This window comes from Epinephelus lanceolatus, chromosome 3 (assembly GCF_041903045.1).
Source record: "Epinephelus lanceolatus isolate andai-2023 chromosome 3, ASM4190304v1, whole genome shotgun sequence".
Classification (NCBI taxonomy): Eukaryota; Metazoa; Chordata; class Actinopteri; order Perciformes; family Serranidae; genus Epinephelus; species Epinephelus lanceolatus.
The window spans coordinates 95828-384185 of record NC_135736.1 but is presented as its reverse complement, the minus strand read 5'-3'; the positions used below and the strand labels follow the sequence as shown (position 1 = coordinate 384185).

Here is a 288358-nt window from a genome sequence, read left to right as displayed (position 1 = left end):
CTGGTTTTATCATGTACATACCTTGCTTTCAGCTTTTTGGAATGTTCAGTGCGAATTTCAAAGCAGTCAATTATTGAAGTGAGGTGAGGGAACTTTGCTTTCATGTCTGGTGGTATTGTGCTTGACATGGATTTCCGCTCTGGCCAGTGAATGAGGTGAGTGATTTTGCTGGACATCAGGTTGATCCATCTTTGAAACAGGTCCCGTAGTGTGGTATGACCTAGGTCCAAGATGTGGCACAGCAAGGCAAAGGATGGATTCTGTCGTAACTTCAACAGTGTTAGGAACAGTTGGTCTTCAGTGGACAGCTTACACTTTTGCCCAGAGCTTACAAACTGAACCAGGTAAGAGTGTAGTCCCAAAAACACATTCCATGTGAGCCCAGTCATGGCTTTGCATGCTCTATCATTCCCTTGCACAGACCTAGCAGACAGCCGCTCCTTGGTCCAATTAGCTGATGCAGCATCCCTCTCTTTTGAGGCCTCATCCCTCTCTCTTCTCAGATTTTCCATTTCGGCATACACCTGGGCCCTTTCACTTTCTCCCAGAGGCCTTAACAAACCTGTACTTGTACTTGGCTCTGATGGGGGGCTGGTGTCTTCACAGGTAGCAACAGCTTCATTGGATGTCTTTGGGGGCCTTCTTTTCTTTGTAAGGGGCAACTGAGGGGCTAACTCTCCTTTCTTTGCATTTTTAAAATGATCCAGTTTTCTGAGTGGAGAACGAGGCGCAGGTAGATGGTGAAAGATAGACGGGACATAATCTGGGTGTGTAGGGTCATTAAAATGGAAACATAAAAATGAAGGGAAAATGGCTAGTTTAAGTTTGGGATAAAGAATGACCAACACAACCACCACACAGGCCACAAAACTTAGCTACTTAGCTAACAATAGCTACTACTGTAGTAACATGAGGCTAGCTAGTGCTAGTAATGTTATGCTAGCTACTAAATAATTAGCACTAGCTTAAATAAATAACATGTAGCACTATTAAAGTTTAGTACTTAACTAGTGAAGATTACTAGTTATGTGACTTTGACTATGAAGTGTTTCCCACACACATAGACATGGGAAGACACTGGGTCCCACAGCTTCCCCTGCTTGTCTTGTCTTCTTATTGCTTGAAGCCATAAAGATCTTCTTTTTGGATCCCTTTCTCTGCTAGGAAGGATGGGGAATCAGAGGTCTGGATTCGTGTGTTTATTGCTTTTGCAACCTACTACGCAGCAGCTTTTCTGCATTTTCCTGCTTCTTCCTGAAGGTGAGTTTCTTCCCCCCCAGACTTTCCCCCAGCGGGGGGCGTGGCCTCTGCATTTGGCAGTTGATGACGCGATATCACTGTGGTGTATAGTGACAATATGAGTACATACAATTTACCTGCAGATCATCCCTAAATACGAGAATGGCACATTTTTTGGTGCAAACTGCAGAATGAGATTGTGGAATCCCTCCAAAGTTGACGTCTGATACAGAGGACTCAGCTTTTTAACATCACCAAGGATGCGCTTGTTGAACAGGATTTTCTCAATCTTGTAGGTGGCCTTTGTCGCTAGAGTTGGAAAGATAATATTAAATTAAAGCTGCAAGCAGTATTGTTCGGGACCTTGGGCTCTCGCTGTTGGCCTCCAGCTCACGTAGACAGTGTGAATTAGTCTCTCCGTAAGAGTCCAAATGTCGATAAAACAAGCAATGTCGGGGTGTCGGTGGCTTGGTGGTAGAGCAGGCGCCCCATGCACAAGGTTGTTGCCGCAGCGGCCCAGGTTCGAGTCCAGCCTGTGGCCCTTTGTTGCATGTCATCCCCCCTCTCTCTCTCCCCCTTTCACACTTAACTGTCCTGTCCATTAAAGGCAAAAAATGCCCAAAAAAATATCTTTAAAAAAAAACAAAAAAACAAGCAATGTCAATAGAACGCAAGGTCATTTTTGACAATGAACCCATGACTTGGGAGTAGAACGTTGATGGCTTCTGAAAACCAAACTACTGACGACATCAATCAATCAATCAATCAATTTCATCTATAAAGCCCAATATCACAAATCACAATTTGCCCCACAGGGCTTTACAGCATACACCATCCTTCTGTTCTTTGGACCCTCGCAGGAGATATGGAAAAACTCCCTTTAACTGGGGAAAAAAAAACAGTAGAAACCTCAGGAAGAGCAAATGAGGAGGGATCCCTCTTCCAGGACGACAGATGTGCAATAGATGACGTACAGAACAGATCAACATAATACATTAACGGTAATCTGTATGACACAATGAGACAAAAAGGGAGACAGAGAAAGAGAGAAATGCAGGACAGAAGATAATGTTAATAGCTTACAACAACATTAATGAAAGTAATAATATTATAATTATAATTCTGACTATTGTGGTACAATATGATGAGTATATATTAATATCTGATAGTATACTTATTGGACAATAATCATATTATAATCATATTGAGGTTTGCGAGCCATTGTTGTAAATAAAATAAATGGTATGTTAGTGTTGATATGGATGTCTGGGGGCTGTGGCTATATAACTACTAAAAAAATATTGTGTGTATGTGTGTGTGTGTGTGTGTGTGTGCGTGTGTGTGTGTGTGTGTGTAACTGTGTAGCTAAAAATTGCAAATTATGAGCTGCAGGTTGCTGCAAGGTTACATTACTGTTTAAAACTGATATGTATGTGTGTATGTGAAAGTGGACCACACAAGTGGGCAATGCTAGAAACGGGACCCACAAGTGACCAAAAAACTAGCATGGAGACAAAAGTTTTAAAATTTGTTAAATTAAAGTGATATTTGTGATTGGGATTCTTTTTTAATCTTACCTGATTTTTTACAGCAGTGTAGGACCACTGGAAAGGGTGGATCCCATGAATGAGCAAAAAACTGGTGGGCCCCCCAAGGGGCAAAGACCAGTGTGTGTGTGTGTGTGTGTGTGTGTGTGTGCAATCCAGGTCTAGTGCTCTATAAATGCCAAAACGTCAAATAACCACCTCCGGTTTATAAAAGAGGCCAGCCTTTATTTATCAAATTTTGTTTTGACCCGGTTACTAAAAGAGGCCGGCTGCTAATAAACCTCCATTTTGTGCGCTGAGCAGTAGGCAGCTCTGTCCCACCGATTTCAAAACAGCAGGAACTGACAATTAAAGGTAATGTACCTACTCATATGACTATAGGGATGACGGCAATAGGCGAATTTGCCAAAATGTCAAACTATCCCTTTATATGTAACATCACTTTCTTTTCATATTAGACTTTGAGAAAGTCATTAAATGTTGTTCACTGTTTTTAATAATTGGGTGAAAATGAAATTTAAAAACAGTCCCATGATTGCTCCTCACTTTGATTTTATTCATATTCCACATATTAAACAAAGTAAAAGTTTACTCAGTCGCTATTTCAGCTTGAGTAGCTTTTACCACCAACAGATGCTGATTACCACACATCTAGTCTCCTAACATCCTGTTGAGTAGATGAACATTTTTGGAGTAGAGCATTTGTGCCAGAGACTTTTTTGTGCGTCTGGGCAACTTACACATATGTACACATTTTGATCTTCCTACTCCAAAAAAACCCCAATGGGGAGGGGTTTTTGAAAATTTCAAAGGGGTGCTATAGAGGCATTTTGTCCCCCCCCCCCCATGGGCTACGCCATTATCAGATGCAAGAACTCGCCATTCTTGACCTGTGTATCAATTTTCATGAGGATATGAGGCCAATGAAGCCATTAAAAAGCCAAACGTATTTGATGGCAAGGGAAGTGCCATAGCAGCCACGCCCCTTGACATAGAGAAAAGCTTTTAATAACTTTTGATCAGCATGGTCTCAGGGTGATCTGTACCAAACCTGAAGTTGATTGGACAAAATCTGTAGGAGGAGTTCGTCAAAACACAAGGTGTCGAAATCACAAAATCGCCACCAAAATCAAAAGTTTAAATCAAAATGGCCGACTTCCTGTTTGGAGTAGACAATTGCTGCCAGAGACTTTTATGTGCATCTGGACAACATAAACATATGTACCAATTTTCATGTTCCAACTCAAAAAAAACCCTATGGGGAGGTGTTTTTGAAAATTTCAAGGGGCTATAGAGGCATTTTGTCCCCCCCATGGGCGGCGCCCCTATCAGATGTAAGAGCTCACCATTCTTGACCTGTGTATCAATTTTCATGAGGATATGAGGTCACTGAAGCCATCAAAATGACAAACATATTTAGTGGCGAGGGATTGATAGTCGCCACGCCAGCACATGGACACCATTAGACGTAGCTTCACAGTGTTCATAAGTTAGCTTCACCAACTTGTTCTGCATGCATTAGAAGTGGAATGAAGTTGATGCGGTCAAGTTTGTGGCATAAGTACATGTTAAAGTAAAAACTGGTCACTTCCTGTTACCACCGGAGGGTGCTATGAGTAAGGTGGGATATTAACATATCGAGGCATTTGGGGCGGAGCCATCATCATGTTCAGCAAGTTTGAAGCTGCTGAGATCAAGTATGTGGGCAGGAGAGCCGTTCGAAATTCGATGGCAAGAAAATGAAAAGTCGCCAAAGTTTGTCACGCCCTAGCGGCCACACCCCTTGACATAGAGAAAAGCTTTTAATAACTTTTGATCAGCATGTTCTCAGGATGATCTGTAGCCAATTTGAAGTCGATCAGACGAAATCCCTAGGAGGAGTTCGCTCAAATTTAAGTTGTGGAAATCACCGTAACGAAAAAATATAACAAACTAACCCCAAGGGGAGGGGGTTTTGAAAATTTGTAGGGGGCGCTATTTCTGCATTTCGCATCGACCATGTGCAACCGCCCAAAAATATCAAATTTTGGATCCAGCCAGACAAATGTGGAAAGTTAGAAGTATTTTGAAATTTGGGAAAGGGGCGAAATTGGGACACGAAATGTCGGAATAATAATAATAATGATAATAATAATAATAATAATAATAATAATAATAATAATAACATCAATAAACAGCGCGATTTCAATAGGGTCCTCCGCGGACGACTTCGTCGTCGCTCGGGCCCTAATAAACAGCACGATTTCAATAGGGTCCTAAGGACGACTTGCAGTCGTCGCTCGGACCCTAATAACAATAAACAGCGCGATCTCTATAAGGTCCTACACGGACGACTTCGTCGTCGCTCGGGCCTTAATAAACGCACCAGAAACAAGAGGGACTTTGTCCTTCGGCCAAGGTCCCCAATAATAAACACACCAGAAACAAATGGGTCTTCTGCCGTTGGCTGAGGTCCCTAAAAATACTTAAATGTAAACAAGGCAGCACCTCACAGCAAGAGGGTTCCTAGTTCAAATCCAGGGTGGTGAGCCCTTCTGTGGGGAGTTTGTATGTTCTCCACATGTCAGCGTGGGTCTTCTGGAGGTTCTCCGGCTTCATCCCACAATCCATAGATTTGCAGGTTAGGTTAATTGTTGACTCTAAATTGCCCCTAGGTGTGAATGTGAGCTTGAATGGTTGCCTGTCTCTATATGTTAGTCCAGCTATAGTCTGGCGACCTGTCCGAGGTGTAACAATGTCAATGTCAGCTGGGACAGGCTCCAGCCCCCCGTGACCCCCAACAGGATAAGCGGGTATGGAAAATGAATGAATGAAATAAATGAATAATGTAAACATGCTAATTATCAGAGCTATGGAGGATCTTCCATGAGAGAGAACATGAGTGGGTGGTCTACACAAGGTGAGGTTTCACCAGTGGCGGCTGCTGGTCTTGCAAACAGGGAAGCTCACTTTAAGTTTACATCGTAATAGTTGTCATATTGTGGCGAGGCACTAACTTATAAAAGGAGCATTTAATTGAAGCTGTTTTTCAACCACACTCATGCCACAGAACCACAGCAAAACACACCTCAAAGATTTTCAGATGGGTGAAAAGACCTGTTACTTTTCCCCACCCTTTGCACCAAATCAATCTGAGGTGTTGATCTGCCCTGCTGTTTAACTCTAAGTTTCTCCTCGTAAGGAAGACTATCAAACGGCTTCACCAAAATCCGGTCGACAATATTCAAATTGTCTGCTATTATGTGCAGCCTGCTAGCTCGCTCGCTTGCTGGGGCTGCTGCGCGAGGATAGTGTGACCGCCCATGAGTGCTTTGGGACGGTGGAGGGACTCACAGCAGCACCCTCTGCTCGTTGGGGACAGTAACTGCAGAGCGACAGAAGTCAGAGTCTCCAAACACGAGTACAGTCTCCAATAACACCAGAAAAAGATGCTAGATTTGTTGCTTGTCGTTTTTAACAAAGAAAAAGTCACTAAGAGGATTGGAAAAGTCTCCAGATCAACTCGGAACAACGGAATGAAACTTGAAAAATGTTCCGGTGGTGGTTTATATTTCAAGATCGCTGATTCGCTAATTTCGCTGTCAATCAAAAAGGGATTCAGCCTCAGACAGATCATCCAATCATCATGCAGAAGCCTAGTGTCCAGGCCAGCCCACTGCCCCATAGACCCCCAGAGACGCTGAGCGTCCGATGGGCGGGACAAAACCGAGCATTTATCCAATGACTGTCTAGTTTCGCTGCAGTGGAACAACCCACTCTATGCTTCCCCATTGAAGTTTTTGGACACTGAGCTTCAACACTGTTTAATGCACTGTGACGTTACGGGAATGAATGAGAAGGAAGTCGCGTCAGTGACCTGTGATAAGTAGCTGATTCTGAACAAAAGTTGAACGCGTTCTAGCGCATATGTAGTCAACACAACAGTGAACTGTTGTTGTGAACACAACAGTACATACTTGACCACTTATTTTGTGACATTTTAGGGGAAGCTGAGCAGTCTTAGAGCAATCGCCACTGGGTTTCACCATTGTTGGGGTGCATATATGCAGTGCGCTAACACAAGGGCCTATGAGGTTAATGAAAACAGGTCTCAAATACATTCATTCAGATGGCAAGAGGATAAAATTATGGATTATGACTGCTTGGCTTGCGGACAACCACCTATTAACATGTCTGACACATTCTCGGATTGTCTGTTTACTTGATTGGTTGCTTTTCAATACACTTTTTGTCAGTCTCCCCTTACTGCTGCCATATACCCAGTTGCTTTTGTTATGCTCTTAATAGTCTTGCCATTTCTGGCTGTTTTCCTGTCTGCATTCCGGTCTTCCCACCCTTTCCCATCACCAGTGACTGTTTATTTTTTTATTTCTTGCTTGTGTTTCTCATCTTCTGCCTTCATTTACCAACCTGTCCAATGTGATCTAATGTCTCCTCATAGGGAGCTCAGCTGCACACTGAGATTACAGCCGGCAGATGGAAAAATAAAAAAGGGAGATGGAGGGATTGGTAAATAAAACAAAAGCTATGAGTTATTCCAGGTAATAGAAACGTTCCTCTCTTTTCACTTTATTCCAACAAAAGTGACTGACTTTCAGTTCTCTGATGCAGTTTAAGTTCATAACATCACATGCTGCATTTTCCTCTTCATCTAAGCCAATTTTACATTAGTTCACTTTCTTTGTATGGGAATCCACAGGTCGTCTTTCAGCCCCACTTCCAGTTGTAAGCCTCTCAAGTCTAATGCTCTTGCACCTAGAGCTTCTTTGTGTGTGTGTGTGTGTGTGTGTGTGTGTGTGTGTGTGTGTGTGAGTGAGTGAGTGAGTGAGTGAGTGAGTGAGTGAGTGAGTGGGGGATTGTGTATGTACATTCATACTGTAAGTAGTAGTGGTATCTATGTGAGTATATGTATGTGCACTGCATGCATGTGTGTGAGAGAGCTTTTAGTGGTGTCTGATAATTTTCAACATCTTAAAGTGCCCCCCCCCCCCCCCCCACCACCACCTCCACAGTCCATTCGTCTGACAGTTGCCATGGTGACCATCACTACACCATGGAGACAGCAATGGGAAGCCAAATGGAGGGTGGAGAGGGGAAAGCAGCACTCAGGGAAGAGAGAAAGATGATGGCAGGTAGGCGAGGGAATGGTTAGTACAAAGAAAAGAGTGGAGGAAGTGCTGAAGGAGATGTCACAGTGGCTGTGCAGGGACAGCTGGGGTGAGAGGAAGAAGGTGATGGAGGTGAGAGAGGCTCTGACACAGAGAGACAGACAGAGAACCAAAGAGCCAGAGAGAATGGGAGACTAAATCAGAGGGACAGACTGTCAGTGTATGTTTCTTTATAGCCCAAAAGTAGCACTAAAGCAAAGAAGAAATAAAATCCCCATTTCGAGGAGTTGTGTATGTTTTCCACACCAGGGAAATGGACTTCAGATGTTAAAGTGTGTCCTTTTCAGTGAATACTAACCTTGAATATTCATCCAACCAGCCCCCAAGTTCAATTTCAAAACTTAGCTCTCTGGCGAGCCAAACATGGCACTACATCACAAGACGAAAATATTGCATTAGCTTTATTTACCGTGTGCTCTTTTAGGAGACAATTACAATCTAGGGCAGGAGGGCTGAGGAGTAGGAGGAGTAAGAGCAGAGGAGAGTAGAATAGGAGAGTAGGATGCTGGTCGCTTTGGCACTTACTAAAATCCCACATTTAGCACAAGTAAATTATAGGGCCTATTTCTGTTGTGAGCCTGTTATGAATGCTCCAGCATCTCTGCACCTCTTTTATGCCTGTGGCAGTGTGTGACTGCGTGTGTACATTTGTCAGAGTGTAAAAGCAAGTGTTAATGTGTATTTGCTAAATATGTGTATATGTGTGCATAGATATGCATGCGTGACTACCCATACCGCCCACAAATAAAGCTCACACGCCAGAGGGCCAAACATCAAGGCACTGTTGTTCCCTATTTGGAGTCCCAGTGGCTTTAACAGAATTAACAGAGAGGAGCGAGCAGTGCCGCACCCTCAGATGAGCTGATCTCAACACTGATACCTGTCACATTTAAAAGCCTCAGCCTGCGCACCATGGAGAATTAGATTTATGTATGCAAAGGGAAAATACATTAGCAGAAACACAAACCTGTCACTTGCATTTCCCCAGCATGCACTGACAACAAGGGATACAGGGAGAGAGATGGGGAAATGCACCTAAAGAAAACAAAAACACAGTGTTTATCTCAAGGTGTTTTTTTTCTTTCTTTTTATTCTTCATAGCTTTGGTGCAGGTTCAAAAGTAGTAATATTAAGACACTAAGGGTTCAAGGTAATGGAAGGAATGAATCTTAACTTGGTGAGTCATATTATGCTGCTTGTGGAGTTTAACTATGGCACTCAGTTGTCAGAGACAGAGAAAGAGGGGAGAGCAAGAAAGAGAGATAGCCTCACAAGTAAGAGCATAATGACAAATCTTTCAGTCTGGATGGACTATGTCTTGCTGTTTATTCCCAAACACATGAAACAAATCATCTGTGTGTCACTGCCGAGGTAGTAAGAATCACAGCTGGGCTAAATGGTGTTTGCAAAATATTCTTAGCATATCTTGCTCTGAGTAACAGATGGGTGGGGTTTGCCATATTGATTTGATTGAATTTTGTATTTACTTAACTTATATTGTGCCTGTTGTTTATCTGTTTGTTCTCATTTGTTGTTTGTCTTTAGTATCCTTTAAATAGCACTGAATCTGAGAGCTCTACCTCAATTTCATTGTACTTGTTCAATGATAATAAAAATATTATGATTCTGATTAAGATTCTGACAGAAGAATGTGTGCCAGAATGCTAAAATTTGAAGACAACTCTAGTATTGATTGGCACATTGAAAAGATTGGCACTTTGTCAGATAATAATTTATCTGCAGCATTTAAAGCCCCTTCAAATGCGGTTACAAATTTTTAGTATATCTTCATAATATTCATGGAATCTTCCACCAATTATACATATGACATTCAGTTTCTCATATGGTGTACTACTCAGCCTGTGAAAACAGTTGTATAGTGTCTTATGTGGCTCTGAAGGGACAACACATTCTCACTCTCAATCTTGCCACACATCGACATTTGGTCATGGACTGTCCACAGCGAGATATGACGTGCAAGGTACCCTGGGTGCGTTGGTTGTTGACGTGCTGGGAGGCAGTGTCACCTTCAGCCTGTTATATGCAGTGTCTGTTTTCAAAATACACCTCCATTTTCACAGGAAATGTACAGTTTGCATACTGTCTCTTTCAAATAAATGTGCTGCGCCTGTACAACACTGCAATTTGATGTTTTTTTTCCTTCAACAACAAATGCACATGGTTACATTTGCCTACACATGCATGTGGTTGAGTTTAGACAACAAAAGCACATGGTTAGGTTTAGAAAAAGAAAGAACAGGATTTGGCTTTACAATCATACAGGAAGCGATCACCGGCCACACAGGTGAAAGTCAGCGGTTGTTGGACCCATCCATCACCACTATTGCCCATTGTACTTGGACTTACTTTGCCTTAACTTTTGTTGTTGTCCCACCGTGTTTCCCCCTCATGCCGGGTGTTGTTAAACAATATCAGCGACAAACTTCTTCAGCCAATCAGTGTAACAAAATACTGCTTCCCTTGATGAATCAGGAAAAGGGAGGTAAGTGATGATCTGGAAAATAAAAACCTGGCTAGTCTCATTGAACTTGTTACCCAAATCATTCCACTCCAACATGTCACAATCCCCTCCAAGGTGAAGGGGGCAGTCGTTAGCAGTTGTTACAACACCAACAGTGGCATAATCTGGCATGTGCAAAGCCACATTAGCAGCAGCACCAAAACCCTATCTTCATCACCAACGGAGCCAGTTAATAAATCAAGTTGCCAAATCCAGTTGGAAGAACGGTGAAAATGTCTTTTCCTCCAAGAAACTCCATGAGTGCATACTCTTGTTCTTGTTTAATTGTTGTTATTGACACTATTTCTACAATAACTTCACTTATTGCTGTGTTTACTCTGCTAACATTACAGCTATATTATAGTTAACGCTTGCTGCTACTGTTATGCAAGCTGCAGGCTGCATTTGAGTCAACTATAATATAGTTCCTCACTGGCTGTTTACATTGAAAACAAGCCCCATTTGGATTTTAATTTCTGTAAAGTGTTTGGGGTGCCAACGAGTCCAGACTGATACAGAGAGTGAAACAGAACGTTGATCTCATATCATCAGGATGGTTTTACCAGGCTATAGGAAAACATCATGTCAGTCAACTCATGACTAAAAGCTCACATGGCTAATGACTAACAAGTGACAAATGACTCATGACAAAATAAATCAGTGATTCATACAGGGCACGAACACCAGTCTCCTGGGTAAAAGTTCTGTGCTAATTGGACCCATCCACCTCACCTTTTTTTTGCCCTTCATACTATGTCCAATGCTGTGGACGTCTAATAGTTATGCATATAGGTTAACATGGGAGTTGGTTGAAAGCCTGGTGCGTCTCTTACAGACGCTAAAGGGCGCAAGGGCAACGCAAGGGAAGGCAAATGTATTTATATAGCATATTTTTGCAACTAGGCAATTCAAGGTGCTTTACATAAAACATCAAAAGCATTGACACAAAGTGCAATAGAAACATTACAAAAGACCATTAAAATGTCAGTAAAGAGCTAGAGAATAGAAAACAGAATGAAAACAAGACTCAGACAGGTATAAAATACAAGAATAAAAGTTACAGTGCAGTGTAAGAAATTAATAAATATTTGATTTATTAAAAAGTAGCGGCTAACAGAAAAAGTCCTTAGCCTTGATTTAAAAGAATTGATGAAGAACCTGAAGATTAATGCCAAACCAGGGGAGCAATGGTGAATAGCGTAATAAATACCATCAAGCACATCATTCCGAGATGCAGGAAGTTTAACAGAATGAAAACGCCGCTACAGGAGCACAAACTGCAGTATGCTATGGTATACCCAGCCATGCTGAGAGTTGTTGTCGACAGTTTCGGGCATGCTTTCACTTTGCCTAAGGAAGTTGCCAATTTTATCCCATCAAGATCCTTATGAACATTTTGGCACAATACAGAGGATATTACCAATGACTGAAGGACTCAGGCTGCAGTCTTCAGTTTTGTGCTCTATTAGGTGGGTTATTTCTGATTGCCTCATCTATAAGTTGAGATGTACTACTGGATATCATATAGGTTAAAGGCACTGTATGTAAGAATGTGGCCAAAACGGTTACTGCACTCAAATTCAAAATACTGCCGCGAGTCGTGTCCGCCCCCCTCCCCTACAGATTCGAGGTTGCTGGACAGCGGCACGCTGGAGACTGATTTGTTTGCCTACAGGCGGCTGCCGTGGCAGGGCCGCATCGCCGCGTCCTTGATCTTCGGTTTTCCAGCGGACTGTTCGAGCAAGTCCGGCTTCTCTGCTGCTAACGCTGCTGCCGGGATACAGCTGAGGAGACTGCTAATGCTATGTACCGGAACACTGCTAATGCTGCTTGCCGTGCTGCTGTAGCTCAGTCGTAACTGTAACTGATGCTGAGACTCTACTGACTGCCTGACTGGTAGATGGCGGTGGGTGGCACAACAGGCCAAAACACAAATTCAAGACATAAACATGATTTGCGGACCGTAAATTTTTTTTTTAAAATGCAAATATTCTGGCTGTACTATTGTTGTCGGTGAGATCAGTATGTTACATGAACATTATTCCTTAGTCTCTGTGACATAGTAGGGGGATTTTACAACTATTTGCTTTAGATTTCTTACATAAAGCTCCTTTAAGTACGTTGGTAGATCTTGAGATATTTGGACTGATTTATATATAACTGTGTTCATTATTTTCAAAATAACAACAGAAGTAATATTTTGGAGCTCTATGGGTATATCTAGCCTGCTTTTGTTTGCAGAGGCTACTACACCATTAATTTTCCTGGACGATAGGTCAGGGTACATAATATGACTGACTAATTGGATGGTGATGAGTGCAATATTATATTTAAGACTTTTATAACACCAGCTGAAAGTTTTGTTTTGGGTTGGGATGGAGGTTACACTATAAGTATAAATACGTTAAATGGGTGGTAGATGGTGTCGTTGTGGAAATTACCTGTAAGGCATTAAAACACACATAATGCACGAAACACTGATGGGTTGAAGATTGAACAAAGAAAAAAGTCTTTCTCTTACAAAAGGAACAGAAATGCAACTTTTCTGTCTTTGTACGCTTCTTGTCAGCTGAGCATATGATTAAAATATGTTCTGTCAGCAGAGCATATGATTTCAACTGTCTCATTTTCCACTCTTTAGTAAACAATCATGTAACTTCAGTATGACCTGTTTTCAGGTTTCAGATGAGCAGAGTGTGCAAAATATACAGTAATCAATATTAAAAATGATTAACAAATGTGAATGTTAGAATGACCATTTAGCGACTGGATATCACAGGACAAGGAGAAATCGGGTGGAAGAAGGTTGTTTATTTGAACAGCAGTGGCAAACAGACATGGTGTATGTACAGGGAATGGAGATCTGGCCAGCAACACAGACAGATAAAAACTGGTATCCTTTATACTGTGTCACTACTCTAGTATCTTGGGTTCTTCCATGAACAGGTATTCAAACATATTATGTCTTCCCTGTGTCTAACATAGAGAATCTAAATATCATGTGACGGCCCCTGGCCTGTCTTATGTTGTTTTGCTTCTGTTTATCTTTTCCCCTCTCTGTCAGTTGCAGGTACGTGGGCGGGGTCATCATAGTAGTTGGAATCACCTGGGCCCGGTGCTTCCAGATTCTATATTGCTGCCTGGCCTGGCTGGCAGTCTCTCTCTTGCCATCATCCTTTGTTTCTGATTCTTTGGTTTTCTTTTCAGGCATCCAACACTCTCAACACACTACATCTTCCACCCATGCATGCACACACCCTCACTACTGATTTCACTGACATCCACACCCCATTGCTTCAACGTATGTTTAACTTTTGTTTAAATAAATTAATTACCATTGGCATTTATCCAGCGTTCCCTCGCCTTTTTGTCTCGGCTTTAGAGCCAGGTTGTGACAATCAAATATTATTAATATTTACTGTTACATAAGACACATAATCAATCCCAGTTTAAAACATTCAGTAAATGCTGGCGCTAAATATTCATTAAAAAGGTGCATCTTTAACTCATGACGGCTTGTCTTGAGAGATGAAGTTTAAAAGCAGCAATTATTTTTGCTTCTAGTGTTTTTCCATCACACAGCACAGCAGGTGAGCTGTTTGCAGAAGATGTAGTAACAGCCTGTTATCTGCAGCTCTTCATCTTCTAACATCTCATTGTGACCGTTTCTGCTTGGACTCTTCATCCCTGTGGTATTAGTTGACTTGTTTTTAGTGAAGAAAAACTGCTAACAAAGTCCCACTAATTCAGAGAAACCCATTTTATTACCTATAGATTAATTAGAATAAAAGCCCCCCGTTATTTTGTAAAAGCTTTTATTGTGAAGAAGCAAAATAAGGAAATGTAATGTCATTTACCACGACTTCTATACAGCTGAAAGCAAGCATAAAACAGTAAAATATAGCAAACATCTAAAGTACAAACAGGACACAGGAATGAAATTAAACTCCAAATTACAGACACTCAATTCAAAGCTACAAAAGTACCGAGAGCTGAACACACAAAGACTGTTGATAAAATCTTTTACTCGGGTTTCCCGCACAGACATCAGTGTCACAACACACACTTGTTTGAGGGGAAGAAGGGAGGTCGTCAGGCCTGGCTTGACATGTTAAAACTGACAAAGGAAACTGAAATTGGCATGGCATGGTTTGACTTGGCATGGCCAAAAGTGTAGAAAAGTAGAAAAGTAGAAAAGCCCCAAAAGAAAGAGAGAGTAGGTGAGATCTCAGATAGAGGTCCAAGACCACACACACACATTGAGCCAAATATCCCACTTCGGTTTCATATTTATATTGTCCATTGGTTTTGCGGATATAAGCAAAAGACTAGCAGTGACGAACTACACACCTTAAAGGGTTCAAGACTGTAAAAAAAAAAAAAAAAAAAAATCCAAAATGCACTTAGTGATTGTTTGAGTCTTACAGTGACAGTGCCAGTTCAAAACAATCAGGAAGGGTGAATATACTTATTAGATCTGGTTATAGCAAATGACAAAACACAGTCCATTAACTAACTCTCCTCTAGAGATCAGTAAACAAATAAAAGATGAATAAACCAACGAAAGCAACCTTTAAAGAGTTACTAAACCCTAAAACCATTTTTTTCAGCTGATAATCATTGTTTCTGGTGGTAAAGTAGTGTAACTGACTGATCCTGCTCAAAATCTTGACAGTTTAGTGCAAACTGTTGAAAATCTACATTTTATTTTAAAAATGTGGTATGGAGTGCCCTCTACAGCTTGAAACCTTGTTACTATATTTGAATTTACATTACATTACATTGGAGGCAAATGACGTCACTAACCGTCCACGCTAAAGCCTGCCCTCCTCCCTTTACTCCTCCCCTTACTATAAAACCATTCTGTCCGCAGTTCTCAAACTGATAGCGAGTAGGTTGGATCAGAGCAGAGAGAGTAGTAGAGCAGAGAGAATACCTAGTAATTTGTCGAATTGTATTGTTAGCATAGTGTATTTTAGTGTAGGTTTACAGTTAGTAGTGTGTTTATAGTATTTAGGTTAGTTGGTCAAGGAGAGGCGCAGAGGCTCGGGAGTATATGTGCGGGGCGGCAAGGGAGGGAGGGGTGGATGGCCGCTGTGCCGTGAGAGAGAGCCGAGCCTTGGGGGTATATGTGCGGGGCCACGAGGGAGAGAGGGAGGGGTGGAGGGGTGGATGGATGCGGTGGGCTGCTGCGCGGTGAGCCCAGGCTCCCAGAGAGGGAGAAATAGAACCAAGTGGGATAAAATAAGTCAAAGTGTGGAGAAGGGGACCAGCTGAGCTCAGGCTGCCTTCCCTTCTGCCCGTGTGACACAGGGGGGGGTTTTCCAAGCCACCATCGGCACAATGAAAAGCCCTCTCTCTTCTCCTCACAGCGAGGGACAATCTTCACTCCGCCCCCTTCCTCAGCCGCTCACCTGCACAGCCCCCCCCCCCCCCCCCCCCCCCCCCCAGCTCCGCCTATCTTTTCAGAATTTTTTGAAATCAGAACTAAACCCCCCAGAGAGGGGGGTTTAGTTCCCCTTTAAGTGATAAAACATATTAACAACTGTGGGTCTTACAGGTATAACAATATTAGCCTTTAAAAATCAGTTACAGGCATAACATATTAAGGCACTTCAGACTAGCAAAAGCAATAATATGTGATGAAAATAATGAGTATAATGAGTAGCGTAAGTCCTCTGATGTCCAAGTAATACAGACAGATCATCTGTTGTGGCCTGCCATCCTAAACCATCACACCCAGAGGAAAATGCAAAGAATGAAGAGAATCAATCATTGTTTGTAATACAGGACGAATTCAGTCTGGAGTTCAGTCATATTTCAAAGTCTTCAACCCATGTGCTTTTCACATAGTAGAGGGTCATCAATCATGCAAAGTTTGCTAATACCTCAACTAAAGTATTTAATCTTAGAAAAGGAGCCACACTGGTTGCTTCAAGTTGGTCTGAGACTGTCGTAGTTAGCAATCAGTCTGCACCAGAAACCTCTGTATTGTGTGTGAGAACTCAGTACCTAATGTGGAGAAAAAAATATTAACACTTAAAGACTGGACTTGTGACACATCAAAACCAACTGCTTCCCTTGATGAATCAGGAAAAGGGAGGTAAGTAATGATCTGGAAAATAAAAACCTTGGCTAGTCTCATTGAATTTATTACCAAAATCGTTCCACTCCAACATGTCACAATCACTTCCAAGGTGAAGGGGACTGAAGTCAGCATTTGTGAGTGAGCTGAGGTCAGCAGTTGTTACAAGACAATGGCATAATCTGGCATGTGCAAAGCCAGATTAGCAGCAAACATGCTGAAATAGACAATTGCAGACAGAAAATGCTGATTGTGCTGATTTTGTTGCATGACTTATCTATCTTTCAAACATTGTTTATTAAAAAAGTTCCCTAATTCTGAGCAATAAAATAATCATTCATAGTCTCGCTTAAAACATGGGCAAGCAAGCAAAGTTTAATATATTTGCTCCATGCAGACTTCTCCACAGGACTTGAAATGGATCTTTTTAGTGACGTGTGGATCAAAAGATGTGTGCACCAGCTCAGTGGCCTGGTGGTAGAGTGTCCGCCCTGAGACTGGGAGGTCGATCCCCGGCCGGGTCATACCAAAGACTATAAAAATGGGACCCATTGCCTCCCTGCTTGGCACTCAGCTTCAGGGGTTGGAATTGGGGGGTTAGATCACCACATGATTCCCGAGTGCGGCACCGCTGCTGCTCACTGCCGCTGCTCACCGCTCCCTCAGGGGATGGGTCAAATGCAGAGAACAAATTTCACACACTCAGGTGTGTGACAATCAGTGGAACTTTACTTTACCTTTACCATAGCAGAATCAAGATGCATCTGAGGTGAGACTAACCAACAGCAGCAGATATTACGGCAGAAACTGCAAAGACAAAGACACAACACCTGTTGTTTTCATTGTTGGTGTAGGCATGGAAAACACCTATGGAATTCTGTCTTTCACACTTGTCTGTTTTGATCAAAATCTGATGTTCAGTTCAATTTCAGTTTTATTTATAAAGCCCAATATCACAAATCCCAATTTACCTCAGAGTGCTTTACAGCATACAACATCCACTGTCCTTTGGAGTCTCACAGCGGATAAGGAAAAACTCCCCCCCAAAAAAACCCTTTAACAGGAAAAGTAAGTTAAAAAGTTAGGTAGTGCACCAACTGGAGATTTTGTAGGAACATTTTGTGTCCTTACAAAGCCAAATATTTTAACAGACTCTTCTCTCTCTCTCTCTCTCTCTCTCTCTCTCTCTCTCTCTCTCACACACACACACACACACACACACACACACACACACTCTCATTCAGCACATTAACAACAAAAAAAACAAAAAAAAATGAAAAGCCCATTACTGCACAATCAAAGTCACTGACATTCATTCTCCAACATCATGTTTTTGTGCGGGGTCCAGCCAAAGGACTTCATCCACATCACAGGCAATATTTTTCCCTTGGTGTGCCGAACCCAGCCTTGACAAGACTCCACAGTTATATATCACAGGCCTGTTCCATTGCCTCCCATAAAGTTTCCCTGGTGTAGGGCTGTTAGTCATAGACCTTCCACCGCCATGCAGAGAAAAACTTCTCTATTGGATTCGGGAAGGGGCTGTAAGGTGGAAGGAAAACCTTGATGAAGTGCTGGTTGTTGGTGAACCACTCACATATCAAGACACCAAAGTGAAAGCTCACATTGTCCCAAACAATGACAGGATGCACTGCTTGCTGATCCAGCTGCTCACACACAGCTATAACATCCTGTAGACCACCCAGAAATGTAAGGAGATGTTCAGTGTTATATGGCCCCAGGTGTGCATTACTGTGGAGAACCCCCCAGTTACTTATGGCTGCACAAAGGGTGACTTTGCCACCACACCGGCCAGGGACTTCCACAATGGCACATTGACCAATTATGTTCCTGCCTCTCTGCCTCCTTTCCGCCAGATTGAACTCTGCTTCATCTATGAAAATGTATTCATGGGGCTTTTCCATGGAATCCAGTTCAACTACTCTCTATAAAAATAGATAAGTAGTTTAGTACAGTAAGTAATACAGAAAGACAAACATCTAAAAGGAGGTGAAGATGGCTGCCGTGGAGTAAGCAGGAGTAAGAGGCAGTTCAATCTAGTAAATATCTCTTTTGAAATTAACCATCCACTGTTTATATGAGAAGGATTACATTCTATACAGAAGTCTAAACAACTCTGTACGTATATTGTTGGACTATTGACATATCTGGAGTGATCCTTGAATGTGCTGTGGTGTCAAGCACAAGGCAAGATAGCTGAGTCAAGTGATACCAATACAGCAAAAGCCAATGTGACCTGGAGTTAAGTTGTGGCATGCAACAAGACAAAGGAAATCATTTTTGCTATCTTCATCATGGAGAGGGAAATTCTAACAAGGGAGGAGGCCATGAAGAATCCTGTGAGGGAAACAGAGATTTACCATAGCCTCATTCAGGAAGTTCATCCAAATCACCTCAGGTCAGTACAAAGAGTTGGAGCACTCTGGCGTATCTACCTGTATGATATGGAAGCAAGAGCAAAACTCCTTTTTAGAGGAATTTCTGTTCGTGGAATTAATGTGGAGCTTAAAGAAGAAAACCCTTTCAGTCTGAAGGCATGTATGGCCCATAAAAATGCAGTTCACCTAACTGTCAAAGAACTACCTGAATCTGCTGACGACAGTGTCGTGACCCAGTTTCTGGAGCAGAGAGGGTGCAAGATTGTGGGGAAAGTTATGAGACGGATGATCAGATATAATAACCAACTGACAAACTGTTCCAATGGTGATTGGATGGTCTATGTGAAGCCACTCCCCCCAAGCAAACACCTCAGTCAGTGAAGATGGGTCCACACTGGGTGAAGGTGTTTTATGATGGACAGGAAATGGACAACAGTATGTTAAACAGAAACAGCCCACTGATGAGCAGGCACAAGGTATTATACCAAGCCCTGTATATAGTCCTGCAACTGAAGAGACCCTCAAGTTCATAAAGGAGACCTTTAACCAGCACATGGGAAAACAATTCTCCTCCCAAAGATGTAGCAGTGCTCTCTGTCTCTGAAGAGGGAGAGTGTGAGATGGAGGACATCACTCCTCTCACCTTGGAAAGGAAAGGGGAGGAGCCTGCAAAGGCCTGTGTACAAGACCCTGCTGCAGCTCCAAGCACTAAGAAAAGCAGGAAAAAGAAAAAGAGACAAGCAAAAAAAGAGGCTGAAGTGAAACAAAAAGATAAGGAGAAAACTGCAGATGAGAAACTCAAAGAAACCAGGATGAACTGCAGACGATCCAGATCACTAGGAAGTGCAACAGATATGAATGCATCATCAAGTCAATCCTTCTTCCAACCAGCTGTGGCCCAACAAGCAAAGAGACCCAGGGAGGTAGATTCACTCAGCTCAGAATCTGAAACAAATTCACCAGCAATGAAAAAGGCTGATACTTCAGACAAAGACGACCAGGAAGATACTCTTTATCCAACTGGTGACCAGACTGAGCCAGGAGCAGTACCAGGTACAGCCAGCAGTCGACTAGATGAGGATGGCACAAATGAAAAAGAGAACCAGGAGAAAACTGAGGAATGGAGTGATCACCCAGACAAGCCCGTGGGGAAGTATTTTATCCAAAACAGAACAACTTGAACAGTTATTTACAGACTCAAACTTTGACTATTTATGTCTCTCCGAAACCTGGCTGAACCCTGCAACTCCGTCTGATATTGTCAATATCCCAGGGTATAATATTTATAGACATGATCGTATTCAAGGTAGAGGAGGGGGTGTTATGGTTTATGTTAAAAAAAAATCCTTCAAAGTAAACAAATTTAATTTTTTTGTGATAGCCTTGAATGTGTTGGTGTAACAATAACTCTCTCCCCAGAAATGTCTTTCAATATAATTGCTCTGTATCGACCGCCAACAGCAAAAGATGTTTACTATGACAACCTAACTAATGTTCTTAAACAATGTAATGGTAAAGAAGTCATTTTAATGGGAGATTTTAATGTAAACTAGTTAGACAGAAAGTGTAGAAAAAAGTTAAAGGACATGAGTAATATATTTCAGATGACTCAGATGATCAAAAGCCCAACAAGAATTGTGAAATCTTCACAAAGTCTGATTGATTTAATTTTTACAAATAAAATGGATTGCGTGTCTAAAACATATAACCTCATTACAGGTATTTCTGATCACAATCTCATTTTATTTGCTAGGAAATTATCCAAGATGCGCTACAAAAACTGCAATGTAATCGAAGGGAAGAAATACTTTTCACATATTCCAAAGCAAGATCTGGGAATATTGGATAATGAAATAAGGCAAACTGACTAGATTAATCTAGCATATGGTAAAAGCTGTGAAGGGGCTTGTGATAATCTAAGGTCAACATTAAAGCAAACACTAGACAAATATACAAAAACAACGCCTCAGAGGCGGATGAGTAGACAACCATTACCATGGTTTAACAATGACGTTTGGCAATTGATGAAAAAGAGGGATGCTGCTCTTAAAAAATCTTTAAAATCAGGTTTGGAAACAGACTGCTTAGTATATAAAAGTCTCAGAAATAAAGTTACAACTCAACTAAGAAAGGCCAAGGCAAATTACTTCATAGATATTATTCTACGGGCAAAAGGGAAGCCTCAAAAGTTATGGATAACTATTGATAAACTCATGGGAAAAGAACAGTCTAAAAGTGAAAACATAGAGCTCATGATAAATGGAACCCTACAACAGGATAGCCTAGCTGTAGCAATTGTTATTTTATTGACTCTGTTTTGGAATTGAACCAGAATTTCTGTGTAACTGATCAAATTGTTGGTTTGAGTGATGATTCAAATGCATTTAAATTCAATGGTATTAATTAGGAAAAAGTGAATAAAATCATCTCAGCTTTATCAAATTCAAAGGCAAAGGATCATTGGGGACTTGATACAGTTTTTCTTAAAAAACATAAAAACTACTTAGCCATCCCAATAACTTATATCATAAATCAGTCATTAAAAGATAGCATTTTCCCTTCAGCATTTAAAATGGCAATTGTAACCCCAATATACAAAAGTGGTGATAGAAAAGAAGTGAGCAACTATAGACCAATTAGCATATTAACTGCTGCTTCTAAAGTGGCTGAAAAAGTAGTTGCAGAACAGTTAGTGGCACATTTTAATAACAAAGATTTATTCCATCCCATGCAGTTCGGATTTACGAGTAACTACTCCACTGAGACTGCATGTTGCCATTTCCTAGAAGTAATCAAGGCCAAATTAGACAAAGGAGAAGTGGTAGAAGCAGTGTTTTTTGACCTTCATAAAGCATTTGACACAGTGAACCATCCAATACTTATATCAAAGTTGTCTTTGATCAGCATGGTCTCTGGATGATCTGTAAAAAATTTGAAGTCGATTGGATGAAATCCCTAGGACTAGTTTGTTAAAATACAACATGTGGAAATCACGCCAAAATGACAAGTCAACATCAAAATGGCCGACTTCCTGTTTGGAGTAGACCATTGGTGCCAGAGAATTTTATGTGCGTCTGGAAAACATACACATGTGTACCAATTTTCATGTTCCAACTCCAAAAAACCCTATGGGGAGGGGTTTTTGAAAATTTCAAGGGGGTACTATAGAGGCATTTTGTACCGCCCATGGGCGACGCCCCTATCAGATGTAAGAGCTCGCCATTCTTGACCTGTGTATCAATTTTAATGAGGAGATGAGGTCGCTGAAGCCATCAAATTGCCAAATGTATTTAGTGGCGAGGGATCAATGGTCACCACGCCGCCACATGGACACCATTAGACGTAGCTTCACAGTGTTCATAAGGTAGCTTCACCAACTTGTTCACCAAAATGGCAAAATGGCCGACTTCCTGTTTGGAGTAGACCATTGGGCCAGAGACTTTTATGTGCGTCTGGACAACATACACATGTGTACCAATTTTCATGTTCCAACTCCAAAAAAAAAAAAAAACCCTATGGGGAGGTTTTTTAAAAATTTCAAGGGGGCGCCATAGAGGCATTTTGTCCCCCCCCATAGGCGACGCCCCTATCAGATGCAAGAGCTTGCCATTGTTGACCTATGTATCAATTTTCATGAGGATCTGAGGTCATTGAAGCCATCAAAAAGCCAAACGTATTTGGTGGCGAGGGAAGCATCATAGTGGCCACGCCCCTTGACATAGAGAAAAGCTTTTTAATTACTTTTGATCAGCATGGTTTCTGAATGATCTCTAAAAAATTTGAAGTCGATTGGATGAAATCCCTAGGACTAGTTCGTAAAAATACAACATGTGGAAATCATGCCAAAATGACAAGTCAAAATCAAAATGGCCAACTCCCTGTTTGGAGTAGACCATTGGTGCCAGAGACTTTTATGTGCATCTGGACAACATACACATGTGTACAAATTTTCGTTAGTGAGCGGATCATGCTGGTGTTCTTTGAGCCCAGCAAGGGTCCTTCCGCTTGATCCATATCCACTGGCTGCTTCTTTCAGCCGCTTCAGAGACTGATCTAATTGTCTGTCGCAGAGCCTGTCCATGGATACCAAGGTCTTTCAGCAGCCTGATGGTGGAAGAAGCCACAAAACCTCTGTATCCCACTTCGACCGGATAGACCTTCGCATTCCATCCTCGTTGTTGTGCGTCTGTTGCCAGTTCTGTGTAGCGCAGTTTCTTGCGCTCATAGGCCTCTTCAACTGAATTCTCCCACGGGACTGTGAGCTCTGTGATGTAAACAGACTTCAGTGAAGGGGACCAGAGTACCAAGTCTGGTCTAAGGGTGGTGGATGCAATCTCAGGTGGAAAGATTAGTTGCTGGCCAATATCCACTAGCATCTTCCAATCACAGGCCATAGCTAGATGTCCAGCTTCTGGTTTGGTAGGAGGATGGTTGGGCTTTTTCTGTCCCTCTCGGATGAATGTTGGTGCCATGATGGAGTTGGTTGCTCTCAGGGGCAAGGAATTGGTGGTATTCCTTTTGCTCTCAAGAGCTGCTGCCAGACTCTTGAGGACCTGGTTGTGCCTCCAGGTGTAGCGGCCTTGTGTGAGGCTGGTCTTACAACCGGTCATGATGTGTTTGAGAATCGCTGGAGTTGGGCAGAGGGCACAGGTGGGGTCCTCGCCATACCACTGGTGGAGGTTTTTTGGAGATGGGAGCACATCATAGGTAGCTCTGATGATGAAGCTGATGTTGTTTGCCTCCATTTCCCAGAGCTCCCTCCAGCTGAACTTTCTCTTCTCCAGGCCTTCCCACCTCATCCATTGCCCCTGCTTCGCAAGAGAGACAGCCTTCGTGCTTCTTTCAGCCTCCTCCTGACAGTGCACCTCCTCGACCATCATTTTCCTTCTCTCTGATGTTGAGGCCTTACGCCAAGTTGGTTTACTTGCTGCAAGGCCAAAGCCTCCTCTTCCCAGCTGGACATGCCCCACGATTTCGTTGTGCCTCAGGGCTGACGTAGCATGCTGAACCGCGTCAGATGGTGTCCATTTCCGTCCAGTTAACAGGGGTGGTGCAGCGTTGCTGATGGTCTGGTCTTTGGAGTCCTTCAAAGTCATCTGGAGTCTTACTTTAGAGCACTTGTACTCTTCGGTGAGGCTCGTGATGGGTAGTTCAAGGACCCCTTTGCCATAGAGGCTAATGTTGGTAAGACATCGTGGGACACCGAGCCATTTCTTCACGTATGAAGTCATGGTTCGCTCCATCTTCTCCACGGTTGTTATTGGGACCTAGTAGATGGTGAGTGGCCACGTTACCGGAGGGAGAAGTCCAAACTGCAGGCACCAGAGCTTGAGCTTCCCTGGCAGTAGGGTCTTGTTGATGTCTTCCAGACCATTGGTGATGTCCTGCCTTAGTTGCTGCACTTGGTCTTTGTCCCTGAGGTTTGCGTTGTACCATCTACCTAGGCTTTTCACAGATTGCTCAGACACCGTTGGTATTGGGTCGTCACCAATGCAGAACTTAACGTTTTTAAGCTCTCCCTTGCCTATTGAGATGCTTCGTGACTTGTTCGGCTTGATTTTCATCCGGGCCCACTTGATGTTCTCCTGCAATTTTCCAAGTAGCCGTCTGGTGCATGCTGCAGTAGTGGTCAGAGTGGTCATGTCATCCATGTATGCTCAGATAGGTGGAAGGCGGATCCCGCTGTTAGTTCGCTCACCCCCCACCGCCCATCTTGAGGCCCTGATGATGACTTCCATGGCTATTGTGAAGGCCAGGGGTGAGATTGTGCAGCCTGCCATGATGCCCACTTCCAAGCGCTGCCATGATGTAGTGAAATCGGCTGTTGTGAAGCACAGTTGCAAGTCTTGGAAGTAGGCCATTTCCAGTGTGGTGATGGATGATGGTACGTGGAAGAAGTTGAAGGATTCCCAGAGGAGTTCATGGGGAACTGAGCCAAAGGCATTCGCCAGGTCGAGGAAGATAACATGGAGGTACACATGTGTACACATTTTCATGTTCCAACTCCAAAAAAATCCCTATGGGGAGGGGTTTTTGAAAATTTCAAGGGGGCACTATAGAGGCATTTTGTCCCCCCCATGGGCGACGCCCATATCAGATACAAGAGCTCGCAATTCTTGATCTGTTTGTCAATTTTCATGAGGATATGAGGTCGCTGAAGCCATCAAAAGGCCAAACGTATTTAGTGGCGAGGGATCGATAGTCGCCACGCCGCCACATGGACACCATTAGACGTAGCTTCACAGCGTTCATAAGGTAGTTTCACCAACTTGTTCTGCATGCATTAGAAGTGGAATGAAGTTGATGCAGTCAAGTTTGTGGCATAAGTACATGTTAAAGTAAAAACTGGTCACTTCCTGTTACCACCGGGGGGCGCTATGAGTAAGGTGGGATATTAACATATCGGGGCGTTCGGGGCAGAGCCATCATCATGTCCAGCAAGTTTGAAGCTGCTGAGATCAAGTATGTAGGCGGGAGAGCCATTCGAAATTCGATGGCAAGACAACGGAAAGTCGCCAAAATTTGTCACATCCTAGCGGCCACGCCCCTTGACATAGAGAAAAGCTTTTAATGACTTTTGATCAGCATGTTCTCAGGATGATCTGTACCAACTTTGAAGTCAATAGGACGAAATCCCTAGGACAAGTTTGTTCAAATGTAAGTTGTGGAAATCGTTGTAACGAAAAAATTCAAAACAAAATGGGCAACTTCCTGTTGGGATTTCACCATGACATTAAGAGACTTTTTTGTGCATCTCGGTATGATACATGTGTGTACCAAATTTCATATTTCCTACAACAAATAGAAGCATTTTGAAGTTTGGGAAAGGGGCGAAATTGGGACACGAAATGTCGGAATAATAATAATAACTAAAGCTGCAAGCAATGAATGGGCCCTCGCACCTTCACGCAACTCGGGGGGGCTGGCAGGACGCCTTCTGATGCGTCAGTTCATTTCTGTCAAAGTTAGATATCGCATGCGGGAGTGACTCTGCATATTCTTGATACAGTGCTGGAATAACATATCTCACATTTTGTATCACTTCCTCTTTCCACTAGAGGGAGTTGGAGAGCGTACTAATTATACATCATACATCACAGCAAGTAACTTTCAGATAAATCAAAAGATATGTGTTTGATGAGACCTACTTCCTGTCGCCACTAGGTTTGTCTATGAGTATCAGGAAATGTGGTAATGAAAATGTGTTCAGGGTGGGACTGATATGAATCATGTGAAGTTTGGTGGAGACAGGACCATTTATGCCAAAGCTACAGCAATTTTGTTTTTCATGGTGAGACCTCAAGATTCAACACTCAGCAGCGGGCGCGCCACTCAACATTGGGCAAATCCTGTGATAAATTTTGGTCACAACGTAGTCACGCTTACATACACCAAGTTTGGAGCCAATCTGATCAAATCTGTAGGGCAAGTTTGTTAATTTACAAGCCCCGGAAATGGGCGAAAATGCACAAAAGTGGCACAAGTAAATTCAAAATGGCGGCCTTCCTGTTGGGTTTGGAGCATGGCTCCAAGAGGCTTTTTTGTACGTGATTGAGTGTTACAGGTGCCTACCAAGTTTCATACATGCAGGTCAAACCAGCTTTGGGGGCTGCTTAATTGAAATATTCTAGGGGTTGCTGTTGAGCCATCTTGGTGCATCAAAGCACAAAAATCACATCAGACAACAGGATTTGTGACCTGTGATATGTATGCCACGTTTGGTGGGTTTTCAAGCATCCCTTGTCCCTTCAAAACAACATCGTGTTTAATGGCGAACAAGGCAGCACCACAGTGACAGCATTTGATGAAAACTCAAAAGCTTCATTTTTAAGTATCATCAAGGTCTAAGGACTTAGACCAGCAAGTTTGAGGTGGGCCTGATTAACCTGCTAGAAGTGGGACATCAAAGAATGTATAAAGTAGGCCAGGCCGTGGCCACGTTTCCACAATAAAGCGTCATCAACTTTTTTGACCAAGTTTGAGGTGGATCTGGTCAATTCTGTAGGAGATGTACATTGAAGTCTAAAACATGACATTTCCCATTGCCAGTAGGGGGCGCTATGTTTATCTCTAATTATTGACATGTAGATGTGTTCAGGGCAAGACTGTCATCAATCCTGTGAAGTTTGGGCAAGATTGGACCATGTATGCTGGAGTTATAAACTACTTCCTGTTTATTGGCGAGACCCCTAACTTTGACGCCATCCCACAGTCACACGCATTGACGAAAACTCAAGCTTTTGATAACTTATCATCTTCAAGGTCTTGGGGTGGGACAGACCAAAGTTTGAAGTCGATCAGATGAAATCTCTAAGACTAGTTCGTTCATTTAGAACCCCTGGAAATGGCCAAAAATGCGCCAAAATTGCACAGGTAATTCAAAATGGCTGACTTCCTTCATCGTCGCTCAGGCCCTAATAATAATAATAATAATAATAAACAGTGCGATTTCAATAGGGTCCTCCGCGGACGACTTTGTCGTCGCTCGGGCCCTAATAATAATAAACAGCATGATTACAATAGGGTCCTCCACGGACGGCTTCGTCGTCGCTCAGGCCCTAATTTAAGCTGCAAGCAGCTGTGATTGAGCCCTTGCTCTCCCGCGCCACCTCGGGGAGCTGGCACCACGCATCACTGAAGCGATTATGTGAAAACTCAGAGTAAGCTAACCCTGATGTGGTGTGATGTTTATATAGGCTATAGGCTGATTTGCAACAAATTTGGCATAGAGCCTTTTGATGACCTCGGGAACAAGTGACTTAAGTTTGATGTTGAAAGCATTTATTTTGACCAAAATATGAAACGTGTTTTTTAGCTAGCAAAAAAAACAGTTTGATTATAACTAGCGCATTTTTTGGAGTGCCAATATTCTTTTGATAACTTTTGATCAGACACATCTGGAGATTCTATGTGCAAAGTTTCATGCAGGTGGTGCCCAAACTGTGGGAGGAGTTAGAAAAAGTAGGTTTTGGACATGTGGGGAATTAGCAAAGAGAATGTGCAGCAGAAGTGGGCGGGGCCTGTGTCAGAAAACCCAGCTCTATTCAGGGAACACATGGATATAATGTTTATGAATGTGTCATTTAAAATGTAGAAGTTACACGCAAAAACGTGTTTGCATCAGTTATAGTACCACCTAGTGGAGCATATGCACAATATTCTATATGTACCCTATAAATTTCACAGCCCTCAGCATAATAGTTCAGCTATAGTAAATGTTTGTTGTTTATCCTATAATAAGCTACGCCCACATTGACCAGTCATGACCACCTTCAATATATGGCCTCAGGAATGGCCCTACATCATACTGACCAAATTATGTAGAAATGGGTGTAGCCGTTTAAGAGATATAACCTTCCCATATTTGTAGCGCCTCCTAGTGGCCAACATTCGCCAAATTTGGCTCATACCTTCACAGTGTCATGCCAACTGAGGATCTGAGATTTGGTGTTGATTGCATTAAGTTTGACTGAGATATGCAACAGTTTACATTTTTATAGCTTTTTTTTTGACGGAACAAAATTCTTTTGAAAACTTTAGATCAGGTCAAGGTGAAGAGTGTATGTGCCAAGTTTCACGCAGATTGGACAAAATCCCAAGGAGGAGTTCAAAAAAGTAGGTTTTCCAGTTTTTGCGATTTTGCGGAAAAAAACATTACCGGCGTAAGTGGATGTGGCCTTGCAAAGTGATTCAGCTCTATTCAGGGAATCTGGGGATATAACGTTTTTGAATGTACGACATACGGTGTGGGAGTTATAGGCCAAAACACGTTGGCCTTGGTTATAGCACCCCCTGCAGGCGGACATATGTAGTTTTTTGTGTCTGAGGTACGTGCAGGGGTCTGGAACAACCCTCCAAATTGCACCACCCTCCCTTGCACGGTTTAGCCTGCAGCACCACTTTTATCAACGGAAGAATAAAAATAGAGAAAAACTATAAAAATCTTTACAAAAATAATAGGGTTCCTAGCACCACTGGTCCTAGGAAACGCGTCTACTTGCATACATGTTCCCCAAGGCCCCTTGGGCTTGGCCCCCTAATAAACAGTGCGATTACAATAGGGTCCTCACAGACGACTTTGTCATCGCTCGGGCCCTAATAATTATAATAATAAACAGCGCAATTATAATAGGGTCCTCACGGATGACTTCATCGTCGCTCAGGCCCTAATAAATAATAATAAACAGCACGATTACAATAGGGTCCTCATGGACGACTTTGTCGTCGCTCGGGCCCTAATAATAAACGCACCAAAAACAAGAGAGTCCTCGCCCTTCAGCCGAGGTCCCTAATAAATGCACCAAAAATAAGATTATCAGTTTTTATTAGGGACTTCGTCCTTCGGCTGAGGTCCCTAATAAAAATAAAACCACTGAAGTTTACCTTAGCAGAATGAGCTTCTTCTCCAAAGTGTGAACCGGCAGCCCAGGCCTGGCCTCAAACCACCCTCAGTTATCTTTACTTCTCAAAGGTCTTTTCTGCAAAGAGTTAGCTCAAAGCCCTTGTCCCTTTCTCTCACTGTTGACTTAGTGTCAGTATGAATCCACACCATCCATTCTGGAAACAGCAATCCTCATGTTGCTTGAACTTTAAAAGCCATGTTCTTGCTTGCTTTTTTTGGTTTCCTTAGATGCTCCAATTTTTTCAACCCTTCACTTGACCTAGTCAATCACGCCTGCATTTTAGACTTCTGAGAGGACAGCTTTCACCAGTGTTTTGCTTCAAAACACAATCACCACTGAATTGTTGTGAGACCCTTGCCAACTATTTGCAGTTCCAAAAATCCCAGATCTTAAAATTGACTGATTCTCTTTTCATCTTTGAGTCTGGACTCTGAAGAATTTCTATCCACCCTATAAACTGTCAAGTAACTGGGGGTATTTGAGGGTTTGCCATGCTCAGGGACCATGATGGAGTCCCTGTCAAACTTCCCTATTTCTTTCTTTTTTTCAATAAATCATCGAACACATTTGGTAAATGGTAAATTGACCTGCATTTGTATAGCACCTCTAGTCATCCAACCATTCAAAGCGCTTTTTACACTACGAGTCACATTCACCCATTCACACACACATTCATACACTGGTGGCCGAGGCTACCATACAAGGTGCCACCTGCTACTCATTTTCATTTTTTTAACACACTCACACACCGATTGGTTCAGTATCTTGCTCAAGGATACTTCGACATGCAGACTGGAGGAGCCGGGGATCTAGATTGGTGGATAACTATGATAACTATTATAAGGATGTTTGCCCAGTGTGAGGGATGGCCACCCTTATTTAGATATGAAGCGATGGGATGGAATGTAATGTGTTGTTTGCCCTATATATCATTAATATTGGACATATGAATGACATGTTCAGTGGTACTTGCCCTAATGGTTACTATCATTTTGATATATTGGAGTGATAATTATGCTTAGCTTGTATATTATTGTTACGGCAGTATGGTATGATATGGCAATATGATAGGTAATTCCAATGCCTACACTGTGAATATTTTTTTCAACCCATTAAATTGATTATATTGTTATTTCTTTTTCTTTGTTTATGATGTCTTTGTTTTGTGTGATTGTCAATTTTGAATATCATATTTCATTATCCAGTGAAAAGGGCATGAAACAGAGTGGAATACAGATTGCTATGTTTATTTTCCATTGTTAAGATTGACATGCAAAATGGTTATTGGAGCAGTAAGTCTGCAGCTGCCTCTGGAACAGCAATAGATGCAAGAGATGCCCATGATGCAAGGGGAGGTCGGATATGGAGTGAATCATGCTGCAGGAAACGATTCATGCACTCCCAGTGACAATTAGAAGTGGAACACAGTTTTGCTAAGGCTATCTGTGTCATAAAGGAAGAAAAAGAACCCACTTTACAATTGTGCACACTGTCAAAATTAGCTAAATTGACAGTTGTAGATATATGCATGATGACAAGTCAACAATGATGCTGTCAAGAAACAAAGGAAATAATTTGACAGGTGGGAAATGTTGGTTTAAACCCCATGTGTTTTTGTCAAGAAAGGATGTGTCAGTGACAAGCTGCACTGATGCAACCTGGAGAAATAGGAGATGAAAAGCACTCTTCCTGTGTGGCCTGATCAGGTTCCTGTGTGTCTGTGGCCACCAGTGCTACAGACGCAGCTCTCTAACCCTAGCATTTCAGACACACTCACACCAAAAAGTCCCAAAAGAGATAAACAAATTATAGTATCCATTACTTGGCCTTGACACCTCAAAATAATGTAAGGATTTCTTCATAAATAAGTAAAATCCATATTTCATCACACTCACCTTTTTGAGAAAGTATTGACGAAGCAATCAAAGAGTGGAGTTATTTTAAAACCAAAGCTAATGCAGCAATCAGCTGTGGGTGATTTGTCAATAGCAAGCAATTCATGCTCCTGCTCTAGTGCAATGCCCTACAGGTAAACAAGGAAAACAAATGAGAAACGTTCAAGTGTACTCTTCCCATTCACCACACACACACACACACACACACACACACACACACACACACACTTAGCTGTTGTCAGCATGTTAATCAGGGTTTGGTATGGTTGTAGCCCTGAGGCGCTGTGTGATATAAACACAGATAGAATAAATATCTCATTTTAGTACCTTTAAATGACTAACTTTATTGTCTTCCTCCCTGATGGCTCTGAGAAGAAAGTTTGTGATTAAGTATTTATGATGTTTAGCATTCAACAAGGCCACTGTCTCTTAGACGCCACAGCATTAAATCTTAAAAATGATGATGATACTGCACAATGTGCTGCTGTGAGTGCTAGTGACCTTTCTATAAGAGGCCATCAGTGGTACAAGACTGGCATTTGAGGCGAGATCATTACAGCTCTGGTTTTAATTGAAGCCTTTATCCCAGGTGTAATCAGGGCTAAATAAGCATCGCTGGAATCATCCAAGCCCCAATTAGGCCTATGCGGAGAGCTGTGCACGGAGATGCAATGTGCTGCTTCTTCATAATCAGCTGAAACTAATACTTGATGAAAGAATCTGATATCTCTGCCTGTCTCTGCAACTAGTTGTCTGTAATTAGTACAAGGCAAGGGTAATTGTGAAGGTTGATGTTATTGTGAGAAATATTAAGGCATACTGGAGATGTTTGAGAAACAAGGCTTCATTAGGAGGAGTTTGTCATCTTGAAATCATTGTCAAAATGGAAAATTCCACAGTATTAGACAGGCGTTAATCTTCACTGGATGCCAAAGACCTCCATGACTCCACACCTCTGTGGCCGAGAGATAAACAAAACTGAAACTGAAAAGAAAAAGAGGCAATACTCTTCTCTAATTCATTAAATGACAAAATAAGCTTGGAAATCCCCTTAATCAAATTACACGACAGGGGTGGCAGTATCCACACCACCACAGCTGCCGTGTAACAACTAGGCTTAATGCAGCCACACATCTTTAATGAAATTATTTAAATTAATGTCTTAGATCTTTGCTTTTATGAATTTGCCTCCAGTGGGCGATGCACCAGAAAATGAACAGAAATTATTCAGCCATGGTTCTGTGGAACAAAGTCTGTGTGTGTCAGCACATGCCTAGGAGGAAACTGGGAAGTAATAGGACAATGAAGGATGATGCACTCATTCCTTTATATTGCAGTATATTTTGTGTATAGAGGTGTGCTTTTCATATGTTAATACATCTATTTCTGCAACAATGTATATATAAATGAGGCTATTACTGATTTGATTACTACTGTTTAATATGTGAAGCAAGTTTTTCTTTTATTGTTTATATCCCTTGTCCTTATCTAGTGGGTCATGATGCTAAACTAGGTTATGGGTCTGTTTTGAGTGGATTGCAGGCATGTGCATGTAAATTACTGTAAAAAATATTTCTATTCAAGTGTGTTGAATTTCTGATGCTTCATTTAGATGCTTGATGGGTTATTACTTCTCCAACTGTGAGGCGCAACATAGAAGGTCACATTATTAAATAACCTAACGTTTTGTGGACATTATACTGCTGTGTGTCTGTGTGTGTGTGTTTGCTTGCTGCTAGGTTGCTCACCTGGCAGCTGCAACTCTGCCACTATTTACTTTCATGCTTCATCCTTCTTTACCCAGTCATGGTAAGAGCTGGAGGACACATCATACAGGCTCCTGCTGCCACAACTCCACAATTTTTTCCTCTTTGATGGTATCCCACGTTTATTTTAGTGTGTTTTGCCTGCAAAAGCTGCTGTCTGTCTGTCTGTCTGTCTGTTTGTTTGGGTTTGGCACCAGTGCATCATTTCATGCGGCATTTCTATTTGCTGGCTAGTAGGCCGTAACAGCAGTCACAGAGTGAGTTCAAATAAACACAAGAAATTTGTGCTCCAGATAAAGGATCAGCGCTCAGTGAATAAGTAATTACCATACCATAAAAAAAACAACCTCTCAACCACCTTAGGAGTTGTCCTCCATTCTGACCTTAGTACTTCCAGCCCATACTCAGTGCAGACGTTCCTGTACACTATACCAGCCACTTGGTTATGGTGTTCCATGTACGCTGTCCCTCCCCTGCATCTTACACCCTGCTATTATGTACTGAACTGTCTCAGGAGCATCTTTGCACAGCCTGCACCTGGGATCCTGTCTGGTGTGATAGACCCCTGCTTCTCTTGATCTTTTACTAAGTGCCTGTTCTTGTGCTGCCGTGATTAGTGCTACTGTGCTGTGCTACTGGTAGGATTTCTTGATGTCAGACACTTCTTCAATCTGTCGGTGGTACATGCCGTGAAGGGACTTGTCCTTCCATGATGGTTTGTCCTCCTCTTCTACATTCTTGGGTTTCTGCTGCATCTTTGGGGGCCATCTTCCTGATGTATTCCTGGATGTTGGTTGTTTCGACCTGGACAGTGGCTCTGACACTGACCAGTTCTTGTATGCTTGTGTACAGTGTACAGTCTCAAGGCGTTGGACTTAGGATGAAGCCTTCCATGCACTGTGAGAAGCTTCCTTGTCTTGATGTCCATGGCCTCTATCTCCCCCTTTGGCCAGCTGATTATACCAGCGGGGTATCTGATGACTGGCTACATATACAGTACAGGCCAAAAGTTTGGACACACCTTCTCATTCAATGCGTTTTCTTTATTTTCATGACTATTTACATTGTAGATTCTCACTGCAGGCATCAAAACTATGAATGAACACATGTGGAGTTATGTACTTAACAAAAAAAGGTGAAATAACTGAAAACATGTTTTATATTCTAGTTTCTTCAAAATAGCCACCCTTTGCTCTGATTACTGCTTTGCACACTCTTGGCATTCTCCCGATGAGCTTCAAGAGGTAGTCACCTGAAATGGTTTCCACTTCACAGGTGTGCCTTATCAGGGTTAATTAGTGGAATTTCTTGCTTTATCAATGGGGTTGGGACCATCAGTTGTGTTGTGCAGAAGTCAGGTTAATACACAGCCGACAGCCCTATTGGACAACTGTTAAAATTCATATTATGGCAAGAACCAATCAGCTAACTAAAGAAAAACAAGTGGCCATCATTACTTTAAGAAATGAAGGTCAGTCAGTCCGGAAAATTGCAAAAACTTTAAATGTGTCCCCAAGTGGAGTCGCAAAAACTATCAAGCGCTACAACGAAACTGGCACACATGAGGACCGACCCAGGAAAGGAAGACCAAGAGTCACCTCTGCTTCTGAGGATAAGTTCATCCGAGTCACCAGCCTCAGAAATCGCAAGTTAACAGCAGCTCAGATCAGAGACCAGATGAATGCCACACAGAGTTCTAGCAGCAGACCCATCTCTAGAACAACTGTTAAGAGGAGACTGCGCCAATCAGGCCTTCATGGTCAAATAGCTGCTAGGAAACCACTGCTAAGGAGAGGCAACAAGCAGGAGAGATTTGTTTGGGCCAAGAAACACAAGGAATGGACATTAGACCAGTGGAAATCTGTGCTTTGGTCTGATGAGTCCAAATTTGAGATCTTTGGTTCCAACCGCCGTGTCTTTGTGAGACGCAGAAAAGGTGAACGGATGGATTCCACATGCCTGGTTCCCACTGTGAAGCATGGAGGAGGAGGTGTGATGGTGTGGGGGTGTTTTGCTGGTGACACTGTTGGGGATTTATTCAAAATTGAAGGCACACTGAACCAGCATGGCTACCACAGCATCCTGCAGCGACATGCCATCCCATCCGGTTTGCGTTTAGTTGGACAATCATTTATTTTTCAACAGGACAATGACCCCAAACACACCTCCACGCTGCGTAAGGGCTATTTGACCAAGAAGGAGAGTGATGGAATGCTGCGGCAGATGACCTGGCCTCCACAGTCACCGGACCTGAACCCAATCGAGATGGTTTGGGGTGAGCTGGACTGCAGAGTGAAGGCAAAGGGGCCAACAAGTGCTAAACACCTCTGGGAACTCCTTCAAGACTGTTGGAAAACCATTTCAGGTGACTACCTCTTGAAGCTCATCGAGAGAATGCCAAGGGTGTGCAAAGCAGTAATCAGAGCAAAGGGTGGCTATTTTGAAGAAACTAGAATATAAAACATGTTTTCAGTTATTTCACCTTTTTTTGTTAAGTACATAACTCCACATGTGTTCATTCATAGTTTTGATGCCTTCAGTGAGAATCTACAATGTAAATAGTCATGAAAATAAAGAAAACGCATTGAATGAGAAGGTGTGTCCAAACTTTTGGCCTGTACTGTATATATATATATATATATATAAATATATATATATATATATATATACATATATAAAGGGGGACAGCAACAAATACCTTGGGATCCATAAGGAGGCCACAAGGAAGTCAGCCACAGCCAATACCTACAAAGAGTAGGGATGCATGGATCCAGGTGTCTCTCTCCGCTATCCGGATGCTGTCGTCAGCAGCACCTGGTCTGGCCTGATCCACTGTGGCTGCTGATAATGCGCTGATTGGGATACAAGCTGCAGCTGTTCTTTTGAAATTTTGTGACCATTTTCAGACAGAAAGCAGAGCAGAGACACTGGGTCAGCTTTACCATTTTCTTGTGTGGTGTAACACACTAAGACATCATCAACATACTGCACAAGTGTGTGTGCCAATACGACAGGTTTTCTGCCACAGCCACAGCAAACAAAGTTGGACTAGAGGTGAAACCCTGTGGCATTCCGGTCCAGATGTAACATTTACCATTGAAAGTGAAATCAAACCAAAACTGTGAGTCAGGATCAATAGGAATGCTAGTACTTAGATACACCTTGTTGTACAATCTGGACACATCTTCAGTGATGTTACCGGGGTCATTGGGTGTTTCAGGTCTTACATCAGACACCCTCACCCGGGTGATCCAGCCGGGGGTGATCAGACCCCGACTTGTGTCCAGGTAGCGCACTACCTGGACTTGTGTCCAGGTAGCGCACTATGCAATGCATCCCCCCTCCTCAACCAGAGCCAACGTGAGGCCTTTTCAGCAGCCTCCAAGATGTTCTTAATGGCTCTCCGCCTGTGCAGCTCACAGATCCCTAGGAGTCCCAGGACCCGGTGTAGAGACTGGCCTGTGAAGCCCCTGCAGCCCACTTCAATAGGCTCACAGCAGGCCTTCCATCCATTCCTCCGACACTCAGCTACCAGATCTGCGTACTTGGCCCTTTTCCTCTCTTGTGCTTCCTCCGTATGTTCTTCCCAGGGGACAGTTAGCTCAAGTAGCACCACCTGCTTACTCACCACGGACATCAAGACAATGTCTGGCCGGAGTGTTGTAGTTGCAATGATGTCCGGGAATCTCAACTGTCTCCCTAGGTCAACCAGAAGCTGTGTAGAAAAGGCTCTGGCAAGGAAATAGTTAACAGGCTGGCTGCTCGTTCAGACTCGCCCAGGCCTGTCCAGACATGCCCCTCCCAGACCTGTTAAGACATTGTCCTTTTGTGCCATTCAGCATACAGGCACTCCAGCGGTCACATTAAGGACTGAAAATCCATTTAAGTTTATCCTGTTGTGTGCGTAGATGAAACAATGTAAGTAGTTCAACTGTTAAAGCATATGTTATATAAGATTACGTTAACCCTATGGGCCCGAACGACGCATATTGCGTCCAAATTCACACCTGTTCTTCTCTATTGATTTTTGGAATCGTAGCTTTCCGACAAGGCCAAGCACTTGTCGGTAGTCCAATGTTTTCACAACGAAAAAAAATGATAGTTACGCTAAAATGATGTATAACAGAGCTTTCATACAGCTTTGCACACACATTACTCTTGGATTACTCACGAATGCAGGCTCGCACAGAAATACCACACATATCACATGAAAGCGCAGGAGTAGAGCTCTCCAGGGATACCACACACATCATTGTGCTGTCATCCCATCATGCTATAAATCCAGATTAATTGTCTACAAAATAAAAACCTGACGAATTTCTTTACAATCCATGGTACAGATCTTGTTATCAGTCACTTCATATAGTGAGGAATATCGTATCTTACCACGTCTCAGGCTTGCGTGTGTTTCTCCCTGTCTATCCACATTTGTAGTCCGGCTTTCAAGATGCAAATATCTCCATATTGTCCAGTTGACACTCCATCGAACTTTGTATGACAAGACCAGCGTACTTCACCTTTGCGCACATAGACAACTGTAGCCTAATTATGCATGCATGACAGGGCCGTAGTCACCATATACATTGAGGGGGACATGTGTTCCCCCCAATGCCCAAAATGCCCCCCCAGTATATAACTGAAACTGAAAAACAACAACAACAACAAACTTTGTTTACTTATATTATTATAATATAATATTATCTTGGAGGACATCACTGCACTTGGTTGACTATTTTTCTATGATCTTAGATGTAAATATTGCATGTTTCTTTCAGATAAAACACATTTTTGAATTGTGAATGAGTCAATTGAATTTCTTGCAATAATGAAAAAATACTGGCAATCATGTCCACCTGGCACAAACCACATGTTTTGGACAACTGTGAAGTGACAGAATGTCCCAGCATCATGGTTCTTATATTGCCAGATTCCAGAGAGTCTCCCCTCTTCATATATGGTAGAATATGTCTTTTTCCAACTTGCTATGATGAAATTCATGTACAAATGTAAAAATTTAGTCACACGGATTTGTTTTTTTCATTGATATAAAAATTAATATAAAATACAGGCACATAGAAGGACATGAAATGATGGCAAATCTGGTTACCCCAGATTATCCTGAAAAAAACAAGATATAGCATGTGTATGTAGCCTTTATAATGACTGTGATATGAGCTTAAAAGTAAAGGCAGTAAAAATACCCCAAAAACGCCTAGGGCCCATAGGGTTAATATACGGAATATTACCGATTGTTTGATTGTTTGACTAACTGGACAAAGAACTTGAAATGGTGTGACTCCACCTTCCAGAGTTCTGGCCAGGTGATCTTGCGGTCAGCTGTATGCTCCCACTTGGTCCAGGCCCCCCGCTTAGACATGCCCACCATTCTGCTGAAGGTTTCGGCTTGCTACCAAGCCTGGCCCGACCAGTGGCCACAGTGGGCACCAGGATGCTGTGCCGCAACCTTGCCTCCGCCCATTCCACTGCATCCTGGGTGCACCACTTCCGTCCTGTTTTGACCTCTACACCTGCTGAGGAGACCTTGGTGTCAGCGGAATCTCGGTGGAGTAGGACTTCTCTGGCTCGGGTGACCTTGAACTCCTCTGCCAGACTGCTGAATGGAAGCTGCAGCTTGTTGTTATGCCCAAACAGTGCAATGCTGCTTAGGCTCCGTGGCAGGCCCAGCCACCTCCGTAGGAACTTGCTCATCTTCCTCTCAAGGCCCTCCATGATGGTAATGGAGGGCCTTGAGAGATTAGCAATGGTCTTGGACTGGTCTCCAACCCCCATTTGATTCTTAACAGGTAGGATGAGGGCGTTACATGATGAATTAGGACATTCCATGATCGCACCTTGATTTACGAGTGACTGAATGACAGGAGCAATGCCTTGACTAGCCTCTAGGCCGAGTGGATATTGTCTTCTACATGGTCAGAAGACAACCGTTGACTTTGGCTGAACAATAGCAGGAGTTGCCCCCTTTATATTCCCAAAATCAAACTTGCCTCAATGACACAAGTTATCAGGCACTGTTGATATTAATGTCTCCTCTTCACCAGTCAATAACATAAATGTAATTCAATCAATCAATTTCAATCAATCAATTTTATTTATAAAGCCGAATATCACAAATCACAATTTGCCTCACAGGGCTTTACAGCATACGACATTCCTCTGTCCTTAGGACCCTCGCAGTATATAAGGAAAAACTCCCCCCAAAAAAACCCTTTAACGGGGAAAAAACGGTAGAAACCTCAGGACGAGCAACTGAGAAGGGATCCCTCTTTCAGGATGGACAGACGTGCAATAGATGTCATACAGAACAGATCAGCATGATAAATTAACAGGAATCTGTAGTATGTGAAGTTCTACATGGTATGTGACCATGTGTCCTGGGTCTGATGACCAGTTAGGGGCCCAGGGTCAAGAAGATATATATGGCCAGGGTCAAGAAGGTATTTATGACCCAGGTCAAGGATTGGTGAAGTCCAACTAGGGTGTCTCTCTGTCATCTGTTTCATTTTGTCTCACATTTCACAAAAACAACCAACCTATATAAGCAGGGTAGCTGGAGCTGTTATTCAGAGCTGTTCATATTGGCTTCGAACCTTCTCTCAGGCAATCCTAGTGCTTGATTTGATGCTGTACTTCTTGTAATAAACCTTTCTATATACTAGCAAGACAGTGTCAGCAGAGTCTCTTTCATCACCTTCACATCATCGCTATTTAATAAACAACAATTTTGGTGTCACGAACTCCGGACGTGTTGTGGCCTGCGGCGTCACCAACAGCTTCAGTGCACCTGCTCCCGCACCAAGCCGGCAAATACGGTGAGCATTTCTCATGTGATTGGGCACTGGTTCGCTCATTTGGGCTGTTGTGTTTGCTGTTTGGTCATGATGAATCTTTTGTGTGTGTGTGCCATGATGTATTGGTGTTTGGAGTGATTCTCCTTCTAAATTTGGTTTTATTGCGTTGTGTCCAACGCAAAGGGGGGAGTATAATAGAAAAGATAGAAAATAAAAAAATTTAAGTAAAAAGAAAGGAAGAAGAATAAAAGTTGAAGTAATAATAAAATGTAGAATAGCCTAATTAGTAACGATAAGGTGAGCTAAATAACACCATGCGAGATTAATGAAGATTGGGCCCCCACCTTCTTAACGGTAAGACATGTATATTAGTCACTGCGTGAAAGTTGGCTTTAAGAAATATTCGGAATTTGGCTAAAAAGAAGAAAAGAGAAAAAAAAGAGGAAAGTAACCTCACGGACTGCATTTTTTCATCTGCGTAATATTGCGAAAATTAGGCCTATCCTGACCAGAAAAGATGCAGAAAAATTGGTCCACACTTTTGTTACCTCAAGGCTGGATTGCTGTAACTCTCTATTATCAGGTAGCTATAGTAAGTCCGCACGTGTACTAACAGGAACTAAGAAACGAGATCATATTTCTCCTGTTTTAGCTTCTCTGCACTGGCTCCCTGTAAAATCCAGAATTGAATTTAAAATCCTACTGTTAACTTATAAAGCTCTAAATGGTCAAGCTCCGTCATATCTTAGAGAGCTCATAGTGCCTTATTATCCCACCAGAACACTGCGCTCTGAGAATGCAGGGTTACTCGTGGTCCCTAAAGTCTCCAAAAGTAGATCAGGAGCCAGAGCCTTCAGCTATCAGGCTCCTCTCCTGTGGAATCATCTTCCTGTTACGGTCCGGGAGGCAGACAGCGTCTCCACATTTAAGACTAGACTTAAGACTTTCCTCTTTGATAAAGCTTATAGTTAGGGCCGGCTCAGGCTTGCCCTGTACCAGCCCCTAGTTAGGCTGACTTAGGCCTAGTCTGCCAGAGGACCCCCCTATAATACACCGGGCACCTTCTCTCCTTCTCTCTCTCTCTCCCTCTCTCTCTCGTATCCTATTATTGCATCTTGCTAACTCAGCCATTCTGGATGTCACTAACTCGGCTTCTTCTCCGGAGCCTTTGTGCTCCACTGTCTCTCAGATTAACTCATATCGCAGCAGCGCCTGGATAGTGTGACGTGTGTGGTTGTGCTGCTGCCGTGGTCCTGCCAGATGCCTGCTGCTGCTGCTGCTGCCATCATTAGTCATTAGTCATACTTCTACTGTTATTATACACATATGATTATTATCACACATGTTTACTGCCAGATACTAATATATACTTTCAACATATTGTACCACAGTAGCCAGAACTATAACGATAACATTATTACTTTCATTAATGTTGTTGTAAGCTACTGTCATTACCGTCTGTCCTGCATCTCTCTCTCTCTCTGTCTCTCTTTCTGTCTCATTGTGTCATATGGATTACTGTTAATTTATTATGCTGATCTGTTCTGTACGACATCTATTGCACGTCTGTCTGTCCTGGAAGAGGGATCTGGAAGAGAGTGCAAAGGACAGAGGGATGTTGTATGCTGTAAAGCCCTGGGAGGCAAATTGTGATTTGTGATATTGGGCTTTATAAATAAAACTGATTGAATTGATTGATTGGTAAAGAAAATAGAGAAGACGAGGAAAATTAAAGAGAAACAGGAATAAAAATTTAAAGAGAAAAAAGCTGCAGATTTGGACAAAAGCCCTCTGGGAGGCAATTTCAGATGGGCCTAAAATCCTGGAACATCACTAGGTGAATTTCAGGTCAGTTCTAGGAACTGTAGGTGTAGAATGGAAAATTCAATTGTAAGTTCCCACTCGAACACTGGTTGAAGAACAGTGTCTTATGCAGCCTCTCATTGAATATCTACACCTCATAAGGTAGCATAAATTTAGAAAGAAAAAGAAAGAATGGAGCGGGAGAAAAAGCATGCTGTAAGAAAAGTATGAATGAGTCGACTTTGAGAATTTAGGATTGAATGTTGTTTGTGTTTTTGGGAAGAGGTTGAATTTGTTGTGTGTTTTTACTTTGTGAGATTGCTTTGTGTCCTTGTTTGTCGGACGATTGATCTCTGTCTCTGTGTGAAGCGCTGTCTCAGCTGTGTTCTGCTTGTGTGTGAAAGGTCGCGGAATTGGTTTGTTTATGTGGTTTATGTTAATGTGATAGATTTCACATTAAATAGGTATATAGTTGTGGTTGAGAACAGGAGATTTATTTGTCTTTTAGTGTTAAAACATATGAGCCTCAAAGAAGAGGAATTTAAATAGTCAGTCCTTAATAAACTTATGAGCCTTTGACAGGGATTTTGATAAAAAGCTATGAGCCTCTTTCGAGGGGATGTTTTTGAATTTCTTAAGAACGTATGAGCTCAAGAAGGACATTTATGGTTTTGAAGAGAAGTGTGAAGATCAGTGAGGATATTTTCAGTGAGTCTGTGTGTGTGTGTGTGTGTGTGTGTGTGTGTGTGTGTGTGTGTGTGTGTCTGTCTGTCTGTGTCTGTGCTCCAGCCGGTGTGTGTGTGTTCTTTGTTTATGATTTTGTACTTTGCTATATGGAGACTATTTGATCTTTAGGAAATTGGGCTAGATGTTCACTCTCTGAGAACTAGAATATACTGGAAGTTCTTGCTAAATTTCAGAGGTGGAGCAAGGGGGGACACCCCATATAGAGTGTAAATAAGATTGATCTTCCTAAAAGGGGGAGTGCCGAGGGTGCTCCCTTCCCTTTTCTCCATGTAAGGTAGTGCAATGGAGAAAAAAAATGTTAGATCATTGTGATTTGATTCTGATAGTTTGACAGTCTTTAGGATGTTCAAATCAATTTAAAGTAAAAAGAGTATTAGGAAATACAGCTTGTGGATAATAATATACTACTGAAAGATTTAAGATGTTATAACTTATAAATTGATAATGTAATCATAATTTGGTATTTGTTAACAGCTGTAGTTTAAAGGAGGAAAACATCTGTTGTAGATAAAAATGACCTAAGTGTTGGCAGATAATATGTGCAAATCACACTGAATTATTTATTGTGTTGTTTATAAGGACCTAGTGGGGTCATAAGATACTGAACTCTTTTCTGTTTTCTTTTTTTCTTCCCTTATCCACCTATGGTGTGTGAGAGTTTGGGGAAGAGACAGGACGGAGTGCATCTGAATTGGGATCTTCCAAAGTGCAGACGAGAATGCAGCTGGCCAGTGTGTCACACGGATTGAGGTTTGCTGACGACAACATGGGCAGCTCCTGAATCCAGTCTGATCAAGGCTAGTGCTGTTTTATCCACAAACTCTTTTGACAAAAACCTGCGTTTTGAACAAATGTGTGTATACTCATTTATAGCCATTATTGTTGATACACTTTTAGTTTGCTTTCACTTATAGGTTATCATAAGAATATTTCTTAATTTGGGGATAATCCATCCATCTGTCTATATATACATAACATACTGTGTGCTGTAGTCATTTAAAAGAGAGGCTTGGCAATGGACTGACCAGTTGATGCATTTAATTAATAAATGGAGTATAACGAGTTTGAAGCCGATACGATAAACGGTGTAGGAGGAGATGTTTTTTTAGGAAGAGCAGTTTTGAGGCGAAATCTTACTTTGAAAGGGCAAATAGGTCACTTCCTGTTGGATTTAGGTCAGGGGTGTCAGTGCGTGATTTGTAGGTCTTGATGAGACATTTTGGTTTCATGTTTCTACGACGTTCCTACGGGACGTAGCGGCGATTTTTGTGTGCCTAGGTGGCGCTAGAGAGCCCATTTTGACACTTTAGCGGTTATTTTTTTGATTTTCTAAAATTGTTCGCCAGGTCTGACATGCGTGCCAATTTTGGTGAGTTTTTGATCATGTTTAGGGGGTCAAATTCCAGCTCAAAGAGGCGGCGGAAGAAAGAATAAAGAATAATAATAATAAACGCACCAAAAACAATAGGGTCCTTGCCTTCGGCGAGGACTGCTCTGTGAGCAGTCCTCTGCCTCTAGGCTCGGCCCCTAATTAAAGCTGCAAGCAGTGTTTGGCAGGACCTCGCACTCGCGCCCGTTTTGGCCCCCAGCATATGTCGTCATTGTGAATTATTTAGAAATATCAAACATATTGCCACAAACATCAGAAAATCCTTACAGAGCTGAACGGTTTGATGTTTGAATGCTTTCTGTAGCTGTAGGTATGCATAAGTGATGTCACAATATGCAAATTAGATGAGCGAATTTACTCCCATCTGATTCCTGTTCCTTTATTTTGAGTATGAGATGAGAAAAACAACACAAAACAAAAGAAATCTACTGTGTAAATATGTTCAAAATGCGTATTTACTGATATTTATGAAATCCAATATGGCTGCCGCATAGTGATGCCACAATCTGCAAATTAGATGAGTTAATTTATTCCCATCAGATTCCTGTTCCTTTATTTTGAGGATGAGATGACAAAAACAACACAAAACAAAATAAATCTACTGTGTAAATATGTTCAAAATGTTGATTTACTGAGATTTATGAAATCCAATATGGCCGCCACCTAGTCACAACACAATATGCAAATTAGATGAGTTAATTTACTCCCATGACAAACTTTGGGTCATGATGAATAGTCTTCTGATTTATAGTATGCCTTTATCTCTCACCACTTTAAAGCCACAGTCTTTTGAAATGTTGAAATGAAAATGGAATATTTTCCTCAATAAACTCTGGCACCTAAAGGGTTAAAATGGAGTTTGTGTGTGACAGCGGTTGCCATGTGCACCTGGCAGAAGAGTAGAGACAGACAGAGACAGAACACAGAGAAGAGACCTGTTTTAGTGGAGATTTAACTCCTCGAACAAGTTCTTCCCATTCCCAAACCGCTGATAAAGTTATACAGAATATCTGTTTAGCAGCAGTTGAGGTGGCATTTGTGTGTCTTTAAAGCCGATACAATAAACAGTGTAGGAGGAGATGTTTTTTTTAAGAACATGTTTGAGGCGAAATCTTACTTTGAAAGGTCAAATAGCTCACTTCCTGTTGGAATTAGTTCATGGGTGTCAGCGCGTGATTTGTATGTTGAACAAGCCAGTTTTGGTTTGATATTTCTACGACATTCCTACGGGCCACTGTGGCCATTTTAGTGCACCTAGGTGGCGCTAGAGAGCCCATTTTGGCGCTCTAGGGGTTAATAATGTGTATTTGCTATTTCAAATGAAGATTCTGCTGCTATAATCTGTCCTTTAAAGATTGTGAGATACACAGACAGACAGAGCTGTGTGGCTGTGTGTGCAGCCGTTGTCATGGCGATTAATGACTTGCCTGCATGTGAGGGGCACACACAGAGCTCATGAGAGCAGATCAGCAAAGGCTGTTTATAATGGGTTTGAACTCCTCGAACAAGTCCTTCCCATACCCAAACCGCTGGTCCAATCAAGAAAATAAAGTGATTGTGAGAGACAGCCACTTCTTGTGAACGCACGTTTCGTGTTTTATATTTCTACAGTCAAAAATGTGGTCAGAGGAGCGAGTTTAAAATGTGTTGCACCTAAGCTGTTTCCAGAAATTTCTCCTCTGAGTTTACATAGGAGTGAATAAGAAAAAAATCGGCGCGCCCTTCGCTTTGGAGCCACTCAGCAAAAATGTGTACATGTGAGAGATTCCATGTCAACATATCTGTGAGCAGGACAAATTTTCCCAATACGATCGAACTGCAGACCTCCAGCGTGAAGCCGCTTCCGGCGCAGGCTCCCGTCTCAAGCCTACCTCCAGTGTGAGGCTGGTTGGGACAGGAAGTGCGCACAAGAAACTTTAAAATAAAAGAAACTTCAAAATAAAATCACGTTATCGATTTTGAAAGAGGCAGCTTCGTCGTGGATTTATATTTAATTAATCACGTTATCGATTTTGAAAGAGGCAACTTCATCGTGGATTTATATTTAATTAATCAACATTGTAACGTGAAAACCATTAGTTTCTTAAATGTAGAACACTTTTGATGTTGTCTATCCTTTATTTGTGGAAATTCCAAAATGACCTTTAACCTGCTGCATCTAGTTATAAACTTTTAACCTAAGAAAAACCTAACCATTAACCTAAGACGTGTTCAGACAACCTGGAGTCCCTCTGAAGAGAAGTAGTTACATGAAAACATCAGTCAACATGCTAACACTATGTACATTTGTTCAGAGCCTTAACAGCTCATGTATAACATTTATTTAAGGTAAATGCCTTATTTTTTTTAATTCTATTGAATTAAATGATTCCACTCAGGTCTTCAATGATATACTTTACACCATAAGATCTTAAGAAGATTGAGGCCAATCAGATTTTCACCTATGCTTAAATATAAAAATGTCAGCATTTAGGGAGGAGAGGAATATAAAACTGTAGTCATTTTCTTGAAATGCACTAACTCACCTGTGATCTTCATGGTATAATTAAAGTAAATTATTATGGCAGGCCTAAAAACAATTAGGAAAACATATAAAAGTACACCTTTTCACTCTGTTCCATTCAGCCTTTTATTGAACATCGTACAATATTGATATATTGCCCGTCCTTATTATCCTACTCCATTTCACATTCAGTGTAGGACATGTATCCTCTCTTGTCATTGACTTCTTCACAAAAGATCCACATGTCTTCCATTTTGTGGAATTTGAATTTGAAATGGTCCAGGATTTCTTCTGTCTCCTGGTCATCGAGATGGCAATGTTCGTTTTCATCCCAAAGCCTTCTGTACTGCCTCACAACCTCTGCCAGTTCTTCCTCTCCCATAGTGAGGACACAGGGAAACTCCACCTTGGCTGAAAACAAGTGTCGGTTAGTTTCAACCCACTCTGCTGCCTTTTTGCACTGATGAACCATCCTGGCCCCCACTTCGTCCTATGAAAAAGACAGAGAAAAAAAGATAGTCTTGCTATAGCAAAACTGCTGTACAAACACTGCCATAAACTCCTTCCAAATCCTTTTTTTCAATATTCAAAATAAAGCAAGGATCAGGGCTAGCTCTGTAAGGACGACATCTTGATGCATCTAAATACTGATAAAGAATATGCACACCCAACTTTGTTCATTCCCGTGTTCCAAGGAACCAGCTTTCTCCAATACATCTACTAGTATAACATGACCCCTTCTTCCAATGGGGGAGAAATCACTGACCTCAGTGATGTCATCCATTTTCCACTTCTTCAAATGAAACACTGGTAGCACCTCATCTTGCAGCACAGCCCTTGAAATGTCTGTCCAGTGGGCAAACATTTTGCCATGGCTCAAATAAAAAGAAAAACAAAGATGGCCATAAATGGGGTGTTAATATTTCCAACACAGTCAATCAGATGTCAAATGTTTGTGCTCTCACCTTCCAAGCTCAAAATTTTCCATTAGCATAACACACCACCACTTTCGCAAAGCTGGCATGTCCACCTGAAAAGAAATTATCACAGTTGGCCAGAGTAGATGTTTACAGTTTACTTTGAATATGCAAGTCAACTTACCACTGTGAAATCATAAGGGGCATCCAGAACGGAGTAAAGGGCATACTATGGAAAAAAAACAATAACTTCATATTGATGTCTTTTAAGCATATAGAAATAAATAAGACCACTAACATCTCGTACCATCAACATGAAGATACCACAGTCATTTCCATATGGCTGTCTCGGAAAACCCTATGATAACAGAAAAGAAGTCAGTCAATGATTTTAAATGCTGTTAAATGTAGATTACATGTGGTATATACTGTTACCTGGATTTCCAAACCAGTGGTCTCGTGCCACAGTCCAGGAAATATTGACTGGGAAAGGTTTCTAAAAGTGAAAAGACATTAACATAACATAGTTGTCAAGATCATGGTTATCTTACATGTAAAGCACACAGCATGCAAGTAATTTAGGTCAAGAACAAACCTTTACATGCAGTCACACACATGCAGGAGGCTTTTTATGGTACTATTTTATGAGATATATTATTAATGTAATGTTATTATATAAGACTGTATGATTTCAAAGAAGTACCTGATGTGCAAAATTGCAATTATATTTAGGTGATACCATAAAAAGACTATTTCACAGATCAGAACATGATCCAATGAGAAAACAATGTAGAGCTGGGCAATATATCAATATTCATATCTTGTGGGGTTTTGAATGCTGTAATGGTGGGTTCTGACTAGGGATGCAACAATATTTAATATTTTATCCAACCATTCAATACGCCCTGTTAGGTTCAATACACAAAGGCAAATTATACAAAGCAATACAGTATGATACAATACTACAATAATGTTTGCAGTTTAACTTGATTGGATACTGCATATGTTTTTTTATGGAAGGCAATTAAGATAAGTGTTAAATTTTTAGGGTTTTTAAGGTTTGTGGTTTGACTGTATCTGTGCTTTTAATTATTTTTACATGCAATATTGCCTTTGCTAGTGTGAGTAGTTTTATATTAAGACAGCAAAACCGTACCCTTACCGTGGCCCAAAAACTGTGATGCATACCGAACTGTGGGAAATCTGTATCGTTGCATCCCTAGTTTTGACCACTTGTCCATACTGCTCAGCCCCAAAACAAACCTTTTCCGAACAGCATAGGAACATGAACACCATTCAGAACAAAAATATACGTTTTTGTTAGTGACCTCAGCAGTGCTCTCATTTCCTGATCACCAAATCCAAATTGTGCATGTGCACATTTGGAATCCAGAAAGAGAATCTCTCTCTGTGCTGGCTTCAAAACCTATTGTGGTTAATGAGATGCCATTTCATTGTAGGGGGAGAGGTTAATACAACACAGACAACAGAAACACAACAGCACAGCACTAATGAAACACACCTTTGTTTTTAGATGTTTTTGTTTTGTTTAGTATGTGCTTAGTGAATGTAAAAAAGATGTGAGGACAAGAAATGATTTGGGCAGCAATGATTCAGGAGGTACAATGGCTGCATACATGGCTGCCTCCACCAGAGGAAAGTGAGTGTGTGGGTCAGTTGTAAAAGTGATAGACAGACAGCGATAAAGAAAAAATGCAACTGTACTTACAGACAACAAGAAATGTCCAAATCTCCACACAGGGATAACAATGGAGTCCCTTATGTGAATGTCTCCCTTATAACAAAGAAACATTTAAAAGATAAAAAAAAAACCAACATAAAAATATATTCTTAATTGAATCCAATAGGTATACTTACAGGTAAACTTGAGAGTGGGTCAGCTGCCATTGGCTGTCGCCATGTTGGTACAACATACAAATCAGCCACTGTAATGCACTTCCCCTGCAGAATATATTGCAAATGTAAACCTAGGCATGTAAAACAGTATTTAAAATGGATACAAACATATTCTGAGATTAGACTTTATACCTTTGATTGAGCAATTCTTTCTATAAGCTCAAAACACGCGTTTCCTATCTGCAAAAAAACAAACAAACAAAAAAATAACTTGGCAGCGTTAATGACATACATAATTGTTTCACATATAAGATCCATTTATTATTAACTCACGGTTGATTCCATCTCCCAATCCAAGCCAAGAGTCCAGAAGTCACCACGCGTTAGGCAACTCTTTTTTGTCTTCACAATTAGTTGTGTCACTGGCCTTTCAGTATCCAGGACATACTCAAGCTAATTATTGTAAAATAAAAATAAAAAAAAGATTGCACCTTTATTATAAATTTCATAACCAGCATAACATCTAGCCCAGCAATTTCACAGGTGGCAGGGTTTCAAAATAAGAATCACAAACCTTTCTCTAAAATGTAATATAATTTTCTTCTGCTTTTTAAATACATACCAGTTGCTGTTGGCAGGAATGTGTGTGTAATGTCCATGACACCCGGCATGGTTGTATGTTCTCACATTTTGTGATGTTTTCACAGTGTGGTCCACATGTGTCACCATTTATCAAGGAAAATACAAGTTTTAAAAAAAAGGCAAAATAAATTCATGCTGATTTGAAAACCTGCTACCCACCTTTGTGTGTGTCAGCGTGAAGCCCTTGTTGCTGCAAAGGGGCTCCAACTGGTGAGGGCAGATGTTGATGCTGTGCAGAGTTTTCTGATGGTAGGATTCCCAAGGCTTTAGAAAAAACACAGTGTTCAGTACAAGCATTATATTTCACATTTCAGGTATAAACATAAAAATCCCTAATTTCATAATTACCTAATACTGCTTGTCCAACTTCATTTAGAGCGATGTCATGCAGAGACTGTGAATCACCTCCTCTCTTGAGCAGCTTTTTCAGAATCTTTTCATTTGTTTTGGTGTTTTGATGATGCACCAGGTTTCTCATTGTAAAAATGTGTGTTGATGGTGCCATGTTTTTGAGGAAGTAATTGTTTTTCTGCAGAGTTGAAAACAGCTGCTCAGCCACCTGGCTATTCAAGGAACCCTGAAGTTCTGGGACCAGTTTGATCCTCCTTAAAACCTCCTTTGGATCTTTGGTGTTGGCCTCATGAAATTTGTCGTAAAGGAATAATGGTCTGAAGACCCAGTGCAAGGATGCCCATCTTCATCTGGTTTTTGTAGCTTTTCAGTCAACCATGGAAGAGGAATTCTGAGTTTTCCCTGCTGAGCTGCTGTGACATTGTCTTTGGTTGTTTCAGCCAGTCTCCCTTCATGTGGCTTGATAGGTAGTGTGGTTGGGACACGGAGGTTGACGTGAGTTGCCAAACCACGAGCAAAATCGTAAACAGAAACATTTGGCAGGTGCTTCCAGGACAGAAGAAGATCAGCAAAATCTCTTGGCGATTCTGCCCTCAGGTTAAACTTTACACTGTATACAACACCATGAGGGCAGAGAATCACACTCCAGCCCCCTATAAAAGAAAGTTGAAAGTCTATTTAGTTAATGTTAATAACACATCTCAGACTGTTTTTAAGAACAATGTGTGACCCATACCTGAAGCTCCCCAGATTTTCTGGAATATTTTGTCGTATGTATGTCTGGTTTTCATCTCGTCTCTTAGTCTGTTGATAAGGTCGTTCCTTGATCCCTTTGAGTCCAAATTGCAGGCCTTACACAGCTTGCGCACTGTTGAAACCTTTTGAAATAAAGAAAATGTGAAATCAAGTCAAATATTATTACACGCTGCAACCCAAATTTAATAACAGTATATGTACCTTCTGCTTCATGAGCTCATCCATGAGACGGTCCTCTGAAACCATGCTCAGCTCAGCTTCAGATGCGGACTTTGAAGAGGAAACTTTTTCAAATTCTGTGTTTAACACAGTGTCAGATTTGTGTGTATTCTTCCCAATCCATGGGGCCCAGTGCTCAAAACTAGGATGCACAGCAAAGCTGTTCTTTGCATGGCCTAGGAAAAGGCACCAAACATGTAATTAATAGTATGTTACAGTTCAATGATCCATTACATAAAGGTAATAACTAAGAGAGAATTTATGTATGTAAATACTTGGGAAAAAGGCACGAGAAATCATCTCCAGCTGGACAGAATCCCAGAACTCCTCAATGTTGACCTCCCCAGCGAAGTTCTCTGAGACCTCTTCTATGTCACTCACTGAAAGAAATAGCTGTAATTTACTGTCTCTGTAATACACATACAAACGCACGCACACACGCACGACTTTGTGACTTACCAGGCAAGTTAAACACTCCTTTCTTATGCAGGTCCATCACAACCACTGGAGGATGGTAGCCACAGCAAACACAGGAATAGGAATAGTCATGGTTTGTCAATGCCTCAAAGTGGAGGTATGCATGGAGGATAGTATTTTTGGATGGAAATTTTACTTTCCTCAGGCCTTCCAGTGACTCAATTACTTTGGACACTGAAACATTGTTCTTCAAGAGAAAAACAAATTTTTAAAAATTACAGTCATGGTTATTTCAGAGGAATAAACATGTTCCAAGAAACATTATCATGAAAGTTCCATTTTACTAACCTGTAAATTCAGCCTCAGATATAAACACAGTTCCAGGTTCAATATGACATGGTCATCAAAATTGTGAAGACTGTCCATCCATTCCTGGTAACGGTAAATCATGTGGCACTGTGGGCATCGCCGGAAATAGGTTGATACATCTGTTTAAAAAAAAAAAAAAAAAACCCCAGGAAACACATTTCCACCCACTTTAATATTTTGTGAAAACTTGTGATGTTACAAGATTTTGAGTAATTAACAATGTTACAATCAGAAATAGAAATTTTTCATAATATGAGCAGAGATTTTAAAAACGTACGTTCAATTACCCCATTGATGGTGATTATCCGTGCATTTCTGGAGATTAGAGTTGATTTTTCAAGATCCACTGACCCTGGACAGATGGTGCAAGTAGTCTCTGATGGATGCAACTCTGTGATGTAACTTGCAGGTGGTTTGGGTTTAATAAGGTCATCTGGTAAGGTGACTGGAAGCTGTTTATGTTTGTAGATGTACTGAACAAGTTGCTCCAAGATTTCTGCAGATGGTGGATAGACACTATGTTGTTGCAGCAGAGGTGTACTTGCTGCAGTCTCAGTTCTGAATATGTCTGGGTTTTTTTGAAATAGATGCCACTTGCCAATGTTTTTGTGGACACAAGATATTCTCGGTTTGGCACAAGGACAATGCCAGGTGTGAGCTGTGGAGTTGTATGTCGCCATCACCCTCCCAAGCCGACTGTAATGGTGTAAAGCTGGCTCGTGTATGGAAAAACAGAATTGTGTGGGATTCTTTTGAAATGCAACTTCTACACAGAGAGGGACATGAGCCTTCTGTGCATGTTTTTGCCTTTTTGTGCAGGTTGTCTTTTTTGCCTCACCAAAGAATTTGAACTTCACCATTTCCTCCAGTGTCTCTTCTTTCAGCCATTCCTCTGTAGCTATTTCCCTGCAATGTTCCAGTGAGCGGATGTGCTCACACTGGCTAAAAGTTAAACCACTCCTTAGTGCCATTTGGTGATACTGCCTGCAGTCTTCAAGTTCACACTGCACCTTATGCAGGTGGCCCCAGGTTTTCTTTTGCACATGAATAGGCACAGAAAATCCACATGTTGTTTTTTGGACAGCCTCTTTCTGTTGTTGTTTGTTTTGGGGGGTTACTCCCTTCAGTCTCCTCTTCAGCAGGTAAAATGCATGCTCTATTGGGTTTAAGTCTGGAGACTGACTTGGCCAGTCTAAAACCTTCCACTTCTTGCACCTGATGAACTCCTTTGTTGTTTTGGCAGTGTGTTTTGGGTCGTTATCTTGCTGCATGATGAAGGATCTCCCAATCAGTTTGGTTGGATCTTTCTTTAAATTAGCAGACAAAATGTTTCTGTAGACTTCTGAGTTCATTTTGCTGCTGCCATCATGTGTTACATCATCAATGAAGATGAAAGAGTCCGTCCCAGAAGAAGCCATGCAAGCCCAAGCCATGACATTACCTCCACCGTGTTTCACAGATGAGCTTGTATGTTTGGGATCATGAGCAGATCCTTTCTTTCTCCAAACTTTCGCCTTACCATCACTTTGGAAAAAGTTAATCTTTTTCTCATCAGTCCATAAAACTTTTTCCCAGAATTTTTAAGGCTCATCTCTGTACCTTTTGGCAAATTCCAGCCTGGCCTTCCTATTCTTCTTGCTAATGAGTGGTTTGCATCTTCTGGTGTAGCCTCTGTACTTTTGTTCATGAAGTCTTCTGCGAACAGTAGATTGTGATACCTTCACTCCTGCCCTCTGGAGGTTGTTGCTGATGTCACTAACAGTTGTTTTAGGGTCTTTCTTTACAGCTCTCACAATGTTTCTGTCATCAACTGCTGATGTTTTCCTTGGTGTACCTGTTCGACGTCTGTTGCTTAGTACACCAGTGGTTTCTTTCTTCTTCAGGACATTCCAAATGGTTGTACTGGCTATGGCCAATGTTTGTGCAATGGCTCTGATTGATTGTCCATCTTCTCTCAGATTCACAATTGCTTCTTTTTCACCCATAGACAGCTCTCTGGTTTTCATGTTGGTTCCACCTCTAAATGCAGTCTGCACAGGCAAAACCTATCGTACCCAATCTGAAACTGAGCTCAGACATCCAGTGCTATTTATTGTTTGAATAATCAATGTAATTGGGAGACACCTGGGCAACAAAACACACCTGTCAGTCACATGTTCCAATACTTTTGCTGTCATGAAAAATGGGTGGGTTCAAACAAAAGGTGCTATCTTCTAAGTTGTGTATCAGATCCAGATGTAAATACCTGGAAATAAAAGCTGAAACGTTGATCTCTTGTCCCATATTCATCTTTTGATGTCAAACCCAAATATTTTCAGTCTACAACAAAAATAAAGGAATTGGCCTCACTGTTCCAATACTTTTGGAGGGCACTGTATGTGTAATATACAGTACAGGCCAAAAGTTTGGACACACCTTCTCATTCAATGCGTTTTCTTTATTTTCATGACTATTTACATTGTAGATTCTCACTGAAGGCATCAAAACTATGAATGAACACATGTGGAGTTATGTACTTAACAAAAAAAGGTGAAATAACTGAAAACATGTTTTATATTCTAGTTTCTTCAAAATAGCCACCCTTTGCTCTGATTACTGCTTTGCACACTCTTGGCATTCTCTCGATGAGCTTCAAGAGGTAGTCACCTGAAATGGTTTCCACTTCACAGGTGTGCCTTATCAGGGTTAATTAGTGGAATTTCTTGCTTTATCAATGGGGTTGGGACCATCAGTTGTGTTGTGCAGAAGTCAGGATAATACACAGCCGACAGCCCTATTGGACAACTGTTAAAATTCATATTATGGCAAGAACCAATCAGCTAACTAAAGAAAAACGAGTGGCCATCATTACTTTAAGAAATGAAGGTCAGTCAGTCCGGAAAATTGCAAAAACTTTAAATGTGTCCCCAAGTGGAGTCGCAAAAACCATCAAGCGCTACAACCAAACTGGCACACATGAGGACCGACCCAGGAAAGGAAGACCAAGAGTCACCTCTGCTTCTGAGGATAAGTTCATCCGAGTCACCAGCCTCAGAAATCGCAAGTTAACAGCAGCTCAGATCAGAGACCAGATGAATGCCACACAGAGTTCTAGCAGCAGACCCATCTCTAGAACAACTGTTAAGAGGAGACTGCGCCAATCAGGCCTTCATGGTCAAATAGCTGCTAGGAAACCACTGCTAAGGAGAGGCAACAAGCAGGAGAGATTTGTTTGGGCCAAGAAACACAAGGAATGGACATTAGACCAGTGGAAATCTGTGCTTTGGTCTGATGAGTCCAAATTTGAGATCTTTGGTTCCAACCGCCGTGTCTTTGTGAGACGCAGAAAAGGTGAACGGATGGATTCCACATGCCTGGTTCCCACTGTGAAGCATGGAGGAGGAGGTGTGATGGTGTGGGGGTGTTTTGCTGGTGACACTGTTGGGGATTTATTCAAAATTGAAGGCACACTGAACCAGCATGGCTACCACAGCATCCTGCAGCGACATGCCATCCCATCCGGTTTGCGTTTAGTTGGACGATCATTTATTTTTCAACAGGACAATGACCCCAAACACACCTCCAGGCTGTGTAAGGGCTATTTGACCAAGAAGGAGAGTGATGGAGTGCTGCGGCAGATGACCTGGCCTCCACAGTCACCGGACCTGAACCCAATCGAGATGGTTTGGGGTGAGCTGGACCGCAGAGTGAAGGCAAAGGGGCCAACAAGTGCTAAACACCTCTGGGAGCTCCTTCAAGACTGTTGGAAAACCATTTCAGGTGACTACCTCTTGAAGCTCATCGAGAGAATGCCAAGAGTGTGCAAAGCAGTAATCAGAGTAAAGGGTGGTTATTTTGAAGAAACTAGAATATAAAACATGTTTTCAGATATTTCACCTTTTTTTGTTAAGTACATAACTCCACATGTGTTCATTCATAGTTTTGATGCCTTCAGTGAGAATCTACAATGTAAATAGTCATGAAAATAAAGAAAACGCATTGAATGAGAAGGTGTGTCCAAACTTTTGGCCTGTACTGTATGACAGAATTGTGCAGGGTCTGAATGAGGCTAGTAAACCACTCATTCAGAGAAAAGCAAAGAAGTACAGCTTCAGGCCAGGCTGGAATGAGTATGTGGATGAACTCCACCAGCAAGCCAGAGAAGCTTTTAAAAATTGGGTTATCGCTGGTAAATCAAGGCATGGACCTGAGAGTGAAATTAAAAAGAAAGCTGTTGCTAGGTTCAAATATGCAATTGGGAAATTGGCTTTAAACAAATCCTGTGGCCTTCATCTGATCTCTGCAGAGCATTTGAAATTTTCATGAATGAAATTTTCATTTTCAAGAATGAATGAATGAGTGAATGAATGAACTAGAAAATTTCACATGAAATTTTGGGTGTGCCTGATGCTCGCTGCCAACTAGTATCCCCATAGCAATATGCTAATTATTAATAGCAGTAAATGTATCACTGTGTGTCTGTGTTTGTGTGCATGCCTGAATGTGTGTATGTTCACGTGCTGTCGCGCGTTTGTGTATGTGTGAGTCTGTTTGTCTGTCTGTGTGTATGTCCACTTACAGATAAAAAAACAGCTTAACTTAAGAGCTAAAAAAGACTGCAGTCTAAAATGTCCAAGATGGACACAGAAAGACAGAGACAGACAGACCCAGACAGGCAGACTGACACATATGTAATTACCTCTGTATGATGAGGCTTTAACTGCAAAGAAGTCAGGTTGCTGAAATATTCAAATTTGACTGTGCTGTGACACACAGACGATTGGCCGAACGGCTGGAGTTGATTCAGCCAATCACCAGTTGGCAATGGCACGGTCAAATTTAAATACACCGAGAAAAGGCAGAAACCGAGCCAAAAGTTCCTCTCAAACTCCAACTGTTTAATGAAAAACCGTAAGTGCTACAGCTACAAAAAGCACACCGTGAGCGAGAGGACAGGATGCGGATCACAAAGGTGTAAATTTCATTTCTGTGGTGTGAAAAATGAGGCCAGAGCCATGATGGACATAAGTGGAATGGTCTGCTTTCTTCCAGAAATTTGGGCTCTCACTTAACATGGGAGTGAATGGGGCAGTTGGTTGGACTTGTTGTCCTTTTAGACCACCTGCAGCCAAAACCCTAAATCCATTTTCTTCAGCGGTCGCACCTCTGCGACCGGAACGGCTTTTCCTACAATTTGGTGTACAATTTGTGTATGTAGAGTGAACGATGTGGCCGCACCAGCGAGTTTAAGAGAAAATTTCTTGATGATTTCAGAGGTGCTGTGCACTCTAGCGATGACATCACCCACTCTAACTCTCAACATTCCACGCAATACACACCCATTATAAATTCTGAGAAGGGCTGAAAATTTAATGATTTTTAAACAGCTGGTGTAGAAAAACTAAAAGAGATATGGAAAATATGAATCAGTCACTGAAAGTCGATGGCAATGTCAACATTTCAGAGTTGGAATGGAGTTTCTACGTGAATGTATGAGTTTGTGAAGTGTGGGTGAAGATGAGTGAGTTTGAAGGATTTTCTCATTGACTTCCATTATAACCAAGTTTCAGAAAACGCTGAATATTTTGGAAAGTTTGAATGGGATTGAAAAGTTGAATCATATGTAAAAAGTCAAGGAATTGCTGAATATTTTCCAGTTTGAATGGAGTTTCTAGCTGAAAGTATGAATCCGTAGTTACCGTTTGAAATTTTGTGATTTTTGAAGATTCCGTAATTCATTTTCAATGGAGAAAACAGTTTGGCGGTGGCGCCCCCTATGTGCCAATCTCAAAATCTTTTTTTGGGTGTGTTCTTGGTCCCCTTCTGATGATCTTTACCCAGTTTTGTGACGATCGGAAAAACGGTTAACATTTTACAGCCGATATTCGCTAAGCCCCGCCCTTTCCAAGGACACTTTGCTTGACGGCAGCCGTGTTTTTCGTCCGATCTTGCTCATTTATAATAGAAATGAGTGTCTCGGTCCCTCGATGCCTCATACCAAGTTTGGTGTTGATAGCACAAATATTTCAAAAGCTATAATAGAAATGTGTCTTGTCATCCCCCAAAGCCGTGTACCAAATTTGGTGTTGATGGAGTCAAAATTGTAAAAGTTTATGTCACTTTACTGTTTTTCAAATTATGCAAATTAGCAAAAAATCTAAGTCTAAGACGGAGCTTGGTGGTGCCAGAGGCTTTTTTGTAGAGCACATTGAGCTGGACCTGTGTGTCAAATTTCAAGTCAATCAGACTTATGGTGTGAGGGGCGTGGCCTCCCAAAAAAGTCATTTTTAAGCCTTAATTACAGCGCCACCATGTGGCCGAATGGGCTCATATTTTAATAAAAGTTGATGCACATCATTTCCAATCATTGGGCCAAGTTTCAGGTTTCTGGCTTATTCCAGCTCACGGGAATTTGAGCTCAAGCGGCAGACAACAAAAAATAATAATAATAATAATAATAATAATAATAATAATAATAATAAACCGGTACAATCTTAGAAGGGTTCTACCCCTTCGGGGTTAGAACCCTAATAATAATAAACCGGTACAATCTTAGAAGGGTTCTACCCCTTCGGGTTTAGAACCCTAATAAACCGGTACAATCTTAGAAGGGTTCTACCCCTTCGGGGTTAGAACCCTAATAATAATAATAATAAACCGGTAAAATCTTAGAAGGGTTCTACCCCTTCAGGGTTAGAACCCTAATAAACGGAGCAAAAACAATAGGGTCCTCGCCTTCGGCGAGGACTGCTCTGTGAGCAGTCCTCTGCCTTAGGGCTCGGTCCCTAATTAAAGCTGCAAGCAGCGTTTGGCGGGACCTCGCACTCGCGCCCGTTTCGGGCCCCAGCTTATGTCATCACTGTGAATTATTTAGAAATATCAAACATGTTGCCACAAACATCAGAAAATCCTTACAGAGCTGAACGTTTTGATGTTTGAATGCTTTCTGTAGCTGTAGGTATGGAGAAGTGACATCACAATATGCAAATTAGATGAGCGAATTTCTTCCCATCAGATTCCTCGTCCTTTATTTTGAGGATGAGATGACAAAAACAGCACAAAACAAAAGAAATCTACTGTGTAAATATGTTCAAAATGTTGTTTTACTGAGCTTTATGAAATCCAATATGGTCACCGCCTAATGACACCACAATATGCAAATTAGATGAGTGAATTTACTCCAGTGACAAACTTTGGGTCATGATGAATATTTTTCTCATTTACAGTATGCCTTTATCTCTCACCACTTTCAAGCCACAGCCTTTTGAAATGTTGAAATGAAAATGGAATATTTTCCTCAATAAACTCTGGCACCTAAAGGGTTAAAATGGAGATGCTGCCCCTGTCATGTCTGCATGTAAGATGTAGACACGCACAGACATCATGTTTCTGTGAGTTTGTTTGTGACAGCGGTTGCCATGGTAATTAAGTAAGTGCACCTAGCAGAAGAGCATAGAGAGACAGACAGAACACACAGAAGACCTGTTTTAGTGGAGATTTAACTCCTCGAACAAATTCTTCCCATTCCCAAACCGTTGGTCCAATCATCAAAAAAAAGTAATGGTGAGAGAGATAAAGTTATAAAGAAGATCTGTTTAGCAGCAGTTGAGCTGGCACGTGTCCCTGTTTGAAGGCGATACGATAAACAATGTAGAAGGAGATGTGTTTTTTTGAGGGCATGTTTGAGGTGAAATCTTACTTTGAAAGGTCAAGTAGCTCACTTCCTGTTGGAATTAGGTCATGGATGTCAACGCATGATTTGTAAGTCAAACACACCAGTTTTGGTTTGATCTTGATACGACATTCCTATGGGCTGCAGTGGCCAGTTTAGTGCACCTATGTGGCGCTAGAGAGCCCATTTTGGCACTGTAGGGGTTAATAATGTGTATTTGCTGTTTCAAATGAAGTTTCTGCTGCTGTAATCTGTCCTTTAAAGATTGTGAGACACACAGACCAGAGAGCCCTGTGGCTGTGTTTGTGTGTGCAGCCGTTGTCATGGCGATTAATGACTTGCCCACACCTGTGGCAGACACAGACACGTCAGGAGAGCAGATCACCAAAGGCTGTTTATAAAGGGATTTAACTCCTCAAACAAATGCTTCGCATACCCAAACCGTTGGTCCAAGCAAGAAAATAAAGTGATTTTGAGAGACAGCCACGTCTCGTGAACGCACGTGTCGCGTTTTATATTTCTCGAGTCAAAAATGTGGTCAGGGGAGCAAGTTTAAAATGTGTTGCACCCCAGCTGTTTCCAGAAATTTCTCCTCTGAGTTTACATGGGAGTGAATGAGAAAAATATCAGCGCTCCCTTCGCTTTGGAGCCACTCAGCAAAAATGTGTATGTGTGAGAGATTCCATGTCAACATATCTGTGAGCTGGACAAATTTTCCTACGTTTTGTGGTATAAATTGTGTGTGTACAGTGAAAATTGTGGCCATGGCAGCGAGTTAAAGACAAAAGTTTTAGACGATTTTTAGAGCCCTCTCCACTCTAGCTCACAGTATTCCGTGCAATACACACCCATTGTAAACTGAGAATTTCTCCACTTTTGCTCATGGTACTTTGAGAGGCACAGATGAAAAACGGTAAAAGATATGAAAAAGATGAAAACATGAGTGAATAGATGAGACCTGTGGCAACATTTGAGAGTTGGAATGGAGTCTGTAGCACAAAGTATGGAGACACTGTAAATGCTAGAAAAAGCCCTAAGATTGGTGTCTTTCTCCCCCCTGCTGCCATTCATTTCCTATGGGACAGCTTTCGAGGATCGCCAGGACGTTTTTCTGACATCTCACCTTATGGAGGCCATAAAATCCAAACTAAGCGAGTAATGAAAAAGTTACGAATAACTTTTGATTAGAACGAGTTGATCTGTCATCTGTGCAAGTTTGAAGCCGATTGGATAAGCGGTGTATGAGAAGAAGATTTTTTAGGAAAGGCAGTTTTAAGGCAGAATCTTACTTTGAAAGGGCAAATAGCTCACTTCCTGTTGGATTTAGATCAGGGGTGTCAGCACGTGATTTTTAGGTCTTCATGAGACAAACACGCCACTTTTGGTTTCATGTTTCTACAACATTCCTTTTTGAGCATGTTTTTGAGCATGTTTAGGGGGTCAAATTCCAGTTCAAAGGGGCGGCGGGAGAAAGAATAAAGAATAATAATAATAAACGGAGCAAAAACAATAGGGTCCTCGCCTTTGGCGAGGACTGCTCTGTGAGCAGTCCTCTGCCTTAGGGCTCAGTCCCTAATAATAAAGAATAAAAGGAGCAAAAACAATAGTGTCCTCGCCTTTGGCGAGGACTGCTCTGTGAGCAGTCCTCTGCCTTAGGGCTCGGTCCCTAATAATAATAATAATCATTAAAAAAATATTATAAAACAATAGTGTCCTCGCCTTCGGCGAGGACTGGTCTGTAGGAATAAACGCAGCAAAAACTATAGGGCGAGGACTATTCGGCGAGGACTGCTTTGTGAGTAGTCCACTGCTGTTGGGCCCGGTCACTAATAAACGCACGCAGCAAAAACACGGCGAGGACTGCAGTCCTCTGCCTTAGGGCTCGGTCCCTAATAAACGCAGCAAAAACAATAGTGTCCTCGCCTTCGGCGAGGACTGGTCTGTGAGAATGAACGCAGCAAAAAGTATAGGGGGGCTCCTCGCCTACGGCGAGGACTGCTTTGTGAGTAGTCCACTGCTGTTGGGCCCGGTCACTAATAAACGCATGCAGCAAAAACAATAGGGTCCTCGCCTTTGGCGAGGACTGCTCTGTGAGCAGTCCTCTGCCTCTAGGCTCGGTCCCTAATAATAATAATAATAATAAAGAATAAACGGAGAATAAACTTTGGCGAGGACTGGTCTTTAGGAATAAACGCAGCAAAAACTATAGGGAGGGTCCTCGCCTTTGGCAAGGACTGCTTTGTGAGTACTCCACTGCTGTTGGGCCCGGTCACTAATGAACACACACAGCAAAAACAAGAGGGTCCTAGACTTCGGCGAGGACTGCTCTGTGTTCATCTCTCTCGCATCTCTCTTTAGATACCACTGACTAATATCCTATATTCCTGCCCGGCTTGACACATTCGCTCGCGGCTCGCACAGAAAATAGACTAGACACCGAAATGATCGCTGCAGCGCCAGTCGCGGAGCGCGGCTGGATGACACAATCGGTTAACATGGGCGCTGAAAGGAAACTGGCTTCGCTTCGAGGCCCTTTGAGGCTATTCCCAGCGCTTCTGCGTCTGGTGTGGCCCTGGCGTAACGCAGTCGTTGTCAGTTGGCGACCTGAGGCTGGTGACACATGGACATTGAAAATCATGACAAAGAAAAGACAAGGAAAAAGTAATTTTCTCTCAATGAAAAACATAGTCTCACTGATACATATGACAAACTGCCAAAAACAAGCAATGAGATGCAGCAGCGAAACATGCGTTTGAAACAGCTGTTCTGTATTTTGAAACAGTCAATAACATTCTGTAAATAGCGAGGCCTGTTTCATTACTTTATATTCATTAACAAATACACAAATGGAATCTGCATGAGAAATTCAGAAAAAGAAAAAAAATCGGTTATAATAATTATCTGCTTATAGTGATCAATTTCAATCAATCAACAGTGTTGGCTGTTAGTTTTGGCAGTAACTAATACTCTAATGCGTTAGTTTTTAAATTCAGTAACTTGGTTACTGTTACCAAACGGTGTGTTACTCCATTATTTTTGGCCAGGTTTTAAAATGGCGTGCAGAATGCAGTATTCCTTCACAAACTGAAGTTCCCTTTCACTAAAACATTTTAGCCCTAAACAATAAAAGATAGTAAAGTCAGATAGAGGTATATGAACAATTCTTACCAGAGCATCTTAATGAAACCCGACTCTCATCATCTGTGAAGTCACTGTCAACCTGCTGGCCTCACCACAGTGCTGTACATTAAGCGGTAGTGCTTCTGTAGATTTTTAGTCCCAGTAACGTTATATCCATTGTTATCCCGAGGAAGCTTTTAGCTCATTTTCCATATTTGTATCCAAGTACCGTAGTTGTAAAATGTTTAACTGCTTGACAGCAAGTGACTCCACTGTAGAAGGCGGTTGCATGTTTCCTATACCGTTCAATTGTTTTGTCAAGTTGTAGTCTTGGTGACACCAACAGTACGGCGTATGCTCTGCTGCAACGACACTCTCTGTCACGCGTCCTGTCGGCGTCTTGTTTGGGTTGGTGTTTTTTGTACTGTCTAATGTCTGTTACTGTCCAGTCCGTTATTGTTCGTTTGTTCAGTCACGCCCTCAGGATGCTGGATCTGTACAAGGTTTTCTGGATTACATGCATGTTACTATGGATCCTCAACAACTGCTCTGCGCTACTACCAGACGTCGGCAGGTACAAACAACTAACCTACAGCCGGGTAGAGCTTCTCCAACTACACTCTTCTGTCCTCTGCAACGCGAAACTAGCAGTCAATCTTCCTCCAGAAATCTGTCTGAGGAAAAGAGATAGGCGAGGAGGTGTACGCACCAGGCTGAGGAAGCGTCCCTTCAGACCCCCTCTAACCTTCATCTTACTGGCAAATGTACACTCCCTCCGTAATAAAATGGATCTATTGCATGCCAAATGCCGGGTGGAGTGGGCCTTCAGAGATGCATGCATCATCGCCCTGACAGAAACCTAGTGCGATGGGGATGTCCTGGACACGGAGGTCAGTCTTGACAACTTTTCCAACCTGTGTACTGACAGGACGAGCTGGTTTGGTAAGGACAGAGGCGGAGGCGTCTCCATCTTTGTTAATAAACGGTGGTGCACAAACATCAAAGTCCACCGCACAGTCTGTACACCTGACGTGGAGATGCTAATGCTGTCACTGCGCCCCTTCCACCTCCTGAGGGAATTCCCCACTGTTGTAATCAGCTGTGTTTACATCCCACCAAGTGCTAACACCAGGGCAGCAGCACAGCTGGTAGTCGAGGGTGCTAGCCACATGATGGCTAAATATCCCAATGCCCCGGTGTTCATTATGGGTGATTTTAACAGCTGTAGACTCAACTGTGTCATGTCATCTTTCCACCAATACATGGACATTCCAACGAGGAAGCACAACACTCTGGACTTATGTTATGGGAACATTTCTGATGTGTTAATCACCCATGCACACCCTCCACTCGGCTACTCCGATCACAATGTTGTTTTCCTGCTGCCACACTACAAACCGGAACTGAAACGCAACAAGCCACACATCCACCGCACCGCCCTCTGGTCAGAGGATGCCATTACACAACTACACGGTTCACTTGGTTGCACAGATTGGGACATTTTTCAGGGCGATCTGGATCACAGGGTGTCACTGATCATGGACTACATTAATTTCTGTATCTCATGCACCATCCCCATCAGAACTGTCAGGAGATATCCTAACTCCAAACCCTGGATCACTTACCACATTAAAAACAGCCTGAGGGAAAAGCACAAAGCTTTCCAACGCAAGGACTGGACTGCTGTCAACTCACTCAACAGACAAATAAAGAATGACATCATCAAGGCCAAACACAAATACAAGGACAGACTGGAGCAGGAATTCAGCACCATGAACACTAAACAAGCCTTCCATAAAGTAAAGATTCTCACCGGTCAATTACTCAGTCAGGCTCACTCCACAATCACAGATCCCACCACCTTTGCTGCCACCCTGAACTCCTTTTGGGCTGATAACATCTCAGCCAAGGTGTTTAAGCTTTGCACCATGGCACTGGCCCCCCCTCTTCACTCCATCTTCTGGGACTCATACAGGTCAGCATCCATCCCCACCATCTGGAAAACATCAACCATCATCCCTGTACCCAAGAAAACATGCCCCTCTGAACCAAATCACTACCGTCCAGTTGCACTCACCTCCATCATAATGAAATGCCTCATCCTCCACACCATCCTGCCAGTCATCAGACCACATTAATTTGCATACAGGGCCAAACGGGGGACGGAGGATGCTGTAGCATGTCTCCTCCACCCCCTCCTTCAACACCTGGAATCACCTGGCACCTTTGCATCCATCTTCTTCATCAACTTCAGCTCAGCCTTCAACATAATCCAATGCCACCAGATGATCAAGAAGCTCCGTCACTTCAACATATCTCCACTCCTCATCCGCTGGGTTCACAACTTCCTCTCCAATAGACCACAGGCTGTAAGGATAGGAACAGTCACATCATCAACTGTCATCACCAACACCGGAGCCCCACAGGGTTGTGTCCTCAGCCCTTTTCTCTACACCCTCTACACAAATGACTGCATCAGCCCCTCACCAATCACCACATACTACAAGTACTCAGATGACACTGCCATCCTAGATCTGCTCAGTGACAATAACTTAATTACTGCCTACCAACATTCCATCTCTCACTTCACTCAGTGGTGCACCAATAACTTTCTGGAACTGAACGTGGTCAAAACAAAAGAAATGGTCATCTACACTTCATGCACACCCCCCTCTGGACTGGTCCCCACCTCCATCCATAACCAAACAGTTGAACAGGTCAGCCACTTCAAATACCTCGGACTCACTATAGACAATAAACTGACATTTGATCAACACATCACCAACATTCACAAAAGGTCCCAGCAGAGACTCCATGTCATCCGCAAGCTCCGTGCCCTCTCTGTACGGGCACGCTTCAACAGAGGTTTGTCCAGTCTGCCATCTCTGCACTCAATAACCTTCCCCAATAACCTTGTATGGACCCAGCCCTCCTGAGTGTGATATATGTGTCGCTTGTTCAATGTCTGGTGGTGTTTGTGCATTGTGTGTGTATTCATATGTTGCTCAATGTTTGATGGTGTTTGTGCATGTTGTTTGTTGGCGGTGTTTTGTGTATCCAAATGTTGTGACAGAAAAAAGTTACTTTTCCCAGTAATGCATTACTTTTTGGTTTAAGTAACTGAGTTACTTTTTAATGAAGTAACTAGTAACGGTAACTAGTTGCTATTTTTCAGTAACTAGCACAACACTGTCAATCAATCAATCAATTTTATTTATAAAGCCCAATATCACAAATCACAATTTGCCTCACAGGGCTTTACAGCATACAACATCCCTCTGTCCTTAGGACCCTCGCAGCAGATAAGGAAAAACTCCCCCAAAAAAAACCCTTTAACGGTGGAAAAAAATGGTAGAAACCTCAGGAAAAGCAACCAAGGAGGGATCCCTCTTCCAGGACGGACAGAAGTGCAATAGATGTCATACATAACAGATCAACTTAATAAATTTATAGTAATTTGTATGACACAATGAGAGAGAAAGAGGGACAGAGACAGAGAGAGATGCAGGACAGACGCTAACGGTAATAGCTTACAACAACATTAATGAAAGTGGTAATATTATATTTATAATTCTGGCTATTGTGGTACAATATGTTGAAAGTGTTGGGATTCACAGGACCACAGAGATCATTTGGTAAAATCTAAACGGAACATTTGAAGGCTTTTTCCTCTGCATGCTCTTTGTCTTCAGACAAAGAGAGCTATGTGACACCCATCTCCACAGGAGGTCTCACCTCACACCTCAGTGAGACACAAGTCCCAAAACTTGATTGGACAGGACCTTTACAGTGACATGTGACTCTGATGTCACAGGCATCTGTACAAGGTCTGATCCCTTCAGACAACTCTCTCTTACTCAAGAACTGCGGAGCAGCCCACACCTCTTTCCAACTGGGCCTGGAACAGCCCAGATGCTCAGACCCTTGCTCCTTGCCCTGAACCATCAAAGGTGGGCAATTGATCACAGACTCCAGAAAGTTAGAGGTGCAAGCACAAGGTTTGCAACTAGCTTTCCAGCAACAAGGAACTAAGTGAGTTAGCACCCAGCGTCTAACTCTGCAAGGACCCCGAGCGACTGGCTTCCTCGGATCAGAACCTTTGGAACAAGGACACAGCAACGACTGGAGTTGCAACCACAGCTCTTCCCAGCCTTCTTCTACCGGCAGTACACCAACAAGTGACTCTTTCTCTCATCCACTCAAGGATCAGTAAAGTAACAACTGGGCATAGCTTCATCACAGCTTTACAGGCTAAGCAAGATTGTTTAACTTGTTGTATGTGATTTAATGCTGTCATTGAGTTATTGTTGTGATAGTTTGCAGTTAGGTCATTGATTAGTTGGCTTCGCCAAAGCTAAGTGTTTAGTTTGTTAATACTGTTCACAAACAGATTCTTGCACGCAACTAAACAATCTCTGCATTAATCCAGACCATTTGCAACACAAAGCACACTGACATAGACTCATTAACAAATAGGCTTTCAACAGAGCTACACCCAAACAGGTATCTCAAAGTTCCTGCTTCTATTCCTTTGTCTTTGTCCTGACCACGCGGTCAGACAAATACCTCCCCCAACCCGAAGCCAGCTTTGATTCTGCCATCTTGTAGTTCCTTGTTGTCAGCCATTTTGTTTTGTAGACCAAACAGCTCTTTGATCACCACACCCGCCTTTGTCTTTCTCTTCTTTCTCTCTCTCTTACACACACACACACATACACACACACACACACACACACATACACACCAAGCTTGTATATAGTTAGTTAGAATTTCTGTGTTTTGGTTTGCTTTGCTGGTTTGTGAATAAATATAATTCTTTGGAATCATACCTGCTGTCTGTTTAATGTTGCACAAGAGTGAATGAATAGTCAACCTCTGCTGCATCAAGAACTCCGAGATCCTTCAGGCGTTACTGTTATTTTTGGTTGTTGTCATTAATTTAATTATTAATCAAAACTCCAAATTAATAGTTTAGCGTATTTTATGAGATTGATATCTTTAACTGGCTATCATTTTTCCCTTTACGGGAATGGTGCCCCATGAGGTGATTTAATTTTAACAAATGATTTATACCCTACTCAAGCTGGTAGAAATAAAATTAAGAGTACTTTTGATCAACTTACAGTATTTAAATTGATAACGAAATTTTTTAAGTACCCAGTTTCACCCAAAACAAAAGAAATACATTACAAAAAAATCAATGATTTTTACCCATCTAGCAAATTTTTAAGACTAAGATTTGGATTCGAAAAGCAATGACTGTATTTTCTGTAAAGGTGACATTGAAACAACAGAGCACCTCTTTGTTACATGCTCTCACACCCAGTTGTTCTGGAAATTATTCAGTCTCCTGTCGTCTTTCTGTTCTGATCTAATCTGTTGTGTATTTTGAGCTACTAAAGCTACCGTAGTAGTGTGAGCCTCAAGTTATTCTGGGTAATGTAGTAACCGTTGTTGTGCTACTGGAAACAATGAGAGGCAGCCGTGTACGTTCGGAAGTCATCTGCTGAATCCTCTTTATTATGTGAAAAGAATACTCAGACGATTTGGGAGTTATGCCCTTTCTCTATCATTTTCATATTGAGACAACATGATGGATATATTTTTTGTGTCTGTACATCCAGTGGCTGGGTCTCAGCGGTTAGCATGGCACTTGTAGGGGGTCAGTACATCTTGCATGGAGGGATACACCGGTGAGCAACAGCTGCAGCTGGCTCTGGGACAGGTACGCTAGGTCACTCGGTAAAAGCAAACAAAGAGACGACACGGACGATATTACTCACCCGACTGAAAGCTGTCCATCAGCTCCTGCAGGCCTGGGTGTTTTTTCCAGTTCATCTTAGGAACATGTAAAAAGTTTCAATCACGCCAGGATTAGTGATTGCTGCAAAGTTTTCACTCCTTGTGATGCACTCTCTGCGGCGCTTTTCCTCCTGATGATATATCTCCCCAACGATGGTAGCACCGAATCCCATTCTGTGCAGCAAAATGGGAGCGGAGGATTCAGCCTCTCTTCTCGCCCGCTCAGCATCCAACACATGGAGTTCCTCATCTGTGTACTCCGGCTCAAACAGGTATGGCTCTGGGTCTGTGTCCGCTACAAGAAACTCTTCAAAATTCAAAGTCGTCCATTGCAGCTACTATAGTCTGGAGATCTTGCTAGGCTAAATAAACAGCTGAGTTTTGTTTACAAGCTACATCTGGGCCTGCTCACCGGTGTATCCCTCCACGGAGACCCAGCCACTGGACGTACAGACACAAAAAAGATATCGATCATGTTGTCTCAATATGAAAATGATAGAGAAAGGGCATACCTCCCAAATCGTCGGAGTATTCTTTTGTGTTCGCTTGCAAAGCTAACGCTACTAATGTCAGGTCAGTCCAAGGAATTAGTGGAAACATGCTAACATGCTAACGTTACACAAGTTAGTAGTAAAGTAAGACCTGTTCATAAATGTTCTGGTGTAGCTCTGAATTTCTTATAAACTGAGGACAACTGCCTGCTGTAAATTTGTGTTCATGGTCACAGTCACAGCTAACTTTACATGATGCTTCTTCGTTATCCGACATGACATCAAAGGTACAACCAAGTCCTCATAGATACATCTCTGGTAAAACTGTTAGGTGTTATGTGTTCAGCAATGCTCGTTGCGTACTGCTTACTTGAAGAACACTGTAAACACGGCTTCTTCTTCTTCTGTGGTTTAATCGCTGCGGGCCACTGCGGGCGAGCAGAATCACTTCCGCCTCGGGTGCCGTATTCTGCTTTGCTGACTTCCGCTGTGTGTCCAACCCAAGTGAGGCTACGCTAAATAGCCATATAGAGAAAGGCTTTTTTGTCACTGTTGGGTTCAAATAAATATGCGTATCTTCAAGGAGGGGTGATACGAAATAGGGGCAGTTTTATTAATGGTAAAAGGTTCTGCACAGCTGCTTTAAATAAATTTCAACTTTATATTAAGTCCCTAAAATTTATGAAGTCCAAAAGCCAAAGACCTCTATTTAATGTCCAAAAATGATCTGACTAATGAAGCGTAAAAGTTATAAAGTCAACCTTTTTAATTCTAATTTATTTAATTTATTTTGGGTGTACCACCAGCTCAGTGGCCTTGTGGTAGAGTGTCCGCCCTGAGACTGGGAGGTCGTGGGTTCGATCCCCGGCCGGGTCATACCAAAGACTATAAAAATGGGACCCATTGCCTCCCTGCTTGGCACTCAGCATCAGGGGCTGGAATTGGGGGGTTAGATCACCACATGATTCCCAAGCGCGGCACCGCTGCTGCTCACCGCTCCCTCAGGGGATGGGTCAAATGCGGAGAACAAATTTCATGCACTCAGGTGTGTGACAATCAGTGGAACTTTACCTTTACCTTGCGTGTATGTACTTTCTATATTTTTTTAATTTATTTATTTATTTATTTTGTCTGTTTATTTGCGGTTTGTTTATTTTTTCATGCCCTTTTATCTTCTGTTTTGTATTATTTATTTATTTTTTGAACATGGTTTCATCTCTTCAATATGGTGTCTGTTCTTGTTGAATTTTGCATAAGTGTACTACTTGCCTTACTGGTTTGTACATTCACTTGTTTGCAGTAAAGTTTAAAAAATATATATATGTGTGTCTTGTGTTTTGTAGAAAATACAGTAATGAAAGGCGGGACATGCTGGGAGAGATGAGAGAGCTGGGGTTGGAGGAGGTCTCAGTAAAGGACATTCTAAGAGTGGGAGGAAGTAGGAGGGGAAAGCGCTGTCTCTTTAAATATCTAGCAGACACCGGTCTGCTGACGAAAATATAGGTGATGATGAGTAGATCCTGAAGGTGGCAGCAATGCAACTCGCTGGATGCCAGCTGCCGTTAAACCTCATTGAAGAAGAAGAAGAAGAAGAAGAAGAAGAAGAAGAAGAAGAAGAGGGATACTGCAATGAACATAGACATAAGCCGTTTCTCAATACTCAAGTTCAGCAGTTAGAACTTGTGGACTTGGCAAGTTCGGACTTGGCAAGTCCACACGAGAGTCCAGACTTCCCAAGAATGGGAGGACGGGAGGACAGGAGGACGGGAGTACAGTCATTTCTGCTTTTGGAACAGCAGCGAACTTGATGATGTCACCACCTCTGCTCATCTTGGCTGTTGTACTGTGTTGTATACATGCATTTAGAATAAAACAATATAAACACAGCCCAGCCCTGCGTCTTTTCATTGCCATTGTAAGAAATTAATATGTTTATGTTTTTAACGCTTCAACATGTATAACTGACATACAAAAACATATAAATAGCCAAAACATTTTCATAAAATGTCTTTTAAAACCTTTTCCCCGCAGCTGGCTTTTGATCATATTTAATCTATATCCAATTCCCGCACCTGGCTTCTGATTCTAATCAAAAGTCAGGGGGAAAGTTTGTGGAGAGTTGGTGGTTATTGTGATCTTGAGCACTGGCGAGATGGAAATCAAAAATCAATAACGGACATGGATTGGAGAAGACGTCTTGGTTCAGTTATTGCAGCAGGACTGTTGTACCTGCAGGCTGAGGAGGAGGCTGCCCAGCTGAGGAGGCAGATCTGAGAAAGACTGTGGAGAATGAGGTGGAGGATGAGGATGAGACGTGCCATGCTTGCATGTCTCTATTGTCTGATATGTTTGTCAGTTGTGGACAAAGTACCCAGAAAAAGTAGCAATATCACAACAAAGAACAAAAACTCAGTCGCAAGTAAAAGTGCTGCAGATCTGACTTGAGTAATAAAAGTATATGGGTATTGTCAGCAAAATGTAGGCCTAGGCCTACTTAAAATGAATAGTTAAAAGTACTCATTATGCAGAGTGACCCAATTTCAAGTGCTGTAATCATCATATAGGCCACATGAATATGTATTGAGTGTTAATTGATCAATTTACACGTAGACTACATGTAAGCAGCATTTAAATGTTGTCATGGTAGAACTAATTTTAACACTGATGTACTAGTCTAATCTATAACAACGCACATCAACTTGTAAATATGAAACTTACAACATATAAAACAAACTATCTGAAAAGTAACTATAGCTATCAAATAAATGTAGTCTGAGTAGAATGTACAGTATTTCTCTCTAAGTATAAAGTAGCACAAAATGTAAATACCCAAAGTACATGTACATCAAATTTGTACTTAAGTACAGTAGCTACTTGAGTAAATATACTTTGTTATTGTCCATCACTGCATTTGTCTCATCATTATGCTTTCTGTCTACATTTTAATCGAGACTTGACAGTTTACTTGGTACACCTAGAAAAAAACAGTTTAATATTGTATTAAGTCTAACATTTTAATGACGTTTTGAGTTGTAGATTGTGGTGCTGTTGAACTGTACTGGATTATACTGACAGCAGTTTCTCATTTAGTCTATCCTCACCAATATAAATGGGATCAAACTGGTCAGATGTTAAGAGAAAAATTTTATTCAGCCACACTTCAGACATCAGGTATACAATTCATATCAGATCATCAATATTTAAAATGCTGTTGAATAAATACTACAATAAATACAATTAATCTTTAAATACAATAAATAAATTACAATAAATTCTTAAATTAAAATCATTATTGAATGGTAAAAACCCATAAATAAGACAAATAATACATATAAAGAACAACAATTAAATGAACAATGTTACAACATTTAATAATATAATAATATATCTTATATATTGAGACTAAATGTTGCCCATTAGACATACCCCAAACGAATTACATTTCATATTTAACCACCACAGAGATATCAGTGATGAATTTCAAAAGGACACCCAAGAGAGGCTGCTCTCAGTGCAGCAGCCTGAGCACTCATACACACGTTTGTTATCTATGAGCGCTGACACCAATCTAGCGGGACCTCACATTCAAGCGGGCTCTGTATTAATACATCGACCACGGGTTTGAAGTTTAAACTACGCATGAAAACACTACGTTCCGTGACAGAACAACAGTGACATATCGGTAATTATGGCTTACAATTGTGCACCTTTCCCTCACTTGTCATTTTTCGATGATTGTTGCGAAATGCATGCTGGGATACCTGGCTGTCTTAAGTTCACACAAGTCTGCTCCGATGCATCCCCGGTGAAAGGGGCGTGGCGAGAACACATCCGGGCATTTGGACTGAGCTTGGCTAGATGTGAACTTTGAATTGGAACAGTACTTGGGCTGTGACTGATGACGTGTCACAAGTCCACAAGAACACAAGTCCGCACAAGAAGGCATATTGAGAAACGGCTGTATAATACGTAGACGCCGCATCGACTGCCTGAGCGCGTCCTGCGCCGCCGCCATATTGGGTGGATCTTCTCACATATACTGACAGTCGAGCTCCAATGCCCACGGAGGAAGGATGTCGGTATTTTGTGCAGCCTACGGTTGTAATAACATGTAAGCATGACAAATCAGAAGTTCCAGTTTGGTTTTGTTCTTTATACACTTTGTGTTAACTTTTTCTAGTGAAAATAGAATCTATAGCAATGTTGTGTATGATTTTATTCACTTTACAAGTTGCTTTTCATTTTGAAGGCTTTTTCATAAACACATAAAACCAAAAAGCAACTGTCAAATTATTATTCTTTGTTGGGTAGGCCTTCCAGTCTAATGACTTAAGACACAGCCACTATTCATCAAACCAGATATCTTAGGAATTACGCTTTCATTTTCATTCTTAACATCCTTGAGAAGTATCAGTTGGACACATGGTAGGTAATGTTTTCTCAGCACTGTTCATCTCTAAAAATGTTGCATTCTTTCTTCTCCAGAATTTGACACTTAACACTCACATGCATGGCTGCACACCTTTGTGCACATATTCACTTTTCCACCAGCTGTGCTGCAAATATCCCCTGCTGCTCATCCTTCTGTATCTTTTTTCAAATTATCTTGACCACAGTCCCATTTTCATAGTTATAATACTAATACCAACATTAATTTCAGTGTTTATGTAAATATTGAAAATGTTTTTTTACTACTTTTGAGGGATCACAGCAGTCAGTGTAATAGGAATAAGAAGAACTTTATTAATCCCCAAAGGAAATTTCAAACAGTCTGTAAGATCATCTGTTTAACAAAGAATTATGAAGTCTGGTGTGGCTGTGGGTATAAAAGAGAATGAGTGTGTGTGAGAAATAAACTCAATCAACAATCAAGCTTTTTCTTTATTAAAATATATTAATAAATGTATTAATATGCTATACTATGTTTTGTATTGTGTATATTGTGTTTATACAGTATATATATATATATATATATATATATATATATATATATATATATATACATATATAGTATATCCCACTCTGGGGTTGAGGTGAATAAAAGAACTGTGTTGTGACCTAAATAACATACTGTTGCTATCTGTAGAAAGTATTAAAGCATGAATTCCCACATTTTAAATGTATGAAAGCAACCTGTATCATAACTACATATGTGCCGTTTGTAACAAACCAAACCATGTGAAAATCAGTTGAAAATTCAGTGAGTTATTCTATTTTACTTGTGCATACAGCTCCTTCCTCAATAGAAGTGAATGCACCGTGGAGGCGAAGCGAGACCCATCCAAGATGGCGGCCGGCTAGGACGTGGGCTTCAATAGGCAGCGGCAGTCAATGCGACATCTATATAAGGTTCGTTCGAGAAGAGCCAGGCCTGCGCAGATTCGATCACTGACGACGCATTCCGGTTAGTTTTGTGTCCGACTTCATCCCAACTTGCTCTGACGTACCTATTACAAAAGTGGACAGCGATAAAACTGCAAGAGCTAGGCGGCCGCAGTTTTTAGAGCCAGGTGCTGCAGTTGCTCTCCACCAACTGCACTGCCTGGCTCTCACCTGATCTAACAGCTGATTGGTTTAGATGTCGACTTAACAATTAGTACAGCAAATTAGCAGATAAATTGTGCACTTTTTGAAAAAAGCATGAAATTTCTACCATAGTTTGTACATACCATAGGGTTTATTTTCAGATGTGGAGGAAAGTCAGATTTGACCTCTGAGGCCCGGGAGAGGTCAAATTCAAGATGGCCGCCAATAATATTCAAATAAGCTTAACTTTGGAACCAAACACAGTAGAAAAACGTTTAAGGTGTCATTTCCAACTAAATTTAGGGTGCCCATTCAGTTGATGATACTTTTGAAATCACCAGAATTCAAGAAAATGCATTTAGGTCAAAGTCATGGTCAAATTATGCAGACGGAGTAAGATAAAGGGTGCAAAAAGACATAATAACATAATAACAGTAATGATAATGATCATTAAAAATGTATTTGCTTACAATATTTCAGTAGGCCTACTATGCTTCTTATACTGAAACTTGCTTTGAAATCAGTAATAACACATCTACATTTACATGCCAGCTATTAGCTCTCAAGCCTGTTTGATACCAGCGGCACAGTATTGAACTAGGCTACTTTGCTATCACCATTAATTCAGCTATAGTCCTACTTCACACAAATGACCAAGCTGAAATCTCTAGAACATGCACTGTTCAATCATTCAACTGACTTCAGCTCATGCATGTTCCAGACTGTCTTCTAGTTTAGCTAGCAGAATTATTTTGATCAGTGCCCGCCTTTTTTTCCCTTTTTTTTTTTTTTTTACCACAGAAGCTAGATAGCTAACTAACTAGGCAGACTCATCAATGTATTTGCATGTTAAGGCTTTACTCAACTATACTTATATTGGCGGCGTTTATCCAGATGGCTTGTAGCGCTAAGAGCTTCTGAAGAACACTCTTAAGCCTCCTGTGAAAGAAAAACGCATTTCCCAGATCGCTCTTAGCTTAAGAAGATCTTTCACTAAGAAGGAGTTGTAAGATCAAGCTAACCCACTCTTAACAGTCTTCTTAGTGACCAAATGCACACAGATCCAGCCGCGTCAGGCAAATTAATTAATTACTGTCTGAGTAATTTTTTCCCTGTTTTTCTGAGTAATATTTTCTGTTTTTCTGAGTGATATTTTCTGTTTTTCTGGGTAATATTTTTTGTTTTTCGGAGTAATTTATTTATTTTTCTGTTTTTTGGTGTAATTTTTTCTGCTTTTCATGACTTAAAGACAAGAGTATCTCCAAGTGTCTCAAACCCATAACAAAGTGAAACTGGATTAAACTAAACAAGCGGGTCATGTTGGCTTCCATTATATCAAGCTCTCAAGAAAGGAATGAAAGCGTCTGTTGTTCTATTGCTCTCTTAAAGGTAGGATCTGGAGGATTTTCAAACAAAACAAAATATAGACATATACAAATGAAATCCTGCTTAGTCATCACCTATGGGCTTCTACTCATGTGTGGTGGTGACTCTGTTTGCAGAGCTCCTGCCCTTTAACTGTATTTTGATGTTTTTGTAAGCTCTGACCGCTTCTGAGCGGAGATTTCCTCAGCCAATGAGAGAGTGCAGGTGCCGTGCCCAAGCGTGTCCGAGTGTGTCCGAGCGTGCACTAGCGCGAGCCTTGCCTGAACCTCTTCTGTGAAGCCTTCTTCCGTACCTCCGGGCTCCGTACACCCGGGAGAGTTGAGCCTGACAGGAGGGGCCAAATTTGAATGTGTGTTTACAAACAGCAACTGGAAAATCCTCCAGACCCTACCTTTAACTCAGAAAAAAATACTCTGAAAAACAGAAAAATTATCATGAAAAACAGAAAAAAAAAATACCACAAAAAACAGAAAAAATTACACCGAAAAACAGAAAAATAAAAAAATTACTCTGAAAGACAGAAGAAATTACTCAATAAAACAGACTTTTTTTTTATTTGTCAAGTGAATGCAATACGCTTCCGTAGATATTGAAACAGTGCGCACCGTATATATTTTGATCTATTTTATACTTCAGATTTATATTGTTTAGCATTAATTGGTGACAGAAAAGAACGAATTTGTCGAATATGTCCTTACTGTGCATATGACAATGACCACTTTGAATCTTGAATCTATATGTTTTATGAAGACCCTGTGTGCGCTCAAAGCTGTGGCACAAGTTACGCACCGAAATCTGGCGGAAGAAAAATAATAATCAGAAGAAAAATAAGTATGAGGAATAACAAGTGTGTTCCTTTATGTGCTGTGCACATCAGGCACACAAATAAAATGAATCATCATCACTATCATTTATCATAATTTGTCCGCACATATCCCACATCTGCATGCACATATAAGATAGTTTACCGCATCCAAAAAATGCATCAGGCCACAACAGAAACACATCCACCCTCCAAACCTGCGACATTCAGATATCAGGCAACTGACAGGTGTAATTGAGCTCAGCTGGAACCACATCAATGGATGCTCCACACGCTACTCTATATAAAGGCGTTGCCACATCACACATGTGTGAGATACCATGGCTGCTTTACAGCATATTCTCGCTGCTAACCAACAGCGTCACCGTGTGCGAAGCCAAACCATATATGTAAATGCATTTCTGCATCACTCGACGTGCTGTCAGACCGGGCTATCCAAATGAAGTACTGAGATACAACGCCTCATCAACTAGTGTCTCCACACATCCAGAGGGCAACCTGGTGCAATTTTGCCCTCAGCCCGGGGGTGCAATGCCTGGCTGCGCTGCGTTTTTACACAGTGGGGAGCTTCCTGGACGTGGTGGGAGATGGGACTGGCCTCAGCAAGGCGTCTGTGTTTCCTTATGATTCTCTTACCAAGACTACTTCTTATTTAGTTGTAGTCTTGTTTTCATCATGAAAATAGGTCATTAACAAATATTTATCGTCTTAGTTTTTCATTAGAATTATTAGAACACACATACACACGAGCAGCAGGGAATTAGTACATTAGGTAGCAGCGCTGTGTGTGACTTATGCGCTGATTAAGTGGTGGGTGATCGATTTGCCTGACATCGACTGTTTCAGCACCGCGGTAGTGGACAGCTCCTGTTAAGACCTTCTTAAAGAGCGATCTTAAGAGCGATCCTTAATGCTAAATGCATTTTCTTGAATTCCATTGATCTCAAGAGTATCACTAACTGAATGGGCACCCTAAACTTAGTTGGAAATGACACCTTAAATGTTTTTCTATTGTGTTTGGTTCCAAAGTTAAGCATATTTGAATATTATTGGTGGCCATCTTGAATTTGACCTATACTGTATATATATATATATATATATGAATACATATACATATACAGTACAGGCCAAAAGTTTGGACACACCTTCTCATTCAATGCGTTTTCTTTATTTTCATGACTATTTACATTGTAGATTCTCACTGAAGGCATCAAAACTATGAATGAACACATGTGGAGTTATGTACTTAACAAAAAAAGGTGAAATAACTGAAAACATGTTTTATATTCTAGTTTCTTCAAAATAGCCACCCTTTGCTCTGATTACTGCTTTGCACACTCTTGGCATTCTCTCCATGAGCTTCAAGAGGTAGTCACCTGAAATGGTTTTCCAACAGTCTTGAAGGAGTTCCCAGAGGTGTTTAGCACTTGTTGGCCCCTTTGCCTTCACTCTGCGGTCCAGCTCACCCCAAACCATCTCGATTGGGTTCAGGTCCGGTGACTGTGGAGGCCAGGTCATCTGCCGCAGCACTCCATCACTCTCCTTCTTGGTCAAATAGCCCTTACACAGCCTGGAGGTGTGTTTGGGGTCATTGTCCTGTTGAAAAATAAATGATCGTCCAACTAAACGCAAACCGGATGGGATGGCATGTCGCTGCAGGATGCTGTGGTAGCCATGCTGGTTCAGTGTGCCTTCAATTTTGAATAAATCCCCAACAGTGTCACCAGCAAAACACCCCCACACCATCACACCTCCTCCTCCATGCTTCACAGTGGGAACCAGGCATGTGGAATCCATCCGTTCACCTTTTCTGCATCTCACAAAGACACGGCGGTTGGAACCAAAGATCTCAAATTTGGACTCATCAGACCAAAGCACAGATTTCCACTGGTCTAATGTCCATTCCTTGTGTTTCTTGGCCCAAACAAATCTCTTCTGCTTGTTGCCTCTCCTTAGCAGTGGTTTCCTAGCAGCTATTTGACCATGAAGGCCTGATTGGCGCAGTCTCCTCTTAACAGTTGTTCTAGAGATGGGTCTGCTGCTAGAACTCTGTGTGGCATTCATCTGGTCTCTGATCTGAGCTGCTGTTAACTTGCGATTTCTGAGGCTGGTGACTCGGATGAACTTATCCTCAGAAGCAGAGGTGACTCTTGGTCTTCCTTTCCTGGGTCGGTCCTCATGTGTGCCAGTTTGGTTGTAGCGCTTGATGGTTTTTGCGACTCCACTTGGGGACACATTTAAAGTTTTTGCAATTTTCCGGACTGACTGACCTTCATTTCTTAAAGTAATGATGGCCACTCGTTTTTCTTTAGTTAGCTGATTGGTTCTTGCCATAATATGAATTTTAACAGTTGTCCAATAGGGCTGTCGGCTGTGTATTAACCTGACTTCTGCACAACACAACTGATGGTCCCAACCCCATTGATAAAGCAAGAAATTCCACTAATTAACCCTGATAAGGCACACCTGTGAAGTGGAAACCATTTCAGGTGACTACCTCTTGAAGCTCATGGAGAGAATGCCAAGAGTGTGCAAAGCAGTAATCAGAGCAAAGGGTGGCTATTTTGAAGAAACTAGAATATAAAACATGTTTTCAGTTATTTCACCTTTTTTTGTTAAGTACATAACTCCACATGTGTTCATTCATAGTTTTTATGCCTTCAGTGAGAATCTACAATGTAAATAGTCATGAAAATAAAGAAAACGCATTGAATGAGAAGGTGTGTCCAAACTTTTGGACTGTACTGTACATATATACACAAAGTATATATATATATATATATATATATATATATATATATATATATATATATACTGTATATACTGTATAAACACAATATACACAATACAAAACATAGTATAGCATATTAATACATTTATTAATATATTTTAATAAAGAAAAAGCTTGATTGTTGATTGAGTTTATTTCTCACACACACTCACTCTCTTTTATACCCACAGCCACCAGACTTCATAATTCTTTGTTAAACAGATGATCTTACAGACTTTTTGAAATTTCCTTTGGGGATTCATAAAGTTCTTCTTATTCTTATTACACTGACTGCTGTGATCCCTCAAAAGTAGTAAAAAACATTTTCAATATTTACATAAACACTGAAATTAATTTTGGTATTTGTATTATAACTATGAAAATGGGACTGTGGTCAAGATAATTTGAAAAAAGATACAGAAGGATGACCAGCAGGGGACATTTGCAGCACAGCTGGTGGAAAAGTGAATATGTGCACAAAGGTGTGCTATACATAATAAGCTATACTATGTTTTGTATTGTGTACATTATGTTTATACAGTATATATACTGTGTATATATCCCACTCTGGGTTGAGGTGAATGAAAGAACTGTGTTGTGACCTAAATAACATGCTGTTGCCATCTGCAGAAAGTATTAAAGCATGAAATCCCGCATTTTTAATGTACGAAAGCATTCTGTATCATAACTACACGTGTGCCATTTGTAACAAACCAAACCGCGTGAAAATCAGTTGAAAATTCAGTGAGTTATTCTATTTTACTTGTGCATACAGCTCCTTCCTCAATATAAGTGAATGCACTGTGGAGGCAAAGCGAGACCCATCCAAGATGGCAGCCAGCTAGGACGTCGGCTCCAATAGGCAGCGGCAGTCAATGCGGCGTCTATGTATATATGTCTATGGTTAACAATCGTTGGTGTCTACCATACGTCACACCTCTAATCTCGTATTGCTCATCGATTGGCTCTACCGTTATTTTGGTAACGTGTGATTGGTCCTCCCCAGCGCCGCTCTCTCCACTGACTTTGTGGGTGCACGTCACTGTACAGTTCACGGCAGTTCGTGAGGGAACGACACATACACACACGTCACTGTTAGCGCTCCACACCGGAGTGCCGAGTGTGAACGGTGAGTCGGTTGGTTCAGCAAATAAGCTAAACATTCACCTGTTGATGTTAGGCTAACTGAATGGCGTTCCTTGGCAACTCTTTGCTAGACAATGAGATCCTAACGAGCTAATACTAGCTGAGCTAAGTTTGGCAACTATTAGATCAATATTATATGCCAGAGAACATGAAATTCCACTTCATATGCTCCATCAGCAATCATAGATGTCATGTAGTGATGACACAGTTCACATTAATGTTTGAAGTAAGATGACATGATATAATCTGTCTGAATAAATAAAGTGTAAACACTATAAATAATAGCTCCTTCAGTGACAGTCTTCAGCATCCATGGTGTGTGAAGGAGAGACTTAGGAGAATACAGATCCACTGCTCCCAGTAAAAACACCCAGTAAGAACACTGAGTCATATTCATGTGATAGATATTTGGTGTAAGGGCAACATTTTGCACACAGTTGTATTATAATGATTTTGGAGCATTTACATTTTTGTTGATTTACTTTATTTATGTTTAACATGATGAAGCTGACTAACTTGTGTTGACATTATGGCTGTTCTTTAGCCTTTATACATTCAGATGTTGTTTAATGAATTACACAATTGTAAAACATACAGTATGTTTTCCTCAGGCTACAACAATCAAAATCTATGACTGTTGCACCTCAGATTGTCCCACTGTTCACATGTCTTGCATCAGTATATTTTTTGTCAGATGACAAGTAGGAGAGAGACTGGAGGAGATGGAGGAGATGGAGGAGGAGAGGCAGGAAGAGAGACAGAAGGAAATGGAAGAGAGACAGGGGGAGATAGAGGAGAGACAGGGGCCTCACAGGTGAGACTGAATCGTGAAGGATATATGTTGATAGTCAGATTCAGCATTGTGACTAGGGGTAAGTAAAAATATTGATTCATGCATAACATATGATTTTACAATCAATATCAATTCGGATCACTATTACCAACCCAACTGCAGACCGCAGGCTGGTACTGAAGTTAAGCCCCTTCGGAGTATGCTGTTATTGTTATTATTATAGTTTACCCTGGGAAGCACATACGGACAGATGTGGTGAAGTTATCAGTGTATATTCATGTAACTGATAACATTAGAGAATACATTAACCAAAACATTCTTGTATTTAGTGTAGATATCTAAATATGCATTATAAAGCAGTGGTCAGTTTCACATGACGTGAAATTGCATTAAAAAATTATCAATGTACAGGTCGCCGCCATGGAGCACTTTTATGTCCCTACCAATGTGAAAGTCAAACCTACGCCCTTTGAGCCAAAGCAAAAAAACGTCCCCGTTTCAATGCGCAATACAGACCGCTACGTTGGATGTTGGTGGCGCTGTGGCCCAATTGACACCGGGATTGCACTCAGAAGAAGAAGGAGAAGAAGAAGAAGAAGAAGAAGAAGAAGAAGAAGAAGAAGAAGAAGAAGAAGAAGCTCGATTTCCCCCCTTCGTTTCAGGTATGTATGTTAAGTGTTTGTGCTCTTAAACTTTAAGTAACATTTGCATATTTGTTTTTTGTGTGTTGTGACATCATTTAAAGGCATTTTGAGAGCTTTGTACATATCATTTTGAGGTTTCAATGCAGCTGTAAAAGTATACTGTAGGTTGATGCCTAATTAATTTTGTCTGTTTTATCTATACAAAACCATCTCTCTATGCTGCTTTATAGTTGTATATTAATTACTGTATAGTAGTATATACAAATTAGAATAATTTGTTATGTATGTATAAAGCATCATATACAGTAGGTGCGTACATTTTGTTTTAGACAAAATTAATTATCAACCCCCCACTGTGTTCTTGGTTCATTCTTCATAGGTGTTCATGAGGCTTGCCACCATTGCAAAGCTGGTCCTGGTGTTACACCACTCCAATGCAGAGAGAGAGACTAAAACCAGGAACAGCCTGGCTCTGGATGGAACCCTGTCATCAATAATGACAATAAAGATGGCTGGCCTGGAGTCCTGCTTCACGTGGGAGGCTTCCCTGACATCATCAAGGCCTCAAAAAAGGCCACAAGCAAGTACAACAAAGCACGCAGGACTTTGACAGTAGCCTCGCTATTTTGGGAATTGTTTGTATAAATGAATTTTTTTAAATTTAAATTGGTATTAGCTGCATGTAGTTCGTCACGATAACATAGCTTTTGGGGGTTTTCATTTTTATTTAAATGTTTCTTGCATGATGTTGCATATCTGTTTACTATTTGATGACTTTATTTTTATACAGAATCTCAAAGTAAACATGCACAAATTTGAGCCATGTTGTGTCTTGTGTTTTACTGTTGGGTCAGTTGGTTCAGTTGGTGCACTCTGAGTTAGGCTAATACATTGAGAACTACTGATGTATGGAAAATGGTATATTTAAAAAAACAACAACCAAAAAATAAAAAGTTTTTGCTGTATGGTAATGACGCTGAATGGGCCATACAAAAAATTGCAGTGTATGTGGCAAAATTTCGGTTGGCCCCAGCAAATCTCACTCCAAGGTTTTTGAAAAGTTGGCAGCCCTGTGTACAGCATTATATAAGGACAATAACAGGACAAGTAATTCTTTTACAGAAAAGGACAATTTTCATTTATTTTGAAGAAAATCTGGATGATGATACAGTCTTTTTTGTTCAATTAAGCTTGATGCTTGGGAAATTCCACATTCACAAGAACAAATGGACAGACGCCAAACCAAACGCTGATCTCTTTGTTTTGGAACTGCAGCGATACGCCATTACAATTAAAGACTGTAAAAATAAGAAAGCGGTCAGAACAAACCGTGTGCTTCAAAATCTCAGTATTCATCCCAGTTAATGAGGTATGTGCACACAATTACTGGTAAACCCTGGCAATAATGGTTGTAATATTGTGTTCTTGCATTGTTGGCTTTTTGGTTTTTTTTTTGTTTTTTTGTTTGTTTTGTTTCTCTTTCTTTGGGGGGTTTTGTTTGTTTGTCTGTTTGTTTGTTTGTTTGTATGTATATCTGTACTGGATGTGATCTGTAGCTGTGTCAATAAAATTTAATTTAAAAAAAAAGTTGAGGAGACAGGTCAAACTGATATGATGCTGATTTACAGGAGAATTCATGTGAAATGGAGGATAAAGCATGAACATAAACTACAGATCACCTGTAAAGCATTTTAATAAATTAATCTATCATAATTAAAACAACTGGAGACTGAAAACAAACTGATACAGGGGGTCTGATCACTTTTTTAATGAATTGACATCATTCCAGACAGGATGTTAGTGTGTCTGTGACTTCCTGTACAGACTGAAGGCTGCTGGAAACTGTCTGGAAACTGTCTGGAAACTGTCCGACTTCACCGCAGCTTTTTGTCACCGCCCCCGCTGCGGCCGCCTGCTCTCGTCTTCTTCCCAGGCGAGGCGCAGTTCATCTCGAACGAGCCTTTTGTATATATGTCTATGGGGGTGAACACTGACTCGAGAAGATGGCAGTAGTGTTCCAAAAAGAACAACAAAAGGTGAGGTAAGAGTAGTCCCCTGGTGGAATGACGAATGCAGCAGAGCAATAAAAGAAAGAAACAAAGCTCTTAGAATGTTAAGAAAGAACATGTCAATAGAGAACCTTGTAGACTACAAAAGGAAAAGGGCTGTTACCTGAAGGATAATAAAGGAAGCAAAAAAGGAAACATGGAGAAACTATTGTTCATCCATAGGAAGAGAAATAAAACTACAAAATGTTTGGGCAATGTTTAAGAAAATGAGTGGGAAAAAAAGTTCTGGTAAAATCCCAGCGTTGGTCAGTGGTCAGAGGTTAGCTATAGCAAACAAAGAAAAGGCAGATGTGTTAGGTGAGACATTTGCTGCTGTGCATAGCGGTGAACACCTGGGTGATAAGCATAGGCAGCAAAAGGAGAGGATACTCAGAGAACTTGGAGAGGTAAGGAAGAAGAAAGAAAGTTTTACAACAACACTAGACTTGGAATTAACAATGCAAGAACTTAATGTAGTGCTTAAAGGTACTGGGTACACAGCCCCAGGAGAAGATCAGCTCTGTTATGCCATGTTCCGGCAGCTCCCTGAAGTGTCATTAAATAAAGTGTTGAAATTCTTTAATAAAATCTGAAGAGATGGAGATGTTCCAAGTAGTTGGAAAAGGGCAATTATATTGCCATTTAACAAGCCAGGGAAAGATCACACTAACCCTAGTAACTATAGACCAATAGCACTCACGTCCCACCTGTGTAAATGGATGGAAAAGATTCTTGTACACAGACTTTCATATGTATTGGAACAGAGAGAATTAATAAAGGATATTCAGTGTGGGTTTAGAAAGAGTCAGTCTACTACAGAAGCACTAGTTAGGGTAAGTAATGATATTGAAAAGGCATTAAAGATGAAAGAAACAATGGTAATTGTATTTTTCGACATAGAAAAAGCATATGATTCAATGTGGAGGGAAGGTTTACTTATTAAGTTAAATCAAATGGGCATTAATGGAAGAATGTATAATTGGATAATGAGCTTTCTCTCAGACAGGAGAATAAGAGTGAAAGTTGGGGCAGAACTTTCAAAAGAGTTTAAAGTGGAAAATGGTACCCCACAAGGGAGTGCTATTAGCCCAGTGTTGTTCAACGTAATGATAAATGATATTTTTGCAAATGTAGAAGGAGGTATTAGATCAGCTTTGTATGCAGATGATGGGGCCGTCTGGATGAGGGGGAGAAATGTTTCTCATGTGATGGAAAAAATAAAGAGAGCAGTTGAGGAAGTAGAGAGATGGTCATACCAATGGGGCTTTAAGATGTCAGTAAATAAGTCCTGCTATCTGATGATCACAAGTAAGAGAAAGATTGAGGAGGTCAGACCAGATAGGGTGGTGATATGTACAGATTCAGTTGCTATTTTGGAAAGCCTACAGTCAAAAAGCATAATCAGGGAAGATTTGTTCATTGAAGTACAGCACAGTTTGTTCAGACTTCACAGGGGTGGAATTGAGGTACAGTTCTGCTGGACACCAGCTCATACAGGGGTGAAGGGAAATGAGGTAGCTGATATCCTAGCAAAAAGGGCTCTGGAAAAGAACATAACAATCACAATACCTTATGGAAAAGCAGAGGGTAAAAAATTTTTAAGGGCGATAGGCAAGGAAATTTGGCAGAAAAGATGGGAAGATGATCAGAAAGGAAGAAAATATCACAACATACAAAAATTGGTTATAACAAAAATCTTTAAAGAAAGGAACAGAAGAGAAGAAATTATCATGATGAGGCTTCGAGTTGGTCATACTGGTCTGAATGACACAATGAATTCAATTGGGAAAAAGGATACTGACAAGTGTGAGAGATATGGTGTTAAGGAAAATGTGGAACATATTTTAATACACTGTCTAAAGTATGCTTCAGAGAGAGAGAGGCTACAGAGGAAAGTCAGAGCAGTGCAACAGGACTGGAGCATGGCTGGAATTCTAGGAACTGAAGGGGAAAGAGAAAAGATCCAAGTTGTAAGGAAAGCATTATTCAACTTTCTGAAAGAGACCCAATTGATGGGTAGAATCTAGAGGTGGGGATATGACGCTACACACTCTTGTACAGTAGGTGGCGGTATGCACCTGAACGTTGCTTGCGATCCGCCATTAAACGAAAGAAGAAGAAGAAGATGGCCGCAGTGCAACACCAAGGATGCAAGTTGCCGTAAAAAGGAAGAAGACACGGAGCGGAACCCTTTAGCTTTTTGTTTAACAGACGGTCCAACTAATGCGGTGCACATCCTTATTGCCATTGGCTGTTAGTTGTGTGCTTCAACACGGGTGGCGGAACCGAAAAAGTAAAGTAAAAACCCAATTTGTGTTTTTTTTTATTTTTAATTACCACGTGTTAAATAAGACATACAAAACTAACTCGTGATCGTCAGCTTTCTCTCAACCTATTTTGCGAGTTAGGCAGACCCAAAGGGTTACTAAGCACACGTTAGTTAACATAGAGCTGAGATTGATTAGCTGCCGCAGCTAGTGCTAGCTGCAACAGGTAACCCAGGTGACGCAAGCTTTCTTATGTTTAGAAACTATGCAACGTCATTGGCGGAAAATATGTGTTTTTAGGGACAGTTTTATAATTCCCGCACCGATGTGTTGCCTTGAAAACAAGAGCTGACAACAGGTGGACAGATTGTAACGTTACCTGCTAATATTTGAATGTCACGCTAATGTTAGTAATCGTTTTTAAGACGCTAACGCAAACTGTTTTGCTTTAATCTAGACTGCACCTTCACCATGGAAGCAGAAGTTGAGTTTTTACGGGATCAAGGTAAGGACAAAGCACGGAGGACACACGAGCAGATTGTAAGGGCCATCAGCCAAAAGCTGACTCAGAGGGGACGTTTGACCTCAGTGTACAGAAAGAGACAGGCTGCAAATCAAAAATAAGCCATTGTGACTGCTCCAATAAATAGACGGGCCAATGAGTGAATTGCAATTTTAATGTTCAAAGCCCTTTTGGAAGAAAATAAGGAAAATATTTACAAAAAACACAATTGTCCAAACAAATTCATATAGCCTACTTTTTTTCCACATAGCTTGATATGGTTCTTAGTACAGGCTTAAGTGTTGTTTTGTCATACCTTGACAGTTTTTCATCATCAGAGGTGTCACTGATGATGACGACAGACGCAGTCGTCGAAACTGTCACGGTATTACAGGATGTAATTGTCTTGTAGTTGTAATTGTAACAAATCACAGCCGTGACGATACTGCTTAAATATGTATATGTATATATATGTATGTATATATATATATATATATATATATATATATATATCTCTGTGTGTGTGTGTGTGTGTGTGTGTGTGTATATATCTAAATATGTATATATTAGGGATGGGCAAACGATCAAAATTCATTATTCGATCATCAAAAAAATTAACGATCAATTATCGATTAATTGATAAGCTTTTTTGCCATTAAAATGATGTCTATGGTAGAAATAACAAATAAAGCATGTTTTCCTCGATAGAATCTTTATTTTACTTGTTCAAAAAACAAGTTTAAACTTGTGCTTAAGCCCCCGCAATCCATATTAGGCATGGAGACTACGCTCAAACTGAGACACGATCCACACCCAGACAGTTCAACAAAATATTAAACAGTGAGCAAAATGATAAACTTAATTTCAATTAATAAAAAGTGAAGGCAGTGAATAAAATGTTAAATTTAAATAAGAGTCAGCCGCAGCGGCACGAGCTGGGAGGTCAGACGGAGGCATAACATTAGGCCTAACGTTACTCTTCACATTCAAATTAAGACAACACATTGCATGTCAATTAAGAATCTAAATTATTTGTGCATGTAGCCTAGTATGGCAGCCTAATTTTAAAAAAACAAACAAGGCACCTACAGCACGTGAAGCCAATAAAACAGTTAACGTTACTCACAAACATTTTTTTTTTTCTTTTTTCCTTAATACTCACAAACGGGATAACAGGATGACTGTCAAACTTTGGTGTACTCCAACAATAACGTCCAGTTGTAAAAGGTAAAAAGAGGCTCAGGCTATTGATTCTTATTAAGAAAGATCAGCATGTTCACATGTTCAGGGGTAAGACGCGATCGAAGCCTGGTGACGGTCAATCCAGCTGCTGAAAACACCCGCTCTGAGGGGACCGAGGTTGCGGGGATGCAGAGGTATGTACGCGCTAGCTTTGCCAACCTGGGAAACCGGCCTTCATTTGATTTCCACCAGTCAGCTGGGTCGCAATTCAGCCCTGCGGAAGGCTCCCTCATATAGTTTTTAACTTCTGTTTCGATGTCAGACCCAGCAGCGCTTGCTGCGTATTGCTCCCCGAGGAGTTGTGCCATGGCGCTGACCCGAGGAGGTGCTGCTGGGGCTCCTGTGTCCTCGGCCTCGCTGCTCTCCTCCGAGTCCTCAGCCGGAGGAGAGCCGGAGGAGAGCCGAAGTCGGACGATATAGCCTCATTTCCAGACGGCGGGATAGGCTCTGGCTCTTCCATCTGCCCAAGTTCCAACAGTTTGTGATTTGCGGCCTCTCTCCGTGTATCCGTAAGAAAGCTCAGATGCTTATGGCGTGGATGCAGCATCGATGAAATCATGGGGGCAGATGACATCAGCTCCTCAGATTCGACCTGAATAAATAACGAAAATAAAGAATCAGTTGGCAAAACAGAAAAAAATTAAATGAAAACGCTGTAGCCTGACGGTAGACTTGCATTTGTAAAAATAAATAAATAAACAAATAAATCTAATCACAATCATTCACCTCCTCTAAATCATCATTAGCTATTTATTATGTGAAAATGCGAATAATGTCAAATAAGTTAAACTAAGCTTAACATAGCCTACCTTCATTCGGTTACTGAGGGAAGAGCGCACTCTGGCCTTGAATTCAGCGCATCGGGCCCCGTCATCTTCATTCGGTAGGAGATGGGTGTTGAGGAGGCTGTAACGTTAGGCATAGTAAGTTATGAAATTAATAAGTTAAAAAGGAGAAAAAATAAAATATTAAAATAAATAAATAAATAAATACATAAATAAAAAAAAACAAAAGAAAACGAAGAATTACATAAAATACCTGTAAGTGACTGGATATGTGTTGGAAACAGAGACCTCTTTCTCCCCAGATATAACCGTAGTGGCAGTCTTCAGCGCTGTCAGCACGGGCTGTGTCTCCTCCATCATTTGCCAGTACTCGTCCTTCAGCTCTAGGACCCTGGCGTCCTGGAGCCTGGCCACCGTGCGACCCGACAGGACAGCGGCAACAGCCCAGCGCTGCTCCTTGAGACGGTTGAACATGTCACACATGCTGTTCCAGCGGGTTTTACACGACTGTATAAGCCGGTGTGCTGGGAGACCCATCTGCTCCTGTTTCTTCTGTAGCGCTTGGGTCGCCATGGTGCTGTGGTTAAAGTGGCTAACGAGTTTGCCAGCTGCAGAAATGACACGATGCAAGTACAGTGCAAAACCATCATGTATTGCCAGCTGGAGGGTGTGGGCGAAGCAGGCAATGGAGATCCAGTTGACTTTGTCGGGTCTGTTGGCAGCCACTATATTTGCAGGGTTATCATGGACACATGCAATAACTCGGCCTTCAATTCCCCACTGGGCTACACATTCGTTTAATTTTTCAGCTAGGAAGTCAGCTGTGTGGCGACTTGGCAGGCTTTCAGTGAGCAGGACGGTGGAGATGACTTACCAGTCATCTTTTTCAATGAAGTGGCAGGTGATAGTCATGTAACTCTCCGCTGTGAGTGCAGTCCAGCAGTCTGTAGTTATCGCAACCTTGTCAGCGGTAGCTAGCTTCATTAACAGACGCTGTTTCGACTCCTCGTGGCGAATGTCCATGCGCCTTGTGATTGAACGTCGTGAAGGAATTGGATATGCTGGCTCAACCATTTGCATCAGAGCATGAAAGCCCTTGCCCTGTTCAAAACTTAAGGGCAGCATATCCGTTTCTATCATTTTACAGATGGCCCCAGTGATATTTTCTTGTCGCCGTGGCTCACACGGCCTCATGCATGGCACTAGATGTGAGGAGATGCAAGGCTGAGAAGGTGTAACGTTAGGCTATGCATTCATCAGGGTCAGATGTACTGTTTGCAGATGGTACATCATCGGAGTTGTCGCCGTGTTGTATTTATATGTTGCGGTGCAGTGTTTGCAATGAGCCATGTCGTCTCTTAACTCAAAATGATCCCACGCCACGCTTCGTTTGACCCACTTTGACATGCTGTCCAGCTGCAAGCATGAACTATGGAAACCTGTTGGTCATGACGTAGGGCAGGCTACTGCGGAGCGAAATTAATTAATGGATAGTACAGACTTTTATGAATATTTATTATTGTTATTTATTTTATTTTGATTTTAAAAGCTTAGAAATATATTACAATTGCTGTTTCATATTAATGGAATTCAGACGAGGGCGCAGCGAGTATTTAAAAAGAGAGAAAACAAAAGAGTGCAGTGAAGAGTCAGACTGTCGCCGCAAGAGAGCGTAGCTGCCCCAGTTTTGAGCTTCAACCCCCCAGGCCAAAGAGGAAGAATGGCGCGCATGCGCAGTTCACCCCTGGGTGTTTACAACCGTTGCCAGGGGTTACAGGCTTCAATATTCAGCGAAACCTCCGTCTTTCAGTGGCGTAGTGTTTTCAGAGGCCTTAAGGGAAGCCGCTGAGGCTTTGGAGAGTGATGAGAGCCTCCGTCTGGCGAGCCACCGTGCTCGCCGGGCGGGGGGTCGCGTAGGCCCGGTGGAAACACTGCGACTGTTGATCAAAATTATTTGTGATCGAACAAAAGCCTTAACAATCAATCATCGATAATTGAAAATTGATGCCCATCCCTAGTATATATGTATATATGTATATGTGTGTATATATATATATATATATATACAGTACAGGCCAAAAGTTTGGACACACCTTCTCATTCAATGCGTTTTCTTTATTTTCATGACTATTTACATTGTAGATTCTCACTGAAGGCATCAAAACTATGAATGAACACATGTGGAGTTATGTACTTAACAAAAAAAGGTGAAATAACTGAAAACATGTTTTATATTCTAGTTTCTTCAAAATAGCCACCCTTTGCTCTGATTACTGCTTTGCACACTCTTGGTATTCTCTCCATGAGCTTCAAGAGGTAGTCACCTGAAATGGTTTTCCAACAGTCTTGAAGGAGTTCCCAGAGGTGTTTAGCACTTGTTGGCCCCTTTGCCTTCACTCTGCTGTCCAGCTCACCCCAAACCATTTCGATTGGGTTCAGGTCCGGTGACTGTGGAGGCCAGGTCATCTGCCGCAGCACTCCATCACTCTCCTTCTTGGTCAAATAGCCCTTACACAGCCTGGAGGTGTGTTTGGGGTCATTGTCCTGTTGAAAAATAAATGATCGTCCAACTAAACGCAAACCGGATGGGATGGCATGTCGCTGCAGGATGCTGTGGTAGCCATGCTGGTTCAGTGTGCCTTCAATTTTGAATAAATCCCCAACAGTGTCACCAGCAAAACACCCCCACACCATCACACCTCCTCCACCATGCTTCACAGTGGGAACTAGGCATGTGGAATCCATCCGTTCACCTTTTCTGCGTCTCACAAAGACACGGCGGTTGGAACCAAAGATCTCAAATTTGGACTCATCAGACCAAAGCACAGATTTCCACTGGTCTAATGTCCATTCCTTGTGTTTCTTGGCCCAAACAAATCTCTTCTGCTTGTTGCCTCTCCTTAGCAGTGGTTTCCTAGCAGCTATTTGACCATGAAGGCCTGATTGGCGCAGTCTCCTCTTAACAGTTGTTCTAGAGATGGGTCTGGTGCTAGAACTCTGTGTGGCATTCATCTGGTCTCTGATCTGAGCTGCTGTTAACTTGCGATTTCTGAGGCTGGTGACTCGGATGAACTTATCCTCAGAAGCAGAGGTGACTCTTGGTCTTCCTTTCCTGGGTCGGTCCTCATGTGTGCCAGTTTGGTTGTAGCGCTTGATGGTTTTTGCGACTCCACTTGGGGACACATTTAAAGTTTTTGCAATTTTCCGGACTGACTGACCTTCATTTCTTAAAGTAATGATGGCCACTTGTTTTTCTTTAGTTAGCTGATTGGTTCTTGCCATAATATGAATTTTAACAGTTGTCCAATAGGGCTGTCGGCTGTGTATTAACCTGACTTCTGCACAACACAACTGATGGTCCCAACCCCATTGATAAAGCAAGAAATTCCACTAATTAACCCTGATAAGGCACACCTGTGAAGTGGAAACCATTTCAGGTGACTACCTCTTGAAGCTCGTCGAGAGAATGCCAAGAGTGTGCAAAGCAGTAATCAGAGCAAAGGGTGGCTATTTTGAAGAAACTAGAATATAAAACATGTTTTCAGTTATTTGACCTTTTTTTGTTAAGTACATAACTCCACATGTGTTCATTCATAGTTTTGATGCCGTCAGTGAGAATCTACAATGTAAATAGTCATGAAAATAAAGAAAACGCATTGAATGAGAAGGTGTGTCCAAACTTCTGGCCTGTACTGTGTGTGTGTATATATATATATATATATATATATATATATATATGTATATATATATATATATATATATATATATGTATATGTGTGTGTGTGTGTGTGTGTGTGTGTATGTGTGTGTATATATGTGTATGTGTATATATATGTGTATATACAGTACAGGCCAAAAGTTTGGACACACCTTCTCATTCAATGCGTTTTCTTTATTTTCATGACTATTTACATTGTAGATTCTCACTGAAGGCATCAAAACTATGAATGAACACATGTGGAGTTATGTACTTAACAAAAAAAGGTGAAATAACTGAAAACATGTTTTATATTCTAGTTTCTTCAAAATAGCCACCCTTTTCTCTGATTACTGCTTTGCACACTCTTGGCATTCTCTCGATGAGCTTCAAGAGGTAGTCACCTGAAATGGTTTTCCAACAGTCTTGAAGGAGTTCCCAGAGGTGTTTAGCACTTGTTGGCCCCTTTGCCTTCACTCTGCTGTCCAGCTCACCCCAAACCATCTCGATTGGGTTCAGGTCCGGTGACTGTGGAGGCCAGGTCATCTGCTGCAGCACTCCATCACTCTCCTTCTTGGTCAAATAGCCCTTACACAGCCTGGAGGTGTGTTTGGGGTCATTGTCCTGTTGAAAAATAAATGATCGTCCAACTAAACGCAAACCGGATGGGATGGCATGTCGCTGCAGGATGCTGTGGTAGCCATGCTGGTTCAGTGTGCCTTCAATTTTGAATAAATCCCCAACAGTGTCACTAGCAAAACACCCCCACACCATCACACCTCCTCCTCCATGCTTCACAGTGGGAACCAGGCATGTGGAATCCATCCGTTCACCTTTTCTGCATCTCACAAAGACACGGCAGTTGGAACCAAAGATCTCAAATTTGGACTCATCAGACCAAAGCACAGATTTCCACTGGTCTAATGTCCATTCCTTGTGTTTCTTGGCCCAAACAAATCTCTTCTGCTTGTTGCCTCTCCTTAGCAGTGGTTTCCTAGCAGCTATTTGACCATGAAGGCCTGACTGGCGCAGTCTCCTCTTAACAGTTGTTCTAGAGATGGGTCTGCTGCTAGAACTCTGTGTGGCATTCATCTGGTCTCTGATCTGAGCTGCTGTTAACTTGCCATTTCTGAGGCTGGTGACTCGGATGAACTTATCCTCAGAAGCAGAGGTGACTCTTGGTCTTCCTTTCCTGGGTCGGTCCTCATGTGTGCCAGTTTGGTTGTAGCGCTTGATGGTTTTTGCGACTCCACTTGGGGACACATTTAAAGTTTTTGCAATTTTCCGGACTGACTGACCTTCATTTCTTAAAGTAATGATGGCCACTGTTTTTTCTTTAGTTAGCTGATTGGTTCTTGCCATAATATGAATTTTAACAGTTGTCCAATAGGGCTGTCGGCTGTGTATTAACCTGACTTCTGCACAACACAACTGATGGTCCCAACCCCATTGATAAAGCAAGAAATTCCACTAATTAACCCTGATAAGGCACACCTGTGAAGTGGAAACCATTTCAGGTGACTACCTCTTGAAGCTCATGGAGAGAATGCCAAGAGTGTGCAAAGCAGTAATCAGAGCAAAGGGTGGCTATTTTGAAGAAACTAGAATATAAAACATGTTTTCAGTTATTTCACCTTTTTTTGTTAAGTACATAACTCCACATGTGTTCATTCATAGTTTTGATGCCTTTAAGTGAGAATCTACAATGTAAATAGTCATGAAAATAAAGAAAACGCATTGAATGAGAAGGTGTGTCCAAACTTTTGGCCTGTACTGTATATATGTGTATATATATATAAAAAAAACACTTACCAAAAACCCAACAACGGTACAATACAGTCTACGTATGTATGTGTGTATATATATATATATATATATATATATATATATATATGCATGCATACATACATACATACATACATACATAGACTGTGTTGTACCGTTGTTGGGTTTTTGGTGAGTGGTTTTTTGTTTTCTGGTGTGTCACGTTGTGGGGGTTTTGGCTACAGGGCTGTTGTTTTCTGCAATATGCTCTGTGGTTTTTTGTTTTCTGGTGTGTCACCAGGGTCCAAAACTAACTTTTTGAAATTTTTTACCAGCCAGGCAGATATTTTACCAGCCAACCAAATAATAATAATTTAAAGGAAAAAAAGTCAAGTCACTTAATGCTGCCGGTGGATGAGACTGGGGGGTGGCGGCAGTGGTGGCGGGAGCGGGAGCAGCAGCAGCAGCAACAACATTAACCTCCGTCTCTTGGTCGTCGGTCGGTAAAATCTCAGCCTCAGCAGGTTCTTTTGTTTTTGTTTTTTTGTTTTTGCGGGAGGCTCCGCAGTACCTGGCCAGCATCGCCACATGATACTTTTTCTTACTTCTTCTTCTTCTACGGGGGTTCAGAGCATGGAGGTACATTAGGTTCATTCGAGATGAGCCAGGATTGCGCAGATTGGATCATCGGCGATCGGCTCACAATGCATGCTGGTTAGTTTTGTGACTGACTTCATCCCGACTTGCTCTGACGTATTACAAAAGTGGACGGCGATAAAACCGAGAGTGTGAGGTGGACGCAGTTTTTAGAGCCAGGCGCTGCAGTTGCTCTCCACCAACTGCACTGCCTAGTTCTCACCTGATCTAACAGCTGATTGGTTCAGATGTTGACTCAACAAGATGATGTTTTAGATAAACTTTTCATTTTTGTTGAATTTTAGAGATTTAAATTATATTTGTCTGATTTGAAGGTTTATTCTGTGAACAGAAAATATGTTGTGTGACTGATGGTGAAGTTTAGTTGAGACTAAATACATTCATCATAAACTATACAGAGTCTACTATATAATAACACTGGACGTTTTTAATTATTAAAGTATTTAGCAACACAGAGACTTGTGGATTCTTAAAATAACATCTGTACAGATGTGAAGCCCTGACTGTATCAGACTGTGCCTTAATGAAAGCTGTTGTATTTTTTTCCGTCTGAAAATATTAATCTTACAGTCAGACACTATTTATTCAGCCCCTGTAGTTGAGGAGACAGGTCAAACTGGTATGATGCTGATTTATAGGAGAATTCATGTCAAATGGAGGATAAACCATGAGCATAAACTACAGATCACCTGTAAAGCATTTTAATAAATTAATCTATCATAATTAAAACAACTGGAGACTGAAAACAAACTGACATATGGGTCTGATCACTTTTTTAATGAATTGACATCATTCCAGACAGGACGTAAGTGTGTCTGTGACTTCCTGTATAGACTGAAGACTGCTGGAAACTGTCATCCCGAACAAGCCTATTAACAACAACAGCTATCCACCTCGGCGCGCTGTGATGACGTCATGACTGACGCACTTGCGTGACCAAAGATCGTCTCTGCCTGAAATACACATTACTCTGCCAGGAAACCAGCCAATACCAGCATCGTTCTCCAGTAACAAAAAATGCATTTTTCGCTGGTAAAAAAATAACTCTCCAGAGTGGCGAGTGGTCTTAAAAATTTACCAGCCAGAGACAAAATCTACCCGGAATTGGAGAGAGGCGAGTGTTAGTTTCGGACCCTGTGTGTCACGTTGTGGGGGTTTTGGCTACAGGGCTATTGTTTTCTGCAATATGCTCTGTGGATGTCTGTATGCACTTTATTCATGTATGTCTGTATGCACTTGTTGATGTTGTGACTATGAAGCAGTGTCCTGTATATATGTACTGAAAGCAAATACTACCGACTCTTGTTATGTGGCAATTAAAGTTCTATTCTATTCTATTCTATTCTATTCTATAACAGCATGATGTAAAGTACTGTAACAAAGTTCGACATTTTACAGCTTAAATCACATTGCAACATTAAATTAAAGCCACAAACAGCATTTATCGGGGTCCAAGCAAATTGCAAGCATTTGAATGTTTTTTAAAATGTCAAGAAGCTAAACAGTTGGAGTCACGTTCAGTGAAAATGTGTTTTGCTTGACTACATTTGTACTGCAATTTTATTTCATTCAAGATCTGGAATGCATCCCATTTCTATAGGTTTATACACAAATAATGCTACTGTGTGAAAAGTGTCAAAAGTTATCCTGAAAATGCAAAGATTCAGACCACCTGAAGGATGGCAAGAGGAGGACTTGAACTCCTTATTTCTGCATCATAAGTCAACCAACGTAAAACTCAACTACTAAACCAAGTACCTGATCATTGAGTACCAATCATCAAAAATGCCAAGGGACATACTTGTAGGTTTTGATAGGATGAACTGTGAATTAAATTATTTTAACTTGAGTTGAATATATTGGAAGATTTGTCACAGGAGATTGGGGAGTTTAGTTGGAAATTGATAATGCAGCAGAGGATAAATCATGTCAACCTTGGAACCACAGCAGATCACAAAAAATGGGCACAAACAGGAGGGTACACACAACTTGTGTCATCTACCCAGGTGCAGGTAGTTTCCTGATGACCTCTTCAATCCTGCCCACTGGGCAATAAAGTGGCACAGGATAAATCAGAAGCAGAGGGCTGAGAGGAAGGTAACCCAACTTAAAATATTCGCATTCACAACAGTTCAACTGTTGGGGATACAGTCAAACAAAATCACACATCAACCTGCTGGTGTCCAAAGAAGTCCTATTATGCTAATTTTCGGGGTCATATTTGTAATACTGGGGTCTAGCAGAATAGATTTAGGTACCTTCATTTTCAAAAAACACATTATTTTCTTAAACTGCCCATTTCTGCAACACCTCTGTCTTAAACACTTTGTTTGGGCTTATGTCCTGCCTCGCCAGCAGCCCAGTCTGCTCTGATTGGTCAGCTCACTCACTCTGTTGTGATTGGTGCAATGTTTAGAGCGTGTATCAGAAATGTCACGCCCCTTACCTCAACTGAATTTCACCTCCTGAGGCTACATGAGAGGCTGAAAGCACACTGTGGCCAAGGGAACAAGACCGTCAGTTCTCCCTTATCAAATTTAGCCTGAGTCGAACTCTGAAGAAACACAAGCCAAAAGACTCCAAACCACCTTTGCAAGAAAGACTGGAGCAGGATGTTTCACAGTGGTAAGTTTTTTTTTTTTTATTCATGATAACTGTAATTTATCTTTTTTATTTTTATTTTTTTAAGATATTTTTTGGGGCATTTTCAGCCTTTAATGGATAGGACAGACAAGTGTGAAGGGGGGAGAGAGAGAGGGGGAGTGACATGCAGCAAAGGGCTACAGGCTAGAGTTGAACCCGGGCCGCTGCGGCAACAGCCTTGTACATGGGGCACCTGCTCTACCACTAAGCCAACGGCGCCCCCATAACTGTAACTTATCTGATGTTAGATCACGGTAACAACTGTATGTCCATCGACTGAAGTTGTAAACTGCTGCAAAGAAGTACAATAAGTTTCTAAACAATATACAATTATTATTAAATTGCTACATTATGTGGAAACACCAAGAGTAGCACTCACCTGTTAAATAAAGTGGTGTAAAGCATTACTCCTTTTTTTATCTAAGCAGGCTTATCTAAGATTAGACTAATGTAGCTTGTGTTGGGTAATAATACCAAAGTTATTGTGAATTTGGCTACAAACACATTCCATGTTAGAACCACACAGGTTTTAACTCATGAATTCAGAAATTTTACTATAGCAGATTGAGATGACAGATTTTTGTATTATACAGAAACAAATACATAAAATTACTTGTACATTCAAATGTCTTAGCTGTCATGTTTACTGTAACCATTCTACTAAAATGCAGCTGCATTGTATACTCATCTACAACTTCTCTTTGTTATCTACAATATGTTTAAGGTACAAATGTGTCATAGTTTTTTTTTCTGTGATAACATAATTTTATATGAAATCAAAGTTTCATAGTAAAACATGTTGCTTCCTGGATCAGTATTTGTTCTATGCAGGGATGTTGTCTCCTGAGTCTTTATTTGCCTACCTTTAAAACTGTATGCCCTGTCTCTTTTTTACTTATTAGGTTTTGGGGGAATGGACCAGGTTCCAGTTCATCCTACGTGTCTGATACACCATCCAGACCTGGAGCCTGAAGAATAGTGAGTTTTTATGACATGTAAAGATACAGCTGTGTAAACTCAATTCTGAACACCAAGGTTTCACTATACCAAAAAACCCACTAATAAAGAAATGACAAATAAGTCTAAGAACTTTATTTTTAGCAAATGTAAAAAAAATGAAATGACCAGAAAACTTTGCAAATAATATACAAGACATAAATGCATAAACATATACACAACAGCATTTTATAGCACTAATGGTGTCCAGTCCTCTCCATTCAGGCGTTCATCCCGTCCTGTGTTGTACTCTGGGTACAACACAGTTTCAGGTTTCCTGATCCAGCCAGTCACTACATTGGCCTCCAACTGCCCCGTATGCAGGTCTCTTTATACAGGGATGCGAGGTCCTTTGTGATGGAGATTTTCTGCATCTCCTCAGCAAATGGCACTCGGTTGTCAAGTGCCTCCACAAAGATGAGCCTCATCAGGTCATCTACAGTCTGTAAAATACTAGGGGTGTAAATCACCAGTTTCAACACAAAACAATATTATGTCAATTCTTTGGACAACGATATTCACGATTCAATGCAATTCAGGGGTCTGCGATCAATATTAGGTGATATTAAATGCCCATTACACAGTCTATTAAAGAAGACGCTGCCACTCCTTTCTGTTTTTTACTTTTGGCCATTGAAAACATGAACAACACAAAAATTATAAGTGCAGTAAAGTTCACTTTAAACTGACTCCACTAACACAAATAAAACTGCAAATGGGATAAGTTAACCATCAGGGCTCTCAGTCAGAGAGACCTTTCTAAAAGAAATGTTTTCATTTTAACTCAAACAGTCATCTTTTTATAAAACTTTAGGAATATCTGGCTTAAAGCCCTAAAGGAAAACTTCAGATTGACAACAATATAATTCAACAAAAGTATCACATTTAGCTCAGTTTTAACTGGCAAGGTTCATGGACAAAACAATTGTTTTTTCCTAATCACCAATTATTATTTGAAGCATGTTGACATTGCATAAATCAGCCTAGCTGCTAGCGGACATTTTTCCTCTCTTATAGCCTAACAAATTACATGCAGCGTTAATACACTGAACAGAACGAACTTTTGTTTTTGCTCACATTTTTCATGAGCTGATCAAAGATCTAAAACATTTTCTATATACACAAAAGACCATTTCTCACAAATATTGTTCACGAATCTATCTAAATCTGTGTTAGTGAGCACTTCTCCTTTGCCGAGATAATCCATCCCACCTCACAGGTGTGGCATATCAAGATGCTGAATTAGACAGCATGATTATTGCACAGGTGTGCCTTAGGCTGGCCACAATAAAAGGCCACTCTAAAATGTTCAGTTTTATCACACAGCACAATGCCACAGATTTCGCAAGTTTTGAGCCTGCAATGGGCATGCTGACTGCAGGAATGTCCACCAGAGCTGTTGCCCGTGAATTGAATGTTCATTTCTCTACCATAAGCCGTCTCCAAAGGTGTTTCAGACAATTTGGCAGTACATCCAACTGGCCTCACAACTGCATACCACGTGTAACCACACCAGCCCAGGACCTCCACATCCAGCATGTTCACCTCCAAGATCATCTGAGACCAGCCACCCGGACAGCTGCTGCAACAATTGGTTTGCATAACCAAAGAATTTCTGCACAAACTGTCAGAAACCGTCTCAGGGAAGCTCATCTGCAGGCTCGTCATCCTCATCGGGGTCTCAACCTGACCGCAGTTCATCGTCGTAACCGACTTGAGTGGGCAAATGCTCACATTCGATGGCGTCTGGCACGTTGGAGAGGTGTTCTCTTCACGGATGAATCCCGGTTTTCACTGTTCAGGGCAGATGGCAGACAGCATGTGTGGCGTTGTGTGGGTAGCGGTTTGCTGATGTCAACGTTGTGGATCGAGTGGCCCAAGGTGGCAGTGGGGTTATGGTATGGGCAGGTGTACAGTACAGGCCAAAAGTTTGGACACACCTTCTCATTCAATGCGTTTTCTTTATTTTCATGACTATTTATATTGTAGATTCTCACTGAAGGCATCAAAACTATGAATGAACACGTGGAGTTATGTACTTAACAAAAAAAGGTGAAATAACTGAAAACATGTTTTATAGTCTAGTTTCTTCAAAATAGCCACCCTTTGCTCTGATTACTGCTTTGCACACTCTTGGCATTCTCTCCATGAGCTTCAAGAGGTAGTCACCTGAAATGGTTTCCACTTCACAGGTGTGCCTTATCAGGGTTAATTAGTGGAATTTCTTGCTTTATCAATGGGGTTGGGACCATCAGTTGTGTTGTGCAGAAGTCAGGTTAATACACAGCCGACAGCCCTATTGGACAACTGTTAAAATTAATATTATGGAAAGAACCAATCAGCTAACTAAAGAAAAATGAGTGGCCATCATTACTTTAAGAAATGAAGGTCAGTCAGTCCGGAAAATTGCAAAAACTTTAAATGTGTCCCCAAGTGGAGTCGCAAAAACCATCAAGCGCTACAACGAAACTGGCACACATGAGGACCGACCCAGGAAAGGAAGACCAAGAGTCACCTCTGCTTCTGAGGATAAGTTCATCCGAGTCACCAGCCTCAGAAATGGCAAGTTAACAGCAGCTCAGATCAGAGACCTGATGAATGCCACACAGAGTTCTAGCAGCAGACCCATCTCTAGAACAACTGTTAAGAGGAGACTGCGCGAATCAGGCCTTCGTGGTCAAATAGCTGCTAGGAAACCACTGCTAAGGAGAGGCAACAAGCAGAAGAGATTTGTTTGGGCCAAGAAACACAAGGAATGGACATTAGACCAGTGGAAATCTGTGCTTTGGTCTGATGAGTCCAAATTTGAGATCTTTGGTTCCAACCGCTATGTCTTTGTGAGACGCAGAAAAGGTGAACGGATGGATTCCACATGCCTGGTTCCCACTGTGAAGCATGGTGGAGGAGGTGTGATGGTGTGGGGGTGTTTTGCTGGTGACACTGTTGGGGATTTATTCAAAATTGAAGGCACACTGAACCAGCATGGCTACCACAGCATCCTGCAGCGACATGCCATCCCATCCGGTTTGCGTTTAGTTGGACGATCATTTATTTTTCAACAGGACAATGACCCCAAACACACCTCCAGGCTGTGTAAGGGCTATTTGACCAAGAAGGAGAGTGATGGAGTGCTGCGGCAGATGACCTGGCCTCCACAGTCACCGGACCTGAACCCTATCGAGATGGTTTGGGGTGAGCTGGACCGCAGAGTGAAGGCAAAGGAGCCAACAAGTGCTAAACACCTCTGGGAACTCCTTCAAGACTGTTGGAAAACCATTTCAGGTGACTACCTCTTGAAGCTCATGGAGAGAATGCCAAGAGTGTGCAAAGCAGTAATCAGAGCAAAGGGTGGCTATTTTGAAGAAACTAGAATATAAAACATGTTTTCAGTTATTTCACCTTTTTTTGTTAAGTACATAACTCCACATGTGTTCATTCATAGTTTTGATGCCTTCAGTGAGAATCTACAATGTAAATAGTCATGAAAATAAAGAAAACGCATTGAATGAGAAGGTGTGTCCAAACTTTTGGCCTGTACTGTATGTTATGGACAACGAACACAGGTGCATTTTATTGATGGCATTTTGAATGCACAGAGATACCATGTTGAGATCCTGAGGCCCATTGTTCTGCCATTCATCCACGACCATCACCTCATGTTGCAGCATGATAATGCACGGCCCCATGTTGCAAGGATCTGTACACAATTCCTGGAAGCTGACAACATTCCAATTTTTGCATGGCCAGACTACTCAACGGACATGTCACCCATTGAGCATGTTTGGGATGCTCTGGATCGGCGTATACGACAGCGTGTTCCAGTTCCTGCCAATATCCAGCAACTTCGCACAGCCATTGAAAAGGAGTGGATCAACATTCCACAGGCCACAATCAACTACCTGATCAACTCTATGCGAAGGAGATGTGTTGCACTGCCTGAGGCAAATGGTGGTCACACCAGATACTGACTGGTTTTCTGACTCCCCCCAGACCCCCCAATAAAGCAAAACTGCACATTTCAGAGTGGCCTTTTATTGTGGCCAGCCTAAGGCACACCTGTGCAATAATCATGCTGTCTAATCACCATGTTGATACGCCACACCTGTGAGGTGGGATGGATTATCTCGGCAAAGGAGAAGTGCTCACTAACACGGATTTAGACAGATTTGTGAATAATATTTGTGAGAAATGGTCTTTTGTGTATATAGAAAATGTTTTAGATCTTTGAGTTCAGCTTATGAAAAATGGGAGCAAAAACAAAAGTGTTGCGTTTATAGTTTTTTGTTCAGTGTATTTTTCTTTCTCACTGGCGGTTTAAGTCACTACATTTCCCGACAGAACAGCACAGTGGCATTTCAGCCTGCATGCATGGTTTTTCAGCGTAACATTTTTGAAACAGAGCAGCTAATGTTGCTAAAGCACTTCTGAATTATTCCTGAGTAAATAACGTTATCCTCATTGTCATTCTCTTGGCCGCTTGCCATCTGCCTGCCACTGTTTGACAGTGACACAGTCTTTCAAAATAAAAGCCTATGCTAAAGATGACAATGTGGATCGATGTTTTCACTTTGCATCGATGTGACTGGATCGTTGATCATTAAATCGATGGATTGTTACACCCCTATAATATACTGCATCTAAATATTGTTTTCCTTGTGTTTTTAAATTAAGTGCTTCCCTGAGTCTACCTTCCTTAAATATCAAGTGTTGCCAGAACAGTTTCATATTTTTTTTATCTGATGTTATTATGCTGGCAATAAAAATTAAATTATTAACAAAGTACTGTATGTAGGGTCTCTTTTTACAGCCTTAGCTGAGGGTGAAACAAAACTAAAATAATACATTTTTGCTTTACATTTCCAACATTTTTCTAAAAAAAACCCTTTGCTAATAGCTCATGGTAACATATACAAAAAATATGAAACTTATGAAATCTCAAATTCCTCTGTTAGCTCTGTTGAAGTTTCTCCCTTTCCTCCAACTCAACATGAAATCTTGTACTTAGTTTGAAACTTATGCCCTTTCTCAGTGCTAATGACAGCTGAAAGTCATTTTACTGAGACCACCCAGCTAGCAGCGTGACTTACAATAAGCTGAGTAGTAAAATCATTTCAAAACAATAACTTTGGTTAGCCAGTTAGCTGAGGCCTACAGCTATAATGCTTTGTAATGCACTAAAAAAAGGGTGCTACACATCCATGTCTCTGTTAGATTCTCCACAATTCAGTCTTTCAGTTCATTTTACTGAGACCACCCAGCTGGCAGTGTAACTTACTATAAGCTGATTAGCAAAAGCATCGTAAAACAGTAACTTTCGTTAGCCAGTTAGCCGAGGCCTACAGCTAAGCACTGGGTGTACACTGCAACACTCAGTAGCAGCCTCCTTGTTTGTTTATAAATAACAACCTCACAACTCATAAAGCATACTTACAGGTTGTGATCCTGAATCTCCAGATTTGCCCAACAAAGTCAACTGCGCTGTCTTTCAGGAGTAACTGCTGTAAAAGTCCAGCTGTAAACTGTTGCCAGTCTGTGAAGGAGTCCTCAGGAAAATGGATGGAACACAATGAAATGTTTGGGTTGTATTGTTGAGGAATAGTGTTAAAAATAAATTCCAACTACTAATTCTTTGTCTCTTCTTCCTTTAGCAGTCCCAGGGCTTGACACTAGCTTTTTTCCCAAGGAGCACATGTGCTCCTAAGTTGAAAAAGTAAGGAGCGCACAAAGAACTTTAGGGGCACAATGTAAAATCATCAAGTTTTGAAAATGTATTGCAATTTAATTTTGTCTTTAATGTTATTATCTTATTTAAATTATCTTTGCAATATGATTTTCTTATATAATGTTATTACTATCCTAAAACATTCTGCAGGTCCACTGAAACTCTGCAGGACGTCTCTTTCACACAGAGCACGATTTTCGCGGTGCCCACTGCGGGATAGGGCACAGAGCAAGCGGAGAGCAAGGGGCAAGACAGGATTTGGGGTACAGGCTCGTTCAGGAGCTACAGCTCCATGGTGACCGCTTCCGGGTCTACTTCAGGCTTTTCTCTGCTATTGGACGCGCCGAGGTGTCGTCACAGCGTGTTGCGGTGAAATTTAAAAAATTTCAATTTGAGCGCAGGCTGGCGGCACGCAGACACCGTGGCATCAGCTCCCCGGCAGAGCGGTTCGCTCTTGCGCCGCGGTAGCACATACACAATGAATGGGTTCGTCGGCGGAGGTCTGCGCTTTGCGTGCTCTGTGTGAAAAGGGCTTTATTTCCACCCTGCCCAGCAGCGGTACTGTGGCGAACGGTCCCTAATTGTGGGGAGAAAGGAGCAGGCTTCACCAGAGGTCCGCAGCTTTTCCCGGTGCCTCGTCTCTGCTACACTTTGACTTATTTCCACCCAACGGACAGCCTGGCTGTGGAGAACGGTTCCTAACTGCGGGAAGAACGGAGCAGGCTTCCCCGTATGTCCGCCGCTTCCTCCACACTTTGACTTATTGACTTATTTCCACGCTGCCGACAGTGGGACTATATTCATTGTGCCGACAGTGGGACTTATATTCATTGTGCCGACAGTGGCTTGGAAAACCGCCCATAACCGTGTCACACGGGGAAGAGGGAAGGTGGCTGGAGTTCCTTCAACATTTGTGGTTAGATTATCATATTTTTTTATTGTCAAAAATATAGGCCGCTTCGGCTGTTTTTTTTTATGCGCACATGTGCCCCTAAATATTTTTTACAGTTCGCACACACCTATTTTTAGTCACAAATGCGAGTGAAACGCTTGCACTGTCGAGCCCCGAGTCCAAACAAGGGAAATTTGCGGTCGCACTGAAAAAAGCAGTGTCTCCTCAACAGTTCCTCAACATTTCAAACTCTCACAGCCTGCCCATATGGTAAAGAAATAAAACAAACTCCAGTAGTAAATATTTATGTCTTATATGTATTGTGTATCTTTTAAGGCTTGTAAGTCTCATACTATGATTTACTCTTGAAAGTGACCACTTTTGCATTTTTTTCATACAGCATAAATAAAGGATTAAGCATGAATCAAGTAAAAGGCCCAGTTAGGCCTAAGTCAGCCTAACTAGGGGCTGGTACAAGGCAAGCCTGAGCCAGCCCTAAATAAAAGCTTTATCAAAGAGGAAAGTCGTAAGTCTAGTCTTAAATGTGGAGACGGTGTCTGCCTCCTGGACCACAACAGGAAGATGAATCCACAGGAGAGGAGCCTGATAGCTGACGGCTCTGGCTCCCGATCTACTTTTGGAGACGTTAGGGACCACGAGTAAACCTGCATTCCCAGAGTGCAGTGTTCTGGTGGGATAATGTGGCACTATGAGCTCTCTAAGATATGACAGAGCCTGACCATTTAGAGCTTTATAAGTTAACAGTAGGATTTTAAATTCAATTCTGGATTTTACAGGGAGCCAGTGCAGAGAAGCTAAAAAGGAGAAATATGATCTTGTTTCTTACCCTGCGTTCACACCGGGCGCGAGTGAAGCGAATTACATGTGCATGACGCGAGTAACGCGCCGCCCATAACGCGCGGGTTTGGACGCTGGACCATTTTGTTAATTCGCGTTATCGCGTCATTTGCGCGAGTAGCGGGGAAGCCGGCTGTGCTAACCGGAGCTAAGCTAGTGCTAATGTTCATAGTACAACTATTCTGCAAACTAATAAAAGACACATATTTACAGAACTTACCAAGTAGACCAGTCTCCTCGGTGACTTTCACCCAAGCCTGCTTCTTTTTGTTGCGGTCTCTGTAGAGTAGACACGTAGTATCATATAGCTCTGGGTAGCTGCACACTGCAATGATAAGTTTCTCCTCCATCTCGGCATCAACAACTGGACGTCGGGGCGTCAAGACGTCACTGACGACCATGGCTGAGATAACCACCATCGCTGCTTTGTTGTTTACCTGCTCTGGAGGTCCCAAATGCGTCGGAGGGCCAAACGCCGTCGTTTTTGGGTTCACCCTATCCTGCAGCAGCGCATCCAGCTCGGCGAGTTTCACCACCTCCTCCAGGAACTCGGTCTGGATGATAGCCGCTTTCAGCAGGACTTCAGGCTGACTGGGGCCCAGTTTGAGGACCTGTTGGCGAGGGTTGGCGCCAGGATCTCCGGGCAGGACACCAACTACAGGCGCTCCATTTCAGCTGCGGAGCGTCTGTCCATCTGTCTCCGGTGAGTAGCAGTTTATTGTTGTTGACACACGCCAGTGACGTCGGGAGAATCTCAACGCTGATTGGCTTTCGCGGCACAGCATCACGCGAATTCGCCTCAACAGTTCAATATTTTCAACTTGAGCGATGAGGCGATGGACGCGAATTTCGCGTTTGGTGTGAACGTAGCTTTAGTTCCTGTTAGTACACGTGCTGCTGCATTCTGAATTAGCTGGAGAGTTTTTAAAGACTTATTAGAGCTACCTGATAATAGGGAGTTACAGTAATCCAGCCTTGAGGTAACAAAAGCGTGGACCAATTTTTCTGCATCTTTTCGGGTCAGGATGGGCCTAATTTTCGCAAAATTACATAGATGAAAAAATGCAGTCAGTGGGATTTGTTTTAAGTGAGAATTAAAAGACAAATCTTGATCAAATATTACTCCGAGGTTTCTTATGGTAGTACTAGAGGCTAGAGCAATGCCATCTAGAGAAACTATGTGGTCAGAAAAAGAGTCTCTGAGTTGTTTGGGGCCAAGAAACAATAACTTCAGTTTTGTCTGAATTTAACATAAGGAAATTGATGCTCATCCAGGTTTTTATGTCTTTAAGGCAATTTTGAAGTTTAGTTAATTGATCAGTTTCTTCTGGCTTCATCAAGAAATACAATTGTGTATCATCTGCATAACAGTGGAAATTTACAGAGTGATTTTTTTTTTTTTTTTAAGATATTTTTGGGGGCATTTTCAGCCTTTAATGGATAGGATAGACAAGTGTGAAGGGGGGAGAGAGAGGGGGAGTGACATGCAGCAAAGGGCCACAGGCTGGAGTCGAACCCGGGCCGCTGCAGCAACAGCCTTGTACATGGGGCGCCTGCTCTACCACTACCTCTACTGCCACCGACGCCCCTACAGAGTGATTTCTAATGATGTTACCTAAAGGAAGCATATATAGAGTAAATAGGATTGGTCCGAGCACAGAACCTTGTGGAACTCCAAAACAATCTTTAGTACGTAAGGATGATTCATCGTGAACATTAACAAATTGAAAACGATTAGATAAATAAGATTTAAACCAGCTTAGTGCAGAACCTTTTAGGCCAATTAAATGTTCCAGTCTCTGTAGCAGAATTTGATGGTCAGTTGTGTCAAATGCCTCTGTAAGATCTAATAAAAGAAGTACAGAGATGAGTCTTTTGTCTGAAGCAATCAAAAGATCATTTGTAATTTTAACTAGTGCTGTCTCAGTGCTATGACGCACCGTAAATCCTGACTGAAATTCTTCAAATAAATTACTATCATGGACAAAATCACACAGTTGGTCTGCGACTACTTTCTCAAGGATCTTTGAAAGAAAGGGAAGATTAGATATTGGTCTATAGTTGGCTAACACCTCTGGATCCAGGGAGGGCTTTTCTAGGAGATGTTTAACCCTCTGTGGTCCAGAACCGCGCCGGCGCGTCAAAATCACGTGACCAATTTGAGACGACGTAGCAGCAACACGCAGCCTCGCTGAGTCTCCATTTCATTTTGTGTGGAAAGTGCAAACTTCAAACTTTGTACCACTTTTTAAATCGTCTTGATAGGCCATATAAAACCGGACTTATGATAAATAATAAACGCCATGATTTTCCTGAATATTTTTGTCACGTTTGTTCCGCGTTTGATGCAGGAAGAAACGGTAAAAGCGGGCCGTTCGGCCCGACGAAAGTGCTGAAGGCAACAGCAAAAAAAACAAAAAAAACGACACCCCCTTTCCTATTGGTTGAAAAATGCACCACGTCAACCAATCACAAAATTGTATGGCAACACACATCATTTGTTCCTGGGGAAGAGGGGGAAGTTGTGGGAGTGACGGCAGCGAGAGAGACCGCGATTGCGATCACAGATAGAGTTGGGATTTGTGGCGTTTAGCGTGTTTGGAGTGTATACTTAGTGTGTGGTGTAGTGTGTTTTGGAAGAGGAGAGAGGAGAATGAGCCTCCAACAACCGCATTGAGCGGTACTCGGAGGTCCGCACAGAGGAGCGGACGGTGTGGCAGGGCACGCCCACCAGGTCCGGATCTCCGTTTGCTCAGGCAGCAGAGCCACACAGTGTGTGTCACTCCTCCTGTTGTCCTACTGTTGTGTCCTCCTCCTGTAGTGTGTTGTGGTGGACAGGAACTGTTTTTCAGAGTGGCACAAATAATTTGTGTAAAATCACGTAGGAGAAAAGCAAGCACTCTCAAAATAAATCCCCTAGAAAGGTGCATGGCCAAAAACAGCGACAAACACAGACATTTTGACAGAAAGTCTTCTTCTATGAAAAAGACTTTCTGTCAAAATGTCTGTGTTTCTGGTACTGCCACCCAAGTTGGTTTATTAAATTTACCAAAAGGACATTTGTGAGTGCTGGCATTTTTCCCTTTGACAAATAATTTGTGTGACATCTGATTGTTTTGTAAATAGTTGTTCAAAAAACGCCTGAGGCATTGCTTGCATTTTAATGTAAATAGTTATATATAACGTTGTTGTTTGCTAAATTAGGACATATGTTTTTGAAGTTTACAATTTATATTTTTATTCTAAGTTACACAAATGGTTCATTAGACATGTTTGTGGTTTTCACAGTAAAAAATCTAACTTTTTCCTACTCAGATTTTATGTTTTTTATGTGATTTTAGGTCCAGTGTGTTAATACAGTATGTCAAAATGAAAAAATAACTGTAAAGTCACACAGGTGAGGTTGTGCTGAAAAGAATGATACCAAACAAGGCAAGGTAAACAGTTTTTTTAAGGTGAAATTTAAAGGTAAAATGAAAACTAGTCAAAAACGGCCAATTACCCCCTAGACCCCATATTACAGCTACCTTAAAAGACTGTGGTACGTAGCCTCTTAATAAAGATATATTGATCATGTCTAATAAGTGAGTGATAACTAAAGGTAAGACTTCCTTAAGTAGGCTAATTGGGATGGGGTCTAAGAGACACGTTGATGGTTTAGATGAAGCAATCACTGCGGTCAGCTGTTGAGGAGAAATCGGGGAGAAGCAATTGATGGACTGGGGGCTCATCCTACTCTCCAGTGTGCTATGTGTGAGCTCAGTCCTGCGTGTTCTTTAATGAAGCAATAGGAGAAGATATTCGGTCTCAGTTAATGTGGTTTATTAAGCAGTAAAGGAATAAAATTACAGACCTCTGGGTCTCAACTTCACGTCCCTGACGAACAACAAAGGTGTGTCAGTTCACGAAGTCTGACCTCCTGTCCTTTCCCTGACCCAGTATATTTGAGCGTAACAGAGTGTCATTGTGCACGCAAGGCGTTGTCCTCTTCTCATTGGCAGTTCCACTTCCTCCTTCACCACACCACGCCCCTGCCTCGTGTTAATCTGACTCTTTCCTGCTGGCGGTGGGGGCGTGGTTCCTGTTTTGAAAGACAAGAGAACAACACAACTCCCTACACGTGCTGTACCTTACTATCTGTACATCACTTTCTATTCTTTTTACCATATATGAAACTAATTATCTAAGCATTGCGGTATGTGCTCCTCAGACTTCATGTCTCTTCCTTTCCTGTACTTCTCCACTTCTGCAAAGCAAACACATTCAGATCAGCTGAAATCATCTCAGTATTCTCATTGTTCACACATCTAAAACTTATATAGTGAAACACAACTTATAGTAAAACACATAAAATCATTCTATTCCCAACACAATCTAAATATATATTAGGTCTTACAGCTGTGTTTGAGGGCAGATAGGTACTATCTGAGGACAAGAGGTCATGAATTTTGCCTCTAATAGTTAGAATTTTGTCATTAAAAAAGCTCATAAAATCATTACTGCTAAGGGCTAAAGGAATACAAGTCTCAATAGAGCTGTGACTCTTAGTCAGCCTGGCTACAGTGCTGAAAAGAAACCTGGGGTTGTTCTTATTTTCTTCTATTAACGCTGAGTAATCGTTTGGTCTGGCATTGCGGAGGCCCCTCTTATACATTTTGAGACTGTCTGCCCAGACTAAATGAGATTCTTCCAGTTTGGTTAATCGCCAGTTCCTTTCAAATTTTCGCGATCTTTTTTTAACTTACAGGTTTGAGAGTTATACCAAGGAGCGAACTTTCTTTGCTTTGCTAACTTCTTTTTAAGAGGTGTTACCGAGTCGAGTGTTGTTCGCAGCGAGCCTACGGCGCTATCGATAAGATGATCAATTCGGGAGAGTTTAAAGTCAGTACGGGAGATCTCTGTTACTGAAGGATATGGTATTAAATTCAACGATGGAGGAAACATTTCCTTAAATTTTGCGACAGCACTTTCTGATAAACATCTAGTATAGTAACTGTTGCTGAGTGGCGTGCAATCGAGTAAAAAGAAATCAAAAGTAATCAAATAATGATCCGATAGGGAGGGATTCTGTGGAAAGACTGTTAGGTTATCAATTTCAGTTCCATATGTCAGAACTAGATTGAGGGTATGGTTAAAACAGTGAGTGGGTTTATGTACACCCTGACTGAAGCCACTGAAATGGAGGTGAACGGTACAGGTCCCTCTCTCCCTCAAAACTAATCAAATACACCATCAAATGACTCAAACGCTCTTGTGGACAACTTGTAGCTTACACATTCACCATGCTATGAAATAATAATGTAATATTACGAGACAGAGTTGTTTTGAAGCCAAATGCACAGCCGGAACTACATTCCAGACATACAGTACTTGCTGGGTGGAGTGATTTCAAACAGCGTATGTTTAGTGCAGTTACTCCCGTCATCAAAACAACAAGTTTGTTGAGAAGAAGCCAGAATATACAGAGGAAGAGTTACAGGTTTTGGAAGAAGAGAGAGCAAGAAGAGAGGCTGAGGCTGCCGAGCAACCAGGGGCTGAGGGGAGACCCAGAGCCGGTGGTGTAAATTAGGCCGTAAGGTGAACACAGTTATTGTTTCATCTCGTTCCGACATCTGGGGACTACACGATCTTTACTTCATAAAAAAGATCGATACATGTTCAGCTAATCAGCGGGATTTCGTAGCTCATAACCCCGCAAGAGTCCTGTGATCGGGGTCGTAATTCGGCACTTGTTCCGTCTGAGTGTAATGATCAGTTCAGCTTGAGCGTAATGAGATTTGGTACGCGAGTGGTGGCACGGCTGTCACGTGATTGCGCTACCCCAATAAGGTACCCGCATTTCGTGTCGCCATGGTTTCATTCAGCAGAGGAAAACAGACCCTGAAGTCCTCAAAAGTGAGCAGAAATGAGCTGAAACAGCGCTATTCACATCGCCGTGTCCACGAAACACGATGAGACAAATAGACAATAAGGTGAACTAAGCAAAAATGTCTTAAAACACATTTGATTCAATACCTGGGCATAACCGACGTATTATTACATTGACAACATAGCTACGGAAGACAAGAACAGCAATGTATTTTTTATTTTTTTGTGTGCACTGTTATCTCGTAATAACGACTTATTATTTTGTTATCTTGATATAACAAAGATTGTTTTCCCGTGATAATTGTCAAGTCTGATGATTGCGCACTGGTTAATGTGATCGTCTTGATTTCAGCCTACAAGAGCTGCCGTCGTCCTGCTAGTGGCCTCCTGCTGCTTGCTGTTATCATTAGTCACACTTCTACTGTTATTATACACATATGATTATTGTCACATACCGTAGGCTATATTTCCAAATAGTTGCCGGGTGGCATACAGCCGCGGGGCACCTAATAGCCGCCGGGGGTTTGACCCCATTTTGCATATTAAACGCCGGGGCGATTATTTCCTCATTCATTGCCTCAAGGAGGGACAGCCCTGTAGGCAGGGAGAGAGCAGCTCGCGAGGGCTGCTCTCTCCCTGCCTACAGGGCTGAGGGACTGTTTGCGCTTTAATGCATGGGTCGGTGGTGAAGTGGCACACATGACTCGTGCGACGGACGGACGGACGGACAGACGACCACGTATCTAAAACAGGTAATACATCTGGCTACATCTTTCCCACATCAAATATCCGTGATCATCATCTACACCCGCGTGTGTAAAAGCGCACACAATTCCTTGTCCTCTCACCGTGGATGCTGTGATTTGCTGGCCCGGTACTCATTGTAGCCCACTCTTGTAAGACCCAATAATAATAATAATAATAATAATAATAATAATGATAAGCTACTGTGGACCTATATGCCATGCCTTTTAATGAAATTACCAGAGGAGTTCGCTGAAAAGCAGGTAAAGTCCTGAATTCCAAATAGTATAGTTTATTTCACAAAATTGATTTTGACCCCAGGCATTTAAAAGAACCAGGGGCTATTTGCTCAAGGCTTTTATTTTGTTTTGTTTTTTTTGCACCGACCTGGTGCAGGTTACAGTTTCTGTCTAGTATGTTTTTAGTGCAACAATACTGTATAAGGTAGGGGTGAGTTCTTGTACAAAAATCTCTAAACGTTTAGAGTGGGTCATTTTTTTTGTCTACACGTGTGCATGGGTTTCACCGCTGGGTGGTGCTATTGCATTATACCAGTAAAGCCCCAGTTATCTGAATACCAACCGAACAGGCCATTTAACCAACTGTTACAGGCCGCCACACCGAAATATCGCCATCCCGACAGTCCGCCATCCCGAATTCTGGTCCCTGAGTCCTGACAGTAAGCTATGGCGAGCCTGTAGAAGCTGTATTCCCCATGCATGTCAGCGATTTTCACCGGGGACGCACGTGAGTAATTCAGGCTGACATTACGTGCTTTTCAGCAAACTCCTCTGGTAATTTCATTAAAAGGCATAGTATATAGGTCCACAGTAGCTTCTTCTTCTTCTTCTTATTGTTATTGTTATTGTTATTATTATTATTATTATTATTGGGTCTTATAAGAGTGGGCTACAATGAGTACCGGGCCATCAAATCACAGCATCCACGGTGAGAGGACACGGAATTGTGTGCGCTTTTACGCACGCGGGTGTAGGTGATCACAGATATTTGATGTGGGAAAGATGTAGCCAGATGTATTACCTGTTTTAGATACGTGGTTGTCTGTCCGTCTGTCCGTCCGTCCGTCCGTAGTACGAGTCATGTGCGCCACTTCACCACCGACCCGTGCATTAAAGCGCAAACAGTCCCTCAGCCCTGTAGGCAGGGAGAGAGCAGCTCGCGAGGGCTGCTCTCTCCCTGCCTGCAGGGCTGTCCCTCCTAGAGGCAATGAATGAGGAAATAATCGCCCCGGCGTTTAATACGCAAAATGGGTTCAAACCCCCAGCGGCTATTAGGTGCCCCGTGGCTGTATGCCACCGAGCGACTATTTGGAAATATACGGTATGTGACAATAATCATATGTGTATAATAACAGTAGAAGTGTGACTAATGATAACAGCAAGCAGCAGGAGGCATCTAGCAGGACGACGGCAGCTCTTGTGGGCTGAAATCAAGACGATCACATTAACCAGTGCGCAATCATCAGATGCGGAAACTTACTTGTGATTTTATTTTATTTATTGCTGCTACTTCAAGTAGAAAGAAACAGATTTTTTTTTAAGTTAAGCTGCTATAAGACTTGAGATTTAGGTTGTTCTCTTGTTGTAGGCTAGGCCTATATTAGTTAAATATTAAACAGATTTTGTTTTCATTGAGACAAAGAATATATATCACATCTACCACTTGCAAGTGGAATTATTTCGCTGTGATAATTTGTAGTTGCACTTCAGTACGGCACTATTTGATGTTCAGACTGTTAAGATCTGACATCTACCTCCTAATGGCTCCAGTTATTTGCTGTATAAGCCTAGTTCTTTAATAAAAATGCATTAAGGAACAGCTTGGACGTGGGCATTTTTTTCATGTAATTCATCTGTGAAGCATAAGCTGCTTTGGTATTAATAACTTTAATGTAGGCCTAATTGAAGCCAGCACTGCAACTGTGTATCGGCAAACTGTATCGGATCGGTATCAGCAACACAGTGTTTATTAAGTATCGGAATCGGATTGGGAGCAAAAAAATGGTATTGGGACAACCCTAACAACAACATTTGCATTTTAGTCTTATTTACCATGCTTGGGTTGTAGGCTGATGTTACTCAACATGGAGGTAACGTTACAGCAGAGGGATTGGTGAGCAAAATACACAACGATCACTTACCACGTCTGCTTGTTTAGTGATGCCGACAGATGGTATGGCAGTGTCTCTCAAGAAAGGAGTTTGAACCATTCCTGAGCTTCATCCTTCATCCTGTAGGCCTCCGTTAAAAAATGGCAGGAGCACACAAACATTTTCCGGACCATTTCCACAGGCGTGTTGGGGTCGTTGTCCAGCACAAATAGCCATTGTTTCATCCTGTCCGTATTACTGGTTGGAACTACGTGAAACTTCACTTTGCTCCATGTCTTCAGCTTGTTACTGCAACCTTTTACAATGCATGTGTATAACATGATTTACAAAAACACTTGTAAACTTTCCTCAAACCTTCTGGTGTGTCCAGCTGACGATACTGCAAATGGCTACAAGCAATAACAACGGCACTGTCTCAGCTGCACACTGTGTCACTCCGCCCAGTGGTTTACTCAAGAAAGTAGTTCCGAGTATTTGCTTCATGTGTTGTAATGTTACTTAATTATACATTATTATTTCATAGCGTGGGGAATGCGCAAGCCATGTGTTGTCCACTAGAGCGTTTTGGAATCATTTGATGGTGTATTTGATTAGTTTTGAGGGAGAGAGGGACCTGTACCGTTCACCTCCATTTCAGGGGCAGCACTGCCCCACCGATCTCAGAACAGCACGCACTGACAATTAAATGTAATGTACCTATTCATATGACTATAGGGATTACGGCAATAGGCGAATTTGCCAAAATGTTGAACTATCCCTTTAAGAACTAAACTGGATAAAAACTCTGAGAATTCAGATACAAATTCAGAATATGGGCCAGGAGCATGGTGCACTATAACAAATAGAAGTGGCTGCGAGGCTTTTTCAGGTCGGATGCAAAAGACTAAGAACAAGACTTTCAAATGAATTATAATCTAGTTTAGGTTTAGGGCTGATTAACAGACGAGTTAAAAATGGCTGCAACTCCCCCTCCTCGGCCGCTGCCTCGAGGAATGTGGGTATTACTATGACTGGGAGGAGTGGATTCATTTAGACTAACATATTCATCTTGACAGCCAGGTTTCAGTGAGGCTGAGTAGATCTATATGATTATCTGATATTAATTCATTTACTAACACTGCTTTCGATGATAGAGACCTGATATTTAACAGTCCACATTTAATTCTCCTGTTTTGTCTTTCTGTCACAGAAGAGGTTTTAATTTTTATGAGGTTGTTATGCACAACTCCTCTTTGTTTAATTTCAGATTTAGATAATTTAGGTTGTCAGGGGACAGACACGGTTTGTATAAAACTATAGGTGGGTAACTGCACTAGAAGCTCAGAGAAGTGTGTAGGACTCCGACTCTGAGTCCTGGTCTCAACTCAGGGTTGTCAGGGTTTTGAATTACTAAGAAACTTTGCCAGGTTTCTAGATATGAGAGCAGCTCCAATCAAAGTGGGATGAATGCCATCTCTCCTAATAAGACCAGGTTTTCCCCAGAAAGTTTGCCAATGATTAGCGAAACCCACATTGTTTGCTGGACACCACCTGGACAGCCAGCGATTAAATGATGACATGCGGCTAAACATTTCATCAGTGGCCAGATTTGGGAGGGGTCCAGAGAAAACTACGCAGTCCGACATAGTTTTTGCATATTCGCACACCGAGGCAACATTAATTTTAGTGACCTCTGATTGGCGTAACCGGGTGTCATTGCCGCTGATGTGAAGAACAATCTTACTAAATTTACGTTTAGCCTTAGCCAGCAGTTTTAAATTTGATTCAGTGTCGCCCGCTCTGGCCCCAGGTATACATTCGACTATGGCCGCTGGTGTTGCTAACTTCACGTTTCTCAGAATAGAGCTGCCAATGATCAGAGTTTTCTCCTCAGCGGGTGTGTCACTGAGTGGAGAAAAGCGGTTCGAAACATGAATAGGCTGGTGGTGAACCATGGGCTTCGGCTTGGAGCTATGTCTCTCCCAGACGGTAGGCTGCACGGGGGTTACCGGGGGGGACCACTAGCAGAGGCTATGCTATGTGGCTCCACACCGGCTACGGGGGACTGGCTAACTACCGCAGCTACCCAGTGATTTTCCATGGTGCGGAGCTGCGCTTCTAATTCACTAAGCCTTGCCTCCAATGCTGCAAATAAACTACACTTGTTACAGTTACCACTGTCGCTAAAGGAGGCAGAGGTATAACTAAACATCTGGCACACCGAGCAAGAAAGAGCAGGAGAAGCCATCGCTAACTGTTAAGCTAATGTAGCTAACAAGGCTAATAACGTGCAAACAACAGCTAAGAGATTAGCAAATAAGTCGTAAAAAGGAGGAGAGCCATGAGTGCTTAAAAAGAAATAGTGTGGGTTAAGACTTGAATTAGATGTTAAGCAACTGAAGTGAGGAAAAGCAGAAAGCAGGCTAGTAGAATTCCCTAGAGCACCACAGAGACGTTCTCACAGAAACACCGGAAATGACACAATATGCTTACTGCAGTATGTCAGCATATATGCTTTTCATATATACAATTACATACAGGTTTTCTGCATGTAAAGTGTAGATAATTTGTAGTAGCGGGGCAGCATAGCTCAATATTTTTCTAGAATTATTCAGTTTTGTGATAAAAGCACAAAATTTGGCAGATGTGTTGACAATTATATTTAAAACAAATCTGGATATTGGGGTATCAGAAACTCGCCCCCTGGTGGCCAAAGCAGGCAATTGAATCCTACCTGTCCATGGACCCGTGACATTAATTGGATCCACTCCAGAATGTAATGGCTTCTAAGTTGGACCATGCTATATGCCTCCACCAAGTTTTGTGAAAATCGAACAGTTTTCACGTAATCCTCATCCAAAAAATGAATGGAAGTGAATGCCGTGGACACGCCCCCTGAGTTGGATCAACACCAACATTTAATGTATTCTAAGTTGACATGTGTTACATCCCTCCACCAAATTTTGTGAAAATTGATCAGGCAGTTTTTGTGTAATTCTGCTAACAAACTAATAAATTGGGCGGCATAGCTAAAAAATTGTTCATTTTTGCGATAAAAGTGCCAAATTTGGTACATTTATAGCTTAATATACTATAATAATAATAGAACACTTTGGTCATCCCCCCAAGCTGCTGTTACCATGTTTTCAGTACCACAAATATAATTTAGAGACCAGTTAAAGTGAAAAATATGTTTCATTCTAATGCAGGACAATAGTAAATTTAAAACATCCAACACAATGGTGAGATTTATAGTTATTTATAAGGCCATTCAACAATGTTCAGTTAACATACCTAATAATTACATTGTAACAGTTTGAACATATGATATCTAACTAGTGCAGCCATCTGCAGCAATGTGGAACCTTAATAATAGAGCTGTTTTTACAACACAACGAGGCTGTGAATATATTAAGAAAAGAAGAAAAAATAGGGGGAAAACATTCATAGATCACAGTGTCACTGTCACTATAATCAGGAGGCCATGAAATTGGTAGTGGATTATTTCATACTCCTTTTCTTTAATCTTCACTTTGAATGTATATTTTCCTCTGTAGATTTTAAACTTTTTCTCATGTGCATTTTGAAAATAGATTTATTTCAGTTAAATTTTTTTTTTCTTCTTTTCTGATAATATTTGTTAGGATTCACAGGACCACAGATAATTTATCATTTGGTAAAATCATCACTGGACATTTAAAGGCTTTTTCCTCTGCATGCTCTTTGTCTTCAAACAAAGAGAGCTAGGTGACACCCATCTCCACAGGAGGTCTCACCTCACACCTCAGTGAGACACAAGTCTCATAACTTGATTGGACAGTACTGTTACAGTGACATGCCCCTCTGTGATGTCACCAAACTCTAAGCTAAGTCCTGCTCCTTTCAAGCCTCCTTCTCTTGCTCCAGCTATTGAACAGCTGACACCTCTTTCAGGCTGGGCCTGAAACAGCAGAGGCCCAGACCCTTGCTCCTTGCCCCAAACCACTAAAGGGAGGGCAATTGATCATAGACTGTCTTGCAAACACAAGGTTTGCAACTAGCTTTCCAGCAACAAGGAACTAAGTGAGTTAGCACCCAGCGTCTAACTCTGCTAAACCCTGAGCGACCAGCTTCCTCGGAGTTTCACCTTTGGAATGAAGGACGCAACAAAGACTGCACCTTGAACCATCTTCCCAGCCTTCTTCTGCCGGCTAACAAAGCAGTACACCACCAAGTGACTCTTTCTCCCATCCATTCAAGGATCGGTAACGTAACAACTGGACATAGCTTATCACACCTTTACAGGCTTAGCAAGACTGTTTAACTTGTTGTAATGCTGTCATTGAGTTATTGTTGTGATAGTTGCAGTAAGGTCATTGATTAGTTGGCTTTGCCAAAGCTAAGTGTTTAGTTTGCTAATAGTGTTCACAAACAGATTCTTGCACCCAACTAAACAATCTCTGCACTAATCCAGACTGTTTGCAACACACGTCACATTGACACAGACTCATTAACAAATAGGCTTTCAACAGAGCTACACCCAAAATGTTGCACAAGAGTGAATGAATAGCCAACCTCTGCTGCGTCAAGAACTCCGAAATCCTTCAGTCATTACTGTTAATTTTTGTTGTTGTCATTAATTTAATTATTAATCAAACTCCAAATTAATAGTTTAGCCTATTTTATGAGACTGATATCTTTAACTGGCTGTCATTTTTCCCTTTACGGCAATGGTGCCCCCACTAGTTAGGTATCATATGTTCAAACTGTTACAATGTAATTGTTAAAGTGATAGTGCACCCAAAAATGAAAATTCAGCCACTCACCCATATGCCAAGGGGGAAGGGTGAAGTTTTAGAGTCCTCACATCCCTTGCGGAGATCCCAGGGGAGAGGGGGTAGCAGCACAACTCCACCTAATGCAGGCTGACGGCGCCGCAGATTCAAACGTCCAAAAACACATAATTGAAACCACTAAATATCTCCATTCTGCTTGTCCGTAGTGATCAAAGTGTCCTGACAGGCAGACAGGCAGTTAGAGCTGCAGGCTACAATGGGGCTAAAAACAGAGTTCAAATGACGCTTTTCCAAACAACTTTTTATGTCAGGGCAGGTCAGTGGTTTCAATTATGTGTTTTTGGATGTTTGAATCTGGGGCGCCGTCAGCCTGCATTAGGTGGAGTTGTGCTGCTACCCACTCTCCCCTGGGATCTCTGCAAGGGATGCGAGGACTCTAAGGCCCATTCCCAAACCACTCCCTACCTACTACCATTTCACTACCGAGTGTCACTCCAAATCAAGTTACACTCGCAGCTGTGGAGGGCACTCCTGATTACGGGGAAGTGTATGAAAGAGAAGCCAAACCATGGGACGCCCTCGCCACTCTACCAGAAGAAGGAAGCAGATGTAACCATGGATACCGACAGATGCTTTGTGAAAGCAAAATAGAGCAACAGGCTATTTAAAAAAACATTTAAATATTAATTAAAATGAGTTTAAAAAAAAAAACCTTTAATAAGTCAGATAAGAGAGAGAGTGCAGTGTAATCAAAGTAATTAACTTGTTCATATTTTCTAGACACAGTTCACATATTCACAAATGAACTTTATTAATTAATCTGGGCAATCTTACTCCCATCCCTGCTTTGCAGCGTTCCTCTTTTTTGTAAAGAGACTCATTTTTTATTCGTAGATTGATTAACTGCTTTGGTTTTTCTTCTGTTCCTGTGAACACATAATTATATATTTTTTAAAAATCATGAGAATGGGATGAGGAATAGTTTTAAATAGTTTATTTAAGTATATGGACATGTAGGTTTTCATCTTTTGACACCAAACATTCTGTGAGTTTCTTTGAGACTGTAAAGTCAGTGTGAGGAAAACAAATGTGAGTGTTTGATCTAAAATATTTTACAAAGTAGAAAGATGGAACTCTTACAGTATGTTGTTTCCTCCATTGTGATGTTGCGCTTCCTGCTGGGCTCATCAGAAGCCTGCACTGATACACACTCGCTATCTAAGGGCTGAGCAGTCCACTTGCATTCAGTGATAATTGGTTTGGGACGGCCCTTAATATGGCGGAGCTCCGCGTGACCGCGCAAACGGAGGGGGAGTGAATTCACGAATGCACGTTCGGGGGGTTGCTGGTGCTTTGCAAATTTGCTGGCATGGTGACAGAATGAGCACAGAGGGTCTACATTAAGCATATATTTAACAGTAACAGAATTAACAGGTTAACACTTGTGCAGTATTTTCCAAGATACCTCTCGCACCTTATTTGAGACAGAAATTCTTGGGTAGTAACCACATTTTCTTCCAGTCTGTATCAAAATATAAATTATTCCAAATAAAAATAGAGGCAGGTTTACTTATTGTTCCCCTCTGGATTAGTTCTCTTATACATGTATTAGTAGTTTTAGCACTCAAAAAAGGGTCTGAGCTTCCTATAAACAATTCTGGTAAGGTAAATTGAATATAATTTTGATTGAAGATGACAACAGAGATTTAATACCTGATAGAATGGCATCAAAGGCAATAGTGTATTCTTTAGGTAGTACAGGAATGTTAAATTTTGATAAGAATTCAGTATAAATAAGCATATTACCTTCTTTGTTAAAGGAATACGCCAATGATTTGGGAGTTATGCCCTTTCTCTATCATTTTCATATTGAGACAACGTGATCAATATCTTTGTGTCTGTACGTCCAGTGGCTGGGTCTCAGTGGTTAGCATTGTGGCTTAGCTTAGCAAATACAATTGAAGTCTATAGGGGGTCAGTAGCCTACTCGTTAAAGTGAACAAATAAAGGTTACAGAAACCCTAAAGCTGGCATTTCTACACATGCATTTAAAATAAACATGTTTAAACATTAATTTGAAAAACGAGAGTCCTTTTTAGTCATTTTAGAATAAGTTTGATACACGGAACTATAGTGTGTTTACGCCCTGCTGTTACGAACCCAGCTTGTTGAGGGAAAAGGGAAATAACACACACAACCCGATGGAAGGATTGCAAATTAAAGTGGTATTTATTTTTAGACAAGTGGATATTAATAACAAAACCAACAGAAAAGGGGCGCCAGGTGCTGTCAAATCAATAAACAAATATAACAAAAAGAGGACTCCTTAAAATAAAATGGAGCTAACTGTCTAATGACTAACGTGAATAGTGAACGACAACAAATCAAGTAATTCTAAAACAAAAACTTAACTAACTGCTCTAGTGTGTGTTGAAAGAAGAAATACAAATGATCAGCACCCCTAAACCTGGTGTTGCTAAACAATGTGAAAAAATCCAGTGAGTGCAGGTGACCAAAATCAATATTGGAACTTACCTCTGGCCCAAATCTGGGTAACACACAAATCAAGAGCTCACTCTACACAGAAAGACTGAAACACACAAATCGATCTCCTAAGGTGTCTGCCAGCGACTGCAGGGCACACCGGCCTTTTATATTCTTTCCCGGCGCTGTCGCTCTCTGATTGGCGGAGCCCCTTACCAACCCGCCGCACCAATCAGCCGCTGGGGAATCCACTCAGCGACTGGAAGGACACGCCCGCTGGAGATGCTCCGCTGCAACACAGTAGGATACAGCAAACACACAGCAGAGGAGAGAAACAATATCAACGGCTCAAGGCCGTAACACCTGTGCGGAGGGATACACCGGTGAGCAACAGCTGCAGCTGGCTCTGAGACAGGTACGCTAGGTCACTCGGTAAAAGCAAACAGTGATACGACACTGACAATCATAAAGCAATATTATTCACTTGACTGAAAGCTGTCCATCAGCTCCTGCAGGCCTGGGGCCTGGGGTGATCACTGCAAAGTTTTCACTCCTTGTGATGCACTCTGCGGTTTTCCTCCTGATGATGATGATGATGATGATGATGATGATGATATATCTCTAGCCTCCCCAATGATGGTAGTACCGAATCCCATTCTGTGTAGCAAAATGATTCCACCTCCGTAAGAAGGTGGAGAAGGGGCATAACTCCGAAATCGTCGGTGTATTCCTTTAAATAATTGACAGTATACCATTATCAACCCATTTCTTAAAAAAATAAGGATTTGTGCTTGAAACATACAGTATATCCTGGTTATTCAAAATGTAATATTTGGGAGTTTGTATACCAAAGACCAGCATAAGAGTAACTGTTTGTGAAAGTTAGACAGTTTTGCAGGGAGTTTTTCTATATTATAATTACACCTTAATACAAAATTTTTTTTTCCATTTCTGATCCGATACCGATATTACAGCCTTGAGTTTTGGCCGATACCGGTCAGATCCAAGCACGTATTATACATATTCACTTATTTTGTTGTCAGTCATGTTAGAAAAGGTTTGCTCAAGCGATATTACTCTAACAAGAACAACTACTTAATCAGGTTAGGTAGAATGATCCACAACAGCTGGTATGAGAAACTGATCTGTTCATTGTTAACAGGGTTAAATAAACAAACTTTAAACTTGAACATTAACATTAAATAGAAAATATAGCTGGTTTGCTTTGGCCCCTTAATAAATAGAAAATAAATCAACAAAGAAATCTTTAAAATGTATAATATTGAAAACAGCAGCAAGACTCCACACACTTGTGCTTTGGCCCCCTAAAAAATAAAAAAATAGATTAACACCACAAGACATTGTTGACATTTAACAAACAATGCAGCCTTTCCTTTTCAGTTATTTTAGTAGTGTCAGTGCAAGCCTGGTGCTGCTGTTTCCTGGGACCAACAGAGGGGACAAAAAACCACACACAATATTGTACAACTGTTTAAACAAGCCATCCATGGCTCTAGTTTCACTAATTGTGCCCAAAACAATGCCATCAGTGCTCTTTAGTTAAACAGTAAGAGTGTAAACCAAATAAAAATATCACTCTCAAAAAACCAGAGCAGAAAACAAATAGTCAGTTAACTAAATTGACCGCTACTCTTCCTACCCTCTGTGTGTCTGCCATCTGCATGCTGGCCTGGTGGATTGACAGTAAGAGCAGGAGCGGATCACTGGAATGGACTGCTTGAATCGCGGAGCGCTGGGCTGCTCGGAAAACCTGGATCGGATTCTGTGAAAAACTGGATCGGAGTTCTTGGATCGGCATTTTTCCATGCAGTCCGATCCGATGCCGATGCACGTTTTTTGCCAATATCGGCGGCCAATACCGATCCAAATATCGGATCGGGACATCCATAAATGGATTAAGATGTGTTAGATACCTTTTTATCCACTTAATTTTGAAAGTAGAGTGCAGGGTATGGAAATCTAAAACATTAAATCCACCCTTACTGAGCTTGTTAATCATTACATTTTTCCTAATGAGATGAGTTCTTGTCAGTTTTTGTACAGATATCTTTTGAGACATGAGGGCTGAGCTAGCATAGACAAGTCTAGACAGGCCTTCAGGTTTGGAGAGTAAAACTCGACCAGTTTTAGTTAAGTCTCTCTGAGTCCATAAATTAAATCTCTTCTGTAGTATAAAGATGAGTAGACAAAAATTTTCTTTTATTCTTGAAATTTGATCTTTAATAATAGTAACTCCAAGGTACTTAACTTTAGATTTTACAGGAATTCCTGAGATTTCTGCATAATTGCAGGCCTTGATAGGAAGCAGCTTGCATTTGGATAAGTTAAGTTTGAGACCAGAAACTGCTGAGAACTTATCTCTAAGTTTAACTGCAGTATTAATTTGATATCTATCCTGCAAAAACAGAGTTGTATCATCCACTAGCTGACTCAGAGAGATGATCTTTCCTGCTGTCAAAATACCTTTTAAACTACTGTTTTTAATGTAATAGGCTAAAATTTGCATAGGAAGTAAAAAATAAATAAGACGGGACACCCCTGACGGATCCCCCGTTCTATTCTAAATCTCTTTGTAGTTCCATGTGATAACTTAATTGAACTTTTCCCAGAATAAATAGAATAAATAAGAGTTTTAAACATAAATTGATGCTCTATAGAATCAAAGGCCTTGCGAAAATCAAGAAAGAGAATGGAGCTATTATCTGTTATTAAGTCTTAATAGTCTAAGATATCAAGGATGAGTCTTATAGATTATGTATCTACCAGACATAAAGCCATACTGTGATTCACCAATGATGTCATTTAGGACTTTCTTTAATTTATTAGCTAGACATTTAGCTAAAATTTTGTAATCATTGTTAAGCAATGAAATTGGACGCCAATTATCTAAAAATAAAACATCTTTTTGGGGCTTTGGGATTAGAGTAATAAAACCTTGGCATAATGAGGGAGGGAGTTCTTCATTGTTTATACTCAATTAAAACATTAAGGAGAAAGGGTGCAAGCTCTGTTGAAAACAATTTGTAAAATTCAGAAGTCAGCCCATCTATTCCAGGGGATTTGTTTAATTTCAGCTTTTTCATAGCATCCTTAACTTCTAGAATAGTGATTGGGATATCGCACACTGTTTTATCAGTATCTGCAATTGACCTAACTTTACCTATGGAATTGAAAAAATCTTCCATTTCAACTGTTGACAGGTTGGATTTGTATAATTTTTTGTAATAATTTTCACAAATTTGAGCAATCTCTTTTGGACTGTCAATAACTGTGCCATTTAGAGAGAGTCTTTTTTTTGTCATTTTTTAATTTGCCTTTGTTTCTCTAATTTGAAGAAATAACTGGAGTTCTGTTCCCCTTCTTCAAGCCACTTGGCCTTTGAGTATATAAACGCTCCTTTGGCTTTGCTGAAATATAACTGATCTAGCTTCAGTTGCAGTGTTTGTAGGTGTGCTCTTTGAATCTCAGACGTATTTTCAGGCAGCATTGAAGATAAAGATATTATTTCAGCAATCAAGTCATTTTCCTCTTTTTCCTTATCTTTTTTTTTTTTTTAACTTTGCACCTGTTTCCATTAAACGTTTTCTTAGCTCAAACTTTAGAAGCTCCCAATATTTTCCAAAAGTCTTTTCATTTTCTGCCATTATCAGATATTCAGATATCTTATCTTTAATGAGCAAACTGAGAGATTCATTAAATAATAGTGAATTATTTAGCTTCCAGTAAGCAGGAGTCCTTTCATGTATTCTATTTGATGACAAGTTTAGAGTTAGTAAAATGGCTTTATGATCTGTTGAAGGTGTCAGAATTATTTCAGCTTTACGGTCTGAGTAGGATAAAGAGTCAGAGATTAACCACATATCAATTCTTGACTGTAAAGAGCCAGACTTGTTTTTCCATGTAAATTCTTTAGAGTTAGGATTGCTGACTCTCCATATATCAATTAGACCTCTCTCATCCATAAAATCAATCATAAGAAAGTTTTCTTTATGTCTACTTGGCCATCTATCAACTTCATCATTTACAATAACATTAAAGTCTCCTCCTAAAACAATTTTCATATCAGAAAATCTTTCTAAAAGAGAATCAATATTATAAGTTTCAAACAAGACCTTGTTTTCCTTAGCATTGTTATAGCCATACATTACATTACCAATCAGAAAGAACTGGTTATTGTAGGAAGGAACCATAAGTATGTAAAGTCCATACAGATCAGCTTGAGTGAAGATGATCTTCCCACTGAATTTGTTTTTAAGAGTTAGAGTTCCTGCTGAGTGCTGATTTCCATGCGACATCCACAAGTCCTCTCCCCACTGCGATTTCCAAAAGTTATAATGTTCAACAACAGAATGTGTTTCCTGGATTAAACAAAAGTTTGCATCAAAGTTTTTTGCATAAAGAAATATCGCCTTTCATTTAGTAATGTCTCTCAAACCTTGAGCATTAACAGAAAATAACTTTATAGAAGAAATTATTAAACACAACAACTGTCACTGCAACCTGAAAGTTGGTTATGTGCAGAAAGTTGAACTTATCCTCCTCACTGAATCTTCATGCAGACATCAGATCAGTCAGTGTACTCCAATGTGCCATTTGATGAGGGTCTCCTGGCTACTAAGTTGTTTCTGGACAACAGATGTGATTGCACTCCTACAACGCAATGTATACTGGACCTTTTTCAGGAAATACTTACCGCTAACTGTTTTCTTTATGGTAATGATTTTTTCTTCCAGGTCTCGGGAGTTGCAAGGGGTCCAAGATGTCTCCTAGCTTCGCCTCCTTGTATTTGGGCTTCTTTGAACAAGAACTGATCCTCAATCCACAGCAGAATCCCTACCTCAAATACATCTCACATTGGAAGAGGTATTTGGACGATGTATTTTTTTATATGGACAGGCCCAGAGACGATTCTCAAGGAAAATAATAGTCTCAAAACGGACCTCGATCGAAAACCCACTGACAGAAACTCTTTATTACATGGGGATTCTTATCACCCTGCTTTCCTTAAAAAGAACATTCCACTGTCTCAATTCAATCGCATCAGACGGGTCTGCAGCTCCGATGAGGACTTTCAAACACAAACAAAAGAACTTGAAAAACGATTCAGACAAAGATGCTACAAGGAGAACTGGATCCACAACGCTTCGTCTCGTTTCTCTAATATGTCACAAAATGAATGTCTTCACACCTCCAGGCCTAAAAGAACAGACAGTGTGACTATATGTGCAATTCAATATTCACCAGTATCCAGAGACATTGAAAAACACTGGTATATTGTGGAAACGGACCCTGTCTTGAAGAATTGTTTTTCCAATCCCCCTCGTGTGGTACACAAAAGACCTCCTAATCTACATAATTTGCTGGTGAGGGCGGATCCCCCCCCAATCACCTTCACATTTTCTGAGTGACATTCCTTCTGGTTATTATCCATGTGGCCGTTGTCTGCAATGTCATTTTACTCATAAAACCAATTTTTTTAATCATCCACACACAGGAAAAAAACTCTAAATCAGTGGTATTATGACATGCTCTATGTGCCTTTTAATTGCCCCTCGAGGACAAATAAAGTGTTTTGAATTGAATTGAATTGAACTGAATGTTTTACATCTAATTAGGGACCTCGGCCGAAGGATGAAGTTCCTCTTGTTCCAAAATTGGCACGCATGTCAGGACTGGTGAAAAATTTTAGATAATGAAAAAATTAATCCGAAAAGTGCCAAAATGGCCTCTCTAGCAACACCAAGCAGTCTAGGCACACTGAAATGGCCGCTGTGGCTTGTAGGAATGACCTAGAAAGATCAAACCAAAACTGTCTTGTTCGTCTCATCAAGGACTACAAATCACGCACTCGCATCCCTGACCTAAACCCAACAGGAAGTGAGCTATTTCCCTTTCAAAGTAAGATTTCGCTCAAAAATGCTCTTTTTCAAAATTCCTTAAAAAATCTAATCCTCCTACACCGTTTATCGTATCGGCTTCAAACTCGCACACATTACCGATCAATGCGTCCTTATCAAATATTCTGTATAACTTTTTCATTACTGGAATGGTTTGGATTTTATGGCATCTTCCAGGTGATGTCTTACAAAACCTCCTGACGATTTTTTGTGCTACCTAGACACACTAAAATGCCCGGTGCAAATGCTAGGAATCCTGTAGGAAGACCAAACCAACACTGTCTCGTTCGTCTCATCAAGACCTACAAATCACGCGCTGTAACTACTGACCTAAGTCCAACAGGAAGTGCGGTAATGCCCTTTCAATGTAAGATGATGTTTTTCACAAATTCTGTCTCTCAAATAATATTTGCTCCTACACCATTTATCATAACTGCTTCAAACTTGCACACATTACAGCTCTACCCCTGGTGAACATTACTTGTGAAAGACTTTGTCATTACTGGAACGGTTTGGATTTGAGAAGTGTTCTAAGGTGCAGGACACAACTCCTCATGATGATCTCTGTAAGAAAAGATGAGGGCCAACACATCGTAAACTTGTGACTAAGGTCACATTTTTGAGTCCACGGACATAAAAGCTTTATATGTCTGCGTTCAGAACAAGTTTATCTATCTGGTGATGCTTTCAGATTGAAGATCGGACCCACGGTTTGGGAACTGGAAGGACTAGTTCGAGACATTTTCAACCCATTCTGCTCTCACTCTGTCTGTCTGTCAGCCAATTGCAGTCCTTAATTAGCATAACAAAAGCTTCACTTTGACAAACACAAGTGTGTGTGTGTGTGTGTGTGTGTTACAACAACATTAATGAAAGCAATAAGGTTATAATTATGATTCTGTCTATTGTGGTACAACATGTGGAAAGTATATATTAAAGGTGCTGTATGTAAGAATGTGGCCAAATGTACTGGGGACACTGCTAATGCTGCTTGCCGTGCTGCTGTAGTTCAGTCGTAACTGTAACTGATGCTGAGACTCTACTGACTGTGTGACTGGTAGACGGCGGTGAGTGGTGCAACAGGCCAAAACACAAATTCAAAACATAAACATGATTTGCAGACTGCAAAAAAATTTTTTAGATGCAAATATTCTGGTTGTCGGTGAGATCAGTATGTTATCTGAACATTATTCCTTAGTCTCTGTGACATATTAGGATGATTTTACGACTATTTGCTTTAGATTTCTTACATATAGCTCCTTTAATATCTGAAAGTATACATATGTGACAATAATCATATGTGTATAATAACAGTAGAAGTATGGCACACACAGACAAACACACACTCCACTCCCTGCCCACCCCCCCCCCATCTCCCTCTATTTCTCTCTCTATCTCTCCCCTCTCTCTCCCTCCCCCTCTCTCCTCTCTCTCTCCCTCCCTTATCTCCCTCTCTCCCTCCCTTCTCTCCCTCCTCCCCTCTGTCCCTCTCTCTCTCTCTCTCTCTCTCTCTCTCTCTCTCTCTCTCTCTCTCTCTCTCTCTCTCTCTCCCTCTCTATTGTGTCCTGTTAATGCATGTCACTAACTCGGCCGTACTGGATGTCAGTAACTCGGCCTCTTCTCCAGAGCCTTTGTGCTCCACAGTCTCTCGGGTTAACTTCTATCACAGTGGTGCCTGGACAGCGTGACGTGTGAGGTTGTGCTGCTGCTGTGGTGTCAAATGCCTCCTGCTAATTCTGTTATCATTAGTCATTAGTCAACTCATCTTGAAGTGCCTGTGCTGTCACCTAAGTACATGCAGTCTGGCTGACTCTGTGTGTGTGTGTGTGTGTGTGTGTGTGTGTGTGTGTGTGTGCGTGCATGTGTGTGATACTTCTACTGTTATTATACACATATGATTATTGTCACATATGTATACTATCAGATATTAATTCAACATACTGTACCACAATAGCCAGAATTATAATTATAATATTATTACTTTCATTAAATGGGGTCTAGGGGGTAATTGGCTGTTTTTGACTAGTTTTCATTTTACCTTTAAATTTCACCTTAAAAAACTGTTTACCTTGCCTTGTTTGGTATCATTCTTTTCAGCACAACCTCACCTCTGTGACTTTACAGTTATTTTTTCATTTTGACATACTGTATTAACACACTGGACCTAAAATCACATAAAAAACATAAAATCCGAGTAGGAAAAAGTTATATTTTTTTACTGTGAAAACCACAAACATGTCTAACGAACCATTTGTGTAACTTAGAATAAAAATAGAAATTGTAAACTTCAAAAACATATGTCCTAATTTAGCAAACAACAACGTTATATATAACTATTTACATTAAAATGCAAGCAATGCCTCAGGCGTTTTTTGAACAACTATTTACAAAACAATCAGATGTCACACAAATTATTTGTCAAAGGGAAAAATGCCAGCACTCACAAATGTCCTTTTGGTAAATTTAATAAACCAACTTGGGTGGCAGTACCAGAAACACAGACATTTTGACAGAAAGTCTTTTTCATAGAAGAAGACTTTCTGTCAAAATGTCTGTGTTTGTCGCTGTTTTTGGCCATGCACCTTTCTAGGGGATTTATTTTGAGAGTGCTTGCTTTTCTCCTACGTGATTTTACACAAATTATTTGTGCCACTCTGAAAAACAGTTCCTGTCCACCACAACTCACTACAGGAGGGGGACACAACAGTAGGACAACAGGAGGAGTGACACACACTGTGTGGCTCTGCTGCCTGAGCAAACGGAGATCCGGACCTGGTGGGCATGCCCTGCCACACCGTCCGCTCCTCTGTGCGGACCTCCGAGTACCGCTCAGTGCGGTCATCGGAGGCTCATTTTCCTCTCTCCTCTTCCAAAACACACTACACCACACACTAAGTATACACTCCAAACACACTAAACGTCACAAATCCCAACTCTATCTGTGATCGCGATCGCTGTCTCTCTCGCTGCCATCACTCCCACAACTTCCCCCTCTTCCCCAGCAACAAATGATGTGTGTTGCCATACAATTTTGTGATTGGTTGAAGTGGTGCATTTTTCAACCAATAGGAAAGGGGTGTCTTTTTGTTTTTTTTGCTGTTGCCTTCAGCACTTTCGTCAGGCCGAACGGCCCATTTTTACTGTTTCTTCCTGCATCAAACGCGGATCAAACGTGACAACAGTATTCAGGAAAATCATAGCGTTTATTATTTATCATAAATCCGGTTTTATATGGCCTATCAAGATGATTTAAAAAGTGGTACAAATTTTGAAGTTTGCACTTTCCACACAAAATGAAACAGAGACTCAGCGAGGCTGCGTGTTGCTGCTACGTAGTCTCAAATCGGCCACGTGATTTTGACGTGCCGGCGCGGTTCTGGACCGCAGAGGGTTAATGTTGTTGTAAGCTACTGTCATTACCGTCTGTCCTGCATCTCTCACTGTCTCCCCTTCTGTCTCATTGGGTCCTGAGGACAGAGGGATGTTGTATGCTGTAAAGCCCTGTGAGTATTGATTGATTGATTGATTGATTGATTGATTGATGTCCTCATCAGTAGTTTGGTTTTCAGAAGCCATCAAAGTTCTACTCCCAGGTCATGGGTTCATTGCCAAAAATGACCTTGCGTTATATTGACATAGCTTGTTTTATCAACATTTTGCCTCTCACAAATAATTCAAAATCTCTACGTGAGCTGGAAGCCGAAAAAGCGTGAAGCCGAGGTCCTGACAATGCTGCTCGCAGCTTTAATTATTATTATTAGGGACCGAGCCCTATTGTTTTTGCTGCATTTATTAGGGTCCGAGCGACGACGAAGTCATCTGTAGGACCCTATTGTAATCGTGCTGTTTATTATTATTCTTATTATTAGGGCCCGAGCGACGACGAAGTCGTCCAAGGACCCTATTGAAATCGTGCTGTTTATTATTATTATTGTTATTCTTGCGACATTTCGTGTCCCAATTTCGGCCCTTTCCCAAATTTGAAAATGCTTCTAACTCTCCATATTTGTCCGGCCACATCCGAAATTCGATATTTTTGGGCGGTTGCACATGGTCGGTGCGAAATGCCAAAATAGCGCCCCCTACAAATTTTCAAAATACCCTCCCCATTGGGGTTAGTTTGTCGTAGGCAAACGAAATTTGGTACACACATGTATCATACCGAGACGCACAAAAAAGTCTCTTAATGTCATGGTGAAATCCCAACAGTAAGTCAGCCATTTTGTTTTGAATTTTTTTGTTACGGCGATTTCCACAACTTACATTTGAACAAACTCCTCCTAGGGATTTCGTCCTATCGACTTCAAAGTTGGTACAGATCATCCTGAGAACATGCTGATCAAAAGGTATTAAAAGCTTTTCTCTATGTCAAGGGACGTGACCGCTAGGACGTGACAAATTTTGGCGAGTTTTCATTTTTTTGCCATCGAATTTCAAACGGCTCTCCTGCCCACATACTTGATCTCAGCAGCTTCAAACTTGCTGGACATGATGATGGCTCCGCCCTGAACGCCCCGATATGTTAATATCCCACCTTACTCATAGCGCCCCCCGGTGGTAACAGGAAGTGACCAGTTTTTACTTTAACATGTACTAATGCCACAAACTTGAGCGTATCAACTTCATTCCACTTCTAATGCATGCAGAACAAGTTGGTGAAGCTACCCTATAAACGCTGTGAAGCTATGTCTAATGGTGTCCATGTGGTGGCGTGGTGACTATCAATCCCTCGCCACTAAATACGTTTGGCATTTTGATGGCTTCAGCAACCTCATCTCCTCATGAAAATGGATACACAGGTCAAGAATGGCAAGCTCTTGCATCTGATAGGGGCGTCGCCCATGGGGGGGACAAAATGCCTCTATAGCGCCCCCTTGAAATTTTCAAAAACCCCTCCCCATAAGGGTTTTTTTGGAGTTGGAACATGAAAATTGGTACACATGTGTATATTGTCCAGACGCTCATAAAAGTCTCTGGCACCAATGGTCTAGTCCAAACAGGAAGTCGGCCATTTTGATTTTGACTTGTCATTTTGGCGTGATTTCCACATGTTGTATTTTAACGAACTAGTCCTAGGGATTTCATCCAATTGACTTCATATTTTTTACAGATCATCCAGAGACCATGCTGATGAAAAGTTATTAAAAGCTTTCCTCTATGTCAAGGGGCGTGGCCGCTATGGTGCCTCCCTCGCCACCAAATACGTTTGGCTTTTTGATGGCTTCACCGTCCCCATATCCTCATGAAAATTGACACACAGGTCAAGAATGGCAAGCTCTTGCATCTGAAAGGGGCGTCACCCATGAGGGGGACAAAATGCCTCTATAGCGCCCCCTTGAAATTTTCGAAAAACCCTCCCCGTAGGATTTTTTTTGGAGTTGGAACATGAAAAGTGGTACACATGTGTATGTTGTCCAGACGCACATAAAAGTCTCTGGCACCAATGGTCTACTCCAAACAGGAAGTCGGCCATTTTGATTTTGACTTGTCATTTTGACGTGATTTCCACATGTTGTATTTAAACGAACTAGTCCTAGGGATTTCATCCAATCGACTTCAGATTTTTTACAGATCATCCAGACACCATGCTGATCAAAATTTGTGCTCTGCATGTCTGTAGGTCAAAGGGCGTAGCTGCTATGGTGCTGCCATTTTTGATCCATCGCCATGCATATTCAAGCAGCTTTCTCTCCCACATAATTGATCCAAACTGCTTCAAAATTTCTGTACATGATAAGAGCCCCGACCTCAACACCTCCATATGCTCGAAGGCAATCTTGCTCATGGCGCCCTCTTGTAGAAACAGGAAATGCCATCTTTTACACTGACAAACGCCAGCCTCAAGCTCCTGACCTGATCAACTCCATTTTGTGGCCACATGACGATCAAGTTGATGAATCTCCACAGTGACACACGTGTCCTGTCATGTTGCAGGCCGCAGCAGTGGCGACTTTTCATCCTTCGCCACGGAACATCAACTTAATATAAATCCTTCATGTATTGTCCGATTTGCTCGAAATTTCACGTGTGATGAGGGTCCACCCCTGAATGCACCTGCCCACATCTGGTTTTGCTCATGCCGCCCCCTTGTGGAAACAGGAAATGCCCTATTATACATTGACATTGTCAGATTTGCTCGAAACTTCCCATGTGTGATAACGGTCCACCCCTGAACGCACCTGCCCACATCTGGTTATGCTCATGCCGCCCCCTTGTGGAAACAGGAAATGCCCTATTATACATCGACATTGTCAGATTTGCTTGAAACTTCACGTGTGATGACGGTCCACCCCTGAATGCACCTGGCCACATCTGGTTACGCTCGTAGCGCCACCTGGTGGATGAACGAAACATTGCGTTTTTTCGCTCCTGCCAGGTTTTTTCTCCCTTCTCGCTTTGCGCCACAGCCCCCACGTGCCTCAGGCCCCCGCGGTTACATGGGGGAGCGAGGGCCCGATCACAGCTGCTTGCAGCTTTAATTATTAGGGCCCGAGCGACGACGAAGTCGTCCGGGGACCCTATTGAAATCGTGCTGTTTACGCCCAGATATGTTAATGTCCCACCTTACTCATAGCGCCCCCCGGTGGTAACAGGAAGTGACCAGTTTTTACTTTAACATGTACTAATGCCACAAACTTGAGCGTATCAACTTCATTCCACTTCTAATGCATGCAGAACAAGTTGGTGAAGCTACCTTATGAACACTGTGAAGCTATGTCTAATGGTGTCCATGTGGCGGCGTGGTGACTATCGATCCCTCGCCACTAAATACGTTTGGCATTTTGATGGCTTCAGCAACCTCATCTCCTCATGAAAATGGATACACAGGTCAAGAATGGCAAGCTCTTGCATCTGATAGGGGTGTCGCCCATAGGGGGGACAAAATGCCTCTATAGCGCCCCCTTGAAATTTTCAAAAACCCCTCCCCATAAGGGTTTTTTTGCAGTTGGAACATGAAAATTGGTACACGTGTACATTGTCCAGACGCTCATAAAAGTCTCTGGCACCAATGGTCTACTCCAAACAGTAAGTCGGCCATTTTGATTTTGACTTGTCATTTTGGCGTGATTTCCACGTTGCATTTTAACAAACTTGTCCTAGGGATTTCATCCAATCGATTTCAGATTTTTTACAGATCATCCAGAGACCATGCTGATGAAAAGTTATTAAAAGCTTTCCTCTATGTCAAGGGGCGTGGCCGCTATGGTGCCTCCCTTGCCACCAAATACGTTTGGCTTTTTGATGGCTTCACCGTCCCCATATCCTCATGAAAATTGACACACAGGTCAAGAATGGCAAGCTCTTGCATCTGAAAGGGGCGTCACCCATGAGGGGGACAAAATGCCTCTATAGCGCCCCCTTGAAATTTTCGAAAAACCCTCCTCATAGGATTTTTTTTGGAGTTGGAACATGAAAATTGGTACACATGTGTATGTTGTCCAGGCGCACATTAAAGTCTCTGGCACCAATGGTCTACTCCAAACAGGAAGTCGGCCATTTTGATTTTGACTTGTCATTTTGGTGTGATTTCCACATGGTGTATTTTAACGAATTAGTCCTAGGGATTTCATCCAGTCGATTTCAGATTTTTTACAGATCATCCAGACACCATGCTGATCAAAAGTTGTGCTCTGCATGTCTGTAGGTCAAAGGGCGTGGCTGCTATGGCGCTGCCATTTTTGATCCATCGCCATGCATATTCAAGCAGCTCTCTCTCCCACATAATTCATCCAAACTGCTTCAAAATTTCTGTACATGATAAGAGCCCCGCCCTCAATGCCTCCATATGCTCGTAGGCAATATTGCTCATGGCGCCCCCTTGTGGAAACAGGAAATGCCATCTTTTACACTGACAAACACCAACCTCAAGCTCCTGACCTGATCAACTCCATTTTGTGGCCACATGACGATCAAGTGGATGAATGTCCACAGTGACACACGTCTCCTGTCATGTTGCAGGCTGCCGCGGCGGCGGTGGTGACTTTTCATTCTTCGCAACTGAACATCAACTTGGTATAAATTCTTCATGCATTGTCCGATTTGCTCGAAATTTCATGTGTGATGAGGGTCCACCCCTGAACACACCTGGCCACATCTGGTTACGCTTGTAGCGCCACCTGGTGGATGAACGAAACATTGTGTTTTTTCACTCCTGCCAGGTTTTTTGTCCCTTCTCGCTTCGTGCGACAGCTCCCACGTGCCTTAGGCCCCAACGGTTGCATGGGGGAGCGAGGGCCCGATCACAGCTGCTTGCAGCTTTAATTAGGGACCGAGCCCGGAGGCAGAGGACTGCTCACAGAGGAGTCCTCGCCAAAGGTGAGGACCGTATTGTTTTTGGTGCGTTTATTATTGGGTGTGAATGCTGGAAGCATTCACAACCTATGTTCTTCTACTACCAAAATTCTTTATTTTTCTTATTGGGTGTGAATGCTGCAAGCATTCAGAACCTATGTTTTTCTACTACCAAAATTCTTTATTTTTCTTATTATTATTCTTCCGCCACGTTTTTTGACTTCAGTTATCTTCAACATACTTCAGCTGATTCAAACCATTCAAGCTTCTTCTGATTCGGCTTCATCAGGACATTATCAGAAACTTTCAGATTTTTCCATAACGTTCATATTTTCCCGGGAATTCAACGTTAAAATTCCGACTTCTGTAAAAGCGGATGGAGCAAAAACGGTTGGACCGCTACTAGTTCCACAAACTTCAACCGATTCAAACCATTCAAACATGAAAACGTTCAGCTGAATTAGGACATTCACGGATGTATTCACTTTTTTCCTAATACTTGCCGAGAAATTTCAACTTTTTTCAAACTGTGACTACCGATTCATACTTTCAGCTAGAAACTCCATTCAAAATGGAAAATATTCATCATTTTGCAGACATTTTACATATGATTCAACTTTTCAATCCCATTCAAACTTTCAAAAATATTCAGCGTGTTCTGAAACTTTGTTATAATGGAAGTCAATGAGAAAATCCTTCAAACTCACTCATCTTCACCCACACATCACGAATTCATACATTGACGTAGAAACTCCATTCCAACTCTCAAACGTTGACGCTGCCATCGACTTTCAGGAACTAATTCAAATTTTCAATATCTCTTTTAGTTTTTCTACAAAGTCAGTTTAAAATATATGGAGTTTTCAGCCCTTCTCAGACTTTATAATGGGTGTGTATTGCGTGAGCTAGAGTGGGTGATGTCATCGCTAGAGTGGAGAGCAGCTATAAACTCATGAAGAAATTTTCTCTTCAACTCGCTCATACGGCCACAATTTTCACTGTACATACACAATTTATACCACAAAACGTAGGAAAATTTGTCCTGGTCACAGAAATGTTGACATGGAATCTGTCACACGTACACATTTTTGTTGAGCGGCTCCAAAGCGAAGGGAGCGCCAATTTTTTTCTCATTCACTCCCATGTAATCTGAGAGGAGAAATTTCTGGAAACAGCTGAGGTGCAACACATTTGTAACTCGCTCTGGTGACCCCATTTTTGACTCGAGAAATATAAAACATGACATGTGCGTTCACAAGAAGTGGCTCTCTCTCATCATCACATTATTTTCATGATTGGACCAACGGTTTGGGAATGGGAAGAACTTCTTTGAGGAGTTAAATCTCCACTAAAACAGGTCTCTCTGTTGTCTGTCTGTCTCTCTCTGCTCTTCTGCCAGGTGCACCTACTTAATTACCATGGCAACCGCTGTCACACACAAACTCACAGAAACATGATGTGTGTGTATGTGTCTAAATCTTACATGCAGACATGACAGGGGCAGCATCTCCATTTTAACCCTTTAGGTGCCAGAGTTTATTGAGGAAAATATTCCATTTTCATTTCAACATTTAAAAGGCTGTGGCTTGAAAGTGTTGAGAGATAAAGGCATACTGTAAATGAGAAAAATATTCATCATGACCCAAAGTTTGTCATGGGATTAAATTAACTCATCTAATTTGCATATTGTGACGTCACTAGGCGGTGGCCATATTGGATTTCATACATCTCAGTAAAACAACATTTTGAACATATTTACACAATAAATTTATTTTGTTTTGTGTTGTTTTTGTTGTCTCTTCCTCAAAATAAAGGACGAGGAATCTGATGGGAATAAATTAACTCATCTAATTTGCATATTGTGACGTCACTTCTACATACCTACACCTACAGAAAGCATTCAAACATCAAAACGTTCAGCTCTGTAAGGATTTTCTGATGTTTGTGGCAATATGTTTGATATTTCTAAATAATTCACAGTGACGACATAAGCTGGGGGCCGAAACGGGCGAGAGTGCGAGGTCCCGCCAAACGCTGCTTGCAGCTTTAATTAGGGACCTCGGCTGAAAGGTGAGGACCCTATTGTTCTTGTAGTGTTTATTATTATTATTATTATTATTATTATTATTCTTTGTTTCTTTCTTTCTTTCAGCGTACGCGAGTTTAAACTGGAATTTGACCCCCTGAACATGCTCCAAAACTCACCAAAATTGGCACGCATGTCAGGACTGGCGAAAAATTTTATAAAATGAAAAAATTAATCTGAAAAGTGCCAAAATGGGCTCTCTAGCGTCACCTAACAGTTCAGACCACTAAAATGGCCGCTGCAGCCAGTAGGAACGTCGTAGGAAGCTCAAACCAAAACAGCCATGTTCGTCTCATCAAGACCTGGCCTTAACCCAACAGGAAGTGAGCTATTTCCTTTCAAAGTAAGAATTTTCCTCAAAAAAAGAAATTCCTTTAAAAAAACATCTCCTCCTACACCGTTTATCGTATCGGCTTCAAACTCGCACACATTGTTCAAAGTGTCCTTATCAATTATTGTGCGTAACTTTTTCAATCCTCGAATGGTTTGGATGTTATGGCGTGTTTCAGGTGATGTGCTCCAAAACCTCCTGACGATTTGTTGTGCCACCTAGACACACTAAAATGCCCGGTGCGACGGGTAGGAACCACTTAGAAAGACCAAACCAAAACTGTCTCGTTCGTCTCATAAAGATCTACAAATGTTGCACTGCAACCCCTGACCTAACTCCAACAGGAAGTGCGCTGTCGGTCTTTGAATGTAAGATGGCGTTTTTCACAAATTCTGTCGATCAAAAATTATTTGCTCCTACACCATTTATCATAACTGCTTCAAACTTGCACAAATTACAGCTCTACCCCTGCTGAACATTACTTGTGAAGGACTTTGTCATAACTTGAACGGTTTGGATTTTAGAAGCTTTAGAAGGTGCAGGACACAACTCCTCATGATGATCTCTGTAAGAAAAGATGAGGGCCAACACACTGCAAACTTGTGATTAAGGTGACATTTTTCAGTCCATAGACATACAAGCTTTATATGTTTGCGTTCAGAACAAATTTATCTATCTGGTGATGCTTTCAGATTGAAGATGGGACCCACGGTTTGGGATCTGGAAGGATTTGTTTGAGAAAGTCTGTGTGAGCTGCAGCTGTCATTAATTAGCATAACAAAAGCTTCACTCTGACAGTCTGTGTGTCAGAGTGAAGTGTGTGTGTGTGTGTGGTCACACAGACATGACAGTATAACATTTACCAAAGTCATTCCTAAAACTTTGAAAGAAATGCCTGATAGCAAAAACCTGTAAATACAAGATGTCCTGGTGAAACTCTTCTACCTCATGAAGAATTGGAATACATGTAGTCCTGCTCAGTTTCTCCACTGACATTAACTAGTACATATTTGTGTCTGTTTGCTGCACTTAGATCCTCACAACAGCCACTGCACATCACACAAGCGTTCACTAGGTCACATGATTTCAAATGAATATGGATGTGTTGTTTGATCATCACGCATGTCAAAGTTTCATTATGTCACATGGCTTATGTCTATAACTTTCAAAATATACGCTCACACCACCTTCATAAGAACCCTTTACAGTTTTTAAAATTGAGTTTGACTTATGATTCTGGCTATTGTGGTACAACATGTGGGAAGTATATATTAATATCTGATAGTATACATATGTGACAATAATCATATGTGTATAATAACAGTAGAAGGATGGCACACACAGACAGACACGGACACAGACACACACACACACACACACACACACACTCCACTCCCTGTCACCCCTCTCTCTCTCTCTCTCTCTCTCTCTCCCTCCTCTGTCCTCTTTCTCCCTTCTCTCCCTCTCTGCATGTCGAGAACTCGGCCGTCTATGTCTGTCTGTCTGTGTGTGTCATACTTCTACTGTTATTATACACATATGATTAGTGTCACATATGTATACAATCAGATATTAATTCAACATTTGTAGGTCTTAGTATATATTTGTGTCTGTTTGCTGCACTTAGATCCTCAAAGCAGCCAGTACACATCACTCAAGCTTTCATTGGGTCACATGATTTCAAATGAATATGGATGTGTTGTTTGATCATCACACATGTCAAAGTTTCATTAGGTCACATGGCTTGTGTTTACAAGTTTCAAATTATAAGCTCACACCACCTTCATAAGAACCTTGCATTTTTAACCCTGCGGGCCATCTTATAAAAAATCACACCTGTCCCCTTTGGAACGGTGTGAACAACTAAAAAATATTAAATATTAATATATTTCTCTACATTTTTTTGCTTAAATCTTTTAACCAAGTTGTGCTCAGATTATGCATATGAAATATTCATTCCTTTTGAGGATTTTCACAATTTATTTGCCATTTTATTTACATGAAGTCACTGTTACTTTAATGAAAAAAAAAAAAACATGAATTAAGATTAACTATATAATAAATGTTGAATGGATTTTTTATTTCATTTATCACAGTCTGTGATATGTGAATGATAAATAACAACACCAATTTTGATGCATTATCATTTTTGGGGGCAGTTTGATTTTTCTGTTGTTCAAATCCCAAATATCCAGTATATTTAACTGAATTGAAAAGAATTTCATTCCGTTCATAATTCATCCTGTCAAAACCATCTTTGACCCACAAAGGTCAGTTTCCTCAGTAGTTCTCCAAACTCCCCAATCTCCTGTAACAAATCTTAAATATCCAATATATTAAACTCAAGTTAAAATAACTTAATTTAATTCACAGTTCATCCTATCAAAACCTACAGGTATGTCCCTTGGTATTTTTGATGATTGGTACGCAGTGATCAGGTACTTGGTTCAGTAGGTGAGTATTAAGGTGGTTAAATTATATTCTCTCTCTCTCTCTCTCTCTCTCTTATATATACAGTACAGGCCAAAAGTTTGGACACACCTTCTCATTCAATGCGTTTTCTTTATTTTCATGACTATTTACATTGTAGATTCTCACTGAAGGCATCAAAACTATGAATGAACACATGTGGAGTTATGTACTTAACAAAAAAAGGTGAAATAACTGAAAACATGTTTTATATTCTAGTTTCTTCAAAATAGCCACCCTTTGCTCTGATTACTGCTTTGCACACTCTTGGCATTCTCTCGATGAGCTTCAAGAGATAGTCACCTGAAATGGTTTCCACTTCACAGGTGTGCCTTATCAGGGTTAATTAGTGGAATTTCTTGCTTTATCAATGGGGTTGGGACCATCAGTTGTGTTGTGCAGAAGTCAGGTTAATACACAGCCGACAGCCCTATTGGACAACTGTTAAAATTCATATTATGGCAAGAACCAATCAGCTAACTAAAGAAAAACGAGTGGCCATCATTACTTTAAGAAATGAAGGTCAGTCAGTCCGGAAAATTGCAAAAACTTTAAATGTGTCCCCAAATGGAGTCGCAAAAACCATCAAGCGCTACAACCAAACTGGCACACATGAGGACCGACCCAGGAAAGGAAGACCAAGAGTCACCTCTGCTTCTGAGGATAAGTTCATCCGAGTCACCAGCCTCAGAAATGGCAAGTTAACAGCAGCTCAGATCAGAGACCAGATGAATGCCACACAGAGTTCTAGCAGCAGACCCATCTCTAGAGCAACTGTTAAGAGGAGACTGCGCGAATCAGGCCTTCATGGTCAAATAGCTGCTAGGAAACCACTGCTAAGGAGAGGCAACAAGCAGGAGAGATTTGTTTGGGCCAAGAAACACAAGGAATGGACATTAGACCAGTGGAAATCTGTGCTTTGGTCTGATGAGTCCAAATTTGAGATCTTTGGTTCCAACCGCCGTGTCTTTGTGAGACGCAGAAAAGGTGAACGGATGGATTCCACATGCCTGGTTCCCACTGTGAAGCATGGTGGAGGAGGTGTGATGGTGTGGGGGTGTTTTGCTGGTGACACTGTTGGGGATTTATTCAAAATTGAAGGCACACTGAACCAGCATGGCTACCACAGCATCCTGCAGCGACATGCCATCCCATCCGGTTTGCCTTTAGTTGGACGATCATTTATTTTTCAACAGGACAATGACCCCAAACACACCTCCAGGCTGTGTAAGGGCTATTTGACCAAGAAGGAGAGTGATGGAGTGCTGCGGCTGATGACCGGGCCTCCACAGTCACCGGACCTGAACCCAATCGAGATGGTTTGGGGTGAGCTGGACCGCAGAGTGAAGGCAAAGGGGCCAACAAGTGCTAAACACCTCTGGGAACTCCTTCAAGACTGTTGGAAAACCATTTCAGGTGACTACCTCTTGAAGCTCATGGAGAGAATGCCAAGAGTGTGCAAAGCAGTAATCAGAGCAAAGGGTGGCTATTTTGAAGAAACTAGAATATAAAACATGTTTTCAGTTATTTCACCTTTTTTTGTTAAGTACATAACTCCACATGTGTTCATTCATAGTTTTGATGCCTTCAGTGAGAATCTACAATGTAAATAGTCATGAAAATAAAGAAAACGCACTGAATGAGAAGGTGTGTCCAAACTTTTGGCCTGTACTGTATCTATATGTATATATATATATAGAGAGAGAGAGAGAGAGAGATAGATATATGCTAGATATATGTGTTTATCATTCATACCTTCCTGACATATCAGCAGGGTATACAGTGTATGAGGTAATTAGATATGCACTCAAGCCTTTCAAGTCTTGCTGGGTTTATAATAATGACCCATAGAATAACAAATACATAGGAAATGTGCGCCCTTCTGGCTGGAGGACCTGATCACACTTGTTGCTGTGTGGATATGACACATTCGTGGGCTGAACAAAAGTGATGTGTTGAATACAATTATGTGGCTAATAAACTGCTTTTGTTGTTGGAAGAAGTTGTCTCAAGATAAAGATATGGCAGTGCTTCCAAATAGCATTTTTGTTTTTTACTTCTCCTGTAACATTATCCCCACCACTTGCATTCCCCATCTTTCTCAGCTCAGCTTCCTGTTCACGAGTAAAGACTGACCTCTGGTGGTGCATGATTCGCACCACATCATCTCAATACATCAACTCTTAATCATTTTAGTTGGGAGATGAGGGTCTGTAGTTATGACGGTATTGAAAATCGTATGTTTGAGATTTCGGAATATGCCTAGATATCACCCCTGCCTAGTTGGGAATAGCTTCCACTAGAACCTGTGTGTAAAATAAATAGGAGGGGTTGGAATTAGATAGTTGTTTAGAGGCCATTTCATTCATCTAAATTGTTTGTACCTTGTTGCAGTTGTTGGCCTTTGAAGATGGTCTTGTGAGTGTTGAGAATAGCAAGCCTAGGTTTTACACTGTTCAACCAGGTTTAATTTTCCAATTCGTATTGTTATGTGTTGTAAGGATATTTCATGTATATAAATTGTTTGTCCTTGTTTGACCTTGAAGATTGGCTATTAGCCTGCAACCTACTACCATTTTGGGTTACATAATGTATTTAGGATTCAAGCCCAAAGGGCTGAAACCCTATTATTTTTGTCCTGTTTTATTATTATTAGGGATTTCAGCTCGTAGTTTTTGTCCTGTTTCATTATTATTATTATTATTATTATGATTGTTATTATTAGGGGTTCAAGCCCAAAGGTCATAAAACCTGTTGGTAATCTTTAATGCAGGTGTCCTGAACTGTCAGAGATCTTTATCTTACCCAGCTTTCAAGTTTTAAATTGCTGCTTGCGACTATATTTATGAATAATAATTTCTGATATGAAATAGCCATTCTTCTGACAATCATTTCCAGTCCCATTCCACTCAGTTAAACTGTTCTTGATGCATTCTTGGTTTTCATAACACCCCAGACTTACTAATGTAGACTAGTGCAGGTTGTGTAGAAATGGAGGTTTGTTAAAAATTACTTTTTTTTCAATGGTTTTTTTTTCTCTCTCTCTGATGAAGGACCACAGACCCTCTGCCAGTTATCTTTCTAAGTTTTCTCCTCCATTTTAAAACATAATCAGTCAACCATGCCTCTGAGGATTCCCCTTTCATACCAATTATGATGCCACCACCTGTTATCAATGAACTTGTTTACTTGTGGAATGTTCCAAACAGGTTTTTTGAGCATTCCACAACTTTCCCAGTCTTTTCTTGCCCCGGTCTCAACTTTTTTGGAACATGCTGCAAGTATCAAATTCAGAATTAAGTGTAAATGTATTAGTTTGAACATTAAATATCTTCTCTTTGTAGTGTTTCCAATTGAATACAGATCATAAAGGATCTGTAAATCATCATATTATTTTTTTATTTGCATTTACAATGTCCCAACATTTTTTTTGGAGCCAGGGTTGTAGTGTGGAGTACTACAGCTTGGGGCCCATCCCAATACCTACCCTTAGCCCTTCCCCTTGGCCCTACCCCTACATTTGCACGTTCCTGCCAGGGGTGTCCCAATTCCTTTTTGCACACGCAAAGGGGGGCATAACGAGGGGTAGTGGGTAAACTAGCCCTTCGGAGCGAGGGATTTCAGATGCTGACTTGCCAGCGAGGAGTAGACGTCGCCATGGCTACCACTGAGCAAGAGACGGGGAAAAAAGTTCATACATAGCTAACGTTACCGTCGTCAGGTTGCTTGTTAGCTAGCTAGCTAGCTCGCACTATCTGGCATCTGTCATCTGTCCTCTAATGCAAAATTGTCGGATTTTTCGCATTACGATAACACGCCAGCTAGCATAACTACTCTGCCTCGTAATGTTAGCTGGTTAGTTAGCTGTCTAGCTAGCAGAAATCCCCTGTCATCTGTCGTTCATCGAACAAAGCATGATGAATAATGCCAACATGATCGGTAGGATGAACTCAACTGGAGACTCTATTGTAGATGCCAGTTGGAAATGTAGATGGCTCGCAGCTTCCTGTTTAAAATAGTGACGTATGCGTGAACGTAACCGACGCAGTGACTTAGTGAGTGGTGTCACAATTCCTAGGGAAAGATTTCAACCCCTACCCCTCGTTGCTTCATTTCGAGGGCCAAGGGGTAGTGGGCAAGGGCTAGGGGTAGGGCCAAGGGCTAAAGGGTAGTGGACAAGGGGGGATATTGGGATTGGGCCTTGGTCTCATTCCCTCTCCCATTTTAAGGTTTGAATAACTTAACTTACTTATGGCTGAACGGACACTGGATTAGTCCTTGAATTGTCAGATTCTCAGCTCTAGATTCACTACAACTACAGATTGCAAGATGTTTGTAACACTCTTTCTGCTATAACTGTGTGTGCTACTGATCAATGTTAGCACTCCATTTGCAAAAAAATTGCATTTTCAAAATAGCCCAGTTTGGTGGGGAAACAACGTTGATAGTTGAGCAACATGAGTGTGTGTTTATTTGTTTTCAGTCCACAGATTAAATTCTGCTCTCAGCCAGTATCAGTATGGGCACTGCACTCAAGCCACAGCATCTCAGGTACAAAGACATCTTTAAATGCTTCTATAAACTGACTAATATGTGGTTTATTACTTGGTATCTTCAGTAAACAACTTGTATTTATGTAATTGACTTATTTGACTAAGTATACCAGACACATACTGGAATTTTGATTGATGAAGAGTATTTAGTAAAAATAACTACAACTGGGCACCCGATGATGCCTACCCTCAATTCCTGCATCTCTGCTCATCAGGTTGAGGAGGCGAGATGGGTAGAGTCTCCTACACCCTGGATCACAGACAGAAGGTCAGGTGCAATAAAAGACTTTCTCATATGACAGTTAACACATTCTTGTTTCAAGTCCGGGGTATGATATGAGTGCACGGAGAGCAAAAACTTTTTTAACACAAATTACATAATTCTTCATCTGTGTTACAGTATAATGGGTCCTCTGTTAGAGGAGTATGATCGGCACATGGATGAAATGACTCAACAGCTGCAGAGATACCAGGTAAAACACTGAAACAACGGCATACACGAATTGAATTCGACAGTGACACTTCACTGTCGAATTGAATTCGTGTATGCCGTTGTTTCAGTGTTACAGTTTTGCAGTAGCTACAGTTTATAATATTTCTGTAGATTAAATCAAGGAATATAATATGTTCGTGATATATTATAAACTGTAGACATCAAGTAATGAAAGGTTACATTTAAGATCTTGGAATATGCTAAACTGAGAAGTAGAAAGCTTCAAACTTCAAAAGATGAGCTGAGTGAATGTCATTATCAGTTTGTTTTAACATATTTTTGTTGGCTTTTAAAAAGAACGCTGATCTTTTATCATTTCTTCTCATGTATGGCTTTTCTGCAAATCCAAACTTAAAATTGTTAACCACAGAATGTCTGAACTAATTAATAACAGTTGGTGTTGGTCTACTTGTTTCAATCAACAGGCACTGATGACAGATGTCAAAGTAAAGTTGGAGAGTGTTGTCAAGGAGAATGAAAGGTAGGAATATTCTACAGGTGTCAACATATGGAGAGTAGTTACCCAAGAGGAGACAGAGGCAATCATTTATCAGATCAGTCAACATGAACCAAGTTTTTCTGTCATGCTTTATGTTCTTATACCCTGGGAACCAGTCCAATCTGTGAAGTCAAGTTTTATTTACTCTGGCAGATGCGTCTAGCCCCCTCCTGTTCAGACAGACCTCTAGCCAGCCTTGCCTGCTAAGGGCCAATCACAACAGTTTATCTAATACAGGGCGTGTTTCAGAGGATGACTTGACTACTTGCGCTTCATGCAAAATATGTGATGATGTCATATTTGGCCCATGTCCCATAGCGTCGGAGTGACCACTGTAAGCATAAAATTAGCTTAGTAAAGACGAGTGCCATTGAGGCAGTTCTTTGTAAACAACCAAGATGGCTGCAGCTGATGTTGAACTTTCTGCTGGAGCTGCTATTGCAACGAACAGCAACACTTTTTTCTAGATATATTGATGCTATATCTTCATAGCTCATCTCTGCATGCTGTATTCTGTTTACATTTGTCCGTTCCTCAGCGCTAGGTCGCATTACATCACTCTAATTAGTTGTAGCTCATTCCAATTGTGTCCAGAGACATTTTTGTCTACAGTCATTGACAACAGCCTTTGGATATTGAAAATGAACTGAGAGGTTCCAGACTAATTCACATTTGTGTTTTGGTTTGGCAATATTGGGCTAGTTCTTAGGAAATATCAAATAATTAATTGGTTTTCAAATTTCAATTATTATACTTTGAGTTACTTTAATTATTTCTATTGGTTTCACTGAAAATAAGGCAATAGCAGGACTGTACATGGACTTTTTGCACATGGGACTGTTGCTGGAGAGGTTGGAAAATTTGTATCACAGGCCACAAAACTGTAGCAACTGTAGCAAGTATTAAGTAAGTCGTAGTTTGAGACAATTCTAATTCTATGTTGGGGGCAGTTTGAAAGTCACTTTCTAAGACCTTACATATTAATGTAGTACTGAAAAATGCAGATATTGTTTTAAATATTTTTATGTATTTATTATTATTTATGCAGCAAGAGAGAGAGGGGCTTAGTTTTGATCATGAAGTTCAGTGTTACTGTACATGTCTCCGGTTTATCAGTTAAGGGTATGACCTACACTGGATTTTATGAATAACAACGAACAGAGTGAAGGTGGACTCTATATGAAGGTGTCCAACATGGGTAGAATGCCTGTTGGCAGGTCCACATTGCATACAGTAATTCTGTCGTATGAAGTGGCTGTATTGTCACAGTGCTGCATTTTATAAACACATCTGTCGCCCACAACAATGCACTATGGAATTGCGTCACACACAAACAAGAGCACAAACCCTTACATCAAACAAACAAGGACTTTTGTCTCACACACAAGCAGTGCGAGCTGTAGAGCAAGGCCCTTTTTCAGAAAGCAATATTAGTGGAAACTCTGAGTGTGTTAAGCCTGAGATGAGGGAAACTCTGACTTTTCCGTTTCACAAAGCTAGTTCAGCATAACAGTTACTATGGCAACATACTCTGTGACGCAAACCTGTGAGCCAGCATTTAAGCCTGAGGCTGATCGCCTGCTGAGCGTGTGCCATGAAGGAGGAACATGGCATGTCCTTTTGTGAATAAAGTGGTGGAGGTTGAGGCACACTTTATTCAGACGCTGTTTAGTAAGGTGATGTTGATTAGATCCCATTTGGATGTCTCCCCGTAGGAGTGTCTATATGAAAGATTCAGTTTCACCTCACACTATCATTCATCTAACAATCTGTTCCACCCAGATATATCAGATGTTACACATCATGGATTTGCATTGTCTTCGCAGCAAATTTTATGCATTGCCCTTTGATTATTTTCTTTATAATATCAGATACACTGAACACATCAGCAGGACAGCGGTTTGTTGGGCTGTGAGAAAAGTGTCTCTGGCTCTGACAAGACTTTTTCCCGTTTTAGCGGTTTTCTCTGGACATAAATCAGAAAGGATTATGAAAGACATGTTTGACAGGTGGGTTAGTGGATGGAGCAGGAGCCCCATGAACAGGAGCCAGAGTCCTTGTTGCAGCAGCTGCGGGTTCAAATCCAGCCTGCGGTCTTTTGCTACATGTCTTTCCCTCTCTCTCTCCCCCCTTAATACTATGCTGCCCTGCCATTAAAGGCAACAAAAGCCCAAAAAATAATCTTTAAATAAATAGAAAAGAGGAATTCCACAGAACTGCAGGTTTGTCAGTGTTAATAAGAAATTATTATACGTAGATACATTTTGCAATGATTTATGAATACTTTTAATATATTAAAAAATTCCGCGTGTAATTGGCTCATCTATGGGACTCACATCCCCATCATAGCTCCATCTGAGCATAAAGGAGATTACATGAATAGGAAGTCATTTCACAGCAGTTCAATTAACATAAGCCTAATATTGACAGAATGAAGTAAGTATATGCAAAATTTTTACCTGTCTGTACAATAACTTTGTGTTTGATTTTGATTTGCTGCCCAGTGCGTTTGGGCTCCAACAGAATACAGCTGAATAAGAGGATGTAGCAAATTATATTAATATACAGTACAGGCCAAAAGTTTGGACACACCTTCTCATTCAATGCGTTTTCTTTATTTTCATGACTATTTACATTGTAGATTCTCACTGAAGGCATCAAAACTATGAATGAACACATGTGGAGTTATGTACTTAACAAAAAAAGGTGAAATAACTGAAAACAAGTTTTATATTCTAGTTTCTTCAAAATAGCCACCCTTTGCTCTGATTACTGCTTTGCACACTCTTGGCATTCTCTCGATGAGCTTCAAGAGGTAGTCACCTGAAATGGTTTTCCAACAGTCTTGAAGGAGTTCCCAGAGGTGTTTAGCACTTGTTGGCCCCTTTGCCTTCACTCTGCGGTCCAGCTCACCCCAAACCATCTCGATTGGGTTCAGGTCCGGTGACTGTGGAGGCCAGGTCATCTGCTGCAGCACTCCATCACTCTCCTTCTTGGTCAAATAGCCCTTACACAGCCTGGAGGTGTGTTTGGGGTCATTGTCCTGTTGAAAAATAAATGATCGTCCAACTAAACGCAAACCGGATGGGATGGCATGTCGCTGCAGGATGCTGTGGTAGCCATGCTGGTTCAGTGTGCCTTCAATTTTGAATAAATCCCCAACAGTGTCACCAGCAAAACACCCCCACACCATCACACCTCCTCCTCCATGCTTCACAGTGGGAACCAGGCATGTGGAATCCATCCGTTCACCTTTTCTGCGTCTCACAAAGACACGGCGGTTGGAACCAAAGATCTCAAATTTGGACTCATCAGACCAAAGCACAGATTTCCACTGGTCTAATGTCCATTCCTTGTGTTTCTTGGCCCAAACAAATCTCTTCTGCTTGTTGCCTCTCCTTAGCAGTGGTTTCCTAGCAGCTATTTGACCATGAAGGCCTGATTGGCGCAGTCTCCTCTTAACAGTTGTTCTAGAGATGGGTCTGCTGCTAGAACTCTGTGTGGCATTCATCTGGTCTCTGATCTGAGCTGCTGTTAACTTGCCATTTCTGAGGCTGGTGACTCGGATGAACTTATCCTCAGAAGCAGAGGTGACTCTTGGTCTTCCTTTCCTGGGTCGGTCCTCATGTGTGCCAGTTTGGTTGTAGCGCTTGATGGTTTTTGCGACTCCACTTGGGGACACATTTAAAGTTTTTGCAATTTTCCGGACTGACTGACCTTCATTTCTTAAAGTAATGATGGCCACTCGTTTTTCTTTAGTTAGCTGATTGGTTCTTGCCATAATATGAATTTTAACAGTTGTCCAATAGGGCTGTCGGCTGTGTATTAACCTGACTTCTGCACAACACAACTGATGGTCCCAACCCCATTGATAAAGCAAGAAATTCCACTAATTAACCCTGATAAGGCACACCTGTGAAGTGGAAACCATTTCAGGTGACTACCTCTTGAAGCTCATGGAGAGAATGCCAAGAGTGTGCAAAGCAGTAATCAGAGCAAAGGGTGGCTATTTTGAAGAAACTAGAATATAAAACATGTTTTCAGTTATTTCACCTTTTTTTTGTTAAGTACATAACTCCACATGTGTTCATTCATAGTTTTGATGCCTTCAGTGAGAATCTACAATGTAAATAGTCATGAAAATAAAGAAAACACATTGAATGAGAAGGTGTGTCCAAACTTTTGGCCTGTACTGTATATGGACACTGTTAAGATAAATAAATGTCTATATTTTCTGTATATTAGACACATTAATGCATCATGTTACATAACATCACTTCAAACTATCTATTAACACACTGCAGTTTTTTCCATCCCAACTCACGCTGTTTCGCTGCAGCTGCTGTATTAGGTTTTTTTTTTTTTCCACGTCTTCATTCATGGTCATTAAAATCTCCGATTCAGTTGGTTTGAAATAAGTGGCTCTGCTTTTAACTCCTCTTTCTGCCACTGAAAATCATGTTATCTGCACTCCATTGATGATGGCTTTATAAGCTCACCATGAGCGCGCTTCTCTCAGGCTGAACATGCTTAGAGTTGATTTAGTTCATTCTGATCACCTGTTCTGGAACCGAAAACTCAGTGTAGCATGTGCAACATGCATGTCCCACTGTACAGGTACATGCACTGTTGAGGTAGTAGAGTAGTAATGTTAGTTCGGTTGTTATTTCTTTATTGATAATCAAGGCACCTTGATAAATAAAATTACAGCGAAATAAAGTATGCTGATTGAGTGTGATTGAGGTTGTGATATTTCATTTAAAATCATCAACTATTAGCAATTTTTATTTATATTTTTATATAATGCTCTTAACCCCCAACTTTGCCAGGTTGCATGCAGAACTCAGGGAGTCTGTTGAGAAGCAGCTTCATGCCCTGCTGATGGCTTCAGGAGTGGAGGACAGCACATTGGAGGAGGAAGCAGCTACTAGAAACCTCCAAGAACAACTCCAGCTATGTGAACAGGTTTGCAAATGTCCATATGTGTTTAATGTTTATGTTTAAACCAGGCATGGACTAGATGATTGAACATTGACACTTTTGGTATTTGGTACCAGAATTACCAGTTGTTTAAACTTATTAAGGTACCATGAGGAAAAACAGGAGGAGTTTGGATCAGCATGTAAAATTAACTAGCGGTTAAGATCATCAACCGCACTACGGATCTCTCTTTTTCTTTTACACACACACACACACACACACACACACACACGTTTGTGTGTCAGTTTGTGTGTGTGTGTGTGTGTGTGTGTGTGTGTGTGTGTGTGTATGTGTGAATTTGAGCGTTTAGCCATGCATTAGAGTGTTGATTCTGTGACCATATTTGTTCTTTCAAAATGTGATAAAAGCAAGACTATACAACTAAGCATCATGTGAAATGATAAACAAATGTTACATTAGCAGAAGTAAAGAACAGTCAGCAAAGTAACTCAATAATCGACATTATGTATCAAAGTTTGCTAACATTAACTACCATTAGCTACTGGTCATAACAGACAAAGTAAGGCTTCAACAGTAAAACCACAGAGTGCATTGAAATGAACTAGGGTTTGTTTGATGATGAATATAATTTTTCATTTGTATAGGAAGAATGTGTTATTTTTCTTTCTAAAGTTACATTGTCGCACTTGAAATTGGTTAAGCACAAAGATGGAAAGCAAAGGGAAAAACTCAAGTGCTTTCTGACAACTGTCATATTCCTAAATTTCCCTAATGATTAAGAAGTTTCTGTCTGTCGCTCATATATTTTACAGAGCAACAGAAAACAAGGCAATGGTTCACTGAGTAGTTGACCCATGTGCTATTAACTGACAACAAGATCAGCAGTTGATTGTTCCAGTGACTCCTCACAGCATAGCTCTTGATTTAGTGGTGACTCACTCCTTCTGATAAGATAACATAAAGAAACAACAAAAACATCAAAATAACAACATTTTATATTTGTTCACTCTCACACAGTTTAGCTACACTGAACAAAAATATAAACGCAACACTTTTGTTTTTGCTCCCATTTTTCATGAGCTGAACTCAAAGATCTAAAACATTTTCTATATACACAAAAGACCATTTCTCACAAATAGTGTTCACAAATCTGTCTAAATCTGTGTTAGTGAGCACTTCTCCTTTGCCAAGATAATCCATCCCACCTCACAGGTGTGGCATATCAAGATGCTGATTAGACAGCATGAATATTGCACAGGTGTGCCTTAGGCTGGCCATAATAAAAGGCCACTCTGAAATGTGCAGTTGTGTTTTATTGGGGGGATCTGGGGGGGTCAGAAAACCAGTCAGTATCTGGTGTGACCACCATTTGCTTCACGCAGTGCAACACATCTCCTTCGCATAGAGTTGATCAGGTTGTTGATTGTGGCCTGTGGAATGTTGATCCACTCCTCTTCAATGGCTGTGCGAAGTTGCTGGATATTGGCAGGAACTGGAACACGCTGTTGTATACACCGATTCAGAGCATCCCAAACATGCTCAATGGGTGACGTGTCCGGTGAGTATGCTGGCCATGCAAGAACTGGGATGTTTTCAGCTTCCAGGAATTGTGTACAGATCCTTGCAACATGGGGCCGTGCATTATCATGCTGCAACATGAGGTGATGGTGGATGAATGGCACAACAATGGGCCTCAGGATCTCGTCACCGTATCTCTGTGCATTCAAAATGCCATCAGTAAAATGCACCTGTGTTCGTTGTCCATAACATACGCCTGCCCATGCCATAATCCCACCGCCACCATGGGCCACTTGATCCACAACGTTGACATCAGCAAACTGCTCACCCACACAACGCCACACACACTGTCTGCCATCTGCCCTGAACAGTGAAAACCGGGATTCATCCGTAAAGAGAACACCTCTCCAATGTGACAGACGCCATCGAATGTGAGCATTTGCCCACTCAATTTGGTTATGACGACGAACTGCAGTCAGGTCGAGACCCCGATGAGGACGACGAGCATGCAGATGAGCTTCCCTGAGACGGTTTCTGACAGTTTGTGCAGAAATTATTTGGTTATGCAAACCAATTGTTGCAGTAGCTGTCCGGGTGGCTGGTCTCAGACAATCTTGGAGGTGAACACACTGGATGTGGAGGTCCTGGGCTGGTGTGGTTACATGTGGTATGCGGTTGTGAGGCCGGTTGGATGTACTGACAAATTGTCTGAAACGCCTTTGCAAACGGCTTATGGTAGAGAAATGAACATTCAATTCACGGGCAACAGCTTTGGTGGACATTCCTGCAGTCAGCATGCCAATTGCACGCTCCCTCAAAAAATCTGTGGCATTGTGCTGTGTGATAAAACTGAACATTTTAGAGTGGCCTTTTATTGTGGCCAGCCTAAGGCACACCTGTGCAATAATCATGCTGTCTAATCAGCATCTTGATATGCCACACCTGTGAGGTGGGATGGATTATCTCAGCAAAGGAGAAGTGCTCACTAACACAGATTTAAGCACTATTCGGACTGGATTACTTTTACATGGGCACGTGGGGTAATGTCACTTTACCACAGGACGTCAGTAATATCAATGGCCGATTAGCACGGGATAAGAAATATCAGTAAAACTACTACAAGTTGGAGGGGTAAATCCATTCACACACCGCCGTCCCCTCCTGCCGTCATGTGCGTATGATAGGACTGTGAAAAGCACCATGAAATTGAGTTCGAATATTTTCGAATTAATTTAGTAGAGTTTGAATAATATTAGAATTTATTATCATTATTATTATTATTTGTTTGTTTTTTACAAAAAAACCCACATAAAATAAGATGCTTATTGCTGACGTAATATGAACGGGACACTCGGATGAAAACACCCGTCCTAAGCCAGGTATGATCAACTTCTGCCTTGCTATCTGAGCAACATTTGGATACTTAAGTGCGTAGTTTTCCACCACAAGAGTGGATCCTGGTCGGCTCGTAGTGGTGTCTCATTCTGGTAACATTTCATCTCTTCTTCAAAAAGGGTAGGCAGGGAGGCAGCAGGTGCAACACTCCCTGTATGTCTCCCCGAACAGGTCACACATCGCGGACAGCGCAGTGGATGGTGTTGGCACAGCGGGCTCCTCCGTCGGTGCCTCTCCCTCCGTCGCTGCGTCCCTCTCTGGCCCGGCTTGTGCGCGAGCCATCTCTGCCCAAACGGGATTCGCCGTGATATACAACATTATTGATAGTATTAATTAATTATTAATGATATTCGAATTATCAAATTTAGGTCCGAACTTATAAAAAAAATATATATATTCGAATATATTTCTAACTTCGATTTTTTTTTGACAGCCCTAACACACATATTTACAGCTGGTCTATTCGCATGGGATTAGTATTACCTGAGGTAATTGTGCGGGACCCTTTTACAGAAGGTAAAGGTCGCGGTAATCTTTACTGACATCGTGCGGTAATGATTACTGACATGGCACATTTGGACGGGACTAAAATCTCTGGTAATTATTACTTTACCCCACGTACCTATGTAAAACTAATCCCGTCCAAATAGGGCTTTAGACAGATTTGTGAACAGTATTTGAGGGAAATGGTCTTTTGTGTATATAGAAAATGTTTTAGATCTTTGAGTTCAGTTCATGAAAAATGGGAGCAAAAACAAAAGTGTTGCGTTTATATTTTTGTTCAGTGTATTTTCCAAACTATTGGTGCCTGTTCTATACTTGGCTATATCCCGATTCAGTCTCTGAATTCACAGAGATAGATTGAAAACTGACTCAGTGAGCATTGTTTGAACATGCCTAAATGCCTCTGTCTATGAATGCATGCGTTTATTTTTATGTGTATTTGTTAAGGAGCGGGTGCAGGCCATGGAGCTGTGGCAGACAGCAGCCCAGGAGCTGGACCATCTTCAGCAGAGCTACCACAAAAACATCTCTGATGTGCAGGTCCACAATGCTCAGAGACAGCAACTTCAGGTTTAGTATTTTGACCGTAACATGCAGAGCAACACATTATTAGCACATCAGCCTTTTACCACTAGATGGTGCCATTATCATAGAAATTAGGTTAGTTAGAGCAGTTTAGCCTTGAATAAAGCTTGATACAAGCATGACGTAATTACAAGCAGGTCACTCTTATATAGCACCTCTTTTTTCCCCATCACAGAATCAGCTCATTCAGTTCCAGCAGCACATACACAAACTTCAAGTGGCCAATCAGAAACTGGAATTGGTAAGCGATGGTTAATTTAAAGCATGTTATATTATTGCTTCCTAATTAGCTATGGGATAAAAATGCTGTGCACTTATGTGAAATTAACCCTGTTCTAATAATTAATCCTGTAAGTAAGTGAATCAGTTTCTAAATCACTTTGGTAGTTAGCCAGAACAGACATAGTTGTATAGTTGACTGTCAGCTTGCTTGGATTTCCTCTAACAATCGGCACATACTGCAATGCACTTGTCTCACTTTCTTTTGCTGTCTCTCCCTCATTCACACCTGCAGTCACACATTACACTCACATTACAGTCAGTGTCAAATTGTTCAGGCTCCATTAAGACACTTGTCTGACAGGCTCAGCGTTCTGTGGAGATAAGGGTGTACAGCATATTGCGCATACTTTTTTACACACACACACACACACACACACACACACACACACACACACACACACACACTCACTCACTCACTCACTCACTCACACAATACTGTGTGTTAGAAGAGGGTAATACTATATCCCTCTGATGCATTTTTTATGAGAGGACAAACCTTGGGCTTTTCCTCGGCTGACTTCTCACACAAGCCGACTTTTTCAGTCACTGTGGGTGAGGGCAATTGACTTTGTAGACCTGAATGACCAACAGAGTCTCCTTAGGTTTTATTCTAACAGAGCATAGAAAGTCAGGGCTAAAGTTTGAGACGTGTGTTTGGAGTCATGCCACACAAATGGCAGTCTTGTCTCTCTTGCCACATCCAGACTAACCAGCAGTTCCTGAAGACGGTGACGGAGCAGAGTACAGAGATGGAGGAGCTACAAAACCAGCACAGGTATATCAGTGAATGTGCTGTTTATAGGTTACTTTTATAACCTCAGTTGCCCAAAATCAAAGCCATAAGCAGCAGCAAGTGGGTTTCCTAAAAAAGCCCACCCTGGGGAGTCACTTTTTAAACATGACAGGCTTTGTCATAGTGTGCAGTGTTGTGCAGACTGTAATGTGGCACTGACTATGTTTGTAGACTCGTGGAAAAAGAACAAGAAACATTGATAAATATGTTTGGGTATTTTCAAGGCAAGCCAAGGGTAACCAGTTGTCTCAGGTCAGCCCAAATTAAAATGTTGCCTGGATGCTGACGTAATTTACTAATACCTGAGGAAAGCCGTGCGCTCTGTGAGTCTCAGTGGCTCACACAGGTAGACATGCGGTTTGTGTTATATTGTCTTTTGTTGACGTGAAATCAAGTCCAGGGGCCTGTATCACGAAGCAGGATTAATGTCTTAGCGGGGTAACTTCAGGGTTAACCCTGGGTTTTCGGTCTCACGAAGCCGGTTCAGTTCTTATCGGGGTAGATCACCATGGTAACTTACTCTGAACGGCTATCCTGCTCCGGAGCAGGGTAAGTTCAGGGTTGAATCTGATCCTATAAAAAGCACCACCCACTGGCCAATCAGCTGTTCGGAAAAAAATGACTCCACTGACAGAAATGCAGTCCAGTCATGACGGGAAGTTTAATTAATTTGATTGATTTTGATTTGAAAGTTTATTTTGAACATTAAAAAAGAAAAGAAAGCAACAACAACAGACAATAAAAAGATTGTTCAAAAAGGAGTGGAAAGAAGTCGAAATTTCATCCCACCCCTTCATAAGAAAGAAACTGATCATTTGCGGACACTTAATAGCACCATTAATTAGTGCCAACATTTTGTTTTGTTGGAGGAAATGATCCCTGTTAAAGATAATGGGCCTAATTGACAGCTTTGCTGCTGGAGATGTGGAAAGTAGCCTATCATGTCTACACTTCATGGTGTTTGAGGGATTTTCCTTTTTGTTTTTTAAAGAGGGAGACTAGGTATATTTTTGCGCAGCTGTTAATTTCTAACACAGCTCAATATCAGGATGATTTTATTCAGACAGTCAATTTGGTGTTGATATGATTTAATTGTGATGTCAGCTTTAAGCTTTATTGTAGCATATATAACGTTATGACAAAGAAGACCAATTTATCAGACGCAATGATGTTATACGATAATTGTAATACACACAATTCATCTGCGCAGCATTGATTTCATGGGATTCAAGGGTGTGATCAGTGTCAGATGTACAGGTACAGGTACTGTCGCTACTTGAACCAGTGATGAGTAATTTAACCTACACATAATTTTATTTGCTACCTTGTTTTGTCTTGATTTTTCCCTCTCTCTCCTCTATTTCTTCTTTCCTGACCCGTTTTTATTTTTTCTTCTCTATTATGTGATTTCATTGATGTTTTGACAGGGGAATTTCTTTGATAAGCTTTTAGTGGCTTCTAACCTCTCAGGCACTTTTCTTTTTTTAATCTTGTAAATTTTATACTGTCTGTTTTTAACATTATGTGCAAATAAACTAATCTAAACTAAAACTAAACATTATTCATGCTGTTATGCGTTGCCACGCATGTCACCTCCTCCTGCAGCTGCCACGGTGTTGGCCTTTTCTGTAATGTTGCTTTTCTCCTCCTCATATTTTAGTAGAATTAATCTCTGGTCCTCACTAGAAATACTTTTTTTCCCTCACATACGGCGATCTGTGAGGACGCTCAGTGACGCTCAGTGACGCTCAGTGACGCTGCGCTTCTGCGTGCACGTTCACGGCTCTTGATAAAGCAACCCTGGGTTGAGTTACCGAGTTGATATCCAGCGTCGTGATACCGATTATCCTGATTGCCATTGTTAGGGTTAGTCAACCCAGGATAGGTCTGGGTAACCCAGGAAAGGTTGATCTTGCTTTGTGATACAGGCCCCAGCTTGACGCAAATTTGTGTGTATCATATTTTCTTTCCTTTCTTTTTTTAATGTCGCTGGTACATAGTGCTCACTTACAGAAGCATATTCGCTGTGGTAGATGTGGGCTGCGACTTTAAAATCACCAGTAACATGTTGTGTATGTTTGTGAATTTGTGACAAATCTGCTGACAGAGGAGAAGCACATCTGCAGCTGTTCGGTAAGGAAACCAGTTAAACTGGAAACCAGTAGGGTCATAACACTGGCGTGCGGCAGTGACCAACACAGACTCTGAAGAAGAGCATGAGCTCGACCAAGAACAGGCTGAGTTGGTGGCGAAAAAAACGTCTGTTACATGGCGATACTTTGGATTCAGGTATGGCGACGTTGAACAGAAAGATGTGCTATGTAAGTGTAAACGTTAAAGTCGCCACGTCCCGTGGCAACACGACCAATCTATATCAACACTTGAGTCGTGACTTTAGCTTTTAAACTTTTACACAGCACGTCTTTCTGTACAACGTCGCTGTACCTGAAAGACGTGCTGTGTAAAAGTTTAAAAGTTAAAGTCGCCACGTCCGGCGGCAACACGACCAATCTATAACAACACTTGAGACAGCACAGCACAGCACAGGGAAAAGTAGGAAGAGTGCATGCGAGAGAAAGCCGAGCCCTGTAACGTTAAAGACAAAGAGCCGCCAGAGCCTCATAAAACAACATCCAAGCACAGTTAGGCAAACATTTGTAAGTGTCACAGGGAAATCATGGACTCTATAGCAAATGAAAAATTGAGCAATTTTGCTCGGGTTCGGCCCACTTGACATGCTGCTGTGTTGTGCTATGGCATGCTGGAATTTGTCATTTACGTGACAACGCCTGAACGCAACACAGGCTCGCTCCGCTGTGTGTAGAGTTGTGTTGAGCTGTGTGAGCAGCGTGTTTGACTGTGCTCAGTTTGTTGATGGTCATTGACACACTGTCTGTCCATAACAATAACTATGTCAGGTCAGTGCCCCCCTAATATAATGTAATGTAGGGGAAACGCTGAATCAAGCAAAAAGACTCATGATACCATTTATTTATTATATTTTATTTATTAAATTTAACTTATTTATTATTTATTATTTTAAATATATTGTAATCGCAAACGCAAATCACGATATTGTCCACCATAATCGCAACTGCACATTTTTATCAAATTGTGCAGCACTACACAGGAGCCAGGAGGAGAGGCTAATGAGTCTGCTAAAACCGTCTGCTCCACGACCAAGACTGGGGATAAGGCCTGATATAAAAACAGTGATAAAATTTTTATCACATCAAAAAGGAGGTTAGAAATTTTTGGTGCACCTTGTCTCCTGGAGCATATTGTCATTTGTGTAGTATAGACGAAGAACCATTTAAGTCCATATTTTCAAAATTTGATTAATACATTTCTTTTAGTTTTGTTGGACTGAATACCACAATCTTGTAGTTGTTAATCTGTAAAATGCATAATGCACTTCCCCTCCTTCTAATTAGTTTTTAGAAACAGGAGGAGATCCTATTTATGGAATGTGAAAAAACAGTATATCTCCAATGACCATTGCAGTTTGTGGAACAACAGTATAACTCAAGTGCAGTAAATAAGCAAACAAATGAAGCAGATAGCATTAAATATTTAAATTATTTATTGCACAACAGCACATCTTAGTATCTCCTGCCCCCCACACCCTCCGCACACAAGTGCACATGTACACACACACACACACACACACACACACAAAAAGCAGTTTTAAGTTTTCAAGACCAACTAAACCCATGGTGCTGCTAGTGGTTGATATGTTTGTCCTGCTGCACTTAGGAAGTATTATCAAAGCCTGTTTATAAAAAAAGAGGCTCTCTGACATCATAGATTGGGGTGGGGCAGAATGGGCAGCAGGGTGTGCTGTGGGGGTATTCAGTCCAACAAAACTAAAAAAATGTATTCAAATTTTGAAAATATGGACTTAAATGGTTTTTGACTAACACTGATGGAAGACTCAACATGACTTTGACTTGGTATTCATGACTTGAGACTTGACTTTGACTTGAGACAGGTGACTTGAAAGGACTTATCTTTTTTATTTAATATTTGCATTTTTCTAGATATTGAGAAGTTACATTTTGTTTGTCACAAGTTCACTATCTGTATGTATGTGCGCTTGCTTTGTATCCGCGCGCTATGAGATAAAGCTCGTTCGAGATGAGCCAGGCCTGCGCAGATTCGATCACCAGCATCACCACACAATGCATGCCAGTTAGTATTGTGTCCAACTTCATCCCGACTTGCTCTGATGTCATACAAAAGTGGACACCGATAATCAAGCGAGAGAGAGGGAGGCGGACAGAGTTTTTAGAGTCAGGCTATGCTCTCCATCGGATGTTCCACCGAAGACCCGGAGACCTCTTACCTGATCTAACAGCTGATTGGTTTAGTTGTTGACTCAACAATATGACGTTTTAGATACACTTTTTCATTTTTGTTGAATTTCAGAGATTTAGAATTTTTGTCTAATTTGAAGGTTTATTCTGTTCTGAACAGGATACATGTTGTGTTGCTCATGGTGACATTTATTCGTCAGAGCCTAAATACATTCATTACAAACTGTACGTAGTCTACTGTATATTAACATTTGACTTTTAATTATTGAAGTATTTAGCATCACAGAGACTTGTGGTCTGTGGGATGTGAGGATTATTTCCTCTGAAAATATTAACATTATAGTCAGACACAAACTTATTTAGCCTATGTAGTTGAGGGGACAGATCTGCCCAATTGCTCTGCAGCAGCAAACTTATACAACGCTGATTTACATGAGAATTCATGTAAAAGGAAAGTTGAACCATGAACATAAATTACACATTGTCTGTAAAGCATTTTAATAAACCAATCTATCATAATTGAAACAATTGGAGACTGAGAACAAAGTGATATGAGTCTGATAATATTTTAATAAATCAACATCATATCAGACAGGATGTGAGTGTTGCTGTGACTTCCTGTATGGACAGAATCAGAATCAGAGGATCAGAATTAGCTTTATTTAGCAAGTATGTGTGCACAAACAAGGAATTTGACTCCGGACTCAATGTACCAGAATTGACATAAATACTCAAAAGTTAGAAGAAGTGGAATATACAGAAATATACAATATACAATATACAAAAAATCTACAAATATGCATCAAATCTAAAAAAAATAAATACAATATACAAGGATGCAAGTGTTGTTTGTCCTGCCACTCTGTGACTGTTAGGAGTTCATCAGAGCGACAGCTTGGGGAGAGAGGGCCTGAGAGATTGTGGTACCCAGAAACCTGAAGGTGTCCACAGCAGAATTCAAATAAACACAAGAAGTTTGTGCTCTAGAGAAAGGATCAGCACTCAGTGAAAAACCTCCTAAGCCCTATGATAAGCTATTATGGCAAGGCTTAACTATACAGACCAGTGGGCAGTGATAACTAACATGTCTTTGGGGTCATCGGGTGGGAACCTCCTTTCACCAGTGTTTCGTGTAGTTGGTCCCATGACACCTCCAGAAGGCTAGACAGTGATCTCTGGTGTCCCAGAGACACTCCCCTAATGCCAGGTCTCACTGCTCCCCGCACCAACCCAATAACCTCCTTTACCTTACTTACGCATGGCTTTCTCAGCCCAAACAACACTGCCACCTTCAACCAAACCCAGGCTCCGTACATGCGAGCTCCAGGTAGAAGCAGTGCTGATACTACCTTTCCTAGCACATTCACCATACTTTATCTCACACGCTACATAGCATAACTCCAATATAAACTAAAGTTAAAGGAGATAGGTAACTCACATGATCAGCAAGCACACTCACCTTGCAGCATGGTCTCAAACAAAAGGGATTCAAATAGGCCACTCCCACACTTAAATAACCTTCCTCTTCCTGGATTAGTAGTTCCCCCTGCTGGCCCCCAGCTGACATTATTTCTTCTCACCCAGATCCATTGGCTTGCTCTACCTGCTTCATCTCACATTTCCTTCACTGTCTTCCTTAAACTCTGTCTCCGCACTCCGAGTTCCCCCAGGAGTGACACAGCTGATCTTGCTATGAATCCCCTACACAGTCTTCCCAAGGAACTGTCAGCTCAATGAAATAAACTATCCGTTGACTCACTCAGGGTTCCTGCGGATCCTTAAAAAGCCTTCATTGAATGCCTTCAATTGAAGGCATTCAATTCATTAATCTTAAAATAAGGCCTTAATTGGCATTAAAATGTCTTAAATCAAACTTTCAAAAGTCTTAAAAATGTTAACACGTGGTAAGTACGATTTTATGATTGTAATTAGTATAAACTATTTTACTAAAAATAATAGGTAACATTTATTTTTTAAAAATAATTTGCCGAATAGCAATAACGTCACGCAATCACGAGAGCGGAACCAACAAAACAGTGATGTGTTTGCGGCCATGACTCTCGGAGCAAATGCACGTCCTTTATGTAGCAGTCGGACCACATGGGAAAGTGTAAATTTAATGAAAATTGGCTGTCCAACAAAGATTTTTTTGGATGGCTGAAACCGGTACCAGGCTATTTATACGAGGCATGGTTTATTTTGTGCAAGAAATGTTTCAAACTCGGTACGATGGTAATAAAGGCAGTGGAGTCCCACATGCACAGCGCGAAACACAAAGCCTCAAAATCAAGCTGTCAACAAACGCCAGGTATTTCCCAGTTCTGTTCTACTCTCGTCTCTACCGTGCCTCCACCCCCATCTCCGATATCAACAACCGGGACAGCAGCACCAAATCTCTCTCTCTCGTTAGAGATGAACTGCGCCTCGCCTGGAAAGTAGACGAGAGCAGGCGGCCGCAGCGGGGGGCGGTGACAATAAGCTGCGGTGAAGTCGGACAGTTTCCCGACAGTTTCCAGCAGCCTTCAGTCCGTAGGCTACAGGGACTCACAGACACATTTACATCCTGTCTGGAATGATGCGAATTCATTAAAAAAGTGATCAGACCCATATATCAGTTTGTTTTCAGTCTCCAGTTGTTTTAATTATGATAGATTAATTTATTAAAATGCTTTACAGGTGATCTGTAGTTTATGTTCATGGTTTATCCTCCATTTGACATGAACTCTCCTGTAAATCAGCATCATATGAGTTTGACCTGTCCCCTCAACTACACATGCTAAATAAACAGTGCTTGACGATAAAGTTAATATTTTCAGAGGAAAAAAAATACAAGACAAAAGCTTTCATTAAGGCTCAGTCAGATACAGGCAGGGCTTCACATCTGTACACGTTATTTTAAGAATCCTCACATCCCACTGATCACAAGTCTCTGTGTTGCTAAATACTTCAATAATTATAAAAGTCCAGTGTTAATATACAGTAGACTCTGTATAGTTTATGATGAATGTATTTAGTCTCTGACGACTAAACTTCACCATCAGTCACACAACATGTTTTCTGTTCACAGAATAAACCTTCAAATCAGACAAATACAATCTTAAGCTCTAAAATTCAACAGAAATTAAAAGTTTATCTAAAACATCATATTGTTGAGTCAACATCTGAACCAATCAGCTGTTAGATCAGGTGAGAGCCAGGCGGTACAGTCGGTGGAGAGCAACTGCAGTGCCTGGCTCTAAAAACTGCAGCCACCTCGCTCTCACGGTTTTATCGCCGTCCACTGTTGTAATATGTCAGAGCAAGTCGGGATGAAGTCGGACACAAAACTAACCGGCATGCATTGTGCGCCGATTGCCGGTGATGGAATCTGTGCAGGCCTGGCTCATCTCGAACGAACCTAGTGTTCGGGTGCACATCTACGCTAAAAGCAAAGGTACTGTGGTGTCTGAACACCGTGACAAAACACCAATCATACAAATCAAATGAGGGAGTTGGAGATTTATTCATTTATTTCATTTGTGTTGATTGTGTCGTTGTGCTTAGATTTCATTTCAAGTGGCATTAAAAAAAGTCTTAAAAAGTCTTAAATTTAACTTGCCTTAAACTGTAGGAACCCTGCTCACTGACCACAACATTATGTCAGGCCTCTGCTTGGTACAAACTATTTCCTGGGGAACAACAAGCTTTCCCACTAAATCTACTTGCATTTCCCAATCACAAGCACCTTCTAGATGGCCACACCTTTGCCTCCTTACTAATTTCACCCCCTCGCGGACAAACTGAATTGCTAAACTCCTATCCTTAAGACCGTCTGAATTCACCTGTCTTCGTTTCCCTTCGATGCCTGCAGCTAAATATTTCAACACCTGGTTATGTCGCCATGTATATTGGCCTTGTGACAAGCTAACTTTACAGCCTGACAAAATATGCCTTAAGGTTGCAGTACCTGAACACAATGGGCATGATGGGTCCCTATTTACCCACAGTTTTAGGTTCTGGAGGATTGATAACACATCGTATGTAGCCCCTACCAGGAATCGATTCTCCTCCATACTCCCCAGGTCCCTCCAACTAAGCTTCCTCTTCTCTACACTTTCCCAATTCAACCACTGTCCCTGTTTAGCCTGGGCCACTACCTTTGCACCCCTTAATATCTCCTCGTGTCTACATATCTGTTCCACGACCAGCTTTCTTTTATCTTTGAGACCTGCTTTATTCCATATCGGCCAAAATGAACATTACCTACAATCTCTGCCTCTGCCTCCTGAACTGCTGACCTTTGGCAGACACTGTGCTGTTGAGGATGGTGAGGCAGTGTTGGGGGCATCTCCTGAAGTCCACTGTCATCTCCACAGTCTTGAGCGGGTTCAGCTTCAGGTGGTTCTGACTGCACCAGAGGACCATCTGCTCCACCTCCTGTCTGTATGCAGACTCATCACAGTCTTGGATTAGACCGATGACTGTGGTGTCGTTCGCAAATTTCAGAGAAGTTTCACAGAAGGGTCCCCTGAGGTGCAGTCATTGGTATACAGGGAGAAGAGTAGTGGGGAGACAACGCACCCCTGGGGGGGCGCCGGTGCTAATTGACCGGGAGCTGGATGTGATGCTCCCCAGCCTCACACACTGCCTCCTGTCAGTCAAGAAGCTGGTAATCCACTGACAGGTGGAGGCAGGCACCGTGAGCTGGATGAGCTTCTTGTGGAGAATTTCAGGGATGATGGTGTTGATCACTGAGCTGGGGGTGTAGGTAATGCCTTTGTGTGGTTGAGAGGTGTGGAAAGGGCCTTTTCAAACCTGCAGTAGAAGCTGATACTGTCGTCTGCTCATTGGAGGCTTTCCACAGGGTGGGGGGAAGGCTGCTGGAAACCGTTGGGAAACTGTCCAACTTCACTGCAGCTTTTTCTCACCGCCTCCTGCTGCAACCGCCTGCTCTCGTCCACTTTCCAGGAGAAGGCAAGGCGCAGTTCATCTCGAACAAGCCTATAATTTTCAGAGAGCCTTTTTTTAATTTTTTTTTTTTTTTTTTGGTCTCCTGTTCCTGCTCAGCTCGTGTTTGGTTGATTTTAACAGTATGTCATTATCTCACTTGCTCTCTCACAGCAGCAGGAATGAGGTGTCTTATATGAGCGAAGTCTGTCACCCTGACCAGAGGGCTGATCTGTTGATTATTTTCTCCTTTAATCAATTGATTGTTTGGTTTGTAAAAAAAAAAAAAAAAAAAAAAAAAAGTCAGATAAATGTAGTGTAGATAGATAGATAGATAGATAGATAGATAGATAGATAGATAGATAGATAGATAGATAGAACTTTATTCATCTCTGAAGGGAAATTCAACTGTCCAGCAGCTTATAAAAAACAGCAACCACACTTCCCCTCATCAACAACAAGTAGTGGTATTAAAATAGAGATAAAATAGAAGAAGTGCATAAATAGAAATTAAAAATCAAATTAAAATTATAGCTGCTGCGCAACGATGGGTCGGGTCCGGGCATTTTTAGGCAATTCTGAGCAACAAGCAGAAGAATTGGAAGACATTTAGGAATTTAGCAACACAATCTGCTTTTTGCATCAGCTGAGGCTTGAACTCACAACCTCTGAGACTAAGAATCAATTTCTATCTCACTGAGCTAATTAGACAGCGACAATTCACTTGTAGCTTCACAAATTGACTAAGCCAGACGTGCAGTCTGAAATTTGCCACACATCATCTACCATGACTCTAGAATTTTGTCTTATTTTTTTTTCATGAACATTGAAGATTTATTTAGCAAGAATTTGCATGTGTGTTTATAGTACCGTTTACAGTCAAACATTTTGATGCACTGTAGGCTCAATTTTTGATAAATCAAAAATCTGAGAAACATAGTTTTTGTAGGACAGTCTGAAGATGCTCTGTAGCAAGTTCGGTGTCAATTGAGCAAAAGTTGTGGGAGGAGATAGGTTTAAGAAGTTTTACAGTTTTTGAAAAGTGATGAACTTCATAATTTTTAATAGGTTTAAATGTACAAAAGTTTCTTCAGTATTGGGGCTACAGTTCGATGAAAGTTGTGAAGCATGCATGGTTGATTTGTTATGAATTTTCAAAGTTTTGAACTTTAGAGGCTTGCTGTAACGCCACCATCAAGACTATTGGCTTGAGTTTACAGCTGAGGATATCTGGCATGAGACTGGACCTTTGTGCAAAGTTTGGTGAGTTTTCATCCATGGGAAGTATGATTTCCTCAAAAGAAGAAAGAAGAATACCTAGGATTACGATAGTGTCCCGACAGCTTAGCTGCCCAGACCCTAATTAAATTAGAATTGCTCATTCCACAGTCCAGTTGTGGCTAAGGTGATGTGTGTGAGCGACTGGATTCAGGAGGTGTTAAACAGTCTTATTGCTGTGGAGACGAAGGATCTCCTGAAACGCTCCGCTCTGCAATGCAGTGAGATGAGCCAACTGCTGCAGCTGCTCCTCTGTCGGACTAGTCCCATTTATCATCCAAGAGGACCCCCAGATATTTGTAAGTGTGGACCACCTCAATGTCCTCCCCCTGTATTGAGACTGGTTGGTTGGGTGACCTCTTTCTTCTGAAACCCACCTTCATCTCCTTGGTTTTGGCTGTGTTCAGGTGGAGACAGCACTTACTGCGCCAGTTCCTGAAGGCATCAACAAGGCCCATCTTCTCCTGCTCCTGATTGCTCCTGATACACGCCACAATAGCTGTATTGTCAGAGTATTTTTGTATGTGGCAGGACTCTGAGTTGTACTTAAAGTCCACCTTCTGGAGTGTGGACAGGAATGGTGTTAAAACAGTTCCCTGTGGAGCACCAGTGCTGATGAAAGTGAAATTCACGAGAGGTGAATGACTGGAACATAGAAGTAGTGACGCTGTGAGCAGAGCGACGTCTGAACACTTCAACTGGGCAGATTTGTGTAAAACGTTTGCAAACAAGTGAGGATGGTTCTGATTCTGCCAGTCTGTGAACAAAGTTATGGAGCAACATTGTCATTCATTTGGAGTTGTGTTTCTGGCTACCTGGCTCATGAGTGCCAACAGGGAAGTGACGGTGTGACAGGTGAAGTCGAGCTTGAGCAGCAGGTGTGTTTTCTCCAGAGGACTCGGACAGAGCAGACACCACTGCTTCATTTTCTTACCACTTTGAACACACACAGACATTGTGAGTATTAGTATTAAGGAGGGACATGGTTCCCAAGAAGAATCCGGCGATGGAGGACATCAGTGACATTAAAAAGTCGCTTGAGCTCTTACACAGAGACGGTTAGATGTGATCTCTGTGAAGCAACAAGTGGCTGCGTTCCTCCAGTCCAAGGGAATAAAGTTGGACTGTGACAACATCGAAGCATGCCACCCTCTTCCACGGAGAAACACCAGTGACAAACCATCCGTCATACTGAGGTTTGTCAATAGAAAACACAAAGCAGCACTACTGAAACAAGGACAGAGGTTACAAGGAACAGATGTATTCATAAATGAGCAAGTGAGGATGGTTCTGATTCTGCCAGTCTGTGAACAAATTTATGGAGCAATGTTGTCATTCATTTGGAGTCATGTTTCTGGCTACCTGGCTCATGAGTGCCAACAGGGAAGTGACGGTGTGACAGGTGAAGTCGGGCTCGAGCAGCAGGTGTGTTTTCTCCAGAGGACTCGGACAGAGCAGACGCCACTGCTTCATTTTCTTACCACTTTGAACACACACAGACAGAGTATTAGTATTAAGGAGGGACATGGGTCCCAAGAAGAATCCGGCGATGGAAGACATCAGTGGCATTAAAAAGTCGCTTGAGCTCTTACACAGAGACGGTTAGATGTGATCTCTGTGAAGCAACAAGTGGCTGCGTTCCTCCAGTCCAAGGGAATAAAGTTGGACTGTGACAACATCGAAGCATGCCACCCTCTTCCACGGAGAAACACCAGTGACAAACCATCCGTCATACTGAGGTTTGTCAATAGAAAACACAAAACAGCACCACTGAAACAAGGACAGAAGTTACAAGGAACAGATGTATTCATAAATGAGCACCGAACGAAACAGAATGCTGGCATAGCCAGAAAAGCACGCCAACTCAGGAAACAAAAAATACAAAACACCTGAACATCCAACTGTAAAATATTCATTAACTAAACGGAACCCCAGAAGAAGCCAAAGTGTTTTGCATCAGAAACATCACGGAACTGGATGAATATCAATGACTGTTATGAACCGGATGGTACTGTACAGTGATCACCAAGATCTGGACAGATTACAGTGGAATGGACTGTGCTGGACTGCGCTCTGAGGTAACAAACACAAGAACACCATGATGACGCACACTGACAGAACTCACACTACATCAAGAGACAAAAATCACATTACACGGAGGATAAGTGAATATGAACAACTGCAACTGAGAACATTTGAATACACGGATCACTACATACTGGACTTGGAACAAGACATAGACCCGGACAGTAACTTCTTTAACACCATAAACAATGACTGTTGCTACTACACTGATGAACAATACAATGAGATCATTAAATCAAAGGGCAAATTATCAATTATCCACCAAAAGTAACAAGACTATTTTTATTTTTCAATATTGACTTGTTAAATCATAATAAGCATAAACCTACAGATGAATTTATTGACACAATGTACAGCATGAGCTTATTCCCCAAAATCACGAGACCCAGCAGAATCACCTCTCACAGTACAACTCTTATTGACAATATATTCACCAATGACATTGATAACAATACAGTAAGCGGTTTATTAATAAGTTATATTAGTGACCACCTGCCAGTTTTTACAGTCTGTGATTGCACTTTTAGAAATGATTTAAATAATCAAATGGAATACAGACAAGTAAGAACAGAAGAAGCTATGAACACACTAAAATTGGAACAGAACTGAGAAAAAGATGTTAAGAGTGCATATGAAGAATTCTTAAGAATATTTTGCTCTCTATAAGATGAAAATTGTCCAATTCAAAGATTTAACAGAAAAATAGCATATCATAAGTGTCTATGGATTTCTGAAGGGCTACAAAATGCCTGTAAAAAGAAAAATACATTTTATAGAGATTTCATAAGACAGAGAACTAAAGATGCAGAAAATAAATATAAAAAAATATAAAAACAAATTAACTAGTATTGTAAGGGGTAGTAAGAAGGGGTATTTTAAGGGGATATTAAATTATAACAAAAATAATATTAAAGGACTATGGAATATACTAAACAACATCATAAAAGATGGCTCTAGACAAAATAATTTACCTAAATTTTTTATTGCTAAGGATATTGAAAAGTATAACATGGATGATGTAGCAAATAGGTTTAATGAATTCTTTGTACATGTAGGACTGGAGCTAGCAGGAAAAATTACAGACCCAGGGACATTAAAGGTAAATTTAAGTTGTTTTTTTTAAGATATTTTTGGGGGCATTTTTTAGCCTTTATTTGACAGGACAGACAAGTGTTAAAGGGGGAGAGAGAGAGAGGGAGTAACATGCAGCAAAGGGCCACAGGCTGGAGTCGAACCCGGGCCACTGTGGCAACAGCCTTGTACATGGGGCACCTGCTCTACCACTAAGCCACAGACGCCCCGGTAAATTTAAGTTTAATAGAGAGAAATACTTGCTTGATGTTTTTGAACGCAGTAAAAGAAAATGAAATTTTGGACATTGTGAAAAACTTTAAGAACAAGAAGTCTACTGATGTCAAAGATATCGACATGCCACTACTAAAGACAGTCATCAAAGGTATCTCAACACCATTTGCACACATATGTTACTTATCATTTCAAACTGGTTCATTTCCACACAAAATGAAAACAGCCAAACCAGTTTTTTACTTCTCACTCCTTTTCGAATATGTGCATTTTCACTCAGTCTCTTTCATTTATTTTTTTCCTGTTCATTTGTTGCTATGCTTCTGTTATACTTGCTTTCCTTGAATAAACTCAAATCAAATCCTGAGGACATACTGAGGTCGCTCTGTCAAGTTGTCTGTTATCCAGGAGGTCAGGAAAAGATCTACTCCCATCCCCTCCACTGGCACATGTGTGACTTCCTCCATCCTCTGGCTCTTCGTGATGAACACTATAATATGTTTTGCTGCCTGATGAAGAGTTGCAGCAGTTACAACCGCTATACCAAATGAATTAGTATACCACCCAGCACTAGTTCAGTGATCAGACAAGGTCACTATTGATGTGTCAGTGGGATGCACCCTGTTATTTCTTTTGATAACGCCACATTGAGTGCATTTGCTTGGACATGAATAACCCATTTATGATCGGGTTTTTGGAGTATCCCATCAATGTGTTTGAGCATGTACAGTAAACACCATATTCTGTTAATGGGAAACCCAGATGTGCTAGCTAGAGTACTCTGACAGAAACAGCAATGTTTATGGAGAACATGAATTACCCACTTTCTCTGTGTTCATGTTAACACCATTTCCCAAATATGATCATAACCGGAATAAGCCTCGTAATCAATGGGTTATTCATGTTCATGTAATGACACTCATTGTCAACAACAATCGTAGAAAATAGTGATGTTATGTGACTTGTTGTGAAAGTTTTTCCCATGTCACAGAAAGCGGTAAGAGTGAATCTTGTGTTTTGGATGCATTCTCATACTGTCAGTTATGTGTTGGTGTTTTTGTTCTGGTGCTATGCACAGATGTGACACCTGCCTGCCCACCAACATTCCTGACTCTCTGAAGCTCTGTGCACGGAGGTGGCAGTGTTTGCGGCATGACACGGAGGTCCCCAAGGACTCCTAGAAGACAATAACTATTTTTTTTTTTTTGTTTTTGTTTATACAATGACTTAATGAATATGTAGGATATTAGGACAGACATTTCTGATCTTAATGGGTCTTAGATTATCATTTTAGCCATGATTGTGCATCTCTAGGATCCATTAATTTCCTTGGGACCCAATCAAAGGACCACCTGTGGTTCCCAGAGACTCACTACATGGCAATCCTATCAACATCACTACAAGTTCAACCCTATAATCCAAATGTGGAAGTATTTTGTAATAACCAAGTAAGAGTACAAATTCAAGATTGAAGCCAGGTTTCTATGTTATATGCTTGAACTGTTATTCTCTCTCTGTCCTCCTGGTGTAGGCAGGCCAAGGCTGACTTGAGGACAGCCACAGCCAAAGTGGGTGAGATGACCATCTTCTTGCAGAGTGTCCAAGACCAGATGCAAAGACAGGTGAGATTAAAAATGCGTAGCACAAAAAATATACTGCAGAGGAAAATTGGTTGTCCACCTAAAAGGATTGGGCAGTGTAATTGACAACTTAATCAGACACTTAATGCTACATTTAGAGCATATCTGTGATTTAGAGTCCGGGGCAGGATTATCTGCACACGGTTCTCAACATGAAGGTGGTTGAACTGGCAGCTGGCAGCTAATAGTGCTAACTAGGGATGCATATTTTTCCTGAAAATTAGACATTATCTATCACAGGAGCAGAACCACACAATCCCATGAAAACTGAGTTGTTTTTAAGGCAAATTCAGTTCAGTAAAAAAGCGTTGCTCATATTTCAAGCAACCATAAATGCAACAAGGGGAAATACCATAAAACTTAAATCAATAGGTTTCATTTTCTTCAATGACTGAGCTCAGGTGGCGTATATTTTGAATGGGTCTCTATATGAGCCTTTAACTCCTTTAACACAAAATTTTACCAGAAGTCCAGCCCTCTGAAAAATGGTGCATGTTTTTTGTCCTATAGAACAAATGAAGGCCAAGCTCATGCTCTGAGTGACTGAGTATTACAATTCTCATTTTATGGCACCCAGTATACCAACAGAACTCCTGTCTTTATCCTCTTAAAACAATTTTCACAACTTGGATTCATTTTTATGAACGAAAAATTATTTTGATTGTTGGGCTGTAGGGCACGATAAGAAATAGAATAATTGAGGAATGGACACACAATGGTTTGGGTGTCAAGTTCGTGTGGTTGATTACCCTAGCCTTCAGTTGATGAATTTGGTAGGCCAAAAGGAACTTACTGTTTTACTGCTGAGTTTTGAATCCCTGCTGACTCTGAGAATTGCATCCAGGTGGAAGGATTTAAAGGACTTATGTAAGGAGCTTACATATTTCTGAAGTGATATGTATATGTTATACACATCATCCTATTTGGTTTATGCCTAGAATATAGCTAGTCTAATGAGTTAGTTAAACGCATGATAGTATGTCAGACTGCAGGATGTTTCCACAGCTCCGCTCCCTCGGCCCCTCTCCTTCTCTACATACACACAGGTGACGGTCAGTCAATGAGACTTTTCACATTTAAATCGCACGATTAATGGAGGTTCTGTAGTGTAGTGTAGATAAGTGTACACTGTTTAATAGTAATGATTTATTCTATTAAGTGTCAATTTTATTCATTTAACATATTCAGTGTTGAGTTTCATTACATACAGTTCCATTAATTAATTAATCAATCGATTTTATTTATAAAGCCCAATATCACAAATCACAATTTGCCTCAGAGGGCTTTACAGCATACGACATCCCTCTGTCCTTTGGACCCTCGCAGCGGATAAGGATAAACTACAAAATAAAATAAATAAATAAATTAAAAAAAACCTTTAACGGGGGAAAAAAATGGTAGGAACCTCAGGAAGAGCAACTGAGGAGGGATCCCTCTTCCAGGATGGACAGACGTGCAATAGATGTCATACAGAACAGATCAACATGATAAATTAGCAGTAATCCGCATGACACAATTAACAGAAAGACAGAGACAGAGGGAGATGCCGGACCGACGGTAATGACAGTAGCTTACAACAACATTAATGAAAGTAATAATATTATAATTATAATTACGGCTATTGTGGTACAATATGTTGAAAGTATATATATGATAGTATACATATGTGCCAATAATCATATGTGTATAATAAAATAATAGAAGTATGACTAATGATAACAGCAGCAGCAGGAGGCATCTGGCAAGTCCACGGCAGCAGCACAACCACACACATCACACTATCCAGGCACCACTGCGATATAAGTTAACCTGCGAGACAGTGGAACACAAAGGCTCTGGAGAAGAAGCCGAATTAGTGACATGCAGTACGGCCAAATTAGCGAGATGCAGTAACAGGACATGAGTGTTACCAAAGGAGAGAGAGAAGGAGAGAAGGTGCTCGGTGTATTATAGGAGATCCCCCGGCAGACTAGGCCTAAGTCAGCCTAACTAGGGGCTGGTACAAGGCAAGCCTGAGCTGGCCCTAACTATAAGCTTTATCAGAGAGGAAAGTCTTAAGTCTAGTCTTAAATGTGGAGAAGGTGTCTGCCTCCTGGACCGCAACAGGAAGATGATTCCACAGGAGAGGAGCCTGATAGCTGAAGGCTCAAAAGGACTTTTGGAGACTTTACTGTGCATTCACACCAAAAGTATCATGAGCGCCAGCGGTCGCTCAGGTCGCTGGCATCGCGCTGCCTGGCAGCAGCTCCAGCAGGCGCTTGCAGCGGCCGAAGGGGTGGGGCCGGCAGATGTGTCCATCAAGGCTAACACGGCTGTTCACTTTACAAGGATGTACAAATATATCATTTATGTCTTCACTTTGTATTATCCATGACTTTCATTGCACAATTAAAATAACGCTAATGAACACAGTCAATATAGCCTTTATGAGTCCTTTATAATTATGATTTTATTCTCCTGTTGGCACATAGGACCACTGAGAAATGTAATTGGTGGTAAATAAGCGGGAGCTCATTAATCGCACTTTCGGAAGCCTCCTTTGTACTGCATCGGCGTATTTGCTGAGGAAACACAGGGCCCGGAGCCGTCGGGCTGTCTGGGTCCAGAGAGTCCTGCAAACCCGGCAACTCCACGGTGAATTTCACCGGCTCGTACAGCTCCGGGAGAGGCTAGACCTCCATACCCGAATCCCGGTCTGCAATTGGCTGCTGCTTTGGCAGCGGCGCTGCTCATTTGCATAAAGTTCAGCTTCTCTCAACTTCTACTTGATGCTCTGGTCGCTGGCATCACGCCGCTCGCTGCAGCCAACGCCCCTGACGCCCTTCGTAGCAAGCGTACATTGAAAATGAATGGCTGCCGGCCGCTTATGACGCTCATGACGCTTTTGGTGTGAATGCACAGTTAGGGACCATGAGTAACCCTGCATTCTCAGAGCGCAATGTTCTGGTGGGATAATATGGCACTATGGGGCCTCTAAGATATGACGGAGCCTGACCATTTAGAGCTTTATAAGTTAGAAGTAGGATTTTAAATTCAATTCTATATTTTACAGGGAGCCTCTTAGTTCCTGTCAGTACACATGCCGCTGCATTCTGAATTAGCTGGAGAGTTTTTAAAGACTTAGTAGAGCTACCTGATAATAGGGAATTGCAGTAATCTAGCCTAGAGGCAACAAAAGCATGGACCAATTCTTCTGCATCTTTTCGGGTCAGGATAGGCCTAATTTTCACAATATTACGCAGATGAAAAAATGCAGTCTGTGAGATTTATTTTAAATGGGAATTAAAAGACAAATCTTGGTCAAATATTACTCTGAGGTTTCTTAGTGTAGTGCTAGAGGCCAGAGCAATGCCATCCAGAGAAACTATGTCATCAGATAACGAGTCTTTGAGGTATTTGGGGCCAAGAACAATAACTTAAGTTTGAATTTAACATAAAGAAATTGGAGCTCATCCAGGTTTTAATGTCTTTGAGGCAATTTTGAAGGTTAATTAAATGATCAGTTTCTTCTGGCTTCATCGATAAGTACAATTGTAAATGTTCCAGTCTCTGTAGCAGATTTTGATGGTCAATTGTGTCAAATGCCGCACTAAGTTCTAATAAAACAAGTACAAAGACGAGTCCTTTGTCTGAAAGCAATCAGAAGATCATTTGTAATTTTAACTAGTGCTGTCTCAGTGCTATGATGCACTCTAAATCTTGGCTCTGAAATTCCTCAAATAAATTATTATCATGGAGAAAGTCACACAGCTGGTCTGTGACTACTTTCTCAAGGATCTCTGAAAGAAAGGGACGATTAGATATTGGTCTATAGTTGGCTAACACCTCTGGATCCAGGGTGGGCTTTTTTAAAAGAGGTTTAATTACAGCTACCCTAAAGGACTGTGGTACATAGCCTGTTAATAAAGATATATTGATCATGTCTAATAAGTGAATGTTAACTAAAGGTAAGACTTCCTTAAGTAGCCTAGTTGGGATGGGGTCTAAAAGACATGTTGATGATTTAGATGAAGAAATCATTGCGGTCAATTGTTGAAGAGAAATTGGGGAGAAGCAATCTAAATATATATTAGGTCTTACAGCTGTGTCTGAGGGCAAATAAGTACTATCTGAGGACAAGAGGTCATGAATTTTGCCTCTAATAGTTAGAATTTTGTCATTAAAAAAGCTCATAAAATCATTACTGCTAAGGGCTAAAGGAATTCAAGGCTCAATAGAGCTGTGACTCTCAGTCAGCCTGGCTACAGTGCTGAAAAGAAACCTGGGGCTGTTCTTATTTTCTTCTATTAATGCTAAGTAATAGTTTGCTCTGGCATTGTGGAGGCCCCTCTTATACGTTTTGAGACTGTCTGCCCAGACTAAACAAGATTCTTCCAGTTTGGTTAATCGCCAATTCCTTTCAAATTTTCGTGATATTTGTTTTAACTTACGGGTTTGAGAGTTGTACCAAGGAGCGAACTTTCTTTGCTTTGTTAACTTATTTTTAAGAAGTGCTACAGGGTCGAGTGTTGTTCGAAGCAAACCTACGGTGCTATCGATAAGATGATCAATTCGAGAGAGTTTAAACTTACTGAAGTACATGGTATTAAATTTAACGACGATGGAATCATTTCCTTAAATTTTGCGACAACAGCAACATCTAGTATTGTAACTGTTGCTGAGTGGCATGTAATCAAGTAAGAAGGAATCAAAAGTAATTAAATATTGATCTGATAGCGAGGGATTCTGTGGAAAGACTGTTAGGCAGGGGTGTAAAAAGTACTGAAAAATTCTACTCAAGTAAAAGTACCTTTACTTTGATGAAATTCTACTTAAGTACAAGTAAAGCTACCCATCGAAAAAATCTACTCAAGTAAAAAGTTGTTGGTTTAAAATGTACTTAAAGTAGAAGTTACTTAGTTACTTCCAACAACTTGATGGGGGTCACTCCTATGCAGTGCAAGAATGGTCCAGGGGTCATAAATCCAATCCAAAAACTGGTTATGATGAACCATAGAATTCAGTTCAATTTAGGGCTGCACAATATCATTAGAGCATCACCATCGCAATGTGTTCTTGTGCAATAGTCACACTGGGTCTCACTCACTATGTGCGTGGAAATGTTCTTACTTTGCGCACAAAATAAGTGCATACGCAAAATCACCGTGGGATTCATGACACCTGCGCACCGGCCAATTTTGTTCTCACCACCTTGCGTATGTGTGTGAATCAGAATCATTCTAAATTGCGTGCTCGCAATTTGTGATTAGCATACTACCACGCCCCTATTTCTCCATATAGGGAAACCACTTGCCTAGAGTTGATTCATGAATGAAGGAAGTGGTTACACAAGGAGAGAAGTAAATTTCACAGTTTGTTATAAGCGATGGCGCCAAAAGGCAAAAAACAAAAGAACTTTACAACCACAAAAATAGAAACAATTGTGTCCGAGGTGGAAGCCAGAAAAGGAATACTTTTCCAGAGTGTCTCCTTGGGGGTGACCATGGTAAAAAAAAAAAAAGCTGCCTGGACTGCAGTAACCAAGGCTGTCAACGTAGTATCCCCGGAGAAGCGCACTGTGGCCCAGGTGAAAAAAAAGTGGTTCGACATAAAAGTTGATGCCAAAAACGCATTACGAGCAAGAAGAAAAAGAAGGAGACTGGTGGAGGACAAGGTCCACCTGATCTAACGCCACATGATGAGAGACTAGCAGCAATAATTGGACAAACATCCATTCATGGAATATGTCCACGAAATGAAGGTGAAAGTGATGACATCCAAGGAGAACCCCAAGGTAACTTTACTGTTATATTTGCAATTATGTGTGTTCCTAACAGGCACAAGTCAATCCGAAAAACATTTTATTCAAATGAAAATGGCAAATCCGTTTGCAACAATTTAACAACTTAATATGAATCGTAGCCCCAGACGATGCAGTGGATGAACGAGTGCCGTCGACCTCTCACTCCCAGCTGCCAGCCCCACAGTCAACGCCTCAGAGCACGCCTCAGGAGTCTCGTCGGCATGCCCACGTCCTGACTGGCGAGGTTGTCCAAAATCAGCTGGCTCTCCTGGATGCAGTGAAGGAAGCGACAGGCATAAATAACATAAACAAAACACTGAAACAATCATTGAATATCCACACCAATAAATGAGTGCATGTGTATTGAAGTGCTGTGTGTTTAATTTACTTAATACAAATGTAGACAAAGCCGAAGGAAGAATCATAACTTATTCAGTTTGCATTTTGAAATTACGCATTGTAACTTACCATCATTAAAGGGATAGTGCACCCAAAAATGAAAATTCAGCCATTATCTACTCACCCATATGCCGAGGGAGGCCCTGGTGAAGTTTTCGAGTGCTCACATCCCTTGCGGAGATCGGCGGGCGGAGGGGATGGCACACCTAATGGCAGATGGCGCCCCAGACTAACGTCCAAGAACACAAAATTGAATCCACACAATCTCCATACTGTTCATCCATAGTGATCCAAGTGTGCTGCAGCCGCAACATAAAAAGTTGTTTCGAAAAACGTCATATGAACTGTTTTTAGCCTCACTGTAGCCTGTAGCTCTGACTGTTTCTCTGCTCCGCGTTCATGTGTGCACGCCTGCGCGAGACCAGCGAAAGCATGAGCTTTGCTCACCCGTGTTTACATCACGTGACATGTGCACCGCAGGGGGAGACAACGGTAGCCACAGTCGCTAAAAGATAATTTGCACCACGGTCTTTTAGCAAAGGACAGCCCAACATGTCTGAAGACTTTGAAATTGAGGAGGAACTGTAGCCTGAGTGTCAGACTGAAGCTCCCAGAACCTTCAGTCTGACATGGCTTCCATTGAAGGTGATTTACAAGGGAAGGAAAGGAATTTGATTTTTTCCCTAACCAATCAGTAGAGATCAACATCTCACCCAGAATCTGACGTCATTAGTATCCATGCCTCGGGGGTGCCGAAAACAAGCGAGCATTGCCCGTTTAAAATGTCTCCGTCGTCGTGCACGCCCAGCTGCATTGCCGTTAAATCCAGTTTAGCAGCTTCCTTAATTTGGTCCTCCATTAACGCGAGTAGTGGCGAAATACCTTGATAGCATCGTCAATGTGGTCTGTAGGATCTGTAGCGGTCGCCATTGTTGCTATCCTCACCAGTTACCCACCGGCGTACAGCTAGACATCAGCGTGGCGCTGATTGGCTAATTGCTAGAGCCGCCCCCACCCCCGGCGTTCATTGGTCCGTCCAGCGTTTGGACGCGATAAATCGCAAATTCATTGAAGTATGCCAGACCAGAGATGCAAGCCTACTCAGTTGAGTGGGCGGGTTCTATGGTCTGGAACCAGGCTAGAGGAACTGCATTTCTTTGTTGAGTCGTATTTCTTTGAGCCCGAGTATACGGACAGAACTCAGGCTACTGGACGAAGCAGCCGCCGCAGCTCATGAGCCTAACCCTCAGCCAGCCACAGAATACCGGAGTCGAGCACTGGAAACCTGGTGGTGTAGTTGTTTCAAATGCAAAGCAGTGCCAACGGGTGAGGAAAGTCTTTGCTGCTCAGTCTGGGAATTGGCGATGCCTGCACTTGAGAATCTGGACATCAGTACTGACAAGACTGCTGCTCTTCAGAGACCGTGCATCACCGATCACCCTGAGCGTGCACACGTGAACGCGGAGCACAGAGAAGCAGTCAGAGCTACACGCTACAGTGAGGCTAAAAACAGAGTTCATATGACGTTTTTCGAAACAACTTTTTATGTCGCGGCTGCAGCACACTTGGATCACTACGGATGAACAGTATGGAGATTGTGTGGATTCAATTTTGTGTTCTTGGACGTTAGTCTGGGGCGCCGTCTGCCATTAGGTGTGCTGCCCGTTCCCCCCGTTGATCTCCGCAAGGGATGTGAGCACTCTAAACCTTCACCAGGGCCTCCGTCGGCATATAGGTGAGTAGATAATGGCTGAATTTTCATTTTTGGGTGCACTATCCCTTTAAAGACGCTGCATCAATGACGGGCCTGAATTGCATCCCTGGCAGGAGATCCCACATGTGACTGTGCGTCCTCTTGCGCGTAGATTTGTGGCTCCACGCTGGGTCTTATAGGAATGCCATGGGTCATTGCAAGTTTGTGGAGGACACAGCATGCCAGGATGATCTTGCACACCTTCTCAGGGGTATACAGTAGTTTGCCACTGGCTGTATCCAAACACATCCAGCGGCCCTTAAGCACGCCAAAAGTGTGCTCTATTACGGCGCGTGTGTGGGCATGTATGTTATTATAGCGCACCTCTTGAGGGGTTTCAGGGTTTGCGTATGGTGTCATCAGCCATGTTTTAAGGCCATATCCCCGGTCACCTAAACAATATAACATTTTAGCATTAACGGAATAGAGACTCAGTAAAAATACTAACTAAAAACAATTGAAATAGAACAAAAGATGCTCACCAACAAGCCATCCACTTCTCACAGCCCCTGCCTCCAAACGCATTCCCACTGTACTGTTTTGCAAAATAAATGAGTCGTGGGTGCCTCCTGGCCAGCAGGCCACAGCGTTAAGGATATGGCAGTCAGCATTACAGATCATCTGCATGTTGATGGAGTGATAGTTTTTTCTGTTCATGTATTGCATTGAGTCAATCAATAGAGCTTTGATGCGCACATGGGTACAGTCTATTGCACCAATTGTATTTGGCATTCCAGCTATGCCATGGAACCCTCTCTTCACATCGGTCTGATTATGTCCATCATAAGGGAATTTGATATATTCAGGCAATAGCCTTAGGATGCCATTTAATACCCGTGGGATGACACAGCTCAGAGAGGGTTGTGAAATCCCAGCCCAGTCTGCTATTTCTCTCTGAAATGTACCTGCAGCCACGAAACCGAGGGTGGATAGGACTTGCACCTGATGAGGTATCGGACGTGAACGGCATGTTGGGTGATTTAGATGCTCCAGAGAATCGCAGAGTTGCAGTAGCACATGCCTTGGCAATTGGAAACGGCTGATAAGCCATTCATCATTTTCCTCGAACATGTTGCGTCGGTCCCTGAATACGTGCTCTCTCCTCAGGGCACGGGCTGCAATATCCTCTAGCAAGGCTAGATATGCCATCTTAACACCTGCTCAGGTGAATCAGAATCGTTTATAAACCCTGCATGACCTTTAACATGCTACCAATTAACCAATTGCCTTTGGCCACAGAATACCTGGCACACCGAGCAAGAAAGAGCAGAAGGAGAAGCCATTGCTAACTGTTAAACTAATGTAGCTATTAAGGCTAATAACGTGTAAACAACAGCTAGGATTAGCAAGAAAGTCGTTAAAAAGAGGAGAGCTCGTGACCGAGGACGAGACACCTCCACCTGGAGTAGTATCCAGCTGGGCTTTATCTAGAGCTCGCCATATTTTGGCCGCGCTTTGGAAAGCAGAGCTAAATGTAAACAAACTTGGTACCACACCGGTAAGGTAAGACAACACGTTTACATGTCATTTACTATATGTTCTCTGACATTTATCCTAACGATATGAGGCGGTCTTCTTTGTGGAAAAAAAGTTTGTTTAGTGGACTAACTTTGCACTTGAAGTATGCCCGTTCACTTATGTTTTAACAGGTCTGACGCTACTATGCGCCCCAGCTTTATCTAGGCTAACGGCTAACATGCTAACTATTACTTTTATGTCACTAGTCACTTGAAACAAATTTAGGACGATAGGAGACAGGTTGAAATAAACCGAAATTTCCCTTTAAACAGAACTAGTGTGGGTTAAGACGTGAAGCAGATGTTAAGCAACTGAAGTGAGGAAAAACAGAAAGCAAGCTGGTAGGAGTTTGCTAGAGCGGCACAGAGACGCTATCGCAGAAACACCGTAAATGACACAACAGGCTTATTGCAGTACGTCAGCATGTCTCTCTCAACCGGGGGGTGTCCAAGTAATTTGATATATTTGAGCATTTTATAAAAAAGTAAGGCTAGTTACTTTTCCAGGTAATTAGTTACTTTTATAGTTCAGTAATTCAGTTACTAACCCAGTTACTTTTTGGATAAAGTAATGCGAAACCATAACTGAAAGTAGCCGAGAAAGTTGTACACAAGAAATATGTGTTCGATCCAGATGTCTCACCAATCATAGTGGGATTACCACACGCGGACGTGAAAGATCTTGTGAAAGATCTACTGCGTGAGGGCCTTCAGTGTGACCCAGTTCCCGACCCAGTCGCAGTGGAGCGCATATGCACGAGAGGCCGCCCGCCGGGGCTGGTAAAAGTTGAACTCAGATTGGTGCAAGAGAAAGTGGCGGTGCTCAGGAGAAAAGCACAGCTGAAGAGCCACGATCGCTACCAGAGAGTTTATGTTTCTTTCGCCAAATCGCACGCATAACGGCTGTTGGGTTATAATTTTAGGACTCTTCTCAGAGAGACACTTGCCAGGAAGGATTTTTATGTGGCGAGGAATGGCCAATTGGTGAAGCAGGCGCCTACGGAAAACGCAGCCAGAGGAGTGAGGCTGGTTTGAGGTGAATATGCCCAGCCCGTAAATGAACAGTTTCGCTTTGTTCAGTGGAATGTTAATGGATGGACTTTGAATAACTGTGAACTCAGGAAAGTACTGCTTTGCTTGAACCCGACTTCATTTGTTTAAATGAGACTCATTTATCCTGCCATGCTCCAGAAATGGATGGATTTGTGTGGTTTGGTCATAATCGCACTGCTCACAGGAGAGCCGTGAAAGCCTCTGGTGGTGTTGGTATTTTTGTTAAGAACACGGTTTTTGACCAGTTTGATGTTAACATAACAGATAAATCATATGATGGAATCCTCTGTTTATGTTTTGAGCATCGATTGTCACATTATTCTTTTATTATAATTTCCTGCTACTTATCACCAGAAATGCCAATATGGGGTCGAAACGCTGATCTTTTCTTTAGTCATTTAATAGCTTTGAGTTATTCTGCTGATGCAGACTCTGTTTATATTTTTTTTTTCTTTATATACTTTATTAATCCCCGAGGGGAAATTCAATTTTTCACTCTGTTTGTCAATTACACACAGGTCCGAACACACACATGCACAAACTGGACCTATACATGCACTAAGTGGAGAGATGTCAGAGTGGGCTGCCCATGACAGGCGCTCCGAGCGGTTGGGGGGTTCAGTGCCTTGCTCAGGGGCACCTCGGCAGTGCCCAGGAGGTGAACTGGCACCTCTCCAGCTACCAGTACTTGAACAGGCGACCCTCCGGTTCCCAACCCAAGTCCCTATGGACTGAGCTACTGCCGCCCCATCTGCGGGGACTTTAACAGTTGCATCACAGACTTGGGAGATTATATTGAAGAAGTGATATTGGATACAGGTTCTTGCTTCCTGCTTCTGAAGAGTGCAGACGCTTTCCTGCTTGCTCCAGCCTGCTTCCTTCTTTACTCTGCTTTTTAATCATTTTACTCCTTCTACAAATCCTGGAAAATCTCTATATCCATCATTTCGTGAGTTATTTTAAGTAAACCAAGACTTTGAAGATCATTTTTATATTTTTAACCGATCTGACGAGCCAGCAGCATGTCCGGGGGAAGAAACCAAACAAATTCTTTCTGTGAACGCTGTCGGAGATATCAACAAGAAATTAATGAGCTACAAGCACGGGTTTTTGTTGTAGAATCTGAAAAAGGACTTCACAAGACACTCCCAGTGACATCCGGTGGTAAGAAGCCCACAGTTACTTTCAGTAAAAAGGGTGAAAAACCTGCTACTTTGATCTTAAACCTGAGTGATACTGTGTCTTTTCCAAAATTCTGTAAAGACCAAAATGCCTCATCCTGGAGAGAACTTGGTGCTAAGCCAAAGCAGCACAAAGTGATGAGAGACAATGTTAATACCTACGTAACATCACCCAAAATACAGCTTACAAACAGATTTTTGCCACTGTCAGAGACTGAATTTAATGTTTCTAACGAACAAAGAGAAAATGGATTATCTTCACAAAACTGGAGCCATAAAGTTGGCAAAAGACAGCAGGCAGACAGACAATCTGGACCAAACGTCAGGGTCAGAGATACGCTGCTGATAGGAGACGGTGCTATCAGTGGCATAAACCATGGAAGAATTCAAACATGCTGCTGTCCCAGTGCCACTGTCTCTGAGATAACAACACTCCTCCCAAAAGTTTTGTCTACACACCGAGGAGTCAAACAGCTGATCGTGCACGTGGGTGCAGTGGACATCAGAAAGGAACAGACTGAAGTCTTGAAAAGGGATTTCACTAAGTTCTTCAAGGAGCTTGATAAAGTGGAGGTCAAGGCATTCATTAGTGGACCTCTTCCAAACATAGACAGGAAGATAAACAAGCTCAGCCGGCTGCTTCAGCTGAACACATGGCTGTCCAAAGAGTGTGCGCACAGAGGATTGCACTACATTGAGAACTTTTATCTGTTCTGGAAACGAGAGGACCTGTTCAAGGGAAAGGGCCCACACTTGTGCAGAGGTGGGAGGAGAGTGCTGACGGAACACCTCCTCCACGCTCTGAGACATCAGAATGGGCCGGGACAGGGCCCTGAGCGACCAGTGAGAGAAAAGAGGAACGAGAGAAGCATCTCTGTCGCAGAAGCCAGAGACCGAGCCAGTGTTTCAGCACCAGCTGCACCACAACAGCCTCCACCGCCCCCAGCGAAGGATTCAGCTCCAGCACCACAACAGCCTCCACTGCCCTTAGTGAAGGATTCAGGCCCGCCATCGGTTCCACCTCCCCCCGGGCCCTCATCACAGGCCTTGGACTCATCTGTGACGGCCCCAGCGAAGGTTTCAGGCCCGCCATCGGTTTCACCTCCCCCCGGGCCCTCATCACAGGCCTTGGACTCGTCTGTGACGGCCCCAGCAGAAGTTTCAGACCCGGCAGCACCCCCATCACCTCCTCTACCCACAGACCAGCCCTGGGCCCCCCCTGCCACATCTACCCCCTCTAGAGACTTGTCCCTCTCCCTCTCCTTTTCATCTGGTCCATCACCCAAACTTCCCCCTGCTCGTCCTCCCCTGCCTGCCCCCAGAGCTGGTATCCCTAAGAGCTACGATGCACAGGGCCTCTGCTGTCCCAGGACTTAAAGCCATGATAAAGGTAATATCAAGCTGGGGCCCTGTGAGACAATATTCTCCCCTAGTGCTATATCTACAGCCACACCACATAGACCAGATTACAGAAGGACAGTTAGACTGTCCAATCAGAGAAATTTAATCCATATCCCTTGTAAGAAGATAATGTCCAGTCCTACTGAAACTAATCTGAAACTTGCTGTGCTTAATGTCAGATCCTTGTCTAACAAATAATTTTTAATTAATAATTTGATCTCTTTGTATAATCTTGATTTTATGTTTTTAACTGAAACATGGCTTGACAAAAACACAGGTAATGCTGTTCTAACGGAATCAGCTCCACCCAACTACAAATTTGAATCTGAAACACGAGAAAACAAAAAGGGTGGAGGTGTCTGTGCAATATTTAGAGATCATATGGTTATGCACAGGTTGTCATTTGGGGTGTTTTATCATTTGAGTATGTGTCCTTTAAAATGGAGCTAAAACAATCTCCGTCCATACTCTATGTAGTTATATACAAGCCTCCCCAGCACCGTCAAAGTTTTATTGATGATTTTACCAGGATGCTTTCAATTGTATGCACAGACTTTGATGGTTTGGTCATTACAGGTGATTTTAATGTACATGTGGATAATGTCTGTGACAGAGGTGCTAAAGAGCTCAGTGCTGTCCTTGAAACCTTTGGCCTGACTCAGCATGTGTGTGAGCCCACCCACAGCAGAGCGCAGCACACTCTGGACCTGCTCATTACAAAGGGGGTTAATATTTCAAACGTCAATGTGGTTGATGTTGCTCTGTCTGATCATTTCTGTGTCTTCTTTGACCTGTCTGTTTCTCCCAAACCACCGGCTGGTCCTGCAGTTGTTCGGAGGAGACACATAAATAACAGCACAGGTGCTCTGTTCATGGAAATGATAAACTTTGAAAATGCGTCATGTTCTAATGTTGATGATTTGTTGAACTCTGTTACTTCGAGTGTTTTGAATGTTCTGGACACCATTGCCCCTGTGAAGGTTAAAATGGTTAAAAATAAGCAGAAGGCGCCATGGAGGAATGACGACTCGGTCAGGGCACAGAAAAGGGAGTGCCGGAGGGCCGAGCGGAAATGGCGCAAGTCAAAGCTTCATGTTCATTATGAAATTTATAAAGAAAGGTTGTACGTGTTCAACCAGATCTTAGGTAGGACAAGGGAGAGGTACTTTTCTGAAATTATTGGAAACTGCAGTAACAACTCGCGTGTCTTATTTGCAACAGTGAACAGATTAACAAACCCTCCAGCTCAACTGCCGTTGGAACTGATCTCCACATCTAAGTGTAATGAGTTTGCAGTATTCTTTTGCGACAAGGTTCAGACCATTAAAAATGCCATCAGTTCCACAACACCAATAACAACCCTGCAGCCACCTAGACACTTAGAGCTGACTCATTTTGCACCTGTAACTGACAAAACTGTCCAAGAGATCATCACCAGTCTGAGTTCATCTACATGCTGCCTGTCTGTGCTGAGCAGTTTGTTACCACCACTCGCTCACATAGTTAACCTGTCACTACAATCTGGAACATTCCCAAAGGCTTTGAAAACTGCGGTCATAACGCCTCTCCTAAAGAAGAGCAGTCTTGATGCCACAGTACTGAACAACTACCGGCCCATTTCAAATCTGCCATTTTTAGGCAAAGTCCTTGAGAAAGTTGTTTACCAACAGCTAGTAAGCTGGACTTTCTCCTAATGAACAACTCCTTTGACGTTTTCCAGTCAGGTTTTAGACCCCATCACAGCACTGAGACCGCTCTTATTAAGGTGACAAATGACATCCGCCTGAACACTGATGCAGGCAAAGTCTCAGTTTTAGTCCTGCTAGTTCTGAGTGCTGCTTTTGACACTGTCGATCATGAGATCCTTTCACAGAGACTAGAGGACTGGGTGGGCATCTCTGGCACTGCCCTAAATTGGTTGAAGTCCTATCTAGAAGACAGGAAGTACTTTGTTGAAATTGGTAACTGTGTCTCAGACCACATGGCCTTGACCTGTGGGGTGCCCCAAGGGTCAATCCTGGGACCCCTTCTGTTCAATCTCTACATGCTGCCTTTAGGCCAGTTAATACAAAGTAATAATGTGTCCTACCACAATTATGCAGACGACACTCAGATCTATGTCTCACTGACAGCAGGTGAATATGGACCAGTGGATTCACTCTGTCACTGCATCCAACAGGTCAGTGTGTGGATGCAAAACAACTTTCTCCAGCTAAATTCAGACAAGACTGAAGTCATCGTATTTGGTCCACAGAAACAAAGAGAAAGTGTCAGCAGTCACCTCCAGTCTCTCTCTCTAAAACCTACAAATCAGGTTAGAAATCTCGGGGTAATAATGGACTCAGACTTGAACTTTAACAGCCACATCAAATCAATAACATCAGCAGCTTTTTACCATCTAAAAAACATTGCCAAAATCAAAGGTATAGTGTCTAAACCTGACTTGGAGAGACTTATCCATGTATTTGTCTCTAGTAGGTTAGACTATTGTAACGGCCTGCTCACCGACCTCTCCAAACGGGCCGTAAGACAGCTGCAGTGCATCCAGAATGCTGCTGCTCGGGTCCTGACCAGAACCAGGAAGTACGAGCACATTAGTCCTGTGCTCAGGTCTCTACACTGGCTTCCTGTGGCTCAGAGAATAGACTTTAAAGCAGCTCTGCTTGTGTACAAGTCTCTCCACGGCCTAGCACCAAAGTACATCTCTGACATGTTAGTGCCATATGAACCATCTCGGACTCTGAGGACCTCAGGGACCGGCCTCCTGCTGGTGCCCAGAGTCAGGACTAAACATGGGGAATCAGGATTCCAGTTTTATGCAGCTAAAATCTGGAACAGTCTTTCTGAAGATGTGAGACAGGCCTCTACTCTGACAATGTTCAGATCTAGGCTCAAAACAGCTCTATTTCACTGTGCATATGACTGAAAGGATCTTATCTGCACTCTTCTCTTTTAAAGTTAATTTTATAATGATTATTTATGTTTTTATTTTGTATTGTGATTTTAATGCATTTTCTTGTTCTGTAAAGCACTTTGAATTACTTTGTGTACGAATTGTGCTCTACAAATAAACTTGCCTTGCCTTGCCTTGCCAGGTGTGAATAATCATGGGGGTGTCTTCATTGAATTCCTGAAGGACTCAAAATGCTGTGTGCTTAATGGGAGGTTGAATCCGGAGAATGATAACTTTACTTCTTTTTCTGTCAGGGGAAAGGCTATAGTGAATTATATTGTGACACCCCGTGTTGAACTTAATACATGTATTAAATTTAATGTTTATACTCCCTCTGATCTTGTGGAGAGGGTTGGACATGAAGCTCTCAGTCTGATTGATGAGCGCAGTAGACTGCCAGACCACTTAATATTGTGTTTAAGATTTCAAATGGGGAATCTCCTTAATAATCCTCAAAGTGTATGTACTGAGTTTAAGGTTAAGAGACAAAATAGAAATTTCCCTGTTAATTTTCTATCCTCTGAAATGTGCTGTAAGGCTCTCTTAGAGATTTTACATCAGCTTGAAGGTGGTCAGAATAAACAGGGTTATATTGACCAGTGTTATGATCGTCTCTGTGAGCTGTTGTATAAGGAGATGGACAAGCATGGAACACTCAAAAAACATGTTTTGAGGAAGTGTCATCGAATGAAGCGTCCATATTGGAATACTGAGCTAAATGAATTATGGACTAAATTGCGCTCAGCAGAAAAAATGTTTCTTAAATGTAAGGAGCAACATAAGAAAAGGTATCTGAAAGATGAATTTAAACAGTGTCAATTCAATTTTGATAGAAGGCTTAGGTATTTCAAAAGACGCTTCAGAAGAGGACAAGCACTTCAGTTAGAACAACTAGAAAGTAGAAACCCACAGCAATTCTGGATGGAAATAAATAAACTTGGCCCTCAAAAGAGTTCACTTATTCCTCTTGAAATTTTAAAGGAAGACGGTGAATCTTTTGAAATTGATTTGATACTTAAACAGTAGGAAAGGGATTATCGTAATCTGTATGATGGCAATAATCCTCTATTATTTAATGATCACTTCTTAAATGAAGTTTGTAGACTGAAGGGTGAGTTGGAGAATGATATGAACAATGCAGTGCATTGCTCTGACCATATACTGAATGATAACATGACGTTAGAGGAGGTGCAGAAGGCTGTTGATAAAGCTAAATTAAATAAAGCTGTAGGAGTTGATGAGATTCCTAACAAAGCCCTAAAAGCTCCCAGCATGCTTCGGACTTTAGGAGGTTTGTTTCAAAAGTGTTTCCAGGATAGTATTATTCCATCAGTGTGGAACAAATCTATAATCAAACCTATTCCTAAATCTGCAAAAGCGGACCCACGATTTCCTTTAAATTACAGAGGTGTCAGTCTAATTAGTACAGTCTACAAATTATATTCAGGTGTTCTGAGTCTCGAGGTGTGATGGTGGATGAGCAAAATGACTTCAGGGAAAACAGGGCATGTATTGACCATATTTATGTTTTATCTTCTATTGTGAGAGCAAGATGACAGGAGCATAAAGAGACTTTTGTTTGTTTTGTCAACTTTAAAAAAGCCTTTGATTGGATAAATAGAGACCTTTTGGAATATAAATTGATATCTTCTGGTATTGGTGGTAAATTATATAATGCAATTAAATCTCTATATAAGGACCCAGTCGCTTGTATTCAGGTAAATAATCTTAGAATTGACTGGTTTCCTACTCCATTTGGAGTTAAGCAAGGAGATGTTCTCTCCCCGACTTTATTTGCCCTTTATGTAAACGATTTGGCTCAAGAAATCAATATACACATCACTGTGTCATACGTATTACTGTTAATTTATTATGTTTATCTGTTCTGTACGACATCTATTGCACATCTGTCTGTCCTGGAAGAGGGATCCCCCCTCAGTTGCTCTTCCTGAGGTTTCTACTGTTTTTTTTCCCCCATTAAGGGGTTTTTTGGGGGGAGTTTTTCCTTAACCGCTGCGAGGGTCCTAAGGACAGAGGGATGTCATATGCTGTAAAGCCCTGTGAGGCAAATTGTGATTTGTGATATTGGGCTTTATAAATAAAATTGATTGATTGAAATGAAAAGTAACCCCCGGCTTTTGCCAACTCACGGGACCGTGGGTGAATGCCGTAACACTCCGGCGTTGTTTTGGGCGTGGAGGCTCTGTACGATCCCTTGATATCCGTGGCAGGGAATCTGAGGTGAGGCCGGTGGCCGGATGGATGATATTCCTCAGGGAAGCGCACCTATTCCGTGGACTTTGAGCGGTGTAAAATGCCGTGGTAGGCCGAATACGTGGAGTATTTCTGGCTCATTTCTCACTCGCCGGCGTCTCTCGCCATACTGCCAGGAGCGGCATAATGTAGGGGAGGAGGAGGCAACAATGGGAAAAACCTGGCCATTTTTTTTTGTTTTGATTCCTCCGATCTTTTATTACCGATTCCGATTTTGTAAAAATAACGTGATCGGCGACGATACCATTTATCAGGACAACTACTTATTACATTTAAAAACCTTCCCAACATTGTCAGTTGCACTGTACACACTGATTTGGCATTGCAACTAATGTGATCTCATCTCAAGGCAATCTCTAGTTTTATACTTGTTTTGCCTTTGGGCTGTAGTGGCCACTGTTTTCTCAACAATTAATGTAGTTTATCAGGAAAAGTGTGTGTGTGTGTGTGTGTGTTTAGGAGGAAGATGTGGCAGAGGCTCAGGGCCGAGAGGATGCAGCAGACAGGCGACTTCAACAGCTTCTGGCAGCCTTGAGCCAGCTGGGGGCCAGGTGAGCACAAGTAAAACCACTCCTTTAATTGCAATTACATTTTTTTTCCATATTTCCTACCCTTTACGTAGAAGAGTTTCAATCATTTATGAAATGTATGCAGTGTTGTGCAACACAAAATGTTATAAAAATTTTAAGAATTTTAGCATGTTTTACAAATAGGTCACCAGACATGATTACACCACATTCCGTTTTTCAAACGGTCTTAAAATATATGGCAGTTGCCCAGCAACAATAACCAGTTTCAGACAGAACATTGAACTTTTGGAAGCAGTGCAATGTCTCAATCTTTTGGGAAGTCATGGAATTTTACATCAAAATAATAGTGTTGCAGAGCCAAGCAGCTATTCCCTGTCTTTTCCCCTGCAGCTGTTACTTAATCCTTTTTCTCCACTTACTCTTAAAAATATCTCCTACTCTTACTCCTTTTGTCAGACTAAAAGCTGCATCTCAGGAAGCTGAGGCAGTTCGCAGAGATCAAACTGTGTGGGAGATAAAGGTGGGGGAACTCCAGACACATTCTACCAACCTAGAAGAGGAGAAGTATGAGGCCCTGGCTAAAGTCCGACAGAGTGTTCAGGTGGTTGAGGAGGCTGCTTTGCTGAAGGACCAGGTGACTGCTGTCACTGCGTTTGTGTCTTCCTTTCTGTCCTTATTCCTTTCCATTTTTTTTTACTTTTTCACACGCATTGCCTTCCCCTCAATCTATTGAGTTGTATGTTCCACATCCCCTCAGCACTTCAGAACATGACAACTGTAGCTGTGTCTGTCTTTACCCTCTTATTCAGGCCCTGTTAAGAGAGAAACAGAAGACACAAGAGTTAGAGAAGACAAAGGAGGCAGTCAAACAGTTGATCCAGGATGCTGCAGTCCGCACCAGAAATGAGGTACGGAGTTACAGCATGGCCCCCTGAGCAAGATATGATGGGCTGTATCTGTAGAAGTAGAAATCGTACGGAGACTGCAAGGAACAATGCTGTCTGTAATAGACATAATAAACAGCGTGATTACAATAGGGTCCTCACGGACGACTTCGTCGTCGCTCGGGCCCTAATAATAATCATTTGAAAAACAATAGGGACCTCGCAGGTCGAGACCTGCTCTGGCCCTAATAAACAGCGCGATTTCAATGGGGTCCTGAAGTTCCTTGTGAACGTGTCAGAAACAATCTAGGTGATACAGAGACAGAGTAATGGGCCTCTGAAGTCATTAAAAAGTTGAAGATTTTGCCTAACATAAAATAAAACATGATTTTCAGGATGAATAACTGCCTGTGGCTTCATCTGAGCAGGAAAATGACACTGGGGCTGTAGGCACACTTTCAATGAACATTTGTTTCAAGTTTGAAGAAAATTGCTCAAAGTATGACCATTCTACAGGGTTTTTCCCATGAAAAGATCCGGGTGGAGCTCCAAAAGACAGAGCGCTCACTCCGCTTCAAAACAGTACTGTCAGTGATCAAACAACACTCAGCCAGCTTCAGACATCGTACCTTAAACCTGAAATCAGGTGTGATTATGATAGCTGATGTTGTTTATGACACAGAGAGATCATAAAATATCACCAAATAAAGCCATATGAAACGTGAAAGTTGTGATCCCACTTTCTAGGAGGTATATCTCAGCCAAAAATAGTGGTAGGAGTGAGACTCTTACCTTTTATAAACCAGCTACGTGTCCACTGGCTGCTCCATATGAGATCGCAAGTAATCCTTTAACTTTTCCCCTTGAAAAATGGCATGACATGGCTTGTCACCACTCATTGCGATTTTGGACTTCATGTGTTTAGGCTGCTCTGGTGCGAAATCCATAAGGAATAAAAGAAAAACGATGCTGACCAGTCACCGGTCTCACCGGAAGCTCTTGGCTTCCTGAATCCGGTGATACCAAACATCACATGGTTTGCTGACGTAGTGCACCTGTGAGATACCATTTAACAGAGGAGGGAGGGAGCGCGGATGCCGGCGTCCGAGGGGAGTTAGAGGGGTTATAAATGTAAACTGAACATTTGACTTTTCCACAAAATGCTGTGTGATAAATGTTATTAAAATTAAATTAAAATGTGAACAATTCATAATATTCATTGTTATTGTTATGATAAAATAAAGTCTAAATGGACACCATGCATTTGACAGGAGTATTCAACTAACATAGCCCACATATCTTTAATTGTATAATTATTTATATGTCTCTGTGTATATTTTTACATAAATCCCCAATATTTTATTTGCCTTTAACCTCTTGCACTCCACCCTAGGGCTGCATGATTAATCGTAATAAAATCATGATCTCGATTCATGCTTATGCAATGTAATTTTTCAATGACGCCGATTCTGCCGGCCCCACCCGTGCTGGGAGTCGGGACATCATCTGCATGAAAACAAGCGCTCCCAATGACGCAGCGTTATACCACGTGATGCAGAGTGACAGCCGGCCGGCAGTTTGGAAAGCAGCGAGAGCGGGAGAGAGCTGACAACGTGAGGACCCCTTACAAGTTAACATACTGACACTCCTCAGACAGACACACACACACACACACACACACACACATACCGGACAGCCTCTCAGTCCTTAGCTGCTAACGTTAGCTCATGTACAACACAGGTACCACACAGAAACTTTTACAAAGGGTCATTATGTGCTTCTAGTGACTGTCAAATCGCCAGCGAAAGTTGTTTACACTGCGGACACGGAGAGCAGCGCCTGCTCTCATGGGACAAAGATCCTTTGAGAGAAAAGACGGTTCACTCTGCTCTGCCGCCAGGAACAAACTGGGAGGCAAACATCCTCTCTGAGGAAGAGGCTTCACTTTGCTGCAGGGTTCACCAAAACTTTTTTTTGTTTTTTTCTTTTAATAAATTGAACACACATTAAAGAACATACAAGATTCTGTAGAGAATTTATACATATAATACAATACAAATGTATACATAGAGACATATAAATAATTATATAATTAAAGATATGTAGGCTATGTTAGGTGAATACTCCTGTCAAATGCATAGTGTTAAAATGTTTAATTTTGATCTTCCTTAGTCCATTTAGACTTTATTTTATCATTATTATAACAATGAATATTATGAATTTTCACATTTTAATTTAATTTTAATAACATTTATCACACAGCATTTTGTGGAAAATTCAAATGTTCAGTTTACAGTTTTAATGAACTCAGTACTGTTTTTCAACACATATATTGTTTTGTCTTCATTCAATGTAATTAGCACATATTGTTATTGCGCCATTGGTTTTGGCCTTGGTGCCCCTAAAAATGACTTAATTCCAGGCCTGGAATACCTACCTCAGAAAAAAGTTGTTCAACATTGATATTATTGTTAAAATTGTTCAAAAGCTGTAAGAGAAGACAAGAGACTAGAGTTTATTGTTTTTACGGTCAGTGTCAGGCTGTCAGCTGTTGCATTTAAGCTAAAAACAGGAGTGTTCCCTCTCTGCTGACCAGAGTTTATGTGCCTTGTGTCTCTTGTATCAGGCACAATCATAGGTTTTGTTATTTAATGATATTTTTTATTATTTATTCATAATTTGTGTTTCTTTTCCTTTTGTATCAGCAAATAAGCACAATAAATCTTTATGTTGAAAAAAATCGTGAGAGAATCGTGATCTCAATTATAAGCCAAAAAATCGTGATTCTCATTTTTTCCAGAATTGTGCAGCCCTAACCCGACCCTGATTTCTGTCCCTACGGGTGGTGGGTCGCTTCAGTGACCACCACAGCTGCAGCCCTTCTGGCCAACCGTCACCTGTCTGCTGCTTCAGGAGACCCCTTGGCCAGCCAGACCCAAAAGGCCTCCTTCTTCAGCCTGACTGCCCCCCTCACCGCTAGTGTCCACCAGCAGGTTCTTCGGCAACCTTCTGACCACAGCTCCTAGCAGCCGCCTCCACAATGGAGGCTTTGAACATGGCCCACTCATACTCCATGTCCCCAACCTCCCCCGGGATGCACGAGAAATTCTCCCGGAGGTGGGAGTTGACTCCACGGACAGGGTCCTCAGCCAGACATTCCCAGTTCACCCTCACTACACGTTTGGGTTTACCAGGTACAGTACAGGCCAAAAGTTTGGACACACCTTCTCATTCAATGCGTTTTCTTTATTTTCATGACTATTTACATTGTAGATTCTCACTGAAGGCATCAAAACTATGAATGAACACATGTGGAGTTATGTACTTAACAAAAAAAGGTGAAATAACTGAAAACATGTTTTATATTCTAGTTTCTTCAAAATAGCCACCCTTTGCTCTGATTACTGCTTTGCACACTCTTGGCATTCTCTCCATGAGCTTCAAGAGGTAGTCACCTGAAATGGTTTTCCAACAGTCTTGAAGGAGTTCCCAGAGGTGTTTAGCACTTGTTGGCCCCTTTGCCTTCACTCTGCGGTCCAGCTCACCCCAAACCATCTCGATTGGGTTCAGGTCCGGTGACTGTGGAGGCCAGGTCATCTGCCGCAGCACTCCATCACTCTCCTTCTTGGTCAAATAGCCCTTACACAGCCTGGAGGTGTGTTTGGGGTCATTGTCCTGTTGAAAAATAAATGATCGTCCAACTAAACGCAAACCAGATGGGATGGCATGTCGCTGCAGGATGCTGTGGTAGCCATGCTGGTTCAGTGTGCCTTCAATTTTGAATAAATCCCCAACAGTGTCACCAGCAAAACACCCCCACACCATCACACCTCCTCCTCCATGCTTCACAGTGGGAACCAGGCATGTGGAATCCATCCGTTCACCTTTTCTGCGTCTCACAAAGACACGGCGGTTGGAACCAAAGATCTCAAATTTGGACTCATCAGACCAAAGCACAGATTTCCACTGGTCTAATGTCCATTCCTTGTGTTTCTTGGCCCAAACAAATCTCTTCTGCTTGTTGCCTCTCCTTAGCAGTAGTTTCCTAGCAGCTATTTGACCATGAAGGCCTGATTGGCGCAGTCTCCTCTTAACAGTTGTTCTAGAGATGGGTCTGCTGCTAGAACTCTGTGTGGCATTCATCTGGTCTCTGATCTGAGCTGCTGTTAACTTGCCATTTCTGAGGCTGGTGACTCGGATGAACTTATCCTCAGAAGCAGAGGTGACTCTTGGTCTTCCTTTCCTGGGTCGGTCCTCATGTGTGCCAGTTTCGTTGTAGCGCTTGATGGTTTTTGCAACTCCACTTGGGGACACATTTAAAGTTTTTGCAATTTTCCAGACTGACTGACCTTCATTTCTTAAAGTAATGATGGCCACTCGTTTTTCTTTAGTTAGCTGATTGGTTCTTGCCATAATATGAATTTTAACAGTTGTCCAATAGGGCTGTCGGCTGTGTATTAACCTGACTTCTGCACAACACAACTGATGGTCCCAACCCCATTGATAAAGCAAGAAATTCCACTAATTAACCCTGATAAGGCACACCTGTGAAGTGGAAACCATTTCAGGTGACTACCTCTTGAAGCTCATGGAGAGAATGCCAAGAGTGTGCAAAGCAGTAATCAGAGCAAAGGGTGGCTATTTTGAAGAAACTAGAATATAAAACATGTTTTCAGTTATTTCACCTTTTTTTGTTAAATACATAACTCCACATGTGTTCATTCATAGTTTTGATGCCTTCAGTGAGAATCTACAATGTAAATAGTCATGAAAATAAAGAAAACGCATTGAATGAGAAGGTGTGTCCAAACTTTTGGCCTGTACTGTATGTCCGGCAGCCTCCCCCGCCATCTGATCCAACTCATCACCAGGTGGTGGTCAGTTGACAGTTCTGCTCCTCTCTTCACCTGAGTGTCCAAGAAACACGGCTGCAGATCTGCTGTTATGACCACAAGATCGATCATTGATCTTTGGCCTAGGGTGTTGTGATACCAGGTACACTTATGAACCTCCCTGTGCTTGAACATGGTGTTCGTTATGGCCAGTCCATGACTCGCACATAAGTCCAACAACAAAGCACCGCTTGGGTTCAGATCAGGCAGGCCGTCCCTCCCAATCGCCCCTCTCCAGGTTTCTCCGTCATTGCCCACATGAGCGTTGAAGTCCCCCAGGAGAACTATGGAGTCCCCAGCCGGCACCCCTTGCAGGATGCAGCCAAGAGACTCCAATAAGGCCGGGTACTCCACACTGCCGTTTGGTGCATAAGCACAAACAACAGTCAGAGACTTTCTCTTTGCGACCTGCAGTCGCATCGTGGCGACCCTCTCGTTCTCCGGGGAGAACCCCAACATGGCTGCGCTCAGCCAGGGGCTTGTGAGTATCCCCACAAACGCCTGGCGCCTCTCACCCTGAGCAACTCCGGAAAACGCGAGAGTCCAGCCCCTCTCCAGGAGTTTGGTTCCAGAACCAGTGCTGTGCGTGGAGGTGAGCCCAACTATATCTAGTACCGCTCCACCACCTGCACAAGCTCCGGCTCCTTCCACACTAGAGAGGTGACATACCACGTTCCAAAAGCCAGTCCGTGACGCCAGAGATTGACATGCCGCTCCATGTTGTCTTTTCGGGCTGAGCCCAACCGGGCCCCAGGGCCTTAGGCCATCCAGAGAAACTATATATCATCAGATAAAGAGTTTCTGAGGTGTTTGGGGCCAAGAACAATAACTTCAGTTTTGTCTGAATTTAACATCAGGAAATTGGAGCTCATCCAGGTTTTTATGTGTTTTTAATATCGGCAGGAGCGCCCACGATCCCATTTGCATATTGATTTTTAAATGTCGGTAGAATTGCAACCAAATAAGATAGAGCAATAATTCTTTTTGCATTTAAAACCAGAGGAGTTACTCTAACTTACCATGCATTCATCATGTCCCAGAGTGCTGTTTCCTTGCATTGACAAGTTTGTAGAAAAACAGTAAAAAGCGCTAAGAACAAAAACATTATATAAACATAATCCTGATCGCGGGTATTCACAGCACTTCCTATGTTGGACTAAACGTTGAACTGTCACGTTATTTTCTTGCGTGTCTTTCTCGCGACACTACCCGCGGCAACAAGGAGTGACGTCATTTCCCGGGAAATTCCTCTCTTTCTTCCGCGGTAAATATTTCTCTCAGCTTGTAGTCACACACTCGCTCTTGCTCTCGTTTTGTATTTTACTCTTTCACAACAACACTTACACACACACACACACACCAGACACACACCACACACTTGCACATATATATTTATGGAACCGCAACAACCCAGACGCGCGAAATGGCTTTTCTCCCGGCACGAAGCTTTCGAGCTAATTACAGCGTCGGATGAAGATTCAGTCCACTCATCTGGTCCGGATTCTGCCGACAGTGGAGATGACGCCGACCTCATCCAAGGGAGAGATCCCTCCTATCATATGTATGTATATTCATGAAATATTGTTTGTTTTTGTGTTAAAGTAAAGAAAATATATATGTAACACAACAGAAAGCATTTTGCACTAAATACGCACCATTGTTGTATTACTCTCATGTTGAACACATCTAACACACTGTGTAACATCTGTATGCAGAGTTGACGATGAGGAGGAGGACGAAGTGGGGGTCTCCTCGCCCTGCACCCCAGAGGGAGGCAGAGGGGGAGGAAGGAGTCGGTCTCCAGCAAACAGAGGCTCCAGGTCAGAGACACTCCTTGGTGATGCAGCTGGCTAGAGAACCGAAAAGGAGCCTGACATCTTGCCACATCCCCTACCACATTTTCTGCCCAAAAGGAGGCCAGGTGTGTAGCCACCCCTATCACAGTATGTGGACAGTCCCTCTCCATCTGAGCTGTTCAGGATGTACTTTCACCAGGCTGCCATCAAAACACTGTGTGCCAACACCAATAAAAATGCAGCAAAAAATATTACTGTCACAAGACCTATCGCAGCTCCCCTGGTGCTATTGAAAAGTAATGTTTGACTTTGAACTTGGAACTTTGGTTGTTCTGTTGTAAATAGTTTATTTTGATGTACATGTTGTATTTTTGCTAATTGTGCACAATGTGCATTTAACTTTTGTTTTTTGTCACATTTTATAAAAATGAGTGTATCTCAAAAATTAAGTTATGAAAACACTCAAAATAAATTTTCTGTGGTTTGAAAAGATTTTGTGCAACTTTTTTACATTTACAATTTTGAGGGATACAGCCATGATATTTCTGTATTTAGAAAAATATGTGTAAAAACAAAAACGATTTTCATTTTTTTTAGTGGTTTATTGCACTTTTTAGCAATTTCTTTCATTAGTATGGACATATGTACACACATATTAAAATTTTGGGATTTAAGGGTTGTATTGATGTATAGCATATTAAAATACTCCAAAAATGGCCCTACAGCAGGAAAAATTGTTAAGGTATGCTCTGGTGGACTGGTTCTATGGTAGGTCATAAAGGGTTAAGGCATTTTTGAAGTTTAGTTAATTGATCCGTTTCTCCTGGCTTTATCGATAAATGCAACTGTGTATCATCCGCATAGCAGTGGAAATTTACAGAGTGATTTCTAATGTTGTTACCTAAGGGGAGCATATATAAAGTGAACAGAATTGGACTGAGAACAGAACCTTGTGGAACTCCAAAATAAACTTTAGTACGTAGAGATGATTCATCATGAACATAACCGAACTGAAAACGATCAGATAAATAAGATTTGAACCAGCATAGTGCATAACCTTTTAGGCCAATGTTCCAGTCTCTGAAGCAGAATTTGATGGTCAGTTGTGTCAAATTCCGCACTGAGATCTAATTCATTCAAATAAACACAAGAAGTTTGTGCTCTAGAGAAAGGATCAGCACTCAGTGAATAACCTCCTAAGCCCTATGATAAGCTATTATGGCAAGGTTTAACTATACAGACCAGTGAGCAGTGATAACTAACATGTCTTTGGGGTCATCGGGTGGGAACCTCCTTTCACCAGTGTTTCGTCTATTAGTCCCACGACACCTCCAGGAGGCCAGACAGTGATCTCTGGCATCCCAGAGACACTCCCCTAATGCCAGATCTCACTGCTCCCTGCACCAACCCAACAGCCTCCTTTACCATACTTACACATGGCTTTCTCAGCCCAAACAACACTGCCACCTTCAACAAACCCAGGCTCCGTACATGCGAACTCCAGGTAGCGACAGTGCTGATACTACCTTTCCTGGCACATTCGCCATACTCTATTTCACACACTACATAGCATAACCCCAATATAAACAAAAGTTAAAGGAGATAAATACACTTACAGGATCAGCAAACACACTCATCTTGCAGCATGGTCTCAAACAAAATGGATTAAAATAGGCCACTCCCACACTTAAATAACCTTCCTCTTCCTGGATTTTCTCCTGAGAGGACCGATTGGTGGATCTCTCCACCTGATCTCAAGGAGTTATGTACCCTGCTTAGTAGTTCCCCCTGCTGGCCCCCAACTGACATTATTTCTTCTCTTATAGATCCACTGGCTAGATCTGGCTGCTTCATCTAACATTTCCTTCACTGTCTTCCTCAAACTCTGTCCTTGCACTCAGAGTTCCCTCGGGAGCGAGACAGCTGATCCTATGAATCCCCTAGACCCCATTTCCACTGGACAATTCCTAGTTTTCCATCCTCGCTGCTTAGCTTCTGCTCCTAAGTCATATCTATCTCTATATCTATCTATTTGCATATCTAAGCTTTTTTCTTTCATAGGCTTCTTCTACTGAGTCGTCCCAAGGAACTGTCAGCTCAATGAAATAAACTATCCGTTGACTCACTGACCACAACGCTATGTCAGGCCTCTGCTTGGTACAAACTATTTCCTGGGGAACAACAAGCTTTCCCCCTAAATCTACTTGCATTTCCCAATCACAAGCACCTTCTAGGCGGCCACACCCTTGCCTCCTTACTAACTTATCCCTTCTGTATTTCTCCCCCTCACGGACAAACTGAATTGCTAAACTCCTATTCTTAACACCTTCTGAATTCACCCATTTTTGTTTCCTTTCGATGCCTGCAGCTAAACATTTTAACACCTGGTTATGTCGCCATTTATATCGGCGCTATGACAAGCTAACTTTACAGCCTGACAAAATATGCCTTAAGGTTGCGGTACCTGAACACAATGGGCATGATGGGTCCCCATTTACCCACAGTTTTAGGTTCTGGGGGTGTTGGTAACACATCGTATGTAGCTCCTACTAGGAATCATACTCCACAGTTCCCTCCAACAAAGTTTCCTCTTCCCTACACCTTCCCAATTCAACCACTGTCCCTGTTTAGCCTGGGCCACTACCTTTGCACCCCTTAATATCTCCTCCTGTCTACGTATCTGTTCCACGACCAGCTTTCTTTGATCTTTGAGACCTGCTTTATTCCATACCGGTTTGCCTGAGGCAAGCCCCAGGCCTCCCCGACCAAACTGAACATTACCTACAATCTCTGCATGCCTAAGAGCTACCTCTGCCTCCTGAACTGCCAATCTTGGGTTCCACTTCCTCCCCTTGGTTGGATTTGGAACCACACTCCTAACTACCATGTCCTTACTCCCAGATAACAAGACCTCTGTCCTGACCTTGGTACATTTAAATTCCTCTGTTAAACTAGATACTGGCAGCTGAAGTATCCCTTTTCCATACAATGCAACACAACTTAGGCACCTAGGAGTGCCCAACCACTTCCTAATATAGGAGCTAACCAGCCTTTCAATTCTCTCCACAACGGATATTGGAATTTCATAAATTGACAATGGCCACATTAACCTAGGATACAGCCCAAATTGCAAACACCACAACTTCAACTTTCCTGGAAGTTCTGATTTATCTATTCTATCCAATCCTTCTGCCACATCTTTTCTAAATTTCAACACCTGTTCCTCATCATTCAACTCCACATTGTACCAGCTACCTAAGCCCTTTACTGACTTTCCCCTAATTGTTGGGATTTCCTCATCATCTATGAAAAACTTCCCATCACTTAACTTCCCTCTGCGTATTGAAATGCTTCTAGACTTACTAGGCTTAATCTTCATGCTGGCCCACTTGCAGTTCTTATTTACCTTCTCTAGTAGCCCTTTTGTACATGGCATTGTTGTGGTCACCAGTGTCATGTCATCCATGTAAGCCCTAACTGGTGGAAGATGTAACCCGTTCTGCCGTCTCTGCCCACCTACCACCCACTTAGAAGGACTTGAGTGACGATATGTGATGCGCTATACATCATTATATTTTTTTACCTGCTGTATAGCGCATCACATATCGTCACTCACTAGGCTGCTGACTGGCTGCCATAAGCTACACAAATAAAACTTTAAGAAGTTCTAACAAATGCACATTTTATTACATTTTTTCCATAAGGAGGCCGACAGTAGAATTTACCACATGACAAATGCAGACGAGAACTACCGTAGTTAAAGTGCTGTCCTTGGTGGTGAAGATGCAAAAACAAATTATAGCTGCTGCACAGCGATGAGTCGGGTCCGGGCATTTTTAGGCAATTCTGAGCAACAAGCAGAAGAATTGGAAGACATTTAGGAATTTAGCAACACAATCTGCCTTTTGCATCAGCTGAGAAACAAAAATCTGAAAATACACATATTGCATCTAGACAGCATGGAGATGTTGGTAATTTATTTTAACAATGATTGATTTGCTCCATAAGTGAAAAACTGATGTTTAACTAGTTGAGCTATGTGCAAAGTGAGAAGCCTCAGATGGTTTCACACTTAAGTATTGACACTGGATCTTTGTGCAAAGTTTGGTTTATTTTCAAGCATGAGAAGGCAGATTTTCTAGCAGAACAAAAGACTTAAAGATGCTGCACAGTGATCAGTCACGCTCAGGCAATTTTAAGCAATAAGCTGGAGCACAAGAAGATGATTACATTACAATGTGGATTCTGCACCAGTTGAGGCTCGAATCCGCAACCTCTGGAACCTGAGACAGTCATCTACCGCTCTGAGCTAATTGGCAAGTAGCAACTCAACAGTGGCTTCACAAATTGAGTAAGCCATTCACTGTTATGTAGGAAAGCAGCCATCCGTGCATGGAAAGGCAGATTTGAAACCACTGTAAAAAATTCAGTTATTAAGACAAAAATCTGAAAATACACATATTGCATCTAGACAGTATGAAGATGTTGGTAATTTGTTTGTAACAATGATTGATTTGCTCCATAAGTGAAAAACTGATGTTCAAAATTACCATTTTATATTGACTCCAATTGTTCACATTAGAGCAAAATTTAAAATGCTGTCAAAAATTCAGTTTTTGAGATAAAATTCTGAAATTTGCCACACATCATCTACCATGACTCTAGAATTTTGTCATTTTTTTCATGAACATTGAAGATCTATTTAGCAAGAATTTGCATGTATATATGTTTACAGTACCGTTTACAGTCAAATATTTTGATGCACTGTAGGCACAATTTTTGATAAATCAAAAATCTGAGAAACATAGTTTTTGTAGGACAGTCTGAAGATGCTCTGTAGCAAGTTCGGTGTCAATTGAGCAAAAATTGTGGGAAGAGATAAGTTTAAGAAGTTTTACAGTTTTTGAAAAAACAGAGTGATAAACGTCATAATTTTTAATAGGTTTAAGTGTACAAAAGTTTCTTCAGTATTGGGGCTACAGTTTGATTAAAGTTGTGAAGTTGTAGCACGTATGGTTGATTTGTTATGAATTTTCAAAGTTTTGAACTTTAGACGCTTGCTATTGGCATCAGGACTATTGGCTTGAGTTTACAGCTGAGGATATCTGGCATGAGACTGGACCTTTGTGCAAAGTTTGATGAGATTTCACCAATGGGAAGTATGATTTCCTCGGAAGAAGAAGAAGAAAGAAGAAGAAGAAGAAGAACTAGGATTACAATAGTGTCCTGGCAGCTTAGCTGCCCTGACCCTAACAAATGTCTATAGTCCAAAACTCACTACCTCTGACATGACGAACCAAGAAAGTGTACATAGATTAAAAAAAAAAAAAAAAACAAAAGCAGAAAAACAGAAGTCCTGCAAACCAACAGCAAGCGGCGATCACCATGGCCAAATAACATCGCATATCTGTAACTAGAAAAGCACTCAGAGAGCGCAGACCTCTGCCAAGCAGCTCAGATTTCCCGCCATTTTATTATTTTATCCACTTCGCTTCAACCGATGACCAAAATTTTATTGTCTGTTCCTTGTCCCATTATCAACCTTCCCTGTAAATTTCATCAAAATCCATTCAGAACTTTTTGAGTTATTTTGCAGACAAACAAACAGACCAACGCCGGGGAAAACATAACCTCCTTGGCGGAGGTAATAAAGAAATAAAAACAAGACAACTGTTGGCAACTAACGCTGTTGCTGCTGCAGCTACTACTGGGCTACTACTGTTATCCAAACTAAATTAAAGGAAGCAGATTGTTTAACCTATAATTCCGCATTATGTTGCCTTCTTTCCACAGCAAATAAATTATTTCCTTTTAACGAATGGCTCAGAGAAATGCCGTCTAGCAAAGTTAAATATTTTCACCACCATTTTAGTAATGAAATAGCCTCACATATGATATTCAAGGTGCACGCACACACAAGCAGGATCTCACACACATAAAACGTGACTGGAATTAATAAACAAGCAGTAAATGCACAGTGGGGGTTATTTGTTTTCTGTATCGGCGTGACGGCGCTGTGTTAATTGAATGAATCGTCTGAGCCAGACGCGTGTTAATTTGAGTTTGATTTAATTTAATTACACTAAAGTTGTTGAGTTAAACTAACCATACGAGTCCTTTTTTTATACAATTTATTGCTGCATTTTGAAAGCAAAAAGAGTTAAGTTTTTTGGGGGTTTCATGTTATTTCAGGGGTTTTAGCTTGGCACCGTGAACCTGTGCCTCCCGTGACCTGTGAAAGTAGCGTTGTGACATAACCCTCAGTTTCTGTTGTTGGCGAATTGTTACAAGCTGATGAATTTGCTGGTCAAGGCTAGGCAAAACGTTAGTACAGGTGAGATGACAGACAGATGGATGGTTTCTCTCTAACAAAATACTTTCTGTAGACGTGCTGCAAGAACGGATTAATGCTTAATATACTTTACATCTGCAGCCAGAATGTGGATCAGTTGTAGACTTCCAGCATGGAGTGGTGTTTAGCTCCCGCACCCACAGACCCAGGTCTGTGTGGTTGGGATTTACCAGTGAGATGTGTGGATCAGAGTTTTGCGACAAAATCAACTCATGCAATCAATCAGGAAGTTTCACCGAGACAGCACAATCACCGTCATTCCAATACAACCAATCTAGCTGTAACCTATCCTTTTCCTGTCCTGTATTACACCAGATGTCCTTTTTTCTTGTTGTTTTCCCCTTTACGGCAGTTTCTTACCCAATGTCCACTTTTGTCGCAATTGAAACAACAGTCTCTGTCTTTGCGTCCTCCTTTTGACTTTCCTTTCCATCCTCCCTTCAAGTCCTCCAGCTGAGCCATCTGCAGTTTAACAGTGAGGTGGTCCTTTTTCTCCAGTTTCTTTGCCGCTTCCTCCTCTTTCTGACGCTGGTGTTCAGCTCTCTGACGCTGGAGTTCAACCTCAGCGCCTACAGCGTATCTCTCAATGTCCACAAGATCAGCTGTTGGCCATGTGAGGTAAACACGGCGAACTACATCTGCAATCTCTGGTTTTACTCCGTTTAGGAAAAGCAGAAACAGTTGGGTTGTGTGCCTGCCGTCCTCTTTCCCCTCAGCTTTGGGTTCAGTCAGTCCACCATACTTCATTGCTGCCTGTCTCGTGCGGTACAGATAGGCAGAGACATTCTCATCTGCACCCTGCTTAACCGCCACCACTTTTCCCCAGTCCAAATGAACAGGGAATTTCGCTTTCAGTCTTGTCATCAGTCGTTCAACAACGCCTCTGTAAGCAGCGTTGTCAGCGTTCTCATAGTCGTGGTGAACCAGTCTGGCAGTGTCATTTTCTAAAAACAAATCAGCCACCTTGTGCCAATCGTTTGTCAGGTGCCATGTTAGGATACGTCTCAGTTCATAAATGGTTGGTCTGTGCTGCTGAATAAACAACAGCAGTTGTCCAAATTTCCAAATTTCTGTCCTCCTTCCATAATGTATGGCAGTGTGTCCATGGCCTTATACGTGTCGCTCATTAGCCACGGTCTGTACACAAGCTGTGTCTCTCCGTTCCCACCTGCCACCTCCAGCATAGGAGCAGTCACCACTGACTTTTACTCCTGCTGCGCCTCCTGCCCATCTCCTTTGTTGCTAACTTTTCCGCTGCGCAGGGTTGAGTCGCAGAAAGGATCTGAGTGCGGTGACACATCGCGGCGTCCTTTCAGTAGGTCTGTATGGGCTTTCTCTCTGACCCTTGTGCTGATCCAGAGGAGCCAGCTGCTTCCTTCTGCTTGCCGCCTTCAGCATACGGTGGGGGCTGAGTCGAGGTCCGCATCCAGCTTCGGACACTGCGCTGGGAAACCTTTAGGGCCCTGCCTATGCTTGGCTTCCCTCATCAACTATTAAAAGCTGACCAATCTGCCTGAAACTTGATCTTATCCCCAAATTTCTTTTCTAATCCCCTTCTTTCTAAGTCTGTCAACCTCACCTCTAAAGCTTCGAGCTGTTTAACACTCAGGCTGCCTGTTTTCGGAAAACTCATTGACCCACAGATATAACTGAGCCACGCTCTCCTTCCCATGATTAATCTCCATATACCTCACGTTGGGAGCGCCATAATCAGGCTCAATTCTCCCCTTTGAGGCATTACTCTGTCAAGATCCCATTTTAATCAACCTCTCAGTTTTTCCTTAGCAGTATTAGAAGTAAGCCAAATTTGTGGAAGCAGAAATCAATCCCAAACCTTTACGTTTAAAAGAGAAAAGGAAAAAAAAAAAAAAAAAATTACCTTTAAATATAAAAAATGCACGACTTACAAAAGGAAATAAGGAAACAATGCGCTTTACTCACTCTGTCTGTTCCACTTTGATAGTAAGTGTTTTCTACTTCCCTCTAACCCAGACAGCTTCTCACCACCTTTTCTTCTGCCTTTAACAGCTGAAAATCAGGTGTCATGTTAGGTTCCCAACCTACACTACCTTAGGTCCCTGACCTAAACTGAGCTCACACTTTTCCTGCACTCAGTTTCCCAGAAACGGTGCTTGGCACATCTGCCAACCTATCACAATAGGTGGAAAAGACTTTTCCTGCGCAGTCCTCAAAACTCACCAGAAAAGACAGCAAGGTGTTAACAGCCACCAGGTTCGTTAGACCCCAACGGTGAAGGGAATCTCGGTTCTCCAGATATCAGGCCCTCCTCTCAACCTTCCTTTGTGGGGGAGTTCGAGGTGTAAGAGTCTCGGCTCTTGCTGCGCACAGTCTTCACACCTTCAGTCCAGAATTCCAGAATCCACTTACAGATGGGGTCCCTTCGTGGTTGCCACTTTTGTGGTGGCAAAATCACTATTCAGTAAACAGTTCAAAGAAAAGTCTTCACATGTCGGCTGTCTTTCTTGAGTTTTATTAAACATTCGCGAATGGAATCACACACATAGTTCAAACCGCATAAACAGTCAAAAAGTGAGTGAGCAGCGATGACCTCCAGCCATGCTGTCTTAAGAGTTTCCCGTAACACATGCAATCATTAGTCAAAACATGTGACACCTTCGGTAGCCCGGGAAGATATATGGCGCCTGCAGTAGCACAGGTTGGTTGGACATCCCTAAGACACAACATCTCCTGGTAACAAGGACACCTTGTTGTTGGAGCCTCTCTGGCTCGTAACCTTTAACCTGCTTTGATTCGACCCCGGTTGTATGTTACCCTACTGTCACAGTGGGGGTCAAATGAGTAACACATATCATTAGGTGAGAAGTTCAGTCTCATCAAAACAAGTAACCCTAGAACATGGGTGCACAACATATGCAGAACACATTATAGGTTAAACATGTTTAAACACAAAATTTTCCATCACAGTGCATTGCAATGTCAATAGGCTTTATGTGTGGGGAATATCAGGATGTGTTATCCAGATAAGGGCATGTACGTCACATATAGCAGATGGTTCTGATTTGGCCAGTGGGGGGCCAAAATGAAATCCGAAGGTCAGAATAATGGCATTAAAATGGTCGGATTAATGGGCAGTCGACATTATGGGACTAAAACGTTAAAACTCGCCGTAGACCTGCATGGTTGGATTAGCGGGTAGTCGGAGTTATGGGTAGTCGGACCTATGAGTGGTTGCACTAACACCTGGTCCCCACTGGCGAGTGGGGTGGCCATGGCCCCCCCTATAAATTTGCTGGCCACCCCACTCGCCACCCCCTGGTGGTGCCATTGGTGGGCCGGGGATCCGTTGTGTGATAGCGGAGCGGAGAGTCAGCAGCTGGATTTTGCACCCACGGTCAGTAGTATTAGTAGGTGTATAGGCAAACAAGCAAACAAACAACAACCACAGCGACCATTATTCATTGTATTATTACATTTGTGGGAAGTTAGTACAATAAAGATTTTCACTTCCCCACAAACGTAGTAAATCCCTGCAAACGTAATAGTTATTACATTTGTTGGAAATTGCGTGTTACGTTTGTAGTAGGCAGCGGCTATTATGTTTGTGGAAAACGTATTACATTTGTGGGTTTATTACATTAAATGCTGCAGATATTTATTACGTTTGTGGTTTATTACGTTTGTGGACATTATTACATTGGCGGACGTTACAGTCACATACTCTCTCTCAGTATCGCCAAAGTAAATAACTCACATGAGTGTTACCTCTTCTTTTAATCCATTTATACATACATACTCATTTAGGAGGGTGGTGCCCCAAACTTTATTACAAGTGCAAACATTTTCTAAAGGTATAACTCCTACATAAGAAAGTTTCACTCAGTGAAGTTACACTCAATGAAGTTACACTGCAAATTCAGGTGAAAAACCCTGTATCAGAGGAAAAAATCTTGAATGACCAGCCCATAGAGCCTAGAGGTGAAAACCCCCCAGCAATGAATGATTACCATACTCGGCTTGCAGTGAACCTAATTGCAAAACAGAATGACATTACAGACATCATGAAGAACAACCAAATAACATTATAAAACCCAATTAAGCCAAATTAGACTCCAATTCAAGCATTGAAGATAAGATAAGATAAGATATACCTTTACTGATCCCACAATTGAGAAATTCCAGTGTTACAGCAGTCAATGGTAAAGAGTCAAATTAAAGATTTCAATTTTTAAAAACTTAAAAAACTAGGCATGCAGAAAAAAGTACAAAAAAATACAAAAAACAGCAATAAATAATAATAATAATAATAATAATCTCTGTCTCTGTCTCTCTCTCTCTCTCTCTCTGTCTCTCTCTCTCTGTCTCATTGTGTCATACGGTTTACTGTTAATTTATTATGTTGATCTGTTCTGTACGACATCTATTGCTCGTCTGTCTGTCTTGGAAGAGGGATCCCTCCTCAGTTGCTCTTCCTGAGGTTTCTACCGTTTTTTTTCCCCGTTAAAGGGGTTTTTTGGGGAGTTTTTCCTTATCCGCTGTGAGGGTCCAAAGGACAGAGGGATGTCGTATGCTGTAAAGCCCTGTGAGGCAAATTGTTATTTGTGATATTGGACTTTATAAATAAAATTGATTGATTGATTGATTGATTGATAATAATAACAATAATAATAATAATAATAATAATGAGCAGTGGATAAAAATTGAGCAATGGATTAAAGTGAACATATTTAGTGCAAAGTATTGAATGTGCAAATAAACAACATGGGGGACAGCAATGCTTATAGTGGTGTCCATAAAGTGTCCATAGTGTCCCTAAAGTGTCCATGGTGCAGTTTACTGTGAGCAGTGCTAGTTATGTAGCCTGACAGCAGCAGGCAGGAAGGACCTGCGATAGCATTCCTCCACACACTTTGGGTGAATCAGTCTATCGCTGAAGGAGCTCTCCAGAGCTTTTATCTCCTCCTGCAGAGGATGGGAGCCGTTAGTCCTCAGAGATGACAGTTTGGCTGTCATCCTCCTTTCTCCCACCACCTGCACAGAGTCCCTTCTTGATCAGCTTGTCCAGTCTGTTCCTGTCTGCAGCCGAGACACTGCTGCCCCAGCAGACCACTCCGTTAAAAATGGCTGATGCCACCACAGTGTCAAAGAAGGTCTTCAGGAGCGCCCCTGCACTCCAAAAGACCTGAGCCGCCTCAGCAGGTAGAGTCTGCTTTAGCCTTTCCTGTACAGTGCTGTTATGTGATTAGTCCAGTCCAGTTTATTGTTAAGATGAACACCCAGGTACTTATAAGATGTCACCATCTCAATGTCCTTTCCCTGGATGTTCACCGGTGTTGGGGGGAGGGGTCTACGCCTGCGGAAATCTACCACCAGCTCTTTGGTTTTCCCCGCATTGATCTGAAGGTGGTTCCTCAGGCACCAGTCCACAAAGTCCTGGTGCAGTTCTCTGTACTCCCTGTCATCCCCATCTGTGATGCGGCTGACGATGGCAGAGTCGTCAGAGAACTTCTGCAGATGACAGGTGGGGGTGTCGTATGAAAAGTCTGCAGTGTAGAGGGTGAAGAGGAACGGTGCCAGCACTGTCCCCTGCGGGGCCCCCATACTGCAGACAACCAAGTCTGATACACAATCCTGGGTCCTGACATACTGCCGCCGGTCCGTGAGGTAGTCCAGGATCCAGGATGGTGATTAGCCACCCCTATGTGCTCCAGTTTGTCCCTCAGAAGCGCAGGCTATATGGTGTTGAAAGCGCTGGAGAAATCAAAGAACATGATTCTCACAGAGCTTCCGGGCTTTTCCAGGTGGGAAAGAGCTCTATGCAGGAGGAAGATGACGGCGGCGTCCACCCCAATGCCAGGCTGGTAGGCAAACTGCAGCAGGTCCACTGAAGGGCCTACTGCTGGGTGGAGACGAGACAGGACCAGGCACTCCAGAGTCTTCGTGAGGTGTGATGTTAATGCCACTGGTCTGAAGCTGCTGAAGTCCTTGGGGTGCGGAGTCTTGGTTACAGGTACCACGCAGGATGTCTTCCACAGCTGTGGTACTCTCCCCAGCCTCAGGCTCAGGTTGAAGATGGTTTCAACTATCCCGTACAGTTGGTCTGTGCAGGACTTCAGGAGCCTGGAGCTGATGCCGTCTGGACCCGCAGCCTTCCTCGTCTTTATCCTCCTCAGCTGATCTCTCACCTGACAGGTAGTGAAGGACAAGCTGGAGCAGGGGGGCTGTGTGCTTGGGGGTGGAGGTGATGAGGTGGGGGGGGGGGTGGGGGGTGGTGAAATGTCCGGGGGGGCGGGGTTGGGGGAGTTGTCGAAGCAGTGTGCCAGGAGTGTAGTTGAGGGGGAAGGTGAAGGTGAGGATGAGGGGGGTTGCAGCCGTGATATTTGGGCCAGGGGAGGGGCAGACTGATCAAATCTATTGAAGAACAGATTAAGATCATCCACCCACTTCTGGTCGCCTCTGGGCTGGGAGTCTGGTTGTTTGTGTCCTGAGATGGTTTTCAGACCTCTCCAGACTCCGCTGACGTCACTCTGCTGCAGCTGTTCCTCCATCTTCTTTCTATATCCTTCCTTTCCCCGCCTGATGTTTCTCCGTAGCTCCTTCAGCTCCTCCTTATTTCCAGAGTTAAAAGCTCTCCGCTTCTCCTTCAGGAGAGCTTTTATATCTGGATTAATCCAGGGTTTGGTGTTGGAGAAGCAGTGTACAGTCCTGGTGGGTACGGTGCTTTCCACACAGAAGTTAATATAATCCGTAATGCATGATGTCATACTGTCAATGTCCTCCCCATGGGAATCACTGAGTACCTCCCACACAGTGGCCTCGAAGCAGTCTTTCAGGGCCTCCTCGGCCTCATCAGACCACCTCTTCACAGTGCGGGTGGTTGCTGGTCCCTCTGCACCAGAGGTCTGTAGACAGGCAGAAGATGAACCAGGTTGTGATCAGCTCTTCCCAGGGGGGGGCAGGGGGATGAGTGGTATGCTTCCTTGGTATTGGCATAAAATAAATCCAGTGTTGTATTGTCTCTGCTGTGGCAGGAAACATACTGGGTGAAAGTGGGCAGGGTGGTGGATGGACAGGCGTGGTTGAAGTCCCCAGAGATCAGAAGGAGGGCCTGAGGTTCCTGTGTTTGCAGTTTACTTGTAACAGAGTGGAGAATGTCACAAGCAGACTCAGCCTTTGCAGACGGGGGGACATACACTGCTACCATAATGACATGAGAAAACTCCCTGGGTAGATAATATGGTCTCTTGCCAACAGCCAGCAGCTCAATGTCCCTGCAGCAATGCTGTTCCTTGATAATGATGTGCCCAGAGTTACACCATCTATCATTCACAAACACAGCCAGCCCTCCTCCTTTCCTCTTACCACTGTCCTGTCGTGTCTGATGAGCTGGAATCCGTCCGGGAGCGATCTTACATTCCCCATGGCGACGGACGGGAGGACGGGTTTGTACCATCTCCTCTGGTATCGGTGCTGCACTCCGGTGCGACATCCCCGTTTCCTTCTATGCAGCTTGCCGGGAATGTCATGCCTCTCCTAGGGCTGCACCGCGGTGTGACGCAGCGCTAACAGCTGGTCCCGGGTGTAAACAATGGAGCCACGGCTGGGCGCCGGATCCCCGCACACGATCGTATCCATAGCAAAAAGGGAGAAAGACCACTATAAAGAGAGCGGCCTTCATCTCCATACCAAAGCAAAACATAAATGCTAGTTAGCCAAACTTAAAAAAAAACTCAAAGTGAGAAAGTTAAAAAGAAAAAGGTTGAGAAAAGCTCGGCGGTGAGCAGAAGCTGCTGTAACAGGCGTCTGCGCTAGAGGCGCCATCTTGACTTAAAAAAAGGAACATTCACATGAATCAACTCAACTTTTGAAGGGAAAATTTGAAAATTCTCATCAGAGTGATGAATCATGGTCTATACTACTATTTTGTGGGTTTATCACTAATGAACATAATTCATATAGGCATTCACTTTAATTACAACTAAATTACAAAACCTTTACCATATATGAATATTATCAAGATCAGTGATCATGACTGTAAACTGCTGCAGATTTCCTTTGGCACTTGCACTTGCACATGTTATTACCTTATGAAATGAACTGTAATCTAAGTTGGGTATACTATGTATACTGCATAGTGTGTGAATATATGGTGACATATATTCTGTAACTGTGAGAGTGCAAATGTAGTGTCAAAGTCCCTTCTCTGCCCTGGCATTGGCCAGCTCACTCAAGGATGGCTTGCTACTGTTCTTCATCTTCTTCATCACCATCCTCCATCAGGATACAGGTCAGGTTCCATTTCTAAGTCATCTCTAACCTTATTCTCCCCTGTCTCATCATGAAATTCTTCATCACTGCCATCTGCATTGTCTGCTTTCGACTCCTAATCATCACTGATCTCATCACTGGAATACAACAGCAGAACATGAATCCCATTAACACTATACAGATCAAAACAGTTACTGCTAATCTAACCAGCTAATCTTATCTAATTTAACTCTAACTCTCCCATTGGGAGAGTGGATAGCTGAAAATACTGGCAACTCATGAGCAGGATCGTCACTGTCAGCGGACAGTGTATCACCATTATCACTCTCCTGTTCCTGGGGACTCCGTCCTTGCCTCACATCCCCATCCTTTTTGACTACCTTGGACCCTGACTCGTCTGTGCCTTCTGAAATCTTTACACAATGATTTAAATGGTATCATGTAGACCCTTCCACTTGTACTGCTCTAGAGGTAGCTCTGACTACTTTATAAGGTCATTCCCCCCTAGGAAGGTCCCACTTTCTCTTGAACACTTTGACATACACCAAATCTCCTGGTTTTACTTTGGGTTCTTCATCCTCCTGGACCTCTCTAGCCTGGAAAGAAGCAACACTCCTGTGTGTATTAGTCATTTGTTTGACATAGGATCATGTCACTTGTTAGTAGATCTAGTGAGGGACCCTTAACAGCCCTATAAACCAGTGACGGCGTTGGCCTGCCAGTTAGAGCCTCATGCAGAATTAGTCGCAAAGTCCTGTGAAAGCTCGCTCTGCATGCCATAAGGGCGAGTGGTAAAGCATCTACCCAGTTCAGCCGTGTGCTCATACAGATTTTTAGTAGTTTATTTTTCAAGATTCCGTTGCATCTCTCAACATCAGACTGCGAAGTTGGACTGTACACTGACCCAAATCGTTGGTCGATCCCTCATCAGCTAGAGTTGATCCTTAGCTTTTGTAGCATGCATCTCACTGTTTTGTCAACGAACTCCTTTCCGTTATCTGAACTGATTTTTACAGTAATGCCAAATCTAGGGATTTTTTCTCTACACAAAAATATAGCCACTGTCTCAGCATTTTTATGCTTGGCAGGTGTGGCTTCCACCCACCTGCTGAATTGATCAATGACCACTAGCATGTACAGTACCTTTTCCCTTGCACTGGTCTTACCATATCTACAAAATCCATAGTCAAATGCATGAATGGACCCTCTGGAATTGGAGAATGTCCTGCAGGGGCTACCACTTCTCTCCGGATGTTACAGGCCATCCACATGCTGTTGCAATTTTGTGGCCCAGAAGTTACATTCTCTTATCCTTCTCAACACTACACCTCTTGACTCATGACTCAACCCGTGTGCTTTGTTAATCAACAATGACAGCAAACCCTGCGTTAAATCTGCATCTGCATCTCCATCTCTATAACTCGTGGTCCCTAAAGTGAACTTTCCTCTTTGATAAAGCTTATAGTTAGGGCCGGCTCAGGCTTGCCTTGTACCAGCCCTTAGTTAGGCTGACTTAGGCCTAGTCTGCCAGAGGACCCCCTATAATACACCGGGCACCCTTCCTCTCTCTCTCTCTCTCTCTCTCTCTCTCTCTCTCTCTCTCTCTCTCTCTCTCTCTCTCTCTCTCTCGTGTCCTATTACTGCATCCTGCTAACTCGGCCATTCTGGATGTCGCTAACTTGGCTTCTTCTCCGGAGCCTTTGTGCTCCACTGTCTCTCAGGTTAACTCGTATTGCAGTGGTGCCTGGATAGTGTTACGTGTGTGGTTGTGCTGCTGCCGTGGTCCTGCCAGATGCCTCCTGCTGCTGCTGTTATCATTAGTCATACTTCTACTGTTATTATACACATATGATTATTGTCACTTATGTATACTATCAGATATTAATATATACTTTCAACATATTGTACCACAGTAGCCAGAACTATAATTATAATATTATTACTTTCATTAATGTTGTTGTAAGCTACTGTCATTACCGTCTGTCCTGCATCTCTCTCCGTCTGTCTCTCTGTCTCTCTGTCTCTGTCTCTCTCTCTCTCTCTCTCTTTTTCTGTCTCATTGTGTCATACGGATTACTGTTAATTTATTATGCTGATCTGTTCTGTACGACATCTATTGCACGTCTGTCCGTCCTGGAAGAGGGATCCCCCCTCAGTTGGTCTTCCTGAGGTTTCTACCATTTTTCCCCCCCGTTAAAGGTTTTTTTTGGGGGGGTCCTAAGGACAGAAGGATGTTGTATGCTGTAAAGCCCTGTGAGTCAAATTGTGATTTGTGATATTGGGCTTTATAAATAAAATTGATTGATTGATTGATAACAGGAGCCATCCACAAACAATGTTATGTCGGCAGCTTCCAAGGGAATAGTGCTCAAATCAGAGTGCAGTTTAGCATAACTTTCTGCTTCAGCCACTCAATCATGTGGCAATGTCACATCTGGATATTCACAAAGTCTGTGATAGTCAGTGAGGCACTGTGTAGTTAACACAAATTTGCCTCTTTCAATCAGATTCACCTATTAATAGTGAGACAAGATATCCACAGGATAACTCCTGGTTAATGCTGATGCTTTTTCATATGTCAAGTGCACTGCAGCCAAATGGTGATAACAAACAGGCAGTCCAAGCTCCACTGATGTTGACGCCACAGAGTAATACGCTATAGGCTGCGCATGCGAACCAACACCTGTCTTCTGAGCTCACATTCCACAGGCATGGTTTTGACAGCATGACACAAACATTTGAAAGGGTTTCTCATAGTCAGGGAGTGCCATGTCAATATGTACAATATGTTGAAAGTATGTATTAATATCTGGCAGTATACATGTGTGACAATAGTCATATGTGTATAATAACAGTCAACAGCCAATCCTGTCACATCTTCCACTTCCATCTTCCGTCTAGGATTTCTGCTTGGGAGCTTTATTGACTTTAAATAAACTTCAGGTAAATCTGATAACCCATCTTCCTCTTGTTCTTGTTCTGCAGCTTTTGCTAAGTCTGGATAAAGTGACGTACAGTTTTTGACCAAAACCATCACCTCAGCACCCTGTGCCGCATCAAATGTTCCCTCCGATGGCCATGGTGACGGACTTTTCCGTGTCCACTACTGTGACAGTCTCTTTATTTCTTCTGCCACAAGCGGATTCTTTTTTCCAAGTATTGCTCCTGGAGACATATCCTTGATTTCAGACCCCATGATGCAGTATGTCTTATCAGTATGTGTATTGTGTTGTACTGTTGACTGCAAAATGAATAAAAGCAGAATAAATGAAAAACTGCAAAATAACTGCAGAATCGCTCCTTAATCAATGTGTATGTACAGTACAGGCCAAAAGTTTGGACACACCTTCTCATTCAATGCGTTTTCTTTATTTTCATGACTATTTACATTGTAGATTCTCACTGAAGGCATCAAAACTATGAATGAACACGTGGAGTTATGTACCTGACAAAAAAAGGTGAAATAACTGAAAACATGTTTTATATTCTACTTTCTTCAAAATAGCCACCCTTTGCTCTGATTACTGCTTTGCACACTCTTGGCATTCTCTCGATGAGCTTCAAGAGGTAGTCACCTGAAATGGTTTTCCAACAGTCTTGAAGGAGTTCCCAGAGGTGTTTAGCACTTGTTGGCCCCTTTGCCTTCACTCTGCGGTCCAGCTCACCCCAAACCATCTGGATTGGGTTCAGGTCCGGTGACTGTGGAGGCCAGGTCATCTGCTGCAGCACTCCATCACTCTCCTTCTTGGTCAAATAGCCCTTACATAGCCTGGAGGTGTGTTTGGGGTCATTGTCCTGTTGAAAAATAAATGATCGTCCAACTAAACGCAAACCGGATGGGATGGCATGTCGCTGCAGGATGCTGTGGTAGCCATGCTGGTTCAGTGTGCCTTCAATTTTGAATAAATCCCCAACAGTGTCACCAGCAAAACACCCCCACACCATCACACCTCCTCCTCCATGCTTCACAGTGGGAACCAGGCATGTGGAATCCATCCGTTCACCTTTTCTGCGTCTCACAAAGACACAGCGGTTGGAACCAAAGATCTCAAATTTGGACTCATCAGACCAAAGCACAGATTTCCACTGGTCTAATGTCCATTCCTTGTGTTTCTTGGCCCAAACAAATCTCTTCTGCTTGTTGCCTCTCCTTAGCAGTGGTTTCCTAGCAGCTATTTGACCATGAAGGCCTGATTGGCGCAGTCTCCTCTTAACAGTTGTTCTAGAGATGGGTCTGCTGCTAGAACTCTGTGTGGCATTCATCTGGTCTCTGATCTGAGCTGCTGTTAACTTGCCATTTCTGAGGCTGGTGACTCGGATGAACTTATCCTCAGAAGCAGAGGTGACTCTTGGTCTTCCTTTCCTGGGTCGGTCCTCATGTGTGCCAGTTTCATTGTAGCGCTTGATGGTTTTTGCGACTCCACTTGGGGACACATTTAAAGTTTTTGCAATTTTCCGGACTGACTGACCTTCATTTCTTAAAGTAATGATGGCCACTCGTTTTTCTTTAGTTAGCTGATTGGTTCTTTCCATAATATGAATTTTAACAGTTGTCCAATAGGGCTGTCGGCTGTGTATTAACCTGACTTCTGCACAACACAACTGATGGTCCCAACCCCACTGATAAAGCAAGAAATTCCACTAATTAACCCTGATAAGGCACACCTGTGAAGTGGAAACCATTTCAGGTGACTACCTCTTGAAGCTCATCGAGAGAATGCCAAGAGTGTGCAAAGCAGTAATCAGAGCAAAGGGTGGCTATTTTGAAGAAACTAGAATATAAAACGTTTTCAGTTATTTCACCTTTTTTTGTTAAGTACATAACTCCACGTGTTCATTCATAGTTTTGATGCCTTCAGTGAGAATCTACAATGTAAATAGTCATGAAAATAAAGAAAACACATTGAATGAGAAGGTGTGTCCAAACTTTTGGCCTGTACTGTATATATACCTCCCCTCTAATAATATGTATTATAAACCACTACATCATCACTTGGCAAGTGTCACAGCTTCTAAACACTTTTTGTATCCAGCTGAGTCTTTCAGTTCTTGTTTGTGGGATTTTTACCTATTCTTCCTGCAGAAGTCCTCCAGTTCTGTGTGATTCTTGGGCCGTCTTGCATGCACTGCTCTTTTGAGGTCTATCCACAGATTTTCAATGACGTTCAGGTCGGGGGACTGTGAGGGCCATGGCAAAACCTTAAGCTTGTGCCTCTTGAGGTACTCCATTATGGATTTGAAGGTGTGTTTTGGATCATTGTCCTGTTGTAGAAGCCATCCTCTCTTCATCTTCAGCTGTTTTACAGATGGTGTGATGTTTGCTTCCAGAATTTGCTGGAAACTGAATTCATTCTTTCCTCTAGCCATGAAATGCTCCCTGTGCCACTGGCTGCAACACAAGCCCAAAGTATGAGCGATCCACCCCCATGTGTAACAGTTGGACAGGTGTTCTTTTCATGAAATACTGCACCCTTTTTTCTCTCCAAACATACCTTCGCTCATTGCCTCCTTAAAGTTCGATTTTCACTTCATCAGTTCACAGGACTTGTTTGTGTATCAGGCTTGTTTAGATGTTCCTTTGCAAACTTTTGACACTGAATTTTGTGGTGAGGATGCAGGAAAGGTTTTCTTCTGATGACTCTTCATGAAGGTCTTAGTAGTACAGGTGTCAATGCACAGTAGAATATTGTACTATCACTCTGCATTCTGATAAATCTTCTTGCAGGTTTTTTGCAGTCAAATGGGTGTTTTGATTTGCCTTTCTAGCAATCCTACGAGCAGCTCTCATAAAGTTTTCTTTTTCTTCCAGACCTCCACTTGACCTCTGCAGTTCCCACATATATACACTGCTCAAAAAAATAAAGGGAACACTTAAATCACACATCCCAGATCTCGATGAATGAAATATTTCAGATGAAATTCTTTATTGATTACATAGTGTAATTCGTTGAGAACAAAATAATGTAAAGAACAATCCATGGAAACTGTTGTGGAAATTTTCTGCTGCTGGTGAATAATGAAATAGAGACTTCTGCCGGCCGACAAGGTTTTTATTTTCTTTGCAAAGAAAAGGTCAGTCAGCACACCAGCGGTCAGAATGAAGAAAGACCCCGAGCATAGGAAAGCCTAAACATTTATACCTGAGGAACACCTCTTACGGTGTGTTTCACACCCTTCTGTCTGCGGCAGGGAGCGGCGCCCCTACCCATTGTTTTCACACTCTTTCGTCTGCTGCAAGTATTGGCTCCGACCCCCTAGGGTATGTTTCACACTTGGCGTATCCTGCAGGATTTTGTATCTAGGTGTGAGGTTAAGAGGTGTAGACATTTGAAGTATTTGAAAACACAAAGAATACACAAAGGAAATTAAATTACAATTACAAAACCAAAATCATTAACTCATTTAGGTCTGGATTCAGAATCATACCCAAAATCAAAATGGAAAAATCAGATCACAGGCTGATCCAACTTCTGTGAATTTCCTCAGGACAACTCATAATGTGGCTCAGTGGCTCACTTGATTGACTTCGAGTTACACTGTGATGATTATGTGTTCCCTTTATTTTGTGAGCAGTGTATATATGTGTGTGTTTATGTGTGTGTGTGTGTATATATATATATACACACAACAAAAATATAAACTTCTTTTTTGAACTGTTACTTTAAGGTGGATACTGTGCGCAAGCAGTGCAACATTCAAATCCACCACATGGCAGAGGAACTGTCTGCATTGCAGCTGGTAAGAACCAGCCTTTTTTAAAGATAAATGCCTTTCAGCACTAAATCTTTTTCAGTCTTCACCTGTCTGCTCATGTTTTTTTTTTCCATTCTGACTCTGCTTGTTATCTCTTTCCACCTCTGTCTAGGAGTGTGCAGATAAAGAATCTCAGATTGAAAAGTCCTTGCGAGAGAGAAAATCTTTAGAGGAGGAGCTGGAGAAGGTATCTATGAAAATGTTAGTGAAACAACCAAGCTGCTGAACCATCTCAGAATTTTGATAATGTTTGATTGCATAGTTACATAATTGCTTATGTTTTAGGTGTATAAGGAGGGCAGGGCAGAGCCAGAGTTCAGGAAGATTGATGCCCTTCACCAGAGGTGTCTAGATGCAGAGAGGATGAAGGAGGACATAAGCCTCACCCTGCAAAGTGCACAGAACAAACTGAAAAAGATGGCGATGGAGTAAGTATAATTTTGCATTGTAGGTTTACTCTTTACTAGTTTGAACTTAACACGTTCTTGGCAGTATATAAAGCTCTCCTCTTTTTGTGCGTTCTTTTTTTTTTTAAATAATTTTTTAGGGCTTTTTTGCCTTTAATTGATAGGACAGTCAAGTGTGAAGGGGGAAGGGAGAGTGGGAGTGACATGCAGCAAGGGGCCACAGGCTGGAGTCGAACCTGGGCCGCTGTGGCAACAGCCTTGTACACGGGGCGCCTGCTATATCCACTAAGCCACTGATGCCCCCTTTTTGTGCGTTCTCACAGCAGCAGGGAGAGGTACCTATAACTGTGCATTCACACCAAAAGCGTCATGAGTGCCAGCAGTCGCTCAGGTCGCTGGCATCGCGCTGCCTGGCAGCAGCTCCAGCAGGCGCTAGCAGCGGCCAAAGGGGCGGGGCCGGCTGCTGCAGATGTGTCCATCAGGGCTGACACGGCTGTTCACTTTACAAGGATGAACAAATATATCATTTATGTCTTCACTTTGTATTATCCATGACTTTCATTGCACAATTAAAATAACGCTAATAAACACAGTCAATATAGCCTTTCTGAGTCTTTTATAATTATGATTTTACTCTCCTGTTGGCACGTAGGACCACTTAGAAATGTAATTGGTGGTAAATAAGCGGGAACTCATTAATCGCACTTTTGAAAGCCTCTGTATTGTATTGGCATATTTGCTGGGTCCACAGAGTCCTGCAAACCCAGCAACTCCACGGTGAATTTCACCGACTTGTACAGCTCCGCGAGAGCCCAGACCTCCGTACCTGAATCCCGGTCTGCAATTGGCTGCTGCTTCGGCAGTTGCACTGCTCATTTGCATAAAGTTCAGCTTCTCTCAACTTCTACTTGACGCTCTGGTCGCTGGCATCGCGTCGCTCGCTGCAGCCGACGCCCCTGACGCCCTTTGTAGCAAGCGTACATTGAAAATGAATGGCTGCCAGCCGCTTATGACGCTCATGACGCTTTTGGTGTGAATGCACAGTAAGGCTCCATCTGCTGCCAATGAAGACAGTTGTGTAAAAATAACATTTGTCCTCCTTTTCCCCTCTCTCCCCCCTTCCTTTCTCAATCCATCTGTCCATCTGTAGCTACAGTGAAGAGCTGTCACGTTGCCAGGAGGAAGTGCAGCGGTTGCAGAGCTCTCTGGCTGCAGCTCGGGACAACTGTGTCAGGATCAGCGAGGAGCGGTTCCAGCTGCAGCAGGAGAACTTACAGCTACGCAGAGAGATGGATGTGCTACGCAAGACCTCCCTGCTAGATCAGAAGAAGGCCAAACAACAGGTAACCTAATGATGGATAGAAAAAGAAGAAAATAAAATGATCAGGGGTCCGTTTCACAAAGCAGGTTCAACAAACTCTGAGTCTAATCCTGAACTCTGAGTTGATCTACTCTGAGATAGGAAACTCTGAGTTTCCGGTTCCAGAACAGCTGATTTGAATCAGTTTAATCAACTCAGAGTAGTTTCACCTGGAGTCAAGCGCGTGCACCACAACTATAAAAAGCCAGCATCAATGGAGCCCCGATTCGACGAGTCACCATGGCAACGGGGAAGAGGAGGGCTGCGTTTTTCACCCCACTAGAATTAGAAATCTTAATGCGCTCATACGGCGAGTTTGCACACGTTTTCAAAAAGAAGTACAACACCGCTGCAGCTGCAAAAGAGAGGGAGACGGCATGGGAGAACATTGCTGCTCGGGTCAATGCGTAAGTTTAAATGTAGTCCTTTGCAATCACAATAATATTACAGGGGAAAACTGCTTGAATGGTAGCCTATTAATTTATTTCATTTAGGTGCAATCCCGCAGGGGAGAAGCGCACTTGGCAGCAGTTTAGGATGAAATATAAAAACATTGTTCAAACAGGTAAGACCTCAGCATAATCTCATGGGGGTACCTCATTCTGATCATGTTTTACATTGTAAAGTAAATATTAAGTGGCTGTTTGACTGTGCAGTTGTTTTATCCCCAACATAATGCTGTTTTCACACACATAAATGTCTTCTCATCTATATCATGTTCTGTTAAATAATTAAGCCTGCTGTATTGGTCGCAGTTTTAAAGCTACAGTGAAGACACAGGTATCATACTAAAATAGAAGATGTAAGGTATCCATTGTTTTTAACCATGTGAAGCTAACTTGTCGCAAATGGGGCCACATAACGCTCCAAAGTTGCAATAAATTTCGGCGAAGGAAAAAGAAACATTTCCATTTTTCAAAATAGTGTATTTAAATATTTATGCATACTGGGGTCCCTAAACATGCTTGGAATTACATAAATTGGGTTTGACTGGGAAACTGAGAATTGACAGCCATATACTCTTTACACTTTTTCAGCTCTGCACACAATTTGACCAATATTTGATTAAAATAGCCTCAAGACTGTATAAATAAAAATGATCTGCTCACTTGTGATATAATCTTATGGTTTAATACCTTGCAGTAATTTCTTAAGTCAGTGTTTAATTTTATTTTTTACTGATCATTTATTGGATGACATTTTTTTGGCCCAGGACTACCTCTGCTTTTCACAATTAGAAAATAAGGTCTTAACACAGATTAGATACAAAATATATGTGGAAATACTTTTAATTGGATTATAATCACACGAAGTATAAACTTTTTGCACAGTGGTATGTACAGTAAATTCGCCCCCCTCCCCTAGTGTGGATGAGGGCCCACTTTTGAAAATGTTGTCCCCCTGCCTATATTTCCTAACAGCTGGTCTGGGTAGAACACATTCTTTAAAAAGATGATCACTTTACTTCCGATAGTATATTGTTATTTATGGAACTTTTTTCCTGTCTTTATTCAAGAGAGTGGTATATCAATTTGAGAGCATTATTTATTGATTTCACGTTCAGATTTTGTAATATTGTCCCTCAAAACCCTGCCCTCACACTCAAATAGCCTATGCTTGCGCTTAGATCTACTCTGTTTCTGCTCAAACTGTGTGCTTGCACTCAGATACAATGTTGCTTGCACAGATTTCCTGCTACAGCTTCAGCTCTTCTCCTCACGCTCAAGCTGCTTCTGTGCACTCGTGGGATTTCTGTTCTTAGATTTCTGCCCTGCTCTTGGATTTTTTTGTGTAACAACCCTGTCAAAGTCCTCCAACCAATAGAACGTTGACCAATGAAATGATTCCTGCCTCCTTGCAGACAGGTTCACTTTAGTTTTAGAGCTTCCCATCCGGCTTGGTTCTCTTTAAAGCAGCTGTGCGGAACTTTACGTTTTCGTTGATTATAGTGCCCCCCTTTGGTTGAAGCGGTATGACACCCACAGCCTGGTGTCGTAAAATCTCGACTGCAACCGGCAATTACTGCATGCATTTGTTTTGGAGAGCGAGAGGAAGATCATAAATATTCTGGTGTAGCTCTGAATTTCTTATAAACTGAGGACAACTGCCTGCTGTATATTTGTGTTCATGATCACAGTCACAGATAATTTTGTGGCGTTTGTTGTAACGTTACTAGACAAAAGCTGTTCACATCACACATCACATCACATTTAGCTTGCTTATAACTTCCATGTCGTCATATATTGGAGTGAAACAACGTCTAACAAGTTGCAGTATATTCTCTAAATAAAAGTAAAAATTACATACCTGTCGATTAGGAAAAGGGCCGACTCGGGATCAGTTTTAAAACCTTTCAAATCTCTCAGCTCTCTCCACTTGGTGAATGCCCGACCGAGGTTTACACTCGTTTGGGCTCGAGCCCTATCACTGTCCCGTTTAGCCTTCTTCTATTCTTCTGTTCTTTTTCTTTTACATGGTGCTCCTTCTTTATCCGCCATGACATCAAAAGTACAACAAAGTCCTTATAGATACATCTGGTAAAACTGTTATGTGTTCAGCAATGCCCGTTGCGTACCGCTTACTCGAAGAACACTCTCTGTAAAAACAGCTCTTCTTCTTCTCTCAATTTATTGGCAGATCGCAAACAACTTCCAGGTGCATACCACCACCTACTGTACAAAAGACTACTCCCTACTACATGTCATTTAGCCTGTTTCTTAAATCCTACTCGTAAACATGGCTCCTTCTTCTTCTGTGGTTTAATGGCTGCAGGCCGCTGTGGGCGAGCAGACTTACTTCCGCCTCCGGGTGCCGTATTCTGGTTTGCTGACTTCCGCTGTGTCCGACCTGAGCCAGGCTACACTAAATAACCATAGAGAAAGGCTTTTTTGTCGCTGTTGGGTTCAAATAAATATGCGGATCTTCAAGGGGAGGTGATACAAACTAGGGACAGTTTTATGAATGGTATAAAGTTCCGCACAGCTGCTTTAACCGGGTTCATCCTTCCACTGTATATACACACACCATAAGTTACACCAGTTGCGTTTTTAAAATGTAGTAGCTCATTGAATTTACTTTTGTTTTCTACTGTCTTAATGTGTTAGATAAGTTATTTACTTTTGCTGTGGGTACTTTTCCCATTCCCAGACACAAAAGTACAGAAATAAATAAACACGGCAGCGTCCATTTTGTTTTTAGTTGTTGCCTAGCAACAGTGTTCACGTCACGTACAACTCTTGAAAGCTAATCATATTATCATGGATGTATTCTTGTGCCACAAATATGACTTTATCAGTTCAATCTGAAGGAAGTGATAGCACCATTAAAATAATAAAAAAAAAACTTACTTGAGGTCCTTGACTTTGACGGTCCATGTTGGCCAGCAATCCCCTAGACTCCCGCTCCTGAATCATGATGAAGGTGACGTCGTTCTCCCCTCCAGCTCACCGACTAGGGGGCGCTGTGCCATGCAGCTACTATTATACTGTGTGCGGCTATTATAGTAAAAAAAATACAGGCCCCCATGTGTAAATTAACAGTCCCTTTATTCCAAAAGTCGTAAAGAAAGCAAGGGAAGAATATTTAATAAAGCCCTGGGGGTGGATGAACCCAGTTAAAGAGTACCCGCCCAGACGGGACGCTCTAGAACTAAAGTGAGTGCACCTCAACAGGCTATTTCCTTCTCTTTTAGCAAAATCCTAAATGACTAAGTTGTTTTTTTTTTTTTTGTGCACCTGGACCTTTATGCTCTGCCAGTTCTCTATCATCACACTGCACCTGTGACTGGCTGACATGCTACCCTAACTATGGCACATTCACATATGTGAGCTGCAATGAGCACGTAGGATAACAAAGGTTTTTGACAAAATCACTTCACGACATCGACTCCCGTGTATGCTTGGCAAGAGAGGAGAGGGAGAGATGCTGTGCTGCTGCCTGCTAAATGAGTTCCCTCTGAGCAATAACTCACTTAAGGAGTCTGAGAAGTCCGGGGCTGTTCATATTCATAAAATATTCAGGACACCCAGGCCTTACGACGCCACCATTTATTCCATACTACTGAAGCTGCTTCTCTTTGTGGAACCACCGTGGAGATGCTAATAGTTTTGCTCTCAGCCATGCTTGTTGTTGCCATGGGTAACAGCATGATGTCAATTAGGGCTAGGTAATATAACGAGTACAATATATCAATATATTTTCAAACAAGATATAAATTTAGACAGTACTGTTTATTTCAATATAGGGTCAAGTTGTGTTACATAACACATAACAGAATGCATCTCTCCTCTCTCACACTCTCCGCACAGCTCTGCCCCACTCTTTCACTCACAAGTTCTCCAGCTACACTCAGAGAGACACAGAGCTGCTACTCTATTTAACCTCTCTAACTCCGCTCGGACGCCCGCGCTCCCTCCCTCCTCTGTTAAATGGTATCTCCCAGGCACACTATGTCATCAAACCATGTGATGTTTGGTATTACCCTGAGCGATAGATAAGAACAGAGTGGTGACACTCCCATAGGACTCTGTTGTAAAATATGGTGGACAGAACTTCCGGGTTATGGAGACCTCTATAGTTCCAAACATTCCTCCCGTGGAGTCAGACCCCGTTTATTTCAATGGCCGCATGACGAGAAACTCCTGAGGTAAGGTGATTAACTATCGACCAATTTTAAGTCATTGCGTGTGTTTATTATATCGGAGGTCCTTTATTATGTAGATAACAATTTTTTTTGTATGTTCACAATGTAATTATGTTTTTTTTGAGTCAGGAATTATGATTATCAGCCATTGCCTGCTAGTTCCTTAGCTCGACGTCGCCAGCTGTGGAGGTTTAGCACCATTTAGCACCTAACATTTGTGGTGTTCCTGTTTGATTAATGAATCACAGACAAATCACATATAGTTGGGATGAGTACTAACAGGTTTTATTTAGATTTTATCATCCGAACGTAACGGTGTTAGCTAAGGGTAACATTAATAAGATGTCTTAGCTTTTATTAGTTTTCTCAATTGTTCCATAAGAAGATAATGTAGGACAGGCGCACATACTTCTGCCTGAGCCTTTATCAAATACCTAACGTTATGTACGGTGTATTCTTTTTATGTTTACATAAGAGTGTTATCTTAGAATTTAATTCCTGTTTATATGTATGCTGTGTGATGACAGACTAAAATAGGACTACTACTTCACTACTACTACCACTTTTGTCAGCATTTAAGGCATATATTATGTTTAACTTGGAACTATGTCACAGTCACACTATAGAGGCTAGACAGCTTAAAAATGCTATTTCAGCTTGTTTTTGAATGTTACATTCATAAACTTAATCGTACAAGACCAAAACATTGCACAGTGGTTTAAACACTACGGGAGTATATCACAACACCTGTTACCACTGAATTAATGATATTATTTACTTCTGATTTAAAAATATTACATGTTTATATGGAATGTTGAGTTTAATTACACTGCCCGGCCAAAAAAAAAGTCACCACCAAAAAAAAAGGTCATACACTCTAATATTTCGTTGGACCGCCTTTAGCTTTGATTACGGCACGCATTCGCTGTGGCATTGTTTCGATAAGCTTCTGCAATGTCACAAGATTTATTTCCATCCAGTGTTGCATTAATTTTTCACCAAGATCTTGCATTGATGATGGTAGAGTCTGACCGCTGCGCAAAGCCTTCTCCAGCACATCCCAAAGATTCTCAATGGGGTTAAGGTCTGGACTCTGTGGTGGCCAATCCATGTGTGAAAATGATGTCTCATGCTCCCTGAACCAGTCTTTCACAATTTGAGCCCGATGAATCCTGGCATTGTCATCTTGGAAAATGCCCGTGCCATCAGGGAAGAAAAAATCCATTGATGGAATAACCTGGTCATTCACTATATTCAGGTAGTCAGCTGACCTCATTCTTTGAGCACATACTGTTGCTGAACCTAGACCTGACCAACTGCAGCAACCCCAGATCATAACACTGCCCCCACAGGCTTGTACAGTAGGCACTAGGCATGATGGGTGCATCACTTCATCTGCCTCTCTTTTTACCCTGATGCGCCCATCACTCTGGAACAGGGTAAATCTGGACTCATCAGACCACATGACCTTCTTTCATTGCTCCAGAGTCCAATCTTTATGCTCCCTAGCAAATTGAAGCCTTTTTTTCCGGTTAGCCTCACTGATTAGTGGTTTTCTTAAGGCTACACAGCTGTTCAGTCCCAATCCCTTGAGTTCCCTTCGCATTGTGCATGTGGAAATGCTCTTACTTTCACTCTTAAACATAGCCCTGAGTTCTACTGTTGTTTTTCTTCGATTTGATCTCACCAAACGTTTAAGTGATCGCCGATCACAATCATTGAGGATTTTTTTCCAGCCACATTTCTTCCTCGAAGACGATGGGTCCCCACTATCCTTCCAGTTTTTAATAATGCGTTGGACAGTTCTTAACCCAATTTTAGTAGTTTCTGCAATCTCCTTAGATGTTTTCTCTGCTTGATGCATGCCAATGATTTGACCCTACAGACTAACATCTTTTCCACGACCACGGGTTGTGTCTTTCTGCATGGTTGTTTAGGAAATGAGAAGCAACTCATTGCACCAGTTGGGGTTAAATAACTTGTTGCCAGCTGAAAGATAATCGCCCATGCAGTAATTATCCAATAGGAGGCTCGTACCTATTTGCTTAGTTAAATCCAGGTGGCGACTTTTTTTTTGGCCAGGCAGTGTATTTTAAATTGTGTCTTTTAGGTGATCCTGAAAGAGCCCTGTGAAGTTTCTGCTGTCAAAAGACTCCACAAGTGAGGTAGCTAGAAATTACATGAGCAGCAAATTATTTTGTGGCTGTTCCTTTTCTTAGTTGTGTATGTGTGTCATGTTTTCTTCAGGGTTTGCTGTTCCTAAAGCTATGCCTTTTCCAGCTCCAGGGATGGGAACAAAGTGACCACCCTTTGCTGAGTCACTTTTTTTTAAATTGTACTTCTTTCTTAATCTTAAATTATTCTCTTGTGTTGTGCAAGAGCCCTCTCTGCTCTCTTTCTTAAGAGTGTCTCCATCCTAAGTTGCTTCCTTAGGTCCTCCACACCCGCCCTGTCATGACTGGCCCCTAGCACACTGGTCCCTGGATCACCTTCCCCTGTCAAAGTGGCTTCTTCAGTGGCAGCCCCTGACTGACTGCCCCCCTGGAAGTGTGCTGACCTCTCCTTCATTCTCTATCTGCATACTGCCTCCTGGTACTTCCCTATCATTTTCAGATTCTGCCTCAATTTCTCCCTCATTCTCTGTGATAATAACAAGGTGTTGTTGCAGTTAATATGCATTTATGCTGCCTTTACATTAGCACCTATTTTCATCTCCTGTTGTCTTTATGTGAAACAAATTATCAGCCACACTCCTGGACTAACAACATGTAATTAACATTAAGTTTATTTTTTTAGCAATAGATGAAGATGCCTGTAGATTATCCATGACATTGCCCGGTTCACTCTGCAATGGATTATTCCACAAGCCATCAGATTTTTAAATATGGACAGGAAATAGGATCCAGCCAATCTGGCCATGACATTATGTGCAAATGGAGATAAGGGTCCCTCCTGCCCCTTAGCAGGAGGTGGCGTTGTCAGGCACATTTAAGAGTAATCTTAGTACCAGGTACTACAGTAGTGTTACTGTTTTTACAGAATATGTGCTCATATTCTCTGTAAGCGTGTAAAAGGAGCTTGTGTTCCACTAGTGTGAGATAAGTTGCTCTTTGTTTATCTGGTGTTGCTATGGTGAATCGGGGCATACAAAGGTTAACATATTCAGAGTTTATTCAACCAATTCAGATCAGCTGTTCTAGAAGTGAATACTCCGTTTCCCATATTCAGAGTTCATTATTAGATTGAGAGTTTGTTGAACCTCTGGAATACTCTCAGGGCTGTTATAATGCTGACTGTTGCTATTTCTCAACCAGGCATCTCAGACCATCATTGGGTCCTTCACTAAAGATGTGAATGGCAGATAAGATAAGAATAATAACAATAAGAATAACTTTATTCAATTGGCTGTCAGCTCATTTATTATTTGCAAAAGAATTAAAAAGCGTGATGGCTGTATGTATGTAGGATCTTCTGTATCTCTCTGTCCTGCATCGAAGAGAGAGGAGCCGTCCACCGCTGTTTTTTTTTGTTCCATCAAGTTGTTATGGAGTGGATGAACCCAGTTATTCATGATGGCCTTGAACATCTTCAGTGTGCATCTCTCCACCAGCTCCTCCAGTGTGTCCAATCACAACTTGAAGAGTTGTGTACATAGTTGTGCCTGCAGTAACAAACATTTTTTTAACCATTTCATAGCCCCACCTTTGTTCTGCTGTCCTAATGCTGGAATATGATCTCTGTTAAATAAAATTGTTCTTCCTTAATGCCAAATTTATCATTTTCTGTGATGTAAGAGCCTTCATACATTGTCTTTTATTTTTTTCTTGTTCGTTGTTGTTTGTTCTCACAGACACACAATTGCTCTTATTGTCACATTCATCGTTTAAATACATAAAATGTTTAACTAAAAACCATCATTTATCATCATTGTCCAATGTCAGGGAGTATTCACAAAGAGCCTACATTAATCTCATGTAGCTACATAAGAGATGCATTGCACCAGATTACAGTTTAGTTGCTAATTTATCTGCAGTCCATGAAGCTAACACAAAGCTTTCCTTCCAAAAAAAAAAAAAACACCGAAAAACCTGTCTAATTACGCTTTTAGTTGTCATCCAGCCACTCAATACATATAACTGACATTGATGTATACACAGTAATTCAATAAGAGTTGTAAATGTACCTGTGTACGGTTTATTTTAATATTTACCGTTCAAAAGCGAGCTCACTACTGTCTGTCTCATAGAAGAACATGACAGCGGAGGCTGTGTTTGGAACTATTGAGGCTTACAAGAACCACGTCACCGCTCTGACGGCAACATCAAAGGCTGTCGCCACTCTGTCCTTATCCATAGCTCTGGTATTACCCGATTCAGGAAGCTCTCGACTTTTCAAAAATGACATCGTTTTTCTTTTATTTCTTAGGATTTCGCACCAGAGCAGCCTAAACAAACAAAGTCCAAAATCGCGATGAGTGGTGACAAGTCATATCATGCCGTTTTTCGAGGGGAAAAGTTAAAGGATTCCTCGCGATCTTAAGCAGAGCTGCGAGTGGAGACTTAGATCTTTTATTAAAGGTAAGAGTCTCACTCCTACCACTATTTCTGGCTGAGATATACCGCCTAGAAAGTGGGATCATAACTTTCACGTTTCATATGGCTGTATTTGGTGATATTTTATGATGTTTCTGTGTCATAAACAACATCAGCTATCATAATCACACCTGATTTCAATAAGGTACAATGTTTGAAGCTGGCTGTGTTGTTTGATCACTGATAGTACTGTTTTGAAGCCGAGTGAGCGCTTTTGTCATTTGGAGCTCTGCCTGGATCTTTTCATGGAAAAAACACTGTAGAATGGTCATAGTTTGAGCAATTTTCCTCAAATTTGAAACAGATGTTCATTGATCATGCCCATTGTGTTTAGGTACCGCAACCTTAAAGCATATTTTGTCAGGCTGTAAAGTTAGCTTGTCACAAGGCCGATACATGGCGACATAACCAGGTATTGAAATGTTTAGCTGCACGAATCGAAGGGAAACGAAGACAGGTAAATTCATTAGGTGTTAAGGATAGGAGTTTAGCAATTCAGTTTGTCCATGAGGGAGAGGAATACAGAAGGGATAAGTTAGTAAGGAGGCAAGGGTGTGGCCGCCTAGAAGGTGCTTGTGATTGGGAAATGCAAGTAGATTTAGGGGGAAAGCTTGTTGTTCCCCAGGAAATAGTTTGTACCAAGCAGAGGCCTGACATAGTGTTGTGGTCATTGAGTCAACGGATAGTTTATTTCACTGAGCTGACAGTTCCTTGGGAAGACTCAGTGGAAGAAGCCTATGAAAGAAAAAAACTTAGATATGCAGACTTAGGAGCAGAAGCTGAGCAGCGAGGATGGAAGACTAGGATTTGTCCAGTGGAAGTGGGGTGTAGGGGATTCATAGCAAGATCAGCTGTCTCGCTCCTGGGGGAACTCGGAGTGCGGGGACAGAGTTTGAGGAAGACAGTGAGGGAAATGTCAGATGAAGCAGCCAGAGCCAGCCAGTTTATCTATAAGAGAAGAAATAATGTCAGTTGGGGGCCAGCAGGGGGAACTACTAAGCAGGGTACATAACTCCTTGAGATCAGGTGGAGAGATCCACTTCCTCTCAGGAGGAAATCCAGGAAGAGGAAGGTTATTTAAGTGTGGGAGTGGCCTATTTGAATCCCTTTTGTTTGAGACCATGCTGCAAGGTGAGTGTGTTTGCTGATCCTGTAAGTTTATTTATCTCCTTTAACTTTAGCTTATATTGGAATTATGCTATGTAGCGTGTGAAATAGAGTATGGTGAATGTGCTAGGAAAGGTAGTATCAGCATTGCTTCTACCTGGAGCTCGCATGTACGGAGCCTGGGTTTGGTTGAAGGTGGCGGTGCTGTTTGGGCTGAGAAAGCCGTGTGTAAGTAAGGTAAAGAAGGTTATTGGGTTGGTGTGGGGAGCAGTGAGACCTGGCATTAGGGGAGTGTCTCTGGGACGCCAGAGATCACTGTCTAGCCTCCTGGAGGTGTCGTGGGACCAACTAGACGAAACACTGGTGAAAGGAGGTTCCCACCCGATGACCCCAAAGACATGTTAGTTATCACTGCTCACTGGTCTGTATAGTTAAGCCTTGCCATAATAGCTTATCATAGGGCTTAGGAGGTTATTCACTGAGTGCTGATCCTTTTCTAGAGCACAAACTTATTGTTTTTATTTGAATAGTGTGCCTACAGCCCCACAGTGTCATTTACCTGCTCAGATGAAGCCACAGACAGTTATTCATCCTGAAAATCATTTTTTATTTTATTTTAGGCAAAATCTTCAACTTTTTACTGACTTCAGAGGCCCATTACTCTTTCTCTGTATCACCTAGAGTGTTTCTGTAGTCAGAGCGGTTCAGACACTACAGTCATTTTAATTTGGGTATGTCATTTTAGGTGTTTTCGCAACAAAATGGGTGTGGAGAGCAAGTGGTTAATCTGTGTGTCAATTAGTCTAGTGTGCGACATCTGTCTATAAGTTGCACATGCTAAGCTAAATCAGTCTGTGAGATGAATGAAATGACCGCAGTAGCACACGTACAATACTGTGGGCCTTTTCCACTGTCACTTTTGGCCACGCCACGTCAAGCCATGCTGCGCCGATTTGCATTTGCATCATCAGTTTAGACGTGCCATGCCATGTCGACCTGCGCCAGACAAGGACCTTTTTTGGAGTAGGCCCAAAAGCCAGGCCACCCGCCCTCAAGTGGGTTGCAGTGACGTTTTCCTGACCGCAGCAAACCAACAAAGACTCCCCTTCTCCCCTTCAAACAAACCGTTTGTGTTGTGAGAGTCTACTCACTTCTGTCTGCAGGAGACAGGGCTCGACAGTGCGAGCGTTTCACTCGCATTTGCAACTAAAAATAGGTGTGTGCGAACTGTAAAAATTATTTAGGGGCACGTGCGCATAAAAAAATTGGCCGAAGCAGCTTATATTTTTGGCAATTAAAAAATATGATAATCTAACCGCAAATGTTGGAGGAACCCCAGGCGCCTTCCCTCTTCCCTCTTCTCCGTGTGACATGGTTTTGTGTGGTTTTCCAAGCCACTGTCGGCACAATGAATATAAGTCCCACTGTCAGCAGTGTGGAAATAAGTCAAAGTGTGGAGGAGACGGACCGGGAAAAGCAGCGGACCTCCGGGGAAGCCTGCTCCGTTCTCCCCACAGTTAGGGACCGTTCTCCATGGCCAGGCTGTCAGCTGGGTGGGAATAAGTCAAAGTGTGGCAGAGAAGAGGGACTTGGAAAAGCGGCAGACCTCCAGGGAAGCCTGCTCCGTTCTCCCTGCAGGACCGTTCGCAGGAACGGTTTTTGCTATGGGCAGTGTGGGCGACACACGAGCGCCCTCCAAAAAAAAAAAAAACTCGCCAGTTTTCTAATCTACCACTCATTTCCACATCAAGTTAGTGGAGTGGGCGCTGGGGTGACCCTATTATCACATTTCAACCAGTAGCAGAAAGGAAAGGCAACTCCTGGCGGTTTTGGGTTGAACGGGGGTCACAGACATATATGGAGGTGATAATTAGGCTACTATGGACAGGTGCATTCTGTCGACCTGCAAACATGGACCAAACAAAGAAAGAGAGAGAGAGAGAAAAAGAAAAACTTGTCAAACGCTGAGATTAAAGTTATTTTAGGTGAAGTGGGGTTGAGAAAAACATTTTATTGTCTTATGTTAGTAGTGGTGTGTCAGAGACAGGTAAATCAAAGGCTTGGAAGGAGGTAATGGGTGTAGTTGACTCTCTGTCCTCTGTTGTAAGAACCATCCAAAAAGTTAAAAATAGTTAGACATGAAACTAGATGCAAGTACACACAAAAAAAACACAACACCTACAGGAGGCTCTTCCGGGTCACAGCTCTGCATGCACTACTATAATTGCATTATTGTTTATTGTGTATTTTGTATACCTCTGTGAAATTATTTTTTCCTTTTTGGCAAGTAAGTGATGATGTGAGAGTGGGTGTTGCCCCATTGGCCATTGCTCTTTCGAAATGAACCGGCTGTGACAGACTGAGTCTAGTCTTGTGTTACTGTATTCCTCATTTACTCTTAACCAGTGTAGCACAAGAGCGTGGTGGAATTAACAGGCTAGATAGCTAACTAGCCATCTGCAATATGAGTCATATGAAACTACTTAATGATTCATTAACGCACTCTTGTCACACCATAGGAAAGCACATTGCTATCATCAGATGAGTACAGGCCATAACTTGTTTGGCTTATTTTCTGTAACCACTCTAATGTTAGCATAAAAGCATGGTGAAATTAGCAAGTTAGCTAGCTAACTAACCAACCAGCTGCTGGCACAATGACAATTTTGGACAGAGGAAAGAGATCTGTTGTGTAGGACTAGATGTTAATATCCCTTATTGCACACTTCAAGTGAGAGATGGCATCCTCTGGGTAATCAAGTGGGTGACCTCCTTCCTTGGTGTTTTGCTAATTGGCCCACAACACCTCCATAGGGTTCAGCAGTGAATCCCAGCATCGCAGGTTCACCCCCTAGATGCCATCTACTCATTTGAGGACCCAGGTGGAGTCCTTGCTCTTTATCCAAAGCCACTGACTCCCCTTTTTAGTGGCTCTGGAGAGGTCCTTCACTGCCTGTCGGTGGGCCTTCCCTCGCATTCCCATCTCCCGGAGTAGCCTGGATCATGAGGTGGCTACGAACCCTCTGCAGTCAACTTCCACTGGTCATACCTTCGCTGTCCAGTCTTGTTGTTGCACATTGCGTGCAAGCTCAGCGTACCTCAGCTTCTTGCGCTCGTAGGCCTCCTCCACTGCACTCTCCCAGGGCACTGTCAGCTCGATAATGCACACATGCCTGAGCGAGGCTGACCATAGCACAAGCTCTGGTCGTAGGTTGGTGGACGTGATCTCAGCTGGAAAACAGAGCTTCTCGCCTAAGTCTGCCAGCAGCTTCCAATCCCGTGCCCTGCCTAGCTGCCCAGTGTCTGGTCTTGAGGTGGTGAGACTGGCTTGACCCTCGACCTCCCGGACAAATGTTGTTGCCTACCAGCGGAATGACGGGGGAGGCGTTGACACGTCTGTCGAGTTTCTAACACTGCTGCAAGACATTTTAACACCTGGTTGTGCCGCCGGTGTAACAGCCTTGGGTGAGGCTGGTCTTGCAGCCCACCAAGATGTGCTTAAGTGTTGCTGGACTCGAACAGAATGGGCATGTGGGGTCTTCACCATACCACTGGCTGAGGTTTTTGAGAGATGGAAGGACATCGTAGGCAGCCCTGATGGTAGAGCTTGCCCTGAATGCCCCCATTTCCCACAGCTCTTGCAAGTAGATCTTCCTCTTCTCCACTCCTTCCCATGTCATCCACTGCCCTTGCTTTGCCTGCTCCACGGCCTTTGCGCACTTGTGCCTTGTGTCCTTGTGCTTTAGTGCTGCCTTTGCCTGCTCAGTTGCAGCCAGTGGAGTCCATTTCCTCCCATTTGCCAGGATGGGGGCAGCTTGGGCTACAAATAGATCACTCGAATCCAGTAGCATCATCTCCAGTCTTACTTTGGTGCACATGTACTCCTCTGATAGACTGGAAATGGGCAGGTCTAACATTCCCTTGCCATATAGCCCAATACTGCCGATGCACCTGGGAAGGCCAAGCCACTTCCTTGCATATGAGCTGACCAGCTTCTCCAGCTTTTCCACCTTTGAGATCGGAACTTCATAAAGGGTTAGTGGCCTGAGCTGATCTATTTGCTCTTTGTCTTTGAGGGAGGCATCGCACCGTCAACCTAGGCTCTTCACAGGCTTCTCAGAGACAGTTGGAATAGCATCGCCAATGTGAAAGCGTTGGTCTGACAGTTCCCCCTTGATGATAGAGATGCTTGTGGATTTGCTCGGCTTGATTACCTCTTCTGTTGTGGAAGAGGTGGAAGTAAGACACTGATTAAAAACTGGAGTGAATATTAACATGTTAAAATGTTGGAACAGTTGCCACCACAATAACAAAATTCTCCTTTTTGGTAATCAGTGCAGATAGAATGTTTTACAAACTATCTTTATCAGTGGAGCTTGGCTCTGATAGTGGCTGAAGGCTGTGCAGTCTCCACCAGTCACATGGGGATGTACCCTTAACACATCCCTGACTGAAGCAGAAGAGGGGAGAAGAGGGTTGTGTTAAGGGATTACTTAGGCATTTTTCAACCTGGACCCTATTTACCCATGTATATTGATCAAAGACACCAATGTGAACAACAGTTTTTGAAATTGTTCCAGTATGAGGGGGGCAGGCAGTGGCTGGCATTGCAACAGGCTGTAATGGAAGCACACAGGGTAACTGAACATCGTCAGTGGCCATAGTTTTATGTCCATTGAAAGTGGTTATTTTTGACACAGAGCTGCTCAGATTGTTATTATAAGTGCCTTGAGTGTCTCTTTACCTTTCATGTGATCCAGTCTGTTTGTTATTGCCTCTTTAAGCAGAAGTCTCTGTTTGAAATATCAGAGGATGTGTGTGTGTGATTTGGAGAGTATAATAACTGGGAGCAGTTTACAGAAAATTTGAGTGTTGTCTGAAAGTTTTTCAATTTCATGGATGATTATTTACCTGGTTTCAAATGTTTCTCAGGCTTTTGAATTCTATCGCATCCGTATTAATTTGCGATGGAGTATATGCATGAAAAGTGGATGAGGAGGGAGAGAAAAGCAAGGCAGTGGAGGTTTTTATTTGAATGTTTTGCATATTCATTACATCTTGCTGATGCTTCTTGTTATTACACTATCCCCTTTGTTGCTGTTAAGCCACAAATTTACCAGTTATAGGAATAAGCGATGATTATCTTATTAGAAAAGACTGTGCACAGGAGCTCACACAATAACTAACATTACCGTCGCCATTCATAGCCAGTAGGTATCTCCTTGATGTATAGGAGGGACAAATGTAGGCATAAAATATAATAAAACCCTAACCAGCAAAGTAACCTTTTTTGCCCCACCTTACTCTTCTGCCCTCCACCCAGCTGTCACAGATGGAGCAGGAGTACTGCCTGAAGGAGCAGGGACTCTACACACGCATGCACGAGCTGGACGAAAGCAGCCGGAGCTCCAATGATGATCTGACGCGCCTCCTTACAGCACAACAGAAAAGTACTCAACGCTGGAAAGAAGAGGCCAAGAACCTTGTTCAGGTCTTCAACACTAAAATCACATGCCTCAAGTAAGAATTTGGCAAGGTACCTTTAACATTAGTAAAGAATGAAAAAAACATCCAAAACACGTTCTGTGCTTCAGGACTAAAGGTTTGCCACTTGAAATCATTAAGAAAAAAGAAAGGGAACAGAAATTTTAAGAAATTGCCAATTGGCTGGTTGAGCAAAAGTTTTCTGCTCAAATAAACCCAGAGAAATGAAGCATACAATAATAAGTATTCTAATGGAAACTAAATTACTGACCGACTGCTATGACAAAACTGTTATGATCCAAAATATGATTCAGTTTAAAATAACATGAAAAGTGAATACAATACTCTTTGAGTGCAATACAGTACTTTCCTCTGATACTGCTTAAGGACAAGGTGACAGTATTTATTATCTTAAGAGATGGTGATACTTGATGGGAGTGGAGGGAGGGATAGGGGCAAGTTTGGGTGATATGTTGGAGGGAGATAACGGGGTGCTGCTGGTGTATTTTTAGTGTGATTTGTTTGAATAGTTAATGTGATTATGTTTATCCTCCTTAAACTGTTTTGTTTCATATTAACGAATTTAGATTTAGTGATATGGGTGTGTACACCATTAGTTTTGCGAATTTCCTTTGCAATGTAGTTCTTTGTCTTTTTAATCCAGAGTGTCATTTTTTATGTAACGGTTTGATTTAGGGTTGCTGGGGTGCAATTCAGGTCAGAGCCTCATGTAAAATACACCTTATGAATCCTTTAAACATTGCAGTGTGACTCAAATGCCCCAGTTGACTTACATCCTCTCAAACAAATCCCAAAACCACATATTTTTAAATGCAACAACAAATATATTCACAATTAAAGTCAGTTAATCTGTAGGTGTGTCCGTCCAACAGTTCATCCAAAAGCACAGTTGAAATGTAACAATTCACAGAAACTCTGTTTCAGGTTTTCCCAGTACCTACAGGATTTCAATCATAGTCACTTAATCAGTCTTTCATTTTAGTTCAGTTCAGTTCAATTCAAAAGAAAACTTCCCACCCAACCATATATTTCCCACAAACCAATATGGTTGGGTTATAGTTCAATTAACTGACTAGTCACAGATCTTCACACCTTAGTCAACAGGTCTGAAAAGGTCTGGTCTGATGTCGTGTGTTCCTATCTCCACTCAGGGTTTTCCAGCCAAAACATCCTATGTGGCCCAAAAAGCATTTTTACCATAGACCATCATTGAAAGAGAAGCGGCTGTAAAACTGTTTGTAAAACTTTCCTTAAGCTAAAAAAAAAACCCCATCAAATTAAAAATCTGTGACATCATCACAATGCTTCAAAGTCTGTGAGGCGAGTGGGAACTCGCAGGCAGGGTCAGCCGGAGAAACACTGGTGCTCAGAATTAGTGAACTGTATACTGCGAAAGTAAACCCAGAAGATGAAAAACTTTTCAGTGTACGCGCCAGCTGAGCAACTCAGTTGAAATGAGGCCTTCAGATAATGAATGTGTATTTAGTGAATGGATTGTGGAGGAGTGAGGGTGAATGTGCAGCCTGGCAGGCTTAAGGCCCGAACATACTCGGGCGTGCTATAAGCGGAGCAGACTCTGCGAGGAATGTCCGCAGTCATTCGGGCTTTCATAGTTGAGCGCACTTCCGCGTTGTAGTTTCCTGTTAAAATGTCCGTGAAAAATCCCCGCAATGTGAAAAATACATGCCGAGCAGTCACTGGTGCGCAGAGCGGAGTTCGCGCGGTCGTAAAATTTGAGCTTTGCGTGCACAGGGCTTGCGGACGTCCACTTTGAGTCTGCGCAGACCTCCGCAGAGTCCGTTCCCCGTACGTTCCGCCCGAGTATGTTCGGGCCTTTAGCCATCACAGTATGTGACGGTGTATGTGTGTTTCTGTCAGTGGGGTAATGCGCATGAGTAATGGTTGTTGGTAAGTACGTAGTTAAAGGAGCTATATATTCATTCATTCATTCATCTTCTAACCGCTTCATCCTCTTGAGGGTCCCAGCTGACATCGGGCGAGAGGCAGGGTACACCCTGGACAGGTCGCCAGACTATCGCAGGGCTGACACATAGAGACAAACAACCATTCACACTCACATTCACATCTACGGACAATTTAGAGTTATCAATTAACCTAGTCCCCAATCTGCATGTCTTTGGACTGTGGGAGGAAGCCCGAGTGCCCGGAAAGAACCCACGCTGACACGGGGAGAACATGCAAACTCCACACAGAAGGGCTCCCACGCCTGGGATCGAACTGGCAACCCTCTGGCTGTGAGGCGAGAGTGCTAACCACCACACCACCGTGCCGCCCCGGAGCTATATATAAGAAATCTAAAGCAAATAGTCGTAAAATCATCCTAATATGTCACAGAGACTAAGGATTAATGTTCATGTAACATACTGATCTCACCAACAACAATAGTACAGCCAGAATATTTGCATTTAAAAAACATTTTTACGGTCCGCAAATCATGTTTATGTTTTGAATTTGTGTTTTGGCCTGTTGCGCCACCCACCGCCGTCTACCAGTCACACAGTCAGTAGAGTCCCAGCATCAGTTACAGTTACGACTGAGCTACAGCAGCACGGCAAGTAGCCTTAGCATTAGCAGTGTCCCAGTACACAGCATTAGCAGCCGGCTTCTCCTCAGCTGTATCCCGGTAGCAGCGTTAGCAGCAGAGAAGCCGGACTTGCTCGAACGGTCCGCTGGAAAACCGAAGATCAAGGACGCGGCGACGCAACCCTGCCACGGCAGCCGCCCGTGGGCAAACAAATCAGTCTCCAGCGTGCCGCTGTCCAGCAACCTCGAATCTGTAGGGGAGGGGGGGCGGACAGGACTTGCGGCAGTATTTTGAATTTGAGTGCAGTAACCGTTTTGGCCACATTCTTACATACAGCGCCTTTAATACAACAACATTGAAGATGATAGCAAAAAGGACTTATGGAGCAGGAGGCAATCCAAAGAAGAGACAAAATAAATACATAAAGGCAGGAATAGGTTCTCTGATACAGTCTATAGAAGAGCTTAGCTGTTAATGATAATGATAGCGATAAAGCAGAAGAAAAAGAACAAAAAAAGATGAAGAAAGAGAAAAAACAATGTGAGGAAGAAACAAAGGAAAAACATAAAAGATCAAAAGAGAAGAAAAAAGAGGCACATAAGTAGACTTCATGGTACTTGCTGAAGGGATTGGAGACATAAAGATAATGAATATATAAACAAGTAATGTAATATTCAGTAAAGTTGGCAGTGTGATAGTAATAAGAAATAGAAGAAAACAAGAACACATGGATAAGCATAATGATAGACGCGATTCAGTGCGCATGCGCCCGCACGTGCAGCCTGTTGCAGTCGCTCCTGCTTGTTTTCTCAGTTTTCTTACTTTTTTGCTTTATTAAGTTTGGTATTTGTGCTTGCTTTTTTGTGACAGTCATTTTGAAACTGCGCCCTCTCCAAACATGCTGACTGAGAGAGTTGTGCTCGTTTTCCTCACTCTGGAATTACTTATTTCATTCGGACCCAGCACCATTGCGCAGCAACTTCATGGCCGCATTGTTTACTCCAGAGATCAGCTGATTGCGCTGAGGCCGGCCAGCTTGGCAGCTGGAACATCAGAGATACTAGCTGAACTGTGGAGGAAAACACACAGAGGATGCAGGGGAGGAAGTAAACAGCAGCGGAAAAAAGCAGGGTTGAGACAACGGAGGCTTATGGAGACGAGAAGATATAAGCCGTGTCTCCCCTCTCTCGTCATGGGCAACGTGAAGTCGCTGGCAAATAAGATGGACGAGCTGACAGCGGTGGCCAAGAGTCAGAAGGAGTACCGGGAATGTAGTCCTATGTGCTTCACTGAGACATGGCTTCACCAGGACATTCCCGACAACAACGTCTCCATCAGCGGCTTTCAGACTGTTCGGGCCGACCAGAACTGCACCGAGAGCGGTAAGCGCAAAGGAGGGGGGCTTGCCGTTCTAGTAAATAACCGCTGGTGCAGTCCTGCCCGGACATTGAACTGTTTGCTGTTGGACTCAGGCCGTATTATTTGCCCAGGGAGTTTTCACATGCCATTATTGTAACTGTTTACACCCTCCCCTCTGCCAACCCGACGTCAGCATGTGACGTCATTCACTCCACCATAGCCCGCCTGCAGACTAAACATTTAGTCCACATTTACACAGTATGTGAGCTGTCTTACCAGAGAGGAGAGAACACTGGACTTGCTGTATGCAAATACCAAAGATGCATACAGCTGCTCCCCCCTCCCCCCTCTGGGTAGGTCAGACCACAACCTGGTGCACCTCAACCCCTGCTATGTACCACTAGTCAAGAGCCAGCCTGTGACCATGAGGACAGTGAGGAGATGGTCGGAGGAGGCTTATGAGACACTGCAGAGCTGTTTCGGGGTGACAGACTGGCAGGCACTCTGTGAGCCACATGGGGATCCCTCCTCAGTTTCTCTTCCTGAGGTTTCTACCGTTTTTTTCCCCGTTAAAGGGGTTGTTTTGGGGAGTTTTTCCTTATCCGCTGCAAGGGTCATAAGGACAGAGGGATGTCGTATGCTGTAAAGCCCTGTGAGGCAAATTGTGATTTGTGATATTGGGCTTTATAAATAAAATTGATTGAATTGATTGATTGATTGCCTCGTTCCTGTGCCAAAGACGTCGCGCCCCAGTGGCTCCAAGGACTACAGACCCGTGGCATTGACCTCCCACATCATGAAGACCCTGGAGAGACTCGTCTTGGAGCAGCTCTGGCCATGGTCAAACCACTTTTGGACCCCCTCCAGTTCGCCTATCAGCCCCAACTAATAGTTGAGGACGCCATCATCTACCTACTCAACCGTGTCTACGGTCTAATCTTGATCAAATGTTACTCCGAGGTTTCTTATGGTAGTGCTAGAGGCCAGAGCAATGCCATCTAGAGAAACTATGTCATCAGATAAAGAGTCTCTGAGTTGTTTGTGGCCAAGAACAATAACTTCAGTTTTGTCTGAATTTAACATCAGGAAATTGGTGCTCATCCAGGTTTTTATGTCTTTAAGGCAATTATGAAGTTTAGTTAATTGATTACTTTCTTCTGGCTTCATAGGTAAATGCAACTGTGTATCATCTGCATAACAATGGAAATTTACAGAGTGATTTCTAATGATGTTACCTAAAGGAAGCATATATAGAGTAAATAGGATTGGTCCGAGCACAGAACCTTGCGGAACTCCAAAACAAACGTTAATACGTAAGAATGATTCATTATGAACGTGAACAAACTGAAAACGATCATATAAATAAGATTTAAACCAGCTTAGTGCAGAACCTTTTAGGCCAATTAAGTGTTCCATTCTCTGTAGCAGAATTTGAAGGTCAATAGTGTCAAACAGCATACCATACTATGACTTAGTCATACCAAAAATTCGGTCACATTTTAGCCATTTTTAAGCATTTTTCTGTTGTTAAAGCACCACCCAGTTGCCAATTAGAGTTCAATTTCTCCAGTCACCTTGAGGCGTCCTTTTCTACATATCTACCAAGTTTAGTAAAAATCGAAATGGCGGTTAGGCCTAGATGAGAAATTAGCTCTCTAGCACCCCCATTTTGTTTGATCGGGTCAATAATGGAGGGTCCCCTCAGATTATGTGTGGTCATATGCCTACAAAGTTGTGTGGTGATCGGTGAAACCCTTGAGATGTTATACACCTTTATGCAATGAGCCTCCGCAATATTCATTGCGTTATAGAAGCTCAGTTTTAGTAAGTTTTACAACTTTTGCCAAGAGGGAACTTTAGATATTTAGTTTCATGCAGATCGGTCAAACTTCCTAGGAAGAGATTGATTTTAAGTGTTTTTTTAAAAATTCAAAATGGCGGAAAATCTATATAACCTGAAGTTATGGGTTATTGAGGCAAATTTGTTCCTCATGAGGCGAGGCATCTCTATATATAGGGTGATATATCTCGCAAAGTTTCATGTCTCTACGACACACGGGGCATGAGATATGCCCATTCAAAGTCTGCAATTTCAATTGGTTGCTTTGGCGTCCCTCCTTTGGCCAATTGATGTTATATTGCTTCATTCGCATCCTCCCATGACCCTCTACCACTGGGCTAAATTTCACATGGATTGACCAAGTCGGTGAGGAGAAAAACGTGGAACAGACACCCACACACACCCACAGACAGAGTCTTCGTCATTATATCGTAAGTTTAGTTAAGTTTAAGTTTAAGTTTATTCACTTTATTAATCAAAAAAAGTAGAGCTTAGATTCTCGGTCCCGGCCCCTCGGGTCGGGCCGGGACAGGTTGGGGGTTGCAATTCACACATACAGAAAGAGAGAGAGAGGGGGCGTGGTAGAGATAAGTGGGAGGGACAGCAGCTTTCCGTGCCTCCAAAAAATATGCCCTATTCATTCAGTGTTTAGCCAACACGCTCAATACATGGACATGGAATGACAAATTGTCATTAACTTATTACGTTATAAAAAACAATGAAAATATGGACTTACCCATGTTTAAAATGACCTGTTGAAGTGAAAAAATGAGTACTGACAGGAACAGACGAGTGGAGTCGATGTTTAACCGGCGCGGAGAGCGCAGGAGAAATGCGCTGCCTGTGTGGACAGTCAAGCACCTGCGAGTACACTCGCAGGACTTCCGCGGCACTAACGCGCTCGGTGTGTCCTTAGCGTTAATTATAACAGCCAACTTGTTGAAAAATGTCGGGTTTAAATCTGGCTCGGGCCCATAATTACAGTTAATTGGACGGGCCAGGCTGGTCCCGGACATAACGTGCACGGGCTCGGGCCGGGTCAGACCCAGTCTGTTTCCACCTACTCCAGAGATCAGCTTTTCTTTGAGGTCGTTGTTTCCTCACCGTTCATTTCCAGCCAGTTCTTGTAACACTTTGTCACTAGGTTTAATTCATTGTTGTCTTTTCATTTAATCCAGTGCTGGGCTCACCCTTTTACTTATTTCCTCTTTTTTTTCCTTTTTCACTTCTCCTTTCCATCCTCCTTCAAGTCTCACAGGTGTCCCTTAATTTATCACCTTCCCCTCCTCCTTCCTCTCCTGCTCAGGTGGACAAGGCTGTGATATCACTTCCTTTTTCCTTCCTGCTACACAATCATGACAGTTTTGGGAGTTTTATTTTGTTTCTGTTGGGTTATAATGAAGAGCTTTAATAAATTGGCAGTCACTGGCCTGTGGCTGGTTGGAAAATCACTTTAGACCATTTCCAGGCCACGTATATAAAATGGAACAACAAAAAACAACCAAGGCCAGCAGGCTAAGAGGGCAGATGATCGTTGAGTGAGTATTTTTGTCACCTGACACTATGCTTTGGCCAACAAAGTAATAGCTTTTGGCTGTGGTGATGATACACAGCCTTAGACACAATACAATAAGGCTTTTTGTTGTATAACGCTATGGTGTTACTGAATTTGTCATTTTTTTCTGGTGTGGTTGATATCAGTAGTGTAATTGAATTTATGTAATTTTTCCACTGTCCTAGTCGAAAAGTGCAGTACGTAATTTCAGACCACTTAACTTTTTGTAAGCATAGCCGTGTTTTAGATGCCCACTTCCACGTGCTGAGCAGGTTTGTTTATACTGCAAGAAGGAAAACTAAGAAAAACTCAACTTTCCTGTCAATGCAGCACACACTTAGGAATTATTTGCTTCCCATTCCCATTTAATTGACATTCATCATCAACCCTGATTGGATATTTACTCAAAATGTGGCAAAAATCTCCATTATTGAGAATTCTTATGTTGTCAGGTTATGTAGTCGCCAACTGTCACTAAGTCTGAACTCCTCCATATACTGTTTAATTGTCTCTCTGTTGAGTGCCGTTTTCTGTTTGCTGTTCCTGATCAGTGAGTGATCCTGCTGAGTTGAGGACTAAAATCACCCCAGTCATTATTCTGGAGTCTGTGAAATTACCTAATGATGTAAAAAAAAAAAACTATGAAAGTAGGGGTGCGAATTTGCTGTGGTCAGATTTATGTTGCTGATTGATGTATTTAAAATTATAAATTTGCCATCTGGGTTGGTAGTGATTAAGTGTGAGTTAATTGGATATTTTATTTTATTTTTTTAAGAATCAATATGGATACACCTCTGTCTGTAGCCTGTTGTTAAGTTGCTCATAGTGTGAACACAGCATAAAGGGAGAACTGAAGTGGACAACAAAGATTTTGATCATAGTTAAAACAATCACTATCACTTGAAGTTGTTTTGCCCTCAGCAACAGTTGTACTAGGCTGAGATGCATTGGAAAATTAACATATTAAAACACTCACAAATAAAGCTGTACAAATGTTTTGTCTTTGAGAGGTGGCTTAGTTCTTTCTTTTTTCCTGTGTATTTCAGAGCAGAGCTGAATCAGCAGAAGCAGCGTTCATACGAGCTGGAGATGCAGCTTGAAACTGACCATAATACTGTTTATGAGGTTTGTGTAACACACACCGGCACACACATAACCCTACAGCTTGATTTCCCATACAAGAGAGTTTAATGTAAAGGGGAGATGAAACAGTGAGCAATTCTTGAACAGTTCGGGTCTTATGAGAGGTAATATAAGCTGTTTGTTCTGCACTGTCTTCAACCAGCAGAGAAAAGCTGCCCTTTGCTGTTCAGGCCTGTTCAGCTTCTGTTAGCTTCTTCTAATGTAAAGCCTTTGTTGCAATGTGTTAAGAAAAGCCATTACAGAAAGACAATGCGCAGGAGTTGAGACTACTAGAAATCTGCAACAGTAGCATCAGAAGTGCCAAGCAGCATTACAAGGAAAATTAGGGAAAGTTTATATTTACAGTACGTAGTCCATCCTATGAACTTCAACAGCGTAATGAGCAGTTGTACATTTACTGCATAAATGCAAAATAACTAACAGCAATAACAATAACTAATAACTATTTAGGGATGAAATAATAGTGATGAGAATAATAGGAGCAGGCACAGAAAGACGGAGGGATCACATAATCAAATATCGGATGGACTACTGTAATACTTTAATCATGTTGAGAATATCACACGGTTTAACCTCCTTTTTCTGGCTCAATCTCAGCAGACTGAAGAGATCCCACAACAACTTCTTTCACATTTATTTACCAGCACATCTGAATGTGGTTTGAACAGCTTCTGCCCCACAGAATAGATCATCAGCAAGCAAAGGGCTAGCTTTTAACTCCTTTAAAACATGATCATATAGTCTCATTGAAAAAATACAAATAAATTTGTATTACAAAAAAAAATCTAGTTGTAAAAATGTGCACTCTGCTTCTCCATGTAGCATCATATTAACTACTATGAACCCATTTTTTAGGTTCATATCAAAAATATATAAAAATAAATGCTGAATTTTCCATACAGAAAATACTCACCTGTTAGACAAACAAATGTGGTTGGTGGTGATGGTGAAACATACAGTACAGCTCCTGCCCCTACTTATCAGAATAATAATACAAATATAGCCGCAAGCGGCCATTCCGAGGTTAAAGGCAGCATGGTAGTTGAAAGCTGGGTAAGATCAAGACCTTTGACAGTTTACCACACTTGTGTTAAAGATAAATGACAGGTTTTATAACAATCAGACAGATGCTCAGTCATTTATGTCCAAATCTCTACTGGGCCACTCTCCTCTTTGGAAACTCTGTCACTTCCTAGTGGTCAACTGCAGAAACATTTTGGGGACATGTTTTAATGGCTTAGTTAAAAAAAATCCACCAAAGAAAGACCATTGCAGTTGTTTAGAACTTGTAGCGCTCCCTAGTGACCCATTTCAAAATAATTGAACACTTGTGGTTCATCATTATTGTTAAACATACTCTGCAAGTTGTGTAGTCTGATTTGTATGATCCCAAGACCATTTTTTGCATTTGTGGTGCCCCCTAGTGGTCAATTTGAATTAAACTTTCAGGATATGTTCCTGGTACCTCTTAAGACATTGCTTGCAAGTTTTGTGATGATTGGTCCAAACGTTGAGTCATTTGCTGAGCCACGCCCCCTTTAAAGTTCATTAGTCAATATCTTTCTTTGTGCTGGGTTGATGCCCTTCTATGGCTCTGTCCAGCTCTCTTTGTGTAACAGCTGGTCTCCTGGTATCTCCTCCATGCTCTTGAGACTTTGCTCTGAGACGCAGCAAACCTTCTTGCAACTGTATATATGGATGTGCCATCCTGGAGGAGCTGGACTACCTATGCAACCTGATTGGGCTGCAGGTACCACCTCATGCTACCAGTAGTGACAAGGGCACTAGCAATCCACAAAACCAGAGAAGAGTCAGGAAAGATAAGGGGAGAGAAACTGTCTGTGGCCACCACATGCAAAATCCTTCCCTTTGTGGATGTTCTCTTGCTTTTGCCTCTTCATTGCAACCTGTTGTCACTTTCATTTGCACCAAAGCAGGTGAAACTGATTCACAATCACTTGTGTTTCCTAAATGGACAGATTGATGTCCTTGGAGTTCAACTGGCTTGGTGTTATGCTGCGCCCGCTAAGTGTTCCCTTAATGTTTTTTTTTTACCAGTGTAAATGGTGCCAGATGCTGGAGAGCATCATCAGCAGAATGCCTTCACATCTTCAGATGTCCACCTGGACCTTTATGCTCTGCCATTTCACATGGTTATATTTAGGCAACAAAACACAGGTTTAGGCTACAAAAGCATGTGGTTAGGTTTAGGAAAAAACATCATGGTTTGGCTCTACATCAATACAGGAAGTGAACACCCACCTTCTGGGTGAAAGTCTGGGGTTTGTGGGACCCATCCATTAAAAAAAAAAAAATGACAGGGAATATCACAGACTGGTACAGAAACAGGACTACAAGACCCTGCAACGGTGCAGGGGCTCAAATTGTATTTTATATGACAAATATATGTGACAAATGATTGGTTAGTTGTTTGGTTGGTTGGTTTGTGATTGAGTGACTGAATTAGCATGGTATTAAGCAATGATTAATGGCAAATGAAGATAGGTGTGGTGCTGTTACTTGTGCCAGGCAAATAGTGCCGCGTTCGAAACATCCAAAATAATTTAATTCACTGTGCCAGTTAAAGGCTACACTTAGCTACCGGCAAGTTTTAGGATGTAATATTCATTTGCTTGTTTCTCAATGCATGAGTTGATTGAATCAATCAATACACTGTAAATGTCAAAATGAGAATTCATTCATTTTTTTTGGCTCTCTTGAGTGACATATGTTGTCTTTGCACCTAGGCAAGACCGAGGCTATTTTTGGCTCACAGGTTGAGTAAGTCCTCAGTTGTCAAGGTCACACTAAATGGTGAGACGGTATCTGCTACCTCATCTGTCAAGTACCTCAGCTGTATTCTTGAAAGCAGTTTGGATGGTAACATTATGGCTTCCAAAGTTCTTGGCAAGGTCTCTGGACTCACTAAATTTTTAGCAAGAACCTCCAGATTGCTTGACAGGGAGTCAATGTTAGTTTTAGCTAACTCTTTAATTTTAAGTCATTTTGATTTCACCAGTACCTCTTGGTTTGAGAGTTTAACTAAACTTCTCAAAGGCAAGCTCTAGGCTGCCCAAAACAGGCTTATGAGGGTGATTTTAGGCCTGGGCCCCTGGTCACACATAGGTAGGAGCCATTTTAAAGAACTCAACTGGCTTCCAGTTGAAGCGAGAGTCACTTTATCTAGGCTGTGTATGGTACATAAGATCATTTATGGTGCTGTCCCTGCTTTTTTAATAAATTATTTTCAACATGTTAGGGAAGTACACAGTATCTCTACAAGAGCCAGTGTTGCTGATGTGCGCTTGTATAAGTTTAACTCTCTTATCGGTAAGGGATCCTTTTCTTACATTGGGGCTTTTCAATGGAACGGCTTGGATCTGGTTATTAAATTAGCCTCCAATTTAAGACGGTTCAAATTTCTTCCAAAAGACTGGCTTTTGGAAAAGGTTCCTATGTGAAAATTGCCTCAGTTCTTGAAGATGTATCTGTCTCAAATATGATTGTTCCCTTCGTTTCTTTATTGTGACCATGGTTGTGTATGTTTTTGTATGGTTTTATTGATGGAGCTTTAACCGCCGCACATGTGGGTTGCCACCTTGTATGTACTATGAGGACCACAATGGAAATAAGTCCTGGACTTTGTTGTGTTTTTATCCTCAATTGTGTTAGCCAACGTGCATGGGTAATATGTACTCTTGTGTTTTATGCAATCTAATAAAACTAAACTAAACTATATGCTTTCGTGATAATGGGATCTTCAAGTGCTTAAAAAAATTATATGAATTTTAACCAGATTATGCAGCCTAAGAATATTACTCATGTATAGAATAAAAGGGGTGGAGGATTGTTCTGGTGCACCTTGGCACCACTGCACCTAAGACCATAATGTTCCTTGGTACTTGAGTGCTTTAAAAAGCAAAAGCTTTAAAGTATTGACTTCAGTGTTTGGCTTTGTGTAAGTTATTGGTGTGTGTGTTTATTCAGTATGAGAGGCAGCCAGCAGATTATCAAGAAAAGATGAGTCACCTCCAGAGACCACTGACACAAGCTGAACAAAAGACACCTACTGCTACACAACAGGTATAGGTTCTCTTGACTCATATGGAGAAATTTTTCCAGTTTCTGTTATCTGATTGAAAACTGACATTATTTTTCTGTTACGCTGTTTTTTTTATTCAGCTAAATATGTTGGCGTCACAGCAAAGGAAAACTGCCTCGATTGATCCAAAGACTTTATAACAGGGACTGTCACTGTGCTATAAACAAAATAATGTAGCCATGTTTGTTTAAATCATGTTGCCCTTTTCATTAATATGATATAAACAATTTGGCCCAAGGCATAAGATAACAACGGTGTTGTTAGTCTTTTTGTGATTAAATCGCAACAGTAAAGGTTTTTGGTGAATTGTATTTATAAGGATGAAATGATGTCTGATGTGTGATATGTAAAATAAACTGTTATATCTACAAAATAAACACCTTCAACATACAACCTGGTCTTTGTTGTGCAGAAAGGAATATGGTTTGATGGAAATTAAATGTTTTAGGTTGTAAATATTCAGGAAACGGCATCATTACAACCCTAACAGCAATAGCATTATTGGGCATTTTATAGTTATTTTTGCTAATGTTGAGCCATATCAAAAAAAATTTGGAGCAGAATATTTTCATGATGGGCTTGTTTAAATATCTCTTAAAGACAATGTTCACTCAATAAGATGTCCACAGATATTAAGCAAGTTGACAAAGTCTGCTAATTTGATGTTACCATTTGAATTAATATAAGTGTCTTAGTTAGCATTAATTAGCTACCTTTAACAATAGCTAACGCTTACAGAGGCATACAAAAGTTTGAGCACCCCTGGTCAAAATTCCTTTGCTGTGAGTAGTTAAGCAAGTAAAAGATGACCTGATTTCCAAAAGGCAAAACTCTTGAAGGAGTCCATTATGAATTTGAAGGTGTGTTTAGGATCATTGCCCTGTTGTTGATGCCATCCTCTCTTCATCTTCAGCTTTTTTACAGATGGTGCGATGTTTGCTTCCAGAATTTGCTGGAATTTAATGGAATATTACTGTACATTTTATGAGAAATTTAAAGGGAAAATCTGTTAAAATTGCAACATAATATAATCAGAATTTGCTCATATTAAATATTAACAAAAATAAATCCCTCATAGGTTAGATAAATCTTTCAATGGATTCTTGTTCTTGGTGACCCCCACTATGAACATATCAACTTTCATGTAATTTTACTGTGTGGTTTATGAGAAATTTAAAGAGAAATTCTGCTGAAACATATACAAATAAAACAAAACAGAACAAATTTCCCTTTGAGTTTGCTGTACACTCTTTATGTACCTAATTCTCTGTTCAATTAATTGAGAGTCAGTTTTTGAGAGTGTATAAAATTGACAGTTTATAATCTAAACATTTTAATGAAATCCAGTGTAATGCTAGCATGTCTTCCCTGTCCTCAAGCAAGTCATGTTGTGTTTCCTAGCAATCTTTCTGTATAATACTTTGAATATCACTAATATATCATACGTACTATTTTAGTTATGCTAGGTTTATGCAAAGACACAGATGTACAGACACATTGAGAGAGCAAATACAAAGACAATAACATCAAAGTCTTTCAACTTATGTGAACTTAACATGTTTTACAGTGTTCTGCTTAAGGTTTTTAAGTTGTCCGTCGCATTTGTTCTCTTACACCTCCTTTTACATTATAGTTTTGTAGATTTCTTTCTTTTTTTTAGACACAACCTACATTTTTCTTCAAGAGGACAGCACTTCAGTCATCGTATTGTACCCACTAACATCAGATTGTTCAACACCCTTGAAGGCTCCAGCACCTGGACATTTTTGCATTCAGTATGCCTTGCACCTTGATGCACCCTTTTAAAAGAATATCAAACATGCATTTATAAGTATACTTATGTTATTAAGTTGAAAATATCAACTTTTTAATATATGTACCATTTTTGTATAATCTTTTAGCACACTAGATTTATGCATGCATATTGCTTTCAGTAAAAATAACATTCCCATGTACAACATAATGTTTAAGTCATCTCATGTAATTTTACATTATTCTATATTAGCATGAATCTGTGAGCCTAAAGATGGATAGATGGATAGATGGATGGATAGATAGATGGATGGATGTTATTTTTATTGAAGAGAACAAAGGTGTAAGAGAACAAATGCAACGGACAACTTAAAAACCTTAAGCAGGACACTGTAAAATCTGAAGTTCACATAGGCTGTGTTGGGATTCACTGGACCACAGATGATTTGTCATTTGTTAAAATCTGAACTGGACATGTGAAGGTGTCTCCTCTTGCCATCTGAAATGGTGAGAGACCTCATGTTGTTTGTTCTTCAAACAAAGAGCAGCCATTTGGCCCAAATTTGACTGGACAGTACTTTTACAGTGTCATGTGACTCTCTCACCAGGCAACTGTAGAAGTTCTGCTCCCATCACTCTCAGCCTTCCTCTTACCTCCTGGGCCTTGACCAGTCCAGACAGGTTCTCTCTTTCCTCCAGGGCCTTTACCAACCCAGATGTTTTTGCTCTCTTTCTCCTGGACCATCACCTGCATGCCCACAGCAGGGCCAGAACCTGGAAACCAGCGAAATTAGTGTGCAAACACAAGATTTCCAGAAACAAGGAGAACCAAGTTGAGTAAGCACCCCAACGTCGAACTCTGCAAGGACCCCGAGCAACCAGCTTCCTCTGATCTGCACCTTTGGAACAAAGGACACAACAAAGACTGCTTCTGGAATCACAGCTCTTTCCAGCCCTCCTCTGCCAGCTAACAAAAGCAGCACGCCACCATCCATTCAAGGATTGGTAACATAACAACTGGGCATAGCTTTATCACAGCTGTACAGGCTTAGCAAGAATGTTTAACTGGTTGATAGTGATTTAATGCTGTTTATTAAGTCATTGTTGTGATTGTCTGTGAAAAGCAGTAGTAAACTACACACTGAGCTTTGGCTCAATGACCTATCTGCAAACAGAGTCTTGCATGCATCTAAACATTCTCTGTACTAACCAGACCATTTGCAGCATAAATTGCACTCACATAGACTCATTTACAAATTTGCTTTCAACAGAGCTACACCCACTTTTTTTCATGATACAGGTTGATGGTCAACGTGCTGGGCATTGCTGCCTGACGCAACTCCGCCGGTGCCTTTTATGCAAGTGTAACTAACACCAGCAGGCGGCTGTGGCTCAGAGGTAGAGCGGGTTGTCCACCAATCGAAAGATCAGTGGTTCAATCCCGGGCCCCCTCCCGATGGCTGTTCCATCGGTGTGTGAGTGTGTTGAAACTGAGTAGCATGGGGCATCGGTGGCTTAGTGGTAGAGCAGGCACCCCATGTACAAGGCTGTTGCCACAGCGGCCCAGATTCGAATCCAGCCTGTGGCCCTTTGCTGCATGTCATCCCCCCTTCTCTCTCTCCCCCTTTCACGCTTACCTGTCCTGTCCATTAAAGGCAAAATGCCCAAAAAAATATCTTTAAAAAAAAAAAAACGAGTAGCAGGTGGCACCTTGTATGGTAGCCTCGGCCACCAGTGTATGAATGTGTGTGTGAATGGGGGAATGTGACTCGTAGTGTAAAAAGCGTTTTGAGTGGTCACTAGATGACTAGAAGGGCGCTATACAAATGCAGGTCCATTTACCATTCCATTTACCTGTGGGCCTATGTGGGTCATCAGCTGGGGACCACCGGTCATTGATGTTTCGCTCCTTTTATCCCAGTACATCTCCTGGTGGCGGAGCGATGGCAGGGATCTCTCCCTGTCACCCCTTTATTTATTTATTTTATTTTATTTGTTAATTTAACAGGGACAATGCACAGCTCTCAGCCATACCAGAGTTAGCTACTAGCTAATTTTCATCTGTAGTCCCTGAGCAGGAACAGAAAACATATAGTGTTAAGACAGAAATCTAACACTATAGTATAAAACAAACAAGCACACATGAATACAAACAAATATAAAAACATCATCACAGAGCAACATCTTCAGACAACAACAATAACAAAATTTCACAATATTAAGACACAACGGCAACAATAAAATCACAGTGTTAAGACACGACAATAACAACAAGATTACAAATCAGTGAATTATGATCCTGTGTTTTACAGTTTATGATTGATGGGTGCATGATTGGGTTGATTTTAGCCATGATTTTATCTTGGATTTAAAGCCAGTAAAGGTGCTAATCTCTCTGATCTGATCGGAGGAGCAGCCAAATCATTAATTACCCTTTACACTAGACTAACATCAGCAAGACACACAAAACTATCAAAAGTCAAGAGTTTATGCCTTTGAATGATGTTACAATGATGATAACTTGATGGCTTTTTGTCTAGTGCCTTGAGAGTTTGTTTATAGAGCGTTTGTAGTTGAGCAAGTGTAGTTTTTCCAGCTTGTGACCAGCTTGTGATGCAGTATGCAATATGTGAAAAAATCATTGAGTGCATATATAGTTTGGCGGCATCTAAGGGAAGCTGATTTAGGATATATTTAAAATTTCTTAGGTTGAATTTGACAGTATTACACACCTGCTTTATGTGTTTCTTAAAGGACAACTGTGAGTCGACAGTAACTCCCAAATATTTAAAATGTGACACAGTCTGGATCTTTTCCCCCTTTACAAGGATATCTGGCTGATTTCCATTTTTTCTTATATAAAAGTACATGCATGCAGTTTTACTGATGTTTAGTGTCAGGCAAGACTCTGAAAGCCAAGTGGAAATTTTGGCCATTGCTGCTGTTAATTTGGCTGCCACTTCACATCTGTCTCTTCCATGTGCAAGGATAACCGTGTCATCCGCGTACATTTGAGTTTCAACTTCAGGACATACAAGTGGCAAGTCATTAACATATAAACTAAATAATAAAGGGCCTAAAATTGAGCCTTGCGGGACACCAACAGAACAGTCAATGAATGACGACAGCTTATTCCCAACTCTAGTGTATTGTCTTCTCATAGTGAGGTAGGACGCCATCCATTTGATTACATCATCAGAGAAATTAAAATTTGACAACTTTGAAAGAAGAACATTATGGTTCACTGTGTCAAATGCTTTTTTCAGATCCAAGAAGACAACTCCTACAGCACTCCCACTGTCTAATTTTGATTTGATTTTTTCAATAAAATAACAGGTAGCCATTTTGGTCGAATGTTTTTTTTCTGAAGCCAAATTGCATGGGATGAAGTAAGGCTTGTCCAGAGATTAGAAAGTCAGTTAGTTGTTCAGTTACCACTTTTTCTGCGATCTTTGATGCCACAGGAAAAATACTGATGGGCCTATAGTTGGCTACATCAGTTGGTTCACCTGCCTTAAAAATGGGAACCACAACTGCAGCCTTCCGTGCACCTGGAAAAATTGACTGTTTTATTGACAGATTAACCAGATGTGTAATGGGGGTGCTGAGGGAGTGAATATTGTTTTTTAGAAATATTGAATCCTGCTTAAATGTATCTTTTGCCTTTGAGGACTTTAAAGTGCTTAGGATTTTGCAAATTTTGCTTTGGGGGACTTCAGTTATCTTACAAATCGGTTTGGTAAAATCCGGTGCTGCTATTTCTTTAATTCTTGCACCAAATGTGTATGATAGATTCTGCACTGACTCAGTAAAATAAGTATTAATTGCAGAGGCAATTTCATTAAGATCATTGGTTAAAATTCCCTGAATTTTCAGTTCATGTCCCTTTCCCTGATTTTGCTTGCTGTCTTTCTTTGTTAGTTTATTAATATTCATCCAAATCAATTTACTATTTCCTTTTCCTTTTTTGATAATATCCATAAAAAAGTTTGCCTTTGCTTTCTTTAGTTCATTCACTACTTTATTACAAAGGCTTATAAAAATGTGTCTGTCATTAAGTGATTTAGACTTCAGTGCTACTTTCAAAGCAAAATCACGTTTTTTTATCAAGTCCCACAGGTGGTCATTAAACCAGGGTAGATTACTCTCACGGCATCCATTTTTAAATGTTTTGGTGTATTTTTCTTTAATTCTGTTTATTGCACCTATAAAGGATTCACAAGAGGCCTCTATATCATCTGTGAGTAAAACATCGCTCCAATCAGTTTGACTTAGTTCTTCCTTAAATGCATTCATGTCGTTTCCTTATTACATATGCGTATTTATTTATCTCTTGTTCGTAAATAACCAGTTTTTTTGTTAATTTCCTTGCAATAACAGTCATATTGTGATCTGACAAACCAGTGAGGAGATTATAAGATTTAATGATTCTCTCAGGCTTATTATTGAAAATGAGATCAATTTGTGTTTTTGAGACATTTGTTATTCTTGTGGGTCCATCTATTAATTGAGTCAGTTCAAATTGGTTTGTAAGTGCTTTTAGCTTCTTTCTAGTTGCCTTTTCAGTCCAGTTTACATTAAAATCGCCAAGAACTATACATTCTTTCTTTGTATCCAATTCTTTAAGCAGGTTCTTGAAATGCTCATAAAACGTGACGTCAGATGATGGTGGTCTATACACGCCAATCACATTAAACGACATCTGCTAAGACAGAGTGATAGTAACGGCAATACATTCAATTTCATTTGCACATATTAGATTGATTTGTTTACATTTAATGTCCTCTCTCACGTACATAAGCAGTCCGCCGCCTCTTCCTTTATTTTTGTCTTTTCTGAAAACCTTGTAGCCAGGCATTGTGAAAGAAGCTGCAGGCGATGATTTGGTTAGCCATGTTTCAGACAGACAGAGGAAGTCCAAATTTGAGTCGGTAATCAGTTTTTCGAGTTGTTCAGTTTTTGCCTTTACGCTACGAATGTTCAGATGACCTCCAAGAAGACCTTTCGGTTTTGCGCGTGGGTCCCAAATGATTTTGGAGTGCTGAACAGTTGGAAAGATTCTGATGTTGAAGTGTTTTGTGATCGCCGGGTTTCGACATGAGTGTCCCTGATGCGGACCCGTGTTACCTGGATTAGCGAGCGTCCCGGCTGGAGGCTGCAGATCTTGCGCAGAAACAGGCCCCGGGTTCAACTGCATGTCGCCGGCAAGGAGGAGGGTAGTCACAAGGTAGGCGAGCAGCTTTCTGTATAAACGTGAAGCTTTATCTCTCGCAGTGTTGGTTTGTTCACATGGTGCAGTTGCTCGACCATCTCATAGTATTGCAGTGTAGAGAGTTAAGTGGCTCCATTTATTGTGTATGACAGGTTGCACTGGTGGTAGTGCAGTGTCTTGTGAGTTCATCAGCTGATTGATCCCGCAACTGTGGACCGAGAGGATCAGCAACATTACAATGTAGATTAAAAGTGCTGATCGCTGTATAAAGTCCTCAATCTTCTATCCATGTTTGGCTTTTGTAGTATGGATGAGATCATGGCATTTCTCAGCCGGTTTTAACAGTGCAGATGAGAACAAGGATGAAAGTTTGGTGAGCGCGTCTGTGGCTCCTGCCAGACTGTCAGCCAGCTCCGCCATCTTCCAATGAACACTGTTACCCCCTGCTGATGCCCTAGGTGATGTTCGGCCCCCAACTCCTCATTTTCAGAGGCCACATCAACCGATGGCACAGTATGAACTGGTAACACCATACCTTGTACTTGCCAGGGAGCTGGCTCTGGTTGATCATGGCCAGGCCATCTGCAAGCTGCTTCCTCACTGTGTCCCCCATCTGCCTGTCAGTGAGCTCTGCTGTGTAGGTTCAACCCAGGCTACAGTTCGGTTGACTCGCCAGCAATGGGATCTCCTCACCGCACGCGACAAAGATGGTATGGTTGCTTTTGACACCTTTCCTGAGGGAAAGACTGCATGATTTGGAGGGATTGATCTTCATTCTTGCCCATCCCACATGCTCGTCAGTCCTCTTCAGCAGTCTCATTGTACATGCTGCTGTCTGGAGAATGGTGGTGATGTCGTCCATATAGCCTCTCACTGGTGGTAACCTTTGATCTGATGGCAATTTCACTTCAACCATCTTCCTTGCCCCTCTGAGGATGATCTTGAAGACTGTGACAAACAGGATGGGAGAGATCGAGCATCCCATGGCAATGCCTACGTCCAGCTGTTGCCAGCCTGTGGTAAAGTCCTGATGGGTGCAGCACATCTGGAGGTCTTTGAAGTACTTGGCTACTAGGACTCTAATACAGACAGGGAAGTAGAAGAAGTCCAAGGCAAACTCGATGAGTTGGTGGGGGACGGACCCTTATGCGTTGGCAAGGTCCAGCCACACAACATGCAGATCTCCTCTCTCTTTTTTCGCCCTATGGATCTGCTCCCATATTACTGCTGAGTGTTGCACACATCCTGGGAAGCCTGGCACGCCTGCCTTCTGGCAGCTGGTGTCTATGTACCTGTTGCTTGAGAGGTAGGTGGTCAGCCTCTTGGCCAGAATGGAGAAGATCTTCCCTTCAACATTCAGGAGAGCGATACTCCTAAACTGGCTGATGGCACTGGAGTTCGGTTCCAGCGTTGAACAGGAAGGCTGGAGGAGCTGGGCGAGGAACATAACCTGATGATCCCATTGGAGTTGACTTCTCTGGGTCACTGTACTGCTCCCTGATGTGGTTCTCCAGCTCAGGTTTTTTAATCTCCAGCTTCCCGCTTCTCTTGTCCTCCAGCAGTTGTCTTATATGCTTGAAGGGATTTTAGTGGGGCGGCATAGCTATAAAATCGTTAATTTTTGTGATAAAAGCATTAAGTTTGGCAGATGTGAACAAATCTGGATATTTGGGCATTAGAATACTCGCCCCCTGGTGGCCAGAGCAGGCAATTGAATCCTACCTGCCCATGGACCCGTCCCGTTAATTGGATCCACTCCAAAATGTAATGGCTTCTAAGTTGGACCATGCTACATGCCTCCACCAAGTTTTGTGAAAATCGGTTGGACAGTTTTCACGTAATCCTGATCCAAAAAATGAATGGAAGTGAATGGGTGACCACATGTGGGTGGCCCGTGGACACGCCCCCTGAGTTGGATCAACACCAAAGTTTAATGTATTCTAAGTTGGCATGTGTTACATCCCTCCACTGAATTTTGTGATAATCGGTCAGGCAGTTTTTGTATAATTCTGCAAACAAACTAATAAATTCGGCAGGCATAGCTAAAAAATTGTTCATTTTTGAGATAAAAACAACAAAATTTGGTACATTTATTGCTTAATATACTGGAATAGAACACTTTAGTCACACTCTGCAGGCTGCAGTTACCATGTTTTTAGTACCACAAATAAAAATTTAGAGAGCAGTTAAAGTAAAAAATATGTTTCATTCTAATGTAGGACAATATAGTACAGTGGATAAGCTCTCAAATTATGAGGAACTGTGCACTTTTTGAAAAAAGCATGAAATTTTTACCATAGTTAGAACATACCATAAGGTTTATTTTCAGATGTGGAGGGAAGTCAGATTTGACCTCTGAGGCCCGGGAGAGGTCAAATTCAAGATGGCCGCCAATAATAGTCAAATATGCTTAACTTTGGAACCAAACACAGTAGAAAAACATTTAAGGGGATCTAGTTTCGCAGACCGGGCGAGGCAGGGGCGCAGCACACCTGCGCTTCGCCAACTGGGTGCGGCCAGGCGGATTTTGCAAGTTTGGCACACCATACGCCTGGCGCAGCTACTCCTCTTTCCCACCTCCGTCCCTCCTACCTGTGCAAATCGGAAAGAGGGAGGAGAGAAGGCGTGGAGTGGGTTTTACACACATCACACCAATCACATGAGCCCCTCTTGTTGCCTTTAAATGCGCCGCACGAAGGCGTAATGAGAGTTTACTCAATTCGCCATGGCAGAAGAGAGCAGCAGCGTCAGACGGCCAAACTCCTCCCAGGAGGAAACTGATGTTTTGGTCCGGGAGTTCCAAGCTTGCAGTGTCCGAATATACGGAACTGCGAGAAGACCTCCACAGGCTGATGATGCAAATGTGGCCTGGGAGGAGGTCACCACAACTGTAAATCAAGGTTGCGTTTCTCTCGTGCGCACGCGCTCTCTCTTTCTCTCTCGCAGTCTCACTGTTTCTTTTCTTTTGACTTTTCTAAGATGACAGATGCTGAATATATACTCCCTATCTGATGCTGTGATTGTTTGTGGTTGTCTGAGAGGGATGTGAACTCATTAGTTTGCTGTGTTAATCAAATCAGGTTGGGTTTCCATTACGCATGCCAAACATGCCAAACGGTGCCACTCCCCTTTGATCTGACATCAAATGTGACGGGACAGTCGATATAAAGATACATTTATGTGCTGATTGCAGACAGTTGCATTGAATAGTGTTTTTTGGGGTATTTATTGCATCGTTAATGTGCCTGATATTCTGGAAACCTGCCTGTGAGGTTTTGGTGACGTGTGCGCACTGTCCGTCGGTCAGCCAAACTTCGGCTTACACCGGCTGCGCTCTGCCTGCGCTGACAGTAGACCTGGCTTCAGCTGGCGAGCTTTTAGCGCACCTTCGGCGAAGCCTTTTGGCACGAAACTGTCACTGCGCCAAGCTGGATCTGTCGACACCTCCCCCTGCTGCGCCGCCACACCCATCTCAGTGCACCTCGGTCTGCCAAACTACCAAACTGAGCACGCCTCGGGTTGCGCTGCTTGAAACTAGCTCTGCACGGGGTTCGCCACCCTGCACTGCGCTGGGAAACTAGAGCCCAAGGTGTCATTTCCAACTAAGTTTAGGGTGCCCATTCAGTTGATTATACTTTTGAAATCAGTGGAATTAAAAAAAAAATGCATTAGATCGAGGTCAAGGTAAAAATTTGCTTAAAAACCCCCCAAAACATTTCCCCCTCGTTTTTTTTTTTTTTTAATTTAATGAACCCCAAAACATATTTCAATTACTTTTTACTCTCATGTGTTATTCAGTAATTAGTTATCATTTACTGGGATGTGTGGTTATTTTTTCCTACTAAGCAAATCATTATCAGCAGATGGCCCTCTAGAGCATCAGTAGCTAATGCCAGTAGTGATGTAGTCAGTAGGCAACATGACGAGTAGGCTACAGTATGCACAAGTGACGAGACAGAGAGCACTTCTGACATAAATATCCTACCAGGTAAACTGACTGACTATGTACAGACAATGGGTGCGTTTCCCAGTTAAGAACGATCTTAAGACTTAAGAGCACAGTTAAGAAACGTCTTTGGTAAGAAGGGTCACTAAGATACGAGTGTTTCCCAGATGCGTTCTTAATGCCCTTCTTAGGATCGCTCTAAGATCGCTCTTTAAGAAGCTCTTAACAGGAGCTGTCCACTACCGCGGTGCTGAAACAATCGATGTTAGGCACATCGATCACCCACCACTTAATCAGAGCATAACTCATACACAGCGCTGCTACCTAACGCACTAATTCTCTGCTGCTCGTGTGTATGTGTGTTCTAATAATTCTAATGAAAAACTAAGACGATAAATATTTTATAGTTTCATGATGAAAACAAGACTACAACTAAATAAGAAGTAGTCTTGGTAAGAGAATCATGAGGAAATGTATTATAGTTAAACAAAAAAACACAGACGCCTTGCTGAGGCCAGTGCTGTCTCCCACCACCTCCAGGAAGCTCCCCACTGCGTAAAAACACAGCGCAGCCAGGCACTGCACCTCCGGGCTGAGGGCAAATTGCACCGGGTTGCCCTCCGGATGTGTGGAGACACTAGTTGATGAGGCGTTGTATCTCAGCCGGTACTTCATTTGGACAGCCCGGTCTGACAGCACGTCAAGTGCGCTGAAGTGCTGACGCACAAATACATTTACATATACGGCTTGGCTTCGTATACAGCGACGCTGTTGGTTAGCAGCGAGAATATGCTGTAAAGCAGCCATGGTATCTCACACATGTGTGATGTGGCAACGCCTTTATATAGAGTAGCAGGTAGAGCGTCCCTTGATGAGGTTCCAGCTGAGCTCAATTACACCTGTCACACAGTTGCCTGATATCTGAATGTCGCAGGTTTGGAGGGTGGGTGTGTTTCTGTTGTGCCCTGACGCATTTTTTGGATGCAGTAAACTATCTCATATGTGCATGCAGATGTGGGATATGTGCGGACAAATTATGATAAATGATAGTCATGATGATTCATTTTATTTGTGTGCCTGATGTGCACAGCACATACAGGAACACACTTGTTATTCCTCATACTTATTTTTTGTCTTATTATTATTTTTCTTCTGCCAGATTTCGGTGCGTAACTTATGACACAGCTTTGAGTGCACATAGGGTCTTCATAAAACATATAGATTCAAGATTCAAAGTGTTTATTGCCATATGCACAGTAAGGACACACATTTCCCTGCAGAATGAAATTCGTTCTTTTCTGTCACCAATTAATGCTAAACAATATAAATCTGAAGTATAAAATAGATCAAAATATATACGGTGCGCACTGTTGTAATATCTCCTTGCTTAGTGTAATATTAATTTGCCTGATGCGGCTGGATCTGTGAGCGTTTGGTCGCTTAGAAGACTGTTAAGAGTGGGTCAGCTTGATCTTACAACTCCTTCGTAGTGAAAGATCTTCTTAAGCTAAGAGCAATCTGGGAAATGTGTTTTTCTTTCACGGGAGGCTTAAGAGCTTTCTTAAGAAGCTCTTAGCGCTAAGAGGCATCTGGGAAACGTCGCCAATATAAGTATACTTGAGTAAGCCTTAACATGCAAATACATTGAATTTGATTGTAGCCGGGAATGAGTCTGCCTAGTTAGTTAGCTAGCTAGCTTCAGTGGTTTTAAAAAAAAAAAAAAAAAAAAAAAAAAGGCGGGCACTGATCAAAATAATTCTGCTACCTAAACTAGAAGACAGTCTGGAACATGCATGAGCTGAAGTCAGTTGAATGATTGAACAGCGCGTGTTCTAGAGATTTCAGCTTGGTAATTTGTGTGAAGTAGGACTATAGCTGAATTAATAGTTATAGCAAAGTAGCCTAGTAGCACAGTATTCTGTGCCGCCGGTATCAAACAGGCTTGAGAGCTAATAGCTGGCATGTAAATGTAGATGTGTTATTACTGATTTCAAAGCAAGATTCAGTATAAGAAGCATAGTTGGCCTACTGAAATATTGTAAGTAAATACATTTTTAATGATCATTCTCATTACTGTTATTGTGTTGGAAATAAACCATCTTTTTGCACGCTTTATCTCACTCCATCTGCATAATTTGTCCATGACTTTGACCTAAATGCACTTTCTTGAATTCTGGTGATCTCAAAAGTATCATCAACTGAATGGGTACCCTAATTTTAGTTGGAAATGACACCTTAAATGTTTTTCTACTGTGTTTGGTTCCAAAGTTAAGCATATTTGAATATTATTAGTGGCCATCTTGAATTTGACCTCTCCCGGGCCTCAGAGGTCAAATCTGACTTCCCTCCACATCTGAAAATAAACCTTATGGTATGTACGAACTATGGTAGAAATTTCATGCTTTTTTCAAAAAGTGCACAATTTATCTGCTAATCCGCTGTACTAATAGTAAATTAAAGACATCCAACACAATGGTGAGATTTATAGTTATATATAAGGCCATTTAACAATATTCAGTGAACACACTTAACAATTACACTGTAACAGTTTGAACATATGATATCTCACTAGTGCAGCCATCTGCAGCAATGTGGAACCTTAATAATAGAGCTGTTTTTACAACGAGGCCAATTGAGAAAAAAAAAATATTGAGCTATGCCGCCCCACTATTTCTGAAGAAGTTACTCCTCTCTTTCTCCTTCCGCTTCTGTGTTTTCGGATGCGCTCTCCCCTCCGCAGGTTGGCAAGATTCTTCTACACCTTCTCCCACGGTGGCTTTAGGCCCTCCTTCTCCTCTTTGCTTGCCTTCCTCCACTGTTTTCGGGGCTGACACCGCCTCTTCACCAACTACTCGATCTCTCTCTCCCTCCTCCCCTTCTGTTTTGGGCCAGATCTTAGCTTTTCAGCCATTATTCCAAACCTGCCTCTGTATTCCTCGTACAGGATGTCTCCAATGCAGTTCAGCTTGGATTTCACCTGGCCACTGTAGTGTAAAAGTCAAAACCCTCATCAGGTGTTAGACCATATAAGTTGGATAAGATACAAATAGCTATATAACCATGTTAGTGTGTAGACTTTTACAAAAACTAATACTGCATTTATGTGTAATATGCAATATAACGGTGTGAACTCTTAGCGACATCTCAGTTGTAAACTCTTATTGACATACATAACCTATCACGCTCTGTGTAATGATATAATGCACTAACCTACACTCACATGATGTTGTGAACTTACAGTGACACTCATACAAGTTACCACGTGCTGTGTGAAGAAGATAGCACACTCACTTGATTGTACTGCCTAATGCACTTAAGAGTTTATATTACACGGGAAAGGTCACACACACACACTCAAATGATTGTATTACTTAATGTGCATGTAATGTTTCATATTACACGGGAGCACGAGGGACTGTAGCATGTAAGTCCCCAGAGATCACATGTTTTTAAAAAATAGAGTGAGAGCGATTCCGGAATACTGGTGGCAGATTCCAGTTTGAGCCGGAACAAAGGCAAAGTCTGCTACCAGTAAAAACGGATCGAAATGGGAAGGACTACAGAAATGGGTGGAGATCTCTTCGACCTCCACCAGCATATAAGCCAGAGCGCCGAAAGCAGGTTTTCAGTCGTCCTCCGGAGGCTGACTCGAGAGTTTGTCTGTGTTGTTGCCTGTGAACACAATAAACTCGATTGCACCAGATTCTGCTTATCTCCAGTGTTTTTCTAAGTACCTGCCAGCCGAACCTAAGATACTGAATTGACAACAGAAGACATTCTAGAAGAAACAAGGAGGACAGGGTCGGGAGCCGTCAGGCCCAATTCCAGGCACCGATTTTTGTCACTTCAAGTGGCGCAACCAGCCAGGAGGCAAGGAAAGTCGAAGCCAGAGATCGGGAGCACTGGGCTGTACGTCAGACACACAGGTGGCGCCACCAAATAAGGTAAGCAGAGCCTTTTTCTGTTTAAAACCGGGTGTGTCTGGGGTGGGTGCTGGGAGCCGCCCAGGTCAAAGGTATTTGACAAATTCCTCTCCTAAAGAACCTAGTTATATAATGTACTGATTAGAGAAATATCACTGAAAAAGCAACTAACATCACTGGAGACGGGTAACTCTGCTGTAATAAGGTGTGATCGTGGAGCGGAAAGAGTGAGTGTGTGTGTGTGTGGGACGAATAATAACCAATGAGGTACAGGCAATAAGGTAGTAAGAGTATTTAAAGTATTTAAAGAGACAAAAGTGCACAATAAGAGAAGAAAAGAGTCAGAGATACTCAAAAGCATATACGTGGTTACCACTGCCGAAACTTGCCAACACTCCCTTTAGCCTGTAGGGGCGGGGGTGTTGAAGCCAGCCGGCAGGTTTGCGCGGGTGGAATGCTAAGCAAATCCGCGGATACCGCTGTTGGCTTGCCTAGTACACCTTTAAGCCTATAAAAGGAGGGTGTGTCTAGGGGAGACATCAGGACTGCATGGGCGGTTTGCTGTAAAGAAGAATAAGTGAATAAAAGGCCTAAAAAGCTTCTGTGGATACCGCTATTTTGAGGAAAGTGACCTCCCAGCCAAGAAGGAGGGGGAGTCACCGTGGACAAAACGGGACTGAACGGGCAGAAAGCCAAAAAGTGAAGTTAAAAAGCTCCTGTGGATACCGCTGTTTAGGGGGAGACCTCTTAGCCAAGAGAGCAGGGAACCACCACAGAAAACAGGTCTGAACGGGCAGGAAGCTAAGAAAAGGAAAAAGAAAAAAGAAAAAGTTAACTGATCGATCTAAGTGTAAAAACTGTAATATATCTAAAGGTAATCTGTAAAAATAGTTTAAATATAATCCTTGAAGTCATTGTGCATGTCATCTATATAGTGTTGTAAATATAGTAATCTATAGAGGAAATTGTAAAATTGTGGATGTAGAAAAGTGTTGGCAACAGAGATCTAATTAAGTTGTCGAATAAACCAAATAAACAGGCTGCACGGTTGCAACATTGTGTTAAAGGGAAATCAATAGGGCAAACACATAGAGTCACTACTAACAGCTAAAAGGTGAGGGCAAACATAATTCACAGAAGCACCTAAAAATAGATGGAAGAAGGGGAAATCATTGAGGACGAAATTTGGGGAAAAGAACACTGTCTAACAGAGGGCCCTGTAGAATATAGCGGAGTGCGCACACACTTTTGGTTAGAACGGAGCTACATAGATAGCGAAGGGGCTGAGCATTGGCAAGATGAACAAGAGATCAAACAAAAACTCTGGCAAATCACTAAATTTGTTAATTTAAAGAGAGTAAAGGAAGAGTATCCAGGGGCCCCGTGGGAAGCAATTTTGCGAAGGCTGTGGGTTCCTTATTCACTAAATTCACTACTACAGAGCCTGTGTGACAATTACCAGAACGCACCAGTAGCCACATTTCCTCTGCACCAAATACGCATACAAAGTCCAGCAGGAGGGGAAATATACAACCCACGGCTGCAAATTGTCATTGTGCCCAGAAAAGTTGAGTGGGAAACAGGTAAATTTGGGTGTCTAGGTAAACGGAAACCCCAAGAGGACGGGTCCTGTAACTTAGAGTACAACCCTTATAGAGAAAGGAAATACAAAACTGCCATAACAGTAGGGAAAATAGTGGTGTTAATACACACAACAGAAACAGACGAACAACCAGAAATCCCAAGAGCTAGTACAGTAAAACAAGGCTTCATGGGAGCCAACCAGGGAAAAATGAAAGAAGGAGTTTTGACCCCGATAGAAATGGTAATGAAACAACACCCAAGTCGAGCAAAGCGCATTCAGCGCTGTGTGGCCAAATGGCACAAAAGAACATCCGGGAAGAATTGCTGGCCTATGGATGGTACCTTCTACTTGGCATGCTGTGATGAAGTAGAGTCAGAATTAAGACACATTGAAGCTCGAGACACCAAGGCAAGCTACAAACTAAAAAACAAGAGAGCCAAAGAAAGAGAAGTGCTAGGATGGACAAACTGGAACAAGAATAATGGTGCAGCTGGAGGAAAGAGACAAAGAACACCAGACACAGGAAGAAGTAACGCCCACAGCACCACCCCCACCCATACCACCACCGCCCCCATACCTACAGGAGCCAACACAGCCAGCAATGGGACAGTATGCACTAAGAGGCTCAGAAGTTACGGAAATGGAGGGCCAATTAGAAGGGAGATTCACAGTGACCCTGACAAAAAATAATGAGCAGAGACCCAATAGGAGGGGGCTACAGGGGCCGAGGAAGAAGTTAAAACTGGAAACAGACCCGTTCTCAGAAACAGAGAGCACTGATGGGTCAACAAGTGACGAGGGGGATGGAGAGCTCACTGAGAATGAAACTGGACAACCTCCAATGATATACAAACATCGTAGTAGAAGGAGCAGTGACTGCACCAGAACTACAGCTAGAGATCCGACAGACAGCGCCAGTAATGAAGGCTCTCGCTCCACTGAAGAACAAACACCACCTGCGGGATGCAAAGAAAGAGGGAGACAGAAGCAGGTGAAAAACAGAAGCAAAGCTCACCATAAAAGCTGTTCGAGCCTCTCCACGGAGAGATCTGGCTCCCCTGCAATAGAATTGCGTAAGAAAAAAGGAAAGATTGAGGAATTGAAACCCAGGCCCATGAGTACCTTTGGTTACGAGCACTGGCGACAGATGTTGGAATGGGAGACAAAGAACCGCCAGATGCGTGAGGAAGAAGATCGCCGAAGGCCAGCTACCATTGGCCCACCACCATATCCAGACCCACCGACGGAAAGAGAGCCACACAATGAAAGTGATCACAGTCTCCAAGGACACACCCCCAGAGGTGCGTCACTGATCGACACCCGAGGACAGGAGCTGCTCAAAGAGCTGGAAGGGATCAGCCGGAGAACTGAAGGCAGACTGCAGCAAATGAGTCAACTATTGGACACAATACAAGAACAGCAGTTAAAAGAAGAGGGTCTCCAGCAGGAGCCAGAGGAGCCTCAAGCCAGCCCTACCACAGAGCACATTACCTTGACACTCCAAGGTACAATGAAATCGAACAAAACACAGCCCAAAGAGGTACGGGACACCAACAGACGACCAACAACAAACAACAGAGCTCAGAGTCAAGGAGGCATGAAATTGAGAGGAGGAAAAGTCCTCGGAGAGACTGAGGATCTCCTATATCTGTTTGATGAGGAAGGTAACAGAACCACCATGTGTCCCCTTATAACACAACCTAATGGACAAAGGCAGTACGAGCCCTGGCCTTTCATGGACATGATAGGCCTGGCTGAGCGCCTACCAGCACTCACCGATGGCGCAGATAAATGGATAATGGCTCTAGAAGAGACAACAGCTGGAATACAGCTAGCCTTGGGAGATGTCAAAGCTCTGCTCACCTATGTGGCTGGAAAGCAAACCACCCAGGAAATATTCACAGAAGCCAATGTGGGAGCAGTTATTGGAAACAATTACAGCAATGATGTGGACTTTGGGCAGTGCCGCTCCAAGGTGTGGCGCCAATTGAGAAAACACCAACCGGGCAAAGAGAGACCCATCCAAGTTGGAAGGGGAGACTTGGGAGAAAACGAATGTCCCTCTAAGTTCCTACACACCTTCCAGAAGAAGTGGAAAGAAGAAACAGGAGAAGCATGGAATGCCAATAAAACCACTCAAAGCCTATTCAAAATGATGGTTAAGAAAGCCATGCCGGAGAGTGTACAGCGACGTTTGGAAGATGTGGTGGGACTAATGAAAATGGACTGGCCACTGTTCTCAGAACACATCGTCCACCATGTTGAACTCTATAGAAAAGACAGAAAGAAAAAGGATGAAGAAGACAAACAACTAGTCAACAAATTGACTCAGCTGCAGCTGGGAGAACTGAGCAAGCTGGTCAAAAAGGAAAAGGAGAAATCTAAAATTCAAGCTCCCGTGGTAGCAGCGACTCAAGCAGCTCCTCCAACCATCCAGCCCCAAGCACCTCTGCAGCCACCCCCCACTGACCCCAACGCAACAGGAAAAGACACCTCTGCCAACGCGACACATCACCATTATTATTACCAGCAAATACCAAGAGGCGGTGGCAATCAGCGAACCCCCAGAGGGCGGGGCCATGGGGGACCTGGAGGAAATGCACCGTCTACAACCTTCAGGGGAGGATGGAAAGGGGGCAGAAACTATGTACCAGGAAACCACCATGTCTTTCAGGATGCACCCAACCAGCAACCAGGCCCTCCACACGTAGGAGCAGGCTACCCAGGAGCCAACCCAGCTCCACCTGACAATCAATGCTGGGGTTGTGGTCAACCAGGCCATATACGGGCCCAATGTCCTAGTAACCCATGGGAAGGTCCAGCACAGAACTGGCCCAACATGGAACAACCACACCTCTGGTAGGGGTGCCCAGAGGAGCCTGAGGAGGAACTAATGTCACCAGCTATATCGCTACAATCACATGATGAACCAATCATACCTGTTGTCATCCATGACCGAGAGTATTCATTTATGGTAGACACAGGTGCCACATATTCATGCATTGGAAAAGAAGGCTCCAGGTTCCCCCTCTCCACGTCATCGATAAAAACAATAGGCTTCTCTGGGAAATCACAAGTTATACCATTGACAGAGCCCATTCCAATGCTCATTGCAGGCAAAACCATATGTGCACCCTTACTGTACTCTGCCCATACACCAGTGAATCTTTTAGGAAGAGACATTCTATGCCCGCTACGAGCAAAGATCATGTGCACCCAAGATGGACTGTACTTAGACTTCCCAGACAAACCCCCACAGAACATGATGTCACAACTTCCCCAGGGCACAACAGAAAAGCAACAAGCCCTAGCTTATTGGCTCCAGTTGACACCAACAGAGTCACACCTCAAACAGAAATGGACAGAATGGGAAACGTGGATTCGCATGCACTATGACGCAGCACATACCCCCACTCTGCCACTGCACTGCACGCTCATGTATGACAGGGATCAGACTCATGTAGATTACCAGGAATGTTGGGATGCAGGGATCAATAAAAAACCATATCTCATCACTAGTGAAGACATTTTTTGGGGCCGGAGGGCGTGGCAGCGGCTGTCCGCCTACCGGAAGAATTATCTGGATGGTTTCAGGTACCAAAGTCCATGCCGCATGTCACACTGTTAGTGGCAGAAGGTTATGAGTCTCATCATCTCGGTCCTATGGTCAGGCATGCACTGCAGGTGCAGGAGTGGGTGCCCACAAAGAACAAATACACTCACATTTCAAAAGACAAACAATTTATCAGAATCTCAATCAAAGTAGGCGATGAGACCGTAGCAGACAAGGTCGTGGTAGATGGAGAAACACCCACACAAATGGCAGTTGCCACAGAACACGAGGAAATGCTAAACCAAGTTCCACCACAGTTGTGGACAGCACACAAGACTGATGTAGGCTTGATAAAATCAGTGCAACCAGTTCACATTAAGCTAAAACCACATGTTAACTTACCATATCAGAAACAGTACCTTCTCAAACAGCATGTGATTGACGGTATCAGACCAACAATCCAAGGCTTGGTTGAAGCAGGAGTTTTGGTTAAAACTAAGAGCCCCTGTAACACACCCATTTTTCCCATCAAGAAACCAAATTCAGCAGACTACCGTTTAGTCCACGACCTAAGGGCTGTTAATGCGGTAGTAGACGGGGAAGTGCCACTCGTTCCAGACCCACACACGCTGCTTTCGAACATACCACCAGAAACCCAGTGGTACACAGTAATTGATTTGTGTTCAGCCTTTTTCAGTGTACCACTACATCCAGATTCTCAATACTTGTTCGCCTTCACGTATGAGGGCCAGCAATTTACATACAGGCGCCTCCCACAAGGGTTCTCCGATTCACCGTCCATTTTTAACCGGGTGTTAACACAGGACTTGACACATTTGAACGTACCAAGCACAGTGTTGCAGTACGTGGACGATCTGCTTATTTGTAGCTCCACAAAAGAGCAATGTGAAAGAGACTCCATTGCCGTGCTCACAGCCTTAGCAGAAGGAGGACACAAAGTCAGTAAAACTAAACTACAGTTCTGCCAACAGTCAGTAGAGTACTTGGGGAGAAGACTCTGTGGGGACAAAAGGTGTATTGCACCATCTCAGTTAGAGGCAGTGATTAAGGCCCCTCAACCGCAAACGGTGGGCCAAATGCTATCTTTTCTGGGCATGACAGGCTACAGTAGGCCCTGGATCTGTGACTATGCTATAAAAACTGCTCCCCTCAGGGCTCTGATAAGAGCAGCAGGACACACAAATAACACAGCACAGTTAACATGGACAGAGGAAGCGGAAGGTGCGTTCCAAGCCCTGAAAATAGACATGCAGTCCACTCCTGCTTTAGGGACGCCAAATTACGCTAAACCTTTTCATCTCTATGTTGCAGAAAAATCAGGCTTTGCCTGTGCCGTCCTGATACAAGACACACCCACAGGTAAACAGCCATTGGCGTATTATAGTACTAAACTGGACAACATCGAGGCTGGCCTGCCACCCTGCTATCAGGGACTGGCAGCCGCTATTTTTGCCTTTCAGAAAGCCTCATCGCTGACCATGGGACATCCTGTGACGCTGTATACTTCCCACCAAATTCATGCCACGATTTGCTTTTCCACGATTCGTCTTAACACAAGCCAGACACACGGGCTATGAGGTAATCCTATCAGCCCCTGAGCTCAATATTCAGCGCTGCACCGTCATTAATCCCGCCACTAAACTGATTTTACCAACAGAAGGTACTCTACACGACTGCATTCATGACACCGAGAAGTTTACGCGGGCCAGAGAAGACCTGCATAATCAGCCAATTCCTGCCGACCTCACATTGTTCGTGGATGGCTCATGTTTTCGTGATGCCACTGGTAGCCATGCAGACTACGGGATTGTTCAGCTCAAAAATGACGACCACACCTTTGACACATTACAGGCACATAAGCTTGCTCAGCCCTGCTCAGCCCAACTCGCAGAGATAAAAGCGTTGACAGAAGCATGTAAATTAGCTGCAGGAAAATCGCTAAACATCTACACGGACTCAGCATATGCCTATGGCGTGTGCCATGTTCACGCTAACATTTGGAAACAAAGAGGATTTCGCAGAGCTGATGGCACCCCTGTAACCCATGGAGCTGCCATCCTCGCTCTGTTAGAAACCATGTTGCTTCCCACAGCCCTAGCTGTCATTAAATGTCCAGCCCAACAAAAGACCAACACACTGATAGCTACAGGCAATAACCTTGCAGATGAAGCAGCCAAACAAGCAGCAATAGGGGCAGTAATGGCACCCATATTAACCATACAAGATTGCGAACCTCTCACATCCTTGCCCTCACTTATAGCCGCTCAAGATAGAGTAGATGAGGCTGAGAAACGCTTATGGGTAAAACGTGGAGCTATTAAGAATACGCAAACGGGCCCAATACGGGGTCCATTGTATGGAGTTTGGCTAGATGCCCATGGCCGCTTTGTACTACCAACCTTACTACTAAGACATGCAATAATTTGGGCGCATGGTAGTGACCATTGCGCAAGGGGGGAGATCCTAAGGAAACTGCAAGCAGTATGGTGGTCGCCATTCATGGCAGCCACGGTGGACAGAGTACTAAATGAATGTGACGTTTGCGCAGAATACAACATCAGGAAGGTTTTTTCGGCCCCATTGGCACACATACCACCCCCAGACGGACCATTCAGACACCTCATGTTGGACTACATAGACATGGGACTGCAGTCAAGAGTAAAGGGACTGAGATATGTCTTAGTGGTCATATGTAGATATAGTAGATGGGTGGAGGCAAAAGCCACTGCAAAATCAGACCACAAAACAGTCGCAAAATTTTTGTGTCAGGAAGTCTTCCCGAGATTTGAAATGTCAGATACCATATCATCAGACAATGGCAGCCACTTTGTGTCCAATGTCATGCAAGAGACATTAAAGCAATTAGGAATCAAACAAAAATTTGGCTGCGTTTACCATCCCCAATCACAGGGAGCGGTAGAAAGGGCAAATGGCATCTTGAAAACCAAAATAGCCAAGATAGTGGCAGACAGCAGAAACAAGCTTAACTGGGTGGATGCTTTACCACTTGCACTAATGTCTATGCGTTCACAAGCCAGCCGAGTCACGCATCTAACACCGCATGAAATGCTTACGGGCCGGCCCATGCCACTACCATACTTAAGAGATCCCCATGAGGGACCGTCCCTGGAACAGTTGCAAGGTGAAATGTTTGAATATTTACGAAGTCTAACTCGTATCCACAGGGCTGTGTTCCAGCAGGTGAAAGGTGCCACAGAGGACAGAGGGGTCGACATCCCTGCAGACCTCCAGAGAATACGGCCTGGAGAACAGGTGTACGTCAAGGTGTTCAAAAGAAAGTGGGACCAACCGCAAAGGGAAGGTCCATACAAGGTCATATTAGCTACACCAACTGCCTTGAAAGTCGAAGGTAAGGACGTTTGGTTCCATCTTAACCACTGCTGCAGAGCTAACACCCCAGAGAGACCACCTGTTCCCCGACCTAGAGCCAGACAGAGAGCAGTAACTCCAGAGCCACAAGGGGACGGCGAAGCCGCCCCAAGGGCAATAAGGGATCAACCAGAAGGGGATGGCGACGCCTCCCCACAGGAACAGGGGACAAGAAGGTCTGCTCGCGTGGCACAGAGACGCAGGGCACAGAGAGCCCAGAGTGACAGCAGCGGTTCAGCCCAGAGTGAGAGCAGTGGGTCGTTACCAGAGAGGGTATCGACAGGAGCAGAGAGCTCCTCAGAGGGAGGCTCCTCATCCCCCGGGACTGACAGCCAACCTCGGTCTCATGAGTCATCACCTACTAGTGATAGGACAAATCATGAGGGGACAAGTACAGAGAGAGAGGTGGCAGCAGAGGCAAAAGGACCGGAGGGAGTGGGAGCAGAGACAGAAGGAGAAGAAAGAGTGGAAAGCCTTAGCTCAGAAACAGGCAAAGCTAGAGACCCAGAGAGGTCAGACTCAAACTCGGGCTCAAGCTCAGACTCAGACTCAAACTCAAGAGACACAGACACAAGAGACCCAGACCCCGGAGAGGGAACAGCCCCCCGGCAGACCTAAGGGTCCAGTCAGCATGCAACGAGGGGCTAAAGTAGGAACAATAGCTGTAATATTACTAACCCTATTGCTCATCGCAACAAGAGTATACCAGAGTGAGGGAGCAGCACAGGGTAAAGAAGGCCAGAAAGAGAAAGGCAAGTGCTTGCTGGCGCTAGGAGCCTTGGCTGCAAAACAGGGAAAGCTACCTTACAGGGAAACGATACAACTAACCTACTATAAATCACATGCTTACGATGATGTATTGGTGGAGGGCTCAGGAGACATTAGACTGCATGGACGATCCACAGGATCACGTTGTAGCATGGAAGGAATGGTGACAGCAAGAGTTTGGTGTAATATGAGAGGTTGTACTAATATGGAAGTAGGGTTCACTATATCCCTAAAAGTGGCACGACAATGGCTTCAATTAAACCCCAGATCCCCAAGGAAGCCAAGAGATGTGCCAGTGCAACGGGTAGAGTTAGTAAGAACCACCACTTGGAAGTCCAACGCCTTCTATCAATGGCTGGAATACTCTGCTAAACAGGTAACCAATATTACGTGTGTAGCATGCCACAGAAGGAGGGGCCTACCTAGGGTTAGGCCTCTCCCCGACATAGATAATTGCTGGAAGCAGGATAAATGTTTTGCTGCATGTGTCATGTGGATGGCAGCAGGCAGAGAGAGATGGACCAACACAACGGCAATCTGTCCGGAAAATCTTAAAAACGCCTCTGATCAGTTCCAACAAGAATTCCAGGTACCTCCAGTAGTACATTTGACACCAGACCTCATATTCCCATTTTGCGTAGCACGAGGAAACAAGATAGAACATTGGCTAAACAATGCCACCCATACTAACACTTCCCAGGAGGCGGAGAGGCTGATCCGATGCAGGTATGAAAAGATCATAGGAAATGTGTCCTCGTCAGCAGGTACACTGCAGCTCTCAGAGGCGCAGAAGGTATGTAATACAACTCGAGAAGCCAAAATCCAATGCCACCAGGTGGTCAATGGAGGTGATGATTCCATAGTTCTAGGCCAAAATTATAATGATACCACCTGGATTTGGGTACTAAACTTGACCAATGGTACCACTCCACTGGCGTACATATTTTGGATGTGTGAAAGTGACCTTCAGGTGAAAGCAGTACTGCCAGCCAATTGGACGGGACTCTGCACCCCAGCAATGTTAACAGGACCAATTACGATACTCAGTTTAACTAACAGCACCCCAGTGAGACACCGTAGGTCATCTGAACCTCAGGGACGTTCCTGGGAGGAGGATGCTAGTGTATACATTACATGGGACCAGGTACCACAAGGAGTCCCTAGGGACCAACAGGCTATAGCAGATGAATGGATAGAGACGGGCAGACTATTGGGCTCCTGGCCAATTTGGGGAACCGTAGTGAATGCTCAATATATAGCCCGTAATAGCTGTTGGGTAAATTATTTGTGGTATAACCAACAAAGATTTGTGAATTGAACTATAAGGGCCCTTGAAGGAGTAAATGAGCAATTACATGCCGCATCCCTAATGACGGTACAGAACAGACTTGTCATTGAGACCCTACTAGCCCAAGATCAAGGCGTCTGCGATATAATAGGAGAACACTGTTGTACTGTCATTCCTGTGCACACGGGGGAGGGTGGCAATTTGACCAAAGCTTTGGAAGGCATGCGTACCTTACGAGATCAGCATGTGCAGCACTCAAATTGGAACACCAGGATCCCCTCAATGTGGGACTGGTTATCAGCATTATCCCCTGAAAAAATATTAAAAATGATGGGAATGTTATTGGGAATTGTTGTGTTGGCCCTTCTCACGATAGCCTGCTGTGTTCTTCCCCTGGTACGGCTTGTAATCAAGCGGACAATGACAAGTGTTACAGGACAATTTGTCCTAATAGACCAAGGGCCACGGCCCACCGGCGCTGAATCATATGAAGACATGACTGGTTCCCAAAGACAGCTCCTTAAAAAACAAGAGCAGGGCACAGGTGAAAAGTGTAGAAATCAGTATGAGGTAATGCTACAAAACAGGGCATTGGGAACTGCTCAATATGATCATACACTTCTTCTGCTGGCTTAGATAAGCCAGCAGAAGAAGTGTATGACGAAATTGCGTAAGAAGACCCTGATACCTTTGTTGTCACCAGACCATTACTATTACTCACCAACACTTAAGCTTCATAATCACTAATATACTAATCCTTCTTGCATGGCTTATGTGTAAAGTAAACCTAAGAGTAAATAGGGAAGAGGAAAAAACTATTATAGAAAGAGTGCACTAAAATGTCCTTTACACCTTTAAGATAAAAACAGAATATGGCTGGTTCTTGGAGAACACCACATCCATACCAGCAGAACCAGGGAGACCAGCCTGTGTTCTGGCACCAGCAGCAGGGACCACGTGTGATGAGACCCCCTCGCCCTCCACCCTACCCTGTGACCAGCCTTCCACCACCAACCCATCCCCCTGAGTTGCCACTGGACGAGCTCTACAATCAACTCCACACCCCACAGCCAGCGATCCAGACACTGAACCACCCTCCATCAACCAACCTGATCCGCTATCTACTGTCCCACCCAAACCCAGAACCAGTTGCAGGCCCCAGCTACACGGGAACCTGCCCAGAATCACTCAACCCAGCTGCCAATACCTCCAGCCAGGGAGGTCAAACCCAGATGGGTCCTGGGCAAGGAGCAGATTGGCCTGTTCTTACTCCGGATTGGACTATTGCTACTCCAGGCCTGCATTAGGGCTCAGGCTAGCCCACCACCTCGGAATGTGGGTCACCTGAGCGTGCACGGGCTAACACCGACAACCCGCACTCTCCTAGAGAAGGAGTACAATGTGGATCCAGACGCAGTAGAAATCTGCCTCCGATGTCTGCCAGATGGAGCACCAGTAACAGCACAACATCTGAAACTGACAGCCGAGCTGCGTAACCAGCTTCATTTTGTTCCCTCGTTGCCTTTTCGCCGGCTGGTGCGTAGCCTTCCCCTCAACCTGCGAAAGAGGCTTCGCAGAGTCCGCCACGGTACCTACGCGATCAGGAAGGGAGAAAATAAGGGAATGCACAAGGCGCATTTGCATCGACTCGAGCAGCAGGTGCTGGATCTGCGTGGCCAAGTCCGTGAACTGCCTCAGGCCAGGGACACCTTGCAGCAGCAACTTAATGCTTATGAGGCCACACAAGAAGAGGTCGACGCGCTAAAGGGTCAGCTGGCAACATACCGACGCTTGCGGATGCCAGCCTACGGGTTCGAGGGACTATAAGGGGACAATGTTAACAGCCACAGTAGCTATAAATCCTGCCAACTGTAACCGCTATATGTGAAATTATCAGGTACTTTCTGCAGGACATGTTAGTACTGACTGTAGTCACAGTCACTGTATACGAATGTCATTCTACACCCTTATGCCACAAGATGACATTACTAGGCTAGCTCTTATTCTCTATGACTTATGTGTGATATATGTGTGATATCTACTAATGATCTACTGATATAATCACTGGAAAATGAAATTATGTATGGTGCTAACAAATCTTAAGCTAATGTTATGGGACTATACAGTCCCAAAGGGGGGATATATATATTTTCACCCCTTTTTCTGTGATTTAAAAGTGTTGTGTGGGACTATGGAGCCCCAGAGGGGGGAATGTAGTGTAAAAGTCAAAACCCTCATCAGGTGTTAGACCATATAAGTTGGATAAGATACAAATAGCTATATAACCATGTTAGTGTGTAGACTTTTACAAAAACTAATACTGCATTTATGTGTAATATGCAATATAACGGTGTGAACTCTTAGCGACATCTCAGTTGTAAACTCTTATTGACATACATAACCTATCACGCTCTGTGTAATGATATAATGCACTAACCTACACTCACATGATGTTGTGAACTTACAGTGACACTCATACAAGTTACCACGTGCTGTGTGAAGAAGATAGCACACTCACTTGATTGTACTGCCTAATGCACTAAAGAGTTTATATTACACGGGAAAGGTCACACACACACACTCAAATGATTGTATTACTTAATGTGCATGTAATGTTTCATATTACACGGGAGCACGAGGGACTGTAGCATGTAAGTCCCCAGAGATTACATGTTTTTAAAAAATAGAGTGAGAGCGATTCCGGAAATACTGGTGGCAGATTCCAGTTTGAGCCGGAACAAAGGCAAAGTCTGCTACCAGTAAAAACGGATCGAAATGGGAAGGACTACAGAAATGGGTGGAGATCTCTTCGACCTCCACCAGCATATAAGCCAGAGTGCCGAAAGCAGGTTTTCAGTCGTCCTCCGGAGGCTGACTCGAGAGTTTGTCTGTGTTGTTGCCTTTGAACACAATAAACTCAATTGCACCAGATTCTGCCTATCTCCAGTGTTTTTCTAAGTACCTGCCAGCCGAACCTAAGATACTGAATTGACAACAGAAGACATTCTAGAAGAAACAAGGAGGACAGGGTCGGGAGCCATCAGGCCCAATTCCAGGCACCGATTTTTGTCACTTCGCCACGCAGTGAATGCCCAAGGATGACACTGAGGTCCTTGTCCAGCTGCTGCCAAACTGCTACCTCCTTTGCTTTTGGCCATTTGACCGGCTGCCTCTGCCCGGGTCCTTTCCTCTCGGTTCTCTGGCTTGGCTCCTGGTTGGGGATGTTTGTTGGTGTTCTGGGTGTGTTTTTGTCGATGCCACTCTCAGAGGCATTGGTGTCCACTGAGGGCCCTTCTGTGTCCTCCACCTCCCTTCCTTCAGCAATGTTGGATCCCTCAGCGCTGTGGTTTGCGACCTGGCTTTGGGTTCCTCTTGTCTGACCTGTGGTAGCAGTGTTGCTGCTGACGTCCCACTTCACACCCGTTCTTTCCCTGGTGGATCCGTAATCCTCTGAAAGTGGTCACCTTCTCCCACCCACACCTGCATCTTCTCATGATCTTAGAACCTTTGCCTGTGTCTGTTCCGGCTCATTACCAAGAAACCCGTCCATTTTGGCCCTTTTTCCACCCCGCCTCTCCGACGGCCCTTGTGTTGTTTTTTCCTTTTTTCATCTTCATAGTCAGTTTAGGGGTGTCCCTTGAGGGACTAGTGGGTAAGGTAACCAGCCTGCCACTCCCGATACAGATTTTCCAGATCATCCAGGCCCTCCTAGCTGTCCTCCAGTCTTCCCTGGATGCCAACTGCCTTTTCACAGGAGTCACTGGTGAATCCAGATTGAACTGTTCATGATACAGGTGAGAGAGTTAGCTCAAAGTACCCACTTCTTTCCTTTGTCAATGTCCTGACCACATGGCCAGGCAAAACCATCCCCCGATCTTAAGCCAGCTTCAATTTGGCCATCCTGTAGTTCTCTGTTGTCAGCCATTTTGTTTTGTAGGCCAAATGGCCCTTTGTTCCACACACCAGTCTTTGTCTCTCCCACTCTCTTTCTCTCTGTCTAGAGGCGGACTGGCCATCAGGAGTACCGGGAGTTTTCCCGGTGGGCCGCTGCGTCAGTGGGCCGGTACAGCCGGACTGAGAAAAACAAAAAACACCAAAAAAAACTTTTGGCGCAGTTGGGTTGGCCTTTAATATGATAACCAATGTTTACAGTTTCTCTAGTGTCTGGCTAATGACCCACATGGGTGTGTCACACCCCTTTCACCTCAGTCCTGGGGCTGTTGGCCAATCACAGCCGAAGGCCGAGGACCTCGGTCCCTCCTTCCTAGGCATCTGTCAATCAATCAATCATACACACATGCAAAAATGGAGAAGAAACAGAAAGGAGGAGCGGAGAAGTTGAGAGACAAACAAAGGCAGGCACTACAGGCAGATGCTGCCAACTGTCAAAAGCTGACACATTTATTTTCTGCTGCTGCATCTCAAGCAGGACATTCAGCATCCGCAGCAGCACCTGCAGCTCTCGTGTCGCCGTCTGCAGGAGGAGGACAACGTGACCGGGAGGGGGATGCTAGTCAGGTGAGGCGGCTGTAAGCTAATGTGATAACATTATTTGGCTAGCTTGTTAACTTTTAGCACAACGCATGTAGGCTAGTGTGTCAGTCACACAGGTAGCATGCGAGCGCAGCTTTTCAACACTAAAATTCATCCAGGACAGACTCAGGAGCACTCTCTCTCAGCAGCACCTGGAGGCATTTATGCTCATGGCCACTCAGCAAGATATTTTGAAGATGCTGCATAGTGAGGACATCATAGATGGTGTTGCAGAGAAAAGTGAGCTGCTGCAGAAATTGCTACTTCAGTAAGGTGATGATATGTTTATTATTATGTTATGATCATTATTAGTGTGACTTACATGTTCACCAGTCTTCACACTATTAAGCGACTATTGCAGACTAACATTAAAAATATTACATATTTGCTCTAATCAAGGCCTCAGGTTAAATGATGTGTCATTTTCCCTTCAATAATGTTTACATGTATATTTTTTTGTCTCCCACATATATGTGAACATATTTGTTCCACCACCAGCATCCACCGCCATCATCCACTGCCATCATCCACCACCAGCATCCACCGCCATCATCCACTGCCATCATCCACCACCATCATCCACCGCCAGCATTTGCCGCCATCACTCGCCGCCCCGGCCCCTGAGTGGGCCAGTCAGGTACTAAATTCCCAGGCCTCTTTTTTGCCCCAGTCAGCCCCTGTGTCTTGTTTTGCTTTGCTTCCTTTATGAATATATTTTTGGAATCATACCTGTGAGGGAGCTGGAGAGTATCTCCTTCACTAAGGTGAAAAAACACACATTCATTGACTGTGTAAAGTGGAGTCTAACTGACTGATACAGGAAGTTCATTTTTTGTTATGTTGTGCTTTTGTTTTGGAAAGTCCACTAATCTCTTTCTCTTTGAGGTCTACTTCCAGTGGGCGTGGTTTTCATGGAGTGCACATGAGAGACTACAGCCTCAGGACGTCAGCAGATGTCAATTACCTTGTTAGGCTGTACCAAGTAGTTAGGAAAGAGAGAGGGGGAGTAGGTAGAGTAGATTTTGGTTAGGTTTTGCTGTTGTTATTTCTTTAGTCTGTTAGGTATTTTATGTATCCTGTATCCTGACATAGTCATTTGTATATTGAATATTGGAATGTTGTTCAAGTTAACTTCTAAATGTATGTTTTAATGTTATTGTGGGGGGTGTCTATGGGCCCTTCACAATTTAATGGTGTCAGAGGGGCCAGATGTAAGGGACCAGATGTATACATACTGGGTGTAAGAGCAGTGGGGAGTGTTCGAGAGATGGGGATCAGGTTGAGCGTTACCTCTGCTGCTGGAATCTGCTGTTCCTGAAAAGACTTCTCTCTGTTATCCACCAGCCTGCTGAATGTTTGGTGAGGAATTGTGGAATCTTTTTGTAACCTTGCTTATGGACTCAAGTAACAAATATCGGAGCTCTGGAAAAATCCCTGCTTGTCTGGTGCTGTTCATTCCTTCCACATGCTTTACACCTCAATACCACTGGTTCTCATCCTGATTGTAGGGGTTCACCACCATCAAAACCTTACAATACCTGCTGTCTGTTTAATGTTGCACAAGAGTGAATGAATAGTCAACCTCTGGTATGTCAGGGACTCCAAAATCCTTCAGGCTCTACTGTGGTTATGGTTATTACAGTTTTTCTCGATTGTCAACACACGTTTCTCAATACAATAACGGCTTTCTCAATACTGCACACACAAAACTGAAAACTGCACACACAAAATGCTAAACCTGACACTCCCTTTGCAAGAAGACTCTTGCCATCAAATCTCTACATTGTGTTCACAAAATGGAACTCATGTTTTCATTTGCTACACACAGTCGTATTTTCCAATGACACATACCATTCATTGATCACACACAACTAAGCTTTTGCTGCACACTACCAAGCATTTACAGTACATTGTAGTGCAAAACTGAAAACACTATTGTAAAATGGAACACACCATATGAATGACAATGACTCTGGAAAATAAGATATTTCTCCTTTTGTAAAAATGACTCAGTGTAGCCTACTTTTTTCATAAAACAAACTTACTGTAAAACAGCACACAAATACGCAGCCAAAAATGTCTTTTTATTGTACGTGATTGAGGAATCATCATGATCAAGCATCATCATGCCTTCGGTTTCTGTCAGGCCAGAGGGCCTCGTCCACATCACAGGCGATGTTCTCCCTATCTAGACATCTCTGGAAGAACCGCCTTGAGTGGCGCATGAATCCCTGAATGGACTCAAGGCTGACGTCACCACAGGCTTCTTCCATGGCCTGGACGAGTGGGACCTGGGTCTGGGGGTTTCGCTCATACACCTTCCACCTCCAAGCAGAGAAGAACTCCTCTATGGGGTTGAGGAATGGAGAGTACGACGGGAGGAATAACACCGTAAAATGTGGGTGGGCCTGGAACCACTGACGTACAAGCAGAGCCCGGTGGAAACTCACATTGTCCCAGATGACAACATAATTAATTCTTTGTGGATCATCAGTGTGATCTGGTGGAACAAGTTGTTCGTGGAGGTCATCAAGGAAGGCCAGCAGCAAGTCTGTGTTATAGGCACCAAGATGTACATGGCAGTGCAGGACACCATGGTGATTTATTGCTGCACACATGGTTATGTTCCCACCACGCTGGCCAGGGACCCCAACAATGGCCTGCTGGCCTATGATATTTCTTCCCCTGCGCCTTCTCTTGGCCAGATTAAACCCAGCCTCATCTATGAAAATATATTCATATAGTTCATTCGCCGTATCAAGCTCCTGGATTCGTTGAAACAAAAACAGAGAGAATGCAAGTTACTGTATGGACAGAGAGGTCAAAAGACACTGTAGAAAAGGAAAACAAAATATATTGCTGTACATCACAGGTAGGCTACATTACCTGTATGTCAGTGCTTACTGTAATGTATGGGACTTACAAGCACAAAGTCGCGCCGTAGCTCCTTCACATGGTCTGTGTTTCTTTCAAACGGGACCCTGTAGACCTGTTTCATAGCTAATGAATTCCTCTTGAGGACACGGTCCAGTGTAGACAGGCTGACATTCTGGATCGTATTAAAAGCTGCATTATCTGCTAGGATCTTCTGTTTAATTTGTCTTAGGGTAACTGCATTGTTTTCACGAACCATGTTCACAATTAGGGTCTCCTGCTCTGGTGTGAAAACACGTCTTTTTCCCCCACTGTGAGGTTGTCTTTCGGTCCTGCAAAATATAACTACTGTGAGCACACTGTATTATATTGAAATGCAGTATTGTATTACAGTACACAGTATATACAGTACACAATGTATACAGTACACAAATACATAGTACACAAATGCTGTATTGTTTTACAGTACACAAGACAAATAGATTTATAGTAAAGTATAAACTAGTACCTGTTCTCCATCCTGAATGTTCTTATGATGGCACCAACTGTGAATCGGCTGAGATTGGGCTGGACCCTCAAGCCAGCCTCCCTCATGCTCAAACCATGGTTCAGCACATGGTCTATCACAGTGGCCCGAATCTCATTAGATATAATGGTTCTCCTTCTTCTTACTCCTCCTCCTCTCTGTTCTCCTCCTCCTGCTCCTCTCTGTCCTCCTCCTCCTGCTCCTCTCTGTTCTCCTGCTCCTTCTGCTCCTCTCTGTCCTCCTGCTCCTCCTGCTCCTCTCTGTCCTCCTGCTCCTCCTGCTCCAATCTGTCCTCCTCCTCCTCCTCCTCCTCCTCCTCCTCCTCCTCCTCCTCCTCCTCTCTGTCCTCCTCCTCCTGCACCTCTCTGTCTTCCTGCTCCTCTCTGTCCTCCTCCTCCTCCTCTCTGTCCTCCTCCTGCTCCTCTCTGTTCTCCTGCTCCTTCTGCTCCTCTCTGTCCTCCTGCTCCTCCTGCTCCTCTCTGTCCTCCTGCTCCTCCTGCTCCAATCTGTCCTCCTCCTCCTCCTCCTCCTCTCTGTCCTCCTCCTCCTGCACCTCTCTGTCTTCCTGCTCCTCTCTGTCCTCCTCCTCCTCTCTGTCCTCCTCCTGCTCCTCTCTGTTCTCCTGCTCCTTCTGCTCCTCTCTGTCCTCCTGCTCCTCCTGCACCTCTCTGTCTTCCTGCTCCTCTCTGTCCTCCTCCTCCTCCTCTCTGTCCTCCTCCTGCTCCTCTCTGTTCTCCTCCTCCTCCTCTCTGTCCTGCTCCTCCTCCTCTCTGTTCTCCTGCTCCTTCTGCTCCTCTCTGTCCTCCTGCTCCTCCTGCACCTCTCTGTCTTCCTGCTCCTCTCTGTCCTCCTCCTCCTCCTCTCTGTCCTCCTCCTGCTCCTCTCTGTTCTCTTGCTCCTTCTGCTCCTCTCTGTCTTCCTCCTCCTTCTCTCTCTCCTCCTCCATGCCCTCCTTCTCCTCTCTCCTCCCCTCCTTGTCCTCTTTCTCCTTCTCCTTGTTCTCCTCCTTGTTCTCCTCCTCCTCCTCTCACTCTTAGACTTCTCCTTCTCTGGTTGCTCTCTTCAAGGTTCTCCATTATTCACCAAACACAGAGGAGGAGGCTCAAGGCACTTATATGCTGCAGTCCTGATTGCTAATTGCTCACCAGACCTGAATTTGTTGAGTTTTGAACACTTGTGTGTTGTAGGTTGATACCACTGAGTTGTCACATGAGAAGTGTGTGTAACAACAGAACATTGTGTGTAGTGTTTTGACAACAAGTTAATGTGCAATTGACTGCAGAGTGTATTGTAGGTTGAAGCTTTGAGCTTTTACATGAGAGGTGTGTGCAACAACTGCACATTGTGTGTAGTGTTTAGACAACAAGGTGATGTGCAATTGGCGTCAGAGTGTAAAGAAGGAAAGTCAGAGTCTAGGGGAGTCATAAGGGAGTGTGAAGTAGTGACAATTCGGGTCGAGTGAATGGTACGTGAAGTTAAGGTTGTGCAAATTGTGCCAAGGTTTAGATTTTTGTGTGTTAACAATCGTGAAAAACTGTAATTTAATTATTAATCAAAATTCCAAATTGGTAGTACAGTGAACTTTTTGAGACTGATATGACTAATTGGCTATCATTTTTCCCTTTTCGGGAATAGTAATTATTATTAATAATTATTTCAGATAGCCAATTTGAAACTTTAATTGGAGATCTATTACGAGGTCAGGCCCGTGTCAAGGCTTACCAACACATGGTGCCGCCATGTAAAACATAGCGCTGGTGCATAGATCACAACACTTTTCTGTCCCCGTGTGACACATAGTATTGTTATAGATTTCCAACAAATAGTATCCCCACTTTTTATAATACCCAGTATTGTTCCCAACAACTGAAAGACTTTGATGTTACTGTCCTTGCATTTGCTCTCTCTCAATGTGTCTGTGTCTTTAAATAGGCCTGGCTAAACTAAAATAGTACATGACAGTGCTGTTCAAAGTACTAGTTCAATCAATCAATCAATCAATCAATCAATCAATCAATCAATTTTATTTATAAAGCCCAATATCACAAATCAGTTTGCCTCACAGGGCTTTACAGCATATGACATCCCTCTGTCCTTAGGACCCTCACAGCGGATAAGGAAAAACTCCCCCCAAAAAACCCTTTAACAGGGGGGAAAAAAACAGTAGAAACCTCAGGAAGAGCAACTGAGGAGAAATCCCTCTTCCAGGAGTTAAAAATCAACATGACTTCATTGAGGATAGGGAGGATATGCTGGGATTACATTGGATTTCGGGAAAATGTTTAGGTTATAAACTATCAGTTCTCAAAAATTGAACCTAAATTAATTGAACAGAGAATTAGGTATATGAACAGTGCACAGCAAACTCAAAAGGGAATTCTGACAAATTTATTTTATTTTGTTTTATTTGTAAATGAAACAAGTCATTTAAGCAGAAGTTCTCTTTAAAATTCTCATATACCATACAGTAAAATTACATGAAAGTTGATATGGACAAAGTGGGGATCACCTAGAACAAGAATCCACTGAAAGATGTATGTAACCTATGAAGGATTTTTTAAATGTATATTTAATATGAGGAAATCATGATATAGTCCAGGGGCCAAGGGGCTAATTTTCACAAATTGGTATCACTTAAAGGGACCAAACAATTTTGGTATTTTCGACTTCCTCTATGTCTTTAGTTTACATTTTGGTATGATAGACCTGCCTATCTAGTAGCTTATTAAAAATTTTTGGATGATCTTTGGGTCCTCCCCAAAATTGAAAATAGTCAAAATTGAGGCTTCTCCAAAAGGGACAGTGTCTGCCTTATCACATGAATCTCGGGAAATAATTATCAGAATGTCACCAAATTTGGACTGAATGTTCACAGACAGCTGCTGCACACAGTGCATCAAAGATTTTATCAGTGCCTTGCTCCTTTTAAAAAATGTATACACCTTAACACACATGAATTATAGGCAGACATGGAATAAGGAATAAAAAATCCAAAAGGCATGTATGTCTTTGCTATTATTAATGTAAGTAAGCCAATCACCCCAACATTGTATTTATACGTGCCAAAGAATGTCATCTTATCATAAAAGTAGGTTATTAGATTATTCACCTCACCATCTGATGTCACCAGCCCCTGACTGGTAACTAGTGCAGCCAGAACTTCAAACAGACAAATAGAATGGGGTCCTATTAGTCCAGGGGCTAAAGGGATAGTTTTCGTAACTTGGTAGGCCCCTATCACCCACGGGGACCAAACAATTTTGCCATTTTTATCTCTCTAAAAGGTCTCTAGTTTATGTTTTGGTATGATAGCCCTGCCTATCTAGTAGCTTAATTATAGTTATCACTCTGTAAATAAACTTACACCTATGTAGGCAAAACACTACAAATAGGGTGAAAAATTAACTAATAGATATTCCCATGTAACATACCCAGTTGATCACTCATATTAAGACAAGTATTTTTTGTATTACAAATTTTCTGAAATTTTTATTTAAATATGCACCAATTTTGTTAATGAAGACAATCACTGTAGAGGCAAATAATGTATCATTTTATACTAAAGGTGAAAAATAAGGTCAGTTACACGAGGTTTAGGAAGCAGCTAGTCAAATATCAGATTTGGCAGCAAAAAGGACCCATAAGAGGTGTTTTGATCGTTTGAGTAGTTTGTGCATAAGTCAAGCCTTGGGAGGTTAAATGAGGGAGAACGTTCTGGGTTAGGGTGACCTGACCATTTGAACAGATGTGCCAAGTTTCGCAATAGGAACGGAATCCAGCTGGATAATAAAATAAATAATGAAAATATGGATAAAACTGGTAGTATAAAGGAAATAACTGGAAAATTACAATTTGCTGGAAAAAAAAAAAACAGAAAAAGGCTGCAGCCAAATACAGTAATCACCTCATGCGCATGAATCCAAATTGAACAATCTAAAGATACAAATTTTGGATAAGCCAAAGTATTTTTTGTGTGTGTGGAAAACTGTCTACTTGGACGTTATATGAAATACTGTGTAATTGTTTGAACGGTGTGTTGAGCTCATGCGTGAATGTGTGAATTGAAATATAAAAGCGCTGTGTAGATTTGACATGTGATTACTGAGTGTATGGACTGCAGTATGTGTATGTGCCTGTACATGTGTGTGTAAGACTCTGCGCTTAACGCCAAGAGCGCCAAGCAAAAGGGAAATGTTAACCCTTAATTGTAAGAGGGGAGCACCAGGTGTGTTGTATCTGAGAGAAGCGAAAGCTGTGTCCAGAGTGTGAATGTTTTTGTGTTGAAGTAAGACAGAAGAGACTGTGCCTGAGACAATAGTAAAGTTGGAATTTGAGTTGTGTTGAGAGGGGAAAGAAAGAGAGAAAGAAATAAGTAAGTGTGTTGTTTGTCCGAGGCTGGAAGAGAGAAGGAGAAAGTGTGTTTGAGGAAATAGTTGTATAGAGAGTTGGATTTGTGTGGAGAGAAGTTGTCCCATAGCCCTGGACATTAGCCCTGTGAGGCAAATTGTGATTTGTGATATTGGGCTTTATAAATAAAATTGAATTAAATTGAAAATTGAATAGACAGCTGAGAACAGACTGAGGCAGTTATTGATCAGTAAACTAAGGGGGGAGGAGCCTGGGGACACAGACACAGGCTTTCTAAAAATAGTTTAGGTGCACTACAGCACAGTCCCATCAGCCCCTCCTTTCGAGAGTGCCAGCAAAAGTGAAAAGTTTGAGCGTTCTTCTTTTTTTTTTTCCTAGAAACCAAAAAACTTAAAGGGGAGCAAATAGGAAAAGACACATAACAACACATAAGAACACATATTTACATAAAACAATTGAACTACAATCTGAAACAAT

At 42.2% G+C, this 288358-nt stretch overlaps 3 protein-coding genes, 2 long non-coding RNA genes and 3 pseudogenes across 19 annotated transcripts; 2 read left to right on the top strand and 6 right to left on the bottom strand.

Moving 5' to 3' along the window:
• Positions 1-47205: 47205 nt before the first annotated feature.
• On the bottom strand, positions 47206-49113 carry LOC144462604 (uncharacterized). The gene is made up of 6 exons (XR_013490853.1): positions 49098-49113; positions 48922-48970; positions 47628-47688; positions 47500-47550; positions 47377-47421; positions 47206-47305 (listed from the first exon to the last, which is right to left on the bottom strand). It is a non-coding gene; the product is annotated as an uncharacterized LOC144462604 (long non-coding RNA).
• Positions 49114-49825: 712 nt separating this feature from the next.
• LOC144462603 (uncharacterized) lies at positions 49826-51044 on the bottom strand (annotated as a pseudogene). Its single transcript, XR_013490852.1, has 4 exons — positions 51000-51044; positions 50779-50920; positions 50040-50695; positions 49826-49955 (listed from the first exon to the last, which is right to left on the bottom strand). The product of XR_013490852.1 is annotated as an uncharacterized LOC144462603 (transcript).
• A 71-nt stretch (positions 51045-51115) lies between these two features.
• Positions 51116-52871, bottom strand: LOC144459388 (uncharacterized). Its single transcript, XR_013488358.1, has 3 exons — positions 51783-52871; positions 51293-51397; positions 51116-51193 (listed from the first exon to the last, which is right to left on the bottom strand). It is a non-coding gene; the product is annotated as an uncharacterized LOC144459388 (long non-coding RNA).
• Positions 52872-86124: 33253 nt separating this feature from the next.
• sclt1 (sodium channel and clathrin linker 1) lies at positions 86125-250532 on the top strand. 13 transcript variants are annotated; one of them, XR_013488366.1, is made up of 22 exons: positions 86125-86296; positions 86728-86775; positions 145589-145656; positions 145874-145926; positions 146059-146131; positions 146577-146632; positions 151480-151615; positions 155456-155578; positions 155769-155834; positions 156580-156650; positions 172110-172200; positions 190991-191082; positions 191518-191695; positions 191871-191969; positions 219899-219970; positions 220098-220172; positions 220271-220413; positions 221543-221735; positions 237417-237584; positions 245944-246022; positions 250028-250123; positions 250223-250532. XR_013488366.1 is itself a non-coding variant. In XM_033617272.2 (22 exons), the coding sequence occupies exons 1-22, from the start codon at positions 86227-86229 to the stop codon at positions 250280-250282; spliced, it is 2139 nt and encodes a 712-aa protein (XP_033473163.1). In that variant the 5' UTR covers positions 86125-86226; the 3' UTR covers positions 250283-250532. The 13 variants fall into 13 exon arrangements, 11 of the variants coding, with proteins under 11 accessions (XP_033473163.1, XP_078019424.1, XP_078019388.1 ...); XM_033617272.2 differs by having other exon boundaries at positions 237417-237613; XM_078163280.1 differs by lacking the exons at positions 250028-250123; positions 250223-250532 and adding exons at positions 126764-127393; positions 248788-250013 and having other exon boundaries at positions 86139-86296; positions 237417-237613.
• On the bottom strand, positions 86728-89822 carry LOC144462595 (E3 SUMO-protein ligase ZBED1-like; annotated as a pseudogene). Its single transcript, XR_013490850.1, has one exon. The product of XR_013490850.1 is annotated as an E3 SUMO-protein ligase ZBED1-like (transcript).
• LOC144462564 (uncharacterized) lies at positions 115663-116998 on the bottom strand (annotated as a pseudogene).
• A 19278-nt stretch (positions 250533-269810) lies between the features above and the next one.
• Positions 269811-274342, top strand: LOC144459387 (protein NYNRIN-like). The gene has a single exon (XM_078163260.1). The coding sequence runs from the start codon at positions 271653-271655 to the stop codon at positions 274140-274142; it is 2490 nt and encodes an 829-aa protein (XP_078019386.1). The 5' UTR covers positions 269811-271652; the 3' UTR covers positions 274143-274342.
• Positions 274343-283126: 8784 nt separating this feature from the next.
• LOC144462573 (uncharacterized) lies at positions 283127-285368 on the bottom strand. The gene is made up of 2 exons (XM_078166728.1): positions 283496-285368; positions 283127-283319 (listed from the first exon to the last, which is right to left on the bottom strand). The coding sequence occupies exon 1, from the start codon at positions 284457-284459 to the stop codon at positions 283656-283658; it is 804 nt and encodes a 267-aa protein (XP_078022854.1). The 5' UTR covers positions 284460-285368; the 3' UTR covers positions 283127-283319; positions 283496-283655.
• Positions 285369-288358: the final 2990 nt, after the last annotated feature.

Excerpts from the sequence above, each read along its gene's own strand:
- sclt1 (XM_078163262.1), top strand. The coding sequence starts at position 86,227 with ATGCGGTGCACATCCTTATTGCCATTGGCTGTTAGTTGTGTGCTTCAA. Across the intron at positions 145,927-146,058 it reads CCCTGGATCACAGACAGAAG|TATAATGGGTCCTCTGTTAG; the intron begins GTCAGGTGCAAT and ends TCTGTGTTACAG. Across the intron at positions 146,633-151,479 it reads GTTGTCAAGGAGAATGAAAG|GTTGCATGCAGAACTCAGGG; the intron begins GTAGGAATATTC and ends CAACTTTGCCAG.
- LOC144459387 (XM_078163260.1), top strand. The coding sequence starts at position 271,653 with ATGCCACGATTTGCTTTTCCACGATTCGTCTTAACACAAGCCAGACAC.
- LOC144462573 (XM_078166728.1), bottom strand. The coding sequence starts at position 284,459 with ATGGAGGAGGAGAGAGAGAAGGAGGAGGAAGACAGAGAGGAGCAGAAG.